We start from the raw sequence: 287628 nt of genomic DNA on the forward strand, positions 1-287628 counted from the left end.
CCATTCACATGGAGTAATTAGTAAAACATGGTTACAAGGTATATTTAATCACATATAACCAGCATTTGTCTAGCCTAATACATTCAAGATTCACCACATGCTATCACCAATCCCTTAGTAAAGGGAATTACTCACTAATCATGAACAACTAACACAAAACCCAACAAGAAGAACAAAGAGAAGCAATTAAACTAAACAACTACTCTAATCAAGCAAGAAATTAAGAAAGAACAATAAATGAGATAGAGTTTAGAATGCTCATTGAAGTATTGAAAAGGAATCCAAAACAATGTCACTTTGCATCTTCATCTTCTTCAATCCACCATTGAAGCTCTTCACTTTCTCTCTCTAAAATACCCTAAATTACTCTTAATCTACATTGCAAAGTATAAAAACAAAGATTAAAACTAAATCTAAGCCTAATTTATGTGAAGATTGATGGAGAGATGTTAGGGTTTAACCCCTCAAAGAGGAGAGAGAAAACCCCAAAGAAACCCACCATCCAAACTTGGCCAAAAAGAGGAGAGGAAGAAGCATTTAAAAGACCCGTAGCTGCTCGTGCGCGCCCGCGATAGAGGCCTGCGCGACCGCGCACTGGGATTGGCCTGACAGCAACATTCATTTTCAAACGGCCATAACTTCTGTTGTAAGAGGCTTCTGGGGGCGTGCAACCTAACGTTGGAAAGCTCTTTAAGTCTAGTTTCCAATGCAATTTGAATCACCTCAATCCAATTTGTAGATAAAAAGTTATGGCTAAAAGAGTGAACAAAGGTTAGTTTCGGAGTTCAGGCCCTTGAGCGCCCGCGCCTATCTTAGGAGCGCCCGCGCCTATCTTAGGTGCGCCCGCGCCTAAGCCGCGCCCAAATCGCGCCTACATTCTGCCTCCTTCAATATTTTCAACCCCAATGTTAGGCACGCCCGCGCTTGGTTTGGCGCGCCCGCGCCATTCTGAAAGCACGACCCGCGCTGTCCGTATGGCCTTGCTTGCTTGCTCCTTAACTTCCTTTGTAGCTCTTCAAATGAACTCCAATTCTCCAAGCTCTTCATTCTATTAAAATCAACTCCAAAAGCCTACAAAACACGAGGAAAAGCACAAAAACATAATAAAGGGAGAAACGGAGCAAAAGGGGTACAAACAAGGGACAAACGTAGAAAAATACCGCAATTAGAGGATCTAAATAGTGGCATAAATGCCACTTATCAGTTCCACCATAGCACAACATCAAAATAAGCATCACATCAAGCATGATAGTAAACCGGAGCTCAACTGTAGACCTGAAATTTAAAAGAAATCCCACAAGGCTCTGAAAAGCCGAACCTTTAAAATACCCACAGCTAATTGAACCTAGATCAACAGCCAAATCCAAGATGATATAGTCTAACTCACCTCCACCAAGCTGACCACAACCTGTGTAGAAATTGCCAACACAACCACTGCAGCTCAACCACTGATGACATTAGCATGATGCCTACCCCTAAAAGATACATCTTAGGGTCATATAAAGTCGTTTGGAACCATATATGTCCATTAAATGATGTCATAAATATCCATCGTAGGCTTGAGTTCTCAAAATTGGTTTAAGTTACGAATTGGTAAATTGACTGTTTTAAGGCATATTGGATGGTTCCACCCACCTAATTGGACTCCAGGAGGGTATTAGGGACCATGGTAAACATCTCAAAAATTTTTTATTTCGGGTGAAAAAATTCAAAAAATTTCAAAATTGAAGGCTATTATCCACGTTTTTTGTGAAATTTTTGACGTTACGGGCCCGGTGGTGAAAAATGTTGAGACCCTAAGGGATAAATTTTAAGGTCATATAATACCTTTTGGAACCATATATGACCATTAAATGAAGTCATAAATGTCCGTGGTAGGCTTCATTTCAAAAAATCGGTGCAAGTTGCGAATTGGTAAATTGACCGTTTTAAGGCAAATTGGATGGTTCCATCCACCCAATTGGACTCCCGGTGGATTATAGGGGCCATGGTAAACATCTCGGGACTTTTTATTTCCGGGCTAAAAAAGTCAAAAAATTCCAAAATTTAAGGCTATTATCCACGATTTTTGAGGAATTTTTGAGATTACAGGCCCCGGTGGCGAAAAGTATTAAGACCCTAGGAGATAGATCTTAGGATCATATAATGTCGTTTGGAACCATATTTGATCATTATATAATGTCATAAATGTCCGTGATAGGCTTGAGTTCACAAAATCGGTGGAAGTAGCGAATTGGTAAATTGATCATTTTAAGGCAAATTGGATGGTTCCACCGACTCATTTGGACTCCCGAAGAATATTAGAGATCATGGTAAACATCTCGGCAATTTTTATTTCCGGACAAAAAAAGGTCAAAAAACTCTAAAATTGAAGGCTATTATCCACGCTTTTTATGGAATTTTGAGGTGACGGGGCCCGGTGGCGAAAAGTGTTGAGACCCTAAGGGATACATCTTAGGGTTATATAATGCAGTTTGGACCTATATATGACCATTATATGTTGTCTTAAATGTCCGTGTTAGGCTTGAGTTCAAAAAATCGGTGCAAGTTGTGGATTGGTAAATTGGTCGTTTTAAGGAAAATTGGATGGTTCCACCCACCTAATTGGACTCCCGGAGGATATTAGAGACCATGGTAAACATCTCGGCAATTTTTATTTTCGGGCGAAAAAAAAAAGTCAAATTTTTAGAAAATTTTGAGGCTAAGGGGCCCGGTGGAAAAAAGTGTTAAGACCATAGGGGATACATTTTAGGGTCATATAATGCCGTTTGGAACCATATATGACTATTATATGACGTCATAAATGACCGTGGTAGGCTTGTGTTCTCAAAATCGGTGAGAGTTGCGAATTGGTAAAGTGATCGTTTTTAGGAAAATTAGATGGCTCCACCCACTCAATTGTACTCTCGGATGATATTAGGGACCATAATAAACATCTCGGCAATTTTTATTTTCAGGAGAAAAAAGGTCAAAAAATTCTAAAATTGAAGGCTATTATCCACGCTTTTGAGGAAATTTTGAGGTTATTGGGGCCGGTGGCGAAAAGTGTTGAGACCTTATGGGATACATCTTAGGGTCATTGTAGGGAATATTTTCAAGCCTTTAAAAATCCCACTAGCTTGAACCCCACTGTGATCATACACTAAAGTACGATGGCGTCCGAAAGGGAAGAAGATAGAGCAAAAGAGTCGCCAACAAGTTTTTAAGGAACTTGTAAACCGTTCACGAGGTGAAGGTTACACCCCTTAACGATCCAAGAGATCGCCAACTCCATAAGGTCATGAACCAAATAAGGGTTCGGGGATGATGGTACAAATTCAACCTAAAAGAGATTGAACCTGCCCTAATAATAGGCCTCTACTTTATTCTGCTCGTATTCATGTGCGCTTTCTGATTAACATACAATCAATAGGATTAACCCTAAACCTGTTTAATATATGTTGGTTGAATATTAATGCACAAATAAACTATTATTGGTGATCACTTGAATTATAATCATATTAACTCTAAACAAGATTATTAATTATCTTATTAAGCGTGATTACAAGTACCAAGTTCCTTTAACCTGCAATAAAAGTGATCAAGCAATAACAATAAATAATGTACATATCAAGAAACATAATCAATAATCAATAATAATGATAAATAATCATAAACATTAGAAAGAACATAGGAAGCATCATACTTTAAATCATACTTAATATCAAAGATACCCTAGACATGATACTAGGAATCATAAATAACAATCTAAGCATGATATCTACATCATAAATCAATTAAACCATTAAAATACTTACTTGGATGCCTCGTACCTCTTTCACGTCTAGGGCAAAGGCAACTTCGAATATGGCTAGGTGTATCAAGATCTTGTGAATGCGGAATTTTGTATTAAAGAGCAAAGTTTAAAGAATGCTAAAAGATCAATGATTCATAAAGTAATTGTTGACGATTGATGATTGAAGATGATGAATGAAAACGGAGTTTATTAAAACTTAAGAAATAAAAAGAATTGGTGAATGATAGATGTAGATGATTCTTGAAAACGGAGTTTTTGATACAATATTTATAGAGAAAAACATCCAAAAAAGATAATTTATCAAAACAGAGTCTGAAGATCACAAAACTAACTTGGCGCCAGACCTGGCTAATTGGTGCCAGGACCAGTGGCTAGCGCCAGGCGCCAATGCTGGCGTCTGGCGCCAAGGCCTGAGGTTGGACGCCAAATTGGATTTTAACACGTTTTCGAAAATCTGATAATTTTATTGTACTGGAAGATAAAATAATATAATTTCGGTCGAAAGTGCTATTTGATCTAATTAAAACTCTGAAGAATCCTAATTGAATTACGAATGATAAGACCTTCTAGAATGTTCCAGAAGACCAAAACCATTCCTAATTACATTAGGAATGATAAATCATATTAGGCCCTCCCCTAGATCATTGGGCCGTACTTAAAGCTCAAACCAGGCCCAGTTTAGTAAATTGGCCATAACTTCCTCAATATTCATCGAAATTGGTCTTATAATATGTCGTTGGAAAGATCTTTGCAAGCCCCATCCAACTACGCCACTATTGGACACATATCATGGACCAACCAAACTGGATTGGCTGTTTTCTTAAAATAAAGTTTTCAAAAACAGAGAGAAGAGAAAAAGAAAAGAAAAGAATTAAAACTTTCCGCAACACTAGACCTTTCCACACTTTCGTTTCATTCGATTATGATTCGATGTGAAAGGCACTCATCACTGGGTTTGGTTTTGGAGAGACACAAATGGGTGTCTACAGTCATATAATGTCGTTTGGAACTATATATAACCATTAAATGATGTCATAAATGTCCGTGGTAGGCTTGAGTTCACAAAATCAGTGAAAGTTGCGAATTGGTAAATAGACCGTTTTAAGTTAAATTGAATGGTTCTACTCACCTAATTGGACTCCCGGAGAGTATTAGGGACCATCATAAACATCTCGACAATTTTTATTTTCGGACAAAAAAAGGTTAAAAAAATCCAAAATTGAAGGCTATTATCCACGCTTTTTGAGAAATTTTTGAGGTTACAGGGCCCGGTGGCGAAAAGTGTGGAGAATCTTGGGAATACATCTTAGGGTCATATTAAGTCGTTTGGAACCATTAAATGATGTCATAAATATACATGGTAGATTTGAGTTCTCAAAATTGGTTTAAGTTGCGAATTGGTAAATTGAATGTTTTAAGGCAAATTGGATAGTTCCACCCACCTAATTGGACTCCCAGAGGGTATTAGGGACCATGGTAAACATCTCGGAAATTTTTTATTTCGGGTGAAAAAAGTCAAAAAATTCCAAAATTGAAGGCTATTATCCACGTTTTTTGTGAAATTTTTGACGTTACGGGCCCGGTGGTGAAAAGTTTAGAGACCTTATGGGATACATCATTGGGTCATGCAATGGCATTTGGAACCAAATATGACCATTAAATGAAGTCATAAATTTCCGTGGTAGGCTTGAGTTCACAAAATCGGTGCAAGTTGCGAATTGGTAAATTGATCGTTTTAAGGAAAATTGGATGGTTCTACCCACCTAATTGGACTCCTGGAGGATATTAGAGACCATGGTAAACATCTTGGCAATTTTTATTTTCAGGCGAAAAAAAAGTCAAAAAATTCCCTAATTAAAGGCTATTATCCACGCTTTTTAGAAAATTTTGAGGCTAAGGGGCCCGGTGGCAAAAAGTGTTAAGACCATAGGGGATACATTTTAGGGTCATATAATGCCGTTTGGAACCATATATGACCATTATATGATGTCATAAATGTCCGTGGTAGGCTTGAGTTCTCAATATTGGTTTAAGTTGCGAATTGATAAATTGACTGTTTTAAGGAAAATTGGATGGTTCCACCCACCTAATTGGACTCCCGGAGGGTATTAGGGACCATGGTAAACATCTCGGAAATTTTTTATTTCGGGTGAAAAAAGTCAAAAAATTCCAAAATTGAAGGCTATTATCCACGTTTTTTGTGAAATTTTTGACGTTACGGGCGCGGTGGCAAAGAGTTTAGAGACCCTATGGGATACATCATTGGGTCATGTAATGCTATTTGGAACCATATATGACCATTAAATGAAGTCATAAATTTCCGTGGTAGGCTTGAATACACAAAATCGGTGCAAGTTGCGAATTGGTAAATTGATCGTTTTAAGGTAAATTGGATGGTTCCACCCACCCAATTGGACTCTCGGAGGGTATTAGGGACCATGTAAAACATATCGGGACTTTTTATTTGCGGGCGAAAAAAGTCAAAAAATTCCAAAATTCAAGGCTATTTTATCCACGATTTTTGATGAATTTTTTAGATTACGGGCCAAGATAGCGAAAAGTATTAATACCCTAGATAATATATCTTATGATCATATAATGTCGTTTGGAACCATATATTACCATTATATAATGTCATAAATGTCCGTGATAGGCTTGAGTTCACAAAATCGGTGGAAGTAGCGAATTGGTAAATTGATTGTTTTAAGGCAAATTAGATGGTTCCACCCACTCGGTTGGACTCAGAGAATATTAGAGACCATGGCAAACATCTCGGCAATTTTTATTTTCGGGCAAAAAATGGTAAAAAAACTCTAAAATTGAAGGCTATTATCCACGCTTTTTGAGGTATTTTTGAGGTTAGGGGGCCCGGTGGTGAAGAATGTTGAGACCCTAGCGGATACATCTTAGGGTTATATAATGTCGTTTGGACCCATATATGACCATTATATGTTGTCTTAAATGTCCGTGTTAGGCTCGAGTTCATAAAACCGTTGCAAGATGCAGATTGGTAAATTAGTCGTTTTAAGGAAAATTGGATGGTTCCACCTGATTAGGGGATTTTTATCCACCAAATCACCGTCTGACAAGTGGACCAACCAGGTTCCGCCACGTGTCCTTCACGAAGGCCAATAGGAGCCTGCCACGTGTCAGTCACAGATACGTCCTCTACGGACCAATCGAGGCACGCCACGTGTCCACCCATGCCAAATGGGAAAACCGGCCATCAAGGCCCAATCCAGTCTAGAGGCCCGGTCAGCCCTAGGTTTACCTTAAACCTAGAGAGTGGCACGCTTCTCAAGGCTATAAATACTTAATTAATCCTCATTAATTAAGAAGAATGAAAATCAAGCAGAGAAGAACAGAAATATTACGGAACACCAACAACCGGCTAATCTCGCTAACGACGCAGATTACCAACACTAAGCACTCTCACCTAGAGAGATCTTATTACTTTAATTTCCGTATTAATTACTCCTTAATCAGGTACTAACTTGACCGTTGGAGGCGGAGCTCTCAGGAGTCTCCGTTATTTTGCAGGTACAGGCGTCCGGTTCCAGTCTCGGAATTGTAACTCTCCCGCAGGACATCAGAAAACCCCGAAACATTTGGCGCCGTCTGTGGGGAGAGTACTTCAGAGATGGCATCCAAGTCTGTACCGACTCCTGAAGAGAGGCGTCCCCTAGACGATCCTCAAGTTCAGTCGGACCATGATACCGAAAGTGAATTTGAAGTTGAAACTCATACAGCTCCAGACGGAACCCTAAGGGCCCGACGTACCCGTCATACCGAAAGGAGGGAACGGGAGCATCTTCAAACAGGAAGCGAGCCAGCAGGCGCACCGCCTGCTCGGCAACAGCCGACTGATGGGTCTGCTCCCATCACAAGGAACGAACTCATGACCTTCATGAGGGACTTCAAGGGAGAGATTCAAGAGTTGATCAACAAAAAACCGCCTGCTTCAGTTAAAGAGCAGTCGGCCAAGAAACCTTCCACTTCACTGAAGAGGAAGCCAGTTCAAGGGCGAGAGGCGACTCCTCATCCTAAATCTAAGAAGCGGGAGCCACTTGCTCTTGATTTCACAAAATTCCGTTATCCTACGGGAAATAGGAAACCGGTTCGTCATATTCAGGCGGACGGGTCAAAGCAAACGTTCACAGATGCTCGGCTACTGCTAGAGCAGAAGAAGAGTGACCGATTGTCAGAGTCGGCTTCTACTTCAAATTTTCAAGATAGTTTGCGAAATGCCTCGATGAGGCATACTCAGTCGTACCATGAGAGTCAGTCAGGCGGCACCTCCCGTCAGTCCGGCTTTCATAGTGCCCAGGCGGTACCAAACTTACCATTTGTGCCGCAACAACAGTATTTTATGCAGCCACCTCCATTTGGTGGACCTGCAGCAAAAAACGTCCAACCTATGGACTGGCAGCTACGGTTGCTTAGACTTGGTGAACAGCCGTCGGCCTTCTCCAAGGAAATTACTGAAGCCGCTCAGCCGGCCAAAGTAAAAAATGTTCTAGTAGGCGCCTATGACGGCACTACTAACCCAGAAGACCACCTGATGGCATTCACCAACCTGATGTACCTTCAAGGGTTGGATGATCCCACTTGGTGCAAGTGTTTCCCAGCGACTCTCAAGGGAATTGCACAGCAATGGTTCGGCAACCTGCCGACTGGTTGTGTAAACAGCTTCAGGACGCTTGCTTACTTATTTGCCTCCAACTTCGCTATGAACATCCCTGCGAAGAAAACGACCCTTGATTTGGGAACAATTCAGCAGGGCGAGAAGGAGGGGCTTCGTTCTTACATCAGGCGGTTCAATCTGATGAGAATACAGATTCAAGGGTTACCGGATGAGGTAGCTTATACTGACTTTTTTAGAGGTCTCAAAGACGGGTCTACCTTCAAATTTGATTTAGTTCGAAAAAGGGTGGCGACTCTTCAAGAGGCCTTGATTGAAGCAGAAGCCTATATACAGGCGACTGATCTGTGTACAATAAAACAGTCGGACGGGAAAAGGTTCGACAAAAGAGAGGGACGACAGAAACAGTCGTCCAACAAAGATGAGAAAAGAAAAGAGGTCTGGGCGGCTGATTCCTCTAAACAGCCGGCCCAGAAAAAGAAAAAAGAATTCAAACCATACTCCCCAAAGTATGTGTTTAACAAGGATAACCAGTTTATCCTAAAAGAAATAAAGGGACGGTTCTCAATTGAGAAGCCGCTCCCCATGAAGGGTTCTGCAAACAACCGGAACCAAGATAAAATCTGTGCTTATCATGATGACGTTGGTCATCACACCAATGACTGCATCAGTCTCATGCGGTACCTAGACCGCTTGGCTGAGCAAGGTGATCTTGACACTTATGTCAAGAAATCTACGGGGAACACTTCCTCAAAAAAGCAGTCGGCCAAAAAGAATCAACAGGCCGACAGTTCCGATACAGATGATGCAGTCGTCTACACCATTGCAGGCGGCTTCTCAGGAGGCGGCCCCACTATTAGGGGCAACAAAGATAATATAAGGCGGTTAGATGTAAATTCCGTTCACCAAGAACGGCCGTCCAAATATACATTTCCTGAGATTGTCATCACTGAAGAGGATCTAGGAGGGATAAGGGGGCCGCATGACGACCCTCTCGTTATTGAATGTAAAGTGGCCAACCAGAGAGTTGGCCGAATCCTCATAGATACCGGGAGCTCCTCAGATCTCATCAGCAGCAAATGTCTGTCAAAACTGAAATATCAGACGGACTGCATACATCCGGCCTCCCACCCTTTAATAGGGTTTGGAGGAGGAGTCGTCCACCCACTGGGACGAGTAGATTTACCCATTCGCCTGGGCGAAAAAGGGGAAGGACGACACATGGTAGTCCGGTTCCTAGTAGTAGAGGAACTCTCGGCCTACAACATGATTCTGGGTCGACCGACCCTGAATAATTCCAAGGCTGTTATAATCCCGTCTCTTATGCTGCTTAAGTTTGAGAGGGATAATGGAACAGTCGGCTCCCTAAGGGGAGATCAGAGGATGGCCCGAGAGTGCTATCTCTCGGATGTCAAGCCCACTGTTATGGCCACTGGGTCAAGTGGAGAAAAAACAGACCTTGACAATGTCAAGGAGAGTGCGCCTGTTCAAGAAACAGGCGACAAAAAGAGAAAGGCGTCCCAGACAGAGTCTGCAAGAAAAGCAAAAAAATAGCAATCATTGGCAGAGGAGCGGCCGGATGAGTTCCGCCCTCAGCCGGCTGGTGAGCATGCGGACCTGATATTAGACGACTCACGTCCTGACCGAACAGTCAAAGTTGGGACGACTGCTCTGAGAAACCTTGGTGACGACTTTCACAACCTGTTGAAAGAATACAAGGACATCTTTGCATTTGAAGTCCATGAAATGCCAGGCATTAGTCCTGATCTGGCAGTACATAAACTCGCTGTGGATCCGAAAAAGAAGCCGGTACGGCAAAAGAAGCGGAACCATGGTGAAGAAAGAGGTCAGGCGGCAGCCGTCGAAGTCAAAAAATTACTTGATGCAGGGTTCATTCGGCAATGTTACTTCCCAGACTGGGTTGCAAATGTGGTGCTTGTTAAAAAGCCGAATGGCACCTGGCGAATGTGTGTAGACTACACAGACTTGAACAAGGCGTGCCCCAAAGACAGTTACCCTCTGCCTAAAATTGATAACCTGGTCGACTCAACAGCCGGCCATGCCTTGATGAGTTTTATGGACGCCTATTCTGGTTTCCATCAAATTCCCTTATGGAAGAAAGATCAGGAGAAGACGGCCTTCGTCACTGATCAGGGGTTATACTGTTACACGGTCATGCCGTTTGGTCTTAAGAATGCCCCGGCTACCTTCCAACGAATGATAAACACAGTGTTCTTTGATCAGATTGGGAGAAACGTCGAGGCATATATTGATGATATGATTGTCAAGACTAAACTTCAGAAAGATCATCTGACGGACCTCCGAGAAACTTTCGCCACACTCAGGCGGCACCATGTCATGCTCAATCCCAAGAAATGTGTATTTGGAGTTGAGTCTGGGAAATTTCTCGGATTCCTTATCAATCAGAGAGGAATAGAGGCGAACCCTGAGAAGGTACAGGCGGTCATTGACATGCAGTCGCCTCGTACCGTCCGAGAGGTTCAGAAGTTAACAGGTTGTCTGGCGGCCTTGGGGAGATTCCTAAGTCGATCAGGCGACAAATGCCTATACTTTTTCCAGGCAATTAAGAAAAAGGCAAGGTTTGAATGGGGGCCGGATGCTGAGGCCGCCTTCCAGAAATTAAAAGTTCACTTGCATTCCTTGCCAAGGCTGGTCAGCCCTTTGCCCAAAGAGGTTCTCTACATGTACCTGGCCGTCTCTGATCATGCGTTAAGCGCTGCGCTCCTTGCTGAAAGGGACGGTTGTCAGCTCCCGGTCTACTTTGTCAGTCACGTACTGAAAAATGTCGAGTTGAGGTATCCCCTAGTGGAGAAATTTGGTCTTGCACTCTTCATGGCTGTTAAAAAATTGAAGCCCTACTTTTTGGCACATGCAGTCGTCGTGTATACCGACCAACCAATCAAGCGGCCCCTTACCATCATGGAGTCGTCAGGACGAATGATCAAATGGGCCATAGAAATACAGAGCCTCGAAGTTACTTTCGAGCCTAGAAAAGCAGTGAAGGGGCAAGCCTTTGCTGACTTTATTGTAGAGATGACTCGTCCTCCTGACTCTCAAGTTCCAGACCAAGTCTGGAAGGTATATGTGGACGGAAGCTCTACTTCAAATGGTTGTGGAGCAGGCGTCGTATGTCAATCTCGAGAGGGCGACAGGTTCGAGTATGCTCTACGCTTCAGTTTTCAGGCTTCAAACAATGAGGCAGAATATGAAGCTTTACTAGCCGGGATCCGCATGTGCAAGGCGGCAGGGGCAAGAAAAATAGACGCCTGTTCTGATTCACAATTGATAGTGAGTCAGTACAATGGCGAATACGAAGCAACCCATCCGGCCATGATCAAGTATTTACAGGCGGTCCGACAAGCAGTCGGCTCCCTTGAGGATTTCCATCTGATCCAAGTGCCGAGATCAGAAAACAACCAGGCAGATGCACTGTCAAAATTAGCATCATCCGCCTCCTCCGATACTCCTCGAACTGTTTTTTGGGAAGTAATGGAGAAGAGAAGCATCGAGGAAAACCCTATTGGAATCCTAGACAGAAGCTCAACCTGGATGGATTCAATCAGGGCATATCTGACAAACGGAACACTGCCGGATGATCCTCAACAAGCGGCAACACTGAAAAAACGAGCCTCCTGTTTTGAAATGATACAGGGAGAACTTCACAAGAGGGGGTACCTTCAACCCTTCTTAAAGTGTGTTACTCCTGAAAAGGGACGAGAGATACTAGATGATCTTCACTCTGGTTTATGTGCTTCCCATATAGGTGGTAGAATGCTGGCTCAAAGGGCAAGGCGGCAGGGCTACTTTTGGCCTACTTTGGAAGCAGATGCAATGGAGATGGTGAAAAAATGTGACAAGTGTCAAAGGTTTGGCAAATTAATTCACCGTCCGGCTACTGACCTCACTATCATTCACAGCCCACTACCGTTTGCTAAGTGGGGCATGGACATTCTGGGTCCATATACGCCTGCTACAGGCGGCAGAAGGTATATACTTGTTGCCGTTGGCTACTTCACTAAATGGGTAGAGGCGGAGGCTGTAAAGGGAATCAAGACGAAAGATGTAATTTCATTCATTTGGAAAAACATCATCACTCGGTTCGGAGTTCCCATGTCTATGGTTTTTGATAATGGTCCCCAATTTGAGACGCCTGTTCTCAAAAGCTGGTTGGGAGACCAAGGAATTGCACACTACTTTGCATCTGTCGGCCGTCCACAAGCAAACGGCCAGGTAGAAGCCTTTAATAAAATCATCTCAGACGGTCTCAAGAAAAAGATTGAACGAGCAGGCGGCCTATGGGCGGATGAACTACCACATGTTCTCTGGGCCATTAGGACGACTGAAAAAGGGGCGACTGGAGAAACTCCGTTCCTCCTAACTTATGGTGCGGAAGCTGTTCTTCCAATAGAACACTACGAGCCGACTCTTCGAGTAATGCTATATGACGAAGAGGCAAACTGGGAAGCCATGCGCCTGGCATTAGACTCACTTCCTGAAAAGAGGGGCAATGTTGTTTTGCGCCATGAGATCTATCGCCTGAGAATGACTAGATCATACAACAAAAAAGTACACAGGCGTCCACTCAAAGTAGGGGACTTTGTACTTAGAAAAATGGAAGCAGTTGGTAGGGCTAATGAGTCTGGCAAACTAACTCCCAACTGGGAAGGACCCTACCGAATCTATGAGGAAGTCAGGGACGGTACCTACCGTCTGGAAACACCAGACGGACAACCGTTGCCTCGAACTTGGAATGTAGATAACCTTAAAAAATATTTCTTCTGAGAGATGTAAAGTAAAGAGCTACTTACTATTTAATTTTGTATTACGAGGGGCATGCCGTCTGTACCTTTACAGTCGGCTACTCTCCATTGAGTTTTTCACTCTATCTTCTGAGGGGCATGCCGTCTGTTCCTTTACAGTCGGCTACTCTCCATTGAGTATTTTACTCAAAATACTTAGCTAAAAAGATTAGGGCCTGGCCGACCCTGTGCCTAACAGGCGGCTACCCTTCTTTTACTTAGCACCTACGTTCACCAAGAACTTACCAAGGCCACCGGCCGAATAATCAGACCAGGCGCCAAGCCAACTGATCAAATCTACAAAACTAATACGACCTGTCCCAACATCATAGCAGGCGTCCGACGGCATCCCTCCGGATGAAATTCGTCGCAGAGAGCAGCTCCCTTTTGGGTGGAACATTGTTCTATAAACTAATTACACGGCACCTATACGACTGTCCCCAAGGGCAACCACGTAGCCGTTTTTGAGACAAGGATAACTCTATCACTAACCAAACCAGTGGTAGCAGTTGACATCTGAGTCAGATGACCGCCTGTATTACTTGGGATAAATGCAGGGGGTACCTATTGAGTTAATAGCCAACAAACATTGGCGAATCAAGGGGTCTAGCCGGCCTACGCCGCCTGGCACCTCTACTTCTCAAACAAAAGTGACGGCGACTGAGTAACTCCAACGTTAACTCATAGTCACTCCTTCAAATTTGGTATAAAACCTAAAAAGTTTGAGTCGTCCGCCTGTTTCAAACAAACAAGGGCACTCAAACCCCTATTCCTACTAGGTAACCTATTGAGTTAATAGCCAACAAACATTGGCGAATCAAGGGGTCTAGCCGGCCTACGCCGCCTGGTACCTCTACTACTCAATCTAGATTGTGACGAAGACTAAGGTATGAGTCGTCCACCTGTTTTTAATAAACAAGGGCTCTCAACCAATACTCTTGCTAGGTTAACAAATCACGAGTTAAAAGCCAACATTGGCAATAAAGGGAAACAACCGGCACCCGCCGCTTGTTATCCTACTTAATTCCTTGGCAACTAGGTAATACTATTTACTTGGTCAGACCAATTGAATAAATAGTTCGAATACCGATTGAATAAATGGCCGACTGATCATCTACCCTGGAAACAGACCACCAGTCGTCCAGGGGCATAGGCGGCATACTTACTATTTGTACCTGTCTTAACGTTCGGCCATACACAACAGTCGGTCTAGTGAACAAAGGGATATTAGATATGGAATACTTGGACAAATTTGAACCAAAACAAAAATTTGATTAAAAATAAGCCGGTCATTAAAGACCAGCAGAATATTCAAAACCCCGGCCCCCTGGCCGGGTAATTACAAAGCAAACGGCACGCAGGCCGTGGAAAAAATACTTAAAGCTTAAGAAGGGGGCAGTTCAGTATCAGCAGCTGCCGCCTGGTCAGCACTCTTCTTGCTGGACTCGGCTTTAGCTGCACCCTCTTTTGATGCCTTACCCCCAAGTGGCACAAGCGCCACAACCGGCTCTTCCTCCTCCAACGCACCTTCCAACGCCTCTTCTTCAGCAGCCGCCAGGATCTGTTGATTATATGTTTCCGAACACTGGCGGTACGTTCTTTCCCATGAGGCAAAGTCGGCACTGGGGAACAGTCGTTCCCAGGTCATGCGCTGGATTTGAGCGGAGTCTTCCACCATCTCCCGGACGAGCTCTTTCTTCTCTTGCTCGGCCTTTTCCGAGAGCTCTTGGGTAAGACTCTTCTCTTGGCTTACCAGGCGTTCTTTTACGTTGGCCAAAGACTTCTCCATGGCTTCGTAAGAGTGCATTTTTTGGCGAAGAGGTTTCAGCTCGGCCTTAAGGTTTGTGACGGTCGCCTCCAGCTCGTCAACCTTCTTTTGGGCCGCCTCTAACTGAGCCCGAACAGCGGCGGTAGCCTGCGCCTGATAATAAAGAAGATCAATGGTCAGTACTTCATTTTGGGCAATTTGAAACATTGCCTTATCACAGCTGGAGGCGGCCATAGCTTTTGCGGCCTTTACCTCTTTGTTTTTCCGATCAATCGGCTTGCGAAGGCTGTTGACTCGGAGCAGGGCCTAAGTACAAAGAAAAACAGGCGTCAGCTTCCAAACAAAAAAGATAACAGGCGTCCTGGAACTCAAAAACTCAAAAATATGCTAAGTATACCTCAGCAAGGACCCCTGAAATCCCATCAAGGTCAAGGGTGCCGGCACCCCTGACCGCCTCCCTTTCAGATGGAGGAACTACTTTAACCATGGACTTGGCTACCTCAACCAAGTCAAGCCCCTGAGGGCCGGCTGCATTAAGCGAAAGGAAAAAACAAGTTAGACCTAGTCAAGAAGGAAGCAAGTGTGAAAGTTTTTACAAGTGATTGTCCATACTTCTAGGCGGCCCCGCCGGGGTTTTAGAAGAAGTGGCCGGCTGCTTCTCAGCCGCCACTGTTTTCCTGGAAGACCCAGGAGAGCTTGCAACAGTCGTCCTCCGGGCCTTGGGGTCCGGCTGTTGCGAGGAAGAAGCCCTTGGAGTGCCAGACTAAAAACAAAAGGAGTTAGTATATGCATAAGACAACTAAAAGAGGAAGAGTTTTCGAAGCCTACCAAGGGTGCCCCCTTGTTGGGGGAGTCGGCATAAGACTGTTTCATGAGAGAGGCCCGCAACATGGCCGTCGCAGTCTTGGATGCTGTTATTTTACTCATGGCGTCAGCTGCAAGAAATAAACAGCAAAGTTAGTAAAAATCCTAAGTAAACAAGGCGTGAAAAAACAGAGTATTTGTCAGGCCGGCTACCTCTAGAGCACCGACTGCTGAGGCCACAGGCGGCCAAAAAGTACTCGTCATAGAGCCACTTGAAGCTCGGGATGCAGTTTAGGGGTACTTGCTCTCGTACCCCTGACGTAGGGTTCACCCTAGTCTCTACTTTGAAGAGTCCTTTGTCTAGGATCTCTCTTTTAGCCTTTGGGGGAACAGGCGGCATGCTTCGGCCGCCTGCGAGAAGAGGCGGATCCCTGTTCCACTTGTTAAAACGTTGGTTCAGCTCCGTGTCTGAACCCTCAATGATAAGGAAGGTGTTCCGCCAATCCTTCCATTTGTTCGCCTTACCTCTCGTCATGAGGTAACCCCTATGGCTTGTTAATTGATACCAGCCGGTACCTCCCGACTTAGGGGTCCGGCTGAGATAGTTCATGTGGGCGAAAGCCTCAAAGCTTGGCTCCACCCCGTACATTTCGCACCCGGCCACATAGCCGAGTACGTTTACCCAAGAGTTGGGGGCTAACTGCCATAACCCCAAATCATACCCATCTAAAATCCGCTGAACAGCCGGATGTAATGGGAAGCGCAGTCCAGCTTTGATGGCCGCCACATAGCAGCCAAAGCAGCCGTCATCATAGCTGGTACCAGCCGGCCAGACGACAGTGTCTTCTGGATCCGGCACGAACAGTAAAAATTCCGGGCCCATTCTGTGGTTAGCAATAAAGCTCGCCACTTTGTCTTGCATGGTTGCGATCCGGCCCCGGGGTACCATGCAGTAGTAGGGGGCGTTCTCCTCTCTGTAAGAGGCGGACGGCTCCGCCCAATTGTCCCCTTCTCAACTGCATGAGAAAGTCTCGCCTCTTGTAGGCGGCTATGTCTTTCTTCTGAGCCTGGAGAACTGTGGCCAGAAGAGCTGGACTCGGACTCGTCCTCTGACGAGTCCGAAGAGGACGACTCCTCCCCTCTCCCAGAGGGGCCCGCCTCCTCCCCCTTAGAAGGAGCAGGAGGAAAATTAGACATGTCAACGGTAAGATGGGAAGGGACCACCTTGGCCCCTCTCTCAGAACTGTCGGCCTGGCAGCCGTCTCGTTTCAATTCTACATCTGGCGCCTGGTCAGATGTTTCACTAAGGAGCACCCTTTGGGAGGAGCCGTCTGAGTGTGATATCATAGCAGTCTGTTTCGTTCTGGCCATCACGTTCTGCATAGACACAGATACAGTCGGACTTTGTATAAAGGGCAAAGATGGGTCCAGAAAAGGGCAGGCGGCACTCCTAGTCCTAGATTCAGCCGTCCCCGGTGACCGGCTGATCACTAACTTAGGTCGTGTCGTGTGCTTCCGTGGTGCCATTTCAAAAAATAAAAAGAAAATTAAGAGTAAGAGAACTGAGTTACCTGAACGGGTGACGGTTGATGAAGTTCTGGAAGTCCGGTGCAATCGGCTTGTCAGAACAGGCGGTAGGCAGAAAAGGTCCGAAATGTCAGAGCAAGTTCAGGGGTCCGAATGTTCTCGCAAAGTTCTCAAATGTGAAAATGACCGAAGTCAGCACTTCCTTTTATAGGCAAAGTGAGAAGGCGAAGGGTCGCTTCCAAATTCAAAATTTGGGCGGGAAAATCTCTCGGCCGTTTGCAAGGTGACACCTGTAGCAGGTCGTCGCCTGTCACCGTGCGACACCTGTCACAGGCGACACGTGACCAGTCACGTGCCACAGTCTGACAAGTGGACCAACCAGGTTCCGCCACGTGTCCTTCACGAAGGCCAATAGGAGCCTGCCACGTGTCAGTCACAGATACGTCCTCTACGGACCAATCGAGGCACGCCACGTGTCCACCCATGCCAAATGGGAAAACCGGCCATCAAGGCCCAATCCAGTCTAGAGGCCCGGTCAGCCCTAGGTTTACCTTAAACCTAGAGAGTGGCACGCTTCTCAAGGCTATAAATACTTAATTAATCCTCATTAATTAAGAAGAATGAAAATCAAGCAGAGAAGAACAGAAATATTACGGAACACCAACAACCGGCTAATCTCGCTAACGACGCAGATTACCAACACTAAGCACTCTCACCTAGAGAGATCTTATTACTTTAATTTCCGTATTAATTACTCCTTAATCAGGTACTAACTTGATCGTTGGAGGCGGAGCTCTCAGGAGTCTCCGTTATTTTGCAGGTACAGGCGTTCGGTTCCAGTCTCGGAATTGTAACTCTCCCGCAGGACATCAGAAAACCCCGAAACACCACCCACCTAATTGGACTCCTGAAAGAAATTAGAGACCATGGTAAACATCTCTGCAATTTTTATTTTCGGGCGAAAAAAAAGTCAAAAATTCCCTAATTAAAGGCTTTTTAGAAAATTTTGAGGCTAAGGGGCCCGGTGGTAAAAAGTGTTAAGACCATAGGGGATACATTTTAGGGTCATATAATGCCGTTTGGAACCATGTATGACCATTATATGATGTCTAAATGTCCGTGGTAGGCTTGAGTTCTCAAAATCGGTGAGAGTTGCGAATTGGTAAATTGATCGTTTTTAGGCAAATTGGATGGTTCCACCCACTCAATTGTACTCCCGGAGAGTATTAAGGACCATCGTAAACATCTCGACAATTTTTATTTCCGGGCAAAAAAAGGTTAAAAAATTCCAAAATTGAAGGCCATTATCCACGCTTTTTGAGGAAATTTTGAGGTTATTGGGGCCGGTGGCGAAAAGTGTTGAGACCTTAGGGGATACATCTTAGGGTCTTATAATGCCGTTCGGAACTATATACAACCATTAAATGATGTCATACATGTCCGTGGTGGGCTTGAGTTCACAAAATCAGTGAAAGTTGTGAATTGGTAAATAGACCGTTTTAAGGTAAATTGAATGGTTCTACTCACCTAATTGGACTCCCGGAGAGTATTAGGGGCCATCGAAAACATCTCGACAATTTTTATTTCCGGGCAAAAAAAGGTTAAAAAATTCCAAAATTGAAGGCTATTACCCACGCTTTTTGAGGAATTTTAAAGGTTTTTAGGGCCCGGTGGCGAAAAGTGTTGAGAATCTTGGGAATACATCTTAGGGTCATATTAAGTCGTTTGGAACCATTAAATGATGTCATAAATATCCATGGTAGATTTGAGTTCTCAAAATTGGTTTAAGTTGCGAATTGGTAAATTGACTGTTTTAAGGCAAATTGGACGGTTCCACCCACCTAATTGGACTCCCGGAGGGTGTTAGGGACCATGGTAAGTACCTCGGAAATTTTTTATTTCGGGTGAAAAAAGTCAAAAAATTCCAAAATTGAAGGCTATTATCCACGTTTTTTGTGAAATTTTTAACGTTACGGGCCCGGTGGCGAAAAGTTTAGAGACCCTATGGGATACATCATTGGGTCATGCAATGCCGTTTGGAACCATATATGACCATTAAATGAAGTCATAAATTTCCGTGGTAGGCTTGAGTTCACAAAATCGGTGCAAGTTGCGAATTGGTAAATTGATCGTTTTAAGGTAAATTAGATGGTTCCACCCACCCAATTGGACTCTCGGAGGGTATTAGGGACCATGTTAAACATCTCGGGTCTTTTTATTTCCGGGCGAATTAATTCATAAAATTCCAAAATTCAAGGCTATTATCCACGATTTTTGATGAATTTTTTAGATTACGGGCCCCGGTGGCGAAAAGTATTAATACCCTAGATAATACATCTTAAGATCATATAATGTTGTTTGGAACCATATATGACCATTATATAATGTCATAAATGTCCGTGATAGGCTTGAGTTCACAAAATCGGTGGAAGTAGCGAATTGGTAAATTGATCGTTTTAAGGCAAATTAGATGGTTCCACCCACTCATTTGGACTCCCGGAGAATATTAGAGACCATGGTAAACATCTCGGCAATTTTTATTTCCGGTCAAAAAAAGGTCAAAAAACTCTAAAATTGAAGGCTATTATCCACGCTTTTTGAGGTATTTTTGAGGTTACGGGGCCAGGTGGCGAAGAGTGTTGAGACCCTAGAGGATACATCTTAGGATTATATAATGTCGTTTGGACCCATATATGACCATTATATGTTGTCTTAGATGTCCGTGTTAGGCTTGAGTTCACAAAATCGGTGCAAGATGCGGATTTGTAAATTGGTCGTTTTAAGGAAAATTGGATGGTTTCACCCACTTAATTGGAATCCCGGAGGAAATTAGAGACCATGGTAAACATCTCGGCAATTTTTATTTTCGGGCGAAAAAAAGTCAAAAAATTCCCTAATTAAAGGCTATTACCCACGTTTTTTGTGAAATATTTGACGTTACGGGCCCGGTGGCGAAAATTTTAGAGACCCTATGGGATACATCATTGGGTCATGTAATGTCACTTGGAACCATATATGACCATTAAATGAAGTCATAAATTTCTGTGGTGGGTTTGAGTTCACAAAATCGGTGCAAGTTGCGAATTGGTAAATTGATCGTTTTAAGGCAAATTGGATGGTTCCACCCACCCAATTGGACTCCCGGTGGATAATAGGGACCATGGTAAACATTTATGGACTTTTTATTTCCAGGCGAAAAAAGTCAAAAATGATATATTGAGTAAAGGTTCGTATTATTATTCGAGGTTGAGTTGATACATATTATTGTAATTATTCTAATCTCATATTTTTATTTTAGAGTTCAGGAAGTTTTAAAAGCCTATTCGTTTAAGACTCCACAAAGCATACATAAACTATTTTAAATCCTATAAATATTCTTAAACTCTAACTATTATAAATGTTTGGTTGCTTCGTTAATTTTTATCCTTGCCGTTTACATGTTTCGTGAGTTTTATATCATAAGCAACAAATATGATCTTCTTTCTCTAATATAATAATTCCAATTTCAATGACATGTCACAGGATAAGGAGATCCTTTATTATTAGCTTTTTATTCCATTATCTACATTTATTAACTTAATTACTCAAGCAGACCTACGCAAATAAGCTATTTGATCAAATCTACTCAAATATGATCATCTTTGATATAATACCAGTCGCCCCTATCCAATTGTGTTGCTTGCATGGGACCCTTTGTTCTTGCTTCACTATTGGATTATTCTTCGTTTGGAAGGTAATCACACGACCGTAATTAATTTTTTTTATTTGTTTGATTATAAATTGTTAGTATTAATTGTAATCCGTATTGTTATGTGTAAATTTTATAATTTGTGAATTATATATGGCCATGATTTATATATATACATGATTAGTGTGTGGTATAATATGATTCTAATTGCCGTATTATTTTGTGATATTGATTGATTGTATTATTTTTCTAGGGTTTTAATGTTTTTGCTATAGGGAGTACTGTTTTGAGGTTTAGGGATAACGAAGTTTTATTTTTGGGTGGAGATTTGATTATATGTGAGAACTAGTATTATTTTCCTAAGAGTTGAGAAGTTTTTGAACCGAATTGTTATGTTATTTATTTGGGAACATGTGCCATTGTTGAGATTGTTTATGAATAATTATTTGATCGATGTATGAGATCAAGAGGTTGAGAATTATTATTTTGTTCTTGATTTGAGGCTCGGCATTATATAACTTACTCCTTTGCTTGTTGGTAAGAGGGTAATAATCATGAGTTAAGAATGAGGTACAATCTTTATTATTTATTTTTCTATGGTCTCCTACAGTGGGAATTGACCCGTATGTGGTCTGGTTCAAGGTGTTTTCTGGTTATTGGGAGTATTCAAGTTTTTATACTTGTTGGTTTTATTCGAATTACCCATGTCCAAGGCTAGGTATAGAACAACGAGCATGGCACACTTATGGGATATATTGAGTAAAGGTTCGTATTATTATTCGAGGTTGAGTTGATAAAGGTTTTTTTTTTCAGAGTACAATGTGCAATGTAGTTCTAAACTACATTGTTTAAGTGAGCTAATAATATTAATTATTATATTATACTATATACTCTGTTATGTGATGATTACTCAGCTTTTTGCTGACGTGTGTATTGTTTTGTTGTGCTATTTGTGTTTGTGGCCATGTCTTTTTCTTATGGTGGCCCTGCGACGATCTATTTTGGAATTTGTCCTTAATGGTGAGCAGTCAAGATTTTCTAAACAGGTTATTGAAGTGATCGTAGCTAAAGGAGCTCAAGTGTTTCGATTAGTTTGTTAAAACAAGTTTTTAAAGTTGTATAAATAGCTTACCTAGATTTATTGAGTTGTACAGTTGCGATTTTGTAAGCCTTAACACTTGACAGGTTGTCGAGTGTGGCGGTAATACCTCTGATTTAGGTGTATGCTTCCGCAATTTTATTAAAGGTTGTCTAATTTTCCTTTATTAATTGTTTATTATTAGTTAGTAAATCGGGGGTGTTACAGGTTTCCTTGGGCGTTGGCCCCGCCCCTATATAAGTGTGGTGTCCCTCGGGCATGGGGTCCTCCCTAAGGCGTAAAGCCTATTAGTTGGGCGTGGGGTCGGTTGGTTGGGCGTGGGGTTGGTTTGTTGGCGTGGGGTTGGTCCTAGGGCGTGGGGTTGGTTCGTTTAGGGTTTCTCCTTGGGCGTGGGGTTCTTCCTTGGGCATGGGGTTTCAATATGGGAGTGGGGTTTCTTCCTTGGGAGTAGGTTTCTTCCTTGGTCGTGGGGTCCCTCTTTAAGCGTGGGTTTTGAGCTTAGGCGTGGGGTTTCAGAATGGGCGTAGGGTTGATACATTAGGCGTCGGGTATCAAGATGGGCGTGAGGTTATTCCTTGGGCGTGGGGTTTGAGTTTAGGCGTGGGGTCCCTCTTAGGCGTGGGGTTCTTCCTTGGGCGTGGGGTCCTCTCTTTAGGCTTGGGGTTTGAGTAACGGCGTGGGGTTTCTTCCTAGGGCGTGGGGTATGAGATTAGGCGTGGGGTTAGAATTTGGGCGTGGGGTTTGACCTTGGGCGTGGAGTTTCTTCATTGGGCGTGGGGTTTCTTTTTAGGGCGTGGGGTTCTTCATTGGGCGTGGGGTTGATACAGTTGGCGTGGGGTTTGAGTTTTGGGCGTAGGGTTGATACAGTAGGCGTAGGGTTTCTCCTAAGGCGTGGGGTTTCATGATAGGCGTGGGATTCTTCCTTGGGCATGGGGTTTGAGCTTCGGCGTGGGGTTTCTTCCTATGGCGTGGGGTGAGTTTCGGCGTAGGGTTTGAGTTTTGGGCGTAGGGTTGATACATTAGGCGTGGGGTTTGTCCTAAGGCGTGGAGTTTCATGATGGGTGTGGGGTTTCTTCTAGGGCTTAGGGTTTCATCTTGGGCGTGGGGTTTGACCTTGGGCGTGGAGTTTCTTCATTAGGCGTGGGGTTTCTTTCTAGGGCGTGGAGTTTCTTCATTAGGCGTGGGGTTTCTTTCTAGGGCGTGGGGTTCTTCATTGGGCGTGGGGTTGATACAGTAGGCGTGGGGTTTGAGTTTTGGGTCTAGTGTTGATACAGTAGGCGTGGGATTTAATGATGGGCGTGGGTTTCTTCCTAAGGCGTGGGGTTTCATGATGGGCGTGGATTTCTTCCTTGGACGTGGGGTTTGAGCTTCGGCGTGGGGTTTCTCCTAGGCCGTGGGGTTTCTTCCTTGGGCGTAGGCAAGGGTCGTGTGGCGCATGTGTCGCCTAATTGAAAAGCCAGTGGTGCGAAACTACCGTGCGCTGGATTATGACTGAAGGCCTCTAAGTCAAAATCCGGGCCAGAAGCGACGCATTCGCCCACCGCCCGATGTCCTACAATTTTACAGTGTACACCCTCGGTGAATTTGTCAAAAAAGATGAGTTGTAAAAGTTCAATTCCAAAATATGTCAACAAAGGGGATCCGAAATTGAGTAAAGGTAATCATGTAAAGCTAATTACCCTTAAGGCATGAAACTATGAATTCAACAAGTCAGTGTTTCAAGTATAATGTGGTTAATGCGGAAAACACTTCTCTAGTACAATAATCCACAATAATCATTTCATTAAGCTAAACCATTTTGCATACCCATCTACATAATGTTACTCTACAATCTACACTACATTAGTAAATCAAACTAGGGCCAAGAACATCCCCGACTTCAGTAACAAACGAGAAAAACTCATTATAGAGCAGTCCCCTAAAAATGACAATTTTTATAGTGATACCACCTGTAAAATTCTATGCAACATCTTCTGAACAAGAAATTACACTAAGAACAAATCAAGTGATTCAAGTCTGCATAAGGTTTAGGCTTGGAATGGCAGTTAGGCAGGAGAAGCAGTGGTGTTCGTCTCTGCAAAAGCAGAACAATACTTATACAATATAGTTTATGTACAAGTAAGGATAAATGCCCTGACACTGATAGGAATGCACATAAACATATCCCATGCTACATTACAGACTGATCAAGCAGCCTACGACTGTACACGTGAACCACAAATTTTCCCTACAATCAATAGTCACACAGCACAACAATGCAAACCAGCCATATTCACCTTGCTATCCAGGAAGCAGAGCATCAGATAAATACTTGACAAAAGGTGTTTGGACGCCACTTGACATTTACCACAGTTGCCAGTAAGACACATGCTAATGTAAAAGCTGGAAAGAGATTTCCCCTCCCATCTGATTTGAAGACACCAGTACCTAAAACAGACAACATCAGCATATTGCATGGTGAACTCCATCCAATTCTCCGTGAAGGTTTGCACAGCTGATACTGGTTACTACTAACTCAGTTGCGGCTTGGCTACCCGCCGCTTCCATGTACTCTAAATCATAATAAGTAAATTAGAAAATAGAGGCAGGACACAAAATTTTGTAAAGTTTAAAATATGAGTAGTAGAACTACGTACAAGAGGCTTGTCATCAGCATCGTCTGTATCATCAGCATCTGAAGCGTCAGTTTTATTTGGCAAGGGATTACTCTCAGCCCCTTCTATTTGTTTCTTTTCATCAGAATCTTCTTGTGAGCTCCCACTTAGTTTCTCCATTTGTTCCTCCTCTTCATGTGATAGTGCCATTTCAGAAGTGTGAGAATCCTGCTGACTAGTCTCCCCAGCGTTTTTCTGTCCACTTGTTGGACAAAGATTTGTTTCTTCACCAGAGTCATTTGTGTCCTGAGCAGCCACTCTGTCCTCTTCCATTCCTGCATCTTTTGAAATTTCTTCCAAATCACAAGCCTGGCTCTTAAGCACGTCATCCAATTCCTCCCCAGCATCACCTAGAGAAAAGGGGGTGGAAGGGGAAGGGGAGGTGAATGGAATTCGTGGTCAAAATCAAATAGACTAAGATATTACTAAACTCAGCCATGTTTTAAAACACAAAAGGAAGGGGTGGTACAGCCCATTAATCAGATTTAGGTATACAAAATTCAAACATGAATTTTGCACAGAAATAAAACTGGCAGGTTGTACCATGTCTCCAATGTAGAATTTAAAAGTTATAAAAAAAAAATTTGAAGAGAGAAAGTTATAAATTAATTAAGCTGCAGTAAGATGTATCTTACACCAAGCATGTAGTTAAGATCAATTAAGAAGACTTGAGATGGAATAGTTGCAATAAATGTTATCACGAACCAGATTGAGACAGAGGTGACTTGTGATTTAAGAATAAAGATGTAACAATTTTCATTGTGCTTCAGAAATCATGCTTATGATTGGTACCCTCAGAGCCTCAAGAGGGGATTTTCTTAAATAAATTGTGTAATATCACTGTGTTTATTATAGTTTATTGTCCATCACTTTTGCTATAGATGAAGAAGATAAAACGGGCAAAGTCAAAGGTTAGTGCATTACCAGACCGTCCATCACTTCCTGATGAAACAGTTGGCTCGGCATTTGAAATATCAGATCTGTTCTCTACATCATCCGAGGCGCTAGCAATCTTTCCTTCTAGACCATCTCTCTGGTCATTTGTTGAAGTTTTCTTCTGAGATCTTTTTCCCTTAACACTAGGTCTGCAATTTGTAGGATGATTAAAAGGCTAGACAGCAAGTCCAGAGTATGTTGCAATAAGCAGGCTACGATTCTCACCTCTTGTCAGATATCCTCGATCTTGATTTATCTGATTTCTTACTTTTGTTCTTGGGTGACCTATCACAAACAACACCTAGTTAATTATAACATAGACCCTTTTACACTTCCTCCGTCCTGATTCAATTAACTAGATTGATAGAAACCCAAAAATTTCACTTATTTTATAAGTCAATGTCAATGTTGTTTTTACAATCCATTTCCATTTCTCTCCATCAAATCAGCCTGTTTTCTCTCTCTACCCTAAAACACCCTCTTGTATTTTCTTCCTCTCGCCTTCACTTCCAATCCTTTTGTGAGCTTAAGTTTGGGAGGAAATAATAAAGAAGAAAAACCGGGTCAAACCCATGACACAAAGCCTTCTAGACTCGGACAATAATCTGGATTGCAACATTAATAAATACTTACATCATCTTAGCAGGACTCTTTGTAATATTTGCCTTCTGCAAGTGAAAGAAGATTAAGGAAAAGTTTTAACTCAAGGCAAGGAGAGAATTTATAGGACTGGACAATTACAGTAGGAAAGAGAGTGAGTGTCATCACAATGAAGCATACCTTCTTAGGCCTGTGGTTGCCCTCAACGAGTTCCCAGCGTTCCTTATCTAGACGGAGCACTTCCACATCCCCGTCACTATATAACACCTTCACCATGACATAAATATACCAATACCCACAATGAGAGAAGCATTGTCAATAGATTGTACATAACATAAAATTCTATAAAACTCCGGATGAATGAAGAATTTCAAGGTGAAAAGATGAAGAAAAGTCAACAAAAGACATAACAGAGAACCCCCTCCCCCTCTCTCCCCGCCAACCCATACACACACAAAGATGAGAGAGAAAGGCACAGCAACAGCTTACCACATGTTTCTTTTTTTCAGGATCATAAGATTTTACCACACCTTCATAAAACCTGTTCAAAAGAGAACATACTGACTTTCAGCCAATTATCCACAGGGGTACCTCAAAAGTCAAAACAAATCCATAATCTTGCCAACATTATGTCATCTATGCATCAAAATCTTGCCAACATCACATCATCTATGCATCAAAGTAACCTTAATTACTTCCTCTATTTTTTTAGTTGCATCACTTTTGTAATTGTGTACTCCTAGGCAATTTTTGTAGTAAAGAGAGAGAGAGAATAAAGAGGCCCATGTGATAGGAGAGACAGAGAAAATTTATCAACTAAAAAGAAAAGTGATGCATCTAAATTGAACCTTCCGTGTATAGAAAGTGGAACATCTAATGAAAACAGAGGTAGTATTACACTACCTCCGATTTTTTTTAGTTGACACCTTTCTATTATCACGCTTGCCAACGCATGTTTTTAACGCTCAATATCTCTAATTATCAACATTGTAAAATTATAAAAAGTGGATATTAACAAATTATATATCGAGACAATTCAAACAAGATCCCATATAACTATATTTTATCGTATCTATAAATCACAAAAGCGAGTTAAAGTGTAGTGTGTAAATAGTGTAAAAGTCAAACGGTCTCAACTAAAAGAAACGGACGTAGTTATTCAAATCAATTTTTAAGTTTTCTATACCAACTAAATGGTCCACCTGTCCAAGGTGACCTTCTCAAAGAACAAAAGAAACTACAAGGAAACTTTGCAATGATAAAGGTTTCATCAAATTCAGTAAAATGACCAGATTAACATAATGCATTTTTGTATCTTAATTCCTAAGCCAGACCGTTAGTTGGGATTTCTCCATGTATAATGCCAATGAACTGCCACTGTTAGACACAGACTAATTTCAACAATCAAATGATAATATTTTGATGAGCCAAATCTGCCTTAATTGTAAGGAAAATAAATTCATTCCTTGTCCTCAGACAAGAGTCAACTATGGTTGTATACAGCTTTGACCTCATCAATAACTTGACAACGTGTTAATTGCTGACCAACAAGGCAGGGTCCATATGCAAAGCTTCCTTTTCCAGTATGCAGTGCGCTTGCAAGCAATTTTAGTACATAGAATTCTCTAAAGAGTTATAGTTCCTAAAGTTTTTACCATTATCTGTAATTTCAACTAGACACTTACCTTTTATCCATTGGCCACCAAACTTTTATTCTGCAATCAACCAAATCTGTGGTGGGACCATCACCTTCATTTGAAGTGCACTGATGAAGATTTAAAAATAAAAATTAAAACAAGTTAGATTATGGAAATTTTCATGCTTAGGACATCAAATTGGTGGGAAGAAAAATGCTAAATCACTAGTGAAAGCCAAATTTTAGTCGTAAAAGATAGAGAATATCATGTTTCTACTCGAAAGGCAAAAGAATGGAATTTAAGAGCATGAACAGGAAATGCCCATAAAATAACCTCTTGGAGAGAAAGTAGTTCCATATTAAATTTTTAAAAGCAGAAATAAGCTTTTGAACCAAGTTCAACCCAAAAGAGAATGAGGAAGTCCCAATTTATCAAGTGGAAACATCGTAAATAAATCAACAATTTTGTCTAGTTAGCATGGCAATTTTTTTAGAAGAGTAAATAAATCAACAACTGTAGGCCCATATTTAACAAAAGGTTGTTGAATAATTTACATTTTTGCAATATGATAAACATAGCTTGAACCGAGCTCAATTTCTCTGACGAGCTACAAGCTCAAGCCAAGCCTAAAGCCTAAAGAGGCATGATCTCGGCTCATCAACACCCCTAGGCAAAACGAATGACACCAAGGAATATATATCATAGAGATCAACAGGAAGATACATGGGGAGAAAGAAGGGTCATATAGGAAAAAGTAACCTTTGCTAAGCCAAACACACTTCTGCTCTTTCTTTTCTGGCCAGATCCAGCAGAAGACTTAATGACATTATCACTCATTTCATTCTCTACCACCTTAGGCCTCTGCACAGATAAATAACATGTATGAACACTGGCATTTACATAATAAAGGAATTTAGTGTATTTAAGTTAAATATGATAGCAGGTCACCTTCTGATCAGAAATATCAGATTCTTCAACTTTATGACCCTCTATGTCTTTACCCTGTTTGGTGCTCATGCTGCTGCGTTTCCTTTTAATGCTTCGTTTCCTTTTGACAGGTGATGCCATCAAATCTGACTCTCCCGGGTCTCCTTCTTGGATGGAGAAAGAGCCTTTTGAGCTAGCTTTTGCAGAAGGCTTAACAGCACTTCTAAAAGAAAAAAACTTGGAACGACTCCTTGATGATAACGATCTTTGGCGCTTGGGTGCAAGAGTGGTTTTAGTCTCGATTCCCTTCCTTTTCTTACTCGGATTTTCATCATCACTTTCTGGTTTGCAAATCAAAAGATTGTCGTGGCCATTGCTTGCTTCTATCTTACTTGAGGCCGTCAGGTTATCCAAATTGATTTCCCTCACCACATTCAAAACATCATTTTTCATTTCAGTAGGTGAAGAGTGGCCTTTTACCATAGCCTTTGCCTTATTTTTCTGGGATTTGATTTTTTTAATCAGTTTCCCCAAAGGGATCTCGTTTCCTTCTGTTTCATCGTCTTCCAGAACCTCATCCTGTGGAATCTCTATATGGACCTAAAATAAGCAAATTAAGAGGACAAGTGATTAAATACAGAGGTAGAACATAGCATTTGGAACAAATATAGCTTCATAGATACATACAGTTCCATTGACTTCAAGTGTAAGTGATTCAAAGTGGGCCAGCACAGATTCATCAGCCAACCATGTGTATACATCAGCAGCCTATTTAGAAAGCAGTCAGTTTTGGTAATCAAGTAACAAGAATTGAGTACAGAGTTAGCATCCAAACCACTAAAACATTGAAGTCAAACTTCAGTAACATATGAATTTGAAAAAATGTACATAAGGACATAATGACAGCAAACTGGGAAGTTAAAATCTTTGCCTAGCAAAAAAAAGTATCCCAAGTTCCTGTTTAAGCTAAACATCTGATGAAAGCCTTGTCATGATGAATAAAAGTAGCAACAGTCCATAATTTTCAAAATTATTACCTTGGCATTAGCTTCATCTTTGGTATCACTTAGTTTATACAGCATTGACGGTAAAGAAAACAATTCATCACCACCTTGAAATTCCCCTGAATTTTTAGATAAGCGTTTGATGACCAACAACCCAATTTCAGAAATTGCATGTGAATTCTGCAATTCAAAAAGTAAATGAAAAGCCTCAGGTTTCATTACATTTAGGGTTAAATCAATGATCTGTTCATGTCAAACAGACTAACAACATATATTGACAATAAAAATGATAATTGTTGTTATTGCTAATTTATGCAGAAAAATATTATCGCCTTCCTTCATTTGCTTTTACTTTTCCCCATTTGATTTCAGATACATGAGTAACAAGACAACAGGCAGGTGGTCAGGAAACATACACTACATCTCTCATCACAATTAAGTTCTCCTTGCTGTTTACAATGTCCAAAGGTTTGTCCCACATTTAGGAAAAATGCCAACTATTTTTTTGGACATTTTAAGAGCTCGTGTTCATAAAAATTTAAGAATTAACTACATATTTGCACATGATTTTCACTGGGGCTTGGAAAGAGTAACAGAAAAGCAATAAATCTAAGGGGCATTTTCCTTTCTACCTTTGACTTCAAGTGATCAACCACGTCCACTGATTTCTTGATACATTGCAAAATAGAAATGACAGCAGGAAAAACATCCTTTCCTTTATCAGCGCTATTAGCTTCAGGAACAATCTCTTCATCACCATGTAAAACCATTGACAGAAACAAATAGAGAACCCTAGTAAAAGAAACAAAATAATTGGGCTTAGCATACATGTTAAAATAAAGGGACAATTTAATGACCTGCAGAAAGGAGAACAAAAGGCTCTACGTGTATCAAAAGCCACGAAAAGTATTTGACAAATAAATAAACACCAAGTATAATCCTCATTAATTGTAGACAGAGGATTTCAAGTACAGTAAATTGGAGCACAGTATTCTTGGAAGAAGTTGGCAGTAAACTTTTATGAAGAAATGCAATGATCGCCTCATAGCATACAACTTAAAAATCAAATTTACAGTGGGCACATTCAAGAGAAACCAAGTCAACAAATACAGACTAGGCTGGAAGCACAATTTATGAAGAATTTTAAGAAAACGCAGATAGCAATTACAACTCATGAGCCACTGATGAATGCACTTAATCTTCTCTTAACTACTGCTAGTTACAAGTGAGGTGAACGAAGGACCTTGCTTTTCAAGCCCTAGAAGAGGTAGAACAAGCCAAACCCAAATAGCCAAAAGCCTGAGAAGAAAAGCCCCACAAAAGATAGGAAAAAAGCTCTACAAAGATTCAAAGTACTATATCAGGATAACTTAATGCAATTAGCCCAAAAGTTACAAAGAATGAACCTGGAATAAGGCCTTAAACTGAAAAGGCTTTCTGTATAATCATATTGTACATTTGAGCTACTTTCTCAATATTTGTAATAATAAAAAAATATTATAGGTTTACCGATATATAGGTTCCAATGCTTTGAGATCCATGGATTTGTCAAAACTAGGGCACGTCGGATGATGGGCAAGCGCGTGGACCAGGTAAGGAAGTATATATTCTGGGTAAAGCCCTAGAGAGTTTGTATCAGATTGCATAGAAAGTTGTCGGGCTTTGACCTGACGACACATCTGTATAACTTCACCAAGATTACGTTTGTCCTGCAAGTCAGGAAGCACCAAATTAAAGCTAAGTTGTGATTATGATTCAGACAAGCTAAGTAGCAATGACAATACGTACATTTAAAATAAAAAAAATAAAAAATAAAAACACACACAATTACAAGTTAGGCCATGTTTCATCAACTGAATTTTACTGAATTTAAAATTTTCGTATAGAAACTAATTTTTAGTGATTATTAAAACTGACTTTTGATGATTAAAACTGACTTTAATCAGCAATGCTGTGTTAGTTTTATTAAGTTACCTGTTTTCACTATTTAAAAAAAATGTTTGTTGCTGGATAACATTTTAAAAGGTAAAGATAACAAGGCCTTAGTGACTAATACCTCTTCCATTTCAGAATTCTTGGACGCGAAAATATCCAATAGAAAAGCACAAGCATATTTTGGATCCAAGATACGATCCTTTATGTACTGATGAACTTTGCTGAGAAACAGTTTCCGAGCTTGACGGAAATATATCTGTGTAATAATAACGCAAAAGATGACAACAGAATTGATTAGCTAAAGCCAATGGCCAGCCTACTTATAAAATCTTATATATTGATCAGAAATTTATTTTATTTTTTTATATATAAAGATCTACATTTATCAAAAGCGCCAACCTCAACTGTCCTTAAGGCTAGATGAAAGACGTCGGCTGGTATGTTATTTTCCCAAGATCTTGAAAGACGAAGAATGGCTTTAGCAGAAGCAAGCTTCAAGTGAGCCCTATCCACAGAACTGCAATAAAGCACCAATAAATATATAGTTCCAAAGGTATTAAGTTTGCAACACAATGTTTGTATAAACAACAATACAGACAATCTAAAATTTCAAAGTTCCACCATACCTTGATTCTAACTCTTCAGCAAAATCTCCAAAAGACAGCATATTCCTGAGAATCTCTATGAGTCTATCAATTCCACCTCTAAGATGAGCATCTTTGACGGGTAGGTAGCTCTTAACCAATGTTTTAATACCAAATATCTGCCCAGAAAGATGAAAATTTAACAAATAAATGAAAAAAAAAATATATCCACATAAAAAGAAAAAAAATCGGTCAGGAACACATGGAACTCGCACATTAAAGAGACAAGACTAAAGATTTTCTACTGTAACCAACCTTTAGTAGACAAAGTTCACTCTGATCACGCCAACGTGCTTTTGGTTTGTTCTGTCCTTTCTGGAAGCATGCAGAAGCATTTATGAATAAATAAAATATACTGTACTCCCAGCAGACCAAGAACAAGGCTATAAAAGTCCAAAAGATGACAATGAACTTACATTACTGCATTGCAAAATTTTGCTCTTGATGAATTCTACAATTTCACTTTCTCTAGTTTCAAAAACTGCCATAGCAGTCTGTGCTATACAACCCAGTGACTGTAGTACACTAGGCAAATGTGGTTTCTCATCTAACATATCAACCAGCCTCTGCACAACGAATGAGAGAGATTAGCTATCCAGCACTGTGATCCCAATGTCAAGTGCAAAGAGAGACAAATACATTAGTCATGATATAAGGTAAACAACAAATTAATACCTTGTAAAGAACAGAGAGTGACCGGAGTCCATCGTCCTTTGTTATCACAGCTAGAGCATGTACAGCATACTTGGCCTGCCTTCGTGTCCCTTCTAAACATAGCTTTTCAAGTATGAGATCCACAGAGCTGCAGATAAGCAGCAAACTTTTACAAAAAGATTCACCAACACATCAGGTAATCACAAAACAAGGCGAGAATCAAACCTAGATGAGGAAGTTAGCTGTTCCCATATGGTTCCACCAGCCCTCGCTAAGACATGCAGAATGCCTTCTTTAACTATTTCATTTTCATCTTTAAGGAGATTCAATAAATCCCCTTCACTGCCAATGAACAACAACGAGCTATAGCTTGCCAGGATCTGGAAAAAAGCAGAACAAGGTAAATATAGCACACCCAATACAGCTTTTTAGAGAAGAAGGAACCTCAAGCATGACAAAGATGGACAAAAGAAGCAGACACACCAACAAATATATATATATATACATATATATATATATATATATATATGATAGGCAATAATTATGATGTGCAACTAAAGGGTATTATTTGTAAGACATAAAATATTCCTTTGTTGCACATAATAATTAACGGAGGTAGTGTTTATAATAAAAATAATTATTTTTTGTAGTTTACTTCCTCCACATACAACAAGTGAAACATAGCAGATAGCACTGTAGCTCAAACAGTTACGAATCCCGTGTCATGAGGAAAGAGATTGGAGAACGAAAATAAAGCACAGTTTCTAATGGCACTAGCACAGACAATGGTGAGTTTAAAGCCAAAAAAATATACCTTACCATTACATAGAGCATTCGAAAAATCCAATGTTGAGGGATTTTATGTGTTCCTTAGTCCACACAAAAATTACTATCATATACAACAAGCAGATACTTGGAGAACCAAGGTAACATATGGACATTCAGTTATCAAGATTAATTATAAGCAAATATTACCCTCTTCAAGCCCACACCCTCAAGCAGCCACCAAATCTTAATAGGATTTTATTTGTATAGCAATATATCATTACAGCCATAAGGGTACAAGGTCTAACATCACAACCCTCCAGTCTCATATAAGGGCAAGAAAGAATCAAACTAGCTATAAACATTAATTACCCTCCTCACTGGCCTCTGAGTATGGAAAGGTTCTGCATCACAAAAGACAATGGTTATAATTCTTTCAGTACATCAGTTCTATTTAGCCTCAGACTCAGAATGTAAACATGTCATGACGCATCTTTCTCACTGCTTGAGTATCTACAAGAGATAAGACAATCATAGTTTCCTTCTTGAGTCATTTCTATTTATTTATACGCATAGAAATAATCTGTTCAACACCACATTTTAAGACGCATGTGCTCCCTGGTTTGCACAGAGGTTTAAGTGATAGGTTGTAGTTGGCTTATCTGTTATATAATAATAGAATAGTAGATTTTTTCACAAAAAAAAAAAAAAAAAAAATAGAATAGTAGATGCGCTAGAAGATAGTGGACATAAATTATGGCTATTAAATAGGGATAGAGGGAAAATCAAACAAAGCACTACCTGACAAACCAGTCACATCGTAAGGAACAAAATGCAAATCAGAAAATTTCAAACTTCATCCACAGTTGCACACAGTAGAGAAACCTATAAAGGCCCAGAATAAGGAGAACTTACCACCAGCATGTTGACACATGACAAACAATTCTCTGTGCTCCCCGAAGATTTATGAATTGCAAGTTCCAACAGGAATTCTTTGACATGCTCCTTGCTAAAAAGCAAATATGAGCACTTTACTGAAAGCACATTCAAGAAATCAAACAGTCGATGTTTTTCACCAAGAATCTTGATCAGATCATCCTGCAGGATAATAGCGCTTAAAAATGAATAAGCTCGTTATCAAATTATAACCAGAATGCATTTAATGGAACTTCCCCTTATGGCAGAATAAAAAGAGTTTGATATATGCAACTTTTACCCCTATGAGAAAGTGACAGCAAAGAGGCTATATCCAACTTGATTGTTATACACTTCCTCAGCTCTTTAATTGCAACGCGGGGAGATGCATGGTTTTTACGGAGAAATAAAGATAGAGAAACATAAAAACCAGAACCCATGTAATAAGGAGAGAGATGGAGAGAATTATTAACCAAATAAAACTCCCTAAAATGGAATACATTGTGACTAAAAAAGAACTACTGTAAGTATGCACTTTGCAAAAGTGAGACCACTAGAAAGCTAAAGTACTTGGCTGGAAAATTATTTCCTTTACCACAGGCACAGATTATAAAAAAAATTCCACGCTTTGAAAAATCCAAACCTTTGTGGCTTTGCACGAATATAAACAATGTTGTCACCTCAAAGATTAAAAGCTTTTATTTTGGGAGGCAAAATGGATTCACAGAGAACAAAAGGCAGATGAAATCTATGCAAAAAAAACTGGAGGCTTTGCAGCAAAGATGATATCAAAAAACTAAACTAAATTTTTCCGAATCTTCCCCCAATGGAGAAAAAGCTACACAGGCTCAGAGTCACACAGTTTCAATCGCAACACAAATCCCGCTATGTGAATTACTGTACATCAACACATACTGACATACAGCTGAAGAAGATCTAAACCATAGTGTGCAACAGCTTGCAGAAAATAGAATTCACTTAGTAAAACATAACAATAAAGTACATGATATAAGAATACAACTTATAGATACACTCATACACCAACATAACTTCAGTTTCCCAAAAAAATTATACTTCCTCCGTTCTTTTATTATTGCACCATAAGGGTTTGACACAAATTTTTTAGTAGTGGAAAAAAGGATGAGAGAGAAAGGTAGAAATACCAAGTTGCCCATGTGATTGTATACACAAAATACAAAGTAAGGGTTGAAAAGCAAGGGTATATTAGGTATTTATAGTGTGAACACAAAAATTTCTTTTCCTAAAATGGATATGGTGCAATAAATGTGAAACTTCCTTAAAAGGCAAGTGGTGCAATATTAAAAAAACGGAGGAAGTACAAAAATTCTGAAAGCCAACAAACTTAAGCACAAAACATTACAGATCAAGCAGATCAACAAAGAACAAAATAAACGGCAGTTAATTGAGAGGAAACCTAAAGCACAATGAAGGAATACATTAAAAGGTGACAGACTCAAGCTTACTAAACAAGTAAGATTGACCAGCGCAGTCCCAACTATAGTTGGAGACGGCCTTCTTTAAAACATAAGAGAGAAAGTGGAGTCCAGCATTAATTTGTTGGTTTTAAAAGAACATAAAATTGAAAGTATTTTATGATGCTTCCCAGTATGAATAGCATATAAATCACCATATGCTCTCGTGGAAACTATGATATAAGTGGTACAGCCATTGCATAGAGGATAGAGCTACTCTGCTTATAAATATCATATAAGTTACTTATACGAATCCTGCCATAATCCCAAGCATGTCTAAGTAAAGAGAGATCAAGTAGAAAGACTAAAGACAGCAGGATCAACCAGAAAGACTAATGACAGCAGGATCAACCACAAAGACTAAATACGACAAAAACCTCATGATCATAAATACAGAATATACAAGCCATCAAAGGCACTGTTAACACACACAAACAATTAAGCAAAGCAGAAAGCATGCCAGATAGGCTGAACTTCAGCATCCAGCGACAAGGCCTACAACCTGATTCTTAAAGTGCTTACTCATCACATTACCAGCTAATGTTGAATGATGTCTAAGGAATCCCAATGGTCAGAGATCATGATTCATGCATTATGATTAAATAGATTCCAGAGAAAGAAAAAGGTTTTAATCTCATAGATTAAATTTCGAAAAACATTCTCACGGCTCACCTGACTGGTACGCGCTTCATGGAAGCTAGTGTTTGGATCAAGAAAGCTAGATAATATTTTCCAAACGTTAGTGTCTTTAAGCTGATCAAGAGTCAAAAATCCTTCCTCGGCCTTCGAAGGATCCACAAAAAACCTCGACATTACCCGGAACAAAAGGATAACCCTTTTTTGATAATCAGTCACATCAGCATCCTGCATTTAAGCAAAGACTAAGAAACAGATTACCCTAACAAAATTTTGAGCCATAAGATGAGTATAAACTTCAATATTTGCTTATAATTACAAACCTTGTATGTCTGCTTAAGAGACAGATACTTCTGCATTTCTTGTTGTAACCTACATTAAAAAGTAATGAGTCAAAATTAAACACAACCCAAACGCTTTGTACCGAAAAACCTATAGAGCACACAAACCTAGATGGTAAGCAACATGCAATAAAATGCCTACCTTTGCTTCTGTTCCAATATCTTTTCTAAAGCCTTGACCTCAACTTTGTCTAGTCCTGCAAATATCTGTATCCAATTTCCAACTATATCTTTGACAGAAAACTCAGCTGGAAATAGTGGTCCACATAGAATAGACTCAATTGCATCTGATCTGCAAGCAGATTAAACCAGCTGAGCACATAATAAAATTATACTACGAAGATGATTAAAGGACAAAGATTGCAAGAATTTTTAAGCATGCAGTAGGATTTATTATAGGGAAATTTTTCTCCTTTATCAGCACTACGAAACCTGGCGATATACAAATAAAGTGAAAGGCTTTCTATTGCCACACAGGTGACTTCAAAGATATAAAGCAGCGGCAGTAGATGTTTTTTTGGTGGTTTGACAGGCTGGTGCTGGGGTCGAGTTAGCCGGAAAGGCGGAAAAAAGGAGAGTGAGGGACGGGTTAGCCGGAATCAGGAAGGGATGGTGGCCGAAATTGGGTAAGGGCCGGTAGCTGGGGCTGCCGGAATCTGGGTTTGGGGTATTTTAATTTTTAATTTTTTGTTTTTAATTTTTTGACCAATCATAGGCTAACACGTGTTTGGTAACTTGTAATAGCAAGTTAGATGACCGGCTAGGACTATTTAAAGCGAAAGAGGTATAAAGGTTGGATTATTTAAAAATAATCAAAAGGTGGGATTATTTTGGGCGGATGAGGCAAAGGTCGGATTACTCCGGGCAATTTTTCCTATAATTTAAAGATATTGTACCAGTTAGTGAAAAGGTAAAAGATAGTCCAAGGTAATATTTAAGCTAAGATACAGGAAGTAGAGTTCCATAAAAATCCTTGAATTTCCAAAGATTAACTTCATTCTATTGTTTATGAAACTATACAATACAATAATGATGTATTTAAACAAACAGGTTAATTTTAACATTAGGGCTTGAAGCCTGTATACAAGTTAACCAAATAATCCTAGAAGCTAAGAATTGTAATCCAAAACCCATGTATAATGCACAAGCTGTACAAAGAGCATGGCACCCCAAGGCCAAGTGAGGGTAAACATTGCCATTTACATTATAGTCACTCATGCAAAAAGAATATCTATAGAATCACATGTTTTGAAAGTAATGTATGAATTTCAATAATAAGTTTTTTCCCCACTTACAGTATTAGAGATCACGAGTAGAGTCATATACGATTTGTGACTTCAATTTTTTAAATGGCATGAATTATGCTACAATTTAATCAGGCATCGAAAGTGTGTGCTTTGACTGTGGCTTAATAAAATTGACGTGCCTAGACCAATAAATGGAACCACTTCTTGCGCTTCAGCATGAAGGTGGTCTATTTTGTATAGGCTGTTAAATAGGAAATTATCCAAGCCAAAAAATCATGGAAGGAAAGATGGAATATAAGTTTGATAATCGATATCCACGATTTTGGGTCATTTTCAAGTGAGGTGATATTCTGTCTGAAGGAGTTAATGATGCAAGAAATGTGATTTATGGATTCCAAATAATGCAGTCAGAAGTGTTGGTCCTATTAGACAATACTAAAAAAGCTCAAGGCTCAAGTTTTGGTTAACAATTGGGTCTGTAGCTTGTACAAGGAGTAGGAAAGAAAGGAAAGGAGCCAATAGGTTTTAGGCATCAAACAATTAAGTGGGTGTCATTTGCAATTTATGTAGACTTGAACGAGGCATCCTTAACTTGTTTAATTCATTTGTTTCTATCTTTGATTTTTATGACTTCATGTCCTCTACATTTCTGATTTAACTTTTCATACATTGTTTAAAACTAAAGTTATGTGCTGCTCCTTCGCAAATGCACCACCCACAAACCCAACCACTCTCCCCATAGCAAACACACCCCACATATTCTGGACATGGCTGCAACAACACATCAAATGAACCCACAAACACAATTAGTCGCCGCCCACCATAGTTGCACCAACAATCGCCGGCAGACATCACAAATCAGCCGCTTCAAACGCCTACTAATCAGCCCTAAATTCACAAAATCATCAGACCAGCCACTCCTAGGGGAGAGTGATGGTTTTGGTGGGCTAAAAGTGAGTAAAGGAGGTGGTTTCGGTCGTGGGTCTGTTTGAGAAGATGGATGTGGTTTTTTTTTTTTCAATAATTTTTTTTTTATTAATTTTTCTTTTTTAAAAAAAAAAAATTAACCAACAACGTGGTAACACGTGTGCAAACAATTCCAAATCACAAATGGTAACTTGTTTAACCGGTTTTAAGTCACTCGGGGCCATTGGGAGCGGATTAGGTATAAAGGTCGGATTATTTAAAAATAATCAAAAGGTGGGATCTATTATGGGCGGATGAGGCAAAGTCGGATTATTCCGGACAATTTTTCCTAAATTATAATCCCTCATGCATAGCTTTATGTTTTTTATCGTGAGTGAGTAATACCAGCCTTGCATTGAATAGGTTACCCCTATCTTATTCACCTACTAATAGTATTTGTATGATTTTGCTTACATGGATCAGTGTAGAATCATCACTTCACTAGAATAACTCCCCCCGTCCCTATACGATCGCACCTTAAGCATTTTTTTAATTTATTAACTTTTGATTGAGTGGAGTTGATAAGGGAACACAGCCTATTTTAATTGTTAGTTTAATTTATAATTCAGTTGAAAATATGCAACAAATTGTGATCATCTTTGCTAACTATAACTAAGAGTGAACTAGTCATTGATCCCATTCTTGCTTGAAAATCGGACATGTATTTTCCATTATTGTTCTTTGCACTGTGCACTTGCTGTATAAAACTTGCTAACACTGTTTAAGATTGTAAGATCTATTATCTGCAGAAATCAAAGCTAAAATGACATCCCAATTATGAGAGGAAAAGTATTGATAAATTAACAATAGCTCCATAGATTAGTAATTGATGTTCCTAGCAACTGCAACATAATGCTAATTAAAGTATTAAACACAGCACTGTAGATTTAAATGTTGCTTACCGGAAATCTTTGTCATAGAAACACCTCAAAATCTTTCCAGGTATCCAGTCATATTCATTAGCACATCCTTCTTTGCACCTTAAGCAGTAATGCCTGTATATCTCAGCAAGTCGATCAAGGGTATATTTTTTCACAAGTAACTGCAAAACCAAAAGCTGAAATATTTAGTAAACAATGCATAATCATCAACGAGTAAACGCAGAGATGAGAAATATTACAGATTTGTCACGAAGGCGTTCGGCGACTAGTTGGACAGTTTCAACTGGAATGGAATTAAGATTAAAACAGGCAACATCGCACACCACAGCAACAACTTGCTTCCGCACATTTTCATCATAGTCCAAGAGCCGATCACACAAGGCAGCTGCATAATTTTAAAGTATAAATGAACGGAAAGTACCTTAATTGTAAGCATTTCATAAAATCATAGGGGCAGATGTTACCAAATATTTGAGGAGCCTCAGGTCTTAAGGGATTTGAAAGGAGACATCTTTTTACATAGTCAAGGGCAGACATCCGAACCTCGACTTCTCTATCTTTTAACCTCTTCAAGAACTCCACAAATACGGATTGAAAAGCCTCAGAGATAGCAGAATCTGGAAGAGCAAAAAGCTCACCCACCAGACCAACTGCTCTAAGACGTGCTTTAGACTGGTCATTCTGTATGTAGAGGATAAATATACTTAGACAATCATTTCACAGGGTAACAGCCTCACTGGCAACATTGAACAAAATACTGGAGCTTATAGTGTTGGTTTAAAAGGGGTTGCTACATTCAGAAAAGGTAACAAAAACATAAGACACTAACATAAACACAAAGGCAGTAACATCCAAAGTACATCAGACTCAATTGCTTGAGAAAGTGCAATGAATTACACAAAACATCAGTAAAAAAAACAAAAAAAAATCGCATTTACCAGTAGCTCTCCAGTCAGGTAAGGAACAACTCCCAGCAGAATTTGAGGTGAACAGCGGTATAAATTGTAAATAACTTCATGGTAATCAATTTCGCTATTCAAGGAATTTTCCCCTGTCATTGAAGATATGAGAAATTGCTTCACATAAGGTTCAAGTTTAGTAGCAAAATGTTCAATCACGTTCATGGCAAGTTTCCTCCCAGCATCTGTAAAATCCTGAACCACCAAAACATACCACCCACAGTAATTTGTTATAAAATACTACATAAGGAAAAGTGTGTTTTCTGCCTGCAGATTATAAATATAGAGAAAACATTCCCACCTTTTTATTTTGTCCCAGTGTAGAGAGCAAAATTAGCAGCAGATCTTCATGGATATCCTCACTTTCCTCTAGAAGAACATACAAAATTGTTTTCATCGATGACAGAACATTTTCTGGGTGCTCATCCCTGCACACAGAACCATATCAAATTACAGACACAATCTTTCCTTCCAAATCATTCTTGATGCTCAATAAGGTTTTTATGACAACATTTTAGTTTTGAGATAAATATAAAAAATAAATAAAACAAAGACCAGTAGAAGTTTACACCGCAAGTCAAATATGTCTAATAATAATATCTTTTCTGATTAATCACCAAACTAAACATACCTTGCAACACAAAGAAATGTCCTGAAAAGATCATTTACAAGATCATCGCATTCAAGGTCTAACATCACAACACATGATCTATATCTGGCAAGGGTCTCCAAAATGATAACCCTCCTTCCAAATGATGGTCCACTTGTCTCACTAAGACCGCTAAAAGTGCCAACTATTAAACCAAAAACATCCTACAGAATCAAAAGGAGCAGATAGATAGAGTTAGATCTAGCCAGGAAAAATAAACATTGAACTTTAATGTATCATACCTTCAGAATTTCATCACTATAAGGTGCTTCAGGTGCAGTAATACGAGTGATTTCACAAAGACAAGAGGCAACTAGGAGTTTAACATCCTTATCTTGGTGTTTTAGCAGCTCTGGTCTCACAATGGCCTTCAGGAAGGGTTGCATTGACTCCAATATCGGAGCTGGCGGAGATTGCTCCAAATCAGAGAGGATGGTAATGGCTTGCTGAGAAGAAAAAAACATATTGAATTAACAGGCATCAACAAAAACATAGCCCACAGGAAATGAAAAAGCATATAAGAACCAACAAACACAAGAAACAAACAACCATTACACATCTGAAGACATACAGTAATGCTATCAAGACAACATGTCAACAATATAAAGAGCTAAGTTTGATCCTATGTATAATCAGAGATTAGAAAGCAATTTCCGTTTACCAACAATAAAACAAGAGAAGATAGTAGAATTCTATCAAACTAAGAACACATAACACAAAAGGCAATTTGAGTCCAAATAAATTGCGGATAGATTTAATAAGTCGCCATCATCACAGCCTAAACAAATAGACAAACACCTCTGCTGTTTTATAAAGTTGGTAACACTTTCAAATGATAGTTAAAATAAGCAAACATGAATTTAATGCTTTGGCTATTGCTCCTACTGTCTGATTTTGCTTGCAAAAAGAGTGAAAAAGTAGACAGGAATAAGCGGATGAATGGGTATGGGACCCAAATTTAAAGAAAAAATAGACGGGAAAAATAGAGAGAAAACTCTTCCCGTAAAGGGCAAGGGACATTTTTGAAGTATCCAGTGAGGAACGAGTAATTTGGAACAAAGGGAGGATATTAAGCATATGATATATATATTTGGTTTATGTTTTGAGGCATTCTTAAGTGTATTTTGGCACAGCTCAAAACACAATATATCTCTTCAAACAGTTCTAACTTCTAAGTGACACGATTATCAGAAAAATCACAAGCATTCCGCAATTTAATGTCACATATCAGACCCTTCTATGTCAAACTCATAATTGACTACAAGATTGAAAGGCCTCAGCCTTCTATATTAAGGGATAGAAACTGGCAAGGGAAAATTACTCCAGCCAATCAAAATTAAAGTTGACGTGAAGTGCTTTTCGTGTAATATACGAAGTTCAATTCTACACATCTAAGGATGCTACATGAATCAAGTGGGCTCCTGTAAAGAAAACTAAGGGGCCGTTTGGATGGGGTATTCATCAAAGGGAAAGGGAATCAACTGCCCTTATTCCCTTTGATATTGTTTATTAGGTTTTTTTTCCTATTCCCTTTACCCTCCCGGTTCCCCCAAAGTCTTCCAAATTGATTCCCCACCCCCCTAGGTTTATCCATTCCCTTTCCTTAGCCACCACTACACCACCATACCCACACCAGCCACCACCCTCCTTCCTTACCCCCACCACCCTCCTTCCTTACCCCACCACCCAGCCGCCTTGCCACCCCTCCCTTCCACCCAACAGTTTCCCCCACCTCCACAAACCCCTAGAATCCTCTGTTTTTCTTAGTTGACTCACCTTGTATATCTAAACTATTCACATACTTCCTATGACCATCTTTTGTGACCTTTAAGTAAGGAAAAGTATAGTCATGGGGTATCTTATTAAATTCGTCTCGATCAACTTCTTATAATTCTTACTTAAGAATCAACAATATTAATGGTCTAAGTTCTTACATTGCAAAGCGTAAAAGTCACACTAGGACTAGAAACAAAAGAAGTAGTGGTGTACAATGCAGATTTACAAAGTTCACCTTTAAAATGCAAGAAACAGAATTTTAGTTCTTTCTGTGCAAAGTTTATTTAAGCTGGAAAATGCTAATGTCTCAATTATTAATGGGTACAGCAGCATACATTTAGAAGGGCGAGATGCATATGTGGATGTTATTATTGTTGTTTAAATATGATATGGATGTAACAGTACAGTTTAAATAAAAAAAAAACAATATAAACAAGCATCAATAGCTCTTCTACTATAAGCAATTTCATAATTTCATTTTTCCTAAAGTATATAGATATTAACTTTCAGACCAATGTTCAAAACCCAACTTGTACAAATCTATTCTGCTCATGGCAAAATATGGACTATGGAAAATGTCTTATCAATTACGTTTTGCAAAAAACCTCACAATCCACCAAGTTGACAGAGGTATTCCAAGTAGCCTTAGTATTATTAAAATATTAACTCGGGACTAACTTGATTGATTCAAGTTCACCCTAAGGGCGTGTTTGGTATGAAAATTTGTAATGTAGGAAACGTAAAGAAATAAGTGTTTCTGTTTCTATCAGTTTAGTATGAGGTACAAGTAACAAATACCGTTTACAAAGGGTAACAAAATCCCCCAAATTATTACCCTTATCCAACTAGTGGAAACAAAATGTGTTTCCCTCCTCAATTATAAACTCCTCAATTTGTTTCCATTTCATAAAGATACCAAACATATATCAATGGTAACGTGCATCATTACCCTTTCCCTTACTTATATAAATCCTTTCCATTCTGTTTACGGAATTTATACAAAACGCCCCCTAAATGGGAATTCACTGGCTGCTAGATCTAGTAGTATGCCCCTTACAGCCTTGCCAAAGCGCTATCTGATGAATTGCCCAGACTTCCAAAACAATATCAAATTGTTTCCAAAGTTTAAAAGCTAATAAGCACTAATATGGTAAGTGTTTACAGCTAAAGGCTAGAACTTTCCTGCTGTGACTACAGGACTACAGCATCACTTACATAATTCTAAGATTTCTTTCCTAAAACTTCACAAAAAATAGGCGCTTCGCTTTTCGTTCCCTACAAAATCCTATGGTTAAGAGTTTGAATACAACATTAATGAATGTAGTACAGAAATTGGCGTTAGTTTCGCTAGATTCCTTAATTTAGTAAAGCTGAATTCATGCATGCTCTCGGAATTGCAACACGGAAAATGAAATCGGCAAATTCATAAAATTAAAATAAAAAATAAAAAAAAAAACCCCCTCGAATCGATAAAAGAAAGACTGGAAACCTAAGATGAACTAGTAATGCAGGGTAAATATAACATTGAGCACAAAAACCCAGAAAACCCCAAAATTAAGAAAGCAAAATAGAAGAAAGGGAGCTGAAATCGAGGGAAGATAGAAACCTTGAAAAGCTTGAGCAGAGAATCTTTGGAAGAAGGAGGAGCTTCCAACTTGGATCCCAAGTCTTTGAGCTGCTGTTGCAGCAATTTATCACCCATTGAATCTCTCTCTCGAATTCTGGTTCTGGTTCTGGTTCCTCTTCCTCTTCTTCCTCTTCCTCAAACCTCAAGGGTTTGGTTTCGATTTCGAACAAATCTCTTTCTTTCTCTTTCTCTTTCTCTCTCCTATTTTGATTTTTTTAAATTGTGTGTGTAAAACGCAGGTTAAGGTTACAACTTACAAATTCAACAAACTCACTGCGCTTTGCTCTTGAGTCTTGACTTTGGTTTGTAATGCCGTCTTCTCTCTTTTTTCACCTTTTATCTCTCTCTTCCTTACTTCTTACCCACTTGCTTCCTCTCTCTTCCTTTTTTCCAACTTTGCCCCTTTCATCTCTTTTTTTCCAACTTTGCCCCTTTTATCTCTCTTTTTTTCCTTTTTCCAACTTTACCCCTTTTATTTTACTTCACATTATTTAACAAATTAATATATAAGTTAAAACTAGGTTAATTCCCGTTTCATGCACGGTAATTTTTAATAACCATTATTAAACTATCATTATTATAATTAGTTTTTATAAACATAAAAAACTAATAATATAATTGACAAATTTTGATCAAATTACTGAATTACAAAAGATATGTTAAATATAAAATGATGTAAAAAATAATCAAAATTATGTTAAGAATTTTTTGTTATAACTATATAAAAATTTATGTTAAAGATATGTCGAATTTTTTTATTTTTAGTAATTATATCGTATAATATTAGGGAATTATTTTTGTATAAATTTTATTTCTTTAATATAATTTCAAAAAAAAAAACACTAAGGACACAGCAGGAGATGACATGTGTCATTACTAGTTTGTCTTTTAGTATATATAGTTATTGATTGATGATTATTGATTGATTGGTGGGATTGAATTTTACATGTTCACTTCACCTTACAAAAGAATACTCCCTCATCCAATCGTCCTATAATATAGTTCTTGTTTTCTTATTTTGGATAACAAAAATATTGTTCCTGTTTCTATCTTTAGACAACATATAAAGACTATTATACCCCCACTTTTAAAACTTTATTCATTGTACTTCTTAATTTACCCTTGAATTTTGCACATGTCTTGTACGAGTACTTTTTTATTTTACTTTCTCTCTTTAACTTTTGTCTATGATGGCACTTTTCACTTCTATTAATGTACTTTATCCACTTTCTCCTCCTATATCTTAAACTAGGTTAGATCCCGTGCGATACACTGTTTATATAAAACCTATTTTTAATTTGTACATTTTAATAATAAATCACTATTATACATTAATATAAATAAGAATTACGTACATTTTGTAATTTAAAATCTTTTATTTTCATCAAAACTATGATATAGTATTTGTTCGACGTCGTCTAATTCATAGTTCAATATAGGAGATCGTTTATTAGTGTGTTATTAACAATTGTTTCAATTTCCTTCAATAAATTGATAGGTTTTAGTTGTAAGATAAAAGCTTTTGTTATTTAAATTTCACAAATGTTAAATAGGAAAACTCTACACACAAAAAAATGACATCATCATTGCATTTAGGCGGGAAAATTTTTATTAAGAGAATGACATGTGGGCAGTGATGATGTCCTCGTCTTCTATTTTAGTAATAGTTAATAAATACCATGAAAAACATAAATAGAAATTATATTATGGGATGGATGGAGTATTCAGTAAAAATAATTTCAAATTAGTAAAAGTAATTTCAGTTTCGCAAAAATAATTTCACTTCAGTAAAAATCAATATTTGAAATATAATAGAAAATCAATAAAAATTAATTTAAATTCAGCAAAAATAAGGTGAAGTGAACGGGTCCTAAATTAATTTTGCAGTTATAATGTGTGCACAACTTGCACGCATTGTGATAATTTCATTTTAAGAAAATGTTGCAAGTATTAAAAACGGGGATAGAGGTTTTATTAGTAAAATTATGAATATATTAAATGTGTTTGTATATTTAATGTCTTATTTTGTTCACTTTAGTTTCACTTATTTTGGAAAAGATAAGTACGAAAAAAAAAAGTTTGGATAAGGGCAATTTAGTTTTAAGAAAACAAATTCTACATGCTAAATTTAATTTACAACAACTATAATAGTTCATGTAAGTTTAAATAAAGCAAAGTTTCATTCATTCCTCCAAAAAATAAAAAAATAAAAGTTTCGTCCAACTTATTAGGTACCTTATTGCTCATTTTAGATATATCAAATTAAATCAGATCATTTCTATCTTTCAAAAGTATGAGAAATTAAAACACTTACAAATAGTGTATAAATGAACAATATTCTTAAAATGTTTGTTTACCCTATATCACTATTGATATGATGTTAATTGACTCTAAGTTTTTCCTTGTGTGATTTATAAAGTAACTCTTATGAATAATATTTGGACAACTATACCCTCTAACATGTTTATTAACTTATTTGACCTCATTAATCTTAAATTTGGAACTCTTAAGAAAAGTGTACGTACTTTTATTTATACCCCTACTAGTTTAGTCCCTAATTTCCTTCTCTCATAAAATATTCAGTTCACTTCAGTTCAGCTAGCTCCAATTTGTTCAGTTCTATTCAGTTCCTAGTTTCCTTATCTCATAAAATAATTAGTTCGGTTCAATTCAGGTTCAGCTCCAATAAGTTCAGTTCCTAATTTTCTTCTCTCATAAAATATGCAGTTCAGTTCAGCTCCAATCAGTTCAGTTAAGCTCAGTTGAGTAAATCAGAATAGACCCTAAGTCATTGTTAATCAATCTAACCATTATCATTATGAATATGTGCATTTGCATAAGCCCTAAACTAGTAGACATTCTTAAGGCGATGTGTGGTTTTGACCCATGTTATACTCGGAGAAGCATGTGGGGGCGAAAGGGTTGTTGCGTGGTAGTTTAGTATGTAGTGTAGGGAATGTGGGAAGTGTTAATATTTGGTCGGAATCATGGCTACTTGTAGATGGGAAACTGACCTTAATTCCTATGTCGAATGGAGGTGATGTGAATACAATGGTTCATAACTTGCTGTGTGAGAATGGTTTAGTATGGCGTGTGGGGATGGGATGTTACGAAGGTTCGAAATGTGGTAGGGGAGAATCTTTGTGCTCAAATTCTTGTTATACCTCTTCCACTAAGAAGCTGCCGGATTTACTTTATTAGGGATGGACAAAAGAAGGTATATACACGGTGAGATCCGGTTATTGGTCGGCAAAATTGGGGCATAATAATGTTTCAAATGGTGGGGTGGATGAGAGTGTTTGGAAATTAGTGTGACGAATGAAGGGACCGTTGAAGTTGTAAAGGATAATTTGGTTGTGAAAGCAAGGCTTTCTTAGAGACACATTGTGAGTGAGAGTCGTTGTTAAATATGTGGGGTGGAGGAGGAGACCATCATACACTCGTTACTTGAGTGTGAGGCGGCACATGCCATTTGAGAGCATAGTAAGCTGAAAATAAATCAGCTTGTTGATGCTCCCTCGGACTCGTTTGTGGTGCTATGGGTGGGAATGTATGATACGCAAGTTTAATGCTGAAATCGTGTTTTCAATGGCAGCCATTATGTGGGCAGCTTGGAGGTGTAGGAACTTGCTAGTTTTTGACAACGAGAGACCAATTTTTGTGATGTTAGCTGTTTGGTTTTGTAAGCTTGCATAAGATTATAACGACTATGCTCACAAGGTCTTTTCACAGCACATAGACAATGGTATGGTCAGTAGAATTTCGTTCGGGCAGCCCCCAACGATGGTTGTCTCAAAATAAACACTTATGCACATATTCCCGCAAATGACAAGGTTGGCCTGGGAGTGGTAGTGCACAATCATGAAGGTCAAATTCTTCTGGTAGCTAATAATTAAGAAGGTGCATTGTTCAAGCCCGGAAATTGTTAAAGCAATGGCAATGAGGTATGCTTTAAGTCTTGCAATTCCCATGGGGTACAAGAATGTATGGGTGGAATCGGATGCTGTGAATATCATCAAGTAGGTGAATTCGAAGGGTATAGGACTCTCTCTAATTTTTATGATTTTTGCTGATATTGTATCGATAGAGCTTGGTTTGATTTTTGTAAGTTCTCTCATGTTTAGCGTTTGTGTAATACCGTGTCACATGTAATTGCTAGGTGGGACATAAATGATCATATGGAATATATACTTGTGGAGTCGTTTCCCCAAAGTATCACCTTTTTTTTTTTGAAACCATACCATTGCTCCAAAGTATCACCTACTTTGGCTGAAATGGACATTACTTAACATAAATAAAATTCTATATGGTTTCCTAAAAAAAAATATTAATCACAGTCTTAATTTTGTTTAATATGTGTATTCTCAATTCTCATAAATCACATGGATTAAAAATTGTAAGAAAGTGGCTTCACAGAAAAAAAAAAAGAAAGTAAGGAATTACAAAAGTTATGGCCATGTTTGGTAAATGACTTTTTAGTGGCTTTTTGGTTAGCTTTTGGCTTATGAGGTCAAACAACCAAAAAATATGTTTGGTAATTGGCTTTTTAGCAAGTGAAAAAGCTGGCTTTTAAGCCAAATGAAAAAGTTGTTTTGAGTAGCTTTTTTGTTGACTTTTGGCTTGTTGGCACACAAATTATCTAATAAATAGCCAACTACCAACAATTAATTTACCAAACACTTTTATAAACAGTCAGCTTTAACGGCCAATTTCATAAGCCATTATAAACAACCAAACATATCAGCTGGTCAAACAAGCCAAGTGAACCCGCCAACAACCAACCGCCAACAGACACTTGCCAAACAAGGCTTATATGAAATGAATTAAGAGCGTTGATAATACAGAGATCTGACGGTTGACAATACTCCGTAAATGCTTAAACTTGCTCATACGTTATCAGTTTAGATCTCCTTTGGAGCCTATCACTTATATCCCTCTTTCCTCTCCTCCATTAAAGCGCTTACTCTCAATTCTCCATTGAACCGCCTTCTCTGTTCTCTCTCCTTCATCGAAGCAGTTTTTGAGGTAAGATGTTTTCTTTTTATTTTCTAATTAATCGAATTTCAGTTTTACAATCTAGACTTGATTTTCAGTATAGCCGATTTAGGGTTCTTCTAAGGTGGGTTATTCAACTTTTGGTTATAATTTCTCAAGTTTTGTTTTGAATTACAACGATCGATTTGTTGCTAGAATTTTGCGTTGCTTGTCTTCATCGACTAGATTTTTGTGTGATTTTTGGAACTTAATTTGACAGTTGAGTCAAATTTGATTGCCAATGTGTTGCAGGCTGTTGATTGTCAAATTTCATTGTTTTTTTATTTTTATTTTTTTTTTTTATTTTTTTATATACCAGGGCACGTCTTGTCTCAGTGATAGACCTGTTTTTCACTGTGTTGCTGTTTTAATGTTCTGCTTGCTTTGCTTTTAGGTGTTGATCTATGGCTTCCAACTCAGGGAATGATGTGCCCGCAGGTGAGCGCAGTTGTTGGATTCTTATATTATCCTTTCTTTTTTGTTTGTTTTGGATTCGATGTTCGATTGTTCACTTCATTTGCACTCTGCAACTGTTGGATTGTTTGTTTGGAGTCTGCATGTATTCATTACCTAACATCCCATTATCACCCTAGTTTTCACATCTTTTGTGGGCTTGGGATATGTGCTTACTCAATGTGTCTTGTGTCAAGTTTAACTTAAGTCAAAGAAGTTTTCAACATAATTTTTTTCCTTGTTCAAGGTCTAACTTATTTGCATGCCAAAGGCTATTTCTTTAATTTCTAAACTATAAATGGAGTATCTTTCATTTGGATAGCAAATGAGGAAGGAATGGAATTGGATGGGAAAGAAAGGGAGGGATTAAATTATAAGAAATTGAGTATTCCAACAATGGAGAGATTTGGAAGGAAAACTCATTATTCTTCCCTCCTCTTCTGTTCCTTCCCCTTTTTTTTTTATCCAAATACACTGTAAATGCTTTTTGTACTTCACTGATTGTAATTTTTGTATACATGAGATTAATCGCTGAATTGTAGAAATAGTTTTAGGAAGTTATATTATACATGATAAGACAAGCAAACCAAAGGAGGCACTGTGTGACTTCATGAGATTCAAAAGATGTCATCTTTTGTACAGCCATTGCTTCAGGGGAATATTTATCAATTATGATGTAGACATAGAGAGTCGTCAAGGAAAGAAAATATTCACTTACACTATGTTTGGATAACAATAGTGAAGGGAAAGGGAGGAGAAGGAAAAAGAGGGAAGGGAAAGGGAGGTGAGGGGAGGGAGAAGGAGACCTTCCATTTTCCTTTCAAATCTCTCCAACAACGGAGGGATTCGGTTTATTAAAAGTGGAAGGAAAATGGATCCCTCTAATCCCCCCCCTTCCCTCCTTACATTAGATATCCAAACAAGGGAGGATGCATCCCTCCATTTCTCTCTATCCAAACATAGCGTTAGTTATGATGGGCAGCTGGCTAGAATAAAGTTTATATTTCTTAACCAGATCCACTTTACCATGTACCCGTCTGGATACTTGTAATCAATTATGGAGATTAGGAATTATTTTTGTTATATTGTCTCTGAATGATACGAAAAAGAGCAAGATTATGAACATAAACAAGTGGGAATGGATGTGTACGGAATTTTGAAACCTTATGACTGCTTCACATGCTTGATATACAATATTGTTACTATGATGCCCTTTTATCTATATAGCACTTATATTATGGCATTATGCTTATATGTGATTCTTTTCTGGCACACAGGTGCTCAAGAACCCCAGAAGTCCAACCCAGAAGCATCTTCTGAGCAGTCTCAATCAGGACAGACAACATCTTCTCCTGCTCCAGGACCTGGAATGCCCCCAAATCCTTTTGATTTTTCAGCTATGTCAGGCTTGCTCAATGTATATCATCCTATCTTTTTCACAATCCTTTGTCATGTTCAATGAATAACTGTAACTCATTGAATGTGATGCACGTCTGTTTTCTAAATCAAGATATCTTTTTGACCTCAACAATTGTAGCTTTTGGTATTGATGTATGGGCCATTACCCTCCCCTGATTATAAAAGAGGTAGTTTTAAAATCAAGTTACTGATCTTAGTACACTATCTCTTGAATGCAGGATCCAAGCATCAAGGAGCTGGCTGAGCAGATAGCGAAAGATCCTGCTTTCAATCAGATGGCTGAGCAATTGCAGCAAACCTTTCAGGGTGGTCCTGCAGTTGAGGAACCACAATTTGACCCCCAGCAGTATTATTCCACTATGCAGCAGGTGATGGAGAATCCTCAGTTTATGGCCATGGCTGAACGTCTTGGTAGCGCTTTGATGCAGGTTTGTTTTCTTTGTCTATTGGAAGTTATTTTCAACGTATTCAAAATCCTGAAATCATCCTGGTTGTGATGATCGATTAGGATCCATCAATGTCTGGCATGCTTGAGAATTTGTCCAATCCAGCCCAAAAAGACCAGCTAGAAGAACGAATGGCACGTATTAAAGAAGATCCTTCTCTGAAACCCATATTGGAAGAGATAGAGACTGGTGGACCTGCTGCCATGATGAGGTTGGGTTTAAAATTTTGTTTCATCATTATGGCTCTTCAACCACCTACATTTGCTATCTTCACGCTGACCATCTTTGGTTCATTTATCTTATTAATATACTTTGGTCATTACAGGTATTGGAATGATAAAGACGTTCTTCAAAAGTTGGGCGAAGCTATGGGTCTAGCAGTCACAGGAGAAGCAGCTACATCCTCTGAGCGTGCTGTGCCTGACGAGTCAGAGGAAGGTGGTAATGAAGAAGATGAGTCTGTTGTTCATCAAACTGCTAGTATTGGCGATGTGGAGGTAAAAATAACCACCATTCTATGTTATTACATATGTATTGGACATGGGTATATATGTCGAAGTGTTGACATGGATTTTAATATTTTAAGGTCCAGAACTCCAAATACAGTGTTGACTTGGATTTTGTTTTTTTAAGGTCCAAATACAGTGTTGACGTAGGTACTTAAGGTACAGAGAAGAGTCCAAGTAACATTGCCACCACCTCTTGCATAAAAGATGAGAGTCTTATTGTAGGTTCTTTATCGGAGGAAATTAACCTGTTAAATTTATAATTCTATTAAGATTGGGGGTGTGATTGAAATATATAAAGCATGAATATGCTTTGATTACATCCAAGGCTCTAAGCTTATGAAGAATAGATAAACCCGTAGCTTTATATGATGAGCCATGGCATGTAGTTGTTAGCATAGAGATGCAGTGCAGTAACTAAGAGTATTTTTTCTGTATCTGTCTAATTCCTCAAATGCCTCTTAGAAGATTGAACGCTGGAATTTTATACCATATGTTTTCAGGGGTTGAAAAAAGCTTTAGCTGCTGGTGCTGACAAAGATGAAGAGGATTCTGAAGGCAGGACATCATTGCATTTTGCTTGTGGATATGGTGAGGTATGGTAATTCTGCAAGCAAATTTGTCTTAAATCAATTTGTGGTTCTAAATATTAATAAGGTGAAGTGACTGTTACTAGTTTGCTGCTTCTATCTCTGTACTGAGTTGGAAAACTTAGAACACTTTGCTGGGGTCTTTCTGATGTGCAATTTAAAGGCGTCTGGCTTGCCTTGGCATTGGTCTGACAGGTTTCTTCTGTTTCAGGTTAAGTGTGCACAAGTTCTTCTCGAGGCAGGAGCTAAAGTGGACGCGTTGGATAAGAACAAAAATACTGCCCTTCACTATGCAGCTGGTTACGGGAGAAAAGAGTGTGTAGCACTTCTCCTGGAGAATGGTGCTGCTGTGTAAGCCCAAACTTGTCTTCTGTCTGATTATTCTATCTTGAGGCTATCTGTTTGTGCAGCTTTTAAGACTACTATTACTTTTGTGCAGTACTCTCCAGAATCTTGATGGGAAGACCCCCATAGATGTTGCCAAATTGAACAATCAACATGAGGTTCTCAAATTGCTGGAGAAAGATGCATTCCTGTGAATGTGATGGCATGTTAGTTGGGGTATAAATGATGTTATGCGATAGGGGAGATTTGTGTGTTGATGAGTGGACTACGTCCCATGGCAAATGGGGTGGGGCTGTTCTACCATTGATAGAACTCCCTCAGTGCCATTGCTGCTGCTCAGCGTGCAGTTAGATGTTTTTTGGTATTTTGTTTCATGTGTTTTCATGTGCGTGCCGTAATTATAGTTCTTTTGTCTCAACTATTCAGACATTTGTTCTTGACCATATCTTATAATTGATATCTTATTAAGCTATTACGTTCCAGTGCATATATTGTTTCGCTTGCTCTTGTAGAGAATGTTGTGTACTTCGTATTTAGACAATTGATTGAGATTCCTAATGTAAGAATTTAATGTCATTCAAGGTTTGTGCTTGATAGGGTAGTATGCATGCTCAGGTTTTTTTTTTTTTTTTTTTTTGGTGTGTGTGTGTGTTTGTGGGGGGGGGGGGGATTTGGGTGGGCGGAGTTGGGGGGCTAATGGGCTATGAAGGAAAAAGTGAGATTTGTTTCGTGTTTAAAGGGATGTGGTTATCAAAATGCCTGGAGGAGGGAGTGACGGATGGGAGATTATAATAAGTTCTAATCTACTGAATGTATATGAAATTTGTTGGAACTGCTTTCATGCTTTTGTATTGGACTTTTCAACATGTAATATATGAACAAAAACTAACTATATGCAATTCATAACATGTAAATTTATTGGTGTTTTCGTTATATATCCTTAATGAGCAACAAATGTTAGATCTCTCAGTCTTTAGAGTTAATTATGCCATGAAACTATCCCAGACTCCTTCCCCCACCCTTGAAACCAAACTATCTTTAATTTCCATTCCCTAGTCCCACCCATAAAACCACCCTAGATTCTCTCCCAACCCCCAAAACCAATCATACGAATATGAATCTGGATATTTGGGCTAGTTTTAGGGGTTGGGGAAGACTGGGGATGATTTTGATAGTAGAGGAAGGGATCTGGAGTGGTTTCATGGTATAATTAACCAGACCGAATTTCACTTATCTGGTTGTTATTAAGGATATATGGTGCATTTTAGTGATAACTCATGGGTGTATGATGTATTTGAAAAAATCAAGGGGTATATGGTGAATAAATAAAAAATTCGGGGGTATATGGTGAAAAAACTGTAAATTCATTAGTAAACTATGTAACTTGAAACAAATTGAGAAAATGACTAAGAAGATTTTTGGCTAATTCTACTTTTCCTTAAAAAATTTTAAATTTTATAATTGCTGTTATTGTATACTGTGTACAAAGTTATCAAGAATACTGCATTATCAATGATCAAATATTTAGGTTGGCAAATGTTAAACTTAAAATTTGAAATTATAAAACCTGTTGATATGAGGTATGTTTAATTTTCCCTTAGCTTTATGTTAGGTCTTCATATTTGTGTGTACATATTAGAAAAAAGCAAAACTATCGTTGTAAAAGTAGTCACTCGACATCTAACAAGTACGAAGTTAGTTTTAGCAAATGAGAGGGAGATAAAATAGTAAGTTAAGGGGAGACAAAACATGCCTAATTAAGAAAGTCACATAGTTAACTGTTAGCATTGCAAGCTAAGTGAGTACAACATATTATTTGTGGTGGTGACTATAAGGCTCAAAACTGGTAACAGAATTAGCAGGACCACCAGCAGCAGCAACAGCGGGAGCACCAACCGCGTCAGAAGCAGTAGCAGCAACGGAAGCATCTTTTAAGTAAGCATTGACAGAGGAAGAGTCCCCAAAATAGGCATGATGATGGTGTGAAGGTGGAGGACCAATGTGAAAAACAGGCCCAAAAGCGGCGTACTGATCCATGGCTGCTCTACTGAGCTTGAGGAGGGGCTCACAAGTGCGGATAGAGCCACGTTCCCCCTCCAGCTCCCTGTAACGATGCAGGTAAAGGGTGAGTGGCTCGATGTAGTCGTCGAAACCAAGCTTGCTCATGGCCCACAGTACATCTTCTGCTGTGATTGTCTTACGCTGCTCCCTTTGGCACCTCTCGTTTGCTTCTCCTGTTATGAAGCTAATGTACTCGGACACACACTCCTGCAGTATAATTCCATGTATTTGATATGAGAAAACTTATACAGTATATTGTTATTGATATTGAAAGATGGGATGTTAAAAAATGAGGACCTGAATGGTTTCCTTGGCATCATCAGAAATTTTGGCATGCGGTGGAAGAATCTTGCGCATGATGCGAATGACATTAGCAATGGGCATAAAGCGATCCTGTTCTCGCACTGTGCACTCATTGTTATCTTGATCAGTTGATGATAAAGAGTGGTTACTACTATTTCCATTCAAGTTATTAAGGTGATTGGTCATGTCATGGGACAACAGTTTTCCGTTGATAGTTGCGCGTATGTGATTCATCTCCCCTGGTACTGCCTCCGTTGAGTGTTTGATTATTTCTATACACATCGATCCATCATCAAAAAAAGAAAAGAAAAGAAAAGAAAATGTACACGGCCTATGGGAATGTAGGGCTGAGTATCATCATATCAAATGGTAGTTTTGGGAATGAGGCATCCACTTTTATAGATTAGTTGGAATTGAATCTAGTTTTTGTTTATAGTTTTTATACAAGTATCTCGAGTGAATCAACAAGACCTACCAGATGACCAAATACTATACACAACCAGGCCAATCACTCTAAAGTCTAACTTAATGTCTTTTAAAAGTAGTCGCAATTGGAGAAATCAAACAAGTTATAGAGATGATGAAGGGGTCTTTATTTAAAGACACATGCCTAACGCAGTGGGAAGATGATTATCAACCATGTCCATGCATGCAAGGGGAAAACAGACAAATCAACACAAATCCAAGAATCCTTTCAATTCTCACTTGCATTGTGTCATTTAATGAGGTAACAAAGAAAACACAATGTCATTAGTTCATGACACATCTATTATTACTGTATATTTTAAGGACATGCCAAAGCTCCTTGCTATTTTGGGGGTATTCACTTTTCATCCATATAAAACAACTACTCGTAGTTTGTTACTTTAATTTAGAGCGATCGGGGAGGTTAAATTTGCAATTTGCATGACGGACACGTGTGAGTATAAATGGTAAGAGAAAGAAAACAGTGCATGAAAGACACTTGGGATAAATGAAATGATGATTGTTGAACAACATTTCATCATCTCCATTGGCTCTATACTTATAACATGTACTTGATTAGTATTGTACATACATGAACATGTTGCATGCAATTTTATTGGCCCGCCCTATTGTATGTATGACCAACACATGATTCATCTCCAATATATTATATATGTCTCCTTGCCTTTATTTGCCTCTTTTCTTGTCACTTGTCGTGCTGCCGCGACAACCTCCACTTTTACGGAACTATTATTTGCTTAACTTGTCTACCTAATTAAACTTACTTCTTTGTATTCAGGGTTTACGGATCAGATTTCTTACTCCCTTCATTCCCATATGATTTTAAAACACCGTTTTTCTTGTTTGGTTTAGTTTATAATTTAATCAAATGAATTCAAATAAATTTAGATAAAATAGGTTTAGATAAGTTTAGAAAGAAAGAAAAAAAAAGGGTTATTGTGGACAAAATTAAATCACGCACAAACCAGACAATCCATACATAATAATCTCTTGTTAGACATATTTAAGAACAAATCATATACATATTAAATACTCATAAAATTATATGTTTTAAACCGAATGAGTTCAATAAACTTAAAAAATTTCAAAACATTATTAGGGTTGTTTGACATGAGTAATTGAGTATATACTAATCAGCCGAAAATAGGTCTTGATGTCTTGTTTGTAATACTAGTGTACTGTGTTCAAACGAAACTTGAAGTGAATCTAGAAGCAAGACACTAATGGGTCATTTCAAAAATTGTTTTAAATTGTTATTTACGGAGTAATATTTTTGAAACTTAAAAGTCTTTACTTTTGCAAAAGCTTTTTATTTTACGAAAACAATAAAAGGAATAATACTAACATAAATAATTCTAAATTGTTGAGATATATATAATTTCAAATTTCAACTAGTATGTATAAACGTAAACAAATACTACGTAGTACATTAACACGTTGTGTATGAACATAACTATCAATTAAGTCGACTTGAAGGTGTTGATGAACTTTGGTCATTTACCTTTATTTTTGTTTTATTTTTATTATTGATTTTTTATAAAAAACCTTGAGTTCGAGATTGTTGACCTAATTAACAAAAGGAGTAGGCAAAATGGGTGATACATGCAATGCAAATATATAAAATGGTTGGTAATTATCAATTTATAAATGCAATAATGAATAATACTGTAATATATAAAAGAAATTAAAATTTTAGCGGAGCAGTAGTAAAAATTAGATTGTGCATGCAAAGTTAAGTTGATTGTCTGAAACGTTAATTATACAACAATTAATATATAATTTGATGAAACAAAAAAAGAAGATAAATTAATAAAAGAATGAAGAAGTAAAGGAAAGAAAAGGTTACCAGAAGAGGTGGTTTTAGGGAGATGGTGAAGCTGTTGTTGTTTGCGGTAACCATGGAAGCCTCCACGATGATCCATATTTATATGCCAAATAAATAATTATTGGAAGGAATTGAAGCAGTCTTAGTGTTCCTTAAAATTAAAAAAGGATACGAAGAAGTAAGTACAAGAGTATATTCGTAGACCTATCCGATTCCGTACTATGTTAGGACAGGACTTTATATATAGAGAGGGCAGATGCCGACTCCTCAGACTACTTCCATTCTGCTACTGCTAGATATATACTCATTACTCTGCTAGATACTACGGACTTACCGAGTACGGAATAGATTGTATATTGGAGTATATTGTACACTCTCCACGTCTTTTTCTAATTAATTGACATGTTTTGATTTTTAAGACCGTAAATTTTATTTGATTAGTTTTTATTAATAATAGTTATGACAAAATTTACTCATGTGACCATAGTCAAAGATAGTCGACTACTACGATAGAAGCTTAAATTATCAATTGTAAATGTGTTACAAGAATTGTATATGCCTTTTTCAAAAAAAAAAAAAAAAAAAAAAAACAGAAAAATTATATAGGCCAACTTAAAAAAACAAAGATAGTATCTCTAAACGGGGTAGGATGGATGAAATGTGGAGTAATGCAGTGTGCCAAGCTTAGCTTGGTATGTAGTGGGGCCTTCTATCTTTTTGGGAAGGATTATTTGGCATATTTTCAGTTGGCATGCATCCTAATACTTTCAATTCATTGCCGAAAAATAAGCTATTCTCTCTTATTGCATGATGCACTCCACGTGGCTGAAGGGCTTGAAGCCTGTAATTAGCTGTTACTACTGCCCCATCTATATCTTTATTACTTCCTCCTTTACGAATTACTCGCAACAAAGGGTATTATTTGTAAGACATAAAATATTTTTTTATTGCGAGTAATATGTAACAGGAGTATTTTTATAATAAAAGGTTATATGTGATTGGAACATACAACCTTTAATTATAAATTAAGTGTCTTATCATCAAATTACATCATACTTTGTGTCAACTTCTGTATGCAAATATTAATATGTGGTGTATGACCATGTAAATAACAAATTTAATTACAAAGACTCCAGTCATATATTAAAACGTATTTTAATGCAACCCATGTAATGACTCGACCAGGGCATTGTCCGGGCTCATAATACTTATTATTTGTACTAATTTTTTCTTTTGAATTAAGATTTATATGAATTAACTTAAATATACTTTGTACTGTATAATCATACGGAGTTATATACAAGTCAATAACTAAAATAAGATCTTAGCTTGCTACCATTAATAATGAGTACTTGTGTACTTGTTTAGTGTGGAGTAGTACACAATTACATATACAGATATTAATGTTCAAATTAAACATATTGTACTGGAGACCACCACAAAGAAATAAATAGAGTAAACAGTAAAAGACAGAAAATGAGAAAATAGCAAACACAAATATGCTTCTTTATTCCTTGCACTCCGTATTACTTGTCAACTCTAATTCTAATTCTAATTTTGACTAGGGCTATTTATTCACCCATTCACACTGTCTTATTAAACACAGTACATCCCTCTATTCTTCCCCATTTACCGATACTCTATTCCACTTTTTTTTTCTTTTTCTTTTTTTTTTTTTTTTTTTTTTTTTGGGAAAACATACCCTATTCCACTTTCTTTTTTTTGAATGCTACCCAACCTCTTGTAAAAATTAATACTCCTAAATAAATAAATTAAATAAAGTTATTAATTCAAGTACAGCTTTTTTATTTTTTACTCCATAATTTTTTACTCGATTGATGCAAGAATGGCTACTGTTGCTAATGTACGTAGCATCATGTGGACTATATCTTAGAAAGATTTCCTTAAAAATTGCTTTAATGTAAATGAATTTCCTATTTACTTCGGTATAAAAGCTTGTTCCCACTATATTTGTCCATGTAGGTTGGTGTAAGGTTTGCTAATTTTTTTATATTTTGGTTTAGCAAACAAATCACAGACACCGTTAGCGGTTCTTTAAGAAATATTTGTTTTTTGAACTTTTGACCAATTTAACAACTTAAAAATTTATTAAGAGTTTTTCTGACATGACACTATCAAGCACACAACACATACGTCTAGACATGCACAAATTCTATTTATAAAAGATAAGCAAAAGTTTGATATGGCATGACTATATCACAAGCCATATCACTCTAGATATGACCCTCTTAATTTTAACTTTTAAGCATAAGGCATGCTGACACAATACATGAATTTTACTTTGTAAGATAGGCTTATTTTTAAAAAAATTACACACCATTTTTTTTAAAGAAAAAAAAGAATAGGGCCTAAAAGGTGGGAAATTAAAGGTTAAAGCAGGCCCAATGAAAGTGAAATATGGCAAGTCTCTTAACCTTCGAAACGAAAAGCCAAGTAGACAGTTAATATTTTGGAGGATATTTAAAATTGATGCAACACGGATTACACAAAAACAATTCATAGAATCCAAACGATGTGTCCCTTCGCCAAGGGGTGCCAAATATCAATGCATGCATCTATCTATGGCTTATATAAACTCATTTAGATTTGATTATAATATTAATATTATTAACACAATCATACATTACTACACTAATCGATCATATAGAACGAATTGAATATAGTACGTGAATTGAATAACGTGATAAGTATTATCATTACGGATCAAATGGATGACGGAGAATTTGGCATCGGTTTTGGTTCAGTGATTGCTATTATAGGGGTGGCATTCCTTCTGCTTGTTCTTCCATTGTTTATGGGTTCAGTCGCCGCGCCTTCGTTCTCCATGCTTCTTCTCATCCCTGTCGTCCTTATCATTGTCTTCCTACTCCTTCAGTATAATACCTCTGATTAATCATTCCTGCCCATTTCTTTTTTTAAATGCCCTACTTCTTTTTATGTTTTGCTCTTTGTTTCTTGTACCGTTGCACGTAACTTCAAATAATATTAAATTATGTTTTGGTATGGATTTTATCATGGTTAATTGATTACTTGTTTTTATCAAATACTACCTCCGTTACAGGTTGCAGGTTATGTGCAACGAATTGACATAAAGCAGAGAGGAAAAATGTCTAATCGTTGCACATAACCTGTAACGGAGGTAGTATATGTATAAATTCCCAAGTAATATAGTTTTATTCGATCATCCTTAATATAGTACATTGATTTTGCTATCATTTTCCTATTGTGCTCTAATCACATGTATTACGAGTTTCCCTTGTGATGAGAGGCTCTTAATGGTTTTTGTTGCCGTTTGAAGCTTAACCAAAAGATTGTTCTGAGTAATATATAAATTATATACCTCATAATAGTATTAAGATGAACAAATTATATCAGGCATTGGATGTCTCGAGTATTACGTAATATGTAGTACTCATTTCATTTCATAATGATGATCTTCATATTAGCAATCTTAACATTATTCATAAGGTTAATTTTTTAAATGCCATAATGTTTGGTTTTATTTGATTTGTCTCAATTACTCCATAGTAGTTTATTAATATAGAATGTTAGTAGTTTTATTTGGTTTTTTTTTTTTTTACTGATTTGCAATTAAAGATATTTAATTGTCAAAATAATGGATTGACAAATGTCGTCCTGTGTATAATCAAAGTGGGAAATCATTGTAAAAATGGAGTGAGTACAAGACTACAATTAACAAAAATAGTTAAATATTAAAATTGATCTATTATTGGAGAACAATTATGCAATGGTCTTATAGAAAGAACGCAATCATGCAAAATTGTTGAAATGTTAAAACCATCAAATTTAAAAAAATAAAAATAAAAATAAAATTCATCAAACGGGGTAACTATGATGATAAATACGACAACCCGTAAGACAGTCCATCCCAAGGTGATACTCCGTAGTCCGTACAAATTTGGTGTCAAAACTCAAAAGGAATAAAGCCTTTGACACGCATTAGTCATTAGTGAATTCAATACATAATTAAGAACCTTTAACTTGGCACAAATCATATTTAGTTTGAGTCTTTGACCAATTCAGTTGTTATTTGTTGTTCAAAATCAGTGTCTGATCAAGTTGTTCCAGATAATTTCTCAGAGTATTTACCAACGCGAGTTTGATGTTTCCACTCTCCCGGTCTGTACGCAGCGGGATTAATAGTACTAATTTGTAGGAATTGTTTCGTTCAAACAAATAATCATCTCTTTAATTATGAGGTTTAAGGAGTAGTAAGCAGTACGTTTACTATTATTACAGCATTATTCAAATGTACGTAGGAAAACATTCATTCAAGTATTAGTAAACACATGCATTGAAATCGTCCATTCAAAATCAATTTCAAACTTGCAATATATTTTAATATATATGTGGGTTATGTTTACGTAAGTTTCCATAAGATAAGACTTACTTGAGATCAGATACATTCTTGTTATATATATATTACTCAGGTCACAGCTAATCTTGGTCAATTAGCCTTTCAAGTTTATAATCCATAATTAAGATTAAGTACATTAACCTCGCGGATGATGATGATGATGATGTCCCTTAGATCTCTTTGCACCACCCGGAAATTCTCATGTCTTCCAAGAATAATAAGTAGCACCTTCAAGTATCATCACCAAAGTGTAGGTCTTATTAATCATATAAATGATAGTGGTATTATTACCACAAGCAGGCAGCTTTGGAGCTTCAGGAGATTGTATCAGGTTCAGACTCGACAACTACGATTACTTTCAGCCACAGAAGATGAGCATGGAGGTCTTTTTGTTGATATGCAGGATCCCATGGACTCTCATCTCTTTGCCTCTTCCCTCAGAGCTTCTCTTTCTCACTGGACTCGACTGGTGTTTATCTTTTTCTTAAAATTGATTTTTTCTGTTTGATTATGAAAGTCTGTTTTACACTGATTATGATTGATGCATGCAGGGGAAAAGAGGTATATGGATTAAACTTCCTATTCGACATTACAATCTTATTGAAGCTGCTGTCAAGGTACAGTATATACAATGTTGCTTCAACTTTTGCTACTTTTTCCAATGTGTACAACTTCAATTCATGCATTTTTGCAGGAAGGGTTTTGGTATCACCATGCAGAACCAAAATATGTAATGTTAGCAAAGTGGCTCCCTCAAGATGAACCCTGTGCTCTTCCAGCAAATGCTTCCCATCGAGTTACTGTCGGTGCTTTTGTCATCAATGACAAGAAAGAGGTATTACATGCATACTTTTAATTTCACTCTTGGATTTCAATGTTTTTAGGTACTTCCCAAATCACTCTTTACTTAGGTACTAGTGGTTCAAGAGAAGAACGGAATGTTGAAAGGAAAGGGTGTGTGGAAGTTTCCCACCGGAACAGCCAATCAGGTTTACTCCGTCCTTACACATATTTGTTTGATTATTAGTCCTTATTGTTGTGTTCATGTATGAAATTTCCTTGTTAGTATATCAATGACACTTCAAACTCACAGGGGGAGGACATTTGTGCTGCGGCTGTGCGAGAAGTCAAGGAAGAGACAGGAGTAAGTAAAGTGCACAGGTCCATATCCTCTTTGAAATGCCCTTTCTTGCCATTGTAAGCTCATATATATATATTTGATTTCTTTTTTGCAGATTGAAACAAAATTTGAGCAAGTGCTGACATTCAGGTACAGTACTTTTCGCATTATAATCCTCTTTCAAATATTGGCTCCTGTTGCTGTTTATTGCTGAATGCTGATTTTCTACATTTGCAGAGAACACCACAAGGCATTTTTCCAGAAGTCAGATCTATTCTTCGTCTGTTTTCTGAAACCTCTGTCATATAACATCAAGGTTCAGGAATCAGAAATTGAAGCAGCTCAGGTAATTTTAGTTCTTCAGTCGTTGCTCATCCGTACACTCTATATTTATAAGATCATGCACGTTTTGTTTGCAATCCTAAAATTATTAAGGATACAAATCAGACCAAAATTTAAGCTATGAAGCAAATTCTATTGACTAACCCTTTGCTAAATCTTTCGTCACTTCCTTTTAATTATTGATTTCAATATGCAGTGGATGCCCTTTCAAGAATACACAGCACAGTCTTTTGTTCAGAGATACGAGCTCCTTAGAAACATGGTTAAAATTTGCAAGGCCAAAATGGATGGTCGATATTCAGGGTTTCCAGCTGTACCTATCAAACCAAGCTTTAAAGAAGGAAGGGATATCATCTACTTCAATAATAATCAGGCTTCCAATTCAAATGACGGAAGTACTCAATAGTTAACTTTGATGGAACAAGCAGTACATGAAATATCGTATAGACCATGAAATACAGAAAATGAAATAAATTGTAACACTGAAAGTTTATTCTTTTGTACATTATTAAGATCATGAAATAGAGAAAAGAGAGTTGTTTAATCATCTCATAATGTAACAAGATTTCATTTAATGTTGATTTCACAAAAAATGACCTCGTACTAACTGTGGATACATGATCCTTTCCTGTATAAAGATTAATAACAAAATGGCATAAACAATTAAATGATTAATGATAAGAGGCAATTAAATGATTATTAATGATAAGACGCGCAATTAATTAGATGAACAAGTTGCAGGATGGTGACAATGAGTTTAGCTATTTAGAGTTTAGACAACAAACCATTAGAAGCAAATTTATAATCATTCGCGGTGTGTGTGGTACTGTGGTAGGTTAGTTTCAGATAGATAGAAGTAATTATCTCTCTTAAAATGGTAAACCTGCTTTGTAAGAGCTCACACCCTCTTCTTTAATTCTTTTCACTTTCCATTTTCCATATTTGTTGAGCAAATGGTTTTTGTTTATATACATGCACCTACCCTCCAGTGAATTCCCTCTTACTATGATAAAGGTTAAATTTACTTTCAAAAGGACTCAGTGAGTCAGCTGTAAAACAGAAAAATTCGATTACAGGTACATGATAATTAACAGCTGAACACTATTTTCTCTGTCTAGTAAATTTTATCAATGAAAGACAACGGAAGTTGTGCCAAGGTCTTGATTATATTGCTCATGGCATCATTCATCTTGAGTTTTCCTTATTATATGCAGCCAGATCCCCCTATTATACTAGCCCTTCTGCTGTCAATAATCCCCATCTCAACCCTGTTCTACTCCTTTTATTTGGTGATATATGAGGTAACCAAGTTTAATCGCTACTAGCAATGCATTATTGCATTGCATCCATATGATTGATACTCACTAGTAAAAGATTCGCGTAGTGACTAGTGAGGGGAACATCAGGCATGGGTAGAAGACTCACCCCTTACCAGAGTACCAGGAAGGCTAAGATGCTGCAATGCAATTCACACACATATCGCAATCAACTCTTTAGATCTTCAATGTTAACATCAACCTTAGAAGCTTTTGTTATATTGTAAGTAGGTCAATGTCATTACATTAATCTAATAAAAATGCCTGTTATTTATTTATTTTGAGAATAACTAAAACATTTCAACAATGCCTGTTTTACCAATTATTAATCATGATAATCACAATGGTACCTGAGATTTTTTTGCATCAGAAGAGGTTTTTGCAAGAAATATGACGACAGATTTCAATTGAAGATTATGTCACAGCAAACAATGTCTGCATACAAAAGAAAAGCACTGAGCTAATTGTTACTTGATTTATGCTTAAAATAGCTTTACAATGCTTACCGGACTACTTAGCTGCTGAATGCATCAATCTAGTTGGCAGAAAATGAACCAGATGCATACAGAAAATGGTCAAAAGGACTAGCCAGCAACAAGCTGGGAAGAATTGCATTTTATCTATCCAATATCCTCCTAGGCATGCCTTGCTAATTACATCCGAGAAAAGTATCAATAATAACATGCCAAAGAAGTAAATAACCTTGCCCGCCCGAGCCGGAGGATACAAGACTGAGACTGCTAGGCAGTGCTGATGGACTGTGTTAGTCTGGGTGTTTCCAATGATGATCAATGAGCATAAGGCCAAAATGATTGCTTTACAGAATCTCCTCGTTCCATCTCTGTTAATGATAAAAATTGCAGCTAATAGTTGCTGAAAAAATCAAGAATTGGGAACTTTTCAGACCAGGAAGTTCCACTGCTTTGTTTTCGTAGCTCAGATAATTGGACAAGCCATATAATAGAATTCAAGTCCAGTACTAATGTAAGTTGTTATACATTTGCATTCTGTTCCGAGTGTTCATTGGTAGGAGAGTTTGATTTTGCAGAAGTAATAAGTCGATTTTTGTAGAGGGTTTCAAGCTCATGGAAGTATGGGCACGATTTGGCATTCTCGGAATATTTGTTTCCATTGGCAGTTGCCTTCTTGTAATACTTGTTAACATTCTCCCACTTCTCCTTGCATTTTCTTGCACTCCGAGGGGTGTATCCCATTTTAGCCATTCCAGCTGCCACTTCATCCCACACAGGAGCTTTAGCTCCAATAGTATGAAACTTGTGATCGAGAGCAGCTCGTAGAGTGATGAGGGCTTGCACCTCAGACGTCGGCCACCTCTTATAATTAGGATCAAACCTATCCTGTTCGGATTGGCCCAAGGACTGAGTATCAGCAACATTATCCTCCCCTGAAAAAACCTGGGGCAAAGATAGGAGGTCGGGAACCTGTAATTCGGAAAGCCCAAGAGCGTTGCGAATGAAGGAAATAAGAGCGACATTACGAGCAGCCTCCTGAGCTCTAATCTGGTGGTCTCTATTAGCACGCTCCAACTCCTGTTGGCGCCACGCTTCCTCTCTAAGAATCCTGTCTTTCTCCTTGTTTTCAATCATGTTCATCAACTGCTGGTGCATCTCTTCTTGCTTGTTAATAACTTGAGACATCAATCCTTGTAAAAATGACTCCATCTTCTTCCTCCTCTTCCTTTTCGGTTTGCTTCGCTCCTCCTCTCCCTTCTGCGCAGAATCATCACTACAATCTGAACAAGAACTGAATTCAAAACAATCAACTTAAATTCAAAATCAAAAATTAAGGAAACAACTTAATTTACTGCCACACTTAATACTGTGCCTGTGCCTATCTTTTATACAGACAATTCCAAACTTATTTTATATTGATGTACATTAAATGCTGATTAATTTACTGTAATCAGTGTTAATTGTTAAGTGCTGATGGTGGTACCCGGATCGAAATCCTTTTCCATAACTGTCTTTACACCAAATTATATACAGCAGCAGTTAAAAAAGAAAAGGAAAGAAGAGATACTACGTATATAAAATAAAAAAAAAAGGACCTGAAGGAGGAAAAGTCGAGGTTGGCAATTTGAGAGTTGAAGTTAGAAAGAAGGTGGGCATCCATGTCAGATTTGATCTTGAATAAGTGATGAGCAGAAGGTGAGGTGTCGGTGGTGAAATGGGGGAGGAAGGCGAAGTCGGAGGCGTTGGTTATGAGGAAGGAGGAGTCGTTGGATCTGATGGGACGGAGTTTCTGGGGAACAGGAGGCGCAGGATGAGGGTACAAGAATTGAGGCTCAGGCTGTGGCTGTGGCTGTGGCTGTGGGTCAGGGAAAGGGGTCAGTTCTTCCGAGAAACCGGCGCCGGATAATTGCCGGTCACTTGTAAACAGTTGATCCATATTAATGAGATCAAATTTACAGTAATACTAGTAGTAGTAGATTATTGATTGTGGTTAAAAAAATAAATCTGTGATTTAAACAAAGTGCGGCGGCTGGGGGAGAAATGGTAATGGTAGGGGTGAATGTGAATGTGAAAGCAGCTAGAAATGAATTCAAGGGTTGTTTGTTGGTAAAACCTTGCTATCCATTAATGGTAATTGGTAAATGAACATCATCTTTTTCGACTCTTGCTATCCAGAGGATCATGGGCCTGCCTTCAATCCATTTCATTCATTAAATTGTAGTCCAACAGACTTCAAGCGACTTGGGCTTCATTAAACATGTTCCAAAAGCCTGAATACAATCATACGTAGCTTCTGCTTGCCAACGTATCTGTTTCATTTCTTCAATTCTTCTACTACAACTTGATTCATAAAATCATAATACCAACTATTATAACGACAAACTATTCTAGCTTCCAAGGTCATATCATTGTGGCTGCTAATCAATTTTCTATCATTAGCCCTACATACTTAATTTGCAGAGACTAAATTAATACATGACTAATTATTTCTTTTAGGCTTGCTGCTTTGACCTACGGACCATTTCTTTGACAACTCCTACAACTATATTATATTCTCATACGTATGAATATCAACCTCTCTATTCAATATCTATCATGGTAATTTATTATAATCATTATTTATTACTACATCATATTTAATGTCATAGATTTACCTAGTAAAACCATATTATCTTACGGAGTATATCACTTCTTTCGGCTTAAGTTTAAAAAATCATCTTAGTTCATCTAAAGCTAGATTAGTTGACCTATTCTATAATTAAACTACAAGGTATATAGTAGACCATAATTTCTTACATCCAATTTCCTTTTTTATTGAAACCATATCCATTTATCTCATCTACAAGCGTATATACTATACTCGTCGTCGGTGGATATAGTAGCATAGCATCTAAATTTTGGGAGAAATGACTATAATATGGGAAACCTTAACCTTTGTTATTCATATAATTTGAATACAGGACAGATGGTGTTAAGATGTCATTTTAATTAAATCGTTTTTAACAAACAAAAAAAATCACAATATTTCTAAAAAATGTATAAGAATTATTAAATAGCCGTGAAGAAAAAGTTGATCGACTAAATAAGTGAGAAAATTTAAAAAAATAAAAATAAAAAAAATAAACTTAGGCATATGTAGCATACTTTTCAGAAGTTATATACTCGTAGAGTCGTAGTTTAGGTATGAATGAATTAAAAAAAAATAAAAAGACAAAAATGTAGTTAAGAGTAGTCCAAAAAGTCAAGAGCGTATGATCAGAACACCAAGTCTTAAGTCTTAACCTATTCCATTCCATTCCATATAACAGAAAAGGTCAAAGGACTGATACGTTATACGTGAAGACGGCAACCCTTCCACTACTAATTGCTTTAATTTGTTCTTCTCTTCCTCTTCTACCCAGTTGACGTGAACTGCTTTATTGTATTGTACTTCGAGAATACGTAATGAGATTTTTTTTTATTATTATTTTTATTTTTATTTTGGCGACTTTAATCACTTCTTAATTTTTATGGTTTTGTTATTCTTGTATTTAAAAGTAAGGAAAAAGGATACATAATTGAGAATAGAGTGAAAAGAGGATCCGAGCTGGTTTTTTTTTTTTAAAAAAAAAAAAAGAATCCGGGTCATATGACTATTTAACCTCATGTTGATAAGATCGATAAATCATCAACTAACTACACCAAGTTTGATATTTTACTTGTGAATACTTGATATAGGAGAACATCATGATATTTTAGGAGTACATCATGATATGGTTTAACTACTTCAATTATAAAGCAGAGTACATAAAAATAATAGGTTTGAATTTTAGATATGATTATTATTCTTAAGGTGTGAATAAATGCCTCCACTTTTTATTTGTGTTAGAAGGGCTGCTAAGCTCACTACTCAGCAGTAATTTTAGTTGGGTAGGAGAGAATTTAATGACCAATACAATTTAGATGCAAGATCGTTGGGACAGGCTTGAATTTTTGTAACACACTTTGGCTACTTTTTTTTAATTCATTAAATAAATTAATAAAGATACGTCTACGTGGCAACAGCTTATTTTCTGGGTTTGATTAAGAAACAAACAGACAAACGTGGTTCTCATTAAGATAAAACTGCTCCAAATACTTGTATAAATAATTCTATTACGTAGGGAAAAGGAGTTGGCTACCAAACCTTCCGTTACTCTTTCCTCTTCAACCTTTGACACTTATGTTTTTAGATACAAAGACTATTCTACCCCTCTTTCAATTTTCATTTTTTTTTTCTCATGATTATTTCATGCTCTATTTTTCTTATTAAAGATTAAGAAACAAAAAGTAAAATCAAAATGAATGATCCATATAATTTTAGTAAAACAAATAATCTAACTTATCAAACAAAGAGGTACGGAATAATATGACATATTGATTGAAAACGACAATTAGAATCAATTAAGTTCAACCACAAACTTATGAAGTACACCTCGTCAATTAACCAATTTTCTCGGCACGAAAATAAAATCACATGGATACTTTGTCGATTTTTAAAAAAAAGCTGAAGCATTTAACAACAATGGTATGAATTAACAATTGTATGAAACACTGATTGTTCTTTAACATTTATGTTGAAGTAAGGCAAATGTCATTTCAATTCATAAAGTCATACTGTAATAATATACGAGTAAAAGAAAACAATAAATCAAGGTAAATATCAAGGTAGAAGCTTGGTGCCTTGGCATTAATTTACTTGATTGTGATAGAAGAAGATCATCAATCTTTGCTTGGTTTCCTTACAACCTTCAGTTTTACAAGATTGTGACACTCGAAAATGACAACATACATTATTTTATTACAAGGGAAAAATATAATATTGTCATTTTCTGTTGCTAGAATTTTCTAATACGTAATTAACTAATGGTCAAAATTGTGTAAATACTAATAAACTCCAAGGGCATTTGTTTTATCACAAATTGCCTTATAAAAGGAAAAGGATGCAGCCAACTAAATTGTTGATTCCTTAGCGTCTAACAAAAACACTACTCGTATTTCCGACCGAGGAAACTCACACGAACAAACAGAAAACTAACGCAACCACAAAGAAGATGACCAAGTTTTGCGCCAACTGCAATCACAACATTCTTGTGATGTTGCTTGCAGCTCTGATATTTGCTTCAATGATAGTCAACTCTCAATGCCGCCCCATTGCCAGTAATGAAATCAAAGAAGAAGAAGATGATGATGAAAGTCTTGAGATGAAGTGGGTACTCGAGATGTCAAGCAGAGATGAGATGGTGCAAATGGCTGGGTATGGCGAGGAAAAACTCTCCACCGTTCTAATCACAGGCTCTGTTGTCTGCAACAAAGCTTGTTTAGCAGCTAAACATGGCAACCACCACCTTCAGCTTCCCCCACAGCCTATCTCAGGTAAACTTAAATCCTTATAGCTTTTAGTGCCTACTTGTCTCATGCATCTCTGTTATAGCTTTGGTCTAGCAAAGTCAAGATATAACCAGGATGCAAAAATGTGCATTATCTAATTACTGGTCTGAAAATGATCCATAGAATTTTTCTCTTTGATGATATAACTTTGAATAAATCCCCCCCCCCCATAACCCCCTTCTCAAAGAAAAAACAAAAAAGATGGCCCAAAATAAAATATTGTTTAATATTGTTTTCAAATTTTTTATTTTGATTGGGATATTCAATAGATGAAGAGTCTATTTACTGGGCATACTTAGGAATAAAGCTTCATACTTTGTTGAGAGAGGACTTTCGCATGGTGTGACATTCTACCTTGAAGTGCTTACACATAAATTAAGTCTTTTTTTTTTTTTTTTTTAAATATACTCATGAATATGCTTAAATTTGACATTGATATAATCAATGAGAAACATAATTCAATTAGAAATACTTTTCTGGGTCGTAGAGGTGCAAAGGTTCATATATTAGTGTAAAAAGAGGATTAATTATTGAGACCATATGTGCCAGATACTTAAGTGAAACTAACAGCATTAGTTTTAGCAATTAATTAAGCGGTGCTAAACCGAAAACAGAGTTGAAGACCTCATATAGGAGGCCCCTGCTATATTTTCAGGGGTATCCTTCCAGGCCTTAGACATAACAGTTATTGTATGTTAAAACAACTCTTGTTTAATATTCACCCGTTCCAAGCTTTTATTAAGACTTGATCAATGTTAGTTGTGTAAAAATCCTCATTGTAATCTTTTATTATTTTAACAGTTTATTAAGAAAGTGTACTATTCTATTTTCAATTTTCATAGGGGCCTTGGTTGGAGCAGAATGTCAAGCAAACAAGAAAGTTAAAAGTCCTAGTTGGGCTAAAGCTGTTACTGACGAATATGGAGAGTTCATGATTGAACTTCCCTCCAATCTTCATGGGATCCCAAACTTAGACAAGAAGTGCTCAGTTAAGATTCTAAAGCTGCCTAAGGATTCCCCTTGCCATCCATCAACTATAAAAAACAAAGAAATCAAGCTCTCTTCTGTCGGAAATGGAATCCGTACATATACAACTGGAAAGATAGAACTTTTGAATATAATGCCTGAGAAATCAGAAGCTTGCATGAAAGGACAAAAGGATGAGCAGGGGATGTCATGGTAGGTGGTATTTCAAAGTACAATACTGATGATTGAGATAAAAGGTATAATGGCTCACTCGGATGGCGCTGCAGTCATAGCAATGAGTCCCAGGTTTCAATACCACCAACTCATTTACTTGAAGTGAAAAAACAGCAAAGTACAATTACAATTTTTGAAGGAAAAAAAAAATGGAAAAAAAATATATATATACTTTGTATACCACTATGTATATTACATGTATATAGATGTAATTTTGTTGTAACTTTTGGTGATGTATCCTACGTATCATAGTGGATTGTCATGAGAGCTTTGATTTAAACTTTTAACACATACCGGAAGCCACTTTATATGAATAATGGAATAGCATACATGCAACATACTAAAAAGGGCCACACATTTGAACAAAACTTACACAGATAGCTAAGGAAAGAAACTCAATTTAGTGCTGGAGAAAAAAAAACTTGCATATACTTCGTATGAGTTTTAGAGAATCAAAGAGAACTTCCCAAGTCAATACAAATTAGAATATTAGATAGCATCTAGTATGACTATAAGATTCCATCATCAATACCTGGTAAATTTCAGTTATTCTGGGCAGCACTTTGCTTTGTTTCATCTAAAATATACTTGGCAACATCAGCACAGCAAGTAAGCTTATCAGCTTTTTCCTCAGGAATCTCAATGGAGAATTCCTGCTCGAAGGCCATAACAAGCTCTACTCTCTCCAAGCTGTCCAAGCATAGATCCTTTTGGAAATTAGTTGTTTCAGTTACCTGTTCTTGACAGGTCAAGTAGGTTGAGTAATGTAAGTTGTTCATGTATCAGAGGAAATTAAAATAATAATTACTCTAATAGAAAGTGCAAAGGGCAAAGACCGAGTCCAACATTAGTAACATTGATTCTTACCTTGGTGGTGTCAGTTTTATTGAACTTCTTCACCAAGCCAATCACTCGATCCATTATCTGGTCATCGCTGTAACCCGTAGTAGTACACAGTTGCCTGTTGAATATGTTCAGTAGACTTGCATTTTCATTAAATGACCAAGTCCTGAAGGAAGCATGAAGTCTAAAATGCCTCAAAATAGAGCTCTTTATACTCTGCATCTTCTGCATAACAAAATTCCCCAAAGAACACGGTATAAGGTTAGATAAAAACCAGAAATCATTTGTTTTTTGCTGAAAATCTTTCTGGATGCAGACATACAAGTTACAAGCAGGTTTATTAATTAAAGGGGTCACATGTTACATGGACTCTTCGTTTCACTTCAATTACCCAAGTTGAACCCTCGACTCTTGGACACTTTACTTTAAGTTCAAAATCGAGTTTTTTCACAAAATAGTCGAGTCAAACGCTTGGACATGAACCCGTGTGCCATGTCTGACATGGTTACCCGAGTCCATCTAACATAGATTGTAATTATAAAGAAATAGCCTTTCCCAAAAACCTCCAAGGCATTTTGAGCATAAACTAGATTCTTGGTTCATGCATTCGAACTAACCCAATTTCAAAAAAAAAGGCCTTCAGCTTTGTTGTATTATTAACTTAAGTTAATCAGCAATGACAATATTTCATTTTGTAACTTTACTGTGACTGTGCAACTCAACAGTTCTACACATACATGACAAAATTAATAAATGTAAATTATTGAATATAACAAAATGGTGGAGTTAAAGTAGCGAAGATAAGTGTTTAGTATTCATAGTCCATACTAAGTACTAACCAATTAGGTTAAGTAAACATGACAAAAATCATCAAAATGATTAACAAAGCAAAGTAAAAACAAGAAAATAACTACCTAAAGCTTAAAACTTTAAATTGATGAATGGGTAAGTGTAAACCCATTCTTATAAAAATACTTGGAATTTACATCGAAGATTACGAAAGCAAAGAATTGAGGGATGAATTGACTTGCTGATGAACTACAAAGCTAAGTTATTAAATGCCAAATCTTACACTAAAAGTAAATTAAGAATTAAAAAATGAAAATTAACGCAGAAGAGTAAAGCAAGATGTAAGAAAACGCGGGTTGAATACCTCTGAAGATTGTGTTTGAATGCTTTGCCTGGTAAGTGTTTGCGTTAATGCGTCAGAGAATTTAATTTAGAGCGACGACAGAGAGAAGCTTTGCCAAAGAGGAGATTGCAAGTTTTGCTTATTTTAGTGGGCCTAATTTCTTCTCCACTAAACTGCAGATTAAATGGCTCGACTGTAAACCCAATTACTCATTTAGTCCGTTCAAAATGTTTCAGTCCATCAAACTAGCCCAATAATCATATCTTTTTCTTTTCTTTTTTTTTTTTTTTACCCTCTCTCTTTTCCGACTGGTAACCAAAAGTTTAAATCTATAGTAATTCCTCCGTTTTTAAATACTTTTAGGTAGTCTTTGGGAATCAATATTTAATTTTAAATTATTCATTTCAATTCTTGGAATTGAAATTCTTATTTTTAATTCCAAAAATGGTGTTTGGGAAATTGCTAGAATTTAGATTCTAGGATTTGAAATTCTACATGTTGTTTGGATAGACTGGAATTTTAATTTCACAATTGTATTGTTTAACTAATTTTTTTGAAAAAAAAATAAAAAAAAATAAAATTCAAATCATATTTTCATACAACACTACTGTCAACAATGTCGTCCCTTCCGATGTTCTGAGAACTCCAATGGCAATTCATCAATGGCGACGCAACATTGCGAACTCCAATGGTGGTTCAACAATGTCTACGCGACACTGAGGACTCCAATTAGCTCAATAATGGCGACAAATTAGAGTGTCGATAACTCCAATGGCGTCCAGAAATGCAACTTGCCTGTTCTTGAGATGGTCTTCTCTATAAAATCATCGTTGTTTTGGGTGTTTTTGTCCCTCGGGAGAGTTACAACACGAACACTGATCCGGGGTGAGTTGTACCTGCAAAACAAACGGAGACACCAGTTGGGTGGTGCTCCACCTCCGACGCACAAGTTAGAAACTTGAAGGGAGAAAAAGGTGCGGAAATTTAGGTAGGGATCTGCTCGGATTCCAAGCTCAGAATGTCTCTATCAAAGAATAAATGTGTAATAAATGATCAAAAAACATCCCCCCGAAAAGAGGGATATCTCCCTATTTATAGGGTCTTTGGGATTTGTGCCCCTGATTAGGTCACTGTACCCTAATCAGTGGTGGGCTGCGCCGCTTTGCGGCTTTCTCGGGATTTGGGCCTGAAGGCCGCCTTTTTCCCTTAATTTCTGGATTGACACGTGTCAAGCAGGGATTGATCCACTTTGGGCCATCCTGAGGCTGACACGTGTCATCCTCTAATTGGACCACGTGGCGGGGTAAAATTACCCTAAACATTTGCCCCTCACAGATGTGACGTGGCACGCCACGTGGCATCTGTGACATGTGTCACACTCCGATTGGCGGTAATTTTACCATTAAAGAGTCACCGTTCACCTTCCGGGTAAATTACGGAAATGCCCCCGTTTTTACCCTCTATATATAGTCGTTTACCCTCATAATTTTGGTACGTTTACAAAAAAAATTCTAGAGAGAACTTTGAGAGAGCAGACGTCACCCGTTTGAGTCAGGTGCAAGCAAGAAAGCTCGTCTTCCAGAGACCCAGCCGGACCCGCCTAGTTTCAGATATCTCTTCAAAAGGTACCGTCTTTGCCTCTTTTAGCTCTTTTTCTTTTTTCACCGCTTGTACATATTTATTGCAATAAATGGATGCATCACCAACACACACGGCACAACCTAGGTTAGAGTCCAGCCGGTCACCAAGGACGACTGAGTTTAGGACTAGGAGTGCCGTCTCGGGGTGTTGGGACCACCCTTTGCCTCAGATTCCGACCAGTTACGTGTCTGTGCAGGACACAATGGCTCAGATAAAGCAGACGGCAATTGATCCAAATTACAAGAGCGAAGGCTCAGGCGGCCAAACGCCTGAGGGAGAAACGTCTGGTCTGGGAGGCCAGACGGCTCTGGAGAGATCCTCTCCGCGCGCCCCTTCAACTCCTGCTGATTCCTTCTTGGAGGAATGCGACCAAGGCGGTGACGAGGCCGCCTCTGCCCCCTTGAACCAAAGTGAGGAGGAGACGGAGAGCGACAGCTCTGCCTCTACCTCTGAGAGCAGTGACGACTTACCCCCGCTTCCGGATAGCGAGGAGGAAGAAAGGAAAAAGTGGAACGAGAAGGATGATCCCTTCAACATCCACGTCTCCTCCAAAGACCGGATCCAAATGGAGGAGAACTTACAGAATTTTACCCAAATACACCCGCTAGGAGACGGGTATAGAATCCGGGTGCCGCCTGAGAATGGCACCATCGCCTGGGAGAACGATGAACAGAACGCCAACAGCTATTTTGGCTGTTATGAGGCGGCGTTCAAGGCTGGTCTCCGCTTTCCCCTTCACCAGGCGGTGAAGGCAATTTTGAGAGGCTACGGCCTCGGAATCTAGCAACTTACCCCCAACTCTTGGACAAACATTCTGGGGTATGTTGCCGCCTGCGAGTTTCAGGGGCTTAACCCCAGGCGGCTGGAGGGTGTGGTACACTCTAACCACGCAGCCTCAATATATGATGACCTTGGACAAGGTCTCGAAGTTCGATGTCTGGAAGCACAGGTTCTACCTGATGTCAGCCCCAACCAAACGGGAAAATTATGAATTCCGTCCGTACAATAAGAATCCCGACTTGTTAGGCAGGAAGTGCGCTCTTCCCCGGATCCCAGAGGAAGATTTTAACAAGATAATTGAGGCAGACTTTTTCGGCCTCACAGACGCAACTCTGTCAACCGGGGAAACAATAAAAGTTCCCAAGAACTGGATCCCCAAGAGCGCCTGGCTCAGGGATGAGTGTTTCCTAGCCGCCTGCGGGCTAGGGCACATGTTTACAAAACGTATGCGCCTGATTTTATATCCGTATGTAGTATTTTTCTATCGAAATTGATTTATGATATTGACCGATTTCTTTCTTTTTGCAGAAGAAGCATTAAACATGTTGCAGTCGGAGAAAACTCCCAAGCGGTCTTCTGCAACCATCTGCAAAGATCTTGCGGAGAAAGCTGCGGCTGAGGTCAAGGCCAAGGTATCAATCGACTGACCCTTTCATAAATTGATCCTTTTAAAAATCATTTTTCCTGGGTGCTAACCTTAACTTTGGTTATTTTTGCAGGGAGGAGAGGTTGGAAAGTCGTTTGAGAAACAACTCAAACGGGCTAGGGAGGAGAACCCTGCCGTTCTCAACAAAATAAAAAAATCCACCTCTGCATCAACCCCTGGTGCCTCAGCCGGGCATCAACAGATGCGGATAGCGGGGCGACTCGAGTAGGTAGGCGGCAGCCTGTGCCTTGATCTTGTCAACCCCTTATCAGCAGCCGCGGGGTTCACCACGCCTGCAAGCGGTTCCCGCTTGGCTGGCTCTGAAGGTAAGAACCCTTTTGAATCCCCGCTTGAGCTGGGGTGGCCTTTACGGGTGAAATTCACTCTCAACAGACGTCATCTTCAGACGGTCGACAACAAATAGGTGCCGCCTTAGTCTCGCACTCATCACGTATTGATTGTGGTGCAGATCAATCTCCCCGCTGGCCATGCGTCCAGAAGCACGCCAAGGCCATGCTGGAAGCCGTCCGGAAGAGGGATAAGGACAATATCCCTGGGATAGAGACGTTCAATCTTGAACGCATTCTATCCCTTCTGGCTGAGGTAAGGAACTTGTCAATTCAATTTTGTTTTTTCCAAGTGTTTTATCCCGCCTGCAACACTTATATTGCCTGACTTTTTGCAGGCCATGTTGCGGGTGGACGGGCTCAAACGTCCTTATTCCCGAAAACGGGAAGAGATAAAAAGGGCCAAGAAGTCCGCCATAGACGCTGATAATATTTCTTTACACTCGACTATCGTAAATGAACTTGAAACTAAAGCAATAATTATGACACAGGTGTCTAAAATCCAGCAGCTGGAGTCAGATCTGAAGACGGCAAATCAGCGGGCGACGGATGCTGAGACGGCCAAGAAGGAGGTGGAGGAGGCCCAAAAGAAGGCGGACGAGAGCGCCAAAAAGGCTGGTGAGGCGCTCAAGAAGGCCCAGACGGACCTTGGCACACTTAAAGGTGTTTCCGAAGAGAACACCAAACTGAAGACCAAGGTTCAGAGGCTGGAGAAGGAGGCTGCTCAGGCTCAGATAAACTTTGCAGCAACCCTGGAGGCGGAGCAAAACCGCCTTGTTGCTGAGAGTGACGCTGACGATGACGCCCGGATGAAGATCGCCTGGGCTACCCTGTACCCGGACGTGGATTATGGCTCCTGGGCACTGGCTCATAGGTACGCCGAGGACGTGGTGTACTTGAGAGAACAAGGTGATCCAGAGCCTGCCTCTTTCGAAGCCTGGGTCAACTCCAACAACGAGCCTCCCGCGCCTGAGCTTCCTGGTCCTGGTGAAGCACAGGAGATACCCTCAGATGATGAAGAGAAGGAGGACCAGGAGGCACCGTCTGCAGGCCAGAAGTGACCATTCAGCGACAGTATGCCAATCTCTGCTTTTTTATTTCTTCTTTTATTCAGCGTCTGTATGCCAAAACTTGCTTTTTCCGGCCTGCGTGCCGAGTATCCTTGTATTTATCGGCTGTGGAGTCGTGTTAATTAACAATTTCTTTCTTCCGGACGGGGTCCGGTTATCATTTTAATCCACTACGACCGTTTGGTTGGGTGGACTTTATTAAATGCACCGACTGAGTCGGTTTTGATCATTTTGCATCTGAATTTTTATTTTGTGCAAATTTTAATTTTTCATTTTTGCCCAACTTATCAAAAGCATGCGGTGATTTTTCATTTTTGCCTAACTAATCAATAGTCCGGTTGTCCTTGCCCCTAGACGGCTGTGTGGTTGGTTTCAAGTGGAGTTGGTTGATTGACTTGAAAACGTCTGATGCTGTAAAGAGCATGATATGTTTGCAAGTCGATCAATCACAATAGTGATTGCCCCAAACCAAGTGCACAGCCGTACACCGACAGGCGTTCCAGTCACTACACAGACGGCGTTTGTCCGTCTAGGTAGAGATTTCATAGCCATTGAACGACTCTTTTGCCCCAATTGGGGTGGGAAGTGCAATTTTGGAATAGATAACCTAAGTGAAACCTTCAGCCGGTGACCGACTGATGCCCCATGGCATCCGGTATTTGGCAACTTGATCATTCTTCACATGTCATTTTGGTCAGACGGCTATGAGTTGACCAATTAGGTCGTTCAATCTTTGTCGTCTGCATGGGTACGTAGAACCGACAAATAGTCTGTTCTATGCGGCGATTGCACCCGAAGGGGTGTCGCCGGACGCCTTTGTCCATGTTGGGACAGGCGATTTTATAAAATGAGCAACCATCCGGCCATTTCAGCCTCTGGTCTTGTTTGAGACCGGTTGTATAGCCACTAAACGATTTTGTGCTTAGTTTTTAGTCAAAGTATTGACTTTACACTAAGTATCGAACTTAGTTTTTTTTTTTTTTTTTTTTTTTTTTTTTTTTTTTTTTTTAATAAACAAACGAGTCTGTCTGGGTATTAACCGGACGGACATGCAAATATTTGATCATACTAAGTATCAAACTTAGATAAATGGAGAATCCGCCTGAGTATTACCCAGGCGGATAGTCAAGCAGTTGAATAAACAAGTATCAAACTTAAATAAACAAGAGATCCGAGTATTACCCAGGCGGTCAAACAAATGTAACCCTCACTAAGTATCGAACTTAGTTAGGTAAATGGGGAATCTGCCTGGATATTACCCGGATGGATAATCAAACGATAACTCAATTTTGCAAACAAAGTCTGAATCTTCATTGATTGACTCGCTGTTTACAAAAAGTTTACATTCTCAGAAGTAATACTTTTTTAGATTGTCTACATTCCAAGTTTTAGGCAGGCGCCTGCCGTCTGGAGTTTCCAGGCGGTAGGTGCCGTCCCTTACTTCTTCATAGATCCGGCAGGGGCCTTCCCAATTTGGGGTTAACTTTCCCAGCTCATTGGCCCTACCGGTTGCCTCCATTTTTCGTAACACTAAGTCGTCAACTTTCAAAGGACGCTTGTGTACTTTTTTGTTGTAGGCTCTCGTCATTCTCAGACGGTAAATCTCATGACGCAAGGCGGCATTGCCCCTGCGTTCTGGGAGTGAATCCAATGTCAGGCGCATTGCTTCCCAGTTTGCCTCTTCATCATGTAGCATGACTCTAAGAGTCGGCTCGTAATGTTCGATGGGCAAGACAGCTTCAGCACCGTAAACCATGAGAAATGGGGTTTCACCGGTTTCCCCCTTTGCTGTTGTCCGGATGGCCCATAGGACATGGATTAACTTTTCTGCCCATAAGCCACCGGCTCTTTCTATTTTCTTCTTAATGCCGTCTGAGATGAGTTTATTGAAGGCTTCAACTTGGCCGTTTGCTTGGGGCCGGCCAACGGATGCAAAATAGCTTGAGATCCCCTGATCTCCCAACCAAGTTTTTAGCTAAGGCGTCTCGAACTGAGGACCATTATCAAACACCATGGACATAGGTACCCCATACCGGGTGATAATGTTTTTCCAGATGAAGGAAATCACGTCTGAGGTTTTGATGTTTTTTACCGCCTCAGCTTCTACCCACTTGGTGAAATAATCCACAGCCACTAAGATGTAGCGCTTTCCGCCTGGAGCAGGCGTGTAAGGACCTAGAATGTCCATGCCCCATTTTGCAAACGGGATTGGGCTGTGGATGGTCGTCAGATCAGTAGCCGGACGGTGAATGAGTTTGCCAAATTTTTGGCACTTGTCACATTTCATCACCAACTCCTTGGCGTCTGCCTCAAGAGTGAGCCAAAAATAGTGTCATCTGGCTCTGACGGCTATGGACTTGCCGCCTATGTGAGAGGCGCAGAATCCCGAGTGCAAGTCTTCGAGAACTTTTTTCCCCTTTTCTAGGGTGACGCACTTCAACAAAGGCTTCAGAAACCCCGCCTTGAAAAGTTCTCCATTTTTCAACTCGAATCTTGCAGCTCGCTTTTTAAGGACGGCTGCTTCCGGTGGCGAATCAGGAAGTGTGCCGTCTGAGAGATAGGCCCGGATTCCATCCATCCAGGTAGAGCTTCGGTCCAAAATTCCAACGGGATCCTCATAGATGCTTCTCTTTTCCAGAACTTCCCAGAAGACTGACCGAGGCGTATCATGGCAGGCGGAAGACGCCAGTTTTAACAATGCATCCGCCTGATTGTTTTTCGACCTAGGCACCTGATTCAGCCGGAATTCCTCAAGTGCCTTGGTCTCTTCTTTGACTGCCTAAAGATATTTAATCATAGCCGGATGAGTAGCCTCGTAGCTTCCCTCATACTGGCTAACAACCAATTGAGAATCAAAGTAGGCATCAATTTTCATAGCCCCCTGCCGCCTTACACATGCGAATACCGGCTAGTAGGGCTTCATATTCCACCTCATTGTTAGAGGCCTGAAATTTGAAGCGTAGTGCATACTCAAATCTGTCCCTTTCAGGAGACTCGTAGATTACGCCTGCACCACATCCGTTCTTTGTAGAGCTCCCGTCTACATACACTTTCCAAACCTGATCAAGATTATCCTGAGCCACTGGACGGGTCATTTCAACAATGAAGTCGGCAAACGCCTGACCTTTCACTGCCTTTCTTGGTTCGTAAGTGATTTCAAGACTTTGCATTTCAATAGCCCATTTTAACATTCTCCCGGATGAGTCCAAGGTAGACATTGGCCGCTTGAGTGGCTGGTCGGTGTAAATCACCACCGAATGCGCCAGAAAGTAGGGCTTCAATTTTTTGAAAGCCATATACAGAGCAAGGCCAAATTTCTCAACCATGGGATATCGGAGTTCAGCATTTTTAAGAACATGGCTAATGAAGTAAACCGGGAGCTGCACGCCGTCTCGCTCAACAAGGAGAACGACACTGAGGGCATGATATGCGACGGCTAAGTACATGTACAACGTCTCCCTAGGTAAAGGACTGACCAACCTAGGTAGAGAATGTAAGTGCTCTTTCAACCTCTGGAATGTCGTCTCAGCATCATCCCCCCATTCAAATCTGGTCTTCTTCCTGATTTCTTGGAAGAAGTAGAGGCACTTGTCGCCTGACCGGCTGAGGAACCTCCCCAGGGCGGCCAGACAGCCGGTAAGTCTCTGCACTTCCTTGACATAACGGGGTGACTTCATGTCTATCACCGCCTGTATCTTTTCAGGGTTAGCCTCTATCCCCCTATGATCAATCAGGAATCCGAGAAACTTCCCAGACTCAACACCAAAGACGCATTTCTTAGGATTTAACATGACCTTATGCCGCCTGAGGGTGGTGAATGTTTCTCGGAAATCAGCAAGGTGATCCGTCTGGAGCTTGGATTTGACTATCATATCATCAATGTACGCCTCCACATTCCTCCCAATCTGATTAATGAAGACCGTATTAATCATCCGTTGGAAAGTGGCAGGTGCATTTTTCAAGCCAAACGGCATCACAGTATAACAGAATAACCCCTGTTCAGTGACGAAGGCCGTCTTCTCTTGATCTTTCTTCCATAGGGGTATCTGATGGAAGTCGGAGTAGGCATCCATGAAGCTCATCAAGGCGTGACCGGCTGTAGAATCGACCAGACTGTCGATCTTTGGAAGCGGGTAACTGTCCTTTGGACACGCCTTGTTGAGGTCTGTGTAATCAACACACATGCGCCAGGTCCCATTCGTTTTCTTAACAAGGACCACATTGGCCACCCAGTCGGGAAAATTACAAGGCCGGATGAACCTGGCGTCTAGCAGCTTTTTGACTTCGGCAGTTGCCGCTTGATTTCTTTCCTCACTGTGGTTTCTTTTCTTTTGCCAGATGGGCCTCTTTTTAGGATCCACGACGATCTTGTGGACAGCAAGATCCGGGCAGACACCTGGCATCTCTTCCACTTCAAAGGCAAAAATGTCTTTGAATTCCTTCAGCAGAAGGTGCAAATCCGCACCCAAAGTAGCATAAGCGACCGTCCCTACCTTTACAGTACGTTCCGGACGGCTGTCATCTAGAACGAGATCAATGCTTTCACCAGCCGGTTAGGGACGGAGCTCATCAATCTGACCGTTCACCGGTCAGTGATTGCTATTTTTTCTCTTTCTTTACCTCCACTAGTAGAGGTGCCTTTCTTTTCTTTCCGGTTGTTGGTGGGGTAGGCACTAGATCGGCATCCTTGACATTGTCAAGGTCAATTGGTTCCTGACCGCCTGAGGTCACAGACTCACAGTGTCTCTGACGGCTGAGAGATAGCACTCCCGGGCCGTCTTCTGATCCCCATTCAAGGAACCAACAGAGCCGTCATCCCTCTCATATTTTATGAGCATCAGAGACGGGATGATTACTGCCTTGGTTACGTTGAGGGTTGCCCGGCCAAGGATAATGTTGTAGGCGGTTAACTCCTCAACGACCAAGAATCTGACGACAATATGTCGTCCCTGGCCTTTCTCCCCCAGCCGGATGGGCAAGTCAATTCTTCCGGCTGGGTAGACCATCCCACCCCCAAAACCAACCAAGGGGTGGGTGACCGGATGCATGTTGCTGACATTGTATTTCAGCTTTTGCAAGCACCGGAGGCTGATGATGTCTGATGAGCTGCCGGTGTCAATAAGGATTCTTCCAACCAGCTGGTTGGCAACCTTACATTCAATGACGACCGGATCATCATGCGGGCAGCGGACACTGCCCCTGTCTTTCTCAGTGATCAAGACGTCTGGGAAGGAGGTGCTTGCAGACGCCTGCTCATCATCATCCTTGTCCATCTTTCGGAGATGGCTCTTGGTGCCCCGGATGGTAGGGCCACCACAAGAGAACCCGCCTGCTATTGTGTAGACCGGCTCCTTATCGGTATCCGAGCTACTAGCAGGCTGGGGGGTAGTCTTGGAGGACTGACCCTTGTTTTTCTTTTTTGCCCCGGCTGGGGACTTAGAAATGTAGGACTTCAACAACCGTTTGTCAGCCAGACGGTCCAACGCCCGCTGAAGACTGAAGCAGTCGTTGGTGTTATGGCCGACCTCCTTATGGAACTGACAGAATTTATTTTTATTTCGTGACTGGACAAAACTCTTCATAGGATTCGGCTTCTCAATGGACAGCCGGTCCTTTACCTCCATGAGGATGGAGTTGCAGTCTTTGTTAAACTCGTACTTGGGGACGTACGGTTTAAACTCTTTCTTTTTCTTCTGGGACGGCTGGTCAGAATCATTAACCGCCCAGATTTCTTTTCTTTTCTTGCTCTCTTCTTTACTTTTGGCCGGCTGAGCAGACCGGCTGTCTTTCGGTTTGTCGGACCTTTTGGAGTCCGACTGGCTACCAGGCGAGCAGAGGTCGGTAGCCTGGATGTAGCTTTCCGCCTCCCTCAGGGCCGCCTGTAAGGTGAAAGCCCCTTTTCTGACTAGGTCGAACTTGAAGGTCGACCCGTCTCTCAGACCCTTGAAGAAGTCTGTAAAAGCTACTTCGTCAGACAGTCCTTGAATCTGAATTCTGATCCGATTGAACCGCCTGACGTAGGAGCGCAACCCTTCTCTCTCTCCCTGCTTAACAGTGCTCAAATCAAGGCTTGTTTTCTTAGCAGGGATGTTCATTGAGAAGTTGGAAGCAAACAAGATGGCGAGCTTCCTGAAACTATCGATGGACCCAGCCGGCAAGTTGCCAAACCACTGTTGGGAAATGCCCTTCAGTGTAGCCGGGAAGCACCGACACCAAGTGTCATCATCCAACCCCTGCAGATACATGAGGTTGGTGTAAGCCATGAGGTGGTATTCCGGATTGGTGGTACCGTCATAGGTACCAACCAACACATTCTTAACCTTGGACGGTTGAGCCGCCTCGGTTATCTCCCGGGTGAACGCAGAAGGTTGTTCACCCAGGCGTAGCAGACGAAGCTACCAGTCCAATGGCTGGACATTTTGGTATGTCGCCTGACCTCCAAAGAGGGCCGGCTGTATGAAATGAGGGGGATACTGGCCGTAGACCTGAGTAGGAGCATACGGTACAACTCCAATCATATGAGGGCCAGAATGGACGGTATTACCGCCTGTCTGACTCTCATGCAAGGAAGATGCATTCCCGGCCGAGGTATTGTTAAAGCTGTCAGGAAAGTTTGACGTAGAAGCCGACTCAAACAGCTGCTGATTTCTCTTCCAGTTGATGATCTCCCGGGCATCAAGAGATGACTTCTTACTTCTCACTGGCTGTTGAGTCCGGCGGGAGTTATTGTTATTCCCTTTGGGAAGAAGAATTTTGGACCAATCAATGGTCCCGGCTGCCTTCTCCTTTGGATGAGGAGTGGGCTGCCGATCTTTGACTGACTTCCCCTTTTCTTTTGAGAAGTCTTCTTAGCCGACTGACCTCTACTTGGGCCAGCCCGGCTCTGGGTGATCAGCTATTTAATTTCACCCTTGAAACTTGTCATGAATCTCATAAGCTCGTCCCGAGTGACAGGCGCTGATCCAGCTGCCGTTTGGGTTTCCCCTTCCGGCTGCCCAGGGGGTCTACTTGCACCCGCCTGGGAGGCACCCCGCTCCAGAGTCTCTCTGGGCCGGATGCGCTTGATTCTGAGAGAGCCGTCTTCGGCTGTAAAGGTTTCGACCTGAGGATCTTCATCCTCATAGTCTGTAAAGACTTCTGGGTCTTCACCCAGACAGTTAGGGGGTGGTACAGACTCTTGAACCATCTTCGAGGTACTCTCCCCACAGACAGCGCCAAATGTTTTGGGTGTTTTTGTCCCTCGGGAGAGTTACAACACGAAAACTGATCTGGGGTGAGCTGTACCTGCAAAACAAACGGAGACACCAGTTGGGTGGTGCTCCGCCTCCGACGCACAAGTTAGAAACTTGAAGGGAGAAAAAGGTGCGGAAATTTAGGTAGGGATCTGCTCGGATTCCAAGCTCAGAACGTCTCTATCCAAGAGTAAATGTGTAATAAATGATAAAAAAACGTCCCCTCGAAAAGAGGGATATCTCCCTATTTATAGGGTATTTGGGATTTGTGCCCCTGATAGGTCACTATACCCTAATCAGTGGTGGGCTGCGCCGCTTTGCGGCTTTCTCGGGATTTGGGCCTGAAGGCCGCCTTTTTCCCTTAATTTCTGGATTGACACGTGTCAAGCAGGGATTGATCCACTTTGGGCCATCCTGGGGCGGACACGTGTCATCCTCTGATTGGACCACGTGGCGGGGTAAAATTACCCTAAACAATCGTTGTCTTCTTCGGCGAAATTAAGGTTAAGTTCATCATCAGTGCTTTGTCGGAAATTGGAATCCCTAGTTTTTTCCGACGATGAAGGTTAAAGCAAGGAACCATGAGAGAGAACTTTTATTTGGTAGAAGAGAGGAGAGAGAAAATATGAGTAACTTACCTAGTAAAAATAGAGGAGAGAGAAGTTGAAGGTGAATAGATCACATCACTTGGAATTGAAAGGACATATGTTGAAGATGGATTTCAAATTCTTTGGTGTGGGTTATTTTTGATAAGTGTCTGGAATTCAGCCAAATTCAATTCCAAATGCTTTGAGTTTCCAAACAGCTCAATTTGGACAAATCCAACATTTGAAATGAAATGACAATTCCCAAACAGACCATTACGATATTTAAGAAAATTGGACCTCATATGATTAAACAATGTAACATTATTCAACCGGTCCTTTTCATCTCCTTTTGACATTAAAATAATATAGCCTTTAATTTAATACATATATTGATGTTTTTTTTTTGTTCATTTTCTACAAACTTATTTCTTACAAGTTTATTCAATTCTTTTTTTTTTTGAAATAAGTTTATTCAATTCTTAACTCTTCTTTTCTTTTATAAATTGTTCAATTTTTCCCGTAAAACATACTAGAGTGTACCCGTGCGATATATATCACATAGTAAGATATTAAAATGAATACAATGTAGGAAGCTTTTTTTAAAGGAAAATTGTGGAACTTATGCTAGCGTGTTTTCTGTGAGCTGTAACACTGTAGGGTTACTGGTAGAAAAATTTTCCAAAAAAAAAAAAAAAAAGATTGCACCAAATTGTAGGATTGGGGTTTGGAGTGATGTGGTTAAGGCCCTGTTTGATTCACCTTAATTTTGCTGAACTGAAATTATTTTTACTGAACTGAACTTAATTTTACTGAACTGAAATTATTTTTACTGAACTTAAATTATTTTTACTGATTTTCGATTATAATTCTTCTTTAAGAAAACTGAATTTTACTGAACTGAACTTATTTTTACTGAACTGAAATTATTTTTACTGAACTGAAATTAATTTTACTGAACTGAACTTATTTTTACTGAATTGAAATTATTTTTACTTAATATTATTTTTTTAAGGTGAAGAGAACAGGGCCTAAGTGTTACAAAAACGACTCTACAATTATATACTACCTCCATAATTTATTAGTTGACACATTTTGACTTTAGCACTATTTACACACCTCCCTTTGACCATGTTTTGTAATTCATATGTAAGGAAAAATATAGTAATGTGGGATCTTCTTAGATTCGTCACAATGTATATTTTCATAATATCAACTTTTATAATTTTTTCTTATCGATAATTAAAAATATTAATAATTTAATTTGTGCATTGACAAACGTAACTAATAAAGAAACGTGTCAACTAAAAATAAGGGAGGAAGTATTAGATTACAAAAAAAAAAAAAAAAACTATATATACTTCTATATTAATACATTATTATTTCTCCGTAGTATTTAAAAACCATCATCTTCATCATGCCACATGTAAACTTTATTTTTCACCAATGCCACATCTCACCTCACCTTTTGATTAAGTAATCTCCTTTCTCATATTTTTTAAGGAAAAAACACTAGCTTTAATTCAATTTATGTATGAATGTTATTTTATTCATTTTCCACCAACTTAATATTTTCTACAATTGCATTCAATTTTCACCCCTTCTTCTCCTTTATAAACTATTCATTTTCAAATTAAAACATATTATAAAATAAAAAATTATATTGCAAACATATAATTATCTTGTGTATTGCACAAGCTAGAAGGCTAGTTATATATTATACCTATGAACAACCCGTGTATTACATGGGTCAGAAATCTTGTTTTACTTTAGAATACAAAGGGAGTATTTGTTTCTTTTTTTTCCTTACTAAAATAGCTAATAGCTAATAATTATTTAGCAAATACTTTTACATAAAAAAGTCAATTACGACTCACTAATGTAAACATCTACCAATATTTTTAAAAAACTAATTACAATTAACTAGCCAAAACAACCAATGTAAACAGATAATTACAATCAAGTAGTGAAAACAGTTAGTGTAAACAAGTAGTCAAATGAAGTAACTGTACACTTTAAAATAAGTTATACAACCATGTAATATTTTTATATTTCATGTGTATAAGAAATTATACTCCAAAGAGTAAAGTTTCATACCTTAAAATAGAATTAGCAATCATGAGATTACAAGATTGACATTTTTGCACTCCACAAACTATGATAGATCTTACACTCTTTTTATAAAGAATATGATAAATCTTATAGCAAAATCTAAAAAAAAAAAAAAAAAAAAAGTCATCACGTATAACAAACTGGTACAATATTATTTATCGGTCTCTTCCGATTTCATCGATCTAACAATTCCGATTGTAGCATAACCAATCAAATCAGTGTACCTTATTTACAAATTTTCAATCTTCAATTCGGACGGATTAATCAATATTAACACCAACAATTATAAAATTATTAATCTAATAAAGATTTTCCAAAGAGAGAAGAAAAAAAGCAAAAAGGTAAAAAGGGTTTAGATGGGTTGGTTCTCCTCTCCTGAAAAAACAACCAACCAAGGATCAGAAAATGACATTCAGCCTTTTTTCATAAGATTATGATTTTATGATATGAACAAATTCACATTTTTTTTTTCATTTTGTATTTCCCCTAATAATATTCTCTCCACATCTCACTCCTTTTTATTGTTTTTCTCTCTCCTCAATCCATCCATCCATTCATTCATCCTGATGATTACTATTAAATGATGATTTTAATGGAAGAAGAGAGTGATTAGTATGATCCCCACCCACCTTCACCTTCTTCTTCCTTCTCTTAACTCACTACTCTCACCACTTTCTATTTAACCTTTTTTTTTTTGAATTTTATTTTCTAATCTTTTGGGTTTATCTTTTTAATAACCAACCAGTTATATATTTTTTTTGGAGGGGAATTTAATTGATTAGATTTCTAGGTATAATACTCCAAAATATATAAATTAATGGGGAATGTTAATGGTAGAGAAGAAGGGAGTCAATCTGAATCAGGGTTAGTAATTGAAGAAGAAGAAGAGGAAGAAGAAGAAGAGATTGTTTGTGGGGTTTCACCTTCTCCAGCTCTCATGACTCACTCTCCACCTCAAAGTCCTAGAACTGTTCAATCTCCTCTTAAATTTGCTCCTCAGGTTTTTAATTCCCCTTTTCTTTCTCTTTGTTTTTCTTATTAATTGATTTTTTTTTCTTGGGTTTTCTAGTTATTTGTTACTCATAATTTTCTGGGGTTAGATGTGCTGTTTTCAGATGTTTAATTTTTGCCTGTTTTTCATTGGAAATTCTACTTGTACTGAGTATGCTTTTACAGTAACTGATGTTTTATTGCCCTTTTCTTGAATTATAGTACAATTGTTTGTAATGCTGTTGATGAATCATGCTTTTTATTAACCAAATTCCAATAATGTTGCAAAAAAATTAAAACTTGGTGCATTTAACTATTTCATTGAAGCTTATTTGAGATTGCAGTTAATAAATCATGGTTAAGCAACATTGTAGTTTGAGATTTCGTATGTCCTTTTTTAGTTCTTTAGGCTTTCTTGCTTAATTAGTAGGGGTATTTTTTTCCTTTTTCTGTGTAGGGTTATAGAATAGCCTTTTTCTCTGTACTTATGGTTGTTTTGTTTATGTGATTTTGCATAGCCTCCCGTGGCTCCGATACAAAAACCGGATGACCTGCATATCCCGAATCCAACATGGTTACAGTCATCGCCGCCTGATGAAGAAATGAGTTTCGAGCAAGGAATTCCTACTATGTTCACTTGGAGTTGTGGTGGCAAGGAAGTTGCTGTGGAGGGTTCATGGGATAACTGGAAGACAAGGTTCAAACTTCTCCTTGGATCTTATTAATTTGTATGACAATTGTGGTGTGTGATTCGAGCCGTTCTTGTCAAATCTTAACTAATTATCTTTTGTGAACAGAAAACCACTACAGAGATCAGGAAAGGACTTTACTCTCATGAAAGTGCTGCCATCAGGAGTTTACCAATATAGGTTTATTGTTGATGGTGCGTGGACTTATTCATCCGATTTACCGTGGATCCAGGACGAGACTGGAAATTATTACAATGTTTTGGATTTGCAGGTATATTTTTTGTTCTGTACACTTTTTTTTCTTTTCGAGATTATCATCATGAAAATGCAAAGTTAAATGTTCTGAGATGAAATTCAAGTTTATTATGATAAGCTAACTGAGGTGTTATTGCCAATGTCATTTGATCTTCTGTATGAAACTTTACTTGTGGGTCGGCGTTTAGTCAGAGTGATCGCTGGTGTGAAATTGTGGATTGGTGCCTATATATTTCCCCTCTATTTTAGCCTATTTCAACTCACTGTTCTTGTATGATGCTTATTTAGTTATGTATGATAAATTAGCAGAATCCTTTTTAAAAACTAGTTTCTTATCCTGTTAACTTTACCCTTATTATTCATGAATATACACTTAGAGCAGGAACCTGGAGATCTATATGACCCAAAAAAAAAGGGGGGGGGGTGGGGGGTTAGTTTTTATTCCCTTACTAGTTACTACAATTAAATGACAAAAAAAAAAAGTTAGATCTCATAAGAGCAGCTAGCTCATTATTCTTCTGTGGAAAGAGATAGTAACGTCAACTATCTCCATTTTCCACCATTGAGTTATATTGTCATATAAAGTTTTGCCTAGTCTGTGGTTTTGAAAGCCAAAGGCCATCTTTATCAAATGTCCTATGAGATTCTCTCTTTCAATCTATCTATCTGCTTGTTGTTCAAATTGGATATTATTTTCTGTGATGCTTCTGTTAGTGCCACGAGATGTGCTGTATCATCACAGCTAAGACGGTCACTAGTGATGTGACTTCAGTCATGAAGAATATATCTTTTCTTTGGGGATATTATTAAGGAATCTTTATTAGAATGGACAATGGAACAATGAGCCTGCACTCTGCAAGTCCAATTTGGTTGTAAGCCGAATAAACCTTATCTATAGCTTACGAAGCACCTATCGAGTAAAAAAAAAATATTCAAGAAGCTTGGATTGATGAGGATAAATGCACAATTGGACTGAGAGGGATGCCACCAACTAATTTATAGATCTCAATTTAAGATGCTATTCCTGCCTGCAGAACATATTATTGCAAATTTCTTCTGTCGCTTAGATTTCCAGAAATTGTTTTATGCTTGATGACACTAATCTACTCTCTCCATCTCTTGTTCATTCTAAGTTGACTAAAGTTTAGGGGCTGGTTTCTGCTTAATTTTGTGATTCACCAATGGATTCTGATGAACAAATGCAGGATTATGTCCCAGAAGACACAGAGAGCATATCGGGATTCGAGCCACCACAATCTCCAGATAGTAGCTATAATAATACAGAACTTAACCAAGATGATTTTGCCAAGGAACCACCACTTGTTCCTCCTCACCTTAACATGACCTTGCTTAATGTACCTTCTCTATGCACAGAGGCGCCACCTCCTTCTCTTTCAAGACCTCAACATGTGGTTCTTAATCATCTTTACATGCAGAAGGGAAAGAGCGGTCCATCAGTTGTCGCACTTGGCTCTACACATAGGTTCAAGTCCAAGTATGTGACTGTTGTACTCTACAAATCTCTGTAGGGATGTGTTTTTGAGATATTATTTAAATCTATAGAGGGTTGGGTTTAGTAGTAATGGTGAGGATAGATCAGAACAATGTACTGTAACGTTTCTGGATGAAGTAGACTATAGAAGGCGCTCAAGTACCAATTTTATGTTTGCTTCAATTTGACAACCTCTTTGTTCTCTTTAGTCTTTAGCTTGCTTTATCTGGCATTTCAAAACTTTTTTTGGCAATTTTTCCATCTGATAACCACACTAAGCTCTACTAGTGGCGTTATTTTTAGATCTAATGGGGGCGACATTAAGTTGCAGCAATTGCTCTATCTGCCATAAATTGCATTTTGCAAGTTTGGAAGTAGATCGCAATTTTCTGCCTTTACGCACAAACTTTCAAGCTGGGAACTGTTTTTTTTTTTTTTTTTTACCCGTATACCTGTGGTTATTTCTGCTGGATGAAGTAGCTATTCTATTAGTTTAATAGCAACAGTCAACGAACGTATCAGCAATCAGCTGTTTGTTGGTAGGTTGTAGTGTTTACTCTGTAATTCTCGTATATTTTGGTTGGAATTACATTCATATCCATCCACCATTTGCGTTGTCTGATGACTGTGATAAGTGATGAGGTTATAGAAATTGCATGGAGGAGTCTGCCATTTCGGAGTAACAAATTCTTCTCCAGAATTTCTGACCTTAAAAGAAAAACAGATTTGTGGAATTGTGGGAGGAATTAGAAGCTTTACAGTAAATTCCACATTTTTAATAAAAATCATGTAAATATCTCCATTATCATATCCAATACATAGCTTTACTACTAGTTGTGAAATATATTCGTGATCAATACTTGCCCTTTTTGGAATTGTCAGGAATCTAAAGCTTTGTTTTAAGCTTACACATGTCTGTCCTCTCTTCTTCAAGTCTTTTAACTTTAGCACATAGTTAAATCTATCTTTTCTTATTTTTCATTTCTTTTCTGAGTAATTAATTTGAATCAGGTTTTATGATTTTGTAGCGCTCAAATTAGGATTTTAAAAGACTGGTACTATCTTTTCTCATTTGTTCATGAGAGAAGGAAATTAGAACCTAAGCTGAAATGAACTTAACTGAAATTAAGTTGAAGAGAACAAGCCTGAATTGAACAATAGAAAAAGGAAGTGATATTTTACTTTTCAAAATAGGCATACATTTGAAAGAAATTCATCAACTGTCATACATACCGAAGTCTGAAACACTATCTGGTATCTACTGTACAACTTACTACTAATTAAAACTTGAGCTTCAATGCTAGCACGAATACACTCTTGCTTGCATCTTCTGTTTTGGTTCAATTGATCCCACGTTTGCAAGGTCAAGTTAAACCGATTAGCTTCTACATCACACTTAGGCCAAAGCAGTTAGGATATGCCAGCCCTGTTTCTAAACCTCAGAGTCACAGAGGGTCTTAACAACCAGACGCTTATGCACAAGCAAAAAGGATCAGAAACTGTGTACTTTAACGGCCAGTGATCAGCTTAACCAAAATTGATCACAAAACAATTTCAACCACACTAAATAGGTTCAATAGGATAACACTTCTATCAATGTGTTTATTGAGGGGTTCTTTCTCACAAAAACTATTCCTCATCCTACTATAAATGTGGAGTAACATTTTCATAAACAATAATAATACTCCCTACACTAACTTGATGATGGCATATTTGCAAGGCTTTCATGGTGGTTAATGGACAGGACATCCTTGCACTATAATCCCTGGGGCAGTTGGGCACGACGCCAAGGGGCAATGATCTATTTCTGTTCCCCACCATTTCAGATTCTTGTTCTCGTTTTGGAGAGCGAAGAATATTAAAACAGCCATGAAGGCTGTCCCGGCATCCAAGGCTGCTGATAGAACATAGTTGTACCTCTTCCACCATTCTTTTCTGTACTTGAATACAAAGTAGTTGAATATGGTACCAGTGACCAGCCAACTAGCTATGTTTGTAGGCGTTGCTGGTGGCATCCCTGCAAACCCGTATGATATGACTGGTATATTGATGAGTGGAATCCATTTGTTTTCAGGGAAGATCTTGTGGAGTATCCAGACTGGAACAGGCAATACTGCTCCGATAAGGAATAGCCACACCAAGTTCCTGTACAACCCTCCTGGTCCAAAAAGCCTTTGAGGTCCAATTAAGCCCCAGATAACAGAAGCATCAAAGGTGACTCGGAATTTGGGGCATGTCCACGGGCTGTTAGGATTTAGAGACTCCACATCGCATATGTTGTCAATGGAGCCCAACATCCACCATGCTACTGCAAGGTTGACTACACCGGCAACTAGTGTTCCGACAAGCTGTGAGTTGTTAAGAAAAGAATGGAAAAAATAGGTGAGTTTCAAGCAATCAAACCTAATCTTCATTTACTGAATGTTCTAATAGACAGCTGAAGATATGTACAAACCTGAGCTGCGTACATTGACCTTGGTGGGATTTTCATGTAGTGCCCAAGTTTTAGATCAGACAGGAAGGCTAGAGCATGAACGGTGCTGATTCTCCCGTATATCTTGAAAAGCAGATTGGCTATGGGTTTTCCAGGGTAGACATACCCAAATATGAACTGTGCTATTATGTCGTACCCAGGTTGCTGCATTGATCCAGAAAACGAGTTTAAAATCCAGAAAATCCTTAAATAGATTAACCAGATAAAGTAAAATCCGAAGCCTAGACTCTAGAGCATGTAGGTAGTACCTGGTTCGTGGTCGCTTGAATGACACCAATGGGAAGAGTCACAACCCAAGCCAATGCAAATGCAAAAAGCATCCCCCACCAGGGCAGCTGCACATCATCTTTCCATATAAACGACATCAGGATTGAAAATGCCGCACTCAAAACTAACAAGATCAGGAACCACCATTCAGGCACTTGTTTGTATTTGCTCATCAGCTTAGCATGTACATCCTTCTTAGCATTTTGCATTGCAGATCTGCTCTGCTTCCAGATGTCCCTGCACAGCACATCCGAATAACATGAGTAAAGACTTGACTTACAACCGCACTGACTAATCTGGTTATTTGCATGGACTGAAGCAGCATACCTTCCATGGAATAGAGCAACATGTGTAAGAGTGGCAGTGAATCTTGCAAATCCAGACCCGATTGAAAGGGCAAAGAGAGGACTAAGGTATAATTTTCCATAACTATTATAAGCTGCAACGTTGAGGTCACGTTGTGGGGTGAGAATCTTGGTGGTATCATACTTGAGTCCATTAGACCGAAAAAGCTTGTTGGAAAATATTGGAAATTTCCTGGAATCAAACGTATCAAACTTCCAGTAACACAGCGGGATTATTATGTATATGAACATGATAAATCCGATTCCAACATTGACAATGGAAGACCAAGGTGCCACCAGAGGGCTGCCATGGTAGGCAGATATGCCGGCCCAATCCAGGGTGAAGGCACCCACACCTAGCCCGTTGTAACCTGATCCAACCTGTTGAGCGGTAATGCTTCGAGGCCAGGCCCAACACACCCAGGAAAAAAAGGTCAAAATTGGAAACAGATAGCCAGGCAGAGCATAATAGGCAAAGCTTGCTGCAAAGAAGATGAGGAAAAATTGCATCCTGGTAAGCCCCTTTTGTTTGTGCTCCTTCTCATGAAGTGCTCTGCAGCATTGAGTTAATCATAATCAGATATCTTTAGTATTAGAAGAATAAGATTACACAAGTAATTACATTAGTTACTGCTACATCAATAGAACTCGAATATTACTGATTACTTTTTTATTACATGAGTTAGCCTTAGAGAATCTTGCAATACATTTTCCTTGATTCATTTTGTATGTGCACAAAGAACGAATATACTCGATGACTAGCTAACAAAACTGAGGGTGACAAATTCTTACTCCGTAGCTCTTTAGCATGAATTCATATCTGGTATAGAAGTTGTGAAACGACCATCTTTTCTAGCAGAAAATTCTTACTTCCAAAAGTCAATTAGCTTTTTATTGGGAAAATACAAGTTACTCATCCTGAGTAACAACAAATGTAACTCAAGGGGCACGGATGTAATTTCGTGCTTTTAAGTTGGGGGTAAAAACGTCCACAGTATATTTCATAGCAATGGATGAGTTCCTTCCATCCTCAACAACACCCTCCTTCTTCCTCCATTCTCCCACAGCAGTACCCTTCTTCTTCTCCACCGTCCCACCGTTCTTCCTCCTTCCCTCTGCAAGAGTAACACCTTCGCTGGAACAAGATGCTAGCCCTAAGGGGTTGATATGGCCCTAATTAAAACTATTTGTTCCTAGGGTTTCGTTTTGTTCCACCGCGAAGCGGCGTTAAGGCTTGAAGCCATTGTTATCGGGGAAGGAAGGAAGAAGAAAAGGGGGACAACGTGGAAAAAGATCAGAGATTGTGGGTAATGGTGGTGAAGCGCAAACTGGTGGTGGTGGTGGTGAAGCGCACTCAACGTTCTCAAGAAGACGAAGGTTTTTTTTTAAAAACAAAAAAAAAATTAATAATAAAAAAAATTTGTGTAAAATTACAATATATGCCACTTGAGTAACAAATTTCGTTAACTGGGGCTTGCTCCTTTTTATTGGTTAACGAAAGGTAATGTTAAGAACATATTTGTTAAACAAAAATACAGGGCGTGAGCATGTTTCATTTTGATGCTCATAAATTATCGAAAGTTAATTAGGGAGTTGATAAATTAGTCCCAGGAAAGCATGTTATTCCAAATAAAAGATGGTTGTAAGATGGGAATATTGAAGCACTAGTAGTTCCAATCCGTAACATCTGTGAATGAGAAGGATGGGCAAGTAGTAGTCTATCCAGTGGAATCGATGCTCTTTGTTTAGACAAATACATACGTATCGATCAATCTGATTACAAATAGGCAGACGACGTAGGCCTCAACTTTCCAAACAGAATCTGTGACCATTGCAAATTGGCAACAACATCTGCCAAATTGCAATGTATGTAGAATGAAATTAAAGAGAAAGAAAGGTTGAAGAACGAACCTAAAAAAGGAGACTTGAGCAAGGTTTGCTGGCCACCACATTTCAACAGGGTCAACCAGATACCTTCTAAGCATCCCAGCCCATCCATATCCAATTATCTGATCAAGCATATTTTACACTTTTAATGGACCTCATTATACAAACTGCTCAAAATATACAACCTAATAAAAACTCACAAAAGAAAAAGTAACAAGTCTCACTATATCATACTTGTGGAGTAGCAAAAACTTTATCACACAGTAATGGTGATATAAATCTAGATTACTTTTTCCATTTCAAATTACGACTCCATATGTAGTAGTTGGTTGTCATATAAATTAGGCCGTATACTATAATCTCTTAACAATATCTTGTTACCCGTGGTAAAATTATATCAATAAAAAATTTTAGTTGGAATTCTTGATTCCCTTTGCATGCCTTCTCTTTTCTCCCCTTTATTTGTATATTGTAATTAAATCAAACAAAAATTGCATGTGATGAGAGCTCAAAAAATAAGGAAAATGAAGATGAAGAAGAAGAAAAGTCCAAAATAAGAAAAATGAAAGGTGAGATGGGAAACTTCCAAGATATGTAAACCTATGGATTGAATAAGGATGGGACATGCAACCCAACTCCAACACTCCTCTCACATGCAAAACCTTCTTCTTTATTTTTCAATTTTTATCAGACAATTTCCAATTCCAATTTTCAACATTATACTACCCCACCCCCACCCCCACCCTTTTCTAATTTGTCAACACATTCCTGCTATTAGTCAAATTATTGATTACTCGTAACGCATTCACTCTTCACTCTACTACCACAGAATTTTAGTAAAATTCAATTCTCTCTTATATATTCTGTACCAGAAAAATTGATAATTAATAATGTAAATTAAGCGAACAATAAATAATCTTCATGAATAAAACAAGTGTTCCGTGTTCATGTGCCTACAATAATATCATTGTGGCATAAGAAATACATATCTTTTTTTTTTTTTGTTAAGAGAACCACACTGTCTCGAGTGATGAAAATCGATTTCAGTATCGTATGGAACCGGAAAGAGAACTCTAATCACTTGAGTTATTCCTCTATGACAATTCAGGTCATTTATGCGTGGTATTAATATGTTAAAGATAGAAAGAAATGACAAGTAAAAAAGGTTAGGAAACATTTGTTACAAACAATTTAAAGTACTGGTATTAATATGTGCATGGTAAATAGGAGTACAAATATATTATAGCAAATAAGAATATGAGTATGCATTTCAAAATTAATAGATGGAATTAAAGAATAATTAAAGAGTAAAATAAATGATAAGCAACGCAAACAGACCTGAGTAGTGAGCACAATAAAGAGGGCACAAAGGAATCCCAAGGACTGTTTATAGTAAGCTTTCATGACAGTAATGGCACCAATCGAGTACGCATCACCCCCACCGTAAGAGACACCACAATTTGCCAAAATCGTGATAATCACGTGCTCTTTTATATTAAACGGACCCGGGTTCAAGCTAAACCCCCAACGGCCCCCAAATAAGCTGTAGTTTCGGGTGGGTAAAACCCGGGCCATGAACTTACCCATGGGCAAAACCGCTATTTGCATTAAGATGGCTGATATTGTGAGTGGTTGTGTTCTGTAGATAAAAAATGTGTTCAGAAATATGAGTAAAACGCATGATATCATACCCAAGAACCATGCCCGAAATGTCAACACCGGAAGTGTCGGGTCATCGGTTTCGGGTACGACTAACGCAACCTCTTCCACCGGACACCTCTCGTGTTCCTCCTCCTTCTCTTCTTCTTCCATTCTCTCTCCACCCACTTTGCTCGCCATTTCTCTCTCTATTATGTACTCTTCACAACCAATTCTTACTTTGCTTTTCTCTAAATAATAAATATGACTATGTCATTTCATATCAATGTATAAATACAAGTCCTAGTGTGAAATGACTGAATTGCCCTTGTAACGGAATAGGAATGGGTGGGTGGGTGGCGCTATCAAACTGTTGAAAAGTGGAAGAAACATTTAGGGAGTAAAAAGAGAACATGAGAATATCACGAGCTGTGTGTTGTACTACTTGTTCTGACACACTTACGTGCCCTCTCCAAATTTGCCACGCTGGATGTCTACGTGGATTTCGTACTTGTGGGCCCCGTCTTTTTGTCCACGTAGGATGCTGGACGACTCTGCTTGTGTTAACCTTGTGCTTTGTTTCTGTTTCCTCGTTCCTCTTTCTTTTCATTTTACTCCATTATTAGAATGTCATTTCCTTAACTGTTGCTATCTCATGGATACGCTCTTTACAACCAATGCTTTTACAAAGTTCCTAATTATATTTAATATACCAGTGATAATACTTTTTCAAAAACTTTCACCCCTAATCCTACCAATGCTTTCGGCCTAGAAAAAACACGAGTTTAGACAAATCTAAAAACGCTTTTCTAGTTCTAATTAAAGTCTGGGCTCTGCCAAAAAAGCCCAACATGTTTGGACACAATTTTTATACGAAAGTCAAGCCCAACTCGATTTTTTATCACCTCTAGCTTAGTTCAATTTCAAAATGGATTTTTTAAAATGATTATTTCTCTAACTTAATTTGAAATGATTAGAGATAGATTATGAATGCATTTATTGTGTTCATCTTCTTGAACTTAACTCCACATCACAAGTTTCCACAATATCATTCTAATCCACTATTATTCCAAACTACTTACAGCTAGAGAGTGTGTTAAGTATATCCTAGCATATGTTCCATCACTTTGGTAACCCCACTTGTGTTACAAAACCACATTACTAAGTTAGTAAAGCATATTATAGCATGTCATTTGTTACTCCTTATACAACTTCAAACTTCAATACAAGAAATGTTGTTAATCAATAGTCAATACACCTCCAGGCATGAACTTCATATTTATATTTCACTTGACTCAACATATACGGATATACCTTCCTTTTATCATCGATTTGCTTATGTCGGATTTTCCCATTCTTTTAATTGTTTTTATCTCATATTTGACCAAGGAAAAGATGCTGTAGTTTATGCTCTGTATCTATATAGCTCAAATGTTCAACTTTTTAAAAGGGAGTTTTAAAACACAATCACTCCTACTTTTGTCTATACAATTCATGATATAATTTATGTTCTGGGTATATATAGTTCAAATCTAGTAAAATCACTACTACTTTGACATACACATAAAGTAAGAAACATTATAATGATAAAATGAGCTCAAACCATGAAACCAATTATGAATAATGATGGATTGGAGACAATAATGAGATTGATTATAAACCAACCAAGTTTCATGATGGAAATAGTGGGTATTTATGTAGGCCTATAGGGGTTCTGTTTGAACATTATGCACATATCATAGACCATGCTCCAATTCTACGCCTAGATTTTCTTTTTACAAAAATTTAAAAAAATTATTAATTTGTCCACATGATATCTTCAATGGGCCACGGCCCACAGGCACGAATGTCATATTTGGTTCTAGAAATAAAGGAGCCGTACGATGTGGTTTGAATATTCCTCACTTCCAATGGCAAAGCTTAGTTGATCGATTACAAAAGAGCATATATAAATATTAATGTGTGAAATGATTGCTATTTACATGTAACATAGTACCCAATGTGCTCGTCATCAAACTCATCACTACGTATATTTTGGATCCTATTTATCCTAAATAATCCTTGTTCTCGGTGTGATTCGTTAACTTTTATTTAACTGGGTTGGTAATAGTTTATCGTCTTACTTGCATAGATTAATATCTTACCTTTGCCTGAATTGGCTGTTTTTTTATATCCATGAGGTAACCTATATTTGGTGTGTACACTAACTCATGCAATTGAGTTTGTACTGTTGTAGCCTCATCTTTGCTAATACCTACCTTATCCTATAATAATCAAAAATTTCAAATCGAACAGTTCATTACCAAACAATATTCTCATTTGTTAATCATATAGGAAAGGAAAAGGGAGAAATATGAATTCTCATCACAATTGCCCATCATCTTTTTTCAACAACAAAGATATTTAACTTGATTGTCAGCATAGTTCTAAGGGTTACTATGGTGGAATTTCTAAACATTTAATTAACTACGTTTATTTTAGAATTGGGCAGACTAGCCCGAAAAACCTTAATTAACTACGTTTATTTTAGAATTGGGCAGACTAGACCGAAAAACCTTAATTAACTACGTTTATAACAAAGGAATTTGGATTCATCATCTTGTCTCAATCTCTCATGTCCTTCACTATGAAAAAAGCCTTATCAAACTATTGCGCATAATTCGTATTAATATACTACGGAGTACTTTTCGAGTTTGCCTCACCCGGTTCAACACATGCGGATCCGATTCGAGTTGCATACCTGTGTTATGGTGGCCTAGGTGAGTCTCCAAGAAGAGTTCTTCTACATTTGGTGGGGCTTGAACTCGAGACCTTTCTTAAGCGGCATTAAGCTGCTTATCACTTGAGCCAACTCTTATTGATAAAGAAAATATAGAGTACAAGTACATAATAACGACCTGTCGATGTTGGTTGTTTGAGTGTTATTTGTCGTTAGAGAAATGAGTCTTATGTACGACAAAGTTACAGGATGAAGGGAGGACCACAATGCCATAATATTCATCGATTATATTCTCAAGATGAATTTGAGTGGACGATCGTATGCATAATCTATAATCTCATGTTCCATCTCTTTAGTTGACAATTTCAAAAGCCACTTGTATTATTTGGCACCAATATATCAAGTATTTTTTATTTTATTTTTTAACCATTTACGGACCACCAAAGCCTTTTTATATTATGATACTTCCTCTAATTCATATCAGATTAATTGACATTTTTTGACTTTTAACATAATTATTCATAAATTATTTTGGCTAATTTGTGTGACTTAAAGATAAAATGAAATAGTCATGACCTACCCCTTCCAATTTAAACTTCATTATATTAAGAGAGAATTGATATAGAATTGTGTATTGACAAAGGTAATAATAAAACATATCGGCTAATTTGAAATAGCGATAGTAATAAGGAAGAAATTGTATGACCTATGGTCTAAGGTGTAAGTGCGAGAGTAGATTTCAAAAAAAATCAAAAAAAAAAAAAAAAAAAAAAAAAAAAAAAAAAAAAAAAAAAAAAAAAGGGGGTACGAGAGTAGATTTTAATCTTTTATGGTGTTTTGTTGTATGGCTCCCTTGCCAATTGCGATGTGGAAAACTGGAAAAGTGTGGGTAGGCCCAAATAATTTTTCATGTATAGGCCCATTCTATTCGAGGAAAAGCAATAATCCGCATGATAACTTTTTCCTAAAGATGGATCCATTCTTCATTTCTTCTTTAACGAAAAAACATAAAACAGCTCTTGCTCATTTTGCTGCTTGTAATTGGAAAGGCTGATATCATTTGGGCCATGTCGGATTATATTTCATGTTAATCCAGCAATATTCAAAACACAACTCAAGCCTACATACCCATCGTATGATCAAACAATTTATTAGTCTTTATTAATTCTAATACCCATTGTTTGATTTGTATAAATACATTTCTTTCAAAATAATAATCCATCAATTAATTAAAAGTGATGGATGTATTATTGTATCTATAATAGAGGATGATTTGATACTTTGATGGTGTGGGTGAGGAGAAATGGAGTCCACTTAACGTAACAGACTAAAAAGGTCCATGTAGCTAAGAAATATCTCCCATGCTTAAACAATACGCCACAATTGTTGCTTTTCAGTTTTCAATTCACCATTCACATCAATGTTGAAACAAATTGCAATTATTTCAAGTCTTTTGGATTATATTAACGAAGACTTGACTTTAGATCAAGTTGATCAAATATAATATAAACATAATTATTACACAAAATCATTATTCATATATATATTTAATACATTACATAATAAAATTCAAAGCAATAATTATTTTACAAAATTTATTACAAGCTATTATATATAGGGTAGAGGTTTACATTACATAATAGAGCAAGCATTAGGGTTTTCATCACTAAACACTTGAGGAGGCTGATAATTATGATTATAATGATGATGATCGTTATTATAATAATCTGTCATGTAGTCATACCTTGCTGATGATGGCCGATAATAATCATTCGAACTGTTGATCATATTATTCATCATCATCATCTTAACATCTTGATCAATTATAGTGTTATCAATGACCTCCTTATTATCATCATCTTTCTTGTTGTTCTCTTGTTCATTGCTACTAGCCTTGGGCTTCGTTGTCGCGTCTTGCTGATTATCTTGTTCGTTACCAGCCTTGATAATGGACACTTGCTTCCTTGTCTTCTTATGCACATACTTAGCCAATGCCTCTGGATCTCCTATCACACCCTTCACAATCACTTGACTCTTGCCTACATCTGTTTCTACGGACTCTACCCCTGTTCATGTATAGATAATCATCAGATCATCTCAAACAATCATGCATATATTACGTACAATTATAAAATTAATATGGGGTATTACACGTCTACACTATGTACGTACCAAAAAAAAAAAAAAAAAAGTGTGCAAAACATGCATGTACTAATGTATTACTGTATGAATTATTGTATGCCACATAGTCACATACTTAGTACAATGTCACAAACATACCTTTAATCTTTCGAATGCGCTTCCGTAGGAGCTGCGCACAGGCTTCACAATGCATATGAACTCCAAGTACCATTGTTACTACGGGAGGTGGCTGCCAAATTAAACATGCATATAATTAACATTATTAGTTAACCATATGACAAATATATATGTTAACCATCATTGATACATATTATACTCAATAAAACTGTTACAATCACTTTAATTTAATTCATATCTGTCAAAAATATAATGTCTAGTATATATATATAGAGAGAGTTTTGCAAAATTCTAGACAAATTAAAGGTGGTTTTGAATGTAAGCATCAATACAAGCTAATCATCTTCAAATATATATGATGAAATTGAACAAAATTGACTAGCATTAATGCTTTATTTTTTTCATCTTTATTGTGGGCATACACCATATAACTTGATTGCCCTTTATAAAATGAAAAATCAGTGACATTTAGTTAATTATGATGGATTATACTTCTAGCTAACGGATGGGTAGATGCATGACTCACACATTTTATATGTTGGGCTGGAATTATTATATTGGTGAGAGCGAGGTTTCAAATATTGACCCAACTTGATTTCACGTTGTACGAACATGTAATATTATGATTTAGCATGAGTCAAATTCAAATAAGGTAAAAAAAGGGCGAAATAAATGTGTCCAAAAACGTAAAAGAAAGATGCTTAAACGTATGAAAATGGAATGCAGCAGTTGGTACGTACGGTGCAATATAATAGGGTGGTTGTGGTGTCGGCAAATACAAGTAAATGTGATCCGGAATCGGAATTCATTGTAAAATGTGCGATATCTTTTTCACTCACCGGCATTTGAATGTTGTCCTTGTGTTAATCCTGTCAGTTTTAACATATACGACAACTCCACCAGTCCACATGCTGGATTTTACCATTTAATTTTAACAGTGGAGTATGTACTGTACGGGGTACTACTTTATACTTTCTGTTTTCCTTGTAACTATGTCTGTCCTACCATCCCTATTCCACCAACTATCTCCATCTTTTAATTATCTCTCATTTTATGTTAAACAAGATGACAATCAACACTGTATATAACTAATTATACATGGATATAGAGATCCATACATTTCGTTCCTCTTTCAGTCACACTTACGTTATGGTGCTTCATTTATTGTGTAAGTGGATGTCTAGCTAGCAGTATAAATCAAAGAGTCATGACTAAATCGAAAGCTAGTCCCCTAACAAATTCTAGCCTTTTTATACATCATCATATTACGGTTTTAGAAAGACTTTTAGTGAATCCTGATAAAAGTAAAACACGTACGTGACACATATAAATTTTGTAAATTCTGCATTTTTCAGATGGTAGATAAAAAGGTTGCAAGTTAATTCACACTCAAGTGACTCAACCACTAATTTATTTTTTATTTTATTTTTTTTGCTTTAAGTAACACATACATAGAATATTTGTATATCCTCTTTAATTAGTGGACATGCATCTATCTCAAATCATAGAACAAATTAAAGACATAAAAAGATTAATAAAGCAAGGAAAATAAAGACGCATAATGTAAAAGGGTAGAAAGTATGTTATGTTGCATACTTGATCCTTAAGCGCAGGTTCAGTCTTTTTATCCTTGTTCTCTTCTTGTTTAGGTTTGTTCTCTTCCTGAGGAGGCTTAGGCAAGGGAGAAAGTAATTGAGCGTTACGTCCAGTTTTGTGGCGAATTCGGTCACATAACTTCAAAGCTTCATCTGTCTTCCCTTTTACCATTACTGTGTTCGTCTTTCGGTCCACTGCTACGTCTTCCACCCCTTTTAATTCATTCACAACCAGTTCAAATTTTTACGTATTACTTAATTACTTTTAATTATTAATTGGTACTAAATATCATTTTGTAAAATAAGATGAATATAAATCAATATAAGATGCAATGCGCATACTTTAAAACAATTTTATGTACAAAATTTAAAACTAATCAACCCTGGCCTACATGTACATCTCAAAGATAAAATAGTAGCTAGTAGTAGATAACATACCTTGATAACCTTTAAGAGCTTTAGAAATTTTCTTGGCACAAGCCTCGCATTGACAATGCATGTCAACTTTGATTACAATAATCTCATTATTATTATTCTTGGCTTCGTCGGTATTCGCCTTTTCCTTCTTCTCTTCAACCTGACCTTCTCCTCCGGCAACAATCTCTTTCTTTTCCTGTGAATGAACAGACACACAATTAGTCTTTAAAGAAGAAATTAAACAAAGCATAATACAATCGTGTAATTTTTTTTAAAATAAAAACAAAAAAAAACATAAGTACGTACCTCTCCCATGAGATCGGAAATTAAGAATATGATACAACGAGAAGAAAGTAAAGTAGTAATATTGGTTGTAGAAATTAAACGTGTTATATTGCTAGTTGTATTCTTATATAGCAATAGTAAAGTAGTATCGCATTAGTACGTGTTTTAATTTTGTGATCTGTAATTTCATTTTTGTGGTGAGAAGAAATGTAGTCGAAAGTATTTATTGAATGTTGTGCTCAAACCAATATCAGCCATTGCGTCACCAAGTCTCAGGTCTTTTCGAGACCACCACATAGATTTAGATAGAGGTAACTATTTACCTTTTTCTTTTTATTTTTTTTTTTCTTTTCTGTTTTCAAGGTAAAGGGGTCCATTTGGAGGAGAAGGGATAAGTTTAGACACGATGAGAATCAAACCTAGAGTTAGGTTTTACACTATATAAGGGTTTTATGTATGGAATTGTCTTGATTATATAAATTTATATTGCAAAACATATCAAAATGAATTGAATTCTATAATGTAATAGTGTGTATTTAATAACTTTGAAATTAACTATAACATACATACGTACAACTCAAAAACACAATTATTGAACAAGTGTTCTAAAATCTTGTACCATCATTGAAAGACTTGTTTGCAAAATAAAAATATAGCTGACACCAACGTTGTCAATTAGGATTGTTAGTATCATCTTATCTCGAGCTATCTTCGTTGTTCGAATAACAAATTACCTTAGCATAAGATAAGAGAAGCACGAATATCAGAAATTTAATGGAGCCCATGGGCTGATATCATGATAGCTCAATTTATGGTGTGCCCTTTAAATATTTTCATAATTTTTGTGAGGATCTTTGGAAGAATATAAAACTATCATACTACTAGCTAGTTTGGGGACCAAAAACTAGCACTTAACCTTATCAAAAGGATGAAAACTTTGGTAAATACAACGATAAAGTTGTGCTAGGAAAAGGAAGGCCACCTCTTGATTTTTCTCGCTGTCCTCAAGTATACCTAATTGATACTCAGCCACATACCATTAATCTCACATTTCTCCGTCACTATTTATTTAGATTTAAATGTGAGTGATGCATGTTTTATATTTCATAAAAAATACATATAAGCGTATTTTAAGGTAATTTAAATGAACATTAAATATAGTATCTATAAAATTAGCTTACGCGAGTATAACAGACATAATAATTCAATTTTGGATAAAATTTGTGGCCAATCATTTTTATCAATATATGTACGTAAGTTTTAGTAACGCCTACCAGAATCGGTTTTACAACCTTCTACGTAACAGTATCAAATTATTTGAATATGAATATGGATGGGCCTGATATCAGTTATGATATCGGGTCAGCCGGGTTGGTAGTTAAAGCTTGATTTAGTAGCCAGTTTGAGCATACTCCAACAAACCAAGTTGGACTGTACCAAGAAATTCAATTATAGTCCAAGCCCAATCAATCAGCTCCTGCTGGACTGATACAATAATTGAACTTTACGTCTATACATAGTTTGATAGTTATGTTACAAAAAGTGTCATCAATACTACGGGCCTGTTCCGATTGACTGAACTCAGCTGAACTGAACTGAACTTATTAATTAGTGATTTTTAACTACGGATTAGTGATCTTTGATTATTTATTACTATACATATGTGTATATACAAATGTACATAATATTATTATTATTATTATTATTATTATTATTATTATTATTATTATTATAATTATTATTATTATTATTATTATTATTATTATTATTATTATTATTTATTGATTATTATTATTGTTGTTGTTGTTGTTGTTGTTGTTGTTATTATTATTATTATTATTTATTGATGATTATTATTATTTATTACTTATTGATTATTATTATTATTATTATTATTAATATTATTATTATTATTATTATTATTATTGTTGTTGTTGTTGTTGTTGTTGTTGTTGTTGTTGTTGTTGTTGTTGTTGTTGTTGTTGTTGTTGTTGTTGTTGTTGTTGTTGTCGTTGTAATAAGAGTTTAAAAGAATGAAATTTGGCTTTATATCATTAGCAATATCATTAGACGTAAATTAAGAGCTGAACTGAACTGAATTTCAAAGGAAGAGAACAGGCCCTACTACTATATTATTAAAGTAATCACAGATTTATCGCTAAAATTACCTGTCATATTCACAAGAAAAATTTTACCGTCAATTTTTTTTCCCCTTAAAAATAACATGATATAAAAAGTTAATGAATAAAAAACTACAATAACTTAAAAATATATTTTGAATTATATATCTAATACAATACGGAGTATGAGAGTTTTAAGGGTAAAAATCAATTAAACTCAAAAAAAATTTTAAAAAATGTTATATAAGTCATTTTATTTAAAATAACTTTATTTTAATTGATTATATTTTTTACAAGTCTATCTTATTATTATAAATCTGTGCTTTGCACGGGATGGACTTTTTTTAAAAAAAAAGAAAAAAAAATACTTATCTTTATTTTAAACATTTACTTACTCTGTAATTCCGAGGTATTTCTTCTTCTATATGAATTGATTAGCATATAATCATACACTTTATCTGTTGAGAGTGAGGGATAACTTAAGTTATTAGAGCTTCTCTCCCGGTTTCAAGAGGTCATGGAATCGAATCTCACCCCTGACCTTTTGGCTCTCTAAACACCCAAAAATATATATACTTTATCCGTTTATTTAATATTAAAGCAATTAGTATCATATATCATTATAACAAATATTGCGTTTTTTTAATTATTTTTGCACATATTTTCCATTTATCTCTCTCCTCGAATTTTTAATTTGTGTCTCTCCCCACATTGCAATATCAAGGCAATTATGGCCTCACAGGGTTCTTGATCTTTGTCCTTGGGTTGATATTTCGATTTGCAAGTAGTTCTGTCAAATTTCAAATCGAAACCGTTTAACTGCCCGAAACCAACCAACCCAAATGAGAATCAAACCGATTAAAATCGATTTTGTAAAACCGAAAACCGACTGGAACCGTATTTAAATAAAACCGAAACCGAACCGATCCGAATAATGTCAAACCATATAAGAACCGAACCCGTTAACAAATCAAACTAGTTTTAAACCGAACTGAAATCAAACCGAACCGAAAAAGAACCGAACCGTTTCTAACCCAAAACCGTTTCCAACCAACCGTTTGAACCGAGGTAAAAACCATTTACACCGAACCGTTAACAAACTGCAACTCATTTGCACCGAACCGTTTATAAACCGAACTGTCTATAAATCAAACTGTAATTTCGATCTCACAATAACTCATCAAATCATGATTATGACACATCAATTAGATGATTTAATAAGAAGCAACTAATAATGTGATAGTAAAACAATAATAATTCATTAATACACTAAACATTTATAATCTACGTTACTTCGTAATAAACTAGTAACATCAGTATGACTAAACTTGAAAAGAACATGATATGTATTTTTAAAATCGATGAGAATTTGTATATAATATAATGCCTAATGCCTAAATATGAAGTGATGAAGTCTCGCCTTGATATAAAACTTGTTAACCAGCAAAAGGTTAGTTAGCAAGTACTATGAAATTTCAAACCAAATTTGTTTAATTGCCTGAATCCAAACGACCCGATTAAAAACCGACTTTTTGAAATAAAAAAACCGTTCTGAACCATAATTTAGTAAATGTGAAATGGAACTGATCCGAATAACGTTAAATCGCATAAAAGGCAAACCCGTTAACAAACCGAACCAAAATAAAACTGAACCGAAAAAAAACTGAACCGTTTCTAACTCGAAACCGTTTCCTACCCGAAACTGATTGAACCGGTATAAAAACCATTTACACCGAACCGTTAACAAACCACAACCCGGCTGGCCGACTGTACCGAACCGTTTACTTCCCGAACCGTTTACATCCCAAACCGAATTAAAACCGCTCAAGAATAAACCAAAACCGAATCGAACCGATAACTATTTAAACCGAACTGAAACCGACCAGCGATATATTTAAACTGATTTCAAACCGACCCGATTTAATACCGAACCGATTTCAAACCGAACTGAACGCGAACTGTCAAACCGTTTTGACAGTGCTATTTGCAAGGTATAGTTATGAGGCCACATGCCTCATAATATTTCGTCTCTCTTTGCATGTGGTTTTCGCTATTTAATCTTGTTCTTAATGTATTATATATAATACATAATTAATAAATGTTTGACACAAATTAAAATTGGTTTAAGTTCCTTGAAAATCGATTAATCTCAAAGTGATAATATAAATAAATCTTTTGTGCGCATTAATAGAACTCGCCTAGATTTAAGTTGTGTGTTATGAAGGGAAAAAACTAGAAATATTGTTGACGTTTGCAATTACAACAAAGATTTCGTAATGAAGCCGAGTAGAGACCGCTAGATGCGTGTGAGCGTTGTGCACTGCATCGCTCTCACCCTCGTCTCCCGAGTCCTCTGGCTTTTCGGGGCTACGCATAATACCGTGTTCCATGGCTCCTGAAAAAAGCACGGTGGCGACTTCCTCTACTCGAGTTTTCGACTATAATTCACACTCCTACGTCAGGCATACTCACAATATGCAAATAGCAAGAATTCAATTCTTCACACCCAAAAGTAAGCCTCCAGAGAGGTATCCTCTTTGGTGCAATCCCTCAAGAAAAACACGGGCCTACACACGGAAATTGTTTTCCATTGTAAATTGTTTTCTTTGAAAATCATTTTTCATTGATAATGTATAACGCCCAACCAAACGAAACCCTAATTCACGGTTAGATTAAAACTCTATGTTAAAAATATAAATATTTTGTATGATTGATATTTTTCGCCGTGATTGTGATGTGAAGAATTCCAATTAGTTGGACCACTTGGGATTTTAAGAGAATTAGGGGAGCCTATGCGCGCGGTATAGCTAGCCACCGTGGAAAGTTATGCATTTGAACCTTGGAAAACGGTCCATGCATTCCTTAATTGACTGTTGGTAGCTCACACCTCCATCCCCATATCATCTCTTACAACCACACTAAGGCCAACACTAATATCCTTATAATTTTATAAGTGTAGCATCAACATCAATCTTTAACATACGTAACTTTGTAGAATGCCATTCAATACTATGTTTCAGTGTTTCACCACACCTAAAGCACTCTGCTTCCCTCTATAAAAAATTAACCGAGTGAAGGCTATCCTCTTTCTAAAATTAGTCTCATTCATTTTTCCATTAAGACATACGAAGTACAATTTTTTTTACATGTAAGAAACACAAATTTGGTTATATCTTTCTTATTCTAAAAGAAAGATCTGCAGGTATTAAAGAACTTGGAGTTCTTGTTTATTGCCAATTATCATATCTCCCGATCGAACAATTATTAATTTACAGTGTATGTATCTTGCACCTTCTTAAAAGCATAAACAATCGTGGTGGCTAGGGGAATTAAGGTGACTATGATATCAAATAAGGTTTGACAACATACTATACCACCAATAAAAGAGTATTAAAGACATTGAGACCTCAGCTTTATATATATCTGAAGAATGCTCAAGGCATCATGTAAGAAGCTCTTCACCACACACATCTCCTTCAGACAAGGGAACAACAATACCATCCTCTCCAATAATGTTTTCCATTTTCCCTCGTAAAATAGATACCATCTTATCTATAATACCCCCTTCATATAATATACTTCGTAAAATTTGCTGTCCTTGATGGCTTTATGTATGCCTTTTATTTTAAGCCTATTGTAAACAACATCTAATATAAGCTCCTTCTCATCCACCAGTATAAAATATAAAAATTCAAACCTGCAAATAAAATTTTGATACAATAGATTATGTAAGATCATGTTTTGTTTTATTCAAGTGAGGATAGATCACAATGAATCGATGATGAATATTGATGTACATTTTAACTGAGAAAAGGAATAAGATTTAGAAATGAAATAATACTTGGTACTAGAAATTACAAGATTTACTACTTAAGTGATAGACATATACTAATATATTCCATGACTGCACTGATACACTTGAGAGTGCTTAAAATCTTTACAATTCCATACCATTACCCTATTGCCTAAACAAGAACTTGAAAGTAGAAAGTAGGAGTAGGAAAAAAGAGAGGAAATTGAAAAATGGGGAGTTTTGGGTTGTATGATGGAGAGGAAGATAAACGAAGAAACGTTATCTAAGGCTTTCAATGGAGAAGATGAAAACAGAGTCACACAGAGGAAAGGTACGAAAGGTCAAATGTATCAATATAAGGGTAAATATAAAAATAAACTTTTTTAAGGCTATAATAGTCATCACATTGTTCATAAGAGTATTCTTTCACTTTTTATAAGGTAGGGAAGTATTGACATATATCTCCTAGTGGACTAAACTAGTCCACTAAAAGGGTATTTTGGGGAGATTAGTCTAAAAAAAGTGGTGGGCCCCACGCTAAAAGAAAAAACTGGAAAAAAAGACATAAAATCTGTTTTTTGAGCTACACAATCGGTCACTTGTAAACCGGTCCAAATTAGTGTGATTAGGATGAAAGGTCGGATTATAGTGGGTTAAGTATAACGTGAGATTAATTTGAGAATAAATTCAAGGACTATTTTTGTTAATTTTCCTTTAAAAATAAAAATATTATTATTATTATTTGATATGATTATTATTAAAAAAAAAAAAAAAAATCCTTTCAGGGTCCGCTCATTTCAGAATGAATATATAGATCAGTTCAGATACTTTTCAGGACTAAGGCTATGTTCAGTTTGTTTATAATCTAGTTAGATCTGATATGGTATGAACTGGACTTATAGTAGATTTGTAGTTATTTTTCAAAAATAAAATATTTAATGATCTGATCTAAATTGAACTTTACTAATCTGATTAGAACTTTTTATACAATAAGGGCTAGAATGCTTAAACAAATTGGATTGAACATAGCCTAACGATTATTGGGTATTTTCTATTGTGTGGGCCCAACTCCCACGCCAACCACCACCGATTCCTCCGTCGAAACAACCACCGTCATCTCCACCTCCAACACGACGATTTTAGTAACGACATCGAAAACTTTCATCACAAACCTCCACCAAATCTCATTTTCTTTGGGTTTTGGTTTTTTCTGAGTATCTTATTATTATTATTATTATTATTATTATTATTATTATTATTATTAATTAATTTATTTATTTATTTATTTATTTTTGCGTTTAGGGTTCCAAACTTGTAGGTTCAAATTATCTGGGTTTTGGAGTTCGATTTTTGGTTTGTTCTTGTTGATTTGGGTTCGTTATTTAAATATCTTTAAGTTGGGTATGTTCTTTCAAATTTTTGCTCGAATGTTGTTGCAATTTTTGCTTCAAGTTTCTCCAATATTGCTTCCATTATTATTGCTTCAAATTCTTTTGTCATTTTTGCTTCGAATTTCTCGAATATTGCTGCCATTGTTGTTGTTGTTGTTGTTTTTTTTATTGCTTTTCAATAATTTGTTACAGTACATTTTTGAATAATCTGCTTTTCAAACCTAAAAATGTAGGTTGGAAAATTGAAATGAACAATCATCAGTTTCCCATCTTTCTTTTTCTAGGGGATTCTAAGGTTGGCAAATCAAAACTTTTGAATATTTTAAGTTGTCAGAATATGATAAAAAATCAAAAAAATTGTTTCACTCAGAATATCGAGATCTGTTAATTTGAGAAGTCCCACATAGGAGACATTGCCAAGCAAAATGGAGTTGAATTTAATTTAGAGATTTTAGGAATTCGTATGGTTGAAATGTCAATTTTTTTTATTTTTTTTTAAACAAACAAAGTTAGACTTATATTAATGCAAGTTTATCCATGAGTACATATGGAGTCACTTCCGGGGGTAAGAACTATCCCATACTTGTTCAAGTACAAAAGGAACTAGCCTAACTAAGTGATGTGCAATGAAGTTGTCATCATTCTAACATGAGACCATCTAACTATAGTAAAAGATCAACAAGAACAAAGAATTTCTCCTAAAACAGTATCTAATTCAGACAGAAAAATAGCTGCTCGATCTAATGTTGAGGAAAGAACTCAAAATCGTTTTCTCGAATTATCTGACTTGATTGTACTAGTTGTCAAACAAATTATATAAAATTATTTACGAATTAACAAATTACATAACTATTTAATAATTAGAAAAATGGGTAATTTTTTTAATAATCATTTTGCTCCATGCCTCCAAATTGTCAAAATCTGCTCTACTTTTAAATAAGTTCTTTTCCTATTTACTTTTTTTTTCCCCATTTTCTGCATATTTTTTCTTTGTTATCTCTGTTTTGGTCTGTTATTATAATTTTAGTAGAATGTTTCTCGGTAATATCTAACTATAGTAAAAGATCAACAAGAACAAAGAATTTCTCCTAAAACAGTATCTAATTCAGACAGAAAAATAGCTGCTCGATCTAATGTTGGGGAAAGAACTCAAAATCGTTTTCTCGAATTATCTGACTTGATTGTACTAGTTGTCAAACAAATTATATAAAATTATTTACGAATTTACAAATTACATAACTATTTAATAATTAGAAAAATGGATAATTTTTTTAATAATCATTTTGCTCCATGCCTCCAAATTGTCAAAATCTGCTCTACTTTTAAATAAGTTCTTTTCCTATTTACTTTTTTTTTTTCCCATTTTCTGCATATTTTTTCTTTGTTATCTCTGTTTTGGTCTGTTATTATAATTTTAGTAGAATGTTTCTCGGTAATTTTTGAGTTTAAATTGACATTTGGATCTATACAATAATATTGTGTGCTAAGTATAAGTCAAGATTGATCTTTGTGTTAAATATGTGAGAAATTATGTGGGCGGTTTGGTTTACTCTTATTTTGATGAGCAAATTTGTTTATAATTACTACTTCGTATGTCTCTATCATTGCTATTATAGGTAGTGAGATGTATGTATTCATTTTTTTTTCTTTTTTTTTTGAAATTGCAGGGGAGAAGGAATGACTGAATTTATGCATACGTATTTCAGGTGTAATGTTAAAATTTAGGTGAGTGGAAGTAGTGGTGGGTTGAAATTATAAGTATTATTGCATGAGAATGGCTTACATTTGCATGGCAAATTGCTAGTATATATAATGGTATATGTTGGTTTACTTGCACCACCGACATACTACACTCTACATCTAATTTTCTAGCTTTCTCTAAATTTCTCTTTACTTCCTTACATATACTAGAGTTTTCAAGATACTAGGCTATTCTAGAATTATCTAGCTAATAGTAGATATTACTTAGATTTTTCTAGATTACATTTTTTTTAACAACTGACACCATCGACAGAAAATTCCTTGGAAAGAAAGCTGAGGTATGACCGTATGATCCGTGATTGTCAGTGGTGAGGGTTAAAACCCAATGAAGTTGATTAGTTATCTCACCTTCGTTTAATTAACCATTAGGAAATTTTGTTAGGACCCCGTGTTTGTAAAAGTATAATGAATTAAAAATTAGTATAAAAAATAAACATAGTAACTATTATCTTTTACTTGTATATTGCTCCGTTTTTTATTAAGTACCAAATGGTTATTAATGATGTTTTATCAACATGAAATGCAAAGTACTTGATGTTAAAAAAGTTCTGGGTCATGGGACATTGCTATTAGTGGTGGTGGACTGGTGGCGGATAGTGTCCTCTGTGCCAAGGACACTGTGGTTGTGAGCAGTTCAGAGGTATTTTTTTTTTAATATATATACTCTTTTTCAATACTTAGGTGTCTAAAATTACTAGTTATATTTATAATTGCTAGAAAGTAGGAATATTATTAATAAACAACATAAAAGATCTGTCCAAATTTCAATACAACAACTAAGGGCTTATTCTCATAGACTGAACTCAGCTGAACTGAAGTGAAGTGAATTGAAATAGATATTTTATAAGAGAAGGAAATTAGGAGCTGAACTGAACTGAAAAAAAAAACGTATGAGAACAAGCCCTAAGTCTTAATCCAAGATAATTTCAGGGTCCCATTGTCACCAACATCAAGACATATAGTGGTTACCTTGTAAGTCTGGAGGTTTGTTCATAGCTGAGGTATATACCGCTAAAGGTATGAACAAATGGGGAATGTGATGTCTATGGTGGCATGGCTATTAGGGTTGTACAAAGTGCGGTTTAGACCGCAACAAACCGCAATTTTGCGGTTTGGTGCGGTTTGCGGTTTGAAAATTGTGATGCGGTTTGAAAATTGCGATGCGGTTTTTGAAAATTGTATGTGGTTTGAATATTGAGACAAAACCGCACCGCAAACTGCACTTTAATGCGGTTTGCGATTTTTGTACTATATTTTCATTAAAATTATATAAAAGAAGTAAAATATATGAGCTAATCTTTGACTATTAGTTAATTAAAAAAGAGTTTAATATTTGAATTATAAACTAATAATTATAAAATTATATAAAAGTTTTGTTTAAAAGAATAATTACAAGTTTAATAAAATACGGTTAAACTGCAATTAAACCACACCACACCAACCGGTTTGGTGTGGTTTTTTTTAAAAGTGCGGTTAGAAAAAATTACAAATCGCACTTTTGTGGTTTGGTGCGGTTTATGATCCAAACTGCACCAAACCGCACCGCGAACACCCCTAATGGCTATTCCATACAAAAGATTTCTCATGGGCCACTGTAGAATTTTCATTGTCATATTTCAAACGACCACTATAGAATTTTGTGTTGCTCTAGATAGTAGTTAAATAGTGGAATGTTTATGTGTATTGCTCTCTAGGTAGCTAGAAGCTTGTGGTTTTTAAAAATTGAATTGTGATGTTGAATTTTCGATAGTATAGCTGTTCAAAATACAACCTTCCTCGTTATAAAGTGTTGCACATAAGTAGAGAGAACACTCAATTGAGATATTAGGCTCTTTTGCTGTTACAGTTTTAACTTCCTTTGAAAGCATCTAGCCCTTTTCTAATTCTGTTTCTGTTGAACCGGTGACTTGACTCATCAAATTGAACTCTAGATATACAAGAGCTTTGCCAATGCTTTCTTGAGGAGTGAAGTATTTTTTTTGTTGGGTATTTGACCCCCCTTTTTAGTAGTCATTGTGCTTCGACTAGAACTATTGCAAGGGAAATGAAGGAAAGAGCTCCATACATAGGAAGAGAAAGAAAATGAAAGATGTTTTAATTTTCAATTTATGGTATAATATTAGGAAAGGAAAGAATCAAAATTAAATCTTAGGGCTGGTTCACATTTACTTAATTTCAGTTCAGTTCAGCTCCTAATTTCCCTCTCTCATAAAATATTCAGTTCAGCCCAATTCAGTTAAGTTAAGTTAAGTTCTAATCAGTTCAGTTCAGCTCATTTTAGTAAATGTGAACATGGCCTTAATTGACAACGCTTAATTTTTTCATTTCTCCAATTTTGTAACTTGTAAAATAAAACTTTTATGTGTTAATTCTCTTTATTTCGTATCAAATCCCACATCATTTTTGAAATAAATTAAATAAACATATGAACACGATACAAGTATCTATCCATCCTCTCTCCATATAAAAGGGCTCTAGTGATATATGTAGTGCCATTCACTAAGCTTATATAGTTTGTATGTATGTAGCCTATGGAGTATGGACTAAAGCTGTTTGGCATTGGAATATTATTATGTCATCTCAAGTCATTAGTAGCCAACTTGTTCTTTATCGCTAACACAAAAAATCAATCCTCCACCAGACTTATCTTTCTTCCCCTTTCCTAATCCTTTAAGCACCAACATATATATACCACAAGGCCTCCTTTTTTTTTTTTTTTTTTTTTGTGTGTGTAATTATATGGATCTTTTTAATATTATTCACCTTCAAAATATGATTGGAAGATACAATTAGTATATCAGGCAATATACTACATTCACTTATTTTCTTTGAGTCCAACAATTAGTATATCAGGCAATATACTACATTCACCTTTCTTTCTTCTATGACAGGTAAAGAAATTACTCCGTACTTAATATTGTAAAGTCTTCACATTTATAATTTATCTTTACTATCTACACTTTACTTTGCCAAATTTATTAGTCATACAGACATTACTACTTTGTATATTTAAATAATTTTCATTTTCCACAATACGGAATATATATTTTTTATTGGTTGGGACAATTCAATGTGCTATATATATAAGGAACACTTTTGTATTCAATTATCAATATCTGTCAACTTAGGTTCAATGTATTTGAAAGCTGAGTTATTAATTTCACAATGGAAAATCAAGCTAGGTTGAAATGGTACGTAGGATAACCATATTACCATACTCCAAACTTAATTTAATTGACTTTTTCCAAAAGCATTGCACTAGTCAAACTTTTCTTTGAGTGCGTGCACTTTTAAGATACACATTCTAATTCTTTGGGTATATATTGAAATAAAATGTAATGACTTGACTTGTACAAGCATATTTAATTATTATTAATTAATCATGTTTTATTACCGAGAAAGTTCATGAAAAAATTACCTAGACATAATGTTATTTTCTTAATTACTTTTCAAAGATATACTCCCTTTGTATTTTTACTTGTTTCATTTCTCCATACACAGTGTTTTAAAATAAATAATATAGTGTAATAAAATATGAAGTAGGGTTAATTGGTGTACCGGTGAAAGATAAAGTATGATAGTTGAAATAAGAGAGAAACTAGATGGAGATATTAAAGTATGATATTTGGAATCCATTAGGAAAAAAAATAAATTAGTACAGTAGTAAAAAAAAATCTTTTGGATATTGTTGGAATAATAATCTCAATGAATAGATTATTAATTGATGTAATTTTTAAGGAAAATGATAAACATAACCCTTAAAGCTATGGATAAGTCATAAATTCCCAATTGATAAGAAGCTCAAAAGGAAAAGGTTGAGAAAATATTAACATTTATTACACCCATCTGTGTGTGATTTTGCCATAAATTCCCAACTTAAGTCAATTTTGGGAAGTTTATTTAATGATTATACATAGCCCTAATGGCTACATATATATCATTACCCAATTTTTAATTATATATTGCTAATTAAAGATATTATTGGTCAAAAATTAACATTAATATACGTGCACATATGAAATCAATTTAGTAATTTTCACAAATAACTAATTATACCGTTGTACCACATGCATGATGCATTGTATGTATAATCAAGGCTATTGTGTGCCTAGCCCATGCACTTGTACCCTATTAATTACAGAGTATATAAAGATTAATCTATTTAGTAATATCTACATATAACCGATTGACTCTAGCTACCTTGTAACATGGTGTTATTGGACCTTGTAAAATGGTTAACGATGGAACGAAATCCTCAACTTGATCTTGTGATTTTTTAAGTTGAGAGATCAGACATAAACTTTCATACTAACTCTAAGCTAAGCTTGTGAGGTTAGGAGTTATCCCTCAAAATCATCCAACTGTATCATACGAATATAATTTACGTGTTACTTTGTACAATATGATAGAAAGATAACCAAATTTGAATAATTGGGGCATAAATAAGACATACATTAGTATGTACTATGTAGTGGGACATATTAAGCATGCATGCAATTTCAAATCCATCGTCATTTTTGGAGGCTTAGTGGATTAGGGAAAATGGTAGGTAAAACATGTACAAATTAATGAGCTGGGATTTTGAATGGATTAGCTTAGCCACCGACGCCAAACTTTTAGTGATAGGGTTATTTGGTTATTCTTCTAGCTACATATAGTAATAACATCTTTTTCCCCTTGTTTTTTTGTTATAGTACTTAACTTTTTCGAAACTTTTATTGACTTGTATTTTATCAATATAACATAATTTACTCAATAAAAATATGAACATTATTTGGTATTTGGTTAATAAATGTTCATTAGGGTAAATTAAACTCACGTTAGTTACTATAACATTTGACAATATAAAACTCCAATATATAGTTAAAAATTGTATGTTAGTCATCTGATTCCTCCTTAATTACTCCATTATTTTATTAAATTATTATTTAACACTCCTCTACTATGTGGAAAAGACTCACATACATGTGACTACTATGGGAGACTCTTCTAAATAGCAATAATTAATGAAGGATGGAGAATATCTTACCTTACTTTTCAATCATATACGCTATAAGCCTATAATCAATACAATCATATCATCTCTTTGTCAAAGAAAAAACAAAATCAATAATCTCAATCAAATAAATAATTAAATTATGATATACTTTCTTTATATCTATTTATCACTTTCGACCGGTATACATATTTTGTAGAACTTTGATCAATAATATATTTAATATAGTATAAGTTTAACTTTCAAATTTGTGAAAAATATACGTAGTAAGTTAGTAATTAATCCGCCTACTTATATATATATAAAAAAATAATATGTAAATAGCGTAAAACTCAAACAGATGCACTTACTTAATTAGATACAGAGGGAACTATATTAGTTATGATCTAAGTAACAACTAAGACTATTAGTGTAGTAGTAGGAATTAAAGCTAGGAATTGAATATGAATGAGGTGAGGTCATATCATACAAGAAACGAAACTACTCAATCGAAAATTCCTTTAAATGAATGATTGTGATAAATGAGTAATGAGTTGGACTAATTCCAAGGTAGATGTTGGCGGGCCGACGGGCACACACAAAGCTGGCCATGTGCGGTTCGCTTATTTTCCCTTTTTTTTTTTACTCTTTCCAACCATGAAACTTCACGTACCTTCTAATTTTTGTTTCGATCGTACACTTTTTTTTTTTTTTTTTTTTTTTTTTTTTTTTTTTTTAACAAAAAACATAAAATAAGAAATTCTTAACTTTTTCCTTATTTCTCATTAAGTAGCAACTAAATCTACCAACTCATCTATCTTCCTGCATCTTTTTTATAACGTACCAACAAAGTTTTGCATGAAATTTGTTGGAACAATAACAGTTAGTTGTTGAGTTAATTATTCCTTTGCACTCTTTTTGTTCTACTCGGTTGTTATAAAGTTTTATTGAAGGTACTCCTAAATCCTTATACTTTTATGTAGTAGGGTGAGGAAAAGCAAGTGAAAGATGCCTAAAATTTAAAAGATCGAATGATTATAACGAAAAAATGGACAGAATTATACGAGTAATATTAAAATATGGTATTCAATGCAACTATGCAAGTATATATCTATTATATACAAGATTAAAACATGTATATTGTGTGGTATTTTGGTAATTTTGTTAAAAAAAATTATGATACTTTGGTAAATTTATTGATGGAGTTTATTATACAGACAAATGTTAAACCACTTTCAAAACATTGTTGCGTCAATTTTGACATATGGAGGCCGACCAATTTTTTTTTTTTTGTGGGGTTAATGTCAATGTGGACATAATGATAATCAGTTACTACTTACTAGCTTACTACTATACTAATTTATTGCACTGTATATATAAATGTGGTATTGATCTATTGGTGCTTGAAGTTAAGTGTTAATTCAATTTTTTCTTGGTGAGAGGTTGTAAAATTATGATAGGTAGTAAGTATGGGGATTTTATTGGGGGTTTTAATTATTAAATTAAATAATCATAATTTCACTACATACAAATACAGAGTATATTCCCTAAAAAAAAAAAACCGAGTATATAAAATAGTTGTCAGTACATTACAATACTCCATAATTCCATATTATACATGCCTTCATGGAAAGATGAAAATGCTTCAGACAAGTTTAACATGGATTATAATTTTTTTAAAAAAAAGTTTAACATGCATTAATATAGCAATATTGTAATGTACAAATAAAAGCATAAAATTACAATCATATTTATTAAACTTCCTGTTTCTGATTAGATCAATCACATGATAATTGAATAAAATAAAAGCATTCTTTCAGTAAAATTACAATCGTTGTTACAAATAATCATCGTATATTTGCCATGTCCTCTTTTCAATTTTGTACAAGACTTTACGCATAAATAAAAACAACTTGTACGATGGCATGAGAGATTGGATTAGGAAGGGATGGAAGCAGTATGATATGGGGCTAAAATGTGAAAAAGGAAGAATGGATTAGGATCTAGGAGGTAAGAAGTTGGAATCAAAGGATATGATGTGAGAGCGAGACGCAATCACAATTCACAAATCACATGGCATGAGCGAATGGGAATGCGGTGGGTGAGGCCAATGATGAGCCCACCATCCCATACATGAAGACATTTGAGACAATTCAAGCTAATAAGGTTTCTAATTCCATCAAATTCAACGCCGATATCATACGTGGCTAACCCTTGTTTATTTTTTTTTGTGTTATCATTACTAGTGATTAGTGAAGTGAATGAAACACCTTTTTATTCTTCCCCTTGTTTCGTGATTTTGCTTATTTGTTGTTTTTATAGCAAGCATTACCAATTACTATTACTAGTACTATGGAAAGGTAGAAAGTACTACGCAGTTGTCAATTCCAATTTTCAGATAAATTCTTCTTTAATAAAGAAAATTTTGTTAAAGACATCAATATTTTCTTTTTAAAATCAAGCTAGAATATCAATGGATGCCATCATCTCATTCTAATAAAATTGAGAATAACAATATAACATTCTAAGAATATGACCAATTTTGGTGTAATATATTTATGAGTAGAATATATATATGAAGCACTTTGATATTTTTGCTTGATTTGGTAAGTATGAAAAAGTAGGAAAATAAGAGGACATACGATGACTCTAAAAATTTGAATAAAGTATAGAGAAAGTATTATTGATAACGAACCTAACAATAATGTAATTTTCATGTAGACATCCATTATTAATTTATTATTATACATAAACGATAAAAAATAAGTATTAGCTAATTAGTAGAGATGGAAATGAGAGAGTAGGGCTCAAGTAGTAGATACGACATACAAGTAGTTAATAAATGAGAGGCATTAAGTCAATTTAAAAGCAGGCCACTTAGAGAATATCCAGGCCAATTCAATTAGTCTCTCTAATAATCTCAACCTCTCTTTGTCTTACCCTACCTTAATTAGCTAGCTACTTGTTTCTATCAATTCACCCTCCTTTCATATTAATAGCTAGATAGCAACCATATATTATTACTTGGTTGCTTTATACATAATCACTCCTCTTTGATTTCATTTGTACATTTCATTCATCACTTTCACTTCCAACCATGACTTGCTCTAAGGATCAAAAGGTATTACCTCCATCTCAATCTTGTTTCTTTTTAGTTTGTATATAAATACATTCTAATTAATTAATTTGATTATTTGAATGTATAATATGTTGATCGATCAGGTAACAACAATGGTGTTGAAGGTTGATCTTGATTGCTGTCAATGCTACAGGAAGGTTAAAAAGGTTCTCTGCAAATTCCCTCGTGAGTCTCTTCCTTCAATTCATTCCTCATTAATAATATCATTATACTGATCGATAATTGTCTGCATGATTTAATTAATAAGTAATACTGAACTAAGTTATGTGATTTGATTTGATGACAAGAGAAATACGAAACCAAATGTTCGATGAAAAGAATAACACGGTGACCATCACCGTGGTTTGCTGCAGTCCTGAGAAGATCAGAGACAAACTTTGCTGCAAAGCTGGCAAATCCATTAAGAGCATCGAGATCAAGCCTCCCCCCAAGCCTACTCCCCCAGTAGTCCAGCCTGACAAACCTAAGCCTGTTCCCGCTCCCGCTCCTGCTCCAGCACCAGAGCCTCCAAAGCAGCCCAAGGCCGCTCCGGCTCCTGCTCCTGCTCCAGCACCTGAGCCTGATGAGAAGCCTAAGCCTGCTCCCGATCAGAAGCCGCCACCGATGCAAAAAAACGGCTCTAAGAATGGCTCCAAGAAATCCGACCCAGCACCTGAGGCAGCTCCGAAGGCAGCTCCAAAGGCAGCTTCACCAGCAGAGCAAGCACCTAAGCCTGCGCCTGCAGCTCCAGCACCAGCACCCGCGCCAAAGCAACCGGAGCCACAGGCCCAATGGGTGCCTGGCTATCCACCAGCAGGTCCACCACCACAGGCATTTCCGGTAGCGATGTGCTGTACTCCTTGCTACGAAGGCAGGCCCGGTGGGCCATGTTATGGGCCTGGGCCCGGGTACCCGTACGGTTACTACGGGCGACCATGCCCACCCCAACCTTACTGCGCTAGTCGCTGCGATTATTTCAGCGAGGAAAATCCTTCAGCATGTTCTATCATGTGACCTGTTTTTCACCGAACCTCTTAATTCATTCCCTCTTTAAAACGTTTGCTTATTGGTACCTCTTTTTTTTTTTCTTTCTGGGATGGGTTAATTAATTGCACATCTATAGGTTACTTACAGTTTACAGGCTTATTTTCATGTTAATATAGAGATTATACCAATTTTAATGATAATAATAATATAAATAATAAGGTTGTTTATTAATAGAGACTTTGTTTAAGGGGGGTATTACACGTTTTCTGTGCACTAAATTAGTGCGCTAAATTCAATCATTCATCTTTACCTTAATGAATCAATTGCTTCAAGGTGTACGTCCTCATTTTTTATATCTTCCTCTCTTGGATCTGTTAATCATTTCTTTTCTTTATTCCTTTTCATACTATAATTATATATAGCAAAATTAATGAATTCATCGGATCCAAGTATCAACACCGTTAACTATTTTTAAAAGTTGAATTAATATTAATTTTTATAAGAGTGAGATTCTCGCTATAATATAGTCATGTATAGACATCACCTTGCTTTATTTTCATAGTCTAAAACATAAGATACAAATAAAAGGTACTCAACTTTATTTTTAAAAATAAAAAAAATAAAATTGAATTGTTGGTATGATGAATAAAAAGTTGGTACTAAATCCAAAAGCTCAATGTATTTAATGTCATCTTTGACGAAAGAGGTAATTGGGAGGATAGTATGTGTTTAGGCTTTTTCCACAAGAGTGACCTTAGTCCCAAAGAAACTAATAGTGCAAGTTGTGTGTGTCAAGGACCATACATAAATTAAATGAAATAAAAATGTACTATAAGGTGATATGAATTGGATTTTGTAACTAAGTGCGACTTTGCTGTAATAACACAACAAAGGGAAATGAAAGCAATTATAAAGTAACGATCAACCACCATTTATTAGTAGGTCTAGATCTTGATTGCGAAAGTAGTAAATTAGGTGCACGAACAGTGAGGAAACTAATCTTTTTTTTACTTATGATTCACTTATTTCTCCTTTTCACTTTTCTATCTATGTTCTCATACAACTTTCTATATCTTTTATTTGGTGCAAAAGCATTGATTTTGATTTTAAAAGCAATTTGGTACTACATTATTTGTCAAAGTTATATTTATACTTTGTCTAATATCCAAAGCAATTATATGCCTGTGTTTAAAGATTTAATCATCTAAAAACTTAATCTGTTTCATGTAACCCCTAAAAAATGATTAACTAGTGTATAGCCCGACCATTGCACTGGGTTACTACTTTAATTGAATTATGTAATTATTGTATAAAATATTTTTGGTGTCTTTTTTTCTTTTTAATTAGTCTTGTGATTTTCAATTATATACATTTACTTTCATATTTATAACATGGTTGCTAATTGACTTAAATGGTCAAATAAACATTTTTTCTTTTCTACAAGAGGTTGGGTGTAAAGGTTTATAGGTTATATTCAAGATTTGAAAGTAGGCCTTGTTTTGTTCACCTTATTTCAAACTTAATAAGTTCAAATAAGTTGTGATAATGGTTAATTAAGGCTACCAAATTCAATTTATAACTAAAATAAGTTCAGATAAGATCAGGTGAATAGAACACACCCGTAATTTTGTTGTATCATCATTTTTCTGAATTCTTCCAAAAAAAAAAAAATATGTGCACTAAAGTACATAAAGTCATCTAATTGCTGGATGAGTCCCATAAATTTTCTAAGGGAGCATAGTACAAGTGTACAACTGTACAAAAGTGAAAGTGTTATTGATTTGAGATGAAACATCTTAGTGTTGATCTCCCTAGTGTTGTACTCACTTCCGTCTTATGTAACAAGATGAGACCGCATAGCGCAGTGGATTAGCGCGTTTGACTTCGGATCAAAAGGTCGTGGGTTCGACTCCCACTGTGGTCGAAAGATCTTTTTTATTAAGGTCCAGCCTCATTGTGAATTGGTGTTCTCTTTATATTTTGGTACAATTTCATCCGCAGGTCCAACTACATTGGCCTCCCTGCATGCAAAGCATATCCTGCAAATATAAAATGTCACTTTAATAAGAGTTATTTCTCTATTAAAAAAGAAAAGGGAAAAAATAAGAGTTATCTCGTACATTAGCAATACCAATGTATATTATAATATGTAGGAGTAGTTAATAAATAAGTTGAGGTTCAAATATAGTCTAAGCTTGTTTTGTTTTTCTTTGTTTATTTTTGTTTTTGCTGTGTGGGTTTGGTTAGTTTATGTTTTGCTACTTTTTAAGGGCTTGCCCTTCTCTTTCACCAAAAAGAAAAAGAAAAAATTGCCATACAGATAAGCGAATGCATGTGACTTGCCAACGGGTCTCGTGAATCGTGATAAAATGTTCCATGTATGAAACCTGGATGGAATTGCAAGTCAATCTTTCTTCCATGTGTCAACATCGTGCCAAATTTTAAAAATCATGTCAATACATAACCTAGCTCACCAATGTGCTTGTCATATTGATTTGGGCCATGTCAATACCACCATGTTGGAATTAGTTGTGTTTACATGTCTAAGACAAAATCGTGCCAGATGTATTTTTTTTTATCATGCATCTCCTAAAACAAGGCCGTATTTGAGGCAGGGCAGCCGGGGCGCCTGCCCAGGCCCACGGCCATAAAGGGCCCCATTTCGCTGAGCCTTAGAGTCCACAGGATCAGCTAATATAACTAATTCATGTGCTCATGTGAACATAGTTCTTTGTTGGCCTGGTGGTGGGATGATGCTTAAGAATTCCCTTCCATTCATTTTGGTTGACGGATCGAAATCCATTCATTTACTTTTTCTTTTAAAATCACCTTTTATCTTGTCACATTACTCGTCTCCATTATCTCTTATTAAAAAAAATAAAAAAAAAATTATATTTTCACCAAAAACCCAATGAGATTAGATATGAAACACAAGATAGAAGAATCATTCAAACATTTAATGAACAATATTTATCAAGTCGCTCTACCTTTTTAAAATATAATTGCGCTCCAAATTTTTGCTATAAGGAAAAGACTGTATATTTCAACCAACAAAAAAAAAAGACATTTGTACTTAATCTGATTTTTGGGCAAAGTATTGTAATATGAAACCGAGAGAGTATAAATAGGGCCCCAATATCTTACTTCGCCCTAGGGCCTCCGATATCTCAGAAACTGCCATGTCCTCAATAAAGGCAACTCATTGCTTAATACGGACAATATCATGTCGTATATTGTCGTACTTACACCGTGCCTATAACCTTTTCATATTGGATAGTCGTGCGAGCCATGCTTTAGGGCGGGCAAAACAGTGTCATTTATACCTCTAAACTAGTCCAATAGCCTATGCAGCTATTTTTCAATATAATTCCATAAAATAAAGGGTGCATATGGAAGTTGGACGAATGAAGATTGAGGAAGCTACAAGCTAACCTGATAAGGCCTCGGCTATGCAAATTTGCAGTGTTACTGAATTCAGGTGAAGATCATTTGCACAGAAATAGAATGGCTTCTCTTTCTGATTATCAAATCCTTCCCTCTAAATTTCAACACCTCACCCCCTTTTCTTCTTCTTCAACCTTTCGCCTTCCTCTCACTCTCAAACCCAATTCTCTCTCCTCCCATTCTAGGCTCTTCCTCGTCAAATCCTCTCAACTCTCTCTCAGTGACCCACTTCAATATCACCCCGATTCTTCCAACCCAGATACCCGAAAAAGCTATATATGGGTCAACCCCAAAAGCCCAAGAGCCGCTCAGCTTCGCAAACTATCATACGATTCAAGGTACTCTTCTCTTGTTGAAATTGCTCATTCTTTAGATTCATGTGATGCTACTCATGAAGCTGTGTCTAAGGTTTTGTTTGGTTTGGGGGAAAATGTTGTAGAACAGGATGCTGTTATTGTTGTTAATAATATGAAAAACCCAAATACAGCTTTATTAGCTCTTCAATTTTTCCAGAATAAGGTCAGATTGGTTAGGGAAGTTGTGTTGTATAATGTTACTTTGAAGGTTTTGAGGAAAGGTAGGGAATTAGATAGGGCAGAGAAGCTGTTCGACGAAATGCTTCACAGAGGTGTTAAACCTGATAATGCTACCTTTTCTACTATTATTAGCTGTTGTAGATTGTGTTATTTACCCCATAAAGCTGTTGAGTGGTTTGAAAAGATGCCGGATTTCGGTTGCGAACCGGATGATATTACGTATTCGGCTATGATTGATGCCTATGGAAGGGCAGGGAATGTGGATAGAGCATTTGCTTTGTATGATCGTGCGAGGACCGAGAGGTGGATGATAGATGCTGTCACATTCTCTACCTTGATTAAGATATATGGGAAGACCGGTAATTTTGATGGGTGTTTGAATGTTTATGAGGAAATGAAGGCTCTTGGGGCGAAGCCTAACTTGGTTATATATAATACATTGCTAGATGCTATGGGGCGTGCCAAAAGGCCCTGGCAAGCCAAGATTATTTTTAAGGAGATGACAAACAATGGGGTTTCCCCGAGTTGGGGGACTTATGCTGCTCTTTTGCGTGCCTTTTGTCGAGCTCGTTATGGTGATGATGCCCTCAAGACTTATAAAGAAATGAAAGATAAAGGACTAGAGCTCAATGTTATTCTTTATAACTCACTTTTAGCAATGTGCGCTGATCTAGCTTATGTTAAGGAAGCAGTACAAATCTATGAAGAGATGAAGAGTTCCGGGACCTTCCAACCAGATAGCTGGACATTTTCGTCTATGATAACAGTATATTCATGTAACAAACAAGTTGCAGAGGCAGAGAAAGTGTTAAATGAGATGGTCGAAGCTGGTTTTGAGCCTAATATCTTTGTTCTTACCTCGCTTATTCAATGCTATGGGAAGGCCAATCGAACAGATGATGTAGTGAGGACTTTCGATAGGGTCTTGGAATTGGGTATAACTCCTGATGATAGGTTTTGTGGCTGCCTTTTAAATGTTATGACACAAACACCAAAAGAAGAATTGGATAAGCTCATAGAGTGCATTGTGAAGACTAATGAGAAACTTGGCAATGTGGTGAAGATTTTGTTGGAGGCTGAAACCAGTGAAGAGCATTTTAGAGGGGCTGCATCTGAACTCTTTGATTCAATTAGCACTGATGTAAAGAAGGCTTATTGTAATTGCTTGATCGATTTATGTGTCAACCTTAATATGTGGAATAGAGCTTGTGAGCTTTTGGATCTGGGTCTCACTTCTCAAATATACAGAGATTTACAGTCCAGAACTCCCACTCAGTGGTCTTTGCACTTGAGATCTCTTTCCCTTGGAGCTGCTTTGACTTCACTACATGTTTGGACGACTGACTTGGAAAAGGCCGTTGAAAGTGGGGAGGAGCTTCCTCCGCTGCTTGGTATCAATACAGGACATGGAAAGCACAAGTACTCTGAAAAAGGATTAGCAGGTGTAATTGTTGCTCATCTGAAGAAACTTAATGCCCCATTTCATGAAGCTCCAGATAAACTTGGCTGGTTTCTGACAACGAAGACTGCAGCACAATCATGGTTAGAGTCTCAAAAGTTCTCTGAACAAGTTTCTGGTTAGGCGCTCCTTGTTCGTTTCCAAATTTTTGTGGAGGGATTTGTCATTTTCAATTGTCCAAGAGTCATAGTAAGTATTCTTCTTTGCATCTTATTTATTTATTTATTATTCGTAGATGATTTCTTTTCATATAGAGTTGGTTTGTTCTCCTGGCATGATTTTTCAACAGTTGTGTGTCAAATTGCCATATATAGTTTTAAGGCCTAATGAGAAAAGTATTAAGAATACTTTTTAATGATTCAGATGATGCTGGAATTATTTTCTGATTCATAATTCAATTTAACTAATCTTAATTTGATAGTCAAAATTTTAAAAATTTGACTACAATCAGTAAAAGATGTGGACTTTTACTTGTGAACAGAAAGAGTGTATAATTTAAGCTACATGTGACATGAGAGTATGAGACTGAACTTTGTTTAACACTCTACACTACATAGTGCAATACTCTTAAAAGGAAGAACAATTATCTATATTGATAGATAGTTAAAAGGATATAAGGAAGGCATAAAAAATTATTCATCAACACCAATAAGAAATTCATCTACCTTCCTAATCCAATAAAATGGCACAGTAATTATACTTTGTATAATATTACCCTCATACAAAGGTATAATTTACTTAACTATCTGTTAGCTTTGATTAGGATAAGTTGATACTATGTATCTATTTCCCTGGCTATTAAGAGGATTTGCCATGGATAGACTACTTACTTCCATCTTGTACGAGATGGTTGAATGGACTGTTAAAAAAATAATAAGATGAAGGCACTAAGGCAGCCTTTTGCTTGCACTTAATAACAATCTGAATTCCAAGGAGGGCAACCTACTAGTAGTCTCGCTTTTTTCGATTGATAGCGTCTAAGTTAAGAACAGTGTTTGGTAGTCTCGCTTTTTTCAATTGATAGCGTCTAAGTTGCATCTACTAGTAGGTTCCCTTGTTTCTCTGCCTTTACCTTTTATGGCAGTGCAAGGAATCAATATAGCAAAAGGTACGCCGTTAGAGTGAGTGCGCTTTACTAATAGAATCATGGGGGAAGGGCATGTTAGTCATAGTCTATTAGTAGTAACTTAGGGAAAAAGCTAGAGGTTTGTTAGGAGGGATTTCTTATAGATAGGTCTCATTAGGAGGAATAAGGACATGTTGAATATTGAGTGGTTTGTTATTGGGACTTGGGAGAGAGTGAGCCACTTCAAAGCTCATATAGAATTCACCTCTCGAAAGTGGAATTATCTTTTGATTTATTGTAATTCTCATCTTATCAATATAATCATCATTTCCTTTTTAATTTTCTGCCATTGTTAGAGCTGTCAGCTATGTCAGTTCCTAAGTAGTCCTTAACCTATCCAAAGACCAAGGTCAGCCTGTCAACCAACTTCTTGGGAAAATGTACATAATAATTCTTATATCATAGATACTAAGATATGGAGTTGCATTATGAAATTAATTTGGGGTTTTGCTTTGAGTATTAAACTATAATTAGAGATTTCTCTTATATTCTGTAGTTAATGAATTTGCGATACTCAAAAGATACATCAAAAAATGGTTTGAATTTGGATCTTCGAGGAGAGGGCTAATATTAATAATGGATCAAACCAAAAGGTGTTGATTTTTGTCAAATGGTAAATGATTAATGTTTGTGGAAAATTTGTTGCTTGGTGTTTCAACTTCTCTATTTGTGTAGTGGAGGTTGAGTGATTTATTTTGAGCACCATTAGCTGAGTTTTTATTTGTAGAACAAGCGCATGAAGGCAATGTTGAGTGGGGGCAGCTCTCCTCTATGTTTGGTCGATCCTATGAGTTTTTTTGAGCCCTACTATGGTATATAGCCTCATAGGTGTCACCTTCCTATTTCTGCCTGTTTATATTACTGATAATGCATTGGGAGATTTTTCCTCCATTTTATATACAGAGTGCGAGTTATTAAACATTCTAGAAATTAAAACCTTATTATCCTCTTAAATGTTTCAAACATGCTGTTTGTTCTTTCTGACTAAGACCTTGTTTTTACTGGCATGTGAATGCAAGCTCTTTTACTATTTCTAGACTAGCAGGCTACATTTGGAAATTGAAAATTAGTATTGACAATCAGATTTCATTTGAAAGTTGAGAACTTGTTTCATTAAATTTCTATATAGAACAATACTGAATTGAAAGCTTTCCCCTCTAGTGCACATACCATATGCTAATACTTAGATGAATACTTAGATTAGTGGCACAGGCAGCTTAGAATTTGCTGCCAGTTCGTTTTTAAGGGTCTCTCACTATCACAATAGGGTCATGACTGTGGTTTAGGGAATTTTAGTGTCTCTAGTTGAGAGCCTATCAGAACTACTGTTGATAACCCGAGCTTGAGGAATTGCCTTTTTTACCCAATAGGAAGAACCAGGACAGGATCTTAATGACTTCTTAATATGCTTTTCTATGCCAAATAATAATGGTACATGAACCTTAGTCAGCCTTAGTTTTTAATACTTCAAGCAACTATCTATCGTGTTCTTTGCTATGAGGTTGGTGTTGTGGTAGTCCTACTAGAGATGGGTGACATTGATTTAGTAGCTAGTACTCAGGGATTGCATTGGAGCTTTTTGGGACATGTTCATGAACATGGAGGCTCAAACTAGGTCTGGCACTTGGCACTTGGCACTTTGGCAGTGACAATATCAATATGTGGAAATGAGAAAGCTGTTGAGGCATGTATAAAATATTGGAATCGGTTTTGTTGTTAATTCACTGTATGCGTATTAGTCGCTGTGTCACAACAGAGGACCTTTACTTTACCCTATCCCAGGTAGAATCTTGTTCGAGGCATTGTTCGGAAGGTAATGCTATACAATGATCTACAAGCTAAGGTTATTTATCTGACATTTTGCATCCCTAAAGGAATAATAGTTCCATGCACTTTAGTTGATCACATCTTGATGACATGGAAACGCAGCAAATACATTACATCCTATGCTTCAACCAACAGTGGGTCAGAGACTCTTCTTACTGTTCAGTGCTATGCTGAAATTGGCTGAAACCATTCGATCAATAATTTGGTATAGTCTGAGCTTCCTGCTCTTCAACGAGAAGTAGGTTTTTATTGTCTGACACCCCCGCGCCTTTTGGTTTCCTTAGGGTTGAAGCTTTGATATGATGTCTAATATGGCTTCATAAAAGGACTAGTAAATTTGCTGTGTGCTCAAAATATATATGTAGTACTTATGTTACCTGTCTCTGTTGGTCCTCTTTTATCTTCCATCTGCCATCCTAAAGGAAGAATAGGGAACTGTCTGCTTTCTTCTATTACTCGTAATTCTTTACCCTTTGTAATATGGGGTTCCTTTTCATATCAGTCTGCTCTTTCTTGCATCATTACAATAACTCAACACCATAATATCTTCCTGAGTGTAAATAAATAAGATTACAAGAGCCTTCATATAACAAGAGTTCAACTGGAAATGAGGATTTGTTTATCTAAGATGTTAGAGAATCAGGTTGTTGACAAGGTGTATGAGTAATATTTTGTTCACTGATAAGACATTATGCTAAGTATGACAGGGTTATACATTTTTAGATAGAATTGAAACATCTGGATTTGTGTTTTAGGGTAATATTCAAGGTTCTGGTTCAATTTTTCGATAGTATGCGTGAATTGAGATCAAAATTACCGTTTCCTGTGGCTATTGAGGGACCAACTTCACTGATCTGGACGCTTCCATCTTCTGGATTGGAGTAACACTTTTTTAGTGACCATTAAGTTGTAGTTTTATGAGTTGGTGATCGAATTTGTGAAGGAAGAAGTTGAGGCAAGCTCTATACTGCGCTATGAAATGATACAAGTAACATTCATTATTAGAAATGAGGAACATGTACATATGTACAGGAATCAATGAGATGTTTCTACTCTTAATATTAAATTAGGGTTGTGATGAAGCACAATGCTTATTGGAAGTTGCTCTTAAGACTCATGAGTCAAGGTTGAACTATTAGGGTAATACCTGAGTTGTCAATTTGTCATAGTTGTCAGTTAGTAATTCTGTACGATTATGAGCCTGGCTGTTAACTGGATGGAAGATGACCTTTGTTTTTTTTTTTTCCCCTCTCTTTTAAGAACTTATTATTGTTTTTGTTTTTAGAAAAAAATAAACAATACAATCGGTTAAAAAATTACTCCATCCATTCTACTATTTTTATTTTCAAATTATACTATTGTTAATTTTGGCCTGTCCTTTAATATTTCTCATGAATGAAAATGTCATTCTACCCAACCAATAAGATGTAGGTTTCTTAAATCAATTTCTTAATCTTATTCTTTCTTTTCAAAATTTCATATTCCATGTAATGTGGGACTCCTCACTATAGTTATCAAATTATTATCTTTAATTAGTAGATTACTTTCACACTATTTATCAAAAGAACTCACTCTCTCCTACTATTGCTTGGCTTATAGAATAATATATAATAAGCCTAATATGCTCACATGCTGGTTCTCTTAAATGTCATGCCTTATTTGATCTTAGAATGGTGTTCAACTTATCATCTACTGGTAATATAAGGTTATCCTAGACTTCCTAGCTCCCTAGACTTCCATGTAATGATCGAATGTAGTTATGTTTTAACTATTCAGGTTTACATTGCCTCTAGCTATATTCATTAATAAGTAAATAGAGTTTTGTACTTTAGTCAGCCGTAGAACCATGTTACCTGAATAAATGTTGTGGATTTATCCTTAACCTCCATTGTGATGGTGGTTTCTGGAATATCTTTTGTTTTGGAATGAGCATTTCATTTCAAATGCTGGAATTGGCCAAATTGAGTTTTTTTGGGAAAACAAATAATATTTGTGAAAATTATAATAATAGTCGTATGAAATATTACTACCAGAATGTTTTAATGACTATGTACTTCATAACTGACATATATTTCTCCAAGTAATAAATACTTTATTTTTGATATAATATAGTATTATCAACATTTTTTTTATTTATCAAATTTTATGTTTTTTCTCTCTCAACCGAATTTTGCATTCGCTCGGTTATGTACATTGAACACCAATGCTGCAGTTGACTTGTGATATTTTAAATTTCTTAAATTTTTTATTTATTACATCCTCAATTTTCTTTTTATATTAAGATAAAGCTGCTATTTAGAGATGCAATAGCCAATAACCTCCAGGGCGCTTTTCAAAGCTAGAAGTGTTCACATCAGGAAGACCCTGTATAATAGGAAGACAAGGAGCAAGTGTGCATAAACAAATCCTTAGTTTATTGTCTGAACGTGCAAGCCCACATGAGTGAATTGACCTGATCATGTGTAGAATGTTTAAAACCCAATATAGTAACCAGCAAGGTGGCCTGCACGTTATGCTGCCGCCTGACCTGCTTAAACTAAGAACAAACTCTATATAAGTCTTGTTGTATGGGTGTTGCTGTCATTTTATCATTAGTCTTTTCCTCAATAATTACCATGGGTAACTGCATTCAAGTTATATTGTCTCAAAAGGGAGCATTTAGCTCTAACAAGCTGCAGGAATTTGATGAACCTAAATGCTATGCAAAGGTTCACCCAATACCTGCTCTCGCCTTAATGCCGTTGGAAGGCAAGACAGAAAATCTAGTGAACCCCCCAATCCCTCCAATGATGTCAGCTGATGATAGTTCCAAACGCAAAACTGTAAAGATTGTGTTAACTAAGAAACAGTTGGAGGAGTTAGAAGTTTCTGGGAGTTGCTCAAAGATATGAAGGAGTTAGAAGCTACTGGGACTAATGTGCAGTTTGCGGAGAGTTTCTGGGAGAAGGATCGAAAATCGAAAAGCAGGTGGCAGCCATCACTTGCTACGATCCTAGAGTAGGTACATTAGAGATACCTTTTTTTGTAACTCGTTTTTATCCATATTTTTAGTGTTGGATAAATTAGATGCAACCCAGTTTTCCTTGGACCTCTGATTTTGCTCGTGTAAAATCTGTCTGGAAAATGAGAGGTGTTTTGTCTTTCTAGGGCTAATATAAGTGTTTTAGGTTTTGATGTTCTATGTCTGTTTTATTCCTCCCTTCCTGTCATTCATTACTCAGTGACTTAGAAAGAGGTTGTTTTGTTTATCAATTCAGTGGACAAAGCATTTTTCTGTAAATCATAGAACTCAGACAGGAAATTTATACACCATGGCATGCAATGTAATCTCACTCCTGAAGGCGTTATGCATTTGAAATGTTTACTTGTAGAAGGTCTTAGACTCTAAGGTTAGAGACTTCTTTTGTTGGATGTTCTCCTAGTAAGAGCCAGCAGGCTTAAGAAACCCTTGAATAGTTTTGTGAGAAGTCTGAGAACACATTTGAGGTTAAGCTGACTAGCTGTGTGTTCATGCATGCATATGTGTATCGTCACTCTATCAGAAAACATATAATCACTCAAATTTTAGATTTTTTAGAGCCTTGCTTGGATAGGAGCCTCAGGCACTATGATGTTGCACCAAGTTTATCTTTGGATTTCCTTCTGTTCCCAATAGATTATTGATCTGACTTGGGAGAATGGAGTAAGCTTCAGGGTTTGGATAAAGTAACATGTACTTGTATTTCTGATATGCTAACATTAATAAAATCAAAATTCACAAAATCATACTGTTTGAGTTGCTTCTTAGCTTCAATCTATACAAAAATTACATTTGAGGCTAGCTGTTATGAGTTGCAACTCAATAACATTCTTCACAAACATGTACACACCGAGGAAATAAAATGTGCAGGAAATCCCCATCCCTTGACTTTTCGAGCTCAAGGAGTTGCAAAACTGATTGAATGGATTAAGATTTTGTGACCCTGCAAAATAATCAGAAATTCAATAATTCATGACAAATATTAGAAGTTAAGAACTACATATTTCTAATTGAGTTGATGCTATCCACAATAGTTCAAGACCTTTTGAGAATAATCAAATAAAAGAGAAGGTGAGATTGAAGTATCACCGTTTAAGGAAAGCTTTGCTCCAATTTTTCTTGTTTTCATCCTTTGAAGCGGGTATTATTGCCTTTTGCCCTGCTGATGTTTCTTTCTTTGCTTTTCTTGCCTCCACTTCTATGGCTTTGGTCAGTGTATCAACCTTCTTCAGGAGAATCTGTCAGGCAATTTTAGCTGGTAAACTTATTTTCTTCACAGAGGAAGGAAAGGCAAAACCTAAATTCAGCAATTCAATTACCTTGATCTCTTCATCTTTGGAATCTAAGCCATCATCTTTTGCTTGACAAATCTTCCGTAAATTGATAACCTCTTTTTGAAGCCTATCGTATAAAAACCCTGAAACTGCATCTTCACTCCCTATTTCTTTGCTTTCCATTTCCCCTTGAACTGCAGAATTACTATCCTTTGTCAAACCAGTATTCACGTCAGTATTTGCTACTAATTCTGAGTTTTCCTTCCCAAAACGGTCTGTATTGGTAGTCTTAATTCCCCACAAGCTTCTCTTGGCTATATTCTCTTTTGAATTATGGTTCTCCAAACTATTTACTTTCTCCAACCAAGGTTGGTGAAGGGGAGAGCTCCTGCTGTTGATCACTGAACCTCTTGGCTGCGATGAAGATCTCTTCCTTGGTCCAGTATTGTTTGATACAAAACCCAGGATTCGATTAGAATTTGTGTTTTTTGGTGTGCTCTCATTGCTTGAAGCATGCTTTAGGCCTTCTTCCAGAGTCTTCAGCCTCAGCTTGAATTTTTCCTGAGGTTATAGTTCGGTCAAACAACAATGATTAATGAATCCCCCCCAGGGGGTGGGGTGGGGGGTGGGGGGTCATGATGCAAAGACGGGCATGTACCTTCAGCTGTGCTTCTGCCTTCGCTGTTCTTTCAGCCACAGCTAGTTTGTCTTTTAAGCGCTGCATCTCAGCCTGAGTAGCATATATTTGCATTACTTAACTGGAATTATATATTTGATAAGAGCTCCATGTTAGTAGTTGCGTACCTGCAGGACCCTACGCTCTTCCAGCCATTGCTTCACCGGCATTACCTTATCATTTTCATCTTTCCATTCGTTAGCAACAACAGTTGCCACCCTGTTTGCTGACACCCTAGCCCGTGCAAGTTCCCTCTCGAGAGTTCTCTTCTCCTCCTAAGTATCAGCAAGAACATTTTTTGATTATTAATTACACCATTTAGTTACCTTGGGATTAAGCTAGTTTGTATATCTTTACAGTTAACACAGAGTTGAGAGCAATTGTCACCTAATTAGGTCATACCAGCAAATCAAGTGCAAAGATAAATGAAAGCTTCAAACATAGGTGAAAATAAGATGCAATTTACAATACTGTACTCTTTTAGTCAGATTAGACTTCTTTTAGATGTATTATTAGACTTACATTCAGCTCGGAGATTTTGCGTTTGTATTCTCTAACAACATTAGCAGTAGCTCCACCAGCCAAAACGGCCTCCTCAAGTTCCTGAATGGTCTGGCTTAGCTTTTCAACCTCTACAACTTTCAGACGGTTGGTCTTTTCAAGTATTTTATTCTCCTCCAGGCAGATTTCTATCTGTCTCCTTAACTCAAGGTTTTGGTTTTGTACATCCTCAACTATAAAAGCCCTTTCGAGGGCACTCCTCAAGATTTTCTCAGTCTCAAGAAGAGCTGTTTCTTTTGACTTTGTAAGACGCTCCATAGCTTTCTTATCCTCTAGTAAAGAGGCAATCTGCCAATAAAGATAGATCTTAAACTCAATCAACTATCTTGCAGTCAATCTGTTGATTATGAAAATTATTTATATATCAAGTAGTACCTCATTTTTGTACATTTTGATGTCAGCTTCAAGAGGAGCTATGATCGAATCAATTGGTATGTAATCATCATCCTTTTGGTTTGTGTGTAGCCTCCTAAGGGCTGCTTCGGCTGCAAACTGTGCAGCCAAAGCATCCTTCTTCTCATCAGCTAATTTCTTCATCTCTAGATTCTGCATTTGATCAGTTCCCAATATACATTCATTTTCACTTATTTAGTTCTTTCACTCGCTTCCTTGCACTTATATGAAACCTTTATTAACATCAGAAAGTAAGCATAAATACCTTTTGTTGCAGGGCGTTCTCAGTTACTCTCAGTTTCTCATCCAACTTGTCGTAATTTGTTTTGAGCTGTACAAGTGATAAAGTAAACAGAAAGGGAATGCATGATGCATATAGACTTAGCTGAAGATCATGAAAAACTACCGCAGGAATAAAATTAATAATATGACAAAATTGTTGGAGTGTAATATACCTCATCTAGAGCCTTTTCCTTATGTGCTTGAGTTGCTCGCAAGGCCTTAATCTCATTTTGTGCAGCACATAAATCATTATCTTTCTCTAAAGCCATGTTTAAAACCCAAAAAAAAATGTTGGTTATCAGACATAGCTAACCAAATGCATTGTTTTAAGGAAGTATAGAATAGGTTCTTATATAATCTGTCAAAAGCAATAGTTAGTTATTGACGACTTCATCTGTTGCATTTTTTATTCTTAATGCATCTTTAAACAGCGATTTCTGAGTTTCCTAGATACTTACATCTTAACAGACTCTTCTTATATTGCTATGGAACTTAAATGCATGTAGGCTATATGTTGCATGATTTAATAAAGTTACAGGTAATACACATCTTAGAAGTTCTGACACTGATATTAAGGTGATTAATCAGGATCAGTTTGTTACAAATTCTGGTTGTGTGAAGTGATTGAAAAATGTGTGTTACGCTTCACCTAATTAATGTCACTAAAATAGAATTTTCTTTCATCTTCATTGGCAGAAATAACTACTTTTTGAATGAGGAAATCACTTTTCATTTGTATAAAATTGATCTTGTACCTAAATTTTAACATTACCTGTAGTCTAGTCGCAAATCAAGTACTGAGAATTAGGAATGAGAGATGTGATTCGACTCAAGCCGAAAGGATCTAGGGATCAATTCTCATGAGGAGCATGGGGTGGAACCCGTGGGGGGTTGGGGGCTGGATGGCCTATTGGATATTCATGCTTGGGCCTACGTACCAGCCCCCCACCCCCCACCCCACAAAAAAAATGGCTAATGAAGTACCAAGCAGGTTAGATGATATATCAGATCATATTAGTTAAAATGCTATGGAGGGGTCATACAATCACATTCTCATCATTCTTTGCCAAAGATATAAGCAATCCAGGCCACCCCAAAACAAAATTACAAAACTTCTAGAAAAGTCTTTTGCTTCCACATTTGTCATGTGTTGTGCACTATTACTCATAAAGTGAGGAATTAAAATGGATCTCCTTCCCATATTCCCTTTTCATTATTATGAGATAAAGTTGGCAATGGCATCTGCGATCATAGACCAACAGTGGACTATGGCTAATTTCTAGATTGTGATTTGCAAAGACTAACACGATATGAAGGAATAAAACCTAATTATTTTACTTGTATAAATAATTAATAAATAAATGGTTAAAATGGCACATTATATGGGTCAATACGCTTCGCATGACACAACCTATGTGAGTTGTGCTGCATAGAACCAAAATGTGTTGCATACTTGCATGACTCAATCTAATTTGACCCACTATTTGAGAGTCGTGATACATGGTTACATACTTTTATACTTTGTACTGTATTTCACTAGAAAAAAACATATGCTTTATAATGGTTTTGGAAAAAAAATCATTACTCTTAATTGCATATACAATTTAATTAGATAGTTTATGTCGCACTTTATATTAAATGGTAGAAATATTGTGAGAATAACACATTACAAAAAAAAAAAAATTTATTTTAAAAGCATTTCATATCCTTCATAGTTGTAAGAAGTTTCTTTTTAGAATTTTTTTAACTAGGGAAATTAGTAAATACAGATATCTTTTACTGTATTGGGGAGGTTTCTAAGATAATAACCCTTGTAATGTTGTAATTGTCAAAATCCTCACATCTTTGAGATGGGGTATATCTCCTCATCCCCTATTTGCCCAAATGCTCTTTTATTATTATTTTTACTACGAAATAAAATGAATTTCTAGAATAAAAATAAATGTCTCATCTCATTAATAACTTATGACAAATAAAATTGTGAATATCAAACCCGGCCCCCAAACGTATATAACAAGCAAATAAGGTTATGAATAGAAACACACCTTTAAGCTGATTTTGCAAGTGGTTAAGCTCCAACACAACAGGGTCAGGTTGAGGCTGAGAAATGAAGCTAAGGTCTTCCATTCCTAACATCATTATTGTATGTAACTTGGAGAAAATAAATTATGTATGAAATATCAAATATGTAATGTGGAAGAGGGGGCTTAATATAGTTGGGTACAAAGGGGGGTAGCTCAGGAGAAATCCATGCTTTTAAGGAATTATAATTAATCGGTGGCACCAAATAATTTCTTAAATTCCTTTTCTTTCCCCTTCAAAACCTTCATTTTCCTTTCATAATCTATCCTTAATCACATTATAAGCCGTTAAACCAGCCTTAATTCCTCCTCTTATGATAGTAACCGTTACTACCCCCTTGTGATATGCCATGGTATAATTCAATTCTCTCATCATTTCTTTTATCTTCTACTATCATATTCTAAAATAATATTTGGATTCTTAAATTCTCGCAAACCAAACAACTTCTAGTATCATATTACCTTTGTTTTGAGAGTGTTAATCACTCCTACTCAATTTCACGTTTTTCTCAATTTATCTTCATTTATTTACTCACTTCAAAAAATTCAGAGTTTGTGAATTTATTTACGATTAAAAAGTGTTTCTAGGAACGCCTAATGTGTCAAACAAAACCCTTCATTACGCCACGTCACTCACTTAATTTATCATGACACTGTGTGGCTCACATTTAGCTTTCATATGTTTCTCATTAATTCTATAACTGAGTGTCTTACCACCAAGTTACGTGATATTTTGTGTTATATTTTGAATGAAAATATGGATAACAAATTTTATTACAAGAAGATTGAGTCCTAAATTAAATTTAAAATGTATATTAATGATCAACCACAAGTAATGACCTAGGGCATCGCCCAGGCTCAAATACTAGTTATAATATACAATCTCGTTAGAGTAGAATATGTTATATACACCTTGGTGCACCATACACCCAACTAATCCAAGGTTAATTTTCCTCTATATTGATGATTAAAAAAAAACAATCATCAAAATGAGATTAAAATACCCATGGGTATACGGTACACCCGAGTGTATATAACAAGCTCTCCGTTAGAGAGCCTCAACTTCGATTTGAGTTCAATCATTTTTTTTTTATCAAAAATCTTTATCCTCTAACGTGGGCCACTAAATACCCTTCCCTTTTCCAAATTTAGTGTAATAATCAGAACCCAAAGTTGCAAAAATGTAATGGACTGTGAGTTATGACTAAGTTGATGAATAGAACATATATTTGCTTAAGCGCTAAACCTTCCTTAAACCATGCTTTGTTATTCAACCATTAAAATGACATTAAATCAAGGAATAATGAAGAATCCTTATGATTCTTTTGTTGGTTATTGATAGATTTTGTACTGAAGTGGCTTAAAAGTCAAATTAAGAAAAAAACAAATACATGAAAAATTAAAATTCTCTTCATCTTTACTTGAAAGTATAAGTCATAAATGATGATGTATTTTGATTAAATTTACATTGAAGATAAGAACTACTTTACTTAAGCCATTTGGCAAAGCTCTAACAGAAGTTTCCAATCTTACCAATAACATTAACATCCCCATTATATGTAATAGTGGCCCAAAACTATCTACATCAAATATTTGATGTGATTAAGAGTCAACAATGGGCTTTGATTAAGAAATTGGGCTTATGTAGCTAATTAAGATTAATTATACTCCAAATAGAATAATTTATGATAACCAAGAATTGAAAGGGACTTCTCCAATAATGGCGGTCAAGCTTGTTTCCTAGGTGCCTCTATTAGTGATATAGGTTAGGTAAAACTCGTGTCACACTGATAATTAGCAATTAAGCCTTAATTAGATGATCTTTTGTGCTTAATTATAATTGTCTAGAATCATCAACTAACCAGATTGGTTGTAGTTGTAGAAGTTAAAAGAATGAGAAACCTTGGCTTGATTGTAAAATTCTAATTATGATTACATATATTCCGGATATGAGTTGCAGTAAAGGCCTGGTAATACTTAATTATATCGTGTACCCAAAATCAGTCTTGCGTGACATCAACTAATATTGTCACGCACATGTAAAATGGAACACATTCACACGGCTGTCACAGGCTATCAGCTGCCCAATACTATGTGCTTGTAGATTCATCTAGTTTAATTTGTATTTCTTATTGATCAGCTTTTATCCATCTTTTAATATAACATAAGCTTGAGGCAAGGTTTGCTCTAATTATTGGTGGCTGCTTACTATAACCTACACTAATTCTTGTAGAAGAACAAATTCTTCAAGGTGGGTTTTGCCTGTTTGTAACTTAATTACAAGTCATCGTATGCACAACAAAGCCAAACGTCGAATATAACATGGCCACCAGGCTACTAGCATGTTATGTGTTAAAACCGAGCCATTAGCTTAGAATGACAGTTAGCAAAGAAGGCAACCATACATTAAGTAGGTGATTACTAGGGTCTATCATACTTCGTATATATAAGCTGCTGATAACTTCCAGACAGCAGAAATTCAGATAAAAGCTAGTATCCCAAAGTATTGAATGTTTTGTAGAAGCTACCTTTTTCTCACAAGTATGGAAATGCAAGAATGTAAGATTTTTCTGCTTGTGAATATATTCTGTTTCCATACCCTGTAAGATTAACCTGAATTTATTATATCAGCTGTTGTCAGGGTTCCTGAATCATCCACATCTAAATTCCTGAAACAGTCCATCAAAACGGTGACATCTTCAGCAGTGATCTTCTCCATCTCTTTTAGCTTCATTATAACGAACTCTGCAGCACTGTTATATAGATAAATACAGTAACTGTTAATAGCAACATCAACTATACTTGACTTGCAAGCATCAGTAAGCTTGAATTGAAGCAAGGAAACTAGTATTAGTGACTTGAATAGCGTAGATTTAACCCACAGATTAGACAGGGTTCACTAGTATCAGTATAAGTAAGTCGAAATGGATTATAAATTTGAGGATAAAGTAATCAACTAAATTGAATAAAACATTTTTAGAGATTAACTGATGAGATTAAAAACTTCCTCCAAATAAGTAGTAGTAACTCACCTCACGACGTTATCATTATCAAGATCAGCTTCCTCAATGTCAGCTAGTGTAAGCTTCCTGCTAAGAACCCAATCCAAAAAGGTCTTCTGCCTCCTCTCTGTATAAAGTTCAGTAAGGTAGAAAAAGAACTGAGCTAGACACATAGTGCTGCACAATATCCAAAACACAGCAAAAAGTCGTCCCTTTGCTGTGGCAAAGCTCTCATCCCCATAACCTAGAGTGGTGACCGTGGCACAAACACAATAGAAGGCATCAATGAGATCCATTTCTTCGTGTAAGGTCAAGAACAACGTTCCTGCAGTCATAAGCGATAAGAGAAGGATGGAGGCCATCACAAATTTGTATCTAGTCCTGTTGGTTTCCACGGGTACTACTTCAAGTATTTCAGCAGGGGGGACGGCCTTATCCTGAAGGTGAAAAGCCTTGACCACAAGTGCTTCATTCTTCTCAACAATGTATTCAGCTGCTCTGCTAAGAATCATACCAACAACAGCCACCCCGCTGAAAACAAACAAGCTGGCAAGCAGCTTGGCCAGAGTGGTAGCAGGGACAAGATCTCCATATCCAACAGTGGTCATTGTGACAATGCAGAAATAAAGGGCATCAACAACACCATTGGTTTTCTTGCCATCGAGCTGACCCCTAACTAAGACAAAGCAAATAGTTCCAACACTAAGGTACAAGGCCAATGCTAGGAACACATGAATAAGGACAGGTTTTTCATTGGGGCTACACGATGGTGGTGGAGGACTCGGATTATCATCATTATGGATGTTGACAATTGACTCTTTTGAGGGATTGTACTTTGTAAAAGGGGTGCTTTTGCTACGTCGAAATCTTTTCCTTGTTAAAGCGTTGTTGACATCTCCGGGTTCCTTTGCAGACTCATTGATGGAGCGCTCAAGTAATGGGGATTTGGCAGTGTAATGGCCGGCCATCATTCACTCAAGCACTAGTTTCCAACACCCTGCCCTGTGGAACACACACTAACTGATCATCAATAATGTCCTAGAATTGAATACGACGGCCAGTTAGAGAGTTCAAACTAAATGCATAAACTGACATTAAGTACTACAAAATGCAAATATATATCTATGTGCACCTAAGAAGATCTTGATTTTGAATAATGATGATATATATAGTATGAGTTGCATGAAATAAATGTAGGGAAAGAAATATAATCACCTTTTATGATGCTATTATGTAAATATTTGTTTTATACCCATTTTAAGAAGCTGAATTCTTTATTCCATGTTCTTGAGTGTAAATGCCCAGAAAAGTTAGAGAAGGAGATATATAAAAATCTGTAGTCCTATTATTGTCTTAGTGTTTTCTGTTTTGTTTTATTGTTATTGTTTTTGACTTTATAATAATACAAGTTGTTATATATTTGAGGGTATAAATTCTCCAAGTTGGAATTTTGTCAAACTTATGGGATACCTCATAATTCATCCCTGCTAATTGGTGGCAGACAATGGGGAAGGGCTTGAATTTGTGAGATATGGAGTTTATTGTCATTCTCACATTTACTAAAAATAACATCATAATAATGTCATGTATTTCGTCTATATAGCCCAATATGTCCAATTTATTTTTGGCTTGGGATGTCAATTAGACTGTCTACTCTGGAATTTGTAAGTTGTGACCCATAAAAGTTGACGAGAGAGACAGGGACTCACGAGAGAAGGAGAAGTAACACTAACGGAGTAACGGCTTGGGATTCGAAAGGAATGAGGGTTGTCAGCGGCTAAATCGTACATGAATATATTTTTATAAAAATTGTCAAAAAAACTACAAGAGATGTGTTGGTGGGCAGAAAATATCTTATGCAACCGTTGTATATCCTATGTATCACGTTCATGTCAAGCTTTTGAAATAATGTTCATACACAACTCATGACCCTCTAACATCATAGTTTATTAATTAAGAGGACCCTCTAGCCTAACATGTGAGTGTGTCTTAGGCCATATATGGAAGATAGGTAGCGCATGACATTCCTTGACTGAAAATTTTACACTACACCCTGGTGTAGCTTCTACTACCTACACCTCCCCTCCCCCTCCCCCTCCCCAAGTGATGTCATTTGGTTCTTTTTTGTGTTTACTTTTTTTTTTTTTTGGTTATATACCATTTCAAGTTATTTCAATGTTTTGAGTTTCAATTCCATGTAAAAATTATTGTACTCGTATAAAATAAAGAGTGTGAAGAGATTTCCATGGTATCAATTATAATAAAGCAATTGATGATCCTTTGTTTCAAAAAACTAAAAAAGCAATTAATGATCCTAACTCACAAGCAACCAATAAGCAATTGCAAGCCTAATCGAAGCAATTACAAACAAATTGCAGTTGTTATGGCAGGGACGGTGGCGAGATGATGGTGGTTATTGTGGCAGCGGTGGTAGTGAGACAACAGTGGTCGTGGGGCCAGGCAATGAGGCAATAGTGGTTATTGTGGCTTAATTAGTTGAGTAGGTTAGAGGGGGAAAGTGCAAAGGATTAAAAAGCAGGGAAAATATAAGCAATTACAAACAGTGGGGGTGGGGTTTCTCCTAGGGTGTGGGGTTTCATGATGGGCGTGGGGTTCTTCCTTGGGCGTGGGGTTTGAGCTTCGGCGTGGGGTTTCTCCTAGGGAGTGGGGTTTCATCTTGGGCATGGGGTTTCATCTTTGGCGTGGGGTTTGACCTTGGGCGTGGAGTTTCTTCATTGAGCGTGGGGTTTCTTTCTAGGGCGTGGGGTTCTTCATTGGGCGTGGGGTTGATACAGTAGGCGTGGGGTTTGAGTTTTGGGCATAGGGTTGAACAGTAGGCGTGGGGTTTCTCCCAAGGCGTGGGGTTTCATGATGGGTGTGGGATTCTTCCTTGGGCGTGGAGTTTGAGCTTCGGCGTGGTGTTTCTCCTAGGGCGTGGGGTTTCTTCCTTGGGCGTGGGCAAGGGGCCGTGTGGCGCATGCATCGCCTGGTTGAAAAGTCAGTGGCGCGAAACTACCGTGTGCTGGATTATGACTGAACGCCTCTAAGTCAAAATTCGGGCCAGAAGCGACGCATGCGCCCACCGCCCGATGCCGTCCTACAGTAGGGTTTTCAGCACGTGTCGTAGGCTAAGCTCGCGCGGTGGATACTGAGATTCAGCCCTATGTCACTTCAATTCATCCCTCCCCCCACCCTATTCCCTAAAAACACCTATATTTTAGAAAACGAGGTTAGCGATGCATCTCGTATGCTAAAAAAGGCTAGTACGGGATTAAGAGGTGTCACAAAGCCTAAGTGTTGGGATGTTGGATGGTACAAGTGGGCAACGGGTCGTGTGGCATGTGCATAAGACATATGCACCCAAGGATGAATTAGATGGTTCCGGACACTCTTTATGACTCCCAAGGGCCTTTGGGAACCCAAGGAAGTGCTTAGATGCAAAATCTCGTCGGGTGAAAAAATGATATACGGAAGCCAAATATGAAGGCTATAAAACACGAAATCGGAACAATTTAGGATGTGTCGAGACCTGGTGTGGGAATTTCACGGAACATTACGGGATGCATCCCGGGGAAATATAATATTGTTTCGACCCACATATGACCATTATTCGACTACGTACAAGCCCCGTAAAAGCTTATAGCCAATACAGGAGGAGTGTACGAAAACGTGTAAATTGATCGTTTTAAGGTAAATTGGATGGTTCCACCCACCTAATTGGACTCCCGGAGGGTATTAGAGACCATTATAAACATCTCGGTAATTTTTATTTTCAGGCGAAAAAATGTCAAAGATTTCCAAAATTGAAAGCTATCCACGCTTTATAAGGAATTTTCGAGGTTACGGGGCCCGGTGTCGAAAAGTGTTGAGATCCTAGGTGATACATCTTAGGGTCATATAATGCCATTTGGAACCATATATAACCATTAAATGATGTCATAAATGTCCGTGGTAGGCTTGAGTTCACAAAATCGGTGCAAGTTGCGAATTAATAAATTAACCGTTTTAAGGCAAATTGGATGGTTCCACCAACTCAATTGGACTCCCGGAGGCTATAAGGGACCATGGTAAAAAACTCGGCAATTTTTATTTCCGAGCAAAAAAAGGTCAAAAAATTCCAAAATTGAACGCTTTTTGAGGAATTTTTGAGATTACGGAGCCCGGTGGCAAAATGTATTAAGACCCTAGGCGATACTTCTTAGGATCATATAATTCCTTTTGGAACCATATATGACCATTATATAATGTCATAAATGTCCGTGGTGGGCTTAAGTTCACAAAATCGATGCAAGTTACGTATTGGTAAATTGATTGTTTTAAGGCAAATTAGATGGTTCCACCCACTCAATTGGACTCCCAGAGAATATTAGAGACCATGGTAAACATCTCGGCAATTTTTATTTTGGGCGAAAAAAGGTCAAAAAAATTCCAAAATTGAAGGCTATTACTCATGCTTTTTGAGGAATTTTTGAGGTTATTGGGACCGGTGACGAAAAGTGTTAGACCCTAGGGGATACATCTTAGGGTCATATAATGCCATTTAGAACCATATATGACCATTAAATGATGTCATAAATGTCTGTGGTAGGCTTGAGTTCACAAAATCGGTGCAAGTTGCGGATTGGTAAATTGATCGTTTTTAGGCAAATTGGATGATTCTACCCACCCAATTGGAATCCCGGAGGGTATTAGGGACTATGGTAAACATCTCGGCAATTTTTATTTCCGGGCGAAAAAAAGTCAAAAAATTCCAAAATTGAAGGCTACTATCCACGCTTTATGAGGATTTTTGAGGTTAAGGGGCCCGGTGGAAAAAAGTGTTAATACCCTAGGGGATATATCTTAGGGTCATATAATGCCGTTTGGAACCATATATGACCATTATATGATGTCTTAAATGTCCGTGGTAGGCTTGAGTTCACAAAATCGGTGAGAGTTGCGAATTGGTAAATTGATCATTTTAAGGCAAATTGGATGGTTCCACCCAGTCAATTGGACTCCCGGAGGATATTAGGGACCATAGTAAACATCTCGGCAATTTTAATTTCCGGGCGAAAAAAAGTCAAAAAATTCCAAAATTGAAGGCTATTATCCACACTTTTTGAGGAATTTCTGAGGTTATTGGGGCCGGTGGCGAAAAGTGTTGAGACCCTAGGGGATACATCTTAGGGTAATATAATGCCGTTTGGAACCATATATGACCATTAAATGATGTCATAAATGTCCGTGGTAGGCTTGAGTTCACAAAATCGGTGCAAGTTGTGAATTGGTAAATTGACTGTTTTAAGGCAAATTGGATGGTTCCACCCACCTAATTGGACTCCCAGAGGGTATTACATCTCAACAATTTTTGATTCTGGGCGAAAAAGTCAAAAAATTTCAAAATTGAAGGCTTATTATCCACGTTTTTTGTGGAAATTTTTTATGTTACAGGCCCGGTGGAGAAAAGTTTTGAGACCCTATGGGATACATCATTGGGTCATGTAATGCCGTTTGGAACCATATATGACCATTAATTGATGTCATAAATGTCCAAGGTAGGCTTGAGTTCACAAAATCAGTGCAAGTTCCGAATTGGTAAATTGATCGTTTTAAGGTAAATTGGATGGTTCCACCCACCCAATAGGATTCCCGAAGGGTATTAGGGACCATGTTAAACACCTCGGCAATTTTTATTTCCGGGCGAAAAAAAGTCAAAAAATTCCAAAATTGAAGGCTATTACCTATGCTTTTTGAGGAATTTTTGAAGTTACGGGGCCCGGTGGCGAAAAGTGTTGAGACCCTAGGGTATACATCTTAGGGTCATATAATGCCGTTTGAAACCATATATGACCATTATATGATGTCTTAAATGTCCATGGTAGGCTTGAGTTCACAAAATCGGTTCAAGTTGCGAATTGGTAAATTGATCGTTTTAAAGGCCAATTGGGTGGTTCCACCCACATAATTGGACTCGCGGAGGGTATTAGGGACCATGGTAAATATCTCGGCAATTTTTGATTCCGGGCTAAAAAAATAAAAATAAAAATTCCAATATTGAAGGCTATTTTCCACGTTTTTTTTTGGAAATTTTGACGTTACGAGCCCGGTGGCGAAAAGTTTTGAGACCCTAGGGGATACATCATTGAGTCATATAATGCCGTTTGGAACCATATATGACCATTAATTGATGTCATAAATGTTCGTGGTAGGCTTGAGTTCACAAAATCGGTGCAAGTTGTGAATTGGTAAATTGACCATTTTAAGGCAAATTGGATGGTTCCACCCACCCAATTGGACTCCTGAAGGGTGTTAGGGACCATGTTAAACATCTCTGCAATTTTTATTTCTGGGCGAAAATTGGTCAAAAAATTCCAAAATTGCTATCCACGCTTTTTGAGGAATTTTTAAGGTTACGAGCCCGGTGGCGAAAAATGTTGAGACCCTAAGGGATACATTTTAGGGTCATATAATGCCGTTTGGAACCATATATGACTATTAAATGATGTCATAAATGTCCGTGGTAGGCTTGAGCTCACAAAATCGATGCAAGTTGCGAATTGGTAAATTGACCGTTTTAAGGCAAATTGGATGATTCCACCCATCCAATTGGAATCCCGGAGGGTATCAAGGACCATGGTAAACATCTCTGCAATTTTTATTTCCGGGCGAAAAAAGTGAAAAAAATTCCAAAATTGAAGGCTATTTTCCATGCTTTTTGAGGAATTTTTGAAGTTTCGGCGCCCGGTGGCGAAAAGTGTTGAGACCCTAGGGGATACATCTTAGGGTCATATAATGCCGTTTGGAACCATATATGACCATTAAATGATGTCATAATGTTCATGGTAGGCTTGAGTTCACAAAATCGGTGCAAGTTGCGAATTGGTAAATTGACCGTTTTAAGGAAAATTGGATGGTTTCACGTACTTACCCAGTTGGACTCCCGGTGGGTATTAAGGATCATGGTAAACATCTCGAGAATTTTTATTTTCGGGCGAAAAAAGTAAAAAAATTCCAAAATTGAAGGCTATTATCCAAGCTTTTTGAGGAACTTTTGAAGTTACGGGGCCCGGTGGCGAAAAGTGTTGAGACTCTAGGAGATACATCTTAGTATCACATAATGTCGTTTAGAACCATATATGACCATTAAATGATGTCATAAATGTCCGTGATAGGCTTGAGTCCATTTTGACAATTTCTATTCCAGGGTAAAATAAGTAAAAAAATTCCAAAATTAAAGGCTAATATTTATGGTTTTTGAGAAATTTTGAAGGTTTCGGCATTCACCACTAAATCAATAACCTTGTATAATTGTGTTAGATTGGTATGCAATTTGGAAACCCAAATTAGGTTTATCTTGATATTTCACAATGACATTTCACACTTGCTAATACAATCTGTTACTACAGTCCGGAAGAAAAACAGTGCACACTCCACTCCAATGAGCGCAGGAAATACAAGCAAATTCCTCCGGTATGCTTTAAATCCTTCAATTTATTTCTTATTTTTCTTTTATTTCAGAGAAATGAACTTTTCAATATTGTGTAGTCAATAATGTCCGACAATTGGAATTCGGAATCCCAATTGAATATTCAATTGGAGTACCTGACATTGCATTATTAATAATCAAACCAATTCTAAGGTTTCTTCTTTAGTAATTAGTACAGTAGAATTATTTGATATATAATGATCCATTGATCCCTGTGTGTTCTTGAAATGGTAAATTATGCCTTAGAATAATATGGATAATTTGCCAATTACTACCGCAAGTTAATACCACTTTGTAAATTACTACCGCAAAAATTTTTAAGATGTTGCGATTACTACCAAACCCCCCATTAAACCCAAATATGACGTCATTATATCACTTTAACCCGTGTTTGACCATGGTTAAGGGCTTTAACCCCCCAAAAAAAAGAAAATGGTTTAGGGATATAATGACGTCATGGTTAAGGGCTTTAACCATGGGTTAAAGTGATATAATGACGTCATAGTTGGGTTTAATGGGGGTTTGGTAGTAATCACAACATCTTAAAATTTTTTGCGGTAGTAATTCACAACTTTTTTAATTTGCGGAAGTAATTTACAAAGTAGTATTAACTTGCGGTAGTAATTGACAAATTTTCCGAATAATATTACATGTAAAGATTGGAAATTTTACTTCAGGCTTTGTTTGGTTAACCTGGGAAATAAATTCCTGTTGAAAGTTGTATTTTTGCCTTTTTAGGAAGTATTTTCCTCCTTAAATTGTTTCGTTATGACAATGGGCACTCGAAATTCCCATGAGTTTGGTTGATCAAAGGAAGGTCTTGGTAATTTACTTCCTATTTCGGCAAAAAATGGACTAACTGGGCCTTGGAGGGCTGGTTGCTAACCTCGGATTTGGACCCTGAATGGAAAAATGAACCCCGAGTCCCAGAGTAGACCCCGAGACGGAGCCTTCGAAGCCCAACTTAGATGCCAAACAATGCATATTTTGAGAGGATTTTAGGGGAGAGAGAGTGGAGGAGGATGGTCATCTTAGTGTAAGAGTGACCTCTCTTTTACCTTTGGCCCCTTAGAGGGGTATTTATAGTACGAGTAGTACATGAGTGGGTATTGTGAACCCTAGTGGCCTAATAGTACATATGTGGGCAAGTATGGGCCATATTAGTGAATTTTCCTTAAAAGAAGCCTACTCATTATTCTGCTTATAGTATGTCCTTTCAGCAATGTTGAAAAGATAGTTCATCTAAGTTTGTTGGTTGTCTTGCTGAGTGCTGACTTCCTCTGGCCGCTGACATTTGATGATAGATGAAGTCTGGAAGTATCTCTGCTTGGAGCTTTTGCTTAGGATACAAACTGATCTGAACTGGTGAGAAACTAAGAATTCTCCGTGCAGGCAGGGAAGTTGGGACACTGAAAGAAAATTTTGGGATTAAGACAAGTTCCACCTCTAGCTTATGGCTCTGCCTGCTTCACTACATACTTGGGGACCTGCATGTAGACGAATGACAGGAGTTTCCTTTGAAACAAGATCTAATAGCATAATCTGGCTGGAACAACTTGTTGACAATGAATGTGTTGGAAACAGAAAATTGGATTGTTACAGGATAAGCCAGATAATAAAGTAAGTTCACCAATGCATGCTTATACCTTACCCTGGCTAGTGTACTAGTGTCGGACACAGCCGGTTTTACAGCTTTGCATTATTTTGTCCAAATGAAGAGATAAGCATCCACATTTTGCTGGATTGTCTAGTATCCCGACGGGTAAGTTAAATGAAGAGATAAGCATCCACAGTTTGCCTTTCCTGTTTATTTACTAACAATTATGTTAAATGTCCTGCAGATGAAAAATTTATGGCTATTAGCATCACTCACATGACATTGGAACTTATCAACTGTCAGGTTTAATGGGTTATGAAGCTAATCAGATCCTGTGTTTTTTTTTCGATCACTCTTGAATCTTGATGCGCCTCTGCAATTAGTTTTCAGGTGATTCTTTCATCTTTTGTTTTTTTTTAATCAAGAGGACCCATTTGATATATGTTTATGAGTTGTTCATTCATGTTCGATAAAGATAGTGGACATGAAAAGGAAATTGTGATTGTTTAGGACCACATAAGAGAGAAGATTTCATGGAGCAGTCATTATCGTTTATCTGGTAAAAGACAAATAAGCACATCCTTATGTTGTGAATCATTGCTTGAATGCCTTATTACATCAAATAAAAATTCACAATTCTTTGTATTCTAATAATCAAGTTGGTGTTTAAGGTCCAATTATGGCCTGATAGCACATGTTTAAGCTTAATGGGTGGCTCACGCATTTAGCTGGCTGGTTATCCTTGATTTCTATGGACAGATATCAAGGATAATCCCATAGCTACAAATAGTTCAGTGTTACCAAACAGTTAACAGCTTATCCCCTAATACATGATTGAAGAATCTTATGGTAAGTTTTTTCTCTCTTGAAGTCCCACTTCATTCTTGTCATTTATTCCGTGTGTTAGGTACTTAACTTGTTAGGCATATAATTTTTTGTTTTTTTTTTTTTTTTTTTATTTTATTTTGTTGTTGTTGTTGTCGTCGTCGAAAACACAAGCTTGTGTGAAGCCATTGAATGAATCAGTTCATAACAGTTTTAAGACTGAGCTCTTGTTTCATAGATATACTTGGGAATGAGTTTATATGTGTTGCTATGTAGTAATTAGTAAAGCTGTAAAGTTCCATGAAGTCTCATAAATTTGTCTGTGAAAGTGCATTTTCAACTCAAATACGCATATTTTTATCTACTCAATTGCCATGGTCACCACTCATCACCATGAGCTATGTTACTAGGACTCAGGTATTCTTGCGCGACATGGGAACGTGACTGGGTGTCTGACTATGCTATTTTGTGAAAAGTTTCCATGATTTTGAGCAAAAATGAAGTTTCATAGTCTCCTATCCACGTCACAGAGTCGAGGGTTCGACATAAGTACTTGAGTTGAAATGAAGAGTCCGATTAACATAGGCCATGAATGAGACTCGCATTGCAAAATAAATTGATTACCATTATTACCATTCATGTATGTGTGTATTTGATTCTTACGGTACAGTTATAACAGAATTGTCTAGCAGCAGTGTTCCCCGTCCATAGAATATCAAAGATGGAATATTGCTATTAAATTGGAGTCAATTATTGCTATAAAGTTGTGAATAAATTTACACTTTGAATCAAGATCTTCTGTGATTGAATTTTAACACGTGTAGTCAATTGGTTGGATACAGTATCACTTTGCTGCTAACAGTTTGATTTGGCTTTTCTTGGTTGATTCGTTTCTAGTGTTTTCTACACAGTAAATTACAGGTAAAGATATTATGCCCCCATTATTATGCATAATATGTGATAAAGTAGCACAGTTCAGTACATGGGAATGATTGAATGGGTGATTAACTGATAAACTCATTATAGGAAATAAAACAAAAAGAAAAAAAGTAAAAGTAGCAGAAAACTTTGAGGACTAGACATCAATGGTCTCCCACCCTCTAGTAGTACTCTTTCTCTTACTGGATTTGACTCTTCTTTCCCCTTAAAACTCCTAGTGCTGACAAAAAGAGAGTCATGTACTAACTAGGCAAATTAAAGGACTATTATCATGCATAATTTCTGAAAAGTTGCACAGTACATGGGCTATAATATGAGGATTATGTCATCAATTTGGGTGATTAAACAAGGATGGTAACACGAGATGTTAGGAATAGACGTTTAATTATTTTGCCATTAACTAGTACGAGCTGAGTATGGAGTACTTTGTATTACTTTGTTTATTTTTATAACAATACTTTGTCTTGCAATATCTTTGGTGATTTATATGTAGGGTAAAATATTGTTGTGTAATGTCTTGTTAAATTTGACTCAGTGTACAATATATACTTGATGTTGATAACTAAAGTTATAATTGATCGAAGTTGAGCATTCTAAACTTTGCAACTAATAAAGGAGAAATGGAGGAAACATCATTCTTCTTGATCTAAAAAGGAGTGATTTGAATATCTTTTTTTCCCTTGAAACTTCTAGACCTTAAAGAGGAAGGGGAAAAAAAACAAAAATGAAAAATGTATTAACAAGACAAATGACTAATGACTCGGTAACTTCCATTACTAATGCTAGTTTGAAGAAAAAGTTTTTTTTTTTTTGGTGGAGGGGGAGGAAGGTGGTTGGTGAAAAGCTTAATATACTTGCACCTGTAGTGTGCATTCATGGTGAACTGGAAAAGGTTGGGAAAAGTAGACTAGTTATGCAGCAATGATTTGCTGTTGTTGAGCTTCAAGCTGAAGTTCTTCCTTCATCTTTCTAATGAATTCTTCAATCTTCTTATTTAGCTCTTCTGTATTGCTTGCAGGTCCTTCACTCTCTGTATCATCCTCTTCTCCTTCTAAAATATTCGACCCACTTTCTTCCTTGTTCTCCATTTCAATTCCTTCATCCAGCTGGGCTCCATCTTCTACTAAGTCTACCACTTGATGATCTGCTTCAATCAGAACTGGCTCATTTTCCGCCACTGTTGCTGCTGCTGCTTCTGCTTGTATTTTAAGCAATTCGTCTCCAATGGAAATTTCTGCTTCTTCTTCAGATAGAGGATGAAAAGATTCTGCAGGATGCAACATAAGGTCTTCTTCAACATTCATGATCTTTTCGCGGATGTGAATATCAGTTTCAGCCACCTTCGTCTGTAATTCTGAAGGCAAATTGCAGGAAGCTTTGTGCAAACCTGATCTGCCTGCGAGGAAGACGAGGATTCCGTTGCAGAGAAGAAACATGTACTTCCTCTCAAAAGTTTGGGTGAGATATGGCAAGAGAAACTTGGAGGAATAATAAGTGTAAGAGTAGAGGAAGGAGATGCCAGTGAAGTAGGAAAGAAGGAAGGAAAATAGAGTAATTGAAATGAACAACACTGAAGCTTTTCTAAAATAATATTGGTACTTGGTTCTTAGGTTTGATATGTTATTGCTCTTAGAAAGTAGTGAATCATCAAGCTTTAAGGCTTCAACTTGAAGGCACATTCTTCAGATTCTTAACTAGCTATGGAAATTAAATAAAGAGCAGATTAACCGTCAAGTAGATCAAGAAAATGACTGGAAATTCGAGTGGTCCTATACAACTTTCTTATTCATGGAGAAGCAGAAGGCTCTCCTTATATAGAGGGCAACCAAGTTCTATTGCTGAAAGTTGCATGGAAGACGGTCATATGATGAATGACCATAATACCCTGGCTATTAGTTGTGAGATCATGCGTAACGACCTAAGACAGAAAGGGTAGAGAAGTCAATATACAGGTGAAACTCTATCCAATTATTTATTCAACTTGCTTTTGAAGGTTCTAGTTACAAATGCTAGATCTTACATGCATAGGGACGGTGGGCTGCTGTAGGATTGTTGTGGTGAATGTGGTCTATAATATTTACGTAGTATTTATTATTGGTTTGTTTGAATTGATATTTTCAGTTGCTACAAATCATAGGAGAGTCCAGAAGTTGTGATTTTGTGCAATGTTGTTAGATGGACCCACCCAATAGACATGATTGAGTTGAGAGGAGGATTGAGGCCATGGATTCTTGAATATATCCTAATACTGTTTATTTATTTATTTTATTTTTTATTTGGTGAAATCCTAATACTGTTTATGTTCTTTTCAATAGTAAGATCCATTCTTGGTTTTAACTTTTAACTGTTTGTATTGCACATTTGCACGTTCAGACTTATTAATCTTTAATTAACAAGACTAGTCAGAATTTAATTTCTAATATAGTTAGAATCATACTACGTAGTAATTTTCAAGTGATGAATGTTGTTATGCTATATCACGTTGGCAGAACAACCAACTAGTAACTACCGCATAAGTAATTTAATTAATTAGTAGTGCTATAGCTGTAATTTTGTAATTGGTTATTAGTGTAATTTTGTCATACAATTGGCTTGAAGATAAGGGTGAGAATTGACTAAAAGAGAGCGAGTTGATCAAATCAGTTGCATGCATGCTGCTTCAGTCCTCATTTACCTGCATTATTCTTCGTATTAATCCATCTTTCTTCTTATAAATAGTAGCCTAAGCTATAGTCTTATTAATTGCATTTTCATTTCCCATTGCCTACTACCGCACGTACTACGTAGTATACTCCTTTGGTACATCTATTTGATTATATATATAAATGCTGCTGCTTCTTCAGTTCTTCTCTTGAATATATCCCACTTATTGTACATATAATTGTCTCATCATTGTTCTTCCTTAGGATCGTGTCATGGGAGCTGCGCGAACTTGTTTGGAGCTATGTTACCTTAAAGATTACTTGCCCTTTATCACTTTCCTTCTACTTTCTATCACAGGTATACTACAGCCACTCTTCAATTCCACCCCAAGTAAAAAAAAAAAAAAAACCAAAATTCTCACTCGTAGCTAATACACTGTACTAGTCTTGGTTTACTACATTCTTCTCTAATTTTCTCAGTTTTTAAATTTGTCTAAAGTGTTTTTTTTTTTTTTTTTTTTTTTTGGACAAATACAGTAGTGATTTTGTATCTACTACTAAGTGCTGATCATGTTTTGGCAGGAAGTTTAGGCAGCAGGTCAGTAGTGAAAGAAGAGACAAGCAACAGAGAGATAAACATTGCTAAAATAGTCCTTTCCAAGGACTTTGTCAATGGCACTAACTCTAGCTTGTTGACGCATAAACTCCCTAACCCTCTCGCAACACCAATTGGTAAACAAAATGCTGCAAGATTTTCAACTTTAGGTTAATAGCTGATACCCTCATTTTAATGCGTCACATTGGTGTTGTTATGGATCAGGCACTGATAGATTTGGATTTGGACCAGCATGCTCTGAGCGCGATATAGACATAAATCAAATGCCGAACCCAGCAGTCCCAATCGAATTTTCATACGTCATAGTCGTGATAAGTAACTTCTGCACATCAGACGCCTGCAGACTTGGTAACATCCATGTTAGTTGCGGGGGGTTCAACTTCGATAAGGGCCCCACCATACATCCCACCATGTTGCGGAGAATCTCCGACGATGACTGTCTTGTGAACAACGGTGATCCCCTTGGGCAGTCGGAAGTGTTGATATTTGAGTATTACAGTATTCACATTTATCCTTTCTCTGTTTCCTCTGTTACTTGTGTATAATATCTGAAATACGTAATCGTTTGCCATAATACAGTACTTGGTATGTATGATCATAATACAATGTGTTAGTGTATGAATCCAATAATAATAAAAATAATGCTTTTGTGAGTAAATTTACGAATTAAATTTACTTCATGCGCTGCCTCATGCTGGGTTTTTCTTTCTATTTTTCTAATTTTGTAAATTTGTTGTACACATGAGTACATGACTCCTATAATCCAATGCAGTAAGAGAAATGAAAACAGAGTTGCTCTTCCCCTTTGTCTAATGCAGTCGCTCATATTTAAATTTAACCCTTAATTATGTGTAATTATGCCTCAACACCTACGTCTATATTTTATTTGTTCCATATTAGTTTTCAATTTTCTTTTATTATATTGTCTAGGAAAGCTTAAATTAAACAAAATGTACATATTGTTTCTAATTATCAATAATGTGAAATCTAACAAGATTATTATTATACTTGTATTTTTTTTTTATTACTCCGTATTAGTTAAAGTAAAGTTGGTGGTTTTTTATTTTTAATTTTTTGGCAAGGAAGACCCTGACTAGACTTTAACCCTCACAATTTTTTGGTTCAGTATTTACAAGTTGTGTTAATCAAAGTGAAGAGGTATGTGTAGACTGATACAGAATACAAAAAAGAGGAGTTGCAGTTGCACATGTATGTATTAATAGTGATAAAATGACCATAATGGGGCTATAGCTAGTTGTTAATAACCATGCAACCTCAGCAACATGTTTTGGTTACTTATTCTCTCTCCTCCCATTGACCAACGGACTACTGTACACACTGTAATTTAATTTAAATCTGTTTCACACTCTGAGAATTCGCCATCCTAGTTTGTTTCAATTCCCCCGCAACAATTAAGCTCCTCTAGTTCTTCTCCTTCCTTGTATTCTCTTACATATCCACACCCCCAAATTAAATTAGTAAGGTCCTTTCTTACTTCGGTTTTAAGTTTAAGTTTGTGTATTCGTCTTTATTATATATACTGACTGACTACTTGCTGTTGTTGCTCTATAATTAGGCGAATTCATTCCAAGTTAACCTCGTCCTAATTTAAGGTACGCTACACTATCAAATTAAAACCATTTTTGAATAGTTGCATCCCATCGCATGTCGGATTTTCAGGGCTTAATTGTATACTGTTGTTGCTGTGTTTAATTTTATATGTCGTTGGTGTGAATGTGTCATGTATTAGCTTGTTGATGTTGTATGTTGTTGGCTTTAGATTGTTAATTGTTGTTGTTATCTACTACTGTCTTTAGAATGTTAATTAAGATTTCTCAAAAAACAAAAGCTGCATGCTACTGTTGAAAATGCAAATGTTGTTGTAGTTCAGGCCCGGCCCTGAGGGTGTACTAGGCCTAGGGCCCGTCGTTGAATGGTAAACTAGACATCTACACCAGACTTCCGTTAAGGGATTCCCTTTAATTAATTTTCAACCTCTTTCTTGCATTTCCAACAGCCATTTTTATTACCAACACACATCTAATACTGTAATACTACTCCATATTATGGACTTCTTTAAGTCTAATTAAGTCCTCATCACTAATTCCAACGCACCAGAAAACCAATTGCCTTCTTTTAGCTGGAGAAAACCAATGAACGTTAATACAATTATACAAGCATTAACACCTATTTCCCTTATACCAATTCAAATGGAGTATTTATATAACTGAAAATAAATTGTAGATTAAACAAGTGTAAGTATATAATAGGGCCAATCAGCATACCTATTGTAGCGAAGTAATCCCCCCTCCCCCTCTGTTTAGATTGATATGTGTGATGTGTATGATTCTTTACTTGCCACAGAAATGAAATTGTCATCCAAGGCTGCAGTAGCTGGAGAGATGAATCACATACGCGCAACTATCAATGGAAAAGTGTTGTCTCATGACATGAATAACAACTTCAACGGAAGTGGTAACCACTCAGCTGATCAAAATAACAATGAGTGCACTGTGCGAGAACAGGATCGCTTTATGCCCATTGCTAATGTCATTCGAATCATGCGCAAGATTCTTCCACCGCATGCCAAAATTTCAGATGATGCCAAGGAAACCATTCAGGTCATCATTTTTTAACATACCATTCAATATCAATAATAATATCGTATGTATTTCTTCAAACCTAAGTTTTCTCATATCAAATACATGGAATTATACTGCAGGAGTGTGTGTCCGAGTACATTAGCTTCATAACAGGAGAAGCAAACGAGAGGTGCCAAAGGGAGCAGCGTAAGACAATCACAGCAGAAGATGTACTGTGGGCCATGAGCAAGCTTGGTTTCGACGACTACGTCGAGCCACTCACCCTTTACCTCCATCGTTACAGGGAGCTGGAGGGGGAACATGGCTCTATCCGCACTTGTGAGCCCCTCCTCAAGCTCAGTAGAGCAGCCATGGATCAGTACGCTGCTTTTGGGCCTGTTTTTCACATTGGTCCTCCACCTTCACACCATCATCATGCCTATTTTGGGGACTTTTCCTCTGTCAATGCTTACTTAAAAGATGCTTCCGTTGCTGCTACTGCTTCTGATGCGGTTGGTGCTCCTGCTGTTGCTGCTGCTGCTGGTGGTCCTCCTAACTCTGTTACCAGTTTTGAGCCTTATGGTCGTCATAAATAATAATCTGTTGATTCTGGTATGCATCGCATCATCTGTTGTTGTCACTTTTAGTGCAAACAATTAACAATGTACTAACATTCTTAATTAGGCGTGTTTAATGTCCCTTCAACTTCTAAATTACTTCATCTCCCTCTCATTTGCTAGTGCTTACTTGTCAGCTGACGAGGGAGATCATTTAGAGATGATCAATGAAAAAAAAAAAAAAAAAAAAAAAAAACCTAAACAAATTTGTATGAATCTTTTATCCTCAGTATATTTTGTGGTTAAAAAAAGAACACATTTAAGCCCCCAGCGAGGATCGAACTCGCGACCTTTCGCTTACGAAGCGAACGCAATACCACTATGCTATAGAGGCTGGACAACAATTTATTTCCTTTTTTCAGTTATATAAATAACAATTATACAATATGTAGCACTCCCTATTTAGAAGTTTTTTTCAAGTTAAGAAAAACATTGTCATCACGGACATTTTTGTGGCCCGGAGCGAAAAATTAAATAGGGCCCCCGAAGGCCTAAACAATGGAGTCATATTATATAAAATACATTAATCAATTATTTCGTGAATTTTATAATAAAAAGTTTATTAAAATTACTTACAAATACATTGCATGATAGTCATTTGGAGAGATTGTTATATACAACCGGATGTACCGTACACCAATGAGTATTTGTTCTTATCCACGTTTTTTAAGAAATTTTGGGGTTTCGAGACCCGGTGTTGAAAAGATTTGAAATTTTAGGGAATACTTCTCGGGGTCATATAACGTCGTTTGAAACCATATATGATAATTATTTGTTGTCATAAATGTTCGTGGTAGGCTCGAGTTAATGAAACCGGTGCAAGTTGTAAACCAGTAAATTGGTGGTTTAAAGGCAAATTGGATGTTCCACTTAGCCAATTGAACTATCAGAGTGTATTAGGGACCATGGTAAACATTTCTGCAAATTTTATTTACGGATAAAAAATAGTCAAAAAATTCCAAAATTGAAGACTAATATCCACGCTTTTTGAGAAACTTTTGAGGTTTCGGGACCCGGTGTCGAAAAGATTTGAGATTTTAATTAGGGGATACATCTCGGGGAAATATAATACTGTTTTAAACAATAAATGATCATTATAGATATCATAAATGTCCGTGGTAGGTTTGAGTTAATGAAATCGCTGCAAGTTGTAAACCAGTAAATTCGCCATTAATAGGCAAATTGGATGGTTTCACCCACCAAATTAGAATCCCGGAAGTTATAAGGGACCGTGGTAAAAATTTCGGTAATTTTTATTTACAAGCGAAAAAAAGTCAAAAAATTCAAAAATTTAAGGCTAATATCCACGCTTTTTGAGAAATTTTGGAGGTTTGAGGCCCGGTGTCGAAAATCCTTGAGATTTTAGGGAATACATCTCGGGGTCATATAATGTCGTTTGGAACCATATATGATCATTATATGTTGTCATAAATGTTCGTGGTAGGCTTGAGTTAATGAAATCGATTCAAATTGTAAACCGGTAAACTGGTTGTTTAAAGACAAATTGGATGGTTCCATCTAGCCAATTGAACTATCGGAGGGTGTTAGGGACCATGGTAAACATTTTGGCAATTTTTATGGGCAAGTGAAAAAAAGTCAAAAAATTCCAAAATTAAAGGCTAATATCCACGCTTATACAGTAATTTTGGAGGTTTCAGGGCCGGATCTTTAAAAGCCTTGAAATTTAGGGAGATACATCTCGGGGTCATATAATGTCGTTTGGAACCATATATGATCATTATATGTTGTCATAAATGTTCTTGGTATGCTTGAGTTAATGAAATCGATGCAAGATGTAAACCGATAAATTAGCCGTTTACAAGCAAATTTGATGATTCCACCCACCTAATACGACTCCCGGAGGTTATTAGGGACCAAGGTTAACAATTCGGCAATTTTTATTTACGAGCGAAAAAAGTCTTAAAATTCCAAAATTGAAGGCTAATATCCATGCATTTTGCGAAATTTTGAAGGTTTCGGGGCTCGGTGTCAAAAAGTCTTGAAGTTATAGGGAATAAATCTCATGGTCATATAATGTTATTTGGAACCATATATGATCATTATATGTTGTCATAAATGTTCGTGGTAGGCTTGAGTTAATGAAATCGGTGCAAGTTGTAAATCGGTAAATTGGCTGTTTAAAGGCAAATTGGATGGTTCCACCCACCTAATTAGACTCCTAGGGGGTATTAGGGACCATGGTAAAAATTTCGGCAATTTATATTTTCGGGCGAAAAAAAGTCAAAAAAATTCCAAAATTGAAGGTTAATTCCATGCTTTTTGAGAAATTTTGGGGTTTCGGGGACTATTGTCGAAAAGACTTGAGATTTTTTGGGATATATCTCAGGGTCATGTAATGCAGTTTGGAACCATAAATGATCATTATATGTTGTCATAAATGTTCGTGGCAGCCTGACAGGCTTGAATTAATGAAATCGGTGAGAGTTGTAAATCGGTAAATTGCCCGTTTAAAGGCAAATTGGATGGTTCCACCCACCCAATTGGACTCCCGAAGGATATTAGAGATCATAGTAAACATTTCTGCAATTTTTATTGACGGGCGAAAAAAAGTCAAAAAAATTCAAAAATTGATGGCTATATATCCACGCTTTTTGAGAATTTTTATAGTTTTCGGGGCTCGGTTTTGAAAAGTCTTGAAATTCTAGGGAATACATCTCGGGGTCATATAATTTCATTTGGAATCATATATGATCATTATTTGTTGTCATAAATGTTCGTGGTGGGCTTGAATTAATGAAATCGGTGGAAGTTGTAAACCGGTAAATTGGTCGTTAAAAGGTAAATTGGATGGTTCCACCCACCCAATTGGACTCCCGGAGGATATTAGGGACCATGGTAAACATTTCAGCAATTTTTATTTCTGGGTGAAAAAAAATCAAAAAATTCCAAAGTCGAAGGCTAATATCCACGCTTTTTGTGAAATTTTGGAGGTTTCGACCGGGGACCTAGATAATTTAATTCCTATAATACATGGGAACTTCAAATTCTCATGAATTTCAGCTTCCTCCATTTTACACTTTTTTGGTTAACCAAACAACTCGTGAATTTTGCATTTCCTAAGACTTTTGAGTGCCCATGGAAAATAAGTGTAACCAAACAGCAACTAAATAACTCAAATTATTTTTACTAAACAAAAATTAATTTTACAAAATTAAAATTATTATTGTTGAATTGAAATTATTTTAGCATATTTTTTTATTATATTTCTTCTTTAAAACTACTGAATTTGACTGAATTGCACTTATTTATTAAACTAAAATATTTTTTACTTAATATTATTTTTGCAAGGTAAAGTGAACAGGGCCTTAACAGTACAATAAATAAGCAAGCGCACAAAGAATCAAAGCCTTGAATAGATACTTTGTATATGGCCCTCCGTTTTCATAATGTTAGTCCCATATGGAATCAATCACATATAATAAGAAATGAAATATATTTGGAATAAAACTCTACGGTCTCTATCATACGTAAACATTTCTAACTCTAGACAATATCAAATAACCATAAATCTATATATATCTTAGTGATTTTTTAAGATAGATCATTTATGGTAATTTGATATTGTCTATGAATACAAAACTCTATCATAAGTAAACATTTTTAATCCCAGAAAATATCAAATAACCTTTAATCTATATATATATCTTAGTGATTTTTAAAGATAGATTATTTATGGTAATTTGATGTTGTCTATGAATATAAAACTCTACCATACATAAACATTTCTAATCCAAGACAATATCAAATAACCATAAATCTATATATATCTTGTGATTTTTCAAGATAGATTATTTATGGTGATTTGAGATTGTCTATGAAATATAAAACTCTACCATACTTAAACATTTCTAATCCTAGACTGCTAGACAATATTAAATTACCAGAAATCTATCTTATATGTTAGAATATCACTATATTATTCTAAATAATATTATTAAGATCTATATGAAAAAAATATATCACAATAATATATTTTCCCATATTCCATGTATTTCCAATTTCAAATTCATGAACTTTTTGATTTGATAATACTTATATCATATCATATCAATTAATAAATAAAGTCAATCTCGCAGCCACGTCATGAGGCAACGTCACTTGGCATTCCAATTTTTCGTCAATTGTCTTAACATTGGTATTATTGTGACACATATGATACTAAGTAAACGATTTTTGGATAGATTTTTTAAGATAAAATTGTTGTATAAAGTTTTACTATGAATTCTAATATTTCAGATATATACAAATTTAATCATAACTTTTAATAAATGTCCAATAACTCAATTTTATTTCCATCATCTTTGTTTCAAAAAGTTCTGTAAAATAAGATTCATTATAATATATTTAATCATAAACTTTTATACGTAACTGACCAAACCGTGTCTCCAACTATTACAAGAATTACTTCGTCAATGCTATATAGACTTGGCAATTCTAACCCAGACTCGAATGACCCGACCCACGACCCGAAATTGATCTAAAAAATCGACTTGATAATGACCCAAAACCAGAATTGACCCACACGACTCGACCCATACTTGACCTGAAAATGGAGTTGACTCGATCCTGAACCGACATCCGAAGTTGACCCGAACAAACCCGATACTCGAAATTGACCCAAACCGACCTAATATCCGACATGACCCAAACTAAAAGTACTTTATAATTGAACTAAAAATGTCTAGTACCAAAAACAACTCAAATTGTTCATTTTCAACAGTAGCTAAGCTCATTAATCGATTTAATAACAAAATGTAAAATTATTGATTTGAGCTTGATCTACAAATGGAACAACCTGAACATGACTTGACTTGATTTGGACCCGACCCATATATATGACCCGAACATACCTGACCCAAAATTGACTCATAATTGACCTGACCATAACTCGACCCGAAACCTAACTCGAATCATACCCCAAACCCGAAATGACCCAACCCGAATGTTAACTGGCCCAAAATGACCTAACCTGTATTTGACCCGACCCATACTCGACCCGAACGACCCATTTTCCAGGTCTAGTGTTATATGGTCAGTGTTATAGTAGTTATTCAATCAGTGTTATAGAAAGGGGTAACTTAGTCAGTGTTAGAGGTTATTCAATTAGTATTACAGGGGTTGCTCGGTCAGTTTTAATTTATAGGGGTCACTTTGTCCTGCTAGATGGTGTGACTAGTCGCATACAAAATGCATTGTTATTTAATTTATTTTAAAAAAATATTAGAGAATTGGTAAAAATAAGTTTTAATCGGTAACATTAATTTTAGTTTGGTAAAAATACTTTCAATTTAGTGAAAATAATTTAAGTTCAATAGAAATAATTTCAAGTCAATAATAACTAGATATCTATTTACAAACAAAACTACAAAAAGTATTATTATATAAATATAAGTCATATGTTATTGTATGTCTAAATATCCTACATTATCTGAACAAATTATTGACCGTATTTAACATTCAAGTATAAATAATGTTACTCCCTCCGTGTTTTTTTAAGTGTTACACTTCCTTTTTTTTTGGCAAAAAGCTACAATAAAATATTATATCTCTCTCCTCTCATGGTTCCTACCAAACCCAATACTACTTTTTTATTATTATTATATCTCTCATCTCACATTCATTATTTTTCAATAAACTATTAACCCCACTATCATTCTTTTATAATTTTTTAATACTTCAACTACCCCATTTACCTCTTATTTTATTTAAGTCAATTAAATTGCCTAAAACTATGTGCCGGTTAAACTGTAATACTTAAAAAAAACACGGAGGGAGTATCTTAAATTTTATCAACCATCTGGACATTGAAATAATGAATTTGAAATTTACTACGTAGTAGTATATAGTATATAAATTATAAAATATACTTCATCTGTTTTTGTTTACTTGCAACACACTCTTTTGCACTCGTGCATTTTAAGGGAGATATATATTACATTAGGTATACGTATACAAAAAAATTAATTCACAAAAATTTAATTACCACCTATAAGAAGAAAGGAATAATTTATTTATTTTTGAAAGAAAAAGAAAGGGATAAGTTACTACAGTTTAAATTACATAGCTTAATTCATTTGTTTACCTCGTTTCATCACCTCCTCAAACAAGCGTGATAAAAGGTGTGTTGCAACTTGCAAGTATAAAAATACAGATGAAGTATTTTGATTATTTTTCCATTATGGAATAGTGTCCCTGTAATTTAGGGTCTGTTCATATTTACTTATTTTCAGTTCAGTTCAGTTCAGCTCCAATCAGTTCAGTTCAGTTCAGCTCCAATCAGTTCAGTTCAGCTCAGTTCAGTAAATATGAACAAGCCTTTAATTAATAATTCCATAAAATTAGAAGAATGTATATATTTTTATTATTCTTCAACTTACATTAAATTTCACTAAAATACATATCAAAATAATTTCAACATAAACACCCAGAAAAGGAAAGTGTCTACCATATTATTTGTGTAGTTGTGTTTCATTTACAATCATTCATTAAATGAAAAAAAATAAAAAAATAAATAAATAAACTTGCGAATAGTTCACTTAACTAAAAAAAAAATAGTTCACATAACTCTTGCATAATTTGGGTACAGATAAATATTAACATAAATAAGGGCATAATTCTTTATTCATGTGGATACCACTTGACCTATAATATAAATAAGATGAGACGTATAAATGGTTCATATGTGAAATTATAATCATACAAACATAGCTATTCAGTATTCACCATGAACGTCTGCATAATTTTCACCTTGGTCTTGAGCACCTTCTTTCTACTTTCTACCTCAGGTAATATGATCTCATCTTGGCTTGTTTGATTTCTTTGCAAGCCGTAGTATATGGATATGAATTTGACTGGTAATTTAAAAATATCAAGTGTGAACTATTTTTTTTATGTTATTATGGCATTTTAAATGTTTTGATATTTCTAACTATCATTACCTCATCGGTTTTGAATTTTCATGTGACTTTGAATTCGTATACATAGAAGGCGTTACTCGTATTTAATTTGATGAGACTCATGACCCCTCCTTTTTCTATGGTATGCATCATGTGCAATTTATAACATACCAATTACATAATTAATAAGAATGGTACTCAGCTCTACAATATGCTTTTAAAGTAATTAACTCTATCAGTAGATTTTCCACAATAATTAAGGTAGAAATTTTAAAAATTACAAGCAAATTCTTAACTACAATTATTGCAATTGTTGTTAGATGTAGGTGTGCTACGAGCTGGAGGAACTTATAAATGCTCAAAGAATGACATACTAATAACTCAAGTCTCAAGAGGATTCGTCGCCATTGCCCAGCGGTATTCCATCCTACAACATTGTGATACTTAATGCCTGTGCATCCGAGTGCAACATCTCCAACATCCATGTCAATTGCGACTGGTTCAGCTCTGCCATTACTATCAATCCTAGTGTGTTTCGAAGACTCCGTTACAACGATTGTCTCGTCAATGATGGCAAGCCCCTTCGTGCAGGCGAATCCTTGATTTTCCAATATGCCAACGGAGATCATTACTCTTTATCTGTTTCCTCCGTTGATTGTTTATGAAATACATACATACATACATACATACATGCATATTCTCTTAGGACATCCTTCTTTTATGTCCAAATTAAATTCGACAACTATGATACTATCGATTTTCAACGTTTCACTTATGTACTTACCATTCCATTCAACTTTGATCATTTTTGCATTTACCTATATGACCGCACTTGACTTAATAGACAAATTTGGTACCTCTTTAACTCGATTGATAAAAGGGAATTTTGGTTTTAATATATCCAACTTTCATCGATTTTCTTTAAATAAACCAAGGCCAAACAATTTCAAAAAGCACAACTTTACTTAACTCGAGCTTAATTATCTTCCTCATAAACTGATATTACACCGCTATTAACTCATAAATCGTAATTTAAACTACCTTGCACAACTTTGTAACTTTGGCATATCAAATACTATAAAAGTAGAAAATGAGGAGCGGGTTTGTTTGATACAATGTATGATATCATCTAAACACGATTAAATAAGTCATAGAAGACTCAAGCTATTAGAGGCCGAGAAATTCTCATTAAGTACGTACCAAGTGCGTCTAGTAGGCATATTGATAAGAGAAGTCGGAGACACCAACCATGGCAGAAACAATTTGAGAAACCATGTAAAAAGATCCTCCAATAATAACCACTATCAATATAGCTGATATTGGGTTCTTTAGCAACTCTACAATCGGCTGTAAAATTGTATAAATAACCCCAGTACTCACTGTAAGTGCATACAATGCATATCTTCTTACATTCTCCCAGAATTCCTCCATTAATGGGCCTTCTGGGCCTAAAGCCCATGCCTTGTCTTGGCCCATCATCATCAGCAGAAGCCCAATTGAAGCAGCCCCTGTAAACACCTGTAACCTTCTCTTAAACACTAGTTCATCATTATCAATAATTTCATGTTTCGATGATTTAATGACCCAATTTTTGTGTTTGGAAGAAAGGTTTATAATAAGGTTTTTGTGACCCAGAAATGCAGGGGAATTTGATGAAATAAAGTTGGAAAACTTAGGATTTGATGGGGTGGTTTTGATTGGGGTTGGGAAGAAATGTTGGGATTTAATGGAAGTAGTATTCATTGGTTAAATTTTTGATGATTTCAAAAGAGGAAGAAGAGCTGCTTGTTGTTGTTCTTGTATTAGATGAGTGGTGTTATCTTATTGTATGGTTATTGTATGGTTAAGTATTGCTGCTACTGCCTACTGGTCTTCAAAGAGATCACCAGATCCTTATCTAGTTATCTGATTGTTAAGTGGGCCTCTTTTTGTTTAAATTGTTAGAGTGGCGTTGTAACAAAGCCCATCTTCTGCTGCACTGTACCCGTCCATTACACCCTCCGTTTTTTAACAACCCGTTTTCGTTTGATACCCATAGACCATAGTAATTGGTGGTAATGGACTAATGGTTTTGATTTTCTCATTTACATTTTGTGCACTTTGAATACTCCGTATATACATTAGTTGTATATGGAATAATTTTAGTATTAGTAAGGAATTAAAACATTTATATTATGAAAATATTAAGAGGTCGTTTGACCGGGGGTATTCATCGAAGAGAAAGGGATTTAATTGTCCTTATTCCCTTTGTCGTTTTTTTTTGTTAAACAATTTTTTTTTGGGTTTTTCTAAGCTATACCCCTAAGGTATTCAAGTTTCTAAGGTGTACCCATACTTTTTCAAGTTTCTAAGTTGTGCCCTTCAACTCCTTATCAATACTAAAATGTATCCGTATTAGTTGTTTAAAAGTTATTTGAGAGAGTAATTTCGTGGCTTCAGTTTTCATTATTAGGGTTGCGGTGGCTAAGATTTCTTTCTCCTACCATTTCCTTACCTTTTATCATCTTTCTATTAAATTTATAGTTAACTTTAGGTGACGTGGAAGTCCCAAGGAGGGTACCATTCATTAATGGTAGTGAGTTGAGGGGCACAACTTAGAAACTTGAAAAAGTATGGGTATACTTTTAGAAACTCGAATACCTTAGGGGTATAGCTTAGAAAAACCTTTTTTTTTTCCATTCCCTCTACCCTTCCCATATCCCCAAAATTTTCCATATTGATTCCCTGCCTCCCCTCCTAGGTTTTTCCATTTCCTTAGCCACCACTACACCACCATATATACACACTAGCCACCTCGTTACTCCTCCCCCTAAAAACTTTCCCCACCCCTACAAAACCCAAAAATCCCTCCCCCTCTCTGTAAAACACTAGGGTTTCGAGGGTGGGGGAGGGGATGCCGATGGTTTTATGGTAAAAGGGGAGGGATTTCTAGGGTTTTGGGAGGGTGGGGAAGTTTTTCAAGGGAAGGGAGAACTTTTCGAGGGGTGGGGAAGGGCAGGGGAGGTGCGGCGAGGGTGGTTGGGTGGTGGGGCTGCTGGCTAGTTGCTAGAGAAGGTGGGAAAGAGGTGGGGTTGTGTAGTGGTGGTATTGTGACTTGTTTCCTTTGTTTATAAACAATTAACATAATAAGTTTAAGCCTTTTCCATTTCATTCACCTTGTTTCTCTTTGTTGAGCTCATTCCTTTTTCCTTTAGGCCCTGTTCTCTTCACCTTAAAAAAATAATATTAAGTAAAAATAATTTCAGTTCAGTAAAATTAATTTCAGTACAGTAAAATTAATTTCAGTTCAGTAAAAATAATTTCAGTTCAGTAAAATTCAGTTTTCTTAAAGAAGAATTATAATAGAAAATCAGTAAAAGTAATTTCAGTTCAGTAAATATAATTTAAGTTCAGTAAAAATAATTTCAGTTCAGTAAAATTAAGTTCAGTTCAATAAAAATAAGTTCAGTTCAGCAAAATTAAGGTGAATCAAACAGGGCCTTAATTGAATTTAAACAACCCCTAATTGCAATAAAATGATACTATCTCACATCATACTGTTGTATTTATCTATACAATATAAAATAAAATCAATCTTTTAAATTTTTGATCGCATAGAAAGTAAATGGTGAAATAAAAGAACAGAGGAAGTAAGAAGTCGGTCAATATAGCTAGTCCTTTGGTCCGTGCATTGCATGTGTTGTATAAAGTGAAACGAGGAAATGATACTAGAGATGGATCACTTTCTAAAGTAAGTAAAATTATCTGTAATTTTTTGGAATCGAATTAATGCTTAACTAAAATATCTTTAGATTCATTAATTTAATTGTACACGTATCTTAGAAAACATGCTATTAAGATTAAGTTGTTCTACATACTATGTATAATTGTCCATATCAACTCAGTCACATTAAAAATAAAGTAGAAAATTGTTTAAATGGATACAATTTAAAACTTGATATTGTAGTTGAGTTTTGTGTGCTGAATTTGGAGATATACATATATAATAAATCATCTTGATAAATTATCTTGATATAAAGATTAAGAAATTGGTATATGGAAGATAACTTTTCATTTATACTTGTACAATGCTTTTAGCTCAACAAAAGATCATGATTCATGAATCGATGACCTTCGATTCACTAACAAATTCGAATCTTACTTTGTAAAATCGAGTTATATTTTCAAACGCCAAGTTTAAGACACTCGTGTTAATACAAGATATACAATTTAAGATTTACTAAAACATGTTCCCTTCAACACCTTAATTCAAAGATATCCATACATCATATTATTTAACGACGTAAAACTTTAGAATGCAATAGTTTTAAAGACATATGTAAAAATACTTATATTGTACATAAGTTTTATGTAATACAAACGTACGGTATATATTTTTTTTTAATTTTTTTTTATATATATACAAGGTAAGAAAAATAATCATTGGTATGATCACTCTGATGTCATATAGGTTAAAAACTAATGAAATCTCTATATTTTAGGCGTTACACATATGATATGAGCACAAGAGTCAAGAATTAAGGTTACCCGCCTCCTCTCCTAACAAAAACCCCTGTCTGCTACTGCTACTATCGCCGGAAATTCCCCAACTTGCCCAGAAAAAACCCAGAATTTCCATCATCAAATCATCAACCTTTATTCATTTGTGTTGAATGAAATGGCAATTCACATCAATTTTCCCTTTTTTTCTTCCTTCTTTCTCCACCCCTAAATTCTCTCTCCTCCGCCGCTTCCGCCGCCGTGCTGTTCACCATTTCTTGTTCAGGTACCCTTTTTCTCTTTCTTTGGTTGGTGGGTTTTGTCAGATTATTGATTATTTTTATCTGGGTTGGTGGGGTTTTAGCCTTTTTGAAAATGATTGATGTTTTAATGATATTGAATGTTTCATGAAATTGTAGACGATGACGAATGATGAGAAGGGATTTCTGTCGTGGGATGAACGGATCATTTCACAGGAGAAAGGTAATCGTACAGTTCATTATTACCTTAATGATTCTGTGGGTGATTCTGTACTGGCTATTCAAGGTACTGAGAGAAGTGTCAGACATATGATTTATGTTGTTTTCGACGCTTTTGTCGATCGTTATGGCTCTGTCTGTAATGTTAACTCTGCCACCAAATGGCGCTCCAGAAGGGAGGTTGTTGACTGGCTTAATAGGCTGGTTGCCAAGAATCAGCACCTGTTGCTGCCGTCGGGTGAGTCTTTATGCTTTCAATGATTTACTTTAGCCCTCTTTTTGTTCTTCTTGTCTCTGTTGTTTAGAGAACAATGTTGGTGTGTATAAATTGAAATTTGGTGAAATTCTTCTTTGATGATCATGCATAACAACAGTTAATCCACTATCAGGCTACTCAGATATTTGTTTGATAGAAATTTAGATATAAATGGTGATTCAATTATTTATCACATGAAATTAGCACTGCCACTACTCACTAGTTAGTACTAGGTGAAGTTTGGGGGAGTACAAGGTGAATTTAGAAGACTTGCAAGGCCTTTCTCTTCACTAAACACATTAACACTTGGCTTTTTGGAGTAATTGGAACTGGAAATTCATTACTCAGAATATTAGTTAGGCTTCATTCTTGTAAAGTTCAAAATATGTCAACTTTCGAAATCTTAGTTACCACATATTGCTCCAGAAGTTGCCCATGCTTTTCATTTATCGTCGTATTTATCCTTGGCCTGACCCATAGAAACCCTAGTCTTGCCTTTCCTTGCCATGCTCTTAGCCTCATAAAATCTCACCTACTTAACTTTACCAAGTTTTGGCATGCCCTTCTAATCTCCACTAGCTTGTTGATTTTTTTCCTCTAGTCTTTACTACCACTTCTTACATCGTAGAACTCTAGATGTGTGTGTATGGATGATAATGAGAACCTTAAAGGGAAAATAAGTACTTTGTAGTAAAAAAGGAAAAGCATGATGATGAACGTTCAAATGTGAATTTTATAATTTTATGCATAAATAGATTACCATTGCTTTAAATTATGGTATGATTGACTTACTTACCTTAGGGTGCTCATTTGTGCTGGCATGATTCCCTTTCAGATTAAGGCTTTGTTGTTGCTACTGCTGCTGCTGCTGCTGTTGTTTTAACGTGCTGGCATGACAGAGAATGCATATTATTTCTGTGTCTCAGTCTTCATTTCCATGTTGACTGTTTAACCTTTGGGAATCATGAGTTGTTAGGAGGACCGGGGAAAGGGGGTTAGTAGACTTAAATGGAAATTGCACGCGTATTAACCTAAGATCTAAAGTTTTGCAAGTAATGTGAACAATAGAATCTACTAAATAAATGCAAACATATCAATCCAAAAAGGAAAGAGTATCCATATGCTAGGATCTGGAAGGTGCTGCCAATTAAGCTGTTTCGTGATTAGGATGTGTCAAGTGAGCTCGGCATTCTCTGGCAGTTTGCTGACAATATCACAATATGCCGCAGCTTACTGTGATGGTTGGACCCTTGTAGAACAAGTGTTTCATATACACTATGTGGCTGAGGTTATACTTTGTTTCTCTTTTGTTGTAATATCGAAAACCAAAATATCCTTCTCGTGCAATCTACTAATCTTTCAATGTCCAAACAACCTCCTTACTGCCTCTCAGCTGAGGTACTCATATAGTTATATGCAGACAATGGAAAGACCACCAATTTGTCAAAGTCTGTCCAGCACTAGTGATTTATTTTATTTTGGAATATGTGTATTTAGTTTTTTGTGTTGCATCCATCCAATCTCTCCTTTGACTAGCCCCTCTCTAAGGCAATATAGAAGAAGATAATGAAGAAGAGAAAGGGAAGACAAATATTTAAGTGGAGTATGCCACACCACATATTTTGGAATATGTGTATTTAGTTTTTTGTATTGCATCCATCCAATCTTTGGTGTCTAACCTTTAACCTTTTAATAAAAATTGTGTCTTCCCTCATCCGTATTACCTTATTTACCTGTTCGCATTTGGAAAATTATTTGTAAAATGCTTCAGTTCATCAAATTTATTTATCTGTTGGGCCATATATATTTTTTAAAATAAGTTAGTCCATTTTTTATTAGGTAGGCGCAAGTTGACAATCAAACATGTTGAATTGTGCGCACTTATATTATTGATGTATACTGTATAGTATTGTGCTCTCGTTTCATCCAAACGTTTCTGATTTAATTCATAATGATAATACTGACTAAATATATGTTCCAATACGGTCATAGGTTTATATTCATATAGAGTCTAACATGACTATGACGTATGAACATCTTATCACATCCTCCTCTCTTAGTTACAAATACAATGCATCAGATCCTCTTTTGTAATGTTATTTTTGGAATTATTATCTGTAAAGTCATTTTCCAGTGTTCAATTCACACTCATGTTGAGCTGACTTTTTTTTAAAAAAAAAAAATTATTATTATTACTCTGTATATTTTTTTAAAAATATACATATTATTGAATAAGCCGTGGAAATAATACCATGTTTATCATTTTCTTATCTTAGTTAACTTATGTATATACATCCTTTCCAAGTTTTATAATAATCATGATTTTATAATTATCCGATGACATCAACTACCTTGATGTTTTATGCATTATCAAAATGTCTGGGAGTTATTTCTGGTGTTCCAGAATCCAGATTGATCTGGTTGCATGTCATTGTTTTTACGATGTCTCGTGTTGTGCTGTTTCTTTTAGTGACCCGTGTTATTAATGTTGATAATTTTGTCAGAGTCATTGGCTTGTGCTCAACGCTTTCAAGATCGAATACGTGGATCCAATGGCACTCTAATTTCTCATGCACCTGTGACGGTACTTACTTTACCCTATTTTAATGAGGTTGACTTGTAACTATTATGAATTTATGATAGGTATTTCTTCCTTTTTTTTTCTTTGCTAACCACTGATCTCTTGTTTGTCCAGCTTCCTAGGAAATTGAAGGCCCAAATATCTGATATTGTGTGGAATGGGGAAGGTTGGGCTTGTTCCAAAAAACTCATGCATTATCCTTCCTTTATCCGAACTGGAATTACCATTTCCGTAAGCATCTATCTGAACATTGTATCCTCCTGTCATTAATTTTCTATCATTGGACTTAGCCTATTAGTTTCTGATGCATGATGCAGGTGCATTCTTTTGTGTTCGTCATGGCTGCAGAAGGTAATCCTTACCTTGGTTACTTAGAAGACATGTATGAGGATAAAAAGAGGCAAAAGAAGGTTAAAGTGCGGTGGTTTCATCGTGATGAAGAGGTCACAAGTTTAGTGTCTCAGCTGGATGCCCACCCTAGAGAAGTATTCATTACACCTCATGTCCAAGTAATAAATGCAGAGTGCATTGGCGGACCTGCTTCTGTCTTAACCCCCAAACATTATGAGCAATGTGTGGCTGCTCTTCCACAGTCTATATTATGCAGGGTACATTTGTGCTTCAGACAGTTAAAAAATGATCAGATCAGACCTTTCACTGTAAGCAAATTACAGGGTTATCGTAATCAAGCAGTTTTGTCCTGTATAGATCATATCCTTTTCTCCAAGAAGAAGACCAAGGAGCATAGTAAAAGAAAGAGACTTGATGAGAGAAAGATTGGAGACATCCAATTAAGGGGTCATAATAGAGCTGAGACGAGTCCTTCAGCAACAGGGAGTCAAAAAACAAAAGTTGTGCCATCATTTTCAAAGCTGAAGATAAAGTTTGCTGGGAAAACAGTGAAGCATGGAGATTTTGTAGAAAGTCATCATGATGAGGTTTCTGCTTCATTTGGAATCAATGATGAGATAGAGCTACTTTCTCAGGATAGTGGTATCCGAGGATGTTGGTTCAAATGCAAGGTCTTAGAGATCTCCAGGAAGCACATCAAAGTTCAGTATGATGATCTGGAGGATCCTGAAGATTTTGGGAAATTGCAGGTAATATATGAACTTAATGCATTCATATAATACCTTTTAATGGGGACTAAATTTGCCCTGAAAGGACATTTATAAATTAATATTCGTCAATCCAATAGCTAAACATATAGTTGCTTTAACCCCATCCCCCTCAAAAAATAATAGGTCCCTTGTGGTGGTTAATCTACTGCAAGAGTGCATAATTAGAAACAACAAAAATTGTATATAGATGTGCTAGATGTTTGTGTGTATAAAAGTCAATACTTTCTGAAATGAATTTGACAAATAACAAGAAAATTCAAGAATGATACCCAAGTTTGTTGCATAATGTTTCCTGAAGAAGAGTTTCTTGTAGAATATCACGTGTTTTACATGGTCTTATCTTGGTCCCTGCATGTTCGCTAGTTATTGCTTTAAACATATGTAACCCCACCCCTCCACCCCCTCTTTTTTTTTTCTTTTAATTTGATGAAATACCTCTGGATTTTATAAAGACGGGATACTGAGAATAACTTGTGATGTGTGTGCCAGGAGTGGGTTGCTTCATATAGAGTGGCAGCTCCTGATAAAATGGGTCTGAGATGCTCTGGCCGTCTCACAACTCGTCCACGTCCACCTAAGGACCCTGATGACTGCATAATTGAGGTGGGAACAGCAGTAGAAATTTGGTGGCATGATGGCTGGTGGGAAGGGGTCATCATCACTGCAAATGTATGTGGGACTGACCACCTTCAAATTTACCTGCCTGGTACGCTCTATTCCTGTAGCCTTCAATGTGTGGTTTCCTGCCTCCTATCTGGCACTTTACCCTTCCTCCTAGATAAACTCTATATTTATAACAAAAACTATGTGCTCCTGTTATGTAATTGTCATTGACACTAACCTATGTAAACATCTGTCCCTGCTCTAATCACTGCCCACTAGAACCAAGAGACATCAGGAGCAATCACTTAAATGTCTTCCTTAAACCCAACACTCATATATGAGCTTTGATCAAAAGATCTTGCAATCATTAGAACAATTTATAGGAGAATGAATTGTGTGAAGTTGACAATACCACCAAATTGGTGATGTGCTCTTAATCCATACAAGGAGTTGAATATCTGCAGATTTTGCTGTGTATCAAAAACCCTGTTTTAAGATAAGATTGGTCTCACTTAGTCTAGCCTGTCTCTGGCCTCAAATTGAGTCAATGCACCGAATTTGATTGCAGACTAGGTTTATGTATTTGACATCTTACTAGAAACATGTGCTATTCTGATGCGTGAATGTAGGGGTTTCCTATGCAAGTCAACATGATATCTAGCAAGTTAAAAGGTGATCATTATGTAATTCTTAGATTATTTGACAAAATGAGGGTTTTGTGTCCTTCGAAGATTAAATGGAGCTATCTGGTACTCTTATAAGTCTTATGAACTAAAAAGAGAAAGTTACTTTTTACTTTTTTAGTTCCCTAAAACAAATCTTGTTCATATAATAGATCAATCAGAGGATTAAACATTCACTAAACATTGTAGTGGCCTACCATTTGAGTAAGGGGGTTATGTAAGAGAAGAGTATAAGACTGCATCATTTTGTTAACTTATATTGGCATTGTAAAGATTGAGGGTGAGCTATAGCAAACCCTGCAGAGTCAGTCTATAATTGATGTATGCACTACTTCATGAAGCTTCTGGCGAAGTCATTATGTAAGATATTGTTGAGAAGCCGTCCAGGTATGAAAATGGCTCAAGCGGCCCAAACCATACAACACATAGCAGAATGGAATAACTAATGGAATTCTCAATTCTTCACCACTTTCCCTCACACTTTATGACACTGTTGTTCTAAGACGCTTCTTAGTTTTTCCTGCATTCTCACCAGTTAATTTTTTCATAGTCACTCACTCGCTCCCCATCATTCACTCCTTTTGATCTTGGCTAGGACTTGGAAATTTGAGTACGATAGATTGCTTTTATCTGCAAATATATATATTTTTGTAACTCTGAACTTTGGTGCGAGATTTATGTTTTGAAACTTGCAATTTTAGTGGCTCATTTCTATTACTAGGCACTGAAATTGAGTGAAATATATATATGTATATATTATTTGGGCTATGGAATTTTCATGCTATGGAATTTTATCATATGTATATATTATTTGGGCTATGGAATTTTCATGCTATGGAATTTTATCATACGTATATATTATTTGGGCTATGAAATTTTCATGCTCAAAATTTCAGTTTCTAAATTAAAGTAGCCTTGTTTATAACCTAGTTTTAAGTTGGCATTTGGGAAGGGGTTTCATTTTCTTCAGTATACCTGGCCTCTAACTATCTACAAAGCTGGACTATCAATTATGATTTGATTGGTGCTTTCTTGTAATCAGGTGAAGACAGATATGTGACCACAGAGAAATCACTTATAAGAACCGCCAAAGATTGGGTTAATGGTTCATGGGTTACTGCAAAGACATGCCCTGACATTCTTTCCTCTATCTCTGCCAAGTCAAATTCACGCTTGCTTGATTATGCCATGCCTCCTATTTCAGAAGTTGTGGAAGTCGAAGAAGGGCAAGATGCACCTGTTGTGAACATGCAGAAGCCTGTACTTGCAGATGTTGCAGACAATACAACATGCAGAAGTCCATCAAACAAAAAGGATAATTCTGATGCTGAGGTTGATGAGCAACTAAAGGAAGATCATGTTGACTATGATGTTGGAGTAGTGGCTAAAGGTGAGAGGCTGAGTGCCGAAAAGGATTTTGAATTTTGCAGGCAGCAATATACACAGGAAAAATTTGTGGAAGCCAGCGTGAGGTGATGCAATTTTTGTAATGTGAATGTAAGTAGCATATTTTGTAAATAGCATAGACAGAAGAAAGAAAGCAACTGAGGAAGGAATCAGCAATGCTGGAGAGTTAGCCGGAATTTTTTTAGTTGTGGAATTTTGGGGTGGTGTATAGAGAAGCTGGACATATCTATTTGAGGGGGTCTGAGTTCAAACGTTGAAGAGCTCACTGCAGAAAGAAATACAGCTTTTTATTTATGCTTGTCAATAGTGAAAAGGTTTAAGTACTATTGTAGCTTGAAACAAGTCTCTAGTCTTGTTATTTAATTTAGGAGTATTTAAACTCTCGGAAGGTATTAATATCAAGTTGCAACATTTGCAAGTATGTGTCTTTTTCTACATTATGTTATACTCAAGTCAATATGTTTTAAATTTTGTTACTCTGTTAATATCTTTTTCACTTATAAGTACTGCTAAATTGGGAAATATGACAATTTATTCTGGACAACCTAAAATAGTAAAATATAAAGGCTTTATTTGGTCATCTAATTTGATTATTCTGAATCATCACAAAACAAACAAACAGAAAAAGTAAAGACAGATTATTATATGATTACATTATTGGTAAACAAGATAAGACATATAATACAACAGGGAAGATCGAAGCTTTGAAAGGAGGGGGTGTGTTAAGGGGAACGCAAGATAACTGTAAAGCTGATTTATCATGGTGACATATCCTGTGGTCTAAAAAAGCAAAGTTTTGTACCCTATTGCGTTTATGTGGATGGAATCCTTCTTGTAACAATTACAAACAACCTGTGGTGATGGTAAAACTATGATCTCTTCTTATGGCGGAGCAACACCCTTTCTTATTAGCATATCATATATACGGTCGATTTTGCCTGGTTCAATATCAAACAGGCAGTGTGCATCCACATTACTAGTTACATTGCCGCTGAAGATTTTAACAGATATGGTCTCCTGCATCTTCAGATACTGATGCGGGGATATCTTGGTCTCATGGCAGAGCTGCTTTTCCTGGCAAGGTTTTCAAAAATTAAGAAGTGAGACTTTCTAGAGTATATAAAGAGATTATGATTTATGAGTACTCATAAAAGTTGGGTGGTGGTGGTATAAGCTAGAAAATAAACTTACAGCTTCAGAAAGCAATTCTTCACCCGGATATCTTCCTATATCTAACTCATGTATTAGCGAACCTGGATCCTTCACAGTTTCAGAGGTCATAGCAGCATTTTGTCCTAACTGACTGGCTGGACCAAGTTGAGCACTCTCTTTTGCTCTACGGGAACTTTCTTCAGCTTCTCTTTTCCTCTTAAGCTCAAAATACTTATCTGCCTCAGCAGATGTACGACAACCAACAGCTCGAGCTTCCTACATTCATCAAAGGAATCAACGTAATCACTTCACAATAGCTACTGATAAAGAGTCTCATTGTTTTTAGCAAGGGACGAAGACCCTATTTGGCTTTGGTTTATACTCCGTAATATATTGAATAATTAATAATAATAAAAAAGGCTTGTTACTGCCAAAAACCAGATCATTGTTGCATTACAAAACAAGGGTAAAACCAGAAAGTAGAAACAATCTCTAGGGATGAAATTTATCTTAGTGGCTCATCTGAGAAGAACTAAAAAGAGAAGATAATTTGAAATTCCTTGTTCTAAGACTTATTAGTAGTCATCACAATCATATTTTCCAGGTAGGGAATAGAAAATCAGTTTTTGTTTTACATAAAGCAGTCTCAATTAATGTATATAAGTAACTAACAATAAAAGAAACGCAAAAATCTGTTTAAAAAAAAAAAAAAAAAAAAAACACAAACAAAACAAAACAAAAATCAAGTTAAACTTGTTAAGTCTTTGGTGTTTACAAGCAAGCCTGAGGTTTCAGGATCCCAAGGCTTTGTAAACTTAAGTCCACTCAACAAAGTCCAAACCAAGAATTACCTCAATATTGAAGAGATGGGTGAATCTAGATAGCTCAAACTCGATTTGACTTGTTATACATGTAGCTGATTGAGCTTTACTTTACCTCAAGTTCCAAAATTCGCTTGTGAGTGCGGTGTTCTGCAATGACAGCCTGTAGCATATCTTCGTGCTCTTCCTTAGAATGGAACCGCATGAATGGATCATATCGGCGGCATATTGCCTTCTCTTCAGGAGACAAATCTTTCTCAAAAGGACTGGGATGAAGCAAATTTCTCTCAAAAATGAAATCCTTTCTTCTGTTTCTCTCATCAAGCCTGTGCAAACAGAATTAATAACCTTTTTATCCTCTCTGCCTTTCAAACCAAAGCGAAAATAAATTAAATACAAATTGATAGTCTAAAGAGTTTTGATAGGGGCTAAAGCAAGTTATCAAAATTGAAAAGTGTTAATTGGTGCCAGTGCAATATGACTATAAGATGGTCTAACTCTGAGTATCAATTTCAGGTACCATAAAATGAATATATAAGTTAGGCCCTTTGTCTCAAGATGAACTTCACCCTCTTAGATTTGTGGTGTCCCGAAAATATTTATTGGGCCAAGGCATGAATGAAATAGTTCCTAGCACCTAGTAGGCCTCCCAGGACTCTTTTGGGAACCCCGAGAAGCACCTCGATCCTAACCTTGACAGGTCCGAAAATGTTCTCCAATGACTAAATTTGGAGGCTATAATACATGAAATTGAACCATTTTCAGAGATTTTAGGATCCGGAGTCGAAAACTCAAGTGATGATAGGGAAATATATAGCGTTGTTTGGAACCATATATGGCCATTAATTGGTCACATAAATGCCCTTAGTGTCATTGAGTTGATGAAAGGAGGCGTGTACATAACTGGCTAAAGTTAGAGGCAAAGTAGAAGGTTCCAACCATCTAAATGTGACGTCCCATAGGGTCCATGGGAAGCACCTTGTCCCCTTTTCTTTTGTAGCCCAAAAAAGTGGAAAAATGTCCAGAATTGAAGGCTAATTCACACTTTCGGACCAATTTTGGGAATTTTTTCCAAAATTAAAGTAAATATGAAGGATGCCCCCACGAGGTCATAAAAGTTGGTTTGAAATCATAAAGGCCACTAATTGGTCACATAAAGGCCCGTATGTCCTTGAGTTAATGAGATAAGGCGTGTATGTAATTGGCTATATTAAAGCTAAGAGGCAAAGTGGATGGTACCTAACTTCCTACCATTCAAATGCCCTCCCAGGGTGTCTTAGGGTTCATACGAAGAACCTTGTCCTCTTTTCAATTTGAGCCCGAAAAAGTGAAGGAAAAAAAAAATCATTGGAGGCTATAATTCATGCATTCAGACAAATTTTGGGAATTTTCCCCATAATTAATGTGAATGTGAGGGGCGTCCCCTGCTGTCATAAAAGTTGGTTTTCCCTAACACTTTTTTTTTGTCACTATCCAATTATTTATTCCAATTTTCTTCACAGTTGCTTACAATGATATAATCCAGTATTCCAGACTCTAAGAATTTGCTCATAGAAACCTACATTAACTGATCTAGGTCTGATTGTCTGACACTTCCAATACACAAGATCAGAAGGAAAGAGAGGCAACAACAGATATTGATGCTTATACAATTAAGGATACAATAAGATTGAGGGGAGACAAAATTAGGTAGCTACGGTAAAAAAACCTTGAGATGTTTGTTAAAGTAGTTGGTACATGATGTAGCTTGATCGGACAACAAGCTCTATTGATACAGTGTGACCTATTGGTCTGAGTGTCATCGACTCATCGTTGGATCTAGTCATAAACAGGCTAACAACTACATTTTCTAGTTAAGTATTGCACTTTCATTTGTTAGTCAAGCAAAAGGTTATAGTTAAACTTCCATTGAAGATGGTAATTTTAGAAAAGCCTATGTTCTCTTTCAATGCCTCTTCTATATGCATTGTGGTATATATTTCCCTCCTAGTAAATTAAGCCCTCATATATAGCCCTCGTATATTTATAGTTTTATACTCATTTTACATTGAGTAATATATCAAGCTCATTAATATCCAATAAAATGTACTGCATTTATGTATGGATGAGCTATTTTTGATTGATAGACAAGAATGGAATAAATCTGTACATATAAAGATGTTTTCCTTTTGAAATTATACCAACTTCTTACTATAAACGAAGTACAATTGTATAATTGATGAACATACAAATATTTCCATGAGTTTAATAAAAATTTCCAGAACAATAGAGTAATGTAAAATGATGATGAAGTGAATCACTTACCTTTTTGAGTAAATGCGCAGCACTCGCAACTTCAATTCACGCTCATCTTCAGTATCAGCATCCTTGAATTCCATCTCTGCAAGAAGCTGCTCAGCATCGATGTCATATTCCGGATCAAATTCATGGCGTTTAAGGCTGAACCCGCTTAAACTCACCAAGGAGGAATCTTCCTCCTTTGGAGGTTTCTTTCCAATAGGATTTACATGAGAATCTGTGTTTTGAAGGCAAAATTTGTGAAACACATGATTAAGAAAATGACTTGCTCAGCTGCAGAAATGGAAATGATTCAGATAATGTTACATGTGAGAAAGTACAATCTGAACAGTTGGGATCTTAAAAGGCCTTAGCAAAATCATCTAGAGTTTTGGACATGCATATGAATCTCTCTATACTAGGTCATCTTATCTATAATTCCATGCTTCTTACGATACCACTTTCTAGTATTTAAGAGGCAAAGAGAATTAAATATAAGAGAGCTGTTCTTAAAGTAATTGGCACAAGAAAAAATAAAAGCAATAGGTGACCTACCTAAGATTTTTACTCAAGTCAATTACGATGTAGGTTTGACAATTGGCACAACTCTCATCAATAAATATCATATTTATTTTTGTCTTTCAGATCACATTGTAAGAAAGAATTGCTTTACCTGCATTTTGCACGGATAATAAGCGGCTCGGTGGACCTCCTTTTGGCAATTCATCAACTCTGTCAAATATATTTGAAAGGTATGGCATAAGAGTCCTGGTAACAGGCCTGCATTAAACAATATGAGGAGTAATATGCATACTTGACTCTGGAAGGAGAAAATGTAGGCTCTGTTTTCACAATATGATCACCAAATAGAGTTGAACCTGCAAGAATCATATGCACACAATTTCAGCAGAGATCAACCCCATTTTGCCCATCTTTTATCTTTAATATACTTCTTATATAAATCAAAATCACGCAGCAATTGGCATGTCTGACTCAAAATTCAAGCACAGAAAAGAAATCACCAGTCCAAGTCCTCATGATCACAGTGAAAAGTTGTCTTACTACTGGCAATCAATCACAAGTTCTGGGGAAGCTGTAATATCCTTGTCATATGACCTGATCTTGATTCCTATAAAGGCAATAGCCCATAAACTTTCTTTCTAGACCTTTTTCTGCTTGAATGCCTTAATCCCATAAGTAGGGTCGGTTACATGAAACAACGAGAGGACATCCCAAGTGGTCACCCATCCTAGTACTACACTTAATCATTGTGGCTCATGTCAAGCGATGTGACAAAGTTTTACCTTAACATTAGAAAATTAATTTTTAGCAGGAATTAGTGAATAATAATCTCCTTGATACTTGAACTTGAGGAAGTCATCAATTTGATGCTAATCTTTTGATATAGATGAATTAAAATGCCAGCAAAAGCTCATAAGTGAGATATATCATATAACCAAATAGGCAGGCATACATATATAAATTAAATATATTCATGAATAATAACCCAAACCTTTTCTATCTTCATCGTTTTCCTTTGCCATAGCAAGAAGGTCGTTCCGGTTTTTACCAACAACATGAGACATGTCCTACAAGTAAAACGTGACTATTTTAATTTTACAGGGGGGTAAAACAAGAAAAGTGGAGATAAATAAACTGAATTTGATCCATATCGTTACTCCTTACCGGGAGAGGGAAAAATGGTGAATTCAGGTACACACTTCTGTAGTGGTTAATGCACTGCTCTTTGTTCTTTGTGCCCACATGCTCCGCAACCTCAGCCCAGTTTCCAAGACCGTACATTTCAAGCCCCTTTGAGCAAAATATTCAAAAGTAAGAGGATGCAATCACACACATGGTAATCCCTCCATCCTTAGCAATGATTAAAAACAACACTAAAGACTATGCAACTCAACTAGAAAGGCTTGAAAGAATTCAACACCTCCAAGAGTAGTATCTCTTCATCTGCATTCCAATCAGGAGAAATCAACGGGAAGGATAAACTATCCTGTCATGAAGATATGAATCACAAGTCACCAGCAGCCTCAATATAAGAATTTATGCTCAAGCAACAATCACCAATATTCATATTAATTAACATACTTAAGGAACGAAAAGATGGAACTTTAGAGTACCAACACATATACAGAATGAAGAATTACTGACCATAACTCTGTAAGGATGATTACTTTTGTGAGGAGTCATTTCAACTCCGACAGAGAAGCACTCTATGCACAAGTCGAAATCGGGACACATTGCACATTTGATACGAATTCGACCGGTAATATCTTTATTGCAGTAGTTGCAATGGTATAAAGCCTTCTTTCCATCACCTGTCCCTTGCCCTGACTCGCCAGAAAATAAACCAACAGCTTAATTATGTATGTTAAAATGTTATAAGATACAGAATATGGAAATTTTGGCAAATAGCTTGTTGCCATCTTTGTGGGTAGCTTTAAGTGTGGATAAACAACCAAAGAAATATGTTCAGTATTTCAATTATTTCAAAAGCCAATTTTTTGGCCTGAAAGGAAAAGGCTAGTCAGCTTAAACAACTGTTTTGTGCAAAAGTTGGCTATTTTGTATATTAACATTATTAATGGCTAATATCTAACATGTTTTACCGAACATTTATACTAACAATCAATGCTACTGATGTACTAAAAGAGTCCGTAAAATTTAGCAACTAATAAACAAGCCAAGTGAATAAGCCAACATCGCATAGCTAAATAATGTAGTGTAGGTAATATCAAGGAAATTACATTCCTATTACACGTATCCCATCTTACCCATTATTGTAATTTCCTATACAAAGTCGGGTCTTACCATCTGAGAATGATTGGCCATATAATACAGATACTTATGTCTTATTCACTTTCAAGTAAGCCTATGAATATGCTTTAATATCTGTAATAACTATAATCCTGAATGTTACCATATAAACCATTTTGTCGCTACTGTAAGTAGAATTTAACTTCATAAGCAATGTTCTCTTTTCAAGTGCTCACATATTTCAGGCTAAACCTGTTTAATAAGCTGTCTTGGGGCAAAAGTAAATACCTCCAAGAGCAGATTCTATACTTTCTCCACTAGAGACATTCTTTTTCCTTCTTGACCTGCAAAGAAACTACAGATGAGTTTTACAAATTTCCAAGCCAACCAAGTATACAAAAGTCATAGTTTACCTGCAAATATAGAAACCATAACATCTACACTCCCCTATTTACAGTCATTTGATCACATTATGCAAATTAAAATAAGACAAAGGAATAATTTCTTTCATTTAAGGATCAGTGGATCAATAAAGAACAGCAAACCGTTGATATAAAGGAATACTTAGCAGTAAGCAGCAGTATCAGTTAATTGCAACCTACGAAGTAATTTCTTTGGTAATGTTAACTATGAAAGGCAGAAGAACATGAACTTGTAAATAAAAAGCTTATAAACTCCACTAACAAGAGCCATTTACTTCACCACAACCCAGCACAAAATAATCGAGCAAGATGATGATTCTCAGTTCACAATCAAAATATTAACTTTACTAATTGATCATCTATAGCCATATTCAATAATCTTAATGAAGACAAAATAAAAAAAACCAAAACAACTAATCAAGCAACATAATATAACTCAACAAATTAACAAATTTTGGCAGAACAATTAGAAATAAACTAAACAGCTTTAATTAATCAAAGATCACAACTTTGAATCAAATAAAGAAAGGATAAGACAGAAATTTGACAGAAAATAATTGAACAAAAAGGGGAAGAATAGACCTTTGAGTTGGGTCTTCATCAGAATGAAAAACACGAGAACGACCCATTGAATTGCTTCTCTTTTCTTGAAGCTGACGGCCAACAATAACTTATCAATAGAAGCCCTAGAAAATTAGAAAATTATAAAGTATGCTTAATTTTAATGGATTGATTCATGATTCTTGTAATGAGGCAGATAAGGTTAGAAATCAAGCAAAAACTCAGTGGTTTTATACTGCTGACGAGTGAGCTGATTTAGATATGAAAAAACATCATATCATATCATGCAACTTCAAACTCAGCAAACAGTGTTTCATCAACTGTCGTCTGTAAATGTCTGTTCGGTGGGGAACGATAGGTACTAGCATACTAGGGGTGACATTCATATGTGTTCACCATAAATAATCTCTCTGTTATTTCTATTCTAAGATGAGATTTGCAACATTTTGACATTTTAATGAATTGAAAGAGAATGTATTGATATTAGAGTTGAATTTATGACCGTCTAATAATTTAATATACAAATAGTGTATTAATAATTTGACTAATCTTTTAGAGATTGGAGCTAAGTTAAGTTGAACTAAACTGAATATTTTATTAGATAAGGAAATTAGAAAATGAACTGAAAAAATAACCTGAGAATAGACCCTTAGCCACCTTAATGGTTGTACAACAATGTACTAGTAAAACAATCAATTACAATGTAAATACAAACAACATGACACATACGAGTATAATATACACGTGTCCTACAATTGACACTGTACAACCAATATTGATATTTGAATATGCTTGATACGGAGTAATAGTTTGTAATTGAGAGTAAGGGATAGATTAAGTGGTTAAAGTTTCAATCTGGATTGGAAGAGATCATGGATCGATTCTTGCCTATTAGAGCTGTCAATTCGGGTAAATGGGTTGGGTTTGAGTCGAGTAAGAGTGGGTCAGGTCAACTCGGATCAGGTCAATTCGGATTAATTCCATAACTTATGCGGGTCAGGTTTGGGTTGGGTTATGCTTTAGTCAGGTCTAGTCGGGTCATACTTCTTATCGGGTTTGGGTCGGGTTTAGGTCGGGTTAATAACAGGTCGGGTTACATTCGGGTCGGGTGAACAATAGGTCGGTTTAATTCGAGTTATCACGAGTTAAAACGGGTTAGGGTAATTCTCAGGTTCGATTCAAGTCAATAATTTGCGGGATATAATCAGGTTGGGTCATTTCCAAGTCGGGTCATTCTCGGATTCAAATCGCGTTATGTTCAAGTCAATAATTTACAGGTTATAATCAGGTCGGGTCAGTTCCAAATCAGGTCATATTCGGGTTCAACTAACTATAAGTTGAAAATTATCATTTTTATCAAGATAATTATTTCCTTTGACTATAATATGTATGACAATATACTAGGGAACTATAGTCTATAATTTAGGAAGATTATTATCTCTTTTGACCATACAAAAAATATATACTATATTTAACTCTTAAATTTGAGGATGATGCTCCTTTCTTTTGCTGGCGTGGACCGACTTGGTCTCCCTAGACAAAATGCTTTGATCAACAATAATAAGGTGGTCTAAATTGCATTTAAGGTGATTTGAAATTGGGTCAAGAACAATTTGAGTTGATTTTAGGTCGGGTCAATAACAAATCGTGTTAATTTCGAGTCAGGTTAGTAATAGATCAAGTTGAATTTTTGGATCGGGTAAGTAATAGGCCTAGTAAAATTCGGGTTAGGTCAATATCAAGTCGGGTTGAATTTGGGTCAGGTCAATAACAAGTCGGGTTGATTTCGGGTCGGGTTTGTAACAGGTAGGATTAAATTCGGTCGGGTTAGGAACGGGTCGGGTTGAATTCAGGTCAGGTTAGTAACAAGTCGGATTAAATTCAGGCTTTAACAGGTTAAAACGGTTTGGGTCAAGTTTGGTTCAAGTCGGGTTCGGTGCAAGTTAATTAAATTGGCCGTTGTAAATCGGTAAATCAGTGCAAGTCGTCAACCGGTAAATTGGTCGTTTAAAAGCAAATTGGATGGTTCCACGCACCCAATTGGAATCCCGGAGTGTATTATGGACCATGGTAAACATTTCAGCAATTTTTATTTCCGGGCGAAAAAAAGTCAAAAAATTCCAAAATTAAAAGCTAATATCCACGTTTTTTGAGAAATTTTGGAGAATTCGGGTCCCGGTGTCGAAAAGTCTTAAAATTCTAGGGGATACATCTTGGGGTCATACAATGCCATTTGGAACCATATATGATCATTATTTGTTGTCATAAATGTTCATAGTAGGCTTGAGTTAATGAAATCGGTACAAGTTGTAAACTGGTAAATTGGTTGTTTAAAGGCAAATTAGATGGTTCCACCCACCCAATTGGACTCTAGGAAATTATTAGGGTTCATGGTAAACATTTCGGCAATTTTTATTTTCGGGCGAAAAAAAAGTCAAAATTTTCAAAATTGAAGGCTAATATCCACGCTTTTTGAGAAATTTTGGAGAATTCAGGGTCCGGTGTCGAATTGTCTTGAAATTCTAGGGGATACATCTCGGGATCATATAATGCTATTTGGAACCATATTTGATCATTATTTGTTGTCATAAATGTTCGTGGTAGGCTTGATTTAATGAAATCAGTGCAAGTTATAAACCGGTAAATATGTCGTTTAAAGGCAAATTGGATGGTTCCACCCACCCAATTGGACTCCCAAAGGGTATTAGTGACCATAGTAAACATATCGGCAATTATTATTTTCGAACGAAAGAAGTCTAAAAATTCCAAAAATAAAGACTAATATCCACGCTTTTTGATAAATTTTAGAGGTTTCGGACCCGGTAACGAAAAAACCTTGATATTCTAGGGAATACATCTCGGGGTCATATAATGTCGTTTGGAACCATATATGACCATTATTTGTTGTCATAAATGTTCGTGGTAGGCTCGAGTTTATGAAATCTATGCAAGTTTTAAACCAATAAATTGACCGTTTAGAGGCAAATTGGATGATTCCATCCACCCAATTGGACTATCAGAGGGTATTAAGGACCTTGTAAACATATCATCAATTTTCATTTTCGAGCCGAAAAAAAGTCAAAAATTTCCAAAATTGAAGGCTAATATCATGCTTTTTGAGAAATTTTGGAGGTTTAGGGGACCGGTGTATCAAAGTCTTGAGATTTTAAGGAATACATCTGGGGGTCATATAATGCCGTTTGGAACCATATATGATTATTATATGTTGTCATAGATGTTCTTGGTAGGCTTGAGTTAATGAAATCGGTTCAAGTTGTAAACCGGTAAATTGGCCGTTTAATGGCAATTGGATGGTTTCACTCACCCAATTGGACCTCCGGTGGGTATTAGAGACCATGGTAAATATTTCGGCAATTTTTATTTTCGGGCGAAAAAAGTCCAAAAATTCCAAAATTGAAGGCTATCCACGCTTTTTGAGAAATTTCGAAGGTTTCGGGGCCCGTATAGAAAAATCTTGATATTTTAAGGGATACATCTCGGGGTCATATAATGTCGTTTGGAACCATATATGATCATTATATGTTGTTTTAAATGTTCGTAGTAGACTAGAGTTAATGAAATACGTGCAAGTTAAAAATCGGTAAATTGGTCGTTTAAAGGCAAATAGGATGGTTCCACCAACCCAATTGTACTCCTGGAGGATATTAGGGATCATGGTAAACATTTCGCCAATTTTTATTTATGGGAGAAAAAAATGTCAAAAAATTCCAAAATTGAAAGTAAATATCCACTCTTTTTGAGAAATTTTGGAAGTTTCGAGATCCGGAGTCGAAAAGTTTTCAAATTCTAGAGGATACATTTCTGTGACATGTAATACCGTTTGGAACCATATACGATCATTATTTGTTGTCATAAATGTTCATGGTAGGCTTGAGTTAATGAAATCGATTCAAATTGTAAACCGATAAATTAGCCGTTTAAAGGCAAATTGGATGGTTCCACCCACCCAATGGGACTCCCGGACGTTATTAGGGACCATGTAAACATTTCAGTAATTTTTATTTCCGGGCGAAAAAAAGTCAAAATTTTCAAAATTGAAGGCTAATATCCACGTTTTTTGAGAAATTTTAGAGGTTTCATGGCCCGGTGTCGAAATTTTTTGAAATTTTAGGGGATACATCTCGGGGTCATATAAATGTCATTGCAAACCATATATGATCTTTATTTGTTGTTATAAATGTTCGTGGTAGGCATGATTTAATGAAATTGGTGCAAGTTGTAAATCGATAAATTGGTTGTTTAAAGGCAAATTGGATAGTTCCACCCACCCAATTGGACGCCCGGAGGATAATAGGAACTATGGTAAACATTTCGACAATTTTTATTTCCGGGCGAAAAAAAGTCAAAAAATTCCAAAGTTTAAGGCTAATATCCACGCTTTTTGAGAAAATTTTGGAAGTTTTTGGGCCTGGTGTCGAAAATTCTTGAAATTCTATGGGATACATCTCGGGGTCATATAATGCCGTTTGGAACCATATATGATCATTATTTGTTGTCATAAATGTTCGTGGTAGGCTTGAATTAATGAAATCGGTACAAGTTATAAAACCGGTAAATTAGTTATTTAAAGGCAAATTGGATGGTTCCACCCACCCAATTGGACTCCCGGAGGATATTAGGGACCATGGTCAACATTTCGGTAATTTTTATTTCCGGGTGAAAAAAATTAAAAAAATATATATTAAAAAAAAAACCAAAATTGAAGGCTAATATCTAGGCTTTTTGAGAAATTTTGGAGGTTTCGGGTAGAGTTGTCAATTCGCGTAAACAGGTCGGGTTTGAGTCGGTTAGAGTGGGTCTGGTCAACTCGAGTCGGGTCAATTCAGATTAAATCCATAACCTATTCTGGTCGGGTTTTGGTTTGGTCATGCTTGAGTCGAGTCATACTTCTTATCGGGTTTTGGTCGGGTTTAGGTCGTGTTAATAACAGGTCGGGTTACATTCGGGTCGGGTGAACAATAGGCCGGGTTTAATTCGAGTTTTCACGGGTTAGGGTTATTCTCAGGTTCGAGTCTGGTTCGATTCAAGTCAATAATTTGCAGTTTAGAATCAGGTCGGGTCATTCTCGGGTTTGAGTCGGGTTCGGTCCAAGTCAATAATTTGCAGATTATAATCAGGTTGGGTCATTTTCAAGTCAGGTCATTCTCGGGTTCAAGTCAAGTTCGGTTCAAGTAAAAAATTTGTGGGTTATAATCAGGTTGAGTCATTTCCAAGTCGGGTCATTCTCGGATTCAAGTCGGGTTATGTTGAAGTCTATTATTTGTACGTTACAATCAGATCGGGTCATTTCCAAGTCAGGTCATATTCGGGTTCATTTAAGTATAAATAGATAATTATCATTTTTATCAAGCTAATTATTTCATTTGACTATAATATATATAGCAATATACTAGGGAACTATAGTCTATAATTTAGGAAGATTATTATCTCTTTTGACCATACAAAAAATATATACTATATTTAACTCTTAAATTTGAGGATGATGCTCCTTTCTTTTGTTGGCCGGACCGACTTGATATCCCTAGACAAAATGCTTTGATCAACAATAATAAGGTGGTCTAAATTGCATTTAAGGTGATTTGAAATCAGGTCAGGAATAATTTGGGTTGAATTTAGGTCAGGTCAATAACAAGTCGTTTTAATTTCGAGTCGCGTTAGTAACAGACCGGGTTGAATTTTTGGGTCGGGTAAGTAACAGTTCTGGTAAAATTCAGGTTGGGTCAATAACAATTCGAGTTTAATTTGGGTCAGGTCAATAACAAGTCAGGTTGATTTCGGGTCGGGTTTGTAACAGGTTGGGTTAAATTCAGGTCGGGTTAGGAACGGGTCGGGTTGGGTTGAATTTTGGTCAGGTTAATAACAAGTCGGGTTAAATTCGGATTTTGACGGGTTAAAATGGGTTTGGGTCAAGTTCGGTTCAAGTCGGGTTCGGTTTAGGTAAATAATTTACGGGTTACATTTGGGTCGGGCCATCTCCAGGTCAATTCATATTCGGGTTCGAGTCTCATATACTCGGGTCAACTCGGGTTTAGGGTTGGTTTCAGGTCGGGTTTGGGTCACTATTTTTTCGAATTCAGATGGGTTGGTTAATAATTGAATTTGAGTAATCAAGGAACTGGGAAAGATGTATGAAACATTGCAATTGTTGGTTCAAGGGGCAGCTGAAATGATAGTTAATGGGCATGTAAAATGCAATGCTTGACAGGCCCAATCTAAACGGACCAACAATTACGAAAACGGTGGATGCTTAACGTAGCAGTTATCAGAAAGAGTGATAGAGATACACTGATACAGTAGCAACAAAACAAATAGCGACTCATCGATTATCCCGCGCTATCAACAATTTGAATTCCACCCGACAACAAACTGCTACTTGTCAAAAAGACTACCAATTTCCCTATTTATCTTTCTTGTTTGTTGTTTTCCACAATTCAATTTCAAATTCAATTTGATTATCTCACTTCAATCTAATATTCAAATGTCATCCTCTGGATATAGAAAAGCTGCTTCTCGTTACTCTTCATTCGATTCCCAAACTTCACCATCATCTTCTGCTGAATTCAATCCAAACCCTAAATCATTCCTCCCCAAAAACAATGCAATTACCAAGCTTAATTCCACCAAACCCGACCATAATTTCACTACTATGGTCAAGAAATTCATGGAGAAGAGAACAGTTTCAAGCTCCAAAACCAAGAGCAATGGCGATCGCCCATTACCGCTGATTATTCCAGCTGATTTTATAGCAGAGGATTTGAAGAAATCAGCTCGGAAAGGCTCAAACTTGAGCGCACTTCCTAAGAAATTATTTGGTAAAGGGTCGAATTCGAGCGATAAGAAGGTGAAAGCATTGACGGAAGTGAAGACGAATACCAGAACACTAGCAATGGTGCTCAGGAGTGAGAGGGAGCTTCTCACCTTAAATAAAGATCAGGAAGCTCAGATTTCTGACCTCAAATCTTTGCTCCAAGAACGCAATCTTGAAGTAATTTTCACTTCCTCTTTTTTAATTATATGCTTGTTGGTTTTAGTTTATAGATAGTGATAAAGGGTAGTGATTTAAACGAGATTTGATTCTAAAGGGTAGTGATTTAAACGAGATTTGATTCTAAAGGATAGTGATTTAAACGAGATTTGATTCCATGTCTCGGTTACTAACTACGACCTCCTTTCAGACTTTAACCAACTAAGCCGAATTAGTCTATTACGAGTATTAATTTGTTGTAAATGTGTTTTATTAAGCGTTTGAATTTTTAGAATAAGTTTGCTGATAAAAGTTTGGATGAAATATAAGCTGATTCCATGTTATTGATAATTTTGCCTTTTTTTTGGGTAGAGAAAAGCTTGAAAGAGATGGATACCATGTAAAGTTTACTTTTTTAAAAAAAATTCTTTGCTTTTGGCTTGACTGACTATGTGCATGTTAATTTTAGTGTAAAGTGAGCCACAAAGGGTGGTGGTTTTAATGAGATTTGATTCCATGTCTCAAAGCTTTATTCAACTAAGTTAGTTAGTGTTAATCTGTTATTAATCTATTATTAATGTAGTTAATAAGCATTTGAATTTTGGATCTGTATAATGTCAAATTTGAACGGAATGAATTACAATCACTTCATTATTGTACTTGATCTATATATTGATATGTTTAGTTTGCACAATGATGAAGTTGAGTACATGGTGTTCATTTTATTTGTTTTGCCTCAACTATAATAGGTAGAGAAGTTGAAGAATTTGTGCTTGAAACAAAGGGAAGAAATAAAGGCGCTGAAAAGTGCCATCTTGTTTCCTGAAGAAATGAATTCTCAACTTGAAGAGCTTTTAGAGAAACAAGGCTCTGAACTCAAGCAAGCTAAGCAAGTCATTCCTACTCTTCAGAGGCAGATTTCTTCCCTCACGGGTCAGTTACAATGCCTTTCAGAAGACCTTGCAGAGGTATCATTTCGACACTCATTGCTTCAATGATTCCTAACCGTTTTTATAGAAAAATGCTTTCGGTTTTTAGTGTTCATTGCTTCAATGGTTCCTAAATCCTAACCAATACTGTTTAAGGTTGCTTTTATATTTTAAGTTTAATGGATGTTACTATGACACTTGCAACTGTTGCAAATTGGATATTAAGTGTTTCAATTGAGGGGAGTTGTTGCACATTGGATTCTATCTTTTAGCATCACATAACTCGTTCTTTAGATCCCAAGGGCTTAGTATGAAATTCAATGGGAGTGGATAGTCTGCCTTTTGGCTTATGCATAATAACTTGTTCATAACCAAACATTCTGATTAGTGAGCTTTTATAACTTTGTATCCTATATTTTGGAAGTATGCAACTCAGAAAGAGGTATACAACTACAAGAGTGAATATATGACTATATAACTAAATATTTTAAATAATCTTTGACTGCTTTGTTACTGTCTTCATATTTTCATACCACATTGTGATCAGTAGATATTGTTGTGAATACAGGTGAAGGCAGTGAAGTATACAAGCAATTCATGCGTTGATGGTAATTTTAGCTCACCAAGGACACCAATATATGATCAAGAAGAGGCTGCTAATTCCCTGGTATGTAAAAATATTTCACAATCAAACTACATAAAGTATTTATTTATGATCGAACCTCTATACATAGATAGATAGACTGGAGTCAGGTGACTGTCATTCCAAATGCTTGCAATTGTCTTGGGTCAAGCTTTTAAGGTTAACCTTGAGATTTATCAGCTTACTAATGCACCTTAAATTGTGAGATACAATACAACTTTAAATTTGGATCCTCCTCTTTGGGAATATGCCTTGTTGTCTAAGTGCTATAGCAAAACAATTATTACAGGATTTCAGCGACGATGATCCAACAACTCCTGACAGTCCAGTTGACATGCTGCTGAGGGATGTAAACCCTTGCTTGACACCCTGCTATTCGAAGATGAAATCAAAGGTATGTATCCTACCTTTACGTTAGGGTCAATTCTTCAAGGTGTATTGTAAATGTTTTGTTTCTAATTGGAAACATTTATACTTTTCAATGTTGATACTATAGGAGTTTGGGGTGATAAGGTGTGATTATATTGAAGAGGAGGCTTATGAAGTAAATCAGGAAGCTAATAAACTGTCAAGAAGTTCTGATCATTATAGAGGTTTGAGACCTGGAAACAACACAACTCGTGCAAATTTTCGCAGGTCCGATGAAAATAGATACAGATACGGAAAGAGAATGGACAATCAAGCTATCTGAATCATATGTGTAACCTCCTATCAATTCTGTTTTTTTTTTTTTTTTTTTTTTTTTTTTTTTTTTTTTTTTTTTAATAATTATTATTTGCTGTTGATCAGTTTTAAGTGTTGAATAATTTTGTCTGAAGTTGAGGGCTTGGACAACTATCCTCTATGTAATTGTCTGATTGTAGTCTATTATGCATCTTCAAGATATTGGAGAGGACGGTAAGTACACTAGGAACCACCCAAATTCCAGATGCAAGATGGTGTAACTGTCGCCTCAAGGCCTCCCAACATTTAAAGAGACTATAAGTTTACTGTTAATAAAAAGGTGGATAAAGTGATAAACAGAAACTCTGCTTCAAATTACAACCAATATGGCAATATCTAAGGGGAAGATAGATTACATTGAAATTGCTTCGGTTTGTTGAAAAATGAGTTAAGGCAAGTATGCCCTCTTTGATCTTATTTACGGAGGCAACAAACCAATGCTTCCAGCCCTGGATGTCTATGATGTTGATAAATTAGCAGTGCTTTTGCAAGTGTGCATGATTCTGCATGAAATGCCCAACAGCAGAAATTTTAGACGACAGGGTAATCTTCGTAAAATAAATTGCAAGGTTATAACGAAAAAGAAAGTGAAACAAATATTGAAAGAAAATATTACATGGATTATTAAGAACAAAGCGCCTACAATTTTATGTTTTCTTTAAGAGAAGCCAGTGTGTCTGTATTTCTATCTTTGTAAGCTGCTACACTCGTATACTAGAGCCTACAGGTGATTTGGTTGACCATGTGATTTGCTGCGGGATCAAGGGAAGCAAGGATAACTAAATGTCCCGCTCTTTGGTACTGTAAATTCCAAAACCTTCCTTACCGAGGGTCTTGGTTCTTAAGTTGCAATCGACAAGATAAGACCCTTCCGGCCTACTAACGAGCTACGAGGCCTACTACCACTAATTTCATCTAGTCTTGCAAAAAAGATTTGAGATTTAGCTCTAATAAAGTGAAATTTTTAGGATAAATTGCTATAAAAATCTTAATTGAAATGTTGAAGATGGTGCATTTTTAAGGGAGAAGAGAGTAGATAGAAAACATGAAAGCATGGAGAGCATAAGCACCAAGATTCAAGTGAAAAATGATTGCACGTAATGGCTAAATACAAAACCTACTTTGAAACTCGTAACAATATTTCCATCAAGAGCAAACACTTAATTACACAAGATAAGACTAAGCTTTACCATAGCTATTCCTATATTATTTTAGAACTACTAGAGAGAATTACATTTTCCGCATTGAAAAATGCTTTTGAGTCACCATTACATTAATAAAAACTACACCAGAAACGAGCCATAATATATATATGTATACACATTCCTATTCTACCGCCTACCATCTTGTATTGCTCTTCCCTTTGTTCCCTCCATATAAGCGAAAGAGGCTAAAAGCCGAGATGCCAGAGAGAATCAATGTGCAAAGACTAACCACCACAGAACTTGCTAATCCTTCTGCAATTTGATTACAAAACTTCGGATAGAAACCACATGTCTTCATCCATTGTAGTTCTGCTTGTCCAAACTTTCCAATCACAGATGACTGTACAGCTGCTGCTACTGCTGCAAGGGTCAGATACGCCATAACCTGCATATAAAAAAGTTGTGTTACTTGGCCTGTGAAAAGCATCATACTTGTTGAGACTTGAGAATATCTAACACAGGATATGGACACTTACTACACCAGCATACATCTAAGTTCATGCAAATGCTCATGCTTCATCAAGTTAATAAATTCATGGGCCACCCATTGCATTACTGGCAGTCATGGTGACATTGCAGATGAAACAGCAAGATCACATCAAGATTACAAGATAACTGTGTAATTGTGAATCACATTACTGGAAAAAGTTGCTAGGAAATTTACTTGCTTTTCGCTTTTCCAGGATTTAGTAGCAAGATCCTGGATTCTGACATCATTTTAACCTGATCTATCTAATTCATATTTTAGACAAACATACTAATTCATAGATGTGCCCCAATGATCACTAATGTAGCACCTTTTAGAAGACATCAGAACCAAAGAGTTAATAGTATTAACTCAATACCCAATGTGGTACTTAGCGACTTGGCAATTGGCATGACGAATAAACTCCACTAAGAAATTTGTATGGGGACTTAGAGCCTAGTTACCCAATCTCCAATTGTTTTATATGACACAAACGGAGAACCGTCCTCCATCTTTAGAAATTCTTATGAAACACAAACATGTACATGGAGGTAGACCATGCAGAAAAACAGTGAAGGCCACAATGAGGACCTTCAAATATAGTTCACTTCTTTTGTTCATTTGTATATTCAGTTTTTCTAGATATCTTTCAGGCTTAACCACTATCACACATTCATGCTATAGTTACAAATCCTCTTCTTCCTAAACAAAGAAGATCTACTATTTATTACAGAATGGCCAATGTGATAATAGGATCCATAACAGAACACCTGAGGCTTCCCACCAGCAGCATGTCTAAGCGTGGTCTATAAGTGCAACCTTTACTTCTAAGGCACTAACAAACATAGAGATTCATATTGATCTACTGGCACATAAATGGTTCAAATCGTTGGGCCCAACCATCAATTATTTTTAAACCCATTGTCAACAAAATTATAACTTGTGGCACATGAACTCTCTAATACTATACTAAGCAAACTTGCACTAATCCTTTATAGAAAATGTACAAAATTTATAGTCTATTTTATCAATGGACCCTCAAATCGTACATAACGGTGGGTGTCAGTACAATTTATGATGCTTCTTTAATGGTGATGGAGCTTGCATTACTTGAGGAACTAAGGGACCAGTAAGCTAGACAAGATAGGTTATGAAGTAATCCTAAGGAAACTTAATGTCTGGCCCACTAAATCATACCAATTAATAAGTAGCACACAAATTTTGTATCATATTTGTTCCTTAGATTAGAAAATATTTACTTAACCTTGAGCATTGTTAATTTAACAAGATCATAAACATACTTTCTACTTGACTTATATTACTTCTTCAATATTATCTGTCACTTAATATATCAACGCTCTGTTACTTCTCAATTTAAAAAACAACTACTACAATAGTCAGTTTTGCAATCCTAATTGCAACAATCAAGCAGTTTCTTAACCTAAAGTCACTATTTTTCCCAAATAGAAATCATTTATCATTAAATTCTACTAATATAACCAATTACATAAGCTTATGTAAAGCATAAGACAGTATGAGTAAATCAGTATACCTGATCACCAGAGAAGATGAGCCAGGCTAGAGGTTTGCTAAAGAGAACACTTCCTCTGATCACTCCCAAAACGCACCTCACTATTTGCACCAGTGAATAAGCAGCAACTATCCCATTAGCTATCACCAAGAACCTGATTATCAAATTACACTTACAACATCAATACTTACACAAAAATATAACATGAAAATACACAAAAGCATTGTAAGGGTAAGAAATAAATTAATTTCAGCAAGTATTCCTTAAGAATCAAGTGGGAGCTCAATGGTAGAGCATCGGCCTCGGGTTCGATTCTACCTACATTGTACCAATACCCCAAGTAAATGTAAGTAGAATCGAACCCGAGGCTCGGGTTCAATTAGGGTAAGTAAGTAGGTAAATCTTACACAAGAGACTTCATGTCAGTGAAAGAAGCCTTCTTAGTGATGGCAAAGATGACCTTAACTTCACTATCTAAGCCAACAAGAGCAGCAGCAGCAACACCCAACCCTAATATCAAAACCCTTAACACCAATTCTGCTATTTTAATCCTCCTTTCAACAGCCACTTTTGCAGTGCAACTTCCATGGTGAACTGCCACATTTCCAGGACTAATTCCAAAATTCATCTTCAACTTCTTTTTCACAACAATCTTCAAATTAAAAGCAACTATGTCAGAGACTTAAAGCAAGAGAAGAAGAAAGTTTCAAACTTTTCTCTTATTCACAAATCACAATCAACCCAAAATGGATAACAAGAAAATGAACTAAAATGCAAATATATATAGTCACAATAAACATGAACAAATTATTGTGGACCCATCAAAATAAATTTGCAAATCAATATTCACCACAAAATATGTAAAAACTTGAATACAACTATAGTACAATTAAAAAAAAATGAAAGAGATGAAACTCACTTTTTATTTTAGGGGTGAAAACCAGATGCAAGGCCTAAAGAAGTGACAAGTGGTCAAAATGAACAATTGTGAAAGCAAGAAAAGAAATAGGTGTCCTAGAAGAAATTACTAAGCACAGTTTAGATTGAACAATGGAAGGCTAAAATTCAATCTTTTATTAATGGAGTACAAACTCAAACAGTAAGAAAAACTTAAAAAAAAAATGAGGACATTAAATTGAAGTAGAAGGAGGAGTCAGAGCATTAAAGAAGGCTCAAATGAGTTGGAGCTTTCTTATGGAGAAGGACAGTTCCTCATCCCAAGAAGAAAGTGCATTCAGAGAGAAAATTGGTAGGAACAAGTATTTATGAAGGCCCATTACTTCTTCTACTACAAATAATAAGCTAGTCGTAGCAAGTTAATGAAGTCTTGCAGTAAGACAAGTGGTTCTTTGTATTTTCATTGTTTTTGTGTTCATTTGTTTGGGGTGTAAAGTTTCTTAGTTTTACTAGGTGTTAACTGAATGGGGTAACTAGTATAGTGATTTGTGATGGGTCTTTGAAGGGGTTTGCTATAATGATTTCCAACCACAACAATATGGTAATTTTTGAATTATTTTTTTATGTTATTGGTTTTGTCTTTTACTTTTAAATTAACAAACAATGCTTAAAGTCGAATGCACTGATCATATAACTTAGTTAATGTCTAACCTTGTGTTTAATCTAATTCTGTTTAAATAGTACATATCTGACTTATAATAAAATATTATATGATATAGATGATTTAATAAGACAGTGCGAAATTTAAGATACTCTGACCTAAACTAAGTAAGCCACGCGATGATATAACATATCTTTGTTATAATTTTTCTTAATGTATCTATTACATGATTGGTAAAAAAAAAAAAAAAAAAAAAAAAAAAAAAAAAAAAAAAAAAAAAACAAGGTTCTCTATGCCTCGAATACACCTTCATAAAACTGTTTTGTGTTGTGGAAAGGTTTTGAGTAGCACCGTACCAAGGCATACCAACATAAAAATTGCTTATACGTGTTATAAGTTGAATATAAAACTCTGTACCAAATATAGGTCACCTAATCTAATGCTACAACAACTACATGGTACATGTCCATATATGAGGTTCAACTTGGTTATTACATGTGTAGTGGAATTATTGATTCTAGTTTGAAGCAAACAATATTAAACTCTTCATTCATTTTAGTAGATGCATCTAATATATTTACCATATTGCTCTTAAAATGAGATGCTAGCTTTTAATAGTCGTACAATTTCTACCTGTATCATCTATGATCTTTCATAATACATCATTCGTTGAACTAACAAGTTGGAGAAGTGAAAGTGTGAGTGTTGACTGAAAGCCGAAAGGGAAGGTGGTGAAGAACCACTTATACTACTTACGGAGTATATTACTCGATTGTACTATAATGCGGTTGAAATAATTACTTTTGTTTTTGTACCTTTCTAGAGCTAGTGGAAATTTGGTGGTTGAATGAGTGTTTTGGTGGGGACACGTGTTGAGATGATCAATATTAAACCGTTGGATCAAACATTCACCAAACACAATAATCCGACATCAAAGTGAAGGGAGGCATATACATCCATTTTATGTAACCCTACTAATTAAATAAATAAATTAATTAACAAGAGTAACATGGATCAACTAATTAATGATGATAAAGTATGAAATTGTGAGCTATGAGGCCACTCTTTATAACTTGAAAATTGAATAATCCAATTTTCTTGCAAATATGTTTATGCACAATGCACTATATGAGTTATGGTTTAAAAATTTAAAAAATTCGTTATTTTTGCTTGAACCACATGCCTTAAGTTGACCGATTATTGAGTGCATATATGACGATGGAGATTTATGCAAAGGGTACATTGTGAACATCAAGCCAAATTTCAACGAATATGAAGACTAACATCAATAATTTATAAGTAAGATAATGCTATGTTCATTAGAGTTTACATTGATTATACTACGTAGTTAGACAAGTAGTCTTATTTTCTTTTAAGTTAATTTTGATGTTCGTCGTTTGCGCACTAGGCATTGAGCATACACCTCTATTATCCAATTAATATAGTGAGTGTATATGATTTCAAGCAAAATTTTATAACCTTACTTTTCAATGCGTCTCCCACACTCAGGGCCTGTTCTCTTCCGTTGAAATTCAGTTCAGTTCAGTTCAGTTCAGTTCAGTGCAACTCAGTTCAGTTTAGTTTAGTTCAGTTCAGTTCAGTTCAGCTCTTAATTTACGTCTAATGATATAGCTAATGATATAAAGCCAAATTTCATTCTTTTAAGCTCTTATTACAACGACAACAACAACAACAACAACAATAATAATAATAATAATATTAACAATAATAATAATAATCAATAAGTAATAAATAATAATAATAATAATAATAATAATAATAATAATCAATAAATAATAATAATAACAATAATAATTGAAATAATAATAATAATAATAATAATCAATAAATAATAATAATAATCATCAATAAATAATAATAATAATAATAATAATAACAATAAAATAATAATAATAATAATAATAATAATAATCAATAAATAATAATAATAATAATCATCAATAATTAATAATAATAATATGTACATTTGTATATACACATATGTATAGTAATAAATAATCAATAAGTAGTCAAAGATCACTAATCCGTAGTTAAAAATCACTAATTAATAAGTTCAATTTAGTTCAGTTCAGTTCAATTCAGTTCAGTTCAGTCCAGTCAATCGGAATAGGCCCTCACTTGTATTTTTAATATTGTATCCTGAAATCTCTAAAAAAAAATGTTATGATTTCGTGTATCAGATGCTAGAGTGATTATTGAAGTGTCCAAGCACAAGCATGATACATGATGATAATTCCACTACCGTAGTATGAACGTATGATAGGATTCGAAGCTATCTTTACATAACTATGCGTATCATGACATAGTGGGCAGAACAAAAATCTTCATGAAAAAGACAAACCATAGCTTTGAAATTAATCGATAAAAGTATGAAGCAAACTTCGAGGAAGGTTATTGTTTTATGAATTTATGGGTATAGCTAGGTTGGCATATTTTATCACTGAAAATGAAATGCATGTTATTGTATACTTTCTCCGTTTTTATTTAGTTCACGCGTTTAATTTAGGCACATATATTACGGAGAGGAGAGAGAGTGAGAGAGAATGAAAAAGCAAGTAGGGTAGCTTGTAAATGCAAGGTAAAAAAGTTATCCCAAAAGGAAATGTGTCAACTAAAAAAAACTTCCTAAAAAGGAATACGTGTCAACTAAAAAAAAATGAAGGTAGTACAATTTAGAGGTGTCCAAAATTAATATGATCGATCTGATTCAATTTTGAAAAAATTCAGCTTAAATTTTGAATTGTATAAACACACTCTCTATTCCTTATTTTGTTTTTACTCTATTTGACATTTCACGGTCTTCAAGCCGTGTCTTCAAACATATATATCTACACTAGATTAAGTCATGTGCAATGCACGCCTGTTAAATAGTTATATTGAAAGCAATTTTACAAATAAATGTATGGAACAAAATATATTAAATCGACTCCTGAAGTTAAGTATTAAAAAATATAAATAAAATATATAGTACTAAAATAGTGAAAATAAACAAAATAATTAAATAATTTTAATAATCAATTTGATATTTTAGGAAGTTTTCTTTAGATGGAATATAAAGTAAATGTCATAAATTAGGGCTTATTCTCTTCAGTTTATTTTCAGTTCAGTATAGCTCCAATCAATTCAGTTCAATTCATTTCTTGATTTCTTTCTTTCATAAAATATTTAGTTTAGTTCAATTCCAATCATCGTTTAAGTTTAGTTCATTTCTGTTCAGCCCAATTCAGTAAATCAGAACAGACCCTTATATACAAACCTTCTTTTTCTTAAACAATGAACTTTTTGGAAGGAAGTAGATTTGGAGGGAAAAAAAGAGGTAATAATACATTGCCAAGTGTCATTATTTTTAATTTTGCTTTTAGTAGTTTGTAATAGATTTTTATAATTTTTTTTTAAAAAAATTTGATACTAATAAAATATTCAACGTGACAATTCCAACAAGATTTCACACGGATATATTACGAGTGTCACTTATGGATTAACTACAATTCATGGTAGTTTTAAAATTTTGGCCCAAATTTATGTAATGGGGCAAAAATAAGGGACATATATATGAGGGAATAATAATTAAGCATGTCTCGTCTTTGAAATAGATGCCAATTAGACCTTATTGAACCTGATTTAGATATCCGAATTGACACCTCTAAACTCGCTATATATATAGATAAACGAAACTCATTCTTGGTACTTAGACATCTTTATAGGTGTCTTATGGTTTCAATCCACCTTATATGACTCTAGAAGTCACCTCACGCATTCAATTCATTTTTCGAAAAAAAAATCTCTAAATTAACCTGAAATTGTGTATTATAGCCTTTAATTTTTGGACAATTTTTTATTTTTTTGGACTCGGAAAAAGAAATTGTCGAGATGCTTCCTATTGACCCTAATACACCTCGGGAGTCCATTTGGTGGGTAAAACTATCCGATATGTCTTTAAACTTTCAATTTACCCGTTTACTACTTGCTTCAATTTCATAAACTCAAGGCTACCACGGACATTTATGACAGCATATAATGATCATATGTGGTTCTAAAGGACATTATATAACCCCAAGATGTATCCCTTAGTATCTCGAGACTTTTTGACATCGGGTCCTGAAATCTTCAAAATTGCCCAAAAACGTGAATTATAGCCTTCAATTTTGCAAATTTTCGACTTATTTTTTTTACTTAAAAACAAAAATTACCGAGAAGCTTTCTATAGACCCTAATACCCTCTGGGAGTCCAATTAGGTGGGTGGACCCATTCAATTTGTATTTAAGCATCCAATTTAGGTGTTTTCGTACACGCCTCTTGTATTGGCTATAAGCTTTCATGGGGCCTTTATGTAGCCGACTGATGGTCGTATATGGGTCAAAAAACAAGATTATATGACCCATGGATGCATCCCGTAGATTTTCGTGAATTTTTGACACCGGGTCCCGACGCCTCCTACATTGCATTCCAATTTTGTGTATTATAGCTTTTAAATTTGACTTCTGTGAGAGTGAGGAATAACTCAAGTGGTTAATCCTTGTGCATGTGACAACTTTCATGTATTTATTTAGTTATTTATTTATTTATTTTTTGACACAAGAATTTTCTTGTATTTGATTACTTTGTATATCATAGAATATTAAATCATATCATATACGGAGTACTTGATATTGTATGAAAGGATCGGATATTGTCTTAAAGGGACATAACAATGGAAATAACTATATGGGGCAGACCGGCAGGGACGACAGGGAATGGGAAAGTTGTGTCCCAACTCTAACTAACTACGAGTAGGAGCTTGCCAATGTACTTTTTCATGTATGGACTATGCAACTGGTCTTTTTAATTTCCTTACCCACCCTTGCTTTTTTGTGAGAGATTTAGTTGGACTTTTGTAGTTAATTTCATGATATTTGATTATTCACTTGATCTATCTTGAAAATGATTCATCGAATACCTTGGATCAACCTCAAGAATTTTTGCATTTGTTATACTTCGTACCTTAAATTTCGATCGAATATCTTTTGTCCTTTTCACGACGGAATATGTTCATTCTTGTGAAGTAGGAGTGTTGTTTTTTCTAGGACATAGTGTTCTCTGAATCTCTTATGACATGCATGTCTAATACTGTGCAGAGTGCATCACTAGGTAGTTTAACAAGTACTCCTACTGTAAACGAACTACTCCTTGGTAACGTAGTTGGTACATATATACATAAAACTATAATTAATGATTGTGAAGAAATATGATCAGACGATGATGATTGATATATGCATGGGTTCTTTGAAGTTGGCATAAATGAAAATGATAAATGGGTCTGTAGATTTGGGGCTTGTGCAACTGGCATGCAAATGAGTAAATTTAGGATATAATGAGTTAATGACATTAGAATGGGTCGTTGCATGGAGTTATTATTAGACTTTGAACTTACTCGAAACCAATGGCGGCCAATGGAGAATGTGCTAGAAAGTTGTCACATAAGACATGCCTAAGAATTGGGGTTTTTTTTTGAGAAAGATGATGCATGAGGATGTCTACTTTGCCCAATTACTATAGAAATTGCTAGAACTAGGGATGGTTATCGAGCAATTGATTAAGCTAAGGTATTTAGACATATGCATTAGCTAATTAAAGCTTGGTAAGCCCTCTGAACCCAACTTGCTAGCGTGGATAGATCAATGCAAGATGGTTAGGCCAACTATGTCTAGAAACCACCTGGTAGTTGTGTCAAAAATTGACCCGAATGACCTGGTTCGATTTGAGCTGTAAAAACTTAATTTAGATTTTGATTCACATATGGACATAATAATTAATATGACACAACTTAGAAACACACCTTCTTCGACACAACTTCACTTAACTCAGTCTAAGTACCCGAATTGACACCTATACCTCTAGGTGAAACCATTGAATTAAATACATTTTTCATTAAGAGAGACAATAACCTTTAATTTTCTACCAGTATGGGATTATAATAATTATACTTGATCAATTCAATTAATCATGGATGAATTATGAAAATATGTTAAGTTTCCAAACAATTCCCAATTATTGTGACAAGAGATTGAACACTTGGCCATCACTATCCCTATCAAGTGCAACTCTAATCACCACCACTACATCAACAACCAAATTGGTTAATCAAACATATTATAATTTATTAAGGTTAAAGAAAATGAATACTTCGTACATTTCAAAAAAAAAAAAAAAGTTACGCAAACTAAAAAGGAAAATTATAACCGACGTTTGAATTTTGGTTAAAAAAAATAAAAATTCCCCCTTTTCAACCACTCAAATTCCGCATTAGTTAATTCCGATTCTCTCTCTTCCACTGATCTAAAACTCCGCCGATTCGCCATCGCCATCAAAATCTAACCTTCAAACACTCCATTTATTTGGCCTCATCTCTGTTCAACAACTTCCTTTCAATATCCAATTTGGTATTATTCTTTTCAATTTACTCTTTTTTTTTTGGATAATATTATTTATTTTTATTTTTTGCTTCACAAATTAACATGTCTTGATTCTCAAATTCAAAAGGGTTTGTAGTTTGTTAGATGATTTGTTGAAATGTACAAGTTACTGTAACTGGGGTTCTTTGTTCTGGTAGTTTGAACTTTAACTGTCTATTTTTAAGAGTTGAGGAATTTGTGATTTCAGATTGATGATCAAGTAGTATTGGAATTTAATGGGATTTCTTACTCCAATGATAATATTACATTAATAATTGAAGAAACCCTAATTTGATTTGAGAAGGTTATTGATGACTGAAAACTGGTATAGAATTATACAAGTATAGTTTGTCTAGTTAAAGTACAAGTATTTAGGATTCTTATGTTCACATTCTGCACTTTGTCTGTATATTCTGCAATACATTAGATCTTTGATTAGGTGCTATCCTCATAAACGTGCAATTGTATTTTATCTTGTTATTGGAAACGTTTACTCTGTACTTTTCCGATATTTTGTTTACATAAGGCATTAGGGATTCCAGTGAGGTTTCAGTTATTAAATCATAGTGTTGGATGGTTTTCACGCTTAAGGCGGTTGATTTGTCAAATCCTTTTAGCCTTACGTCTCCAAAGGGATGAGGGAAGGTTATTGAATGTATCTGTTTGAAGTGACCTTGGGGAGTAATATTTTCCCACCAAAATTCATGCTTTTCTGGTAGTGAATTCCCAAAATTTTACCATATAGGCATATAGTTTTTTTGCATAGCTTTTATGTGTAATGCCATTGATTTGTGGAAGTTGCTTAGCATTTTGGAGGGTTTATGACCTTTATGTACACTGCTGCTAGAAGTAAAAGCCATTTAGATGAGCTAAGTGATAAAGCTGGGATTTGGCAAAATGGCAAGTGAATTAGAAAGGTTTATGTTTTTAATTAAATTAAATGGAGATTTTAGAAATCGTTGAACTACTCTAACAATTGCCATGTCCTTGAATGGTCATCGTATAGGGTGTCGTGTGTGTGGAGTGACTAGTGCTTTGACACTTTGGCAGGAAGAGGGATACAGAACAATTTTTTTTCATACAGTTTTTGAACTTTATTTGCAAAATAAGGTTACAGAAAAATCCAAAACATAGGATTATGGTGTTTCCAAAACTATTTCGCTTCTAAAGCGTAAGTCTTAAAAAATTAGACCGCCAACAAGAATTCCCTTGTAAATAACTACTCTACCTTTATTTCAAAATAGTGTTCCGTAGTAATAAATCATAGGTTTCTGTTTTCTTTATTTAGATGATTTGTTTGTTATGGAGTATGTAGCTCCATAAGAAATTTTTTATTTTGTTAATTCTTTCAACAATCATCTATAGTATAATGATTATAACAAAGTGATTTAGTTTTGTTTAAATGGATATGTAACTGACTGTATCTACTTAAAATTACAATAATTTCCTATGTTCTGATCTTTGCAAAGGCAAAAAAAAGCTTTTTTTTTTTTTTTTTTTTTTTTTGGGGGGGGGGGGGGGGGACTAACAACAACAATGTTCTTACTTAGAAGTGGTGTGGCTACTTTAACATAACAATAACAACTTCAAGCTACCTATATGGTAAAAAATGGTGCAAATGTGATGGAATTCAGTGTCTTCACTCCCTTGCTATTGTATGTTTTTTGTTGCAATCATACTGCTTAAGGCATTTATTTTCATCATGTTCTGCAGATTTTAGAGTGATCTGTAAGGGTGAATTTAGGAAGAATGACAGAGGATGGGGGAGAAAAGCCATTGAAGAAGATTGCTGAAGCATTCAATGATCTTGCAACCACTGTTAATTCCCAGGACTCTGATCTTAAAGTTGCCCCATTTTCCCATGCTTGTTCCCTTGTCTCACCGTTGTTTGGTTGTTTGGGGATAGCTTTTAAGTTTGCAGGGATAGACTATGTTGCCAAGGTAAGCCAATACTCTTAGTCTCTTCATTATTAATCACCTCATTTTCCCCACTTGTGATAGGAAGGCTTTTGGATTTAATTTAAAATGTCTGAACTTTATTAGCAAGTGATATTAATCGTACATGAATTTTGCGTAGGTTAATGATCTTGTTGAGGCCTCAAACTCGATTACTACATTACAAGTATTGATTGATCAAGATATTCAGGCAAAAACAGTGCGAAAACAAGGCAGCCATACTAGAAATCTTTTGAAAGTGAAGCGTGGGCTAGATATGGTTAAAGTACTTTTTGAGCAAATTATTGCAACTGAGTATGATTTTTTTTTTCTCCCCCTCAAATGGCCTCTCTTTGTCTCTCCATATATGTATGGCTATTGGCTTTATTTATCAATTTTTATCTTTAAATGCTATGTCTATAAATATTTGCTCTTTGCTGTTTGAGATTATTGCTTATGTGTACTTAGAGCTGTCAAAAGGTGACTCAACCCACGATGACCACACGTGACCAACTCAGGCTAACCATCTATTTGTCTTGTCACGAACCCAACCTTGTCCGCTGAAAATATGATATTATATGTGAATTATGAAACAAAAATGTTTGGTGCTTATTGTATAAGACCGTACTACCGTAGTTAGTGTTTTGATTACTTTTTTGTATAAGTGAAGGCATTTTCCATCATTGTTAGCATACAAAATGGATTTGTTGGCATATTCAAGATCAAGTAGAGTTGATGGAATTCTTCTTTTTGTTCTTCTCCCGTTAAAATGTTGCTTATTATGCAAGGGTTTGTTGAGCTTCTCTTGTACATATGGTCTAGAAGAACGTAGTCTGTTGGTTTAGGTTAGTTTGAGGTTCCTTCTTTTGCATTTTGCTTTGTCTTTTTAATTTAGTGGTGGGGATGATGTAGTGAAAATGTTTCTTCCCCTTTCGTCTGATTGCTTACTTGATTAAACACTTGTCAATGTGCATGTAACTGGTAATTTTATGGCTTACCAATGACTTTGTGATGCTTGTTAGTTTAAACTGTTGTTACTCTAGTTTACTGATGCAGTTGGCCAGAAATTTCGGAATTAGGACTGTACTGGCCATTGATCAAAAGTGGAAGTTTGAATTATTTTGTGAAAGGGTAGCTGCCGACTTTTGCAAATCTATATTTATTAAGCATTTGATTGCTTTGTTGGGTACAGAGAGAATCAATGAACATAAATTATGTCCGAAGGCTGTTTTTGTGGTGTTTTAAGAAGAAACAATAGCTATTGATGCATTATCCATTTAAACAAAGTGGAAAGAATGTTTTGAGATAAAATAGTTCTTGGGCATTATAATCTTACAAAAGGTCTTGTTTCTTCAGTTTTGAGTAATCTTGTTTAAATGTGTATAATAGTAAATCCTCAAGAATTAAGTTTTGAGATTTCTATACTTTGTATTTGCTGCTTTGGTCTTTGTTACCCTTCATGTCTGTAATGGCATGTGTTATGGTGAGCCTGTTTTCGATTGGAGGTAATAAAAATTCTTCTAATGCCCCAATTGAGAAGAAGATTGGTTAGTATTGTTTGTCTTTTCTTGGTTTGAAGGAGATTTTGGAGATTGTTAGGGGATACAACCACATGCTCTTGAACTTTGTATTTATGATGGCCATTCTTATCAGCTGTAAGGGCCAAAGGCCAATCTTTTCTTGACTTTGTGAAGGAAGGGAAAATATTGAAATTCAATAGGCTGCGTTTTTTTGGTAGAAAACGTTTTCCTTGAAAGTGATTTTCCTACATTTTAGCAATTTTCTTGTAGGTGGGGATTTTTTTAGAGAAGGAAAACCTTTTTTGTAAAGAGGGTATGCTCTATTTTCCTCTTTACTCCTCACTTCCCTATCTCTCCTCTATCCTTCCCCTCCCTTTTATGTACTTCCATTTTTCTCAAGGCCAAGATAAAGCATTTATAAGGCTTCAAGTCATGATAACATAGGGTGAGCTAAGGCATGAATGAGATGGTTTCGAGCACCAAGTAGGCTTTCACATATTCACAGGGCTCTTTGGACCCCAGAAATAATCTTGATGCATAATCTTGTTGTGTTTTAAAATGTTATCTAGAAGCCTTATTTGAAGGCTATAATTCAAGAAATTAGACTAATGTTTGAGGTTTTTGGACATGGCATCGAAAAATCTTAAGATTGTGGAGGAAACTTTTTGGGGTCATATAATGTGGCCTTAAGTCATTTAGAGGAGGCGTATACATAAAAAGTTAAATTGATTGTTTAAAGGCAAAGTGGATAGTTCTAACCATCCAAATAGCCTCGCAGGGTTTATGGGAAAGCCTCATCCTCTTTTCCTTCCGAGTTTATAATAGGTAAAAAAATTGTTCAAAAGTAAAGGCTATAATACACGAAATTTGATGAATTTCAGAAGTTTCGTAACTTGATGTCGAAAACTATTAGGATTGCAAGGGATGCATCCTTATTTATATAATATTGTTTTGAACTGTATATGATCATTAGTCTGTCATGTAAAGGATTGTGGTGGCCTTTGGTTAATTCGCACCTACATTGAAAATCTCATTCTTAGTAATTTATAGACATTTTTATAGGTATCTTATGGTTTCAACCCACCTTATATGTCCCTAGAAGTTACCCCACGTTATTAATTCATTTTTTGAAAAAAATGTCAAAATTTACCTTAAATTGTGTATTATAGCCTTCAATTTTGGACAATTTTTCACTTTTTTGGATTTAGAAAAAGAAATTGTCGAGATGCTACCTATTGACCCTAATACACCCAAGGAGTCCATCTAGTGGGTAAATCTATCTAGTATGCCTTTAAATGTTCAATTTATCGCCTGCATCAATTTTATAAACTCAAGGCTACCACGGACATTTATGACAACATATAATGATCATATATGGTTCCAAAGGAAATTATATGGCCCCAAGATGTGTCCCCTAGTATCTCGAGACTTTTTTATATCGGGTTTAAAATATTCGAAATTGTCCAAAAAAACGTGAATTACAGCCTTCAATGTTTCAAAATTTCGACTTTTTTTTTTACCAGAAAACAAAAATTGTCGAGAAGCTTCCTATTGATCCTAGTACTCTCCCAGAGTCCAATTGGGTAGGTGGAACCATCCAATTTGCCTTTAAACATCCAATTTACGCATTTTCGTACACGTTTCTTGTATTGGTTACTAGCTTTCATGGGGCCTTTATGTGTTGAATTGATGGTCGTATATGGGTCGAAACAACATTTTGATGGCTATATTTCAAGAAATTGAACTAATGGCGGAGGTTTTAAGACATGACGTCGAAAAATGTTAAGATTGTAGATGAAACATTTTGGTGTCATATAATGTGTTAGGAATCACTGATGTCAAAAGCCGGTCACATAAAAGCCCGCAGTGATCTTAAGTCATTTAGAGGAGGTGTATACATAATTGGTTAAATTGATTGTTTAAAGGCAAAGTGAACAGTTCCAACCTTCTAAATGGTTTTGTGGGTTTTATAGGAAAGCCTCATGCTCTTTTTCTTCGTAGTTTAAAATAGGTTAAAAAAGTTGTTCAAAAGTAAAGACTATAATATGTGAAATTAGATGAATCTTAGAAGTTTTGTGACTCGTTGTCAAAATCTGTTAGGATTGCATGTGATGCATTCTAAGGTCGTACAAAATTCGCATATGATCATTAGTCGGTCATGTATAGGCTCGTGGTGGCCTTGAGTTAATTCGCACCTACATTAAAATTCTCGCACCTACATTGAAAATCTCATTCTTAGTACTTTATAGATATCTTTATATGTGTTTTATGGTTTCAACCCACCTTATATGTACGTAGAATTCACCCCACGCATTCAATTCATTTTTTGAAAAAACCGTCAAAATTGATCTAAATTGTGTATTATAGCCTTCAATTTTGGACATTCTTTTTCACTTTTTTAGACTCGGAAAAAGAAATTGTCGAGATGCTTCCTATTGACCTTAATACACGCCTGGAATCCATTTGGTAGGTAAATCTATCCTATATGCCTTTTAAACTATCAATTTACCCGTTTACCACTTGTATCAATTTCATAAACTCAAGGCTACCATAGACATTTATGACCACATGTAATGATCATATATGGTTCCAAAGGACATTATATGACCCCAATATGTATCCCCTTGTATCTCGAGACTTTTTGACATCTGGCCCCTAAATCTCCTAAATTGTCCAAAAAAAGTAAATTATAGCCTTCAATTTTTCGAGTTTTCGACTTTTTTTTACTCGAAAACAAATATTGCCGAGAAGCTTCATATAGACCGCAATAGCCTCCAAGAGTCCAATTGGGTGGGTGGACCCATCCAATTTGCTATTAAGCATCCAATTTACGCGTTTTCGTACACGCATCTTATATTGGTTGAAAGGTTTCGTGGGGCCTTTACGTAGGTGACTAATGGTCGTGTATGGGTTGAAACGACATTTTGAAGGCTACAATTCAAGAAATTGGACTAATGTTGAAGGTTTTAGGACATGGCATTGAAAAATCTTAAGGTTGTAGAGGAAGCATTTCGGGGTCATATAATGTGGTAGGAATCATTCAAAGTTAATAGTCGGTCACATAAAAGTCTGCAGTAGCCTTAAGTCATTTAAAGGAGGCGTATACATAAACGGTTAAATTGATTGTTTAAAGACAAAGTGGATAGTTACAACCATCCTAATGGTCTCGTGGGGTTTTTTGGAAAGCTTCTTCCTCTTTTTCTTCCGAGTCTAAAATAGGTAAAATAAGTTGTTCAAAAGTAAAGGGTATAATACGCGAAATTAGTTGAATTTCAGAAGTTTCGTGAATCGGTGTCGAAAACTATTAGGATTGTAAGGGATGCTTCCCAAGGTCATGAAATAATGTTTTGAACCGTATATGACCATTGGTCGGTCATGTAAAGGCTCGTGGTGGCCTTGAGTTAATTCGCACCTACATTGAAAATCTCATTCAGTACTATGTAGACATCTTTATAGGTGTCTTATGGTTTCAACCCACATGATATGTCCCTAAAAGTCACCCCACGCTATCAATTCATTTTTTGAATTAATGTCAAAATTGACCTGAAATCGTGTATTATATAGCCTTCAATTTTGGACAATTTTTTTTACTTTTTTGGACTCGGAAAAAGAAATTGTCAAGATGCTACATATTGACCCTAATACACCACATGAGTCTATTTGATGGGTAAATCTATCCGATATGCCTTTAAACTGTTAATTTATCCGTTTAACACTTGCATTAATTTCATAAACTCAAGGCTACCACGGACATTTATGACAACATATAATGATCATATATGGTTCCAAAGGACATTATATGACCCCAAGATGTATCCCCTAGTATTTCGAGGCTCTTTGACATCGGGTCTGAAATCTTCGAAATTGTGCCAAAAACGTGAATTATAGCCTTCAATTTTTCGAAATTTTGATTTTTTTTTACCTCAAAACAAAAACTGTTGAGAAGCTTCCTATGGACCTTAATACCTTGTCGGAGTCCAATTAGGTGGGTGGACCCATCTAATTTGCCGTTAAGCATCCAATTTACGCGTTTTCGTACACGCTTCTTGTATTGGCTAAAAGATTTTGTGGGGCCTTAATGTAGCTGACTAATGGTCGTATATGGGTCGAAACGACATTTTAATGGCCATAATTCAATAAATTGGACTAATGTCGAAGGTTTTAGGACATGGCATCAAAAAATCTTAAGATTGTAGAGGAAACATTTTGGGGTCATATAATGTGTTAGGAATCATTCAAAGTTAACAGTCGGTCACAATAAAAGCCCACAATAGCCTTAAGGTTTGAGTGGGATAAGAAAGTGGATTAATAGATGGGATAAGGATAAAAATAGTGAATCCCATTGATTGATATGAGTTGGGATTAGATTGGAATAACATATAAAAATACAAAATTACCCTTACTATCCTTTCTTCACTCTCTTCTTCTTTTTATTTTATTAAGAGTATAAATGTCTTTTACCCATTAAATATAATCCCCATCCCTTATACCACCCCCCTTAGTTATTAATTTGGAGGGATAACTCCCTTTTTTTATCCCTCTCCTAACCCCCCCTCATAATCCCTATCCCTCTAAACAAACAAAGGACATGTTCAATCCCTCTTTTATCCTATCCCCCTCACTTTATCCCTCTAAACAAACACCCTCTTAAGTCATTTGGAGGAGGGTATACATAAACGGTTGAATTGATTGTTTAAAGGCAAAGTGGGTAGTTACAACCATTTAAATGCTCTCGTGGGGTTTATGGGAAAGCCTCATCCTCTTTTTCATCTGAGTTTAAAATAGGTAAAAAAAAAAATTGCTCAAAAGTAAAGGGTATAATACATGAAATTAGATGAATTTCAGAAGTTTCGTGACTTGGTGGCGAAAACTATCAGGATTGCAAGGGATGCATCCTAAGGTCATATAATATTGTTTTGAACCGTATATGATCATTAGTCGGTCATGTAAAGGCTCGTGGTGGCATTGAGTTAATTCGCACATACATTAAAAATCTCGCACCTACATTGAAAATCTCATTCTTAGTACTTTATAGACATCTTTATAGCTTATAGGTATCTTATGGTTTCAACCCACCTTATATGTCCTTAGAAGTCACTCCACGCATTCAATTTATTTTTTGAAAAAATGTCAATATTGACCTAAAATTGTGTATTATAGCCTTCAATTTTGGACATTTTTTCACCTTTTTAGACTCGGAAAAAGAAATTGACAAGATGCTACATATTGACCCTAATATACCCCAAGGAGTCCATTTGGTGGGTAAATCTATCAAATATGCCTTTAAATTGTCAATTTACCCGTTTAACACTTGCATCAATTTCATAAACTTAAGGCTACCACGGACATTTATGACAATATATAATGATCATATATGGTTCCAAAGGACATTATATGATCCAAAGATGTATCCCCTAATATCTCGAGACTTTTTGACATTGGGTCCAAAATCTTCAAAATTGTCCAAAAAATGTGAATTATAGCCTTCAATTTTTCAATTTTTCGACTTTATTTTTTACCCGAGAACAAAAACTACCGAGAAGCTTCCTATAGACCCTAATACCTTGCGGGAGTCCAATTAGGTGGGTGGACCCATCCAATTTAAGCGTTTTCGTCACGCCTCTTATGTTGGCTATAAGGTTTTGTGGGGCCTTTATGTAGCTGACTAATGGTCGTATATGGGTCGAAACGACATTTTAAAGGCTATAATTTAAGAAATTGGACTACTGTCGAAGGTTTTAGGACATGGCATCGAAAAGTCTTAAGATTGTAGAGGAAACATTTTGGGGTCATATAATGTGTTAGGAATCATTCAAAGTTAATAGTTGGTCATAATAAAAGCTTGCAATAGCCTTAAGTCATTTAGAGGAGGCGTATACATAAAAGGTTGAATTGATCGTTTAAAGGCAAAGTGGATAGTTACAACCATCCAAATGCTCTCGTGGGGTTTATGGGAAAGCCTTATCCTCTTTTTCTTCTGAGTTTAAAAGAGGTAAAAAAAAAATTGTTCAAAAGTTAAGGGTATAATACACGAAATTTGATTTTTGAATTTATGAAGTTTCGTGACTCGGTGTCGAAAACTATTAGGATTGCAAGGGATGCATCCCAAGGTCATGTAATATTGTTTTGAACCGTATATAATCATTAGTCGGTCATGTAAAGGCTCATGGTGGCCTTGAGTTAATTCGCAAATACATTAAAATCATCGCACCTACATTAAAATTATCGCACCTACATTGAAAAATATCCTAAGCATTCGGTATTCACTAGGTTTTTCTTGTAACCTTTGCCATACAGGTTTTAGGGTATATTTAGCAACCTCACCCATTCTTTCAAGTCTATGTGTCATAATCTGTGGAAGTGTGACAGTAAATTGGACAATTTAATGAGAAAGAGGACCTGCTTTGGGAGATCTTGGAGCTAAGTATGTTTGGTGGAGGCTCTAATCCAGTAATCCCTCTGGATTTCTTGTTTTGTGAAAATTATGACTCCTAAGTATAGATAGAGGATTATTCAGTATTAGTTTCTGTCATAGACTCATAGTTTCATGTCTATTCTAGGAATTTGGGTGCTTAATTGTGCCACCTCATTACCCCCTTCTTCCTGCTGCTGATTTTATCTGGATGGAAAGGGTTTATCTTAAGGGAAGAGCTCTCATGTTAATGCTGTTAATAATGATTTGCTTTAAAAATAATGATCATGGTTGCTTTTCTCTGGATATTTGGGATTCTTTGTTGATCTTATAGTGAATCCAGTTCACAAGTCTTCCTTCATTGTCACTTGTTAGGCTGCGTAATATTTTCAAAAATGTTGTGTTATGAATCTTGTGTTTATTTCATTGCCGTTGTGGATTCTTGTGGCATGCAATGATCATGGAAGTTTGTGGTGCTTTTGATTTTACTGGAACTCAGTTACATTTTCGAGTCTTTCCTTCATGTGCTTTGCTATGAGATAAAGTTTTCTATTTAACTTCTTCCGTGCTTTGCTACTCCTGTCAGAGTTTAAATGAATTAGGTGTCTTGTAATTTTTTGCTGTTGTTTTGAGGACAACCTGTCTGCCAGCTATGTGCACTCTTTGTTCATATTTATACGCATAAATTGGAATTTATAGGGGGTTTGGGTATGTGATGTTACAAGAGTGAATAAGAATGTGTTATTGTCTACTTTACCACATCATCTTTTTGGAAAGTGTAACTGGTAGCTAATTGGCTAGTGGATGAGTTTGTAGCTAAAGGTCAAAGGAAAAACACATCATGTCTGGGGGAGCACCGGAGGTTTGGAGGAGTAACATGTTATTCAGAAGTTGGTGGATGCGTTAGATGGATATGATGAAGGATCATGCTAAGAGCACATCCTTGTCATAGCATTGGAATGAAAAAGTATTGGTTCTGTATGGCTTAGTAGGCTGTTGATCAAAGCTTTTGTTGTATTTCTATGTCAAATTATTTGGTAAAAATGGGGTTTAGATGATGGTCTGATGCTTTAGAAAATTTGTTTTATCCTAACCTGTATTCAATCACTAGTGGGTGTGGTGTTACATAATGTGTACCTATGGGTAGTAAGGAAATGTACCTCCAAATTTTATAACAAAAAAAATCCAATGTCTTTTATTCATATTTATAAGCACCTGGCTTTGCTAAATTTAGTCAATGATGTCATTGGAGAGGATGTCCACTTGAGTAATGGGAGTGATGTTGACTTAAACAACATTTTGTTGCTTCTTTTCCATGTTACAGATTTGGGTTGTAGGAACTTTATCTGGGTGGGTTGCGAAGAGCCTGTCTTTTGTTTTTACTAACCTCACAAACCCTATGTTCATTCAAATTATAGCACAATGTGGTTTTTATTTTGATGGTCATTGTTAAGCTTATGATTGACTTTGCTAGGTCTAGTGTCATTGAGTGAATGTTGGCTGTATAACCATTTGCTGGCTTTCTTTCATTTGTAGGAGTGCTTTTACGTGGTTAAAGCTTGAAGGTTAGTCCATTGAGAGTGTTAGGTCTTTGACTGTGAGAATCATGAAAATATAATTTGGATTGATGGTAAAGCAATATAGCCTGTTTTTACAAATTTTAGTGAATCTCATAGTCCTCTAAACTGCAGAACACTGTTGCTCAAGGTGATGAAGACTTGCAAGAATTGTTCCCGCTTTAAAGAATTGACTTGTTTATTTAATTATTATTTTATTACTTGCTCCAGATGTGGATGATTGTCTCCTTTTCAAACAACACAATTTTAAGATCAGTCATTGACTTGTTCTGCCTGTTAATGAGGCTAATTCTTTCAAGTTTAAATCCAATATCTTTGCGGCATTGCCAATTAATAATCCTCTCAGAATGTTGAAGAAGTTTAGTTTCTTTGGAACTACTAAAAATGTTTGAGAAATTAAACAGCTCAATTTTTTTGGGCAGAAGAATTTGTTTATGAGAACAGTAATCCTCTGATCCTCCAAAGTTTTATATGTGGTCCGGCTGTTTACAAGTTGAACAAATGGCTTGAGTACAAGAACTATTATGGTTTAATAGTTGGCGTACTGGTTGTTTGGATTAGTTTGGCAAGAATTTTGAATAGGGAAATAGTCAGATAGTTTGGCTGTGAGCCCGTATCTAGTGTTTTGGCTATAGCTTATACTCAGTTGGCTTGGCAGTCATTTTGTTTACATAGAAAGACCATGGAATGAAGAATGTAGATTCATTCATTGAAAGGCTTGCTCAACCAGTTACACTGATAATCTGATCTTCTGCCGAATTTATAAGTTTTGTCGCGACTTTTGCTTAATTCTTCACATGATATTTTAGCTTCTATTTCTTCTTTCAATAGTTATAAAATGGAAATGTGATCTAGGCTGAGCTTAATTTTGTTGGAATATGAATAACCGAAGCAGTCTGTATTTCTATCTTCAGGGGAAATTCTTTGAAGGATGCCGCTTCTAATTCGTACACCCAAGTCTTTGCTCCATATCATGGATGGGCTATTAGAAAAGCTGTTGGTGCAGGGATGTATGCGTTGCCTTCTAGGCCGCAGTTGATGAAGAAGCTGAATGAGGATGGTGGGTGCACCTTCGTCATTAGTTTTACTTGACTAATACATTCATATTGTGATTCTTGTGCATGGAAGTTCAATAATTTAGTAAATGCTTAGTAATTATGTCTGATCTCCATTCTCTAGAATAGATCCCCTTAAAATATTCCCTTTTTGAAATGACTCGCTTCAAAATGAGTTCCTTAAGAATAAAATATGGGCTGTAATATCTTGAGAGAAATTTGCCTCTTGGATGAGTTTTTGTAGAGAGAGAGAATTTCTTTAGGAAGAGGGGGGGGGGGGGGGTATCCATGTATGCTTAAATAAATTTAGGATTCAAATATGTTCAAGTTGCGCAATTAGTTATTTGCTTTATATTGGTCGTTTGAAGCTCTCTGGCAGGTTTTTGTCTCACCAGAGTCGAATGCTTCTCAGAACTCACTGTGAAATGCTCTCCTAGTCTCCGAGCCCTTATGTGTCAATTTATTGGCATCTAGTAGTAGTTTAGTATCAGTTTGACATACACTTAATTTTTTATGCTTGTGCCCTTGCTTTGTAAAGTAAGAGGAACATTTTAAGGAACTTGTATGTTGTATTGTCTAGTTTGTTATCAGATGCTTATATTCTACTTGTTTATTGGTTTCTTTACAGAGGACTCTGCCCGCATCCAAATGCAAAGCTACATTACTTCTTCGGATGCTGTGATTGGATACATTGACAAGTTGTTCCTCTCGAAAGAACTAGGCATAGATTGGTGAATTGTTGGAGGAATTCATTGTATGGCTTAGAAACAATAGACTGTAATATGCTCTTAGTATTTACTATGTTTATTTATTGTTTATTACGACCGTGTAAATAAGCGTAAGCTGAGTATTCTCATTCAAGCTGGTAGGACTAATGAGGGTTGCTATAGGCCTTTGCGACTCATTAATGCTCGCTTGCAATAAATGTTGCCAAATGGCCATAGATGACCCTATTATCTTCCTTGACAACTCGAGCCCTTTTCAAGCTCTTGTCATTGGATAAAAAAAAAAAAAATGATAACAGTAGACTTTTGAACCAAAATCTAAGTTTTCAAAATCATAACTGGCTAGCTGGTCAAGCAAAATAATACCTCTGTTAACATTTACTTTATGTCTCAAATAATACCCCAAAGTTGCAAGTAAATGTTAACGGAGATAGTATAAATATATTCTTAAATATAAAATTGGAAAATTTGCAAATTGCAGCCATTTAAAGTTCATATTTTGCAAATTGCAGTCATTTAATTTTTTTTTTTGCAAATTGCAGCCCAAAAGTTCGTATAAATTGTTAATGCAGCCCGATTTAATTTTTTCATTGGATTACATGTTGGAAAATATTCGGTAAATGTTTAAGGGGTCATTTTAGTCCTTAGGGACCCGAATTGAGCTCGAAATTAGCAAAAAAATAACGTAAGTGTCTCATATTTACAGTTTCCCACAAATCGATACACTTTTATTACGCAAAACGAGATACTTGCTTTATTTTTTTTTGTTAATTCCGAGCTCAATTCGGATCCCTAAGGTTTAAAATGGCCCCTAAAACCTTAATTGAAGATTTTTCAACTTGTAAACCGATGAAAAAGTTGAGTCGGGCTGCAATTTATAATTTATATGAACTTTTGGGCTGCAATCTGCAAAAAAAAAAATTTAAATGGCTGCAATTAGCAAAATACGAACTTTAAATGGCTGCAATTTGCAAATTTTCCTTTAAAATTATTACTTGTTTGCATTTCCAATGCATTTTTTTTTTTTTTGTTATTTGCTGTAAGTTTGTACAAGTATATTAGACATGAATCTCAAAGATAGCTTGAGCTTGAACTTGAACTAAAACTGATTTGTTTATGAACTAATAAGTTCATTACTGTAAACTTTTTGCAAAATTTTCAATATTTAAGTTTTTGAATGAGCTTATTCTTGGATTTCAGTTTAGCTTTTATATGGCTTGGTATAGTTTTTTGTTGTTACGGACGTATGGTTTGTCCCTTGTGATTCACTTTCAATCTAACTCTGTATATAAGTGGTACAGAATTTGGTCATTAATAAGATAAACTTGAAGAAGATTTCAAGTGTCAGCTATAATCTTTGTAGATGAATGGAATGGTTGATATTTTGCTTTTGTGGTGGTTAATTATTGAGAAAATTTCCTAGATTTGGGTAAATTAAGATCAATTCTATTAATTAGTCACAATTTTTTTTGCAACTGATCCAATGCATAACGAAGATAAACTTGGTTCAATGTCATGATCAGTAGAGGTTGGCGAAATGATCATCTTTTCAAGAGCTGTATTATTAAACTCAGAATATTATATAAACTAAAAAAACTACATATTATATACTTCGTATGATGTAGTGTAAACAAATATCTGGAAGATAGCCAGTAAGAAGTTCCTGATATATTATTACTCTCTTCATCTTGTTTATCTCCCAATATCTTCAAGTTAAGCAGCTAAATTTGCAATTGCCAAAACCTGGTTGTCAAATGAACAACGAATTAAATTATTACGAGTATACATAATATTAGAAGTATAATAGCTATGGTTGAGATAAGAAAAACAAAGTGGGTTAATTAAGAGACATACTAGGATCGATGTCAACCAGAATAGCAGCGCCATAGATTTCACACTTGGCTCCGGGAGCGTGCTTGACCCTCTGCCAATAGTCATTGAAGGCGACGGAAGCAACAGCTCTTAAATCATTTGGTTTATAACAGGGTTGTCCTGGCTGAATTCTGTTACATGCTTCTTTTGCATTCACGCATACCCAGTCTAGCGATTTTTGTATCACTGCGTCTGGTACTTCATTTGCTATACACCAATTTTTGCATTGGCTGTAACCCCCTAAACATTATATTATATGAATATACGATATTAGAATACATTTATAATACATTCCTCGTACCACTTTAATTTGTAGTAACAATGTTAACGAATTCATAGTATCTCTTACCAGATATTTGTGACAAAAGAACCAACAAAAAGCAAGCAACAAAAGCACAACAACAGCCAGAAGTCTTCGTATTTGAAAATTGGGTTTGTTGCACAAGCTAACAATACGTCAATGTGTTACGCTCTATTATGTTGTATACAACTACGTTACAATTATCCTGGTATATATATACCTCACAAACGTACTATATGGCAATTATCTTCAAATTTAGAAATTAATGTTTAGAATCATCATGTGATATCATTACTAAGAATAATGTTGATTTGATTTCATTCTTAACAATTATATACAGTATGTATATAGATAGGGGAAATCGTTCAAGTTATAACTATTACAAGCTAATCAACCTTAATTTAGTAATTACAGATATTATACTCCATATATATTCCGATTATATGAGGAAAAAAATTAATTTTCAGTTCACTTCAGCTCCTAATTTTCTTTTCTCATAAAATATTCATTTCAGCTCCATTCAGTTCAGTTCAATTCAGTAAATGTGAACCTGCTCTTATTCTTTGTAATATTTGTTTTTACAAAGTTACCATTTTTTTTTTCAAAAGTGGTTATGGACAAATAATTGGATGCACTCAAATTATTTTCATTTTTCGATCATTAATAACTATATTAACTATATACTAAAAGATACACCAACCGTAGTGAGTAGTGACATACGCCAATTTCTGTTGTGTCCTTAGTTTTTTTTTAATTATTATTATTATTTTTTTATTTTTTATTTTTTTTTATAAAAAAAATCTTTTATAAAACTTTAATATTTTAGGAAATTATTATATACAATAATAATTGTCTTAGTTAATCGTATGAAATAAGTAAAGATCTTTTTCATTCTATAGATAGATATGCAACTACTATAGGTATGTGTTTTGGTAGCATATATTTACTTTTTTTTAGGAATGCAACATAAAAATAACTTTAAAAAATGCAATCTTTAAGAATTTTTTTTAGAAAAATATAATCTACATATAATTGAAAAGAATAATTACTAAATTAGGAAAAAAGTCTATATATATACTTCTTTAACTAATAGTAAGAAATAAAAAGGATACATTACACCAATTTTGTCTTTGAAAATTTAAAAATTACTCATACTATAAAAGACCGCTACAAGAAAACGCGTTTTTTTTAGTGAGTAATATTACCGACGGGCGTCTAATCAGATCCAGCGTGAAACAAATGTCACTGGTTCAAAATATCATCAATCCCCACTTTCAAGTGGAATATTAAGTGCACGGTATGAGAATCCACATTTCAAGATGATCCTCTAACAATACGAATCCAATTCATGATGTTAACTTATTGTGCTGATAGCAATTGTAATAATTTTAGTAAAACGTAAATCGATCAATATAGTCCACTAAAAAAATTGTAGCTAGCTAGACCGGACTTGTAGCACACATCGCTTGAAAGGCCAATTAAGAAGATGAGGGAGATGCTCGCTGAGGATTGCAACTTCTATATAATGTCTAAGACTTTGGAAGAATCTTCAAAGAATGTGGAATAATCGAACTTGCATTCTCCATGACCTGTTCAAACAAACAGAACACACAACAATCATTAAATTAGTTAGTAATAATAAAGTGATCACGAGCTTTAATTTTTTATGTTCGACCAACAATTATCTTTACACATTTATTCTTGAGAGTTGTGATGTATACGTAATTAAGTATATATGAGTTTGGAGCTTACTAGGATCAAGCGTGGTTAGCACAGCAGCTGATCCGAAGTCGCAGCTGTGAGGCAAGTAGTTGTTCTTCTGAAAGTAGCTATTGAAGGCATATGAAGCGTGGTCTTTGACCGTGTTTGGAAAATAACAAGGCTGATATTCCTGAATTTTAGTGCAGTCTGCTCCTGCGCCACATGCATAATCAAGTGCACTCTGCAGCTCAGCATCCGACGCATGCTCGTTTGCAATGCACCATACTCCTGCTTCTACCTGCAATACTGATCCACATCACACATATATATAGCACCACAGATAACGAACGGGTCAGTAATTTGCATCAGTTACAAATTCATAACAGTACATATTATTTCTACTGTCATATATATAGTGTTAAAATTAAGATGGTAGCAATATGTAACGTAAATATGTAATGGTATTATACCAGATTTGAGTGAGATTGATATCAATACAATTAGAACAAGCAAATTTCTTTGTTGCAGCAACATAGTTTTGGGAACTTGATGAAAGAGCATTAGAGCATCAACCTGCAGCAGAAAAATGAAAATACAAGCTAAGCTAAGCACATTCATACATATATACTTATAATCATGAGGGAACATGCATAAAAAATAGCCATATGCTTAGAAATATATACACTTCGTACAATCCTTTAACTCCTCGGATCGGATCCAGCATTCGTATCTTAGGTCTTAATTAGTAAACTCGAGAAGCCCATAATTAGCGGGTCTTCACTAATACAATACTAATAAACATGCATGGAGATGAGTAATTTTATTTTGTGTGCACATTAATGAATTTAAATTCACCTCCAATGAATCTTGGCATACTTGTGTTAGCTTGGTTGATTGAAAACCTATTTTAATTAGACAAAGTCAAATTCCATATTCTTTAGTAAATATGTCAATTCGGGTAAACGGGTCGGGTTTGGGACGGGTAACAGTGATTCAGGTCAACTCGGGTCAAGTCAATTCAGATTAATTTCATAACCTATGCGGGTCGGGTTTAGGTAGTGTCATGCTTGAGTCGGGTCACGTCGGGTCATACTTCTTATCAGGTTTAGGTCGGGTTAATAACAGGTTGGGTTACATTCGGGTCGGGTGAACAATAGGTCGGGTTTAATTTGGGTTTTTACGGGTTAAAACGGGTTAGGGTAATTGTCGGGTTTGAGTCGGGTTCGGTTAAAGTCAATAATTTGCAGGTCAGAATCAGGTTCGGTCATTCTCGGGTTTGAGTCGGGTTCGGTTCAAGTCAATAATTTGCAGATTCTAATCAGTTCAGGTCATTTTCAAGTCGGGTCATTCTCGGGTTCAAGTCGGGTTCGGTTTAAGTCAATAATTTGCGGGTTATAATCAGGTTGGGTCATTTCCAAGTCGGGTCATTCTTGGATTCAAGTCGGGTTATATTCAAGTCAATAATTTGCAGGTTACAATCAGGTCGGGTCATTTCCAAGTCTGGTCATATTCGGGTTCAACTAATTATAAATAGATAATTATCATTTTTATCAAGCTAATTATTTCCTTTGACTATAATATATATGGAAAAATACTAGGAAACTATAGTCTATAATTTAGGAAGATAATTATCTCCTTTGACCATACAACAAATATATACTATATTTAACTCTTAAATTTGAGGATGCTGCTCCTTTCTTTTGTTGGCCTGGACCGACTTGGTCTCCCAAGACAAAATGCTTTGATAAACAATAATAAGGTGGTCTAAATTTCATTGAAGGTGATTTGAAATCGGGTCAGGAACAATTTGGGTTGAATTTAGGCCAGGTCAATAACAAATAGTGTTAATTTTAAGTCGGGTTAGTAACAAATCAGGTTGATTAATTTTTTGAGTTGGGTAAGTAATAGCTTTGGTAAAATTTGGGTCGGGTCAATAACAAGTCTGATTGAATTTGGGTCAGGTCAATACCAAAACGGGTTGATTTCAGGTTGGGTTTGTAACAGGTTGGGTTAAATTAGGGTCAGGTTAGGAACAGGTCGGGTTGAATTCAGGTAAGGTTAGTAACCATTCGGGTTAACTTTGAGTTTTGACGGGTTAAAATGAGTTTGGGTCAATTTTGGTTCAAGTCGAGTTCGGTGCAAGTTAATTAAATTGGCCGTTGTAAACCAGTAAATCGGTGAAAGTTGTAAACCGGTAAATTGGCCGTTTAAAGGCAAATTGGATAGTTCCATCCACCCAATTGGACTCTCAGAGGGTATTAGGGAGCATGGTAACATTTCGGCAATTTTTATTTCCGGGTGAAAAAAAAGTCAAAAAATTCCAAAATTGAAGGCTAATATCCACGCTTATTAAGAAATTTAAGATGTTTCGAGGCCTAGTGATGAGAAGTTTTGAGATTTTAGGGGATAAATCTCAGGGTCATATAATGCTGTTTGGAACCATATATGATCATTATTTGTTGTCATAAATGTTTGTGGTAAGCTTGAGTTAATGAAATCGGTGCAAGTTGTAAACCGGTAATGGTTCCACCCACCCAATTGGACTCCAAAAGGGTATTAGGGATCATGGTAAACTTTGCGGAAATTTTTATTTCTAGGCGAAAAAAAGTCAAAAAATTCCAAAATTGAAGGCTAATATCCACGCTTTTAGAGGAATTTTGGAGGTTTCGGGGCCCGTTGTCGAAAAGGCTTGAGATTTTAGGAGATACATCTCGGATTCATATAATGCCATTTCGAGCCATATATGATCATTATATGTTGTCATAAATGTTCGTGGTAGGCATAAATTAATGAAATCGGTGCAGATTGTAAATCGGTAAATTGCCCGTTCAAAGGCAAATTGGATGGTTCCACCAACCGAATTGGACCCCCAGAGGTTATTAGGGACCATGGTAAACATTTCGGCAATTTTTATTTCCAGGCGAAAAAAAGTCGAAAAATTCCAAAATTGAAGGCTAATTATCCACGTTTTTTGAGATATTTTGGAGGTTTTGGGGCCCGTTGTCGAAAAGACTTGAGATTTTAGGAGATATATCTTGGGGTCATATAATGCCGTTTAGAACCATATATGATCATTACATGTTGTCGTAAATGTTCATGGTAGGCATAAATTAATGAAATCGGTGCAGATTGTAAATCGGTAAATTGGCTATTTAAAGACAAATTGGATGGTTCTACCCACCCAATTTGACTCCTAGAGGTTATTATAAACCATGATAAACATTTCGGCAATTTTTATTTTCGGGCGAAAAAAATTCAAAAAAATTCCAAATTTGAAGGCTAATATCCACGCTTTTTGAAAATTTTTGAATGTTTCGGGGCCCGGTGTCAAAAAGCCTTGATATTTTAGGATATACATCTCGGGGTCATATAATTCCATTTATAACCATATATGATCATTATATGTTGTCATAAATGTTCGTGGTAGGCATAAATTAATGAAATCGGTGCAGATTGTAAATCGGTAAATTTTCCGCTTAAAAGCAAATTGGATGGTTCCACCCGTCGAATTAGATTCCCAGAGGGTATTAGGGACCATTGTAAATATTTCGGAAATTTTTATTTTCGGGCGAAAAAAGCCAAAAAATTCCAAAATTTGAAGGCTAATATCCACGCTTTTTGAGAAATTTTGGAGGTTTCGGGGTCTGCTGTCGAAAAGGCTTGAAATTTTAGAAGATGCATCTTGGGGTCATATAATGTCGTTTAGAACCATATATGATCATTATATGTTGTCATAAATGTTCATGGTAGGCATAAATTAATAAAATCGGTGCAGATTGTAAATCGGTAAATTGGCCGTTTAAAGACAAATTGGATGGTTCCACCCACCGAATTGGACTCCCAGAGGGTATTGGGGACCATGGTAAACATTTTGGAAATTTTTATTTCCAGGTGAAAAAAAGTCAAAAAATTCCAAAATTGAAGGCTAATATCCACGCTTTTTGAAAAATTTTGAATGTTTCGGGGCACGGTGTCAAAAAGCCTTGATATTTTAGGAGATACAACTCGGGGTCATATAATGCCATTTAGAACCATATATGATCATTATATGTTATCATAAATGTTCGTGGTAGGCATAAATTGATGAAATCGGTAAATTGCCCGTTTAAAGGCAAATTGGATGGTTCCATCCACCGAATTGGACTCCTAGAGTGTTTTAGGGACCATGGTAAACATTTCGGGAATTTTTATTTTCGGGAAAAAAAAAGTCAAAAAATTCAAAAATTGAAGGCTAATATCCACGCTTTTTGAGAAATTTTGGAGGTTTCGGGGCCTGGTGTTGAAAAGGCTTGAGATTTTAGGATATACATCTCGGGGTCATATAATGCCATTTAGAATCATATATGATCATTATATGTTGTCATAAATGTTCATGGAAGGCATAAATTAATGAAATCGGTGCAGATTGTAAATCGGTAAATTGCCCGTTTAAAGGCAAATTGGATGGTTCCACCCACCGAATTGGACTCCCAGAGGGTATTAGGGACCATTGTAAAAATTCCGGCAATTTTTATTTTCGGGCGAAAAAAAGTCAAAAAATTCCAAATTTGAAGGCTAATATCCACGTTTTATGAGAAATTTCGGGGTTTCGGGGCCCGGTGTCGAAAAGGCTTGAGATTTATGCCGTTAAGAACCATATATGATCATTATATGTTGTCATAAATTTTCATGGTAGGCATAATTAATGAAATCGGTGTAGAATGTAAATCGGTAAATTGGCCGTTTAAAGACAAATAGGATGGTTTTACCCACCCAATTTGACTCCTAGAGGTTATTAGAAACCATGGTAAACATTTCGGCAATTTATTTTCGGGCAAAAAAAAAGTCAAAAAATTCCAAAATTGAAGGCTAATATCCACGCTTTTTGAGAAATTTCGGAGGTTTCAGGGCCTGATGTTGAAAAGGCTTGAGATTTTAGGATATACATCTCGGGATCATATAATGTCATTTAGAACCATATATGATCATTATATGTTGTCATAAATGTTCAAGGTAGGCATAAATTAATGAAATCGATGTAGATTTTAAATCGGTAAATTGCCCGTTTAAAGGCAAATTGGATGGTTCCACCCACCGAATTGGACTCCCAGAGGGTATTAGGGACCATTGTAAATATTTCGGCATTTTTTATTTTCGGGCGAAAAAAAGTCAAAAAATTCCAAAATTGAAGGCTAATATCCACGCTTTTTGGGAAATTTTGGAGGTTTCGGGGCCCGGTGTCGAAAAGGTTTGAGATTTTAGGAGATACATCTTGGGGTAATATAATGCCATTTAGAACCATATATGATCATTATATGTTGTCATAAATTTTCATGGTGGGCATAAATTAGTGAAATCGTTGCAGAATGTAAATCTGTAAATTGGACGTTTAAAGACAAACTGGATGGTTATATCCACCCAACTTGACTCCTAGAGGTTATCAGAAACCAAGGTAAACATTTCGGCAATTTTTATTTCCGAGCAAAAATAATTCAATATGAAAATTCCAAAATTGAAGGCTAATATCCATGTTTTCTGAAATTTTTTGAATTCGAGGCCCGGTGTCTAAATGTCTTGATATTTTAGGAGATACATCTCGGGGTCATATAATGCCATTTAGAACTATATATGATCATTATATGTTGTCATAAATGTTCGTGTTAGGCATAAATTAATGAAATCGATGTAGATTGTAAATCGGTAAATTACCCGTTTAAAGGCAAATTTGATGGTTCCACCCACCGAATTGGACTCCTAGAGGGTATTAGGGACCATGATAAACATTTCGGCAATTTTCATTTCCGGGCAAAAAAAATTCGAAAAATTCCATAATTGAAGGCTAATATCCACGCTTTTTGAGAAATTTTGGAGGTTTTGGGGCCTGGTGTCGAAAAGGCTTGAGATTTTAGGAGATACATCTTGGGGTCATATAATGCCATTTAGAACCATATATGATCATTATATGTTGTCATAAATTTTCATGGTAGGCATAAATTAATGAATTCGGTGCAGAATGTAAATCGGTAAATTGCCCGTTTAAAGGAAAATTGGATGGTTCCACCCACCGAATTGGATTCCCAGAGAGTATTAGGGACCAGGGTAAACATTTCGGCAATTTTTATTTCCAGGCAAAAAAAAGTCAAAAAATTCCAAAATTGAAGACTAATATATCCACGCTTTTGTAGAAATTTTGGAGGTTTCGGGGCCTGGTGTTGAAAAGGCTTGAGATTTTAGGAGATACATCCCAGGGTCATATAATGCCATTTAGAACCATACATGATCATTATATGTTGTCATAAATGTTCGTGGTAGGCATGAATTAATGAAATCGGTGTAGATTGTAAATCAGTAAATTGTCCGTTTGAAGGCAAATTGGATGGTTCCACCCACTGAATTGGACTCACAGAGGGTATTAGGGACCATGGTAAACATTTCGACAATTTATATTTCAGGGCGAAAAAAATTTAAAAAATTCCAAAATTGAAGGCTTGAGATTTTAGAAGTACATCTTGGGGTCATATAATGTCGTTTAGAACCATATATGATCATTATATGTTGTCATAAATGTTCATGGTAGGCATAAATTAATGAAATCGGTGCAGATTGTAAATCGGTAAATTGTTCGTTTAAAAACAATTGGATGGTTCTACCCACCCAATTTGACTCCTAGAGATTATTAGGGATCATGGTAAATATTTCGGCAATTTTTATTTCCAGGAAAAAAAAGACAAAAAATTTGAAAATTGAAGGCTAATCTCTACGCTTTTTGAGAAATTTTGGAGGTTTCGGAGTCCGGTGTTGAAAAGGCTTGAGATTTTAGGAGATACATCTCGGGGTCGTATAATGTCATTTAGAACCATATATGATCATTATATGTTGTCATAAATGTGCGTGGAAGCCTTAAATTAATGAAATCGATGCAGATTGTAAATCGGTAAATTGGCCGTTTAAAGACAAATTGGATGGTTCTACCCACCAAATTTGACTCCCAGAAGATATCAGGGACTTTGGTAAACATTTCGGAATTTTTTATTTTCGGGCGATGAAAAGACAAAAAAATTACAAAATTGAAGGCTTATTGTCCACGCTTTTTGAGAAATTTGGGATGTTTCGAGGCCTAGTGTTGTAAAGATTTGAAATTTTAGGTGATAAATCTCGGGGTCATATAATGCCGTTTGGAACCATATATGATCATTATTTGTTGTCATAAATGTTCGTGGTAAGCTTGAGTTAATGAAATCGGTGCAAGTTGTAAACCGATAAATTGGTCGTTTAAAGGCAAATTGGATGGTTCCACCCACCCAATTGTACTCTCGGAGGGTATTTGAGAGCGTGGTAAAAATTTTGGCAATTTTTAATTTCGGGCGAAATAAGGTCAAAAAGTTCCAAATTTGAAGGCTAATTATCCACCCTTTTTGATAAATTTTAGAGGTTTCGGGGCCTGGTTTCGAAAAGGCTTGAGATGTTAGGGGATACATCTCAGGGTCATATAATGTCGTTTGGAACCATATATGATCATTATATATTGTCATAAATGTTCTTAATAGGCTTAAGTTAGAGAAATCAGTGAAGATTGTAAATCGGTAAATTGGATGGTTCCATCCACCCAATTGGACTCCTAGAGGGTGTTAGGGACCATGGTAAACATTTGGTAATTTTTATTTCCGGGCGAAAAAAAGTCAAAAAATTCCAAAATTGAAGGCTAATATCCACGATTTTTGCGAAATTTTGGAGGTTTTGGGTAGAGCTTTCAATTCGAGTAAACGGGTCGGGTTTAGGTCGGTAAGAGTGGGTCGGGTCAACTCAGGCCGGTTCAAATCGGATTAATTCCATAACCTATGCGGGTCGGGTTTGGGTTGGGTCATGCTTGAGTCGGGTCACGTCGGTCATACTTCTTATCAGATTTGGGTAGGTGAACCATAGGTCAGGTTTAATTCGGGTTTTCACGGGTTAAAACAAGTTAGATAATTCTTGGGTTCGAGTCGGATTCGGTTCAAGTCAATAATTTGCGGGTTAGAATCAGGTTGGATCGGGTTTGAGTCGGGTTCGGTTCAAGTCATTAATTTGCGGGTAATAATCAGGTCGGGTCATTTTAAAGTCGGTTCATTCTCGGGTTCGATTAAAGTCAATAATTTGCGGGTTATAATCAGTTTGGTTCATTTCCAAGTTGGTTCATTCTCGGATTCAAATCGGGTTATGTTCAAGTCTATAATTTGTAGGTTACAATCAGGCCGGGTCATTTCCAAGTCAGGTCATATTCGGGTTCAACTAACTATAAATTGATAATTATCATTTTTATCAAGATAATTATTTCCTTTGACTATAATATATATGGCAATATACTAGGGAACTATAGTCTATAATTTAGGAAGATAATTATCTCCTTTGACCATACAACAAATATATATTATATTTAACTCTTAAATTTGAGGATGATGCTCCTTTCTTTTGCTGGCCTGGACCGACTTGGTCTCCCAAGACAAAATGGTTTGATCAACAATAATAAGGTGGTCTAAATTGCATTTAAGGTGATTTGAAATCGGGTCAGGAACAATTTGGATTGAATTTAGGTCGGGTCGATAACAAGTCGTGTTGATTTCGAGTCAGGTTATTAACAGATCGGGTTTAATTTTTGGGTTGGGTTAGTAATAGGTTTGGTAAAATTTGGGTCGGGTCAATAACAAGTCGGGTTGAATTTGGGTCAGGTCAATAACAAGTCGGGTTGATTTCGGGTCGGGTTTGTAATAGGTTGGGTTTAATTCGGGTCAGGTTAGGAACGGGTCGGGTTGAATTCAGGTCAGGTTAATAACAAGTCGGGTTAAATTCGGGTTTTGACGGGTTAAAACGGGTTTGGGTCAATTTCGGTTCAAGTCGGGTTCGGTTCAGGTCAATAATTTACGGGTTACATTTGGGTTGGGTTATCTCCAGGTCAGTTCATGTTCGGGTTCGGATCTCACATACTCGGTTCTACTCGGGTTTAGGGTTGATTTCAGGTCGGGTTTGGGTCACCATTTTTCGGGTTTAGATGGGCGGGTTAACAATCGGGTTTGAGTCGGTATTTCGGGTCGGGTCAACTTTTGACAGCTCTATTCTTTAGTATGTATTATGGGGTTTAATGAGGTTTCTTTCCGTTGATTAAGGTAAATTAAGATCAATTCTATTGACAAGTCATAAGATTTTCAAACTAATCCAATGCATAATGAACTTAATCGAGATAAACTTGGTTCAATGTCATGATCTATTGAAGTTTGGTAAAAATGATAATCGTTCCAAGAGTTGTATCATTGAATTACTTAAAACATCTAACTAACAAAAAAAATACATGATGTAGGTGTAAACATCTATCTAGAAGATAACCAGAAACTAGTTCCTGAAATATTAATACAATTACAAAAAGACATTTATTCCTCTCTTAGCTTGATCTTGTTATTTCCCAATATCTTCAAGGTGTGCAGCTAAATTTGCAAGTGTCATGACCTGGATGTCAATAGAAAAACAAATTAAATTATTAAGAGTGTACATACTAGCTAGCTTACTACGAGCATAAGAAAAAACAATTGGGGTGGGTTAATTAAAAGACGTACTAGGGTCAGTGTCAACCAAAATAGCAGCGCCAAAGATGTCACACTTGGCCCCGGGAGCATGCTTAACAATCTGCCAATAGTCGTTGAAGGCGGCGGATGCAACAGCTCTTAGATCATTTGGTTTATAACAGGGTTGTCCTGGTTGTATTCTGTTACATGCTTCTTTTGCATTCACGCATACCCAGTCTAGTGATTTTTGTATCAATTCATCTGATGCTTCATGATCTGCTATGCACCAATTTCTGCATTGGCTGTAACCCCCTATACAATATTTATTACAACGATATTAGTATACATTTATAATAAGTTATATGACATTCCTAGTACTACTTTGTAATAACAATGTTATATTAACATATTCATATTTATTTTTCTTACCTGATATTTGTGACAAAAGAACCAACAAAAAGCAAGCAACAAAAACACAACAGCAAGGAGTCTTCATCTTTGAAAATTGGGTTCGTTGTACAAGCTAATAGTACGTGTATGTATTACGCTCTGATCTATTATATACAGAGTACTTCACAAACTATATGGCATTGTATCTTCAAATTTAGAAATTAATCATGTGATTATTTCATTCTTAACAATAATGTTAATACTTAATGGGGTTGGGTACAATCAAGCTTAATTTAGTACTTACAGATATTATACTCCATATTGCGAGTATATGAAGGAAATAAACAATAATTTCATGATCTTCAATCAATTCATATCATCCTAATTATTCTTATTAATTGATATTCTATCCTTAATGCAGGTCTAGTCATAATATGATTTAGTTTCCTACCACGTAATAATATTTGGAAAAAATATGCTATATCTTGTAATAGAGGGATAATGAAGAATTAATTATATTCCAAATATTTTTATTATACATACTTATTTTTAAGCATGAAAATATGCTTCATGCAATGTTATCTTAAAACTTCACCTCATTTTTGCTGAATTGAAAATAATTTTAATCAATTAAAATTATTTCTTTGATTAAAATTTATTTTCTACTGATTCCTTGTTATATTGTAGTCCCAGTTAATCAATTTGATGAACAAAATTTGTTTATCAAATGGAAAAATTGTAAATAAATCAATAATATTATTGATTTATTTACAATTTTGCCATTTGATAAACAAATTTTGTTCATCAAATTGATTAACTGGTATTTTATGTTAATAAAGTTAGCTATTTAAAACATTATTTTACTGAAAAAATTTAAGCAATAAATACCCTTTGGTGCATCATGCACCATGGGCGGACTTGTAGCACGCAACACTTAATGGCAATATCTGATATTGATAGAGAATATCCATAGAATATTCTCATCCTAGGTTTAGGATATATTTTGTATAAGATTATCTTTGATATCTGTACATATCTTATAGTTACACTTAAAGGAGTTTATATTATCTGACATGGTATCACAGCTTAGGTTAGATCTTGGGATCATATACAAAAATTATCACCCTGCCGGTGGGTTAGAAAATTAAACCCACCGGCGGGATATACAAAGTTTTTTATGCTTCCGCAAACACACATATAGATTTTTTTTTTCTTTTCTCAAAGTTTTTTTTAGGATCTTTATGTAACCTTGCGCCTCCTACCAACAGTAGCAATCGCGAAAGCCTCCTCCATCGTTGTTGGCAATCGCATACACTACCGCCTCCCCCTACTGGCAGTAACCACATCTGCCAACCTACTCCATGTGCCACACTCTATTTCCACCTCCCCATGACCAACAATGATTCTTACATTGCCTCACTGGTTTATTTTTTCCTTACACATAATCACATAGATTTTGTTTTGGTGGTGGTATATCACAATAAGGTCAACTTTTGCACATCTCTTTTGCTATCAAGTTAGCTCCTTTTATTGTTGCAGCACTTGGAATCTTTGTGGAGTATTAATTCTTGCTATCTGGTTTCTCTTTTGAGAATTGATTAATTTCAAGCGGTGGGATTTAATCTTTTCTTGCGCAATTTTATTTGTTTTTCTTCAACTGTGATTTCACGTAGTAGTGTAGTGTCTTCTCCCCGATGATGGTTTGATCCCTTAACTTATTCTTCTCTGGATCTGCAACTTGGCCCAAGTATATGCGTGACTCTTCTCCTTCGGCCTAAAAGCGCATATCTCTATTATACGTAGGTCGTGGTTGTTGCTTCTCATCGTCATCACCAACACATGCCTACTACTTCTCTTTTGATCATGGGTTACTATACTATCCTTACCATTCGATGCGTGATTCAGATCCAGCCTGAGCATCCGATTTTCTCCCGCTCTGACTGCGGGGGTGTGATAGAGAATATCCATAGAATATTCTCATCCTAGGTTTAGGATATATTTTATATAAGATTATCTTTGATATCTGTACATATCTTATAGTTACCTAATATGATTAAGTTTCTCATTGTAACCCTATAAATATTGATCAATGGAAATCACTCTAATCAAGGAGTTTATATTATCTAACAGATATAAATATATTCCAATTTCTTATTGATAAGCTGCAAATTGATGATCTCTACAATTCAAGAATACAATAGTATCATTTAATTTGTGGCCACGCATCCACAAAAAGATGATGAATTTGCCTGAGGATAGGATTGCAACTCCAGACAAGACATTGATAGAATCTTCAAAGAAGTCGATACTTGTTTCAAGCTTTGATATGTGCTTTACTTCAATGGGAATAATCGTACTTGCATCCTCCATGGCCTGTTCAAACATAGAGAACAAACACACAACAATCATGAAATTTGTTAGTAATATAAAGAGCTTTTAATTTTAATGTTGGATCATCGATCATTACACATTGATGCTTGCGAGTTGTGATGTATAAGTAAACATTGGTTAATTTAAATTTTAATTAGAGTATGGAGCTTACTAGGATCAACCCCGGTTATCAAGGCAGCTGATTTGAAGTAGCAGGTGCCACCCTTGTTCTTGTACTTCTGAAAGTAGCTATTGAAGGCAAATGATGCGTGGTCTTTGACCGTGTTTGGCAAATAACAAGGCTGATCTTTCTGAATCTTACTGCAGTCTGCTCCTCCTTTCCCACACGCCCAATCAAGTGCACTCTGCAGCTCAGCATCCGACGCCTGCTCGTCTGCAATGCACCATTCTTCCAGTTGTGCTTCTACCCGCAATACTGATCCACATCATACATATATAATGAGTACGTTTAGTAAATAACCAATGTAAGTAACACAAACTTGAAGAGGTTTGCATCAGTTACACAGTACATATCATATATTTCAACTGTCACACATATCAAGTGTTAAAAATAAGACGGTATAGTGGCAATATGTAATGTAATAATGTTATGATTTTATACCAGAAATGAGTGAGATCGATATCAATACAATCACAGCAAGCAAATTTCTCTGTCGCAGCAACATAATTTTCGGAACTGGCTGAAGGAGCATGAGCATTAATCTGCAGCTGTAAAATGAAAGTACAAGTTAAGCACATTCACATATATTGAGCTGCTTATATATATATTTTATGATCAGGGGAACATAAAAGACAAAGCCATATGAAATATACTTTTCGTACACCTTGGATCTAGCATCACTGTAAACTCGAGATGCCCATAATTAGCGTCTTCACTAATACAGTACTGATTATCATGGAGTTAATTATAGTTTTCATTATGTGATCACATTAATGGATTTTAACTCACCTCCACTAAATCTTGTCATACTTGTGTTAGCTTGATTGAAAATCCCTTTTAATTAGGCCAAGTCAAATTCCATATTCGTTAGTATTATGGGCTTTAATAAGGATTTTAAAGCATTTGTATCAGACAAAACACAAACACCTCTGTTAATAAACAGAGCTATTAGCCCTATTGCCTATGAGTAGTTTATTAGTATGTGTGTAGTTCTTTGATTAAATAAATGAATAATTAGAAGAGTAAAATGGAAGGGAAATTAAGTTCATTAATTTGCTTGGATTCTACGTTTATAGTAGGTTCCTTCCACTAACTAGTTTGCAGAAACAAAAGGTACAATCTGATGACTTCGATGATGAGTAAGAGCATTGAAGATTCTCTAGCTAGCAAACCTATAATTAGATATTAGGTCACGTTTTCTACCTTCTATTGCGCTCTCGAGATTGTAAGGCCGAGGATATAATGTTATTTGAAATTATATATGACCATTTGCCAGTCACATGCATAAAGTCTTTTGGTAACCTTGAGTTAATGAAGGGAAGCATAAGTTGTATGTAAACAACTAAATTTGAAATTTAAATGCAAGTTCAAAGTCCAAACCATCCAAGTGGCCTTTCGAAATGTTGTGGACTCTATGCTGGGAAGTACCTCAACATGTTTCATTTCTATGTCTTGTGTTATATAATTAATATGCTTTTGAAACCAATTTTGAGAAATTTTTTTAAGATCGAAGTGAATGCACACTGTGTGGGGTGCCCCTGCTTTGGAACCGTTACAAGCTTACAAATAAGCAGGTGTATAAAGTTCTAAGAATGAATTTGGCTATTTTATAATTATGTTGCATTGATAGTAAAGAGCTCTATGAAGTGGTTCCATCAACTTGACATTCTAGATTCTTATTAAGATGTCTAATATTGAATCCTTCATCTTCAATTCTTCATTAGCGTTGTTGATTATTCCCAAATTCATTACTTACTATCACATTTTTATTATACGTTGATTTTATTATCATATACGAAGTACAAATTAATAAATGTACTAGGGGAGACCCTCCATATAACAATTTTTTTTTTATGCATGTTTTGGTTTGTTGAAAAACACGTACTACCTTAATAATGTTAATTATAGTAGTATAGTAGGAGACGACATGGCCTCGTCATAATAATGGAGAACATATTTTCTACCAAAATGGAAAAGAAAAAAAAGAAAATGAAAAGGAACATAAGTATGGTCATGAAAGTACAAGTATGTGATCCAAGAAGATTACCGCAAAAGCTCAACAGCTACAACACTCACATCACCTAATTATGGTATGATTACATACATATTTTGATGATAATACGAATCTAAGCTTCATGCTTAATAACAAAATTTATCGTGGCCTTTCTTTTCAAGGGAATGATTAGGTGAACTAGGATTATCAAAATCCTATTAGTCACATGCATTATTAGTCAACCTAATCACTAATCATCAAGAATATATGATTTATTGACTACATACACCATTACACCTTCCATATACCAAACAATCACAACCTAAATCGTTGAAAACGGAGAAAAACTTGCTATATATTGCTCTTTTTGATGAAAATTAAGATTAATTGGTAATTAAATTAGTTTGTGAATAATTATAACTCTACAAATTAAAAATTACCTACTAATCTAACTTCCATTTAATCCATTTATCATAAAATAAAATTAAAGTATGTAGCTTAATTAGTAGCTATATTAATATTTGTACTCGATAACTTAACTATACCACTTAGGACATATTCACAATTACTGAACTGAATTGAATTGATTGGACTTGAAGTGAACTGAAATTAAGCTGAAATGAACATACCCTTAAGTGCAAATTTTATTTTTTTGGTCTTCTATCCCTTAATAATACCACTATGTGCTTATGTGTCCCTCAAATACCTCAATTAGCTCAATATTACCGAGTGCCACCAGCCAAGCATTGCAAACTCGATATGATATCTACACATTAAATAATCCAATAAAAAAACCATACAAGTATTTCTTTTCATTTTTATTTACAATTTCGTAAATCATGTCCTCTCTTTTATAAGACATAAGAGTTGTCAGATTATTGTACGAGAAATATAGTACCATTAACGTTAAGCTAGAAATTATAGAGTAACAAGACTACCAACTTAATAAACTAAGCCTACATATAACTGTTAAACTAGTAGAAAATAATATTATAATTACATATACTTCGTGTAACAGTTATAAATTAATAATAAGTTATATATGGACTTTGAGTTACTATGCTATCATAAACTGATTGATCGTTTGAGTAAGTGCATTGGAATTGATTGTATTAGAGCTTATATGTTATCATATACGAACTACTACATATGTTTTAGTATAATATAAGTACTAAAATTAAATATATCTGGATATGGTTACCAATTAAATGAAAGCAAACCATGCAATTGACAACATATTAGTTTCATGGTACGTAGTACTTGGTATATTATAATAATCTTACTAACTTTACTAGTTAATATTACATCAAAGTACGTCCGATCTGGAGTACAGAAAAGAAACAAAGAAAGACGTGAACTAATTAATTAATTAATTAATTTACTTAATCAAAATTAGCTCACAGATGAAGAGTAGTATCAACATCCGAAACATGAGAATCCTCAAATTTATTATAAGCACTAGATACACATGAAGAAGGCCTAGTACTCATCGTCGAAAGCGGGGCTCGTCGTAAATCCTCAGCAGCAGCAGTGGCAGTAGCGTTGGTGTATGACATGGCCGGAGGCCAAAGAGAGAGGGATATCATCTCATTGACATTATTATTATGAGATAAAACCGACGATGACGATGACAATGACGACGATGTTGATGATGAATAATAGCATGTAGAAGGCTTACGGTTGCTATGATAATAATTTGGTGGAAGAAATATTTGAACTTCATCATCATTAACATCAACAACATCACCATCATTATTATTAGTGGTTGTGTTATTATTATTAATTGGATAATTATCAGAAAACATAGTAAGAAGCTCTTTTTTCTCTCTCATTTCTTTCACTCTTTGAAGTTGCTTGAATCTTTCTTGTAAAAGAGCTATTGAGGATTGAATCACACCGTGTTCCGCTTGATTCTGAGCACTCATCATTTTTACTAATGGTTTTTTAAATGGGAAGAACTTTTAGGAACGCTAATAAAAGAAACAAAAAGATCGAACTAATTAAAGGACCGAAGGAGTAATATTTATTTTGATTGCGGAAAGGTGCAACAAAAGTTTTGAGTAGTAATTGGAACAATGAGAATTGTTGAGAGAGAGTGTGCAAGAATAATTGTTTTGAGAGGTGATGATGAAGAGAAAGGGGTATATATATAGTAGTGATAATTAACCATACTATTAAAAAAGAATATGTAGCAATAACAATAATAATAGTATAAGTAATGTTGTACGTTTTGGGATTTTAAAAAATAAAAATATTTAGGTTTTCAAAAATCATTCTGAAAAATGATTTGATATTGGGGTTTTATGAAAAGAAGAGAATGAAAGAAAGGAGGGAGAATCGGGGGATAAGTAGGAAAAACCCAACAAGAAAAATAGTGGAAATTGAAGAAAAAAAAATTAAAAAGGGGGTGGCCAAATATTTAGGAGGCTTTGGTCTTTACAAAAGAAAACAAGAAAGGTTAAAATTTATAATATAATACTAAAAAGTAGTACTTGTAAAGTAGAAAATGTCCAAATTACTAAAATACAAAAGAATGTTAGAAACTAGCATTTGGAAGGGTATGTTTGGAGGAATAATGGTTTTTATGAATCTAAACTCTTTACTAACATCCGAATTCCCCGCCCTTTTTTCTTTTTGATTATTATTAATTTTTGCATATTATTTTCACTTTACTTTATCTTCTTAAAATAAAAAGATATTGGGTGTGAAATGTGAATTTGCGCCCTTTTTCTTAGGGGTAACTTTATTTCATTTTTATTTATTTTTTTGATCGAGTGGTTTCATACTTTCATCATTCTTTTTGAGGATCTTTAGGGAAAAGGTGTGAGTGCATCCATCTTTTAATAAGTTTTACTTTTTAATAACACTAATAATAAGAATAAGAATAACATAAATCCTTATATTATGGTCAGATTAGTCATCATATAATTACTTAGTTAGTGTTATAAGAATAGTTCGGTGAAGGTCGGATTGCTTCGTCAGTGTTATAAGAGTTACTTTGTTCTTTTATAAACAACCACATTGTGTAGTCAGTCATAATAGTAATAATAAATAATAATTGAACTTTTATTTTAAAATGAATAAATAGTGATTGCAACTAGAGGTGTTAAAAACTGACCCAATTAACTCAGTCAAAAAACGACGCAAACAAAATCTAAATCGGATTTTAACTTGTATGGACACAATAACTATTGGTCTAGTACTAAAATTTGAAATAGACTTGACCCGACTTCATTAAAACGGCTTAATTACTCGATCTAATAACACCTCTAATTATTACATTAAAAAGCCAAAATCATAATTTTAAAAGATGAATAAAGTAGTAAAAGGTTTTGATGTTTGAATAAAGATTGTCTAAAGTTCAATAAAAAAAAAAAAAAAAAAAGAAAGCTTTAAGAGAAGAATGAAGTAATAATAAAAGGCTCAATCTCATCAAAATCAAAGCAAGTATGGTTTTCTAGATATACCATCATGGTCGTCTAATATAATTTGAATGGAACCCCCTAGTTGATTGCCCATGCCCTATTGAGATATTATACATAATTTTCTTTCTTTTTAATTAGATATGATTTTATGGCTAAAGTTTAATTTAGTATGTACAACTCTAGAATTTTGTTTTGTGATGCATATTTGAGGAGCAATACAAATTGCACAATACATCAACATACAAAATTGATTTAATGTCTTTTAAGTGCTCTTGTCATTGGTCCCGATAGCTTGTAAACAATTAAAGAATGTTTTAAATTATTAATGAAACCAAAAGAGCTCGAATTATTCAATTGATATATTTATTACAACCCATTTTTTATCCAAAATTATAATACAAGTAATATAAATAATTACAAAATTAACTCCAACGCAAATAATGGATATGAACAATTCAAACTACAATTCAAACGTATTACATAAATGTTCATGACATGACGCTAGATATTGAATAGTGCACTATAAAGTATATAGCATTCAAATCATATACGAGTTTGTATTAGGTAAGGTCACTTCACATATAGGTTGATTTTAGGTCATGACAACCATTTTAGTTGAAATTTGAGTGTAGTTCATTCAAATAATTTGAATTACATAATTAGTTCAATGAATGGAGCCATGATAATTTGGTAGGCTATACAGTCTTTCTAGATTATAATTTAATTAGAATAAAAATTGAGATTATTACATTTTTTAAGTAAGAGACGCAACAATCAATCAACATTATAGTATTATTTTATGCATATTAAATGTATATTCAAACGCATTATATTGTATAAATGTACAATGGATCAGAACTACAAACAACATTTTTAGGAGAACTATGCAATTTAGTTCATTCAATGACTAATTTTGAAGTTTTGATTAGGATTATCGAGTATTACATAGCTTAGATGATTTATAATACACCTCTCTTACAACTTTTTAATTTGATTCATGATATGATAAGTAAAGTAATTTGTAGACTTAAAAGGAAATATTTTATGTATATAAAGCATGGAATTATACAAGCATTTACTCACTCTGTACACAAACTTACGGTCTTTTTCATACTAAACTATATATTTTTTAATTACCACATCCAATACTTATTATCATTGACATTCAAAGTGTAGATTGATGCATGCCTTATATATTATTTTGGATTATTTTGTTGCGTGCAACTTATTAATGTTGAAACTTAAACTAGTAAGGTAAAATAAAAAAAATAAAAAAAACGAAGAAGATCCATGCAATATATAACAAAGACGTAAGATCTTTCTATTGTACCAACACAAAACTGGAACCATGAACCTTAGATATTGAGAAGAATAATAATTGTAAGCAATCTTTGACTGCACCATACCCCCCTTGAATGTGTTTTCATTTTCATGATTCTCTCTGTTGTGTTTTGCATGATGTGGGTGGAGGCAGTGTGAAACATAGACAACGACAAGCAATATAAAGTTGGAATAATCTAAAACACCTTATCATGCTTTCCTTGAATCTAAATTAACCATAGTACTTGCTAGAGAATATATAATAATGAAATTTAAAGACCTCCTCTCCTCTGCTCCGTCCTGTTTTTAATAATTCGACTCACTTTTCGTTTTAAAGTTAACCTTGTATTAACCTATCCTTTTTATATATATAATTCATACTCCATCCAAATTTTTGTAATAACGAACCTTTCTAAAATTAAAGATACGTGTATATAGTACATACAGCAACTCATTCAGTAAGCAATAAGCAATAAGTGAGTCGAACTTTCAGGAACAAATATAATTATAAAATGAGTAAACACCAAAAACATTCCCTCTAAAGGGTTCTCTCTCCAACGCGCACCAAATTTGTTTGGGAGTGTTTGGAAGATAATGGCATGCAGGGATGAAAGCTGCAGATGCTATTGGATGCTTCCTTTTGTATTACAAAACATATGAAAGGGTAAATTGGAGGCTCCTCTAATAACGTATGTAACTCATCATCTACTATTATTATTAATAATTATTGTAAGATAATTATTAATAAGTTAGTGTGGTTTTGTATATGTCGAGAAGTATGAAACGAAGTAGTGGATGAAGGGGGAACAAGCTAGGGCGTGCATTTGAGACTTCCTATAAGATTGCCGTCCCAATTTGCATGGAATGTTTTTTACATACTTCTAAATATATACCTTTCATTTGCACAAGTTTGCATTGATTCTTGTGTGGCTACACTTCGTCCTCCTACCTACATCAATAAGATTTTTTTTTTTTAATTTTTTTTTTAGTTATCAAACCATTACTATGAATTAATAATGAAGCGATCATTCCAATTGGATATATCATATATTATTATGATAATGATAGTGATGACATTATTTTATCCATTTCGATTTTTTTAGGTGTGAGTGGTTCGTTTTAATTGAGTTTATAATTGGGTTTGTTGTACGGTCTATAGGCTTATTGTGAAATCTTTACTCAGTGTCACCTTTTTTTTTTAAAAAAAGTTGTTGATCTAAGTCAATTTAAGCATCTTAATTATTATATGTTACAAAGATTAAAACTAAGTCTATCATAAACCATATGTATGGTAATGCAAGTGATGTGTCATATACATTAGCGAGTAAATTAAGTAAATGCACTATTAGTTGTATCATATCCACTATTAGCTATAGCCTATAGCGCAACATTGGATTGTTGGGAATATAGTGCAGAGCCAGATTTTTAATGGTTTGATTAACCATTGTCCTTAATATGTTATAGAAATTTTATATAGAAATTTTATAAGTGGCAATAATCCTGTTGAACTCTAATTTAATTTCAGAGTATGAGCTTATATGGTGATCATTTTATGATTAGATCAGATAAAATACTTCGTATATTTAATGTAAGGTTCTAAATAAACTTACTTAAATGGATGTTTAACATGCGCTCGTACCTTTAATTAAGATCTATAATAATAATGCTTTTATAATAAGATTGAGTTAATTTATTATGATTTAAATACATAACCATTGAATTATGTTAGAGGACTCTATCAATTTATTTGAAGTACTTGAATATAATAATAAGTCCAAATTACATGTAGTATGTCATATACGTTATACGTAGCATAGTACAAAATGTAGTGGGACAGTAATAAAGTGGCAAAGTTCTCCATACTAATACGATTCTATCGAAATCTAGCTCTGTAATTGCAGACTGCCGCACTACTCCATCATCAGTATTAAATTATAACATGGGCACATATTATTTGACTCACATATTTAGCAGAATTTTATAAGATTATTACCATCAAAATTACGTAGTATTTAACATGGATTCCAACATTAATTAATTGTTTATAATTCTCACCTTAGCCATTATATTATAACTTTCTTTTCAAAAACTTTTAACTTAGTAATTAAATGTAAACTATTAATATCAAATACTTCGTATTACCTCTTAATTTTTTAGTACTTTATAAATACATAATTTACTGCAGGGCCCTTTAAATTTCCTTTACTAGCTAGGGAAAAAAAAAAAAAAAAAAAAACCCTAACTTTTTACGCAATATTGACATATACCTACTCAACCCTACTTTCATGTTTCACCGACAACAGGATGCAATTGAGTTATACCTACAGATCTACAATCAAAGACTGTAAATTGTCATAATTTGGTTCTTATTAGTTCGTTGAACATACATTGTCCATTTATGTAATTGTCATATTTGATTGAAACTCTAGGAAATTGCTAGCACGAAAATTGAACGTACATTGTCCATGTATGTGATTGTCATATTTGATTGAAACTCTAGGAAATTGCTTGCAAATAATTTGTCACTTGCATTTGACAGAGAAATGAGGCATATGATTTTGTTTGTGGGGCTGAGAGAAGCTACGTACAAATAATGTAAACGAGATTTAATTATTCTATTACTATCACATATGGTAGCTAATTAATTCTATGACATATTTTTATGTTATCGCTTATTGTACCAATTCTAGTTCGTTAGGAAATATATTTCAACGCATGTAACATTATTTAATTAACCATAAATAATATTGTATACAAAATTTTGTTATTTTACAAATAGATGGAGGAAGTAAGAAGGTGTATCTACTCCTTGTTGGACTAATGAACTTTGAAATACCAAACTATCATCACCAATATTCCTAGCTTATTAATATTATTATTATTAAGAAAAAACAGTTCCATTATTCAGATTTTAGGGCAATTATATTATAAGTGCATGCATATATAGCTAATCTTCTTTAATAAATGGAATGGTTACGGTACTTTAATAATTGATTAATTCCAAATGTAATTGGCTGCAGATTCTAAGTATTTCGGATATATGGATTATGTTCTATAATGAAAAGTTTGTTTTCGGTTGCTTTTTGAGAAAACAACGTTTTGCTAAAGATGAAGCTAACATGAGAGATGTTAAGTTGTCAACCAGTTCTACTTAAATTACTTTAATTTAATGTATTGATTGTTCCTTGTTCAACTTATATCTCATACCTTTATTTGATCTTGAATATTATTATTATTATTATTAGAGAGTAGCGAATACTATCTCTCTATATATGAATTTTAGTAACTGTCATCTTGTTTAATGGATTGATGGTTGACATGTTAAATATGAAGTATTATTATATATATGTCAAATATCTTATTTTGTTAAACTTTACTTGATTTTGTTAAAACTTGTTTTAAAATATAGCCTAAAAAGCATAAATGGAGCCTATAAGTCATATGTGAAGCATAATGATTATACTTAGACTACTTGTAAAGCAAAATAATTAAGCAAAAGTGGCAAAATAAAGCAAAGAACAAATTTAATTTACTATTAGAAAAGAGTTTTTGCATACCTTAATTGAAGAATTTATCTGATTACTTGATACCAAATTCCTCATTATTTTTCTTACATGAAATCATGTATGTCATTGCTACGTTGATTGTATCATAAGTTTAAGTTGATGGTTGAAGTGCATGATTAATTTATATACTCTATTACTACGAAACTTAGGGCCTGTTCTCATACGTTTATGTTTATTTCAATTCAGCTCCTAATTTCCTTCTCTTATAAAATATTTATTTCAATTCAATTCAGTTCAGTTCAGCTCAGCTCATTTCAGTTCAATTCAGTTCAGCTCATCTTAGCTCAGTTCAGTTAATGAGAACAAACCCTTAATAAACTAAGGAGTAATACTTTTTTCAAAAACAAAATACATACTATAATAAATGTGTTTAATTTACTTATCGTTATTTATAATAAGAATAATAGATTTGGTTTAGACCTAATAAAGATAGAAGGCCTTCGGCCATGTGAACTTATCAAAATAATACAGTAGTAATAATAATTATTATAATTAAGACACTGACTTTTTTTTTAAATGATAGAAGAATAAGACAATAAAAATAACTTCAGGTGGTTCAAATGGTCATGTGATGACAATCTAAAGTAATCTCTCATTAATAATCTAAAACATGACAACTTCTTTGCGGAATTTGATGCTGCCAATTAAGATGTAGTTATTGGGAAGAAGCTGAGGCAATGCTAACAAGAGCAGTTAGTTAGTTTACCCTTTTATTACTATTTAATTAATCTTAGCTTCTCCAACATAATACACACAAACCATACATGTCCAAATTAATTAAACGTCTTGCTTATTTCTTTTTTTTTGGCTGCTATAAAAGTATAAACGGTAATCCTTCTTCCTTTTCTCTTTTGCACACTACTCCACAATCAACACATTATTATACAAATACGCAAGTATTAACAATTACAAGTTGTAAACTAAGCTACTGTAGTATTAGTTTTTGACAATGGTTTACGGGTGTAATTGTATACAACATGCATGCTTTATTATTGTTGTATGCAATACTTGTATAGCGTTGAATAGCAAATCTTTTTATTTTTTTTAATTGTTGTTGTTGTTGTCATGTTGTTGTAATTGGTAAATGAAATAACAAAGACAATATACTAACTGATTAGCACTAGACTTCAAGAGGTCCTAGCTAGTATTTCAAGACTTCAAGTTAGGCCACTAGTTTGAATTATATACCAGTATATAAGATTGCCATTGCAATCTAATTTAAATTAATGTACTTTACTTTCTGGTAGAAAAGTAGAAACTACTGTAATAATAAAGGTATATAATAATTAGTTTATTACAAAATCTATATACTGTATTTTAAATGAACAAAAGCAACTGTGTACGTAAGTTTTATGCATGTACAAGATTAGATGGACTCGCCATATTTTAACGCTAGTCTACAGAAAATCTAAAGTGTTTTTTTAGCTATAATATTTAATATATACACAATTTTATTACTATATATATATATGTTAATATATATACATGGATGCCAACTTTAAGGAACATTAGTTACATATTTAATTTGTAATTAGTTTGTTAATGTGGACGGATATATGCTTAAGAAAATGGACAAATGTATAAATGCATAAGTGATGACAATCGAAACGAATCTCAAAACATGACAACTTCTTTGTGGAATTTGATGGTGGCAACAAGTAGTTAAGAGGAAGAGGCTGAGGCAATGCTAACAAAAGCAGTTGAAACACACGACTTAAACCATTTTTAATCTTCGAATTATCCAACATAATACACACAAACATATCCAAACACTTTGCTTTCATTCATTCTTTTCTTTCCTTATTTGAACACTCATCACAATAAACAAGAAGATAAGGCAAAAATTAAATTTAGTTTTTAAAAATTGTAGTAAGGGCCTGTTCTGATTAACTGAACTAAGATGAGCTAAACTGAACTGAAATTATTAGAGCTGAACTGACTTAAATATTTTATGAGAGAAGGAAATTAAGAATTGAACTGAACTTATTGGAGCTGAACTGAACTCAACTAAAAATAAGCCGAAGAGAACAAACCCTAACACTTTGACTAACATGTTTGTCATCAATATTTAACTTAAATCATTTTTTTTTTGAGATCATTTAACTTAAATCATAAATCATGAATATATGCACTAATCTATTATGAGTAATACAAAAGCATCATGAATATATTTTCTTTATTTGTTTTTAATTGCAACGTTTTGACTTTTACGCTTGTCAATGCATTGTTTCAACCCTCTATATCCCTAAGACTCTAATAATAGATAAGAAAAAACATTAAAATTTAATATTGTTAAAATTTAAATTGAAATAAATATAATAAAAGAATATTATGCAATTGACAAAGGGTCAATAATGCAATTTTTCAAATATTGCAACTGTGGATGGATGATAAATTTATTCAACTCTTTGATGTCTGCTTTCAAAAATTAGTACATATGAATAAGAGTTGTGCCCAGTTTATCTTCTAGATAAACAAAATTTATTTATCTGGGAATATAAACGTATTTTCAAGTACTAGTGAAGAGGTACATGCGTCTTTTCATGTACCAGTTGAGGGGTACATGTGTAATTTCCTAAATGCAAGTTACAAACAGTAATGAAAGCTCACCAAAAGTACTGAATAAATAACCACGCTTTTTTAATATATTTACAGAAATTGTCACAAGATTAAATAAACTTGTATTTGCCCTATTAATAATACAACTAATAATTTAGTATGGCCAACGGAGGAAGTACAACAAAATGACAATAATCAATAGCAATAATATTATGGAGTGTTTCTGCAAAGGCCTCGACTACCTCCGAACATGGAGTATCATTGAAATGAAAGGGGCTGTAAATTTCGATGTACCTAGTTAGTTTAACCTAATCACTTACTGTTTACCTAACCGCTTTTCTTAAACTTGACGAAAGCAGAGTAAGAAAAGGCTGGTGTATGTTTACATAGCTAATTGCACGTTCATTAAAGCTAATAAGTACATATGACTACCTGTTTAAGAGGAAGATTGCCAAAACTAAAGATACCCTCAACAAGGACTAACCAAAGTTTTCTAATGATTGAATTTTCCTATCCTTGACTTGGGCTTAATTTACTAATATTACACTCGCTCATATTATTATTCTTGCATATGTACATGTGTAGCGCGTATGGAAAAAAAATGAGAGGATGTTTTACTCTTAAGTGTAATGGGATGGATTTAAACGCAGATAGCGTAAATGAGATTAACTTATTACTTATTAGACTAGGGATTGGAGGATACGCTGTTTGTCTATGTAGGAGACTAGTTATATTTATATCCTTATTAACTATATGTACTTAGGGTATATCATGCAAGTCTAATTAGATATTGGATTATCAAGCATGTAGCTTGATCTAGTAGTTAGATATGCATCTCACTCACGGTTGTGGGATCAAACCCCACTACATGCATTTTGGGGTGAAGATTCCCTTGCCCTTTCCCAAACCCCCATGTGCCTAGCTCGCTAACCTAGGTCGGGAGGACTTGTGAAAGGTTCTAACTTGATAGGACCCTTCTCCTTACCAACCAAAAAGGGAAAAAAAATGAATATTGGATTGGGGTTGGGAACTTGGGATTATGTAATATCTTGAATACCACCACATATCCTTTAGGAAATTGCCCAAAAAAATGAAATTTGATACTATTTGCTATATATATATTCGAGGTAGCATAATTGTTGATGGTTGATTAATGGAATAAACAGAGTGTAATGACTAATGAGACACAAAAAATGGAACATGCATGGTACAATTGTATCTGACCTCTTCTATAGTTAAGGGTGGCCGACTGGCCGGAACAAAAAAAAGAAAACGTAACTCTCTTGTCGTGAATAATAATCGCATATATGTATAAATAAAAGTAATTTAGGATATTCTAAAGTTTCTTACATATTTATTTAATACAAGTAATAAATAAATCTTCTGTCATTATACATTATGCACTGTCTTAATCAGCAAAATATACCAGTAAAAGAAAATTTCTAATGGTAAGTCCCATTACTATTGGAATTCTGGAGTTAACAATTTTACACATAGCCATTGACAAAATAACAAATACATTTGCATACAAACTTCTCGAAAGCAATTTCTACCATCTGGAAAAACCGAAAAAGCAGTTCATAGCATGTACCAGTAGTACCTAATAAATCTTTTAAAGTGTACAGGAATAACATACAGACATATAAGACATACTGTAATAAATTATACTTATACAGTTATACTTGCTTTTGGTTCTTCTCACACACTATGTAGTTTGATTGTACAGACCATATTCCTAGCCTCTCGCCAGGACTCTCTTGATGGCAAACTGTATAGCGCTTCCGAAATTTCACTTTCTTGGACTTGGGTTAACAAGCCCCATCTCTTAGTGGAAAAATTAGAATTACTGGAGGAAAAGAGATACCAAATGGAAGAAACAATCATCCAGAACCTCTACATCAACAACGCTTTTGGGATACCCTCAAGCCCCAACAACGCTTTTGGGATACACTTGCCACATTACAATACCATACTCTTAGCTGAGAGCCTGAGGCATGCATGGTCCCCTTTTATTGGTATTTGGTAACCTTGTACCATGCATCATGTAACGTAGCCTCATCCTCACTGGTTAACCATAAGCTAGCGTAACAACCATCTAAAATACACCCAAATAAGTTAGCGTGCTAACTAGACTTTCAAAGTTTTATGAAGAATTCCTCATGTTGCCTCTTCCAACAATAAGAGCAGTCCAATTAAGTCACTTTCAAGTTTTTTCACTTCTAGCACTTTCATGGTTGCACACAAACCTATCTTATAATTTTGGGTCACAAATCACAAAAACGTCTGCCTTAGAAACAATGAGTTTTAGACTATTTGAACATCCATAATAGGCAGCATATAGTGGACAAAATCTTCCTCACAAAGAATCAAACATTTTAACTTTAATCAAACAGAAATATCATCAAAGTTTGACATCTTCTCAAAATTATGAGGACAATACTCATATGTACCATCTTTTAAAAATATTTCACTGCGATTTTCACATTTCACAATAAATAGCCAAAATTTATCTGGAATTAGTGTAAAAAGGTAAAAATCTGTAGAACCAAAGATTGACTTACATTGGCTTCTGCATGAAGGAGCTTCTCCACACAATATTTCCCCTGCACTGCAGCCAACATCCAACTTCAGAGGTGTTTGAACTCTGAACCATTTGACAATCAATTTACCATTAATTAACAAATAAATACCTTACTTGCTTATGAAGATATAAGGCATCACGAATAACATATCGTTCCAAAAGCCAAGAAACAGCTTGAAAATGGTCAAAAACCCATCCCAAAAAATCACATTAAAGAATAGAGAATACATTTATACAAAAATCATCCAATTAATGAACCAACATACACCATCTAATAGAGAGGTTTACAAGCATTAGCAATACACAACAACCAAATCATGATAATACGAACAAAATAAGCAAGCCTAACATCTACAAGAAATCTCAGGGACTAAGATAATAATTGAGACCTTATTAACTCCTAAGCTTGGAACTATTTTCTTGCAAGTTCTATACAAAAAGATAATTCAAGATCAAATCTTAAGAGGACCTTCAGAAGTATCTCATTGTTTAGCAACTTTTAGAACAATAAATTTAAAACATCAAGCAAACCATTACTTCAAGCACAAACCCAAGTAATCAAATCAGTCCCAAAGAGTGAATTAATCAAAAAGAAATAGAGGGAGAGGGAAAAATATATAGAGATTGCATCTTCCTAACTCAAATATGCTTCTGTAACTAAAATATCTAGAGATCTTATTGGCTTGAACCCATTCTGTGCACCAAGAAATTAACCGACACTTTAATATATAGCCTTATCATTGGCATTTGTAAAACTGGTATTAAGAAGTATATGCTTGCGGCAATATTTTCAGCAGCAGGGCTGCTTAGTAGTAATAAGCAAGGGAGAGGCAGGCTACAAGAGCCTTCTTAGCCTAGTCTCCACAACCAAAAAGTAAGAAATTAAAGAAAAACCAGCAATTGTGTATTACGCTTTAGGGTAAGGGGGTTGTGAAGGGCTGCTTAGTAGTCTTTGCAGCCATTCAAACATTATATTGCAAAAAAATTTCTCTCGTCTACTACTAACTTAAATTCAGAACCTAACAAGTTTTGTTGTTCACAATATTCGTCAAATATGCTTAAGATAGTAAGTAGGTTGACAACTTGACATGAATATATACCCTATAGTGCCCCTGTTTATATTATGCTTTTTCCTTGCAGATTATCTCTTGCTTGAAAGTTGACTATCCCCTTTAGTGCATTCTCACATTTAACAACATAATACTTTCTTCAGATATTTGTTGAGCTTTCAGCCATTCTTTATCCAAGAACAAATTTATGTAAATCAGTATGGGCGAACACTTAAGTTGGTATCTTATATTGCCTCCTTTGACCAAATTTATTTACAAGGTAATGGGCGAACACTTAAGTTGGCATCTTATATTACCTCTACACTAATTGAGAAAGCAAACCAAAAGAAGAGGAAAGGTTATGGGAACACACTTCCTTCATTGTCATTTAAGCTGAGGAAAAAAAAAAGAGAGAGAGATTTGATTTAAACATCATTAACAACATTAACAAAAAAACCTCATAACAGAGAGGGCAGCCTCACCGGCATTCTGACAAATTATTAGCAACCATACATTCTAAATGCTTAATCTACAAAAATCCTAATCCCTAAATGAAAGATTCACTGAGATAGAGATCTAACGAATAATTCACTGCCATCAATCTGTGGGCAAATTATTCAATGCCATAGATCTATGTTCTAACAAATGAGAGTTCAAAGCAAAGTCCCTAATTTTAATCCAAAAGACGGCATACAAATTTTAAATCATTGTCCTACAAAAGTTAAAACAATTTTAAGGATTTAAAATATGCATTTAAGAAACACAACTAAGGTACCCCATTGTAATGAAAATTCAACCAATAATACATAATAACAAGAGTCGGGAAAAAGCAGAACCAGCATAAACATTCCCTAAAGATCTAAGATAGACAGAAGAAATAAGTGAATAAGTAGATGAATATCTATAGCTGGATATTTTAGATATATGAGCAATACCTAAAACTGCAGACACAAAAATCTCCCAAATTGATAAGTCAATCAACTTCATATAAAGCCCCTATACGATAACTCGATAAACTGAGATAGTAAGATATGAGCATATAATATAGTAGAGCATAAAAAAGGGCAATAAATTGACTAGCCCAAATAAATGTAAGCAATTAAGGCTAATAGATTGAAAAATAAAAATCCCAAAATAGAAGGTGGTACATCGAGAGACACAAAAATACACTGTTTAGTAATTAGTTGATTAATATAGTTGGTCGTATAAACTAGAGTTGTCAATTCGGGTAAACGGGTCGGGTTTGGGTCGGGTGAACTCGGGTTGGGTCAATTCAGATTAATTCCATAACCAATGCGGGTCGGGTTTGGGTTGGGTCATGCTTGAGTCGGGTCACGTCAGGTATGGTAAAATTTGGGTCGGGTCAATAACAAGTAAGGTTGAATTTGGGTCACCTAAATAACAAGTCGGGTTGATTTTGGGTCGGGTTTGTAACAGGTTGGGTAAAATTCGGGTCAGGTTAGGAACGGGTCGGGTTGAATTCAGGTCAAGTTAGTAACAAATCGGGTTAAATTCGGGTTTTCACGGGTTAAAACGGATTTGGGACAATTTCGATTCAAGTCGGGGTACGGTTCACGTTGTAAACCGGTAATTTTGTCGTTTAAAGGCAAATTGAATGGTTCCACACACCCAATTGGACTCTCGAAGGATATTAGGTACCATGGTAAACATTTTGGCAATTTCTATTTCCGGGTGAAAAAAAGTCAAAAAATTCCACAAATGAAGGCTAATATCCACGCTTTTTGAGAAATTTTGAAGGTTTCGATCCCGATGTCGAAAAATCTTGAATAACTATCGGATACATCTCGGGGTCATATAATGCCGTTTGGAACCATATATGATCATTAATTGTTGTCGTAAATGTTCATGGTATACATGAATTAATGAAATCGGTGCAAGTTGTAAACTGGTAATTTTGTCGTTTAAAGGCAAATTGAATGGTTCCACCCAACCAATTGGACTGCCGGAGGGTATTAGAGACCATGGTAAACATTTTGGCAATTTTTATTTCCAGGCCAAAATAAATAAATAAATTTCAAAATTGTGGATTAAATATCCACGCTTTTTGAAAAATTTTGGAGGTTTCGTGGCCCAGTGTAGAAAAGTATTAATATTTTAGGGGATATAGCTCGTGGTCATATAATGCCATTCGGAATCATATCTCATCATTATATGTTGTCATAAATGTTCGTGGTAGGCTTGATTTAATGAAATCGGTGCAAGTTGTAAACCGGTAATTAAATTGGTCGTTTAAAGGCAAATTGGATGGTTCCACCAACCCAATTAGACTACCGGAGGGTATTAGGGACCATGAAAAATATTTCGCCAATTTTTATTTCCAGGCGAATAAAAAATTCAAAAATTGAATACTAATATACACGCTTTTTGAGAAATTTTAGAGATTTCGGGGCCCGGTGTCGAAAAGCCTTGATATTTTAGGGGATACATCTCGGGGTCATATAATGCTTTTAGGAACCATATATGATCATAATTTAATGTCACAAATGTTCGTGGTAGACTTGAGTTAATGAATTCCGTGCAAAATGAAAACCGATAATTAAATTGGTTGTTTAAAGGAAAATAGGATGGTTCCACCAACCTAATTGGACTCCCGGAGGGTATTAGGGACCATAAAAAACATTTCGCAAATTTTTATTTTCAGGCGAAAAAAAAAGTCAAAAAATTTAAAAATTAAGACTAATATCCACGCATTTTGAGAAAATTTGGAGATTTCAGGGACTAATGTCGAAAAGTGTTGAAATTTTAGGGGATGCATCCTAGGGTCATATAATGCTTTTTGGAACCATATATGATCATCATTTGTAGTCATAAATGTTCGTGGTAGGATTGAGTTAATGAAATAGATGCAAGTTGTAAACCGGTAAATTGGTCGTTTAAAGGCAAATTGGATGGTTCCACCCACCCAATGGGACTCCCGGACGGTATTAGGGACCATGGTAAGCATTACAGCAATTTTATTTTTCCAAGCAAAAAAAAGTCAAAAAATACCAATATTAAAGCCTAATATACATACTTTTTAACAAAATTTTAAAGAATTCGAGGCCCGGTGTCGAAAACACTTGAAATTCTAGGGGATACATCTCGAGGTCATTTAATGCCGTTTGGATCCATCTATGACCATTATATGTTGTTATAAATGTTCGTGGCAGGCTTGAGTTAATGAAATCGGTGCAATTTATAAATCGGTAAATAGGCCGTTTAAAGGCAAATTAGATGGTTCCACCCACCCAATTGGATTCCCGAAGATTATTAGGGACCATGGTAAACATTTCAGCAATTATTATTTTCGGTAGAAAAAAAGTCTAAAAATTCCAATATTAAAGGCTAATATTCACACTTTTTGAGAAACTTTGTAGGTTTCGGGGCCCGGTATCAAAAGGCCTTGAAATTCTAGAGAATACACATCGGGGTCATATAATGTCATTTGGAACCATATATGATCACTATTTGTTGTCATAAATGTTCGTGGTAGGCATGAGTTAATGAAATCGGTGCAAGTTGTAAACCGGTAAATTAGCCGCTTAAAGACAAATTGGATGGTTCCTCCCAGCCAATAAGATTGGACTACCGGAGGGTATTAGGGACCATGGTAAACATTTCGGCAATTTTAATATCCGGACAATTTTTATATCCACGCTTTTTAAGAAATTTCGAATGTTTCGGGCCTGTGTCAAAAAACATTGAGATTGTAGGGGATACATCTCGGGGCAATATAATGTCGTTTGTGTCCATATATGATCATTATTTGTTGTAATAAATGTTCGTGGTAGGCTTGAATTAATGAAATCAGTGCAAGTTGTAAACTGTTAAATTGGTCGTTTAAAGGCAAATTGGATGGTTCACCTAGCCAATTGGACTCCTGGAGGGAATTAGGGACCATGGTAAACTTTTTGGCAATTTTTATTTCCGGGTGAAAATCCACGCATTTTGCGAAATTTTGTAGGTTTCGGAGCAAAGTGTCGAAAAGTATTGAAATTCTGAGAATACATCTCGAGGTCATATAATGCCATTTCGAACCATATATGATCATCATATGTTGTCATAAATCTTCGTGGTAGGCTTTAGTTAATGAAACCAGTGCAAGTTGTAAAATAGTATATTTGCGGTTTAAAGGCAAATTGGATAGTTCTACCCACCCAATTGGACCCCGGAGGTTATTACGGACCATGGTGAACATTTCGAAAATTTTTATTTTCGGGCAAAAAAAGTTAAAAAAAATTACAAAATTAAAGGCTTATATCCACGCGTTTTGAGAAATTTTTAAGGTTTCGGGGCCCGGTGCCGAAAAGATTTGAAATTTTAGGGGATACATCTCGGGGTCATATAATGTCGTTTGGAACCATAAATGATCATTATATATTGTCATAAATGTTCGTGGTAGGCTAAGGTAAATAAAATAGGTGCAAATTGTAAACCAGTATATTGGTCGTTTAAAGGCAAATTGGATGATTCCACCCACCTAATCGGACTCTTAGAGGGTATTAGGGACCATATTAAAAATTTTGGCAATTTTATTTCAGGGCGAAGACAAGTCAAAATCTTCAAAAAATAAAGGCTAATATCCACGTTTTTTAAGAAATTTATGAGATTTCGAGGCCAAGTGTCGAAAAGACTTTAGATCTTAGGAGATACATCTCGGGGTCATGTAATGTCGTTTGGAACCATATATGATCATTATATGGTTTCATAAATGTTCGTTGTAGGCTTAAATTAATGAAATGGTGCAATTTGTAAATCGGTAAATTGGTCTTTTAAAGGCAAATTGGATGTTCCACCCACCCAATTAGACTCCCAGAGAGTATTAGTGACCATGGTAAATATTTCGTCAATTTTTATTTCAGAACAAAAAAAGTCTAAAAGTTCTAAAATTGAAGGTTAATATCCACACTTTTTTAAAAATTTTGGAGGTTTCAGGGACCGGAGTCGAAAAATCTTGAAATTCTAGGGGATATATTTCAGTGTCATATAATGTTGTTTGGAACCATATATGATCATTATTTGTTGTTATAAATGTTCGTGGTAGGCTTGAGTTAATGAAATTGATGCAAGTTGTAAACCGGTAAATTGGTCGTTTAAAGGCAAATTAAATGGCTCTACCCACTCAATTGGACTCCCGAATGGTATTAGAGGTCATGGTAAACATTTCAGCAATTTTTGTTTCCGGGCGAAAAAAAAGGCAAAAAATTAAAAAATTCAAGGCTATATCCCCGCTTATTGATAATTTGTGGAGTCTTAGAGCCCGGTGTCGAAAAGTCTTGAAATTTTAGGAGATACATCTCAGGTTCATATAATACTGTTTAAAACCATATATGATCATTATTTGTTGTCATAAATGTTCGTGGTAGGCTTGAGTTAATGAAATCGGTGCAAATTATATACCGTTAAATTGGTGGTTTAAAGGGAAATTGGATGGTTCCACCCACCCAATTGGACTCCCGGAAGGTATTTGGGACCATGATAACCATTTCGGCAATTTTTATATTTGGGCAAAAAAAAGTCAAAAAATTCAACAATTGTAGGCTAATATATCCACGCTTTTTGAGAAATTTTAAATGTTTCGGGGCGCGTTGTTGAAAAGCATTGAGATTTTAGGGGATACAACTCGAGGTCATATAATGTCGTTTCCACCCACCCAATCGAATTCCCGTAGGATATTAGAGACCATGGAAAACATTTCGGCAACCTTTGTTTCCGGGCGAAAAAAAATCAAAAATTTCCAAAATTGAAGGCTTTATCCACGCTTTTTGAGAAATTTTGGTGGTTTCGAGGCCCGATACCGAAAAAACTTGAAATTCTATGGGTTACATCTCGGGGTCATATAATGCTGTTTGAAACCATATATAATCATTATTTGTTGTCATAAATGTTCGTGGTAGGCTTGAATTACTGAAATCAGTGCAAGTTGTAAACCGATAAATTGGTCGTTTAAAGGCAAATTAGATAGTTCCACCCACTCAATTAAACTCCTGTAAGATATTTGGGACCACGGTTAACATTTCAGCAATTTTTATATCTAGGCAAAAAAGGTCACAAAATTCCAAAATTGAAGGCTAATATCCACGCTTTTTATGAAATTTCGAATGTTTCGGGCCCGGTATCGAAAAGCATTCAGATTTTAGGGGATATATCTCGGGGTCATATAATGTCGTTTGGATCCATATATAATCATTATATGTTGTCATTAATGTTCGTGGTAAGCTTGAGTTAATGAAATCGGTGCAAGTTGTAAACCAGTAAATTGGTCGTTTAAAGGCAAATTGGATGGTTCCACCCAACCAATTGGACTCCCGGAGGGAATTAGGTACTATGGTAAACTTTTTGGCAATTTTAATTTTCGGGTGAAAAAAAGTCAAAAAATTCCAAAATTGAATTCTAATATCCACGCATTTTGCGAAATTTTGTAGGTTTCGGAGCCAAATGTCGAAAAGTATTGAAATTCTAAAGAATACATCTCGGGGTCATATAATGCCATTTGGAACCATATATGATCATTATATGTTGTCATAAATCTTCGTGGTAGGCTTTAGTTAATGAAATCAGTGTAATTTGTAAACTAGTAAATTTGTCGTTTAAAGGCAAATTGGATAGTACTACCCACCCAATTAGACCTCGGAGGGTATTAGGTATCATGGTAAACATTTTATCAATTTTTATTTTCGGGCAAAAGAAAGTTAAAAAAATTACAAAATTAAAAGGCTTATATCCACGCGTTTGAGAAATTTTTTAGGTTTCGGAGCCCGGTGTCAAAAAGATTTTAGATTTTAGGGGATACATCTTGGGGTCATATAATACCATTTGGAACCATAAATGATCATTATATATTGTCATAAATGTTCGTGGTAGGCTTAAGTTAATAAAATCGGTGCAAATTATAAACCGGTATATTGGTCGTTTAAAAGCAAACCGGTATATTTCGTCAATTTTTATTTCAGGGCGAAAACAAGTAAAAAAATTCAAAAAATAAAGGCAAATATTCACATTTTTTGAGAAATTTTTGAGATTTCGAGACCATGTGTCGAAAAGACTGTAGATTTTAAGAGATACATCTCGGGGCATATATTGCCGTTTGGAACCATATATGATCATTATATGGTTTCATAAATGTTCGTTGTAGGCTTAAATTAATGAAAAGGTGCAAGTTGTAAATCGGTAAATTGGTCGTTTAAAGGAAAATTGGATGGTTCCACCCACCTAATTATACTCCCAAAGAGTATTAGTGACCATGGTAAACATTTCGGCAATTTTTTTTTCCCAGGCGAAAAAAGTCAAAAAATTTCAAAATTGAAAGCTAATATCCACGCTTTTTGAGAAATTTTTGGAGGTTTCGAGGCCCGTTGTCAAAAAGTCTTGAAATTCTATGGGTTACATCTCGGGGTCATATAATGCCGTTTGGAAGCATATAAGATAATTATTTGTCGTCATAAATGTTCGTGGTACGATTGAATTACTGAAATCGGTACAAATTGTAAACCGGTAAATTGGTCATTTAAAGGCAAATTGGAAGGTTCCACCCACCCAATTGGATTCCCGTAAGGTATTTGGGACTAAATTAAAACGTTTTCGTAATTTCTATATCGGACAAAAGAGGGCAAAAAATTCCAAATTTGAATGCTAATATCCACACTTTTTAAGAAATTTCGAATGTTTCGAGCCCGGTGTTGAAAAGCATTGAGATTTTAGGGGATAAATCTCGGAGTCATAAAATGTCGCTTGGATCCATATACGATCATTATATGTTGTCATAAATGTTCGTGGTAAGTTTGAGTTAATAAAATCGGTGTAAGTTGTAGACCGGTAAATTGGTCGTTTAAAGGCAAATTGGATGGTTCCACCCAGCCAATTGGACTCGCGGAGGGTATTAGGGACCATGGTAAAAAAATTTAGAAATTTTTATTTCAGGGTAAAAAAAAGTCAAAAAATTCCAAAATTGTAGTCTAATATCCACGCGTTTTGCAAAATTATGTAGGTTTCGGGGCATGGTGTCGAAAACTATTGAAATTCTAGGGTACATTTCGAGGTCATATAATTCCATTTGGAACCATATATGATCATTATATATTGTCATAAATCTTCGTGGTAGGCTTTAATTAATGAAATCAGTGCAAGTTATAAACCGGTAAAATTGCCATTTAAAGGCAAATTGGATAGTTCTACCTACCCAATTGGACCCCGGAGGGTATTAGGTACCATGGTAAAAATATTAGCAATTTTTATTTTCGGGCAAAAAAAAGATAAAAAAATTCCAAAATTAAAGGCATATCCACGCGTTTTGAGAAATATTTTAGGTTTCGGGGCCCGGTGTCGAAAAGATTTGAGATTTTAGAGGATACATCTCGAGGTCATATAATGTCATTTGGAACCATAAATGATCATTATATATTGTCATAAATGTTCGTGATAGGCTTGAGTTAATAAAATCGGTGCAAATTGTAAACTGGTATATTGGCCTTTTAAAGGTAAATTGGATGGTTCCACCCACCTAATTGGACTCTTAGAGGGTATTTGGGACCATAATAAACATTTCTGCAATTTTTATTTCAGGGCTAAAACAAGTCAAAAAATTCAAAAAATAAAGGCTAATATTCACGTTTTTTGAGAAATTGTTGAGATTTCGAGGCCAAGTGTCGAAAAGACTTTAGATTTTAGGAGATATATCTCGGGGTCATATAATGTCGTTTGGAAGAATATATGATCATTATATGGTTTCATAAATGTTCGTTGTAGGCTTAAATTAATGAAATGGTGCAAGTTGTAAATCAGTAAATTGGTCGTTTAAAGACAAATTGGATGGTTTCACCCATCCAATCAGACTCTTAAAGAGTATTAGTGACCATGGTAAACATTTCGGCAATTTTGATTTCCGAGCAAAAAAAAGTCAAAAAATTCCAAAATTGAAGGCTAATATACACGCTTTTAGAGAAATTTCGAATGTTTCAGGGCCTGGTGTTGAAAAGCATTGAGATTTTAGGGGATACGTCGCGGAATCATATAATGTCGTTTGGATCCATATATGATCATTATATGTTGTCATAAATGTTTGTGGTAGAGTTGAGTTAATGAAATCGGCGCAAGTTGTTAACTGATAAATTGGCCGTTAAAGGCAAATTGAATGGTTCCACCCACCCAATTGGACTCCTGGAGGTTATTAGAGACCATGGTAAAAATTTCGGCATTTTTTGTTTTCGGGCAAAAAAAGTTAAAATTTCCAAAATTGAAGGCTAATATCCACAATTTATGAGAAATTTTGGAGGTTTCGAGGCCGAGTGTCGAAAAGTCTTGAAATTCTATGGGTTACATCTCGAGGTCATATAATGTCGTTTGAAACCATATATGATCATTATTTGTTGTCATAAATGTTCGTGGTAGGCTTGAATTACTGAAATCGGTGCAAGTTGTAAACCGATAAATTGGTCGTTTAAAGGCAAATTGGACGGTTCCACTTACCCAATTGGACTCCCGTAAGGTATTTGGGACCATGGTAAACATTTCGGCAATTTTTATATCCGGACGAAAAAGGTCAAAAAATTCCAAAATTGAAGGCTAATATCCACGCTTTTTATGAAATTTCGAATGCTTCGGGCCCGGTGTCGAAAAGTATTGAGATTTTAGGGGATACATCTCGGGGTCATATAATGTCGTTTGGATCCATATATGATCATTATATGTTGTCATAAATGTTCGTGGTAAGCTTGAGTTAATGAAATCGGTGCAAGTTGTAAACCGGTAAATTGGTCGTTTAAAGGCAAATTGGATGGTTCCACCCAGCACGAGGATATTAGGGACCATGGTAAACTTTTTGGCAATTTTTCTTTCCGGGTGGAGAAAAGTCAAAAAATTCCAAAATTGAAGGGTAATATCCCGCATTTTGAAAAAAAATTCAATTCGAGTATACGAGTTGGGTTTGGTTCTGTAAGAGTGGGTCGGATCAGGTCGGATCAATTCGGTTTAATTCCATAACCTATGCGGGTCGGTTTTGGGTTGAGTCATGCTTGATTCAGGTCACATCGGGTCATACTTATCGGGTTTGGGTCGGGTTTAGGTCAAATTAACAACAGGTTCTGATACATTTGGGTCGGGTGAACAATAGGTCAGGTTTCATTCGAGTTTTTACGGGTTAAAACGGGTTATTAGGATAATTATCAGGTTCGGTTCAAGTGAATAATTTGCGGGTTAGAATCAGGTGGTGTCATTCTCAGGTTTGAGTCGGGTTTGATTCAAGTCAATAATTTGCGGGTTATAATCAGGTCGGGTCATTCTAGGGTTCAAGTCGGGTTCGGTTCAAGTCAATAATTTGCGGGTTATAATCAGGTCGGGTCATTCTCGGGTTCAAGTCGGGTTTGGTTCAAGTCAATAATTTGCGGGTTATAATCAGGTTGGGTCATTTCCAAGTCAAGTCATTCTCGAAGTCAAGTCGGGTTATGTTCAAGTCAATAATTTATAGGTTACAATCAGGTGGGGTCATTTCCAAGTCAGGTCATATTCGAGTTAACTATAAATAGATAATTATCATTTTTATCAAGCTAATTATTTCCTTTGATTATAATATATATGGCAACTATAGTTTATAATTTAGGAAGATAATTATCTCCTTTGACCATACAACAAATATATACTATATTTAACTCTTAAATTTGAGGATGATGCTCCTTTCTTTTGCTGCGTGGACCGACTTGGTCTCCCTACACAAAATGCTTTGATCAACAATAATAAGGTGGTCTAAATTGCATTTAAGGTGATTTGAAATCGGGTCGGGAATAATTTGGGTCGACTTTAGGTCGGGTCAATAACAAGTCGTTTTGATTTTGAGTCGGGTTAATAACAAATTAGGTTGAATTTTTGGGTCGGGTTAGTAATAGGTCTGATAAAATTCACGTCTGGTCAATAACAAGTCAGGTTGAATTTAGGTCAATAACAACCCGACTCAAAATCAAAACGACTTGTTATTGACCCGACCTAAAGTCAACCCAAATTATTCCCGACCCGTTTGTAACAGGTTAGGTTAAATTCAGGTCGGGTTAGGAACGGGTCGGGTTGAATTCAGGTTAGTAACAAGTCGAGTTAAATTCGGATTTTTACGGGTTAAAATGGGTTTGGGTCAATTTCGATTCAAGTCGGGTTCGGTTCAAATCAATAATTTACGGGTTACATTCGGGTCGGGTCATCTCCCGTTCATGTTCAAGTTCGGATCTCAGTATCTCACATACTAGGGTCAACTCGAGTCTAGGGTTGGTTTCAGGTCGGGTTAAGGTCACCATTGCTTTGGGTTCAGATGGGTCGGTTAATAATCGGGTTTGAGTCGGTATTTCGGGTAGGGTCAACTTGTGACAACTCTAGTATAAACTAGCTTAAGTAGCTCAAACAAGGACTATATCTAAACTTCTAAACCACACAATAGGAATTGAATAATGCTCTGTAAATTACCCAAAAAATCAACACATCGAAGGCGAATAAATCTGTGAAAGGAAACTGATAATAGTAATTTTTCAGAAATTATAGATGGATGAACTTACAAGATTAGAAATTATTTAGTCATTAAGAAAATCCACCAAAAAATTAAATTGATTTAAAAAACAAGAAAAGAAAGAAGTGGTTAAAGCACTTCAAATTACCAAATGACATAATTCCGGTTAAAGAAAAACATCAAATAGCTTTTTGAGAGTAAAAGTGTATCACTTTTTTTTAATCTACAAATCGATGAACTAGCGAAAAGCAAAAAATAAATAGATATTAAAAAAAATGATATGCATTTCCTTTTCTCTTATATTCAGCTCAATAGGTAACCTAATCGCTTATTCAATAACTCAGCAAGGAAATGAATGCCCAAAAGGGGAAAGAATCAGAACAGAAAGAGCAGAAGAAATATGCCTAAATAAACTCCCAAATCAAGTATTGAAAGTAGCTGTGATCCGTCAAAGAATGTCCATTAAGGCAGTACTGGTAAAATTGAAGAGATCTTGACAGACATGGTCGTGGTAATGCGAAGGATGGATGTGAGAACTGAAGGAGAGAGGAGAACCATGGCGGAGAGGTAAAAAAAAAGGGGGGAATGGTAGTGAGGGAAATGAGGAAATCAAGGAAACACTTCTATGTATCATATATCATATATCATAAAATACCTTTGTCAAATTTCATTTTAAAACCCTACCAGCTTGCAAATAGCAAATTTCTCAGTCTGATACACAATTTGTATTCTTTCTTTGTGCTACTCAAATCCGATGGTAGACACTTGAAAAAAAAAGGATTTAATTGCACTCTTAAAACACAAATCAAATCACAAAAACCCTACTTTTCTACAAACCAAGAACGCAACTAGTAGGTACTCTCATATCATCTAAATTCCTCGTGTATCTTTTGCAGATTTTTCCCTTGTTACATTTGCACAAAACAAAATCAATACAGTGACATACAGAAAAAGACTTTTACCTGGTCCAGTAGTTTTCCTGGGTAGATTCCTGCCATTAGGGTAGCATCAGTTGCAATAACTCCTAAATTTGACACTACTCCAGTGCTCCCAGCTTCTAGTTACAATAGCTCCCTATTTTCAACAACACAAAACAAACTAAAATGAATCCCACCAATCTACTAAATTTTCTTGGAAATAGATTAATAAAATTTGCGAATTCCTAACAATATATCATCTCCAACTTTTTACAGGGTTATAGAAACCCCTCTCCCTCCATCCTGTCACCCCCTCTAACCCCTCTCCTTTTTTCTCACTCTTTCTTCCTTCCCCCTCTCTCCCTCATTCTTATACACACTATGCTGCAGAGCCCAATCACAAAAGCAGATTCAAGCATCCCAATTTCACTACTTGAGACCATAAACGAAGTAGGATCAGATGCATGATAGATTAAGTTGTGTGATCAAAACATGAACGTCAGCAAATATAGATTGGCATAACTTTAAAGTATTAAACCACATGATGCAAAGCAAATTGTGTATAGGTAAAATACATAGAAGGAATAAGCAATTAGTAACTCATCACTCATAGGGTTACTTTAGATGGGATAAAAGAGGAATGCAAGACAGCAAGAGTAAAAATACATACAGTTCTTAAAATCAGAATTTTGATTTCATATCATATACTACGGATAAAATAGCAGCATGGAGAGTATTAAATGTCATTAAAATTCAGAATGGCACAAACTTAAGCAATCGATGAACAGAATTATAGAATTAAACTGAATCGTTGTGGCAAACAAATACTGTTGTTGTTTTTAATAATTTCTCTTCAATTATGTCACTAAATTATCCCCTCTAAACACACACACGTACAAAAAGCATATTATTCTCACAAAATTAACCCTACTTCGTACCAATTAGCCTGTCAATCTGTCATATTGACATTACTCATTACAACCAATATCAGCTTATTACTCCAGTACCTACCCCCAAAATAGAACACATAGGTTCACTTTAGCACAATTAAATTTCTCATAATAATAGTTTAAAGCATACACAATAACATGATCAGATGAAAGAAAATGCAAATAATGCAACAAATTTGCATTTTTTATCATAAAAACTGAGGCACAAACAGAGCAAATAGCTAGAAAACCTTCTTTCAGTTTCACCTTCATCTTACATTGCTAGTTATATTAATCAAAAACAACAACAAAGCCTTAGTCCCAAACGAAACATGCAAGCAGCATTTTTAGAATCGATCAATCCATTTAAAGAATGCTAATCAATAGGAACAAGAGTTAATCAATGGCATTAAGAATCCAGGATATTCCAAAATGGCAATCAATATCTGGACAACGATAAAACATTTCATGACCACAATACTCAGAGAAACCCTTGCAGATTTACAGTGCCAAGTATTAGGAATCTTATTTGTTTGGTATCTGATTTAGGCAACAGCAATAACATTATCTAACCACCAAAAAAAGGGGATTGAAAGGCAAAATAAGAGTTCATTTCGTAATAAAATGGGCAAAATTTCCAGTTTTTTTTTTTTACCAAAGCTGCTATAGCTTTCAAAACCTATATTCACTCATAATCTACGAACAAATAGTAACAATTGGATCACAAAAGGTGCAACATTCTAGCTTAATCACTGGAGATTGAACAAGCAAACAGAAAGAACCCCGCACATTTTTACAGAAGGTAGAAATGACTCCTGAGTATGGGAATTCCGAATATGTCAACACCATAAATCCTCAATTAGCCATTTTCTCAACATTTTCTTCATTCTGCTAGTATTTATTTATAAGGCCAACGATTGCCTTTTTTTTTTTTTTTTTTTTTTTTTTTGGAAATGGTATGTAAATATTGAGAACATTAGGAAACCCTCCTTATGAGGAGGACGAGGAGGGAACTTGGGCAATGATTATGGGACATGGAAATGTATTTGGGTTGTAGAAAACCAGATTGATGATCTTGATTCACTTCCTATTCCTCCCTCTTCTCTTCTGTTCTGTCCAAACCATATTTCTGGTTTTAGAAAACATCTAGGGTTGTTTGGGTTGAGTTACTGTAACGCCGTACATAAACTGACAAGCACTAACCACAATAGTCATAGGGTCTATGATGTCCCCGCTGTTGTCCCCTCCTTTTAAAGTCACACCGACTTACTCTCTCTCTCTCGCTCCTATAGTCCTATTTCCCAGCAACAAACAACCATCCATCCAATTACTCTCAACTTTCTTTCTCACTCCTCAGCCACCGCCGTCTATATAAATTCTTCCAATCAGCCAGAAATTGAGATTATTCTCAATTTTATTTGGCATACCAGGTATTAGAATAGAGTAAACTAATACAAATCATTTCCTTCCAATGGCCACGACCACCCTTACCCGTCGAATAAGAAGGATTCCTCCTTCTGTGGTGGTTTTAGGTCATAAAGCACTTTGACAGGCCAGTAAGCGAAAGCAAGCACTTCTGCCAAAAGAGAAGTCTAAGGGTGGAATGTAAATAGCTTACACATAGATGTCAAAAATAGATCCATCCGAAATGCAGATCAAAGAAAACTTGGCTTAAAATCTTGAAAACACATGAGAAAACACTTCGAACCCAACATACCCAAAAAATAACATAAAGCACCCAACTCAACTAAACAAAATTGATTTTTGTGAAAACATCGAAAACCCATTGAAGGTTGGTGCAAAAAACATTACAAACCTGATACATTAGGTTTGCCAAACTAAACCCATGGTGTTAATGTGTCTTCTCACACTGGATATTAGATAGACAAAAGATAATGAAAGTTAAACAACATGTCCTGTGACCTTGTGACAAACTTCTTACACGGAAGTAGCAGACAGCTTGCTAAAAGCCTAAAATATGGAATCAATCCTATATATTAAGTTATATATCTCTTTAAAGTTTAAACTCAGTCTAAGATGGACAAGTACTCTTATTTCACATTTTTGCACAAGCCTGTAGAAGACAAAAAGGATAAATTCTAAATCAGGACTCGAAAGACTAAAACTTCACTGCAAAATACTCCCCTCCATCCTTTATTTTTTGCACCATTAACCCAGAAGACATAGAGATTATATTGACCAAAATAAAAACATTAAAATGATATTAAGAAAAAGAGTTTTACCTGGTGCTGTAGGTTTTTTTTGGTAGAATCCTGCCATTACGGACATTAGGGTAGCATCAAGTTGCAATAACTTCTAACTTTGACACTGCTCCCTGCTTCTACAGGCCTAAATCTTGCTTCCTTGAATTTCCAAGCAAGCCACTTGTCCATATGAGTTAATGGTTGCTCACTCCCTTGTGAGGATTTTCTATTTGCTAGACTGATATAAAATCCACCAAAATCCAAAACAACACAATTTATCAAAAGGGTGATAATCAAATTTCACAATCGAGAACAAAACTCAAAGTATTTATGAGATGGGTACTTTGGAGAATGTAAAAGAGGAATGCATGACAGCAAAAGTAAAATTGCATACAGTTCTTAGAATCACAGTTTTGACATCATATCTCATATAAAAGCAGCATAGAGAATAAAACATCATTATAATTCAGAACGGCACTAACCATACCTAAGATCTTAAGCTATGGATGAATAGAATTAACTTGAATCCATAATGCCAAACAAAAATTGTTGCTGTTAAAACAACACCTCTTTAAATATGTCTCTAAAATGTTCCCTTTAAACAAACACATACAAAAATTATATCTTTCCTCACATAAATAACTCAAACCAAGTAGCCTGACATATTGACATTAGTAACAATTCCAACTTATTACTCCCCCAGAAACATTGCCCAGAAATTAACAAAATAAGAGGTTCACTTTTGCACAATTTGGTTTCCCATGATCAAATTTTTAGCAAACATAACATGATCTGAGAAAAAAATGCAACAACAAATTCGAGATCTCAACCAGAAAAATTGAAGCACAAACAGAACAATTTGGTAGGGAACGAACCATTTCTGTTTCACCTTCATCTCTTTAATCAACAAACATGCAAACAGCGAATTTAGAATCAATAAACCCATTTAAAGAATGCTAAACAATAGGAACAAGGGCTTAATCAATGTCATTAAGAATTCAGGAATCAGGATCTCCCAGAATAGTAGCCCTGAATTTCGATATCGATAAATGGTTCATTTATCACAACAATCAGAGAATTCCTTACACATTTACAATGCCAAGAATTGGGAATCTTACTTTGTTTTGCATCTGACCCAAGCAACAACAATCACACTACTATCCTATCAGATTACAAGAATAATCAAATTTACAGCTGATTTCATGCTAAAATGGGCAAAAGTTCCAGGCTTTAACCACTTCCTAAAACAAATACTATCAATTGAATCATAAAAGGAGCAACATTCTCGCTTAATTGCTAGAAATCAAACAAGCAATTAATCAAAAATGAGAGAAAAAGATAAAAGAACCTGTACACTTTTCACAGAACCTTTGAATAATTACCAAACATCTGCAATTACCAATTCCATCAACATTTTCTTCGCTTTACAAGTGTATAATAGGCCAACGATTTATATTTTTTTTTCCCGGCAAAAATTATTAAGAAAACATTAAGAACACGGCAACCCCCAACGATGACGACAACGTTTTATTGTAATTCTACTATTTGTGGAAATAGAAAATATCTAGGGTTACTTATGACGTAAAGTAGTATAACGCCGCACAAAAATTGAAAAACAAAGTCTAGTGTTACGATATAATCACAAGGCCTGTGATGTCCCCAGCTGTTTCTGTAATGCCCTCTTTTTTAAGTCACACCGACTTACCTTCACCACCACTTTCTCTCTCTCTTAATTAAAAAATTAAAAAAAAAAAAAAAATACCCATTTCTCCTTTTTCCCAGCAACAAACAACCATTCATCCAAATTACACTCATCACCCCTTTCTCTCTCCTCTTACGTCGTCTATCTGGGTTCTTCCTTCAATCACCCCCCCCCCCAAAATCATTTCAAATTCCATTCTCAATTCTCAATTTCATTTGGGTTGTTATTATTTTTAGGGTTTTTTTATTTAATTTCCGATGGCTGCGGTCGCCCCTTCGCCGTCATCGAATAACAACAAGAAGGAGAGGGAAAACCTTCTTCTGGGGCGGTACGAGGTCGGAAAACTCTTGGGCCACGGCACATTTGCCAAAGTCTATGTTGCGAAAAACGTCAAGACCGCCGAATGCGTGGCGATCAAAGTTCTCGACAAAGAAAAGATCATGAAAGGAGGTCTAATGACGCACATCAAGCGTGAGATTTCAATCCTCCGCCGTGTTCGCCACCCCAACATCGTTAAACTCTTCGAGGTTATGGCAACAAAAACCAAAATCTTCTTTGTCATGGAATATGTTCGTGGTGGTGAGCTCTTCAATAAGGTGTCCAAGGGTAGATTGAAGGAAGACGTTGCTAGAAAGTACTTCCAACAGTTGATTTCCGCAGTCGGGTTCTGTCATGCTAGAGGCGTTTATCATCGGGATCTCAAGCCGGAGAATCTTTTAGTCGACGAAAACGGTGACCTCAAAGTCTCCGATTTCGGGCTTAGCGCTGTATCTGATCAGATACAGCAAGATGGTTTATTCCATACATTCTGCGGAACTCCGGCGTATGTTGCGCCGGAGCTTCTCGCTCGAAAAGGGTACGATGCGGCGAAGGTGGATATTTGGTCATGTGGGGTGATTTTGTTTGTGTTAATGGCTGGTTTTTTACCTTTTCATGATCCTAACATTATGTCAATGTATCGCAAGATTTATAGGGGTGAATTCCGGTGTCCGAGATGGTTTTCGCCTGAATTGACTAGGTTGTTGCGTCGATTGCTTGACACCAATCCCGACACTCGAATCACCATTCCTGAAGTCATGGAAAACAAATGGTTCAAAAAGGGTTTTCAGAATGTCAAATTCTACTTCGAAGACAACAAAATGTGTACTTTCAAAGAGGATGATGATGTTTGCAGCAACTTTGATGAGACAGAATGTTTGTCTGAGTCCGAGTCTGAGTCTGGGTCTGAAATACAACGACCGCGAAAGCCTGTTCCAGGCTTGCCTCGCCCGGCAAGCCTGAACGCTTTCGATATCATCTCAATGTCCCGAGGGTTCGATCTCTCGGGACTCTTCGATGATGATGATGGGGAAGGCTCAAGGTTCGTGTCCGGAGCACCGGTGTCGACAATTATATCAAAATTGGAGGAGATTGCGAAGGTGGTGAGCTTCACAGTGAGGAAAAAGGATTGTAGAGTGAATTTGGAAGGGTCTAAAGAAGGTGCCAAAGGACCATTGACATTACAAGCCGAGATATTCGAGTTAACCCCATCTTTGTGTGTGGTGGAGGTTAAGAAACAGGGTGGTGATAAAGGAGAATATGAAGAGTTTTGCAATCAAGAATTGAAGCCTGGTCTTGAGAATCTGTCTGTTAGTGAACAGTCTCCTCCGGCTGTTGAAGTTGCCGCCGCGAATTTACCGTCGGATACGGAGTAGATTCGTATTCTCTATTTGAAAATCATTAATTTATATGCTTTTTTTGGGGGGTTTATATCTTATATTATCAGCTAATTAGGGGCAGATTTCTATATTATTTTCAAAATTTAGGTGAGTCAAAACTTGAAATGCTGTAATGGTTGAGACTCTTGAGACCAAGGAATATATATAATATAGTGAGAATATACTTTTTAGTAAAATTTTACTTCTATATTACTTTGTATTCAATAGTACAACTAGCTGATTTGGCGGGCATCTATAATTAGTTAATTGGATTGCATCTAAAAATAGTAAATCATATTTGGTACTCCGTGTTACCCAAGCTTGCATTCCATGGTTATTAAATTGGCGCGCATCTAGTTGTTGATTTGGCGAGCAATTCAAAATATATAACCGTAATTTGAATTCAAAGTTATAGAGTAGTTATTAATTTGGTGTATATACAGCTGTTAAATTGGCGATCATCTCAAAATAGTAAAGCGTGATCTATATTACAAGCAGTAAAAATTGTATCATACTCCTTTATTCCTTATTACATTGGTACACATCTCAAAATAATGAGTAAAATAACTAAAATTAGAGTATGTATAATTGGCATATAATTTTTTGAAGAACCTTCAAAATTGTATATAAATTATGAGTCTATGATAGAGATACGGACGCAAAATTGAAGGGCATACGAAATATCTAGAGCAACATGCCATTTCTATACTTTATCTAGTGTTTTCAGTTGATATTGTCACAAAATCAAGCTCAATTGCATAAGCCTACACAATATAGTAGTAATACCATAGGTCCATATGATAAAATCCAAAATTAGCAGCACATAATTCATCAAAATAATTACATAAATCCAATGTTCTTTCCGTTTATTCATACTCAAAGAAGTATTTGTATAAAATAAACCAAAATGATGTAATCGTTGGTTGCATGAGAGCTGGGTCAATGGAAAGAGTGAAAGACCGATCATTTGGACATTTGAGCTCCATTCACGTTCATGGGCCTTATATTGGATCATCATTGCTATATATTGGGCCTCCAAGTAGAAATGGACGAGCTAGTTGGCCTATTAGTGTTTGCCAAATAGTTAATAACTCGTTAAAATCGGGAAATCCAAAGAGTAGGAAACTTGGAATAATCCAACGAATATTTTGGGTTGAGATTAATACTTTTTAGTCGTTACTACGTATTTATGTTATAGATTTGTGTAGATGATGTGACATATTATACAAAGTACATTTTACAATATGATGCGCACACTTTCTCTTCAAATAAAGAACAATTTGATTGAGAATTTTAATAATATTATCAGGAGTCTACTAGAGTAGCACTAATTCAATTCGAGACTTGTGTTTTATCATAGCAAATCTGATTAGAAAATACATATCTTGAATACCACCACTTTTTAAAAAAATAACATCGCCTAATAGGCTAATATGGAATGTGTGGAAATATAAATGAGACACAAAAATGGAACTAAATAGCAGAGTCACATACTCCTTTCGTTTCATCTTAATCATAATACTTTGAGTGACACACATACCAATGTACATTTTTTATCATTAATATTTTATAATTATATATTATTAACAAATATAAAAAGGTTAATATTATGAAAATATACATAAAGACTAATCTAAAAATATTTTATATGACTACATATGTTTTTTATATATTGGTAAAAAAATAAAGTCAAAGTAACCATATAAATATAGTAAAAATCAAATTGTAGAGAGCAAATACTTTTTAGAGCCAATGTGATATATAATTGCTTAATAGAATAGGAAAAGAAAATTTCTTAATTAAAAGTATGAGAATTACAAAAATGGCTTATATTACTACGTGTCTAAAACAATTTTTACAAAATAATGTAGTGTTACTTCGTTTATTGTAGTACTCCACCATTTAATTTTACGTACTCATGGCTTTAAGGTCTTATGTTTAATGGTTCAATTATTAGAAAAAAATATATAATGATAATGTTGAAATTGAAGGATTACCTTTTACTATACTTTTGACAAATTGACGAAAATGAAATGAGAAGGTGTAGTGGAATCAAAGAATGAAGTGATAAGAACGTACAGGTTGTAATATGTAGATCTACGGACTTTATTCTATCTTAATCGGCAGAAAAAGAAGAATGTTCCACACACGTCCACTTAATTATTCAAAAATCAGTGTAGGATTACTTTAATAAAGTTTAGAAGGATTATATATGTACGTACTATATTATTCAAACTACCATACTTTGCTTACTACTTTCCTAATTATTTACTATTAAAGAAGTAATGTAATTGATCATTATCTACTTAACTAACACATCCCTTTATGCTCTGCATTAACATGCATGGGACCTCGAAGTTGCTTGCCTCTAATGGTTTTTTTTTTTTTAATCAATCATTTCTATTAATATAAAAACAAGTTATTATTATTTATCTATTATTCTTCTACTCCAACCATTTTTTTTTCTCCCTTTTTACAATTTTAGTCAATTTTGGATATAGAATTGATAGTTGATACCACTATATATATTATAAAAGTTAAGCAACACCTTTTTGAAGGAGTGAGTAGCATTTTATAAAAGTATATATTTGTATTTTTAAAACAAGAAAATACAATTTTGAGTGTCATTATACATGTAATGATATATGGCATAACTCTCCAAAATTGTGCATAACATAAGACGAATATAACAAGAGTTCACATGACTATTATTCACTTATTATTTACCTTCGTTGATCTTCTTTTTTTTAGCACTTGTAAGCAGAGGAGAAAAAAAAAAAAAGAATTTTTACCCCAAATACCCTCACTTAAATGGATTTGGACTCAAAATTCTAAAGTCTGATATAAAAATCTTACAAAAAAAAGAAGGCAGTACTTTATCAGAATACCTTACCGTACTTAGCTTGATCATTGCCATACACTTACATACATAGGATACACTACACTGCTACCCTTGTGATGAGTTATGAAATTAAGACCAATTAATAAAAATATGTACTACGCGTAGACACATTATCTTACAATTGAATGTGCATGCACTAATAATAAAGTAGTCAGATTAGATTTAGATGAGAGATCAGATATGATGGTTGTATTTGTGTATATAGCATTGCATGAGACCACCACGAGATGCTGTTAGCTTTATAAAAAATGCACAGATCACAAAAGCAATAGGAAGTCTGCTAAAGTTGTATCACTATTCTTGTTTTCATCACTATTATCATCCCTTCATTCGTGTACATTATTCTTCTCCATCTAATAACCGCTATTTCTGGCTATTTACCATCTTAGGTTAATTAGTTAACCCCTTCAAAAAACCAATCTTTCTTAAACTTAAAAGCCATTGAGGTAAATAGATGTATAGCTTTACCATCACTTCAAAAAGTGTTCCAAACATTATGTACTCATAGTACGGTTTATGATAAATTGTGCGTCTATGAAAGATTTAATTGCTCGTGAATGACTTAATAAGGTAAATAATGTGTTTCAACATTTTAATTCGGTCCAATCACCAAACTCATTTATACAACGCATTAATTAGTTTTTCTTAAGATAGATTACAATTCAAAGATAAGATAAATCTGATCATTTTCTATATCTATCTTAAAAATAATACTCTAGATAATAGAAACACTTCAAAGATATACGTTTAAATTGACATTGAAGAATTATTCCTCTCTTTTTCTTATTTCTAAGCGGTAGTACGAGTAAAATAAATAGCGAAAGAAAACGAGAGAATATTGGATGTTGCTTCCGCGAAGGAGGGGTCAACGTCTCTAAGCCGACAGATTCATATCTCGAAAAAGCCCATGATAGATAAACATATTTACGAAACTGCCATTTCCTACTTGTTTGTCTCTGACTATTGACTCCCCACTCGCCTTCTCTTTCCTTGAAACCGTGTCGCCAAAGGAAAGAACCTACGGCCCATAGTTTTTTATTTATCTATTATTTTTTAATTTTTTTGGCACGTTTTATTGTTGATTTTCCATTTTTGGTACGTGTGAGCTTTGGGTTAGTCAATTACTCAACTTATTTGGCCTTTTATTTTAACTACACCTGTAACATATGGTCATATATACGAGTACAATATACTCGTATCTTATTATACGATATCATCATTCTATCTTACTTAATATTCCAATTTGATGCCTCATATACCTACTTTATTTCTTTGTACACTAACACTACTTAATTTGCTGATTATTTTGGTATTTTATGTTCTTATTTCTTTCTAGCTAGTGACACTAATTAAGGAGATTGTATAATGGTTCATCACATAATATATATACTTCCTTTGTTTTTATTTACTTGCAACACACTCTTTTGACACACATTTTAACAGAGATATTAGACTAGGTAAACTGATAAATTACTTCACAAAATTTTATCAACAATAAGAAGAAAAGAATAATACGTTGCTACGGTTTAAATTTCATAGCTTAATTTATTCGTTTACCTAGTCTAATCATCTCTTAGTCTCCCCCTTATAAAAAGTAAATAAAAAATAGAGGAAATATAATTTTGTTAATCTCCACCTTATAAAAAAAGCCGCCACAACATTGATCTATCTTTCATCCTATTTGAAATCTATTGTATAGTCTCTAGTTCTCTACCTTTTTTTTAAAGTGTTAAAGGTAGGGTCAACTTAACTAAAAGTTTAAATTAATGTTTTAAGTCTAATAATAGATTTATATGCTCTATTAAAAAGAAAGAAGCTAGATTTATATATTATCATTCATGGCTCATTTATCAGTTATAAATAAAGTCCGAAATTAGGTTTTATATACTCTATCAAAAAGCTAGAAAGAAGCTAGCTAGATTTATCAGTTACTTCGTATTGTTCATGGTTCATTTATCGGTTATGGTGGAATTTTATATGTAACAGACAAAAGTGATTAGACTTACCATGCACAATTTAACTAAATACATTAATTTTGTTAATATTTTTTTCTTTTTGATAAATTCTTTAGTTCATGAAAATGAAAACTATACGAATTACAGTGATATAATATACTTGTAGATAATATGAGTTTATCATCTTAAAACAATGCAACCAAATTAAAAGTATATAGTCTAGTTTATCTTAGAGGGGAAATCTTAATGATTATTAAGCCAACCTTTACGTCATATATATTAATTAAAATTACGTCACTCTATAGTAAGCAAGTAAAGCAACCAACATAACTCATAAATGGCACATGAATTTTTATAACATTTCGAGTGTTTGTTGAATCGGTTGGATCTCATCAGAGTCATCACTAAAACTTAAATTGGAAGACGACGAAACTGAGCTTGAATTATAAAGTAAAAAGGGTTTTTTTTTTTTTTTTTTTTTTTTTTTTTTTTTTTTTTTTTTTTTTAATATAAAACATTTGACTAGAGCTAAATGTGTTGACCTAAATAAGTTCTCCGAATGGTAATAGTTAATCCGTACTATTAATTAAGGAGTATTTTAGTTAACTTGACTCCGTCCAACCTTACCTCAATTTAAATGGATACACAAACACGATGTAAGCTATGATGAAACAATAGGACTGTTAGTACTACTGTAACTATAGTTGAATTTTCACAAAGATGCTAAATTACTAATTCAGTTATTGTAGTTTAAACATGGAAGGAACAAAGAGGGGAAGACTAACATCAAGAATTCAAGAGTCATAATAGAATATTAATATATGCCCCGTGTATAGTCATTTTATACCGAGTCATTAATTTAAATTGGATTAGAGAATAAAAGGTTTCTCGAAATCTAAGTTTCAATTAGATTGGATTAAGAGGGTTTGAATTAAAAAAAAAAAATTATAATAAGAATAGAAATTATAAGAATATAATTTATCTTCTTCAAGAGTAATATATGAATTATATGATGATGTTAATTACATGCATTATAAGCTTAATTATTTGAAGTCTTAATAACCATATTGATCTTTAAGACTTGGATCTGAGCTTGCAAGGACTGGTTATGTATTATAGACATTGGAAATAAGTATATACTATAAAAAAACCAACATTATTGTTATTTTTGAAATTAAATAATACTTGTAGAATACTTTATTATTATTATTTGTTTTGAAAGAAGAATACTTTGCTATAACATTTTTTTCCATAAGATTATTAAAATACTCAATTACTAAAGTACTCTAATAAGGCATATGGCCTATGGGTAATAATGTTCATGGCTACTATATATATAAAAAATAAAATAATTGTATTATTACATATCAATATGGATTTTGGATTGAATAATCCAAATATATAGACAAACCATTTAGTGTTAAATTGGATAGTGACTTGGTGTAAATTTTGATTGGATCAAAACTACCTAGCTACGGTATTAATTAGATCGAAAGTTTACCAAAATTCGAATTGGATTGGACTCGATATTCAAAAAACTTAATTTTTTTTTAATTTTAATAAAATTAAATTGGATTGTTTGATTTAAATTGAAAACCGAACTTCTTAGTCAGTTGACACATAATTATTAACCCATGTACATTGAAATTACTATACTTGTAATTTGTAGATTAACATCATTGAATTACTTGAATAAGCCTTTTATGCCTGCACATATATATATGGATTTACCCCAAATTGAAGTTTGTAAGGCAATAAAAGGATATTATTCTCTACTTAGATTTTAGAAGAGAAAATTCTTAAATGAATTGAGTATGAGAAACAACAAGCTAGCTAGATTTGATAGGGTAGAAATAAATTTAATTAAAACATCATTCAATTGGAATTCCAAAATTGTAATACGTACTATTAAGATCAAATGACCTATAAAAGTCTCCATATAAATACGTAGTAGACTAGTACGAAGTAGTATACTACATACCAATTAATAAGTACATGTCTTTTGTCAAATAATTAGATAGATGCATGTTTATTCCTGTGTGTCGAATTAAAATAATTATAAGTTGATTAGCTAGAATCAGTTACATAACCTAGAACCACATGATAAAGATTAGTTTTATTTTATGAAAGCATGAAGCAATTATTAAGTAAGGATGGGAGTGTATATAATTAATTAATGTGGACGAACTAATCAACGTTCACTAATTAAATAATTTGCTTATTAATATTAATCAAAGAAGAGGACAAAAATAGTAGTACTTGTAGTTTTATTATAACACGTTACTACATACGGAGTAAGTGTATACTCGTAGTAGATAGAGAGAGCTTAGTATTGTACTTAAATTATCAAGGAAGAGGGACCACTTATATATTATCATGCTGTCATAGACAACAAAAACATGATTTGTACAATTATACTCGATCATCTAGAAATTATTTGACAATAATACCAGTACATTATCGTTTGTGCTTTTAATTACTGTATTATATAGCTGACGACAGAGATGAAGTCACTAATTATACTCTAACTACAGTTTATACTTTATAGGTGGAAAATGAGAACTGAAATTAGTGAAATACAGATTATTTGACATTTTTCACCTTTATTATATTCTCAAAGCAATATATATAATCCAACATATTTAAGATACAAATTAGATCATGGATATGCACCATAATCTATTAATCCAGGCGATTACAACAAGTTATATCCACAAGAGACAAGACTTTTTTTTTTTTTTTTTTTTAAATGTATAGATCACAAACATAGTCAAAGTGGATCAGGTGAATTTTACAAAAACTACTAATAAAACACTTATAATACAGAAATAGCAGTTGTTAATTGGAAAACTAGCTCCTAGAGCCTAAGCTATTGAAGTATGTAGTTGTAAATGCAATTGCTTTAGCTCAACTATATTTAAGGTAAATAAATACTCCGTAATAACTACATCCTAAAACAGTAAAACCTAATCAAAATACAACTCTTATAAGTCAATCTAGTAATGTACTTCAATATTCATCATCAAATTTGTCCAATGTTAATACAATCCACATGGTATACAATATCAACAATTTTTTTGACCCAGTAAAACCATTGTATACAAATCCAATAATTATCGTCAAACATGCCCTTATACGTTCACCTACTTCCAATTTATACAAGAGTGATTGGTTAAATACATTACTTACTTCATTTCACAAATATTAGAACAATTATTAATTAAGAAGTTTAATAAATATTGCAATATTTCACTATCTACGCATGTAATCTATCTTTCTATCTTATTATTTATCATATGGGTTCTTATAGTAAATTCGTGTTCCATTCCCATATTACTATACTACAACTCTGTTCTTTTCGAGTTGCTCTGCTATATTGAAACATGCTCTGCTGTGCTGAAATTTGCTATGCTGACACTTGCTCTGCTATGCTACAATTTGCTATGCTATGTTGAAATATACTTTGTCCTGCTGACAGCTGCTCTGCTATGCTAAAATCAATTATGCATTATTGAAATTTGTTCTACTTTGCCCATAAGCTCAAAAGAACAGAGTCGTTTGATTTATATTATTTGCAATGATTAGATATTTTCTATCCACACTAATACGTTAAATCATTGCAAATATATGTAAAATGAAGTAAGTATTTGAAAAACCAAGGAAGTATTACAATACCAAATGCAAAATCAAAGATCAAAGAATAAACATTACCCTTAATTCCTTATGGCCCTTAAAATATAAAAAGAACGAACGCGGAGATGACAAAAGAATAGCAAAAGATAAGGAGTAACGTAATATTTGTTCAATTTCCTTTTTGTTTTTTCATCATAAAAATGGGTCCCACTTTAGTCACTCAATGGCCACCACTAGTGATAGAAACAAATGGTATAATCGTAAATAAACCCAAAATCAAGGGCAGTTTTCATCCCTGCTTCGTGTCAAACTTAAGATTGTGATTATAAAAGTGGTGGGTTGAACCAAGTAAATTTTCTTGGACTCAAAACTTTTTAACATTTTCTCTCTCCTAATATTTTTCCCAAATCTTCAAAATCTGCAATTTTCAACTCATACAAATTTCAGATTATTCTGGGAAATTATTAAACAAGGTATGTATTTGTTGACCCTACTTAAATCTTTATTTCTTTAGCTTCCCACTTCCCTAAATTCATTTCTTTGATGTATTGAAACTTTATGTTAGCAATTTTTCATTTTACTTTTGATGAATTAGAACTTTATGTTTGCAATTTTGTTTCTATTTGGTTGTTGGGATTGTTTGAATTTTACTCGTTGGTTGTTCAACTTGTTGAATTGGTTGCTTTGTTTGAAACTTTCTTGTATCTTTAGTATTTTTGATTTGATTTTTTAATTTTATTTTAGTGATTAGTAGTTTTGAGTTAATTGGGATTTGGAAATTGAGTTGAAATACTGTTTTATGTTGGAATGAATTGATCAAAATAATCCAGAAATTTGAATTTATTGATGAACAAGTATTGAAATATTGAATCTTGAGGTACGGAGTACATAATATAATATAGATAATTAATTAATAAACATTAATTAGCTTTTATTATTGATGTTTGGTGCATGAACTTTGATGATCTTTGGAGTCAGTGTTACCCTTTTATTTTTCTTTCTTTTGGATTAAAAAGTGGCTTTTTACCTTAATTCATGCCTTTTCACTGCTTCATAGCCTTCATTTGATGAATTTATGGACTCTGGCTATGCTTTTACGCGTATTATTGCCTTTCGTAACTATTAGTATAAGCTTAATTAAAGGTGTATCTATTTTCGGAAAACAAAATCAAATTAAGATAACCAGGAATTCTGATGATTAGAGTAGATTGATGTTTTTGTGCTTTCTTACACATTTAATTGAGCTGAGTAGGGTGGAAAACTGGAAATTTAGGCCTTACTATAGTAGCAAGAGTTAGAGATCATGATGGTAGTCTTAAGGCTTTAGTTTTTGTGATCATTTTAAGCTGTTTATAGAAAAGATTAGATCTTGAATTCATTGCAGTGTTCCATAGTGCTTCTACTCAATTGGCCTTTCCTTTCGGAGTTGTCCATTCGTTTAGGGAGTTTGCCCTGCATTATACATCTGGAGATTTATTGGTTTATAATCGAGTAATGCGTCTATCATTACTTTTAACAACCTTTAGTGATTGTTTTGTGCTTATTTCTTATTGTAGTCAAACAGTCCTGGTTCTGGTTAACCTGATGAGAGTTTATTATAGATTGTTATTTGTATCTCAGATTCAAATCTTTTTTACTGGTTACTTCCTGAAGAGGGAATTGAAGATGTAGAAACTGAGGGACTTTAACGGCTAGCTACATTAGATTCTGCTGCTACCTAATTCTTAATTATATCTTGATGCTACTTGATAAACTTAGGATGATGAACATTGGGGCACACTGCCCTATCGTGATTGTGTTGTGTGTAGAATTGGAGTTGCTACTACAGTACTACCTGATTACTGTGATGTTCGGAGTTAGGTGGTCATGTCGAATGTCAATGTAGCCTGTTTATCTGAATGGACTGAATCATCTCAGCGTCAACATCCATAATTCCAGTGATAAGCATTTTGTTCATGTTCCACTGAGTTAGACTAATGTCAATAGCTTAAACTTTAAAGTCACACTATGTTGCAAGCAATCGAGAGATGTCTTAGATTGAGATGACAATTGAAGTCTATAAACTTATTAGGTCTTCATGCTTCAATATCTTCAATTCGATTTGAGACCTGCAGTTCCCTTTTAAGGTGTAGCTTCCTGTTTGGTTATGTGAAGGTAATTAAGCAGCAAAGTTACCTGATATTGGCTTAGATATGTTTTTAATGCAAAGTACCGCACTGTGAAACCTGGATATTGCTGATCCTGTGAATTTAGTTGGAGTAATTGGTGTCCGTCTTTAATTTATTTACTTTCTTTTGTATCAATTATAGTCCAGTTGAACGTTCAATAGTTGTGTCAAAGTCTTCATGTTACTTGTATGATGTGGCTTTTAAAATATTGATTGGGTGTGAATTCTTATAGTTTCTTTAAATCTCTGCAGGTAACCATTTTGCTCTTGCTCTAGCGTAACAAATAACATATCATATTCTCACTGAAGTTCTAGTTTCAAACAAAAGGCTATTAGTCTTTATCTTCCCTGAATTTTCTTTCATAAGGTCAGATAGTACAATACTAGATGCAAACATCTCAGCACAACTGCGCTACAAGTGGAGTACATGGATTCCTTTACCAGCATGCCCCTGATATAACACCTTATTGCTCATCCCATTATCAAGTGTTCGACAATAACATGTACCCTAATAACACTACTCAGGGAAACCAGATATCTTTCCAAAACTTCAATGAAGGATATATCACATTAGACTCTGGTCAAAATGCTGGCCTTTATAACATCTATGACTCACCATCTGGTGTGAGCACCTCATCGAACAGAAGCCAGTTTTCTCCACAAGGTTCTCAGTCATACATCTCAGACCCTCCTCAATCTTCCGACAACACTTATGGTTCCCCAATGAGTAACTCCTCTGTGGTGGATGACAATACTGAACTAAGGAACCAGCTTAGAGAACTGGAGCGCTCTCTGTTGGGGCCTGATTCTCCTCGCTTGATAGATGGACACTATTGCTCTTTGAGTCACGGGGGTAATCATGGACCCTCATCAAACCAACTGATGGAGATGCTCCCTAAGATGGATCTCAAACAGGTACTGTTTTTATGTGCACAAGCAGTCTCAGAGAAGGATGTGTCAACTGCAGAAACCTTGATGGATGCTTTAGACAAGATGGTGTCAGTATGTGGGACACCAATGCAACGATTGGCTGCATACATGCTTGAAGGGCTGAGAGCAAGGCTGGAATCCTCGGGTTATACTATCTACAAGAAGCTAAGGTGTGAGCAACCAACAAGTTCTGAGCTTCTCACCTATATGCATATATTGTATCAGGTTTGCCCTTATTTCAAATTTGCGTACATGTCCGCGAATCTTATCATTCAAGAAGCTGTGGGGCACGAGGGGAGTATCCACATCATTGATTTTCAAATTGGGATGGGGACACAGTGGTTATCGTTAATCCAGTCTCTTGGTAACCGGCCTGGTGGGCCCCCACTTGTTCGTATCACTGGAGTCGATGACTCCCAATCAGTCCTTGCTCGGGGAGCAGGGCTGGAACTTGTAGAAAAGAGACTTTCAATGGAGGCTAAACAATGGAATGTGCCCTTTGAATTCCATGCAGCAGCAATGTCAGGTTGTGAAGTAAAAAGGGAGAATCTAAGCATTCGCCCTGGGGAGGCTTTGGCAGTGAATTTTCCCTACATGCTACACCACATGCCAGATGAGAGTGTGAGCACTGAAAACCATCGGGACCGCTTGTTGAGGCTAGTTAAGGAGTTGTCACCCCGAATTGTGACTGTAGTCGAGCAAGAGTCAAACACAAACACTTCTCCCTTCCTCAACCGATTCGCTGAGACTTTGGATTACTACACGGCAATGTATGAATCAGTTGATGTGGCTCTTGCTAGGGGTGACAAGAAGAGGATAAATGCAGAGATGCATTGTCTTGCACGTGATATTGTTAACATGATAGCTTGTGAGGACGCACAAAGGGTGGAAAGGCATGAGCCTTTTGGCAAATGGAGGGCAAGATTGAACATGGCAGGTTTTACTCAATTGCCCTTGAGTTACACAGTGATTGATGGAGTCAGGGGTTTGATGAAGGAGTTCCATGGTAATTATAGGTTGCAAGAGTGGCATGGAGCACTGTTTCTGGGTTGGAAGAACCGCATTTTGTCATCCTCTTCTGCATGGAGGTGAGGAATACTAATGCCAAAGAACTTGATCAAACAAATGGCTTGGAGTCTTGTAAAGTCCTGTTCTCCTCTCCATGTCCTGCTAAAATTTTGCTACGTTCGTGGGAATTGGAATAAGAGTTCTGGTGCCTACTTGCAGTTTATCAGTAGGGTAACAATTAACAGCTTTGGTTTTGTTTGTGCAACACCAGTATGCGATTTACTAAAAACATGTTAGATAAACAATTGGGGTTGGGGACATAGTTTCATTTTCCATTCGTAGTTGAAGTTTAGTTTTGTAGAAATTATGCTACTACTAGTAATTGTATAATGTGTGGCTATTGAAATTTATGGATACATCTTTGGTTGCACTTTGTATTTTCAGCTGAATATATTGGAGTTCAACACAAACAAAACAAGCTTTTATAATGATTGCACATTTAAATTTGATAATCAAATCTCCTTTTCAATTTCTTTGAACTTGACTGTCCAATGATTTATGATGCTACATATCATAGATTTGAAGACATGCGGCTATATTCTGAAGTGGACTTAGTCATCCACTCTTGAAACAGCCTATATAGCTTTGTGCATTAAAGTTGGCGTGTCCATGACATTCACTAGCGCATGTTAACTTGTGTGACAAATGCTTGTCCCATGTTATGCACAAGCTAGCCACACGTGCACGTGTGTCGTGCACATATCATAGCCAGGGTACATACTTGTTTAATGTAGGTATGAAGAATTGTCCTATTATTTTAGAACCACTTACAGGTCAACTCGGCTTGAGCTAATAGGTTATACACTTTGAGAGTGAGAGAAAAAGTAGGGAAGTTTCCACGTTAAAGTATTATTCTAACCTCAAGATTTAATAAGGTTCATACAATTAGGTAGACTCATAATACAACCAGCCTACCACTATAACTATCTCCATCTATCTTGTTGTATCTATCTTATTTGACCATTTTAATGTGACTGTTTGAGTCAATGGGAAATGAATTAATACAGAGTGAGTATTCCCCCCCTACC

At 35.7% G+C, this 287628-nt stretch overlaps 28 protein-coding genes and 2 non-coding genes across 35 annotated transcripts; 15 read left to right on the forward strand and 15 right to left on the reverse strand.

The window, feature by feature from the left end:
- Nucleotides 1-23901: 23901 nt before the first annotated feature.
- LOC110731205 (sister chromatid cohesion protein PDS5 homolog A-A-like) lies at nt 23902-45702 on the reverse strand. 2 transcript variants are annotated; one of them, XM_021911045.1, is made up of 33 exons: nt 45370-45702; nt 42230-42433; nt 41970-42151; nt 41640-41766; nt 41318-41533; nt 40844-41060; nt 40619-40764; nt 40401-40540; nt 37428-37577; nt 37268-37316; nt 36981-37172; nt 34816-34998; nt 33361-33515; nt 33157-33283; nt 32898-33047; nt 32737-32796; nt 32464-32600; nt 32237-32354; nt 31959-32093; nt 31412-31611; nt 30535-30694; nt 29936-30082; nt 29586-29666; nt 28920-29498; nt 28731-28832; nt 28020-28099; nt 26824-26875; nt 26515-26601; nt 26368-26402; nt 25960-26019; nt 25723-25883; nt 24781-25079; nt 23902-24696 (listed from the first exon to the last, which is right to left on the reverse strand). In XM_021911045.1, the coding sequence occupies exons 1-33, from the start codon at nt 45463-45465 to the stop codon at nt 24655-24657; spliced, it is 4869 nt and encodes a 1622-aa protein (XP_021766737.1). In that variant the 5' UTR covers nt 45466-45702; the 3' UTR covers nt 23902-24654. The 2 variants fall into 2 exon arrangements, with proteins under 2 accessions (XP_021766737.1, XP_021766736.1); XM_021911044.1 differs by having other exon boundaries at nt 24781-25148; nt 45370-45701.
- Nucleotides 45703-50271: 4569 nt separating this feature from the next.
- On the forward strand, nt 50272-54681 carry LOC110731206 (ankyrin repeat domain-containing protein 2B-like). The gene is made up of 9 exons (XM_021911046.1): nt 50272-50415; nt 50819-50862; nt 52155-52294; nt 52515-52724; nt 52805-52953; nt 53068-53239; nt 53752-53844; nt 54050-54189; nt 54278-54681. Exons 2-9 carry the CDS (start codon nt 50829-50831, stop codon nt 54375-54377), a joined length of 1038 nt encoding a protein of 345 aa, XP_021766738.1. The 5' UTR covers nt 50272-50415; nt 50819-50828; the 3' UTR covers nt 54378-54681.
- Nucleotides 54682-55903: 1222 nt separating this feature from the next.
- Nucleotides 55904-56829, reverse strand: LOC110731124 (nuclear transcription factor Y subunit B-6-like). Its single transcript, XM_021910958.1, has 2 exons — nt 56542-56829; nt 55904-56451 (listed from the first exon to the last, which is right to left on the reverse strand). Exons 1-2 carry the CDS (start codon nt 56827-56829, stop codon nt 55996-55998), a joined length of 744 nt encoding a protein of 247 aa, XP_021766650.1. The 3' UTR covers nt 55904-55995.
- Nucleotides 56830-60704: 3875 nt separating this feature from the next.
- Nucleotides 60705-65174, forward strand: LOC110731125 (nudix hydrolase 2-like). Its single transcript, XM_021910959.1, has 10 exons — nt 60705-60722; nt 60842-60852; nt 63558-63726; nt 63809-63874; nt 63952-64092; nt 64169-64246; nt 64351-64401; nt 64493-64527; nt 64615-64723; nt 64916-65174. Exons 1-10 carry the CDS (start codon nt 60705-60707, stop codon nt 65123-65125), a joined length of 888 nt encoding a protein of 295 aa, XP_021766651.1. The 3' UTR covers nt 65126-65174.
- Nucleotides 65175-66467: 1293 nt separating this feature from the next.
- On the reverse strand, nt 66468-68922 carry LOC110731207 (trihelix transcription factor GT-2-like). Of its 2 annotated transcripts, none has more exons than XM_021911048.1 (2): nt 68104-68922; nt 66468-67788 (listed from the first exon to the last, which is right to left on the reverse strand). In XM_021911048.1, exons 1-2 carry the CDS (start codon nt 68162-68164, stop codon nt 67028-67030), a joined length of 822 nt encoding a protein of 273 aa, XP_021766740.1. In that variant the 5' UTR covers nt 68165-68922; the 3' UTR covers nt 66468-67027. The 2 variants fall into 2 exon arrangements, with proteins under 2 accessions (XP_021766740.1, XP_021766739.1); XM_021911047.1 differs by having other exon boundaries at nt 66468-67799; nt 68104-68917.
- A 2514-nt stretch (nt 68923-71436) lies between these two features.
- On the forward strand, nt 71437-73384 carry LOC110731208. Its single transcript, XM_021911049.1, has 2 exons — nt 71437-71902; nt 72760-73384. The coding sequence occupies exons 1-2, from the start codon at nt 71581-71583 to the stop codon at nt 73098-73100; spliced, it is 663 nt and encodes a 220-aa protein (XP_021766741.1). The 5' UTR covers nt 71437-71580; the 3' UTR covers nt 73101-73384.
- A 117-nt stretch (nt 73385-73501) lies between these two features.
- LOC110731210 (acyl carrier protein 3, mitochondrial-like) lies at nt 73502-75483 on the reverse strand. The gene is made up of 3 exons (XM_021911050.1): nt 75114-75483; nt 73985-74185; nt 73502-73851 (listed from the first exon to the last, which is right to left on the reverse strand). Exons 2-3 carry the CDS (start codon nt 74180-74182, stop codon nt 73660-73662), a joined length of 390 nt encoding a protein of 129 aa, XP_021766742.1. The 5' UTR covers nt 74183-74185; nt 75114-75483; the 3' UTR covers nt 73502-73659.
- Nucleotides 75484-89962: 14479 nt separating this feature from the next.
- On the forward strand, nt 89963-93145 carry LOC110731211 (SNF1-related protein kinase regulatory subunit beta-2-like). Its single transcript, XM_021911051.1, has 4 exons — nt 89963-90504; nt 91013-91191; nt 91292-91454; nt 92644-93145. Exons 1-4 carry the CDS (start codon nt 90322-90324, stop codon nt 92965-92967), a joined length of 849 nt encoding a protein of 282 aa, XP_021766743.1. The 5' UTR covers nt 89963-90321; the 3' UTR covers nt 92968-93145.
- Nucleotides 93146-94080: 935 nt separating this feature from the next.
- On the reverse strand, nt 94081-99842 carry LOC110731212 (oligopeptide transporter 3-like). The gene is made up of 6 exons (XM_021911052.1): nt 99261-99842; nt 97947-98044; nt 96019-96588; nt 95673-95928; nt 95386-95568; nt 94081-95278 (listed from the first exon to the last, which is right to left on the reverse strand). Exons 1-6 carry the CDS (start codon nt 99759-99761, stop codon nt 94664-94666), a joined length of 2223 nt encoding a protein of 740 aa, XP_021766744.1. The 5' UTR covers nt 99762-99842; the 3' UTR covers nt 94081-94663.
- A 3958-nt stretch (nt 99843-103800) lies between these two features.
- Nucleotides 103801-107344, reverse strand: LOC110731213 (heavy metal-associated isoprenylated plant protein 7-like). The gene is made up of 5 exons (XM_021911054.1): nt 106857-107344; nt 106572-106746; nt 106135-106346; nt 104560-104650; nt 103801-104345 (listed from the first exon to the last, which is right to left on the reverse strand). The coding sequence occupies exons 1-5, from the start codon at nt 106863-106865 to the stop codon at nt 103912-103914; spliced, it is 921 nt and encodes a 306-aa protein (XP_021766746.1). The 5' UTR covers nt 106866-107344; the 3' UTR covers nt 103801-103911.
- A 16384-nt stretch (nt 107345-123728) lies between these two features.
- Nucleotides 123729-125333, forward strand: LOC110731214 (leucine-rich repeat extensin-like protein 3). The gene is made up of 3 exons (XM_021911055.1): nt 123729-123996; nt 124098-124179; nt 124304-125333. The coding sequence occupies exons 1-3, from the start codon at nt 123973-123975 to the stop codon at nt 125005-125007; spliced, it is 810 nt and encodes a 269-aa protein (XP_021766747.1). The 5' UTR covers nt 123729-123972; the 3' UTR covers nt 125008-125333.
- A 1497-nt stretch (nt 125334-126830) lies between these two features.
- On the forward strand, nt 126831-126904 carry TRNAR-UCG. Its single transcript has one exon. It is a non-coding gene; the product is annotated as a tRNA-Arg (tRNA).
- A 1418-nt stretch (nt 126905-128322) lies between these two features.
- LOC110731215 (pentatricopeptide repeat-containing protein At4g16390, chloroplastic-like) lies at nt 128323-144375 on the forward strand. Of its 3 annotated transcripts, none has more exons than XR_002513270.1 (2): nt 128323-130608; nt 144290-144375. XR_002513270.1 is itself a non-coding variant. In XM_021911056.1 (1 exon), the coding sequence occupies exon 1, from the start codon at nt 128485-128487 to the stop codon at nt 130540-130542; it is 2058 nt and encodes a 685-aa protein (XP_021766748.1). In that variant the 5' UTR covers nt 128323-128484; the 3' UTR covers nt 130543-130781. The 3 variants fall into 3 exon arrangements, 1 of the variants encoding a protein (XP_021766748.1); XR_002513269.1 differs by lacking the exon at nt 144290-144375 and adding an exon at nt 139573-139707; XM_021911056.1 differs by lacking the exon at nt 144290-144375 and having other exon boundaries at nt 128323-130781.
- On the reverse strand, nt 137068-142143 carry LOC110731216 (microtubule-associated protein 70-5-like). Its single transcript, XM_021911057.1, has 10 exons — nt 141623-142143; nt 139751-139836; nt 139561-139626; nt 139278-139448; nt 138864-139190; nt 138470-138616; nt 138324-138395; nt 137711-138226; nt 137481-137629; nt 137068-137334 (listed from the first exon to the last, which is right to left on the reverse strand). Exons 1-10 carry the CDS (start codon nt 141714-141716, stop codon nt 137319-137321), a joined length of 1644 nt encoding a protein of 547 aa, XP_021766749.1. The 5' UTR covers nt 141717-142143; the 3' UTR covers nt 137068-137318.
- Nucleotides 143951-146153, reverse strand: LOC110731217 (two-pore potassium channel 1-like). Of its 2 annotated transcripts, XM_021911058.1 has the most exons (3): nt 145876-146152; nt 144691-145662; nt 143951-144411 (listed from the first exon to the last, which is right to left on the reverse strand). In XM_021911058.1, exons 2-3 carry the CDS (start codon nt 145629-145631, stop codon nt 144267-144269), a joined length of 1086 nt encoding a protein of 361 aa, XP_021766750.1. In that variant the 5' UTR covers nt 145632-145662; nt 145876-146152; the 3' UTR covers nt 143951-144266. The 2 variants fall into 2 exon arrangements, with proteins under 2 accessions (XP_021766750.1, XP_021766751.1); XM_021911059.1 differs by having other exon boundaries at nt 144691-146153.
- An 8428-nt stretch (nt 146154-154581) lies between these two features.
- LOC110731218 lies at nt 154582-157183 on the reverse strand. Its single transcript, XM_021911060.1, has one exon. It carries the CDS (start codon nt 157166-157168, stop codon nt 156401-156403), a length of 768 nt encoding a protein of 255 aa, XP_021766752.1. The 5' UTR covers nt 157169-157183; the 3' UTR covers nt 154582-156400.
- A 135-nt stretch (nt 157184-157318) lies between these two features.
- LOC110731220 (TPD1 protein homolog 1-like) lies at nt 157319-159543 on the forward strand. Its single transcript, XM_021911061.1, has 4 exons — nt 157319-157441; nt 158396-158489; nt 158714-158863; nt 158952-159543. Exons 2-4 carry the CDS (start codon nt 158405-158407, stop codon nt 159290-159292), a joined length of 576 nt encoding a protein of 191 aa, XP_021766753.1. The 5' UTR covers nt 157319-157441; nt 158396-158404; the 3' UTR covers nt 159293-159543.
- A 1570-nt stretch (nt 159544-161113) lies between these two features.
- LOC110731126 (nuclear transcription factor Y subunit B-6-like) lies at nt 161114-161925 on the forward strand. The gene is made up of 2 exons (XM_021910960.1): nt 161114-161368; nt 161470-161925. The coding sequence occupies exons 1-2, from the start codon at nt 161114-161116 to the stop codon at nt 161923-161925; spliced, it is 711 nt and encodes a 236-aa protein (XP_021766652.1).
- Nucleotides 161926-162208: 283 nt separating this feature from the next.
- Nucleotides 162209-162280, reverse strand: TRNAT-CGU. The gene has a single exon. It is a non-coding gene; the product is annotated as a tRNA-Thr (tRNA).
- A 6522-nt stretch (nt 162281-168802) lies between these two features.
- On the forward strand, nt 168803-169715 carry LOC110731127 (TPD1 protein homolog 1-like). The gene is given in 3 exon segments (XM_021910961.1): nt 168803-168821; nt 169184-169254; nt 169256-169715. Coding segments are annotated over 3 exon segments (363 nt in total). The 3' UTR covers nt 169529-169715.
- A 92-nt stretch (nt 169716-169807) lies between these two features.
- Nucleotides 169808-170722, reverse strand: LOC110731221. Its single transcript, XM_021911062.1, has one exon. The coding sequence runs from the start codon at nt 170604-170606 to the stop codon at nt 170073-170075; it is 534 nt and encodes a 177-aa protein (XP_021766754.1). The 5' UTR covers nt 170607-170722; the 3' UTR covers nt 169808-170072.
- A 2626-nt stretch (nt 170723-173348) lies between these two features.
- Nucleotides 173349-180907, forward strand: LOC110731222. The gene is made up of 7 exons (XM_021911063.1): nt 173349-173628; nt 173762-174059; nt 176582-176661; nt 176773-176889; nt 176976-177758; nt 178269-178485; nt 180108-180907. The coding sequence occupies exons 2-7, from the start codon at nt 173765-173767 to the stop codon at nt 180539-180541; spliced, it is 1926 nt and encodes a 641-aa protein (XP_021766755.1). The 5' UTR covers nt 173349-173628; nt 173762-173764; the 3' UTR covers nt 180542-180907.
- A 116-nt stretch (nt 180908-181023) lies between these two features.
- On the reverse strand, nt 181024-189012 carry LOC110731223 (transcriptional adapter ADA2b-like). The gene is made up of 12 exons (XM_021911065.1): nt 188499-189012; nt 187783-187838; nt 186889-187067; nt 186665-186730; nt 186409-186534; nt 186236-186311; nt 185537-185600; nt 185396-185454; nt 184750-184960; nt 182561-182771; nt 181664-181900; nt 181024-181546 (listed from the first exon to the last, which is right to left on the reverse strand). The coding sequence occupies exons 1-12, from the start codon at nt 188543-188545 to the stop codon at nt 181355-181357; spliced, it is 1524 nt and encodes a 507-aa protein (XP_021766757.1). The 5' UTR covers nt 188546-189012; the 3' UTR covers nt 181024-181354.
- Nucleotides 189013-194864: 5852 nt separating this feature from the next.
- On the forward strand, nt 194865-198036 carry LOC110731224. The gene is made up of 5 exons (XM_021911066.1): nt 194865-195483; nt 196212-196430; nt 196960-197058; nt 197324-197428; nt 197531-198036. The coding sequence occupies exons 1-5, from the start codon at nt 194977-194979 to the stop codon at nt 197723-197725; spliced, it is 1125 nt and encodes a 374-aa protein (XP_021766758.1). The 5' UTR covers nt 194865-194976; the 3' UTR covers nt 197726-198036.
- Nucleotides 198037-198832: 796 nt separating this feature from the next.
- Nucleotides 198833-202474, reverse strand: LOC110731225 (CASP-like protein 2B1). The gene is made up of 4 exons (XM_021911067.1): nt 201879-202474; nt 201367-201611; nt 200981-201113; nt 198833-199347 (listed from the first exon to the last, which is right to left on the reverse strand). Exons 2-4 carry the CDS (start codon nt 201585-201587, stop codon nt 199096-199098), a joined length of 606 nt encoding a protein of 201 aa, XP_021766759.1. The 5' UTR covers nt 201588-201611; nt 201879-202474; the 3' UTR covers nt 198833-199095.
- Nucleotides 202475-208560: 6086 nt separating this feature from the next.
- LOC110731226 (accelerated cell death 11-like) lies at nt 208561-222511 on the forward strand. The gene is made up of 5 exons (XM_021911068.1): nt 208561-208958; nt 210684-210911; nt 211048-211220; nt 221329-221474; nt 222098-222511. Exons 2-5 carry the CDS (start codon nt 210720-210722, stop codon nt 222202-222204), a joined length of 618 nt encoding a protein of 205 aa, XP_021766760.1. The 5' UTR covers nt 208561-208958; nt 210684-210719; the 3' UTR covers nt 222205-222511.
- Nucleotides 222512-225885: 3374 nt separating this feature from the next.
- LOC110731128 (PLASMODESMATA CALLOSE-BINDING PROTEIN 3-like) lies at nt 225886-237263 on the reverse strand. Its single transcript, XM_021910962.1, has 4 exons — nt 237219-237263; nt 226567-226641; nt 226120-226366; nt 225886-225956 (listed from the first exon to the last, which is right to left on the reverse strand). Exons 1-4 carry the CDS (start codon nt 237261-237263, stop codon nt 225886-225888), a joined length of 438 nt encoding a protein of 145 aa, XP_021766654.1.
- An 805-nt stretch (nt 237264-238068) lies between these two features.
- On the reverse strand, nt 238069-239101 carry LOC110731101 (PLASMODESMATA CALLOSE-BINDING PROTEIN 5-like). The gene is made up of 3 exons (XM_021910940.1): nt 238963-239101; nt 238513-238776; nt 238069-238343 (listed from the first exon to the last, which is right to left on the reverse strand). Exons 1-3 carry the CDS (start codon nt 239057-239059, stop codon nt 238309-238311), a joined length of 396 nt encoding a protein of 131 aa, XP_021766632.1. The 5' UTR covers nt 239060-239101; the 3' UTR covers nt 238069-238308.
- Nucleotides 239102-272276: 33175 nt separating this feature from the next.
- LOC110731227 (CBL-interacting serine/threonine-protein kinase 12-like) lies at nt 272277-274153 on the forward strand. Its single transcript, XM_021911069.1, has one exon. The coding sequence runs from the start codon at nt 272506-272508 to the stop codon at nt 273940-273942; it is 1437 nt and encodes a 478-aa protein (XP_021766761.1). The 5' UTR covers nt 272277-272505; the 3' UTR covers nt 273943-274153.
- Nucleotides 274154-282778: 8625 nt separating this feature from the next.
- Nucleotides 282779-287028, forward strand: LOC110731228 (scarecrow-like protein 21). Its single transcript, XM_021911070.1, has 2 exons — nt 282779-282908; nt 284855-287028. Exon 2 carries the CDS (start codon nt 284990-284992, stop codon nt 286622-286624), a length of 1635 nt encoding a protein of 544 aa, XP_021766762.1. The 5' UTR covers nt 282779-282908; nt 284855-284989; the 3' UTR covers nt 286625-287028.
- Nucleotides 287029-287628: the final 600 nt, after the last annotated feature.

Source organism: Chenopodium quinoa, unplaced genomic scaffold (assembly GCF_001683475.1).
Source record: "Chenopodium quinoa cultivar QQ74 unplaced genomic scaffold, ASM168347v1, whole genome shotgun sequence".
NCBI lineage: Eukaryota > Viridiplantae > Streptophyta > Magnoliopsida > Caryophyllales > Amaranthaceae > Chenopodium > Chenopodium quinoa.

Excerpts from the sequence above, each read along its gene's own strand:
- LOC110731101 (XM_021910940.1), bottom strand. The coding sequence starts at position 239,059 with ATGCTCATGCTCCTTCAGCCAGTTCCGAAAATTATGTTGCTGCGACAG. Across the intron at positions 238,777-238,962 it reads ATCGATCTCACTCATTTCTG|TATTGCGGGTAGAAGCACAA; the intron begins GTATAAAATCAT and ends GATGTGGATCAG. Across the intron at positions 238,344-238,512 it reads GATAACCGGGGTTGATCCTA|GCCATGGAGGATGCAAGTAC; the intron begins GTAAGCTCCATA and ends ATGTTTGAACAG.
- LOC110731217 (XM_021911059.1), bottom strand. The coding sequence starts at position 145,631 with ATGATGGCCGGCCATTACACTGCCAAATCCCCATTACTTGAGCGCTCC. Across the intron at positions 144,412-144,690 it reads GATAATGATAACGTCGTGAG|TGCTGCAGAGTTCGTTATAA; the intron begins GTGAGTTACTAC and ends TCTATATAACAG.
- LOC110731206 (XM_021911046.1), top strand. The coding sequence starts at position 50,829 with ATGGCTTCCAACTCAGGGAATGATGTGCCCGCAG. Across the intron at positions 50,863-52,154 it reads AGGGAATGATGTGCCCGCAG|GTGCTCAAGAACCCCAGAAG; the intron begins GTGAGCGCAGTT and ends TCTGGCACACAG. Across the intron at positions 52,295-52,514 it reads CTATGTCAGGCTTGCTCAAT|GATCCAAGCATCAAGGAGCT; the intron begins GTATATCATCCT and ends TCTTGAATGCAG.
- LOC110731205 (XM_021911044.1), bottom strand. The coding sequence starts at position 45,465 with ATGGGTGATAAATTGCTGCAACAGCAGCTCAAAGACTTGGGATCCAAG. Across the intron at positions 37,317-37,427 it reads ATATTGGAACAGAAGCAAAG|GTTACAACAAGAAATGCAGA; the intron begins GTAGGCATTTTA and ends TTTTTAATGTAG. Across the intron at positions 26,020-26,367 it reads AAGAGTCCTGCTAAGATGAT|GTCACCCAAGAACAAAAGTA; the intron begins GTAAGTATTTAT and ends TGTTTGTGATAG.
- LOC110731225 (XM_021911067.1), bottom strand. The coding sequence starts at position 201,587 with ATGAATTTTGGAATTAGTCCTGGAAATGTGGCAGTTCACCATGGAAGT. Across the intron at positions 201,114-201,366 it reads ACTGACATGAAGTCTCTTGT|GTTCTTGGTGATAGCTAATG; the intron begins GTAAGATTTACC and ends TTTGATAATCAG. Across the intron at positions 199,348-200,980 it reads TCATCTTCTCTGGTGATCAG|GTTATGGCGTATCTGACCCT; the intron begins GTATACTGATTT and ends TTTTATATGCAG.
- LOC110731216 (XM_021911057.1), bottom strand. The coding sequence starts at position 141,716 with ATGATGTTAGGAATGGAAGACCTTAGCTTCATTTCTCAGCCTCAACCT. Across the intron at positions 139,627-139,750 it reads AGGAAAAGGCTCTAGATGAG|CTCAAAACAAATTACGACAA; the intron begins GTATATTACACT and ends TCACTTGTACAG. Across the intron at positions 138,227-138,323 it reads AGGCAGAAGCACAGCTGAAG|GAAAAATTCAAGCTGAGGCT; the intron begins GTACATGCCCGT and ends CTATAACCTCAG.
- LOC110731128 (XM_021910962.1), bottom strand. The coding sequence starts at position 237,263 with ATGGAGGAGGCTTTCGCGATTGCTACTGTTGGTAGGAGGCGCAAG. Across the intron at positions 226,367-226,566 it reads GAAATTTGCTTGTTCTAATT|GTAGAAGCAGGAGTATGGTG; the intron begins GTATTGATATCA and ends TCAGTATTGCAG. Across the intron at positions 225,957-226,119 it reads GCTAACCACGCTTGATCCTA|GTCATGGAGAATGCAAGTTC; the intron begins GTAAGCTCCAAA and ends TTGTTTGAACAG.
- LOC110731228 (XM_021911070.1), top strand. The coding sequence starts at position 284,990 with ATGCAAACATCTCAGCACAACTGCGCTACAAGTGGAGTACATGGATTC.
- LOC110731126 (XM_021910960.1), top strand. The coding sequence starts at position 161,114 with ATGAAATTGTCATCCAAGGCTGCAGTAGCTGGAGAGATGAATCACATA. Across the intron at positions 161,369-161,469 it reads ATGCCAAGGAAACCATTCAG|GAGTGTGTGTCCGAGTACAT; the intron begins GTCATCATTTTT and ends ATTATACTGCAG.
- LOC110731210 (XM_021911050.1), bottom strand. The coding sequence starts at position 74,182 with ATGCAGAGTATAAAGAGCTCTATTTTGAGGCATTTTAGACTTCATGCT. Across the intron at positions 73,852-73,984 it reads ATAAAACTGACACCACCAAG|GTAACTGAAACAACTAATTT; the intron begins GTAAGAATCAAT and ends TGTCAAGAACAG.
- LOC110731124 (XM_021910958.1), bottom strand. The coding sequence starts at position 56,829 with ATGTGTATAGAAATAATCAAACACTCAACGGAGGCAGTACCAGGGGAG. Across the intron at positions 56,452-56,541 it reads ATGCCAAGGAAACCATTCAG|GAGTGTGTGTCCGAGTACAT; the intron begins GTCCTCATTTTT and ends ATTATACTGCAG.
- LOC110731226 (XM_021911068.1), top strand. The coding sequence starts at position 210,720 with ATGACAGAGGATGGGGGAGAAAAGCCATTGAAGAAGATTGCTGAAGCA. Across the intron at positions 211,221-221,328 it reads GAGCAAATTATTGCAACTGA|GGGAAATTCTTTGAAGGATG; the intron begins GTATGATTTTTT and ends TTCTATCTTCAG. Across the intron at positions 221,475-222,097 it reads GAAGAAGCTGAATGAGGATG|AGGACTCTGCCCGCATCCAA; the intron begins GTGGGTGCACCT and ends GTTTCTTTACAG.
- LOC110731215 (XM_021911056.1), top strand. The coding sequence starts at position 128,485 with ATGGCTTCTCTTTCTGATTATCAAATCCTTCCCTCTAAATTTCAACAC.
- LOC110731207 (XM_021911047.1), bottom strand. The coding sequence starts at position 68,444 with ATGGATCAACTGTTTACAAGTGACCGGCAATTATCCGGCGCCGGTTTC. Across the intron at positions 67,800-68,103 it reads CTCGACTTTTCCTCCTTCAG|TTCTTGTTCAGATTGTAGTG; the intron begins GTCCTTTTTTTT and ends TTTTGAATTCAG.
- LOC110731212 (XM_021911052.1), bottom strand. The coding sequence starts at position 99,761 with ATGGCGAGCAAAGTGGGTGGAGAGAGAATGGAAGAAGAAGAGAAGGAG. Across the intron at positions 98,045-99,260 it reads TTATTGTGCTCACTACTCAG|ATAATTGGATATGGATGGGC; the intron begins GTCTGTTTGCGT and ends ATGCTTGATCAG. Across the intron at positions 95,929-96,018 it reads GTTGCTCTATTCCATGGAAG|GGACATCTGGAAGCAGAGCA; the intron begins GTATGCTGCTTC and ends TGTGCTGTGCAG.
- LOC110731213 (XM_021911054.1), bottom strand. Across the intron at positions 106,347-106,571 it reads AGCTCTTAAAGGTTATCAAG|GGGTGGAAGACGTAGCAGTG; the intron begins GTATGTTATCTA and ends ATGAATTAAAAG. Across the intron at positions 104,346-104,559 it reads GCGCATTCGAAAGATTAAAG|GGGTAGAGTCCGTAGAAACA; the intron begins GTATGTTTGTGA and ends ATACATGAACAG.
- LOC110731222 (XM_021911063.1), top strand. The coding sequence starts at position 173,765 with ATGACGAATGATGAGAAGGGATTTCTGTCGTGGGATGAACGGATCATT. Across the intron at positions 176,662-176,772 it reads TTTCTCATGCACCTGTGACG|CTTCCTAGGAAATTGAAGGC; the intron begins GTACTTACTTTA and ends TTGTTTGTCCAG. Across the intron at positions 176,890-176,975 it reads GAACTGGAATTACCATTTCC|GTGCATTCTTTTGTGTTCGT; the intron begins GTAAGCATCTAT and ends TGCATGATGCAG.
- LOC110731221 (XM_021911062.1), bottom strand. The coding sequence starts at position 170,606 with ATGAATACTACTTCCATTAAATCCCAACATTTCTTCCCAACCCCAATC.
- LOC110731223 (XM_021911065.1), bottom strand. The coding sequence starts at position 188,545 with ATGGGTCGTTCTCGTGTTTTTCATTCTGATGAAGACCCAACTCAAAG. Across the intron at positions 186,731-186,888 it reads ATCATCCTTACAGAGTTATG|GATAGTTTATCCTTCCCGTT; the intron begins GTCAGTAATTCT and ends TCTTCATGACAG. Across the intron at positions 181,901-182,560 it reads AGCGAATTTTGGAACTTGAG|GAAGCTCGAGCTGTTGGTTG; the intron begins GTAAAGTAAAGC and ends TGATGAATGTAG.
- LOC110731227 (XM_021911069.1), top strand. The coding sequence starts at position 272,506 with ATGGCTGCGGTCGCCCCTTCGCCGTCATCGAATAACAACAAGAAGGAG.
- LOC110731218 (XM_021911060.1), bottom strand. The coding sequence starts at position 157,168 with ATGTGCCTTCAAGTTGAAGCCTTAAAGCTTGATGATTCACTACTTTCT.
- LOC110731224 (XM_021911066.1), top strand. The coding sequence starts at position 194,977 with ATGTCATCCTCTGGATATAGAAAAGCTGCTTCTCGTTACTCTTCATTC. Across the intron at positions 195,484-196,211 it reads TCCAAGAACGCAATCTTGAA|GTAGAGAAGTTGAAGAATTT; the intron begins GTAATTTTCACT and ends CAACTATAATAG. Across the intron at positions 197,429-197,530 it reads ATTCGAAGATGAAATCAAAG|GAGTTTGGGGTGATAAGGTG; the intron begins GTATGTATCCTA and ends TTGATACTATAG.
- LOC110731208 (XM_021911049.1), top strand. The coding sequence starts at position 71,581 with ATGACCAAGTTTTGCGCCAACTGCAATCACAACATTCTTGTGATGTTG. Across the intron at positions 71,903-72,759 it reads TCCCCCACAGCCTATCTCAG|GGGCCTTGGTTGGAGCAGAA; the intron begins GTAAACTTAAAT and ends CAATTTTCATAG.
- LOC110731214 (XM_021911055.1), top strand. The coding sequence starts at position 123,973 with ATGACTTGCTCTAAGGATCAAAAG. Across the intron at positions 123,997-124,097 it reads CTTGCTCTAAGGATCAAAAG|GTAACAACAATGGTGTTGAA; the intron begins GTATTACCTCCA and ends TTGATCGATCAG. Across the intron at positions 124,180-124,303 it reads GGTTCTCTGCAAATTCCCTC|AAATACGAAACCAAATGTTC; the intron begins GTGAGTCTCTTC and ends TGATGACAAGAG.
- LOC110731125 (XM_021910959.1), top strand. Across the intron at positions 64,093-64,168 it reads TCATCAATGACAAGAAAGAG|GTACTAGTGGTTCAAGAGAA; the intron begins GTATTACATGCA and ends CTCTTTACTTAG. Across the intron at positions 64,402-64,492 it reads AAGTCAAGGAAGAGACAGGA|ATTGAAACAAAATTTGAGCA; the intron begins GTAAGTAAAGTG and ends TCTTTTTTGCAG.
- LOC110731220 (XM_021911061.1), top strand. The coding sequence starts at position 158,405 with ATGGGAGCTGCGCGAACTTGTTTGGAGCTATGTTACCTTAAAGATTAC. Across the intron at positions 158,490-158,713 it reads CCTTCTACTTTCTATCACAG|GAAGTTTAGGCAGCAGGTCA; the intron begins GTATACTACAGC and ends ATGTTTTGGCAG. Across the intron at positions 158,864-158,951 it reads CCCTCTCGCAACACCAATTG|GCACTGATAGATTTGGATTT; the intron begins GTAAACAAAATG and ends GTTATGGATCAG.
- LOC110731211 (XM_021911051.1), top strand. The coding sequence starts at position 90,322 with ATGGGGAATGTTAATGGTAGAGAAGAAGGGAGTCAATCTGAATCAGGG. Across the intron at positions 90,505-91,012 it reads CTCTTAAATTTGCTCCTCAG|CCTCCCGTGGCTCCGATACA; the intron begins GTTTTTAATTCC and ends GATTTTGCATAG. Across the intron at positions 91,192-91,291 it reads TGGGATAACTGGAAGACAAG|AAAACCACTACAGAGATCAG; the intron begins GTTCAAACTTCT and ends TTTTGTGAACAG.